This window comes from Polyodon spathula, chromosome 1 (genome assembly GCF_017654505.1).
Source record: "Polyodon spathula isolate WHYD16114869_AA chromosome 1, ASM1765450v1, whole genome shotgun sequence".
NCBI classification, from domain to species: Eukaryota; Metazoa; Chordata; class Actinopteri; order Acipenseriformes; family Polyodontidae; genus Polyodon; species Polyodon spathula.
Genome location: NC_054534.1, coordinates 7,241,112 through 7,529,469, shown reverse-complemented (window position 1 = coordinate 7,529,469; position 288,358 = coordinate 7,241,112). Strand labels below are relative to the sequence as shown.

The 288,358-nt window shown below is 39.1% G+C and overlaps 8 protein-coding genes and 1 long non-coding RNA gene across 18 annotated transcripts in view; 3 read left to right on the top strand and 6 right to left on the bottom strand.

Moving 5' to 3' along the window:
• Positions 1-1,483, bottom strand: part of LOC121319290 (pentatricopeptide repeat-containing protein 2, mitochondrial-like) — a 9,631-nt gene extending 8,148 nt beyond the window's left edge. The window contains 3 exon segments of the mRNA XM_041256563.1: positions 309-426; positions 797-926; positions 1,375-1,483. Coding sequence (XP_041112497.1) covers positions 309-426; positions 797-926; positions 1,375-1,483 — 357 coding nt within the window.
• Positions 1,484-2,969: 1,486 nt separating this feature from the next.
• LOC121313330 lies at positions 2,970-11,125 on the top strand. Its single transcript, XR_005949972.1, has 5 exons — positions 2,970-3,046; positions 3,691-3,768; positions 5,600-5,670; positions 8,677-8,735; positions 9,134-11,125. It is a non-coding gene; the product is annotated as an uncharacterized LOC121313330 (long non-coding RNA).
• Positions 11,126-33,998: 22,873 nt separating this feature from the next.
• Positions 33,999-89,628, bottom strand: LOC121313324 (microtubule-associated protein 1B-like). The gene is made up of 7 exons (XM_041245730.1): positions 89,374-89,628; positions 82,526-82,627; positions 53,095-53,177; positions 48,131-48,271; positions 39,908-47,555; positions 39,183-39,421; positions 33,999-37,276 (listed from the first exon to the last, which is right to left on the bottom strand). Exons 1-7 carry the CDS (start codon positions 89,558-89,560, stop codon positions 37,121-37,123), a joined length of 8,556 nt encoding a protein of 2,851 aa, XP_041101664.1. The 5' UTR covers positions 89,561-89,628; the 3' UTR covers positions 33,999-37,120.
• Positions 89,629-121,721: 32,093 nt separating this feature from the next.
• On the bottom strand, positions 121,722-123,260 carry LOC121329954 (cocaine- and amphetamine-regulated transcript protein-like). Its single transcript, XM_041276124.1, has 3 exons — positions 123,069-123,260; positions 122,571-122,654; positions 121,722-122,149 (listed from the first exon to the last, which is right to left on the bottom strand). Exons 1-3 carry the CDS (start codon positions 123,195-123,197, stop codon positions 122,042-122,044), a joined length of 321 nt encoding a protein of 106 aa, XP_041132058.1. The 5' UTR covers positions 123,198-123,260; the 3' UTR covers positions 121,722-122,041.
• A 7,518-nt stretch (positions 123,261-130,778) lies between these two features.
• Positions 130,779-151,237, bottom strand: LOC121313315 (methylcrotonoyl-CoA carboxylase beta chain, mitochondrial-like). The gene is made up of 17 exons (XM_041245717.1): positions 150,972-151,237; positions 149,599-149,665; positions 149,119-149,203; positions 148,695-148,796; positions 147,520-147,647; positions 147,008-147,120; positions 146,636-146,749; positions 143,972-144,036; positions 141,495-141,594; positions 140,283-140,378; positions 137,172-137,244; positions 136,983-137,059; positions 135,302-135,368; positions 134,440-134,596; positions 133,706-133,820; positions 133,038-133,123; positions 130,779-130,989 (listed from the first exon to the last, which is right to left on the bottom strand). The coding sequence occupies exons 1-17, from the start codon at positions 151,113-151,115 to the stop codon at positions 130,872-130,874; spliced, it is 1,707 nt and encodes a 568-aa protein (XP_041101651.1). The 5' UTR covers positions 151,116-151,237; the 3' UTR covers positions 130,779-130,871.
• A 2,158-nt stretch (positions 151,238-153,395) lies between these two features.
• Positions 153,396-185,972, bottom strand: LOC121313288 (transcription factor TFIIIB component B'' homolog). Of its 5 annotated transcripts, none has more exons than XM_041245671.1 (33): positions 185,862-185,972; positions 183,067-183,291; positions 179,564-180,248; positions 179,249-179,358; positions 178,183-178,245; positions 177,720-177,872; positions 177,181-177,314; positions 176,944-177,038; positions 176,238-176,292; positions 175,780-175,917; positions 174,916-175,194; positions 174,651-174,816; positions 173,243-173,414; positions 171,285-171,451; positions 169,346-169,739; positions 168,314-168,457; positions 167,889-167,925; positions 166,878-166,994; positions 164,724-164,958; positions 164,236-164,414; positions 163,877-164,048; positions 161,658-161,830; positions 160,575-160,731; positions 160,257-160,422; positions 160,082-160,144; positions 158,998-159,064; positions 158,434-158,620; positions 158,093-158,240; positions 157,655-157,688; positions 157,410-157,547; positions 156,007-156,391; positions 155,455-155,716; positions 153,396-154,179 (listed from the first exon to the last, which is right to left on the bottom strand). In XM_041245671.1, coding segments are annotated over exons 1-33 (5,655 nt in total). In that variant the 5' UTR covers positions 185,864-185,972; the 3' UTR covers positions 153,396-154,026. The 5 variants fall into 5 exon arrangements, with proteins under 5 accessions (XP_041101605.1, XP_041101613.1, XP_041101622.1 ...); XM_041245679.1 differs by having other exon boundaries at positions 157,413-157,547; XM_041245688.1 differs by having other exon boundaries at positions 160,257-160,419.
• Positions 185,973-186,684: 712 nt separating this feature from the next.
• On the top strand, positions 186,685-197,624 carry LOC121313277 (survival motor neuron protein 1-like). 2 transcript variants are annotated; one of them, XM_041245657.1, is made up of 9 exons: positions 186,685-186,816; positions 187,678-187,749; positions 193,085-193,210; positions 194,365-194,562; positions 194,769-194,933; positions 195,183-195,251; positions 195,647-195,757; positions 195,996-196,081; positions 197,442-197,624. In XM_041245657.1, the coding sequence occupies exons 1-8, from the start codon at positions 186,772-186,774 to the stop codon at positions 196,050-196,052; spliced, it is 843 nt and encodes a 280-aa protein (XP_041101591.1). In that variant the 5' UTR covers positions 186,685-186,771; the 3' UTR covers positions 196,053-196,081; positions 197,442-197,624. The 2 variants fall into 2 exon arrangements, with proteins under 2 accessions (XP_041101591.1, XP_041101584.1); XM_041245650.1 differs by having other exon boundaries at positions 195,996-196,088.
• Positions 197,625-198,378: 754 nt separating this feature from the next.
• LOC121313256 (baculoviral IAP repeat-containing protein 1-like) lies at positions 198,379-212,852 on the top strand. Of its 5 annotated transcripts, none has more exons than XM_041245601.1 (15): positions 198,383-198,931; positions 200,142-200,688; positions 201,730-201,829; positions 202,880-202,961; positions 203,434-203,488; positions 204,325-204,450; positions 204,658-204,757; positions 204,933-205,008; positions 205,260-205,326; positions 206,006-208,111; positions 208,649-208,819; positions 209,217-209,378; positions 210,013-210,099; positions 210,193-210,357; positions 211,235-212,852. In XM_041245601.1, the coding sequence occupies exons 2-15, from the start codon at positions 200,145-200,147 to the stop codon at positions 211,606-211,608; spliced, it is 4,215 nt and encodes a 1,404-aa protein (XP_041101535.1). In that variant the 5' UTR covers positions 198,383-198,931; positions 200,142-200,144; the 3' UTR covers positions 211,609-212,852. The 5 variants fall into 5 exon arrangements, with proteins under 5 accessions (XP_041101562.1, XP_041101572.1, XP_041101535.1 ...); XM_041245612.1 differs by lacking the exon at positions 198,383-198,931 and adding an exon at positions 198,956-199,602; XM_041245628.1 differs by lacking the exons at positions 210,013-210,099; positions 210,193-210,357; positions 211,235-212,852 and having other exon boundaries at positions 198,379-198,931; positions 209,249-209,365.
• Positions 212,853-214,231: 1,379 nt separating this feature from the next.
• On the bottom strand, positions 214,232-287,485 carry cast (calpastatin). Its single transcript, XM_041245588.1, has 33 exons — positions 287,375-287,485; positions 282,933-282,998; positions 254,447-254,482; positions 242,003-242,065; positions 238,616-238,666; positions 238,050-238,103; positions 234,921-235,010; positions 234,726-234,830; positions 234,274-234,357; positions 234,144-234,185; positions 233,897-234,016; positions 230,269-230,358; positions 230,074-230,178; positions 229,624-229,707; positions 229,494-229,535; positions 229,255-229,374; positions 226,746-226,796; positions 226,159-226,212; positions 224,871-224,975; positions 224,419-224,502; positions 224,289-224,330; positions 224,039-224,158; positions 223,789-223,929; positions 223,331-223,435; positions 222,467-222,553; positions 221,977-222,018; positions 221,224-221,361; positions 220,238-220,342; positions 219,552-219,635; positions 218,479-218,535; positions 217,923-217,997; positions 217,702-217,788; positions 214,232-214,515 (listed from the first exon to the last, which is right to left on the bottom strand). Exons 1-33 carry the CDS (start codon positions 287,405-287,407, stop codon positions 214,504-214,506), a joined length of 2,574 nt encoding a protein of 857 aa, XP_041101522.1. The 5' UTR covers positions 287,408-287,485; the 3' UTR covers positions 214,232-214,503.
• Between the last annotated feature and the right edge of the window lie 873 nt (positions 287,486-288,358).

Below are 288,358 nucleotides of genomic sequence, written 5' to 3'. Positions count from 1 at the left end.
GATTTATTTTTCTATGCAAACATATACTGAACCAGCTAGACTAGCTCCCGTAGTATCCTATGTAAGGGCTGCTAGCTGGTTACCTACTGCAAGCACTGCTCTGCCCTCTAGAGTCCACAACAATAATTACACATCTTAAGCTCACAGCACTGTCAAAGCAAAGTCAAAACAGTGCAGCACAATATGGAATGAAAACCACACGGTGAGAACATGTGAACTATATACCTGTCATCAATAAATTAACTATTCATAAAAGCTATATTTTGTATTCCTTTGTCACAGAAGCTCTCTTTATTAAATGAAGTCACCTTGTCTTTCACCAGCTCTGCTGCAGTCTCTTCCAGTCCTAACTCATAACACAACCTCATAAAGAGGGGTCCGAACTTAAACTCTCCAAACGCCACATTTACATTTTCCTCATGGTACCTAACAGCAGCAAAGAAACAAAACGAAACACACGATTAATCAAACCCCATTGTACCCTTACACTCTAACTATAGAAATCATTCAACATTAGCAACCGCTGTACTACTAATCATTACCAATAACAATAATTCATGATCTATTCTACATTACTAAAGCCCATCATTTGTATGTATTTAGTATTTCTGTTTTTTTTTACCAATCTTACAAAATGATTTTAAAAATGTATTTTAATTATTTTACCCCAACTGCGAAGGCTGCCTGAGTGCTTCCTGTTTGCACAGGTAAATCAAACCCGTCCCACATGCTGGTGTCGAGGTCACTCACTCTGCCCAACTGAATCACTACCTCACCCTTGTCCTCAAGCTTTTACCTGTAAATGGCATTCTTGGCTACTTCTACATCTTCTGGGGTCTGGCATAAATGCAAGACCAGTTTTAATTCATCTTTAAGGACAAGCTCATTCCTCTGCAGCCTTTTATCCAGGGTCTGAAAATAGTGATCTGGGGAAGACAGTGATAGCAGAGAACAGGGTTGGTAAGTTAACAAAAAATAATCAGATAATGCAATTGGCATTTTATTGCATTCATTGCAAATACATCATGAAAAAAATCTACAGTCTAAAATAAAAAAACAGCATTTAATAGTAAGTGAACCACTGTCCCTGATTTTTAACAAGTTGTAACATTTTATAGTTTGCTTGAGTGTTAATTAACAACGAATCACATGTGCGAGTGAGTGTTCACATCATTATAGCTGCATCTGAACTGCACTGTTGCTACTTTACTGTACAGGCTCATTAAAGGCAGTTAGTACAGTATAGCCAATCTGCAGTCTAACTACACTCAGCAGCTATCTGCACCAAAGTAACCCCCAGCTTGCAGCTCCGAGTTCACATGAATGACGAGTCTTTGTTTAATTGCATGGTGGCAATGCTGTAATTGCTGTTACCTTTGTCTCCATATATCTGATGAGCAACAGCTACTTTTCTTTGCTGGAATTCATGTAGCCGAATCACATCCTCTGAATGCAGATGCCTTTTTGCTGCAAATATAAACATATTCCTGTTATTATACCATATTGTCAATATTAATGCCTAACAGTGTTGGTACAGACAGTACACTATAGAAGCTGAACAAGATGATTCTGGATGATGGCAGCTCACAAACTATGTTTTATTTCAGAACTACTAACATTCCTTTCTATATTCTACTAATGATGACAGTATCTTACTGCTTTACTTCAAAAATCTCTTCTTTCAAAGCCACACTTGGGGTCAGGCGTGAAACTCAGTGGTACCACTTGCAGGACATCCCTTGAATGCTTGCTTTTTATAACACAGTAAAGGATAACAGAAATCCATTACAGATTTACAACAATGGGCTTGTTTCTGCTGATACCCTTTTAATTGGATCAGCAGCGATTTATACACTATAGTTTTCTGAACCTGGTTATGGGAAATGGAATGGCTCCAACAGTTCTAGAACGTAGCCCACCGTTCTGCAGCAATATCAACATATTCACACAGGAATTGAGTATGTCACCTAGCTCAGGGGCGGACAGAAGACTCACATACAGTCATTGCCGTTTGAACCACTCTGGACTTTCCTATTAGCGTAATCAGGTACGCCAGAGCTCCAATCAACTTCCAATAAGCCAGCACGAATGCAAACGCAGTGTAGTGTTCTGCAATGTGTGTTGTTCTGTTTTTAAATCAAAAGCTTCCGAGGTCAACACTAGTACTCTCTGCACACAGTGCTGGTGCGGGCGGTACAAATCAGTATTTTTGTTTTATATGTATTTACATTTGTTTTATATGTATTTTATGTATTATTCCAACAGCATGTACAGAACACAACTTATACATGCCATACAGTGTAACATTACAAAATACTGTGCTGTGTATGTGTAACTCGGGGCTGACAACGTGCATCTATACCATAATAATAGTGAGGCACGGGGTGGCAGGCTACCCACTTGCTCATTACTAATAGTTCAAGAAGCAAAACATAAATAAACACATAAATTAACGTCTGTTCCTTCCTAGTTCAGAATGTTGTATTCAAGGACAATATCTACAGACAGTGAGTTTTCGCGACTGCTGTTGTGTGAACATCTTAAATTGCTCCTTGCATGGCAACTAGAGTTCTAAACCCCACTGTTTAAATGGCTGCATGGTTTGGTTTGTATGCCCGAATAAAATACGTACCCCCTAATCTGCATGACAACACTGTGACGGTTTGAAAGCGGTGATAATTCCGCTTTGTTTAACGGTATTTGTTATGACTCTGAAATTGCCCGTCGTTAACCTGACCGCCATTCTGTCCCCTGGACATACCAAAAGCAACTCCAAACAGGGGAAGTGTCTGTCCGGTAAAGAACAACAGGAATAAAGTATTCAAATATTTGTTTAAGTTGTGCATATTTCAAGAGTATTCCAATTTATTTTAAATGTAATATAATACCTTTGTTTTCGTACAATAACTTTGTAATATAGCGTATGCAATAACACTGTATAATATTGTCCCCTTTGTGTGGCGTTCCAAGATGTCTGCCTCCATGGTATAGCGGTGTGTGTTGTCAACGAGACGAGTGTCAGAATTTGCAACACAAACTGTTACAGGTATTACATTGATGTGCTGCAAACGAGGTTTAAGAATGAAAACAGATGCACCGAGTGTGGCTTAGGAATATGTTCCACATTTTAAATAGATATCACACTTGTCTTTATCTGGGGGGTGACGAATCTGGGGGTTAATTGAAGTAAACCAATGCATGGTAGAGAAAGGAAGCAGACGTTGTAATGTATTTTTTCTGTGTGTTTTGCTGTACTGTGCAATATTATAATCCCTTTTATTTTGTGATAAATTTGACCCGTTTTCCTGTAGCTCTCTGGCACGAAGCAGCCTTTACGTATGGATTTTAAATGTATTCATCACTGTAGCTCCAAAACTAAAGTGTCACTCCTAGTGGCTTTTTTGACCTTGGCAACCATTAAATACTATGTACCCGTTTATCATTTGCATATTAAACGACTAATATTCCTAACACGTCATGCAAACAGCTGCATTAATCCTGGCAGGTAAGACTCCACTGTTTTAAATGAGTTGCTGTTGGGTATTGCCATGTCTAGGTGGTTTACACAGCAGTGGTTCAGGTGTAAATCATTATTGCGTACTGCCAGTTTTAGTGGAAGTGTCTGTCTATCAGAATGCTATCCTTGCACTTTAACCTTCAGAGCAAACGTGTTTTTTTTATTTTTTTTAGCTAGAAGATGTGTTCTTTCAGCTGCATACATAGACCCATAAAAATGGGATCAAAGGCCAAAAACTCCTCAAAACCTAGGTAAGTTCTAAATCATTTAATGACAATTTAAATCTCCAGTTCGAATGCTTGGAAAATGTTCTTCGTACCAGTAAGAAAGTTCTACTATAATTGAAGTAGTGGATGCCGGTGATTACCTGAAAACCTGCAGAGTCTACTCTACACCATACACTTAGAGGCAGTGGTGCATTAATAGTGCATGTACACTGACTGTCTACAGTAGCAGAAATGTCTGCATATGTTTTACCCATTATTAAGAAGACTTGTTTTGAATACATCCGTTTACTTTAGAGGTCAGACTTGCTGTAATCTAAATTACCTGTAGCTTCACGTACTGAAATGCAGTTTTAAATAGAATCAAACTTATACAAATGTTTCACCTAGACCGAAGCAGTAGAAGTGGAGGTCTTCGAAAAGATGGGATTTTTGTGATGACAGTAGGTGGCACTGTTACACAGATAGCTAAAGGGAAAATACCTCATTTTTACAATTACAGTTTGCTCGGTCTGTGTTATTGATGTGATTTGCATGTGGAAACCACTGTTTTTAGCATTACTAATCGTAATGATTTATGTATATATATATATATATATATATATATATATATATATATATATATATACACACACCATAACTAAGGACCAATCCAATATGTGCATTCACTAAAACACTGATTTTACATTTATAATGCTTACTCAGTACAACATTAAATAACAATATGCTGCTAAAAAGACTTGACTTAAAAGCAACAAGACTGAAGAAAATTAATTAAATAAAATTGCTTGTGCATTGTGGCACTACTGTGTTAAAGAGTAAATGTAAAGATGGCTCAAACCCCTTCTTTCCAAGGATGTAACCATTTTTTTTTAATGTATTCCAAAATCTGTTCATGTTAATCTGTCATAAATACGTGTACTAACCACTCGACCCAGCAGCTTCATTTTTTCTCTGTTTCCTCAATTTCTTATTTCTTTTATTTTGATACACTGTTTAGTGCACTATACTCCTCTTAAACTGTCAGTTTTAAGCAGCTGTCCACAATAATAATAAAAAGCTAACCAAATGTGATTGTATATCGTAGCTGCGCGGGTGTCGGTTGTGTTACAGCACTATGATTAATGTAAATGCTCTCTATCTTCCTGTAGGCTGTAATTATACTCTCTGTTGTAAAATACTGCTGCCAGTATAGCAGGCTTAGCACTTTCTAATGCTTACATTAAAGCACTTTGCATTTCTAGCCTACGTAATGCTGTACATAATGATAGAAAGAACTCTACATTAGACTACGCAACAGTAAGGACTTGCAGTAAAAGTTGTTGATAGGACAGATTACTTGTATACAGTAGGTTAAGCTTCATGTTATATTGGTGTGCAAGGGCAACCAAGAATGCTATTATACATATACTTGTCTTTGTAGTTATTTTTAAAATCAGTTTTCACTCCTGTAACAGTCTGTATAAAATACTCCTGGGGTAAAAATGCAATAGAAAGTATCTCTCTATCTGTCTATCTATCTATCTATCTATCTATCTATCTCTATCTATCTATCCATCCCTGTACCTCTCTAGCTCTCTGTCTCTCACCTGTGTCTATTGCTGTCTATCTATATTTAGCTTTGAACAGGGCTTGTTTAATGATAAGCCCTTTTCCATATGGATAAAGATGCATTTAATGACCTCAGGGTGAAAGTTATAGCTGACAGGTTGAACTTAAAAGGTGTTAGGAATTTATCCTTTATAAACCACAAATGTTAACAATATGTCTTTAGTTTTACAAAAAAAAAGTTAAGCCAATTGGTAATGTGCTTATTATCATGCGGCTTCTTCTTAGCTGTATGTTATTTTCTCCACAGCTGAGTTAGCGACTCTAATGGACATGACTTATGAGAAGAAGCTTCCCGTCAGCTCCTTAACAATAGCCCGGGTAAGAGGAGTAAAAGCTCAGAGAATGTATTATTAATGGAATGAGTACACTTGGGAAATAGGCTGTTCAGAAAACCACACCATGCCTTCTTTCAATGGACACAAGCAATAGATCACTGAGGTCTAACAATCATTTTTTTACCATGTTTTTGTTTAATTTGCATAGCAAATATTGGTCTGGAGTTAGATACGCAAGTATGAACTTACTGTAAACAAATATATTTATTCCAAGCAAGAAATTCGCCATTCATGATTTTCACATAAAAATCCAGATTTTAAATTGGCCAGTCTGCAGCTGAGAGTATTACTTTTAATCTGTGTCACCAAGGTAAAGGGTGATGTGCCCTGACTTCTACTTAAAACACAAAGGCCCAAATTTATAAAGGGGAAAAACCGACCGCAAAGAGCCACGTAATGTGTGTGTTCAGTACGGCTGCACTCATCAAACTTGTTTTATAAGACTAATTAGGTAAAGCAGGTGATTCCGCAATCAACCAATTAAAATACCCCTCACCTTTTATAAATCTGGGCCAAAGTGTTACTGTATGTTTTTGGTATGTATGGCTTTGGAGCATTGTATCTTATTAAGTTTGTCAGAGATGAAGATAGGAAGATGTCTATAAAGCTGCCTTTCAAGTTTACTTACATTACATGCCAATGAAGTCAGTCAAGATTGTAGCAATAAACAAAGGTTAGGTATGGCTCTCTCGCTCTCTTTTATTTTTTTCCTTGTGCCAATTAAGCAAGAGAAGTGTGAGCAGAGCTAAACTCTGCAAAGACATGCTTATTGTTTTTATGTGACTCGGTGTTCTGCACAGCATGGCAGCACAGCTAGGCTCTGCAAAGACATGCTTATTGTTTTTATGTGACTCGGTGTTCTTCACAGCATGGCAGCACAGCTAGGCTCTGCAAAGACATGCTTATTGTTTTTATGTGACTCGGTGTTCTGCACAGCATGGCAGCACAGCTAGGCTCTGCAAAGACATGCTTATTGTTTTTATGTGACTCGGTGTTCTGCACAGCATGGCAGCACAGCTAGGCTCTGCAAAGACATGCTTATTGTTTTTATGTGACTCGGTGTTCTGCACAGCATGGCAGCACAGCTAGGCTCTGCAAAGACATGCTTATTGTTTTTATGTGACTCGGTGTTCTGCACAGCATGGCAGCACAGCTAGGCTCTGCAAAGACATGCTTATTGTTTTTATGTGACTCTGTGTTCTGCACAGCATGGCAGCACAGCTAGGCTCTGCAAAGACATGCTTATTGTTTTTATGTGACTCGGTGTTCTTCACAGCATGGCAGCACAGCTAGGCTCTGCAAAGACATGCTTATTGTTTTTATGTGACTCGGTGTTCTGCACAGCATGGCAGCACAGCTAGGCTCTGCAAAGACATGCTTATTGTTTTTATGTGACTCGGTGTTCTGCACAGCATGGCAGCACAGCTAGGCTCTGCAAAGACATGCTTATTGTTTTTATGTGACTCTGTGTTCTGCACAGCATGGCACTGCACAAGTCAAGTCCTTTCTATGTTGGTATAGATGCTGCTGCAATAAAACAACCCCTCCTGACATTTATAAAGTCAGGGTAGTTCAAGCTACAGAGAAGGGAATGTGATGCTGTATAGAAAGTGAATACTGGGCAGTCCATAAGTAAACTGGTCTAAGACATTCTTAACAGAATAATATCCACCAAACTGAGTTTCATTTCAAACAGATAGTGCCCCACCCAGATGATGATGGCTGTCAGATCGATGACACCATGGCATTTTGAAGTGCCTGTGTGAAGTGAGGTTATCCATTCACAGACTGGATGTTTCTGGTTTTTGCCCTTTTAGTATTAGAAGCCGACAGAAGGGGAGTGTTAAGCTTGCAGAGGTTAGTTTGGGGTTGTTGGTTTGCAGAAACGTTGTGAAGTATAAGTGAGGTTGCGGAGGCCAAAAGTCATTACAAACTGACAGCTGCTACGGACTAATTGTAAACTGGTTTGACAGTCTTAGGTCAGAGAGGCTGAAAGGTCAGAGATTGCGGAAAATGAGAATGTGAAGCGGACAGAACAGATAATGCAAGTCAGAAGAGCAACTCTGTAACTCACAGTGTCTGATCAGATCTCAATAAGGCTTTTTCTATTTGTTTAAATTACACTGTGTAACAATTTTTTATTTTTTTTTGTTCCTGGGTAGTAAGTGTTATGTCCTAATTGCTTATGCCTCAAAACTATAGAAAATGGCTATTATTCCCCACAAACTTTGCTTTTGTGACCAGGACATTGATATTTCAAAATATCACTATTTCCAATGGGAAAACAGGCAAATGTGTGTCTTTTCGTTCACATAAAGTCCGAAAAAAACAACATATGAATCCAAATTAACATGTATTTATACTAAAGTAATACAAAAATGACTACAAAAGATTTAGAAGTGAGTAGTTTTTCGAGATTTACGATTATACTGTAAATTTACGATTATACTTTTGCCCGAGCTGCATTGTTTCCTTTTACAAAAATGTCATTCTCTCATCTGCTTCCCATTGACAGTTACAGTAACTAGACCTCAAATGTCATTAATATTAAGAAGCCTTCCTCCCTGAGACAGCATGTAACCTTGTTTGACAAATGATTTTTATGATGAGAGACGGCCCTCTGTGTGCTTCTGGCTGCTGCATTGCGTCAGACGAGTCAGTCTGTGTGTTCAGAGGCCAAATCCATCATATGGGCCTCTCTCAGCCTTCCAGCATCTCTTCCAAACCCAAACGCTTTCTGTTTGCTGGTTTAGAAATGGAAAGGTCTCTCAAATCAAAAGATATGTCATTGAAAACAATAAAATGCAAGACACAGTTTCTAATATGTTTTTGAAGTGTATGAAACACATCTTCAGTAAAAAATTGCATTTTATATTGCTTGGAGAGATATTTGTTTGGATGCTTATAAGAGCTGATTTAGCATGTATGACAGTAGTTTCCCAATTAAGTTTGTTCTTTATTGACTAATTACTTATGTTTTTTTCTCCAGTTTGTTAACAATATTTCCTCAAGAGAAGAAATTGATCAAGCTGAGTACTATCTTTATAAGTGAGTTATTTTTTTATTTATTTGTTCACTTACACTATTGTAAATGAAGAAAATGTTAATGTGAAGAGTGTTGAATGTTATGTTGTTGTTTTAAATTCTTTAAGTATGGGTGTGAGGTATTGTAATTTTTATAGTCAATTCTCATTAAGAGGAACACATGTCCTTATAGTATGAATAGTCTACATGGCCTCTGCCCAGTTTAACAGCCGCTTATTGTAAATTGCTTCTCATAATAAGAATGTGTACTTTTTAAAAGTTCACTTACAACTGTATTTTCAATAAAGTGCACAGTACTTTTAAATGTATAATACTTTTCATTGTACTGTAATGAAATTTTATTTCAGTGTTACTGCAACTTCAGTTTTAAATAAATAAATAAATAAAAATCCATTCCACAGGGAATCTGAACAGAAGACTGAGGAATGAAGGCACTGTGGTTCACTGAAAAAATATCGGGACACTGAATCCCAACTCATGCCCAGTTTTCTGACAGTCATGGAAAACAGCTGCAGTTCAGAGATTCATTCCAGGCTAAAAGTTCCCAGGGCTAAATCATACTGCAGATTTCAACAGCGGACCAGTCTTAAAAATAAATAAATAAATACTATTCCTCATGATTTGAAAGTTCAGAGACTTAGTCTGAAGCAGAATCCATAAAGAGTATTCCAAATATACAATTCCAAGTAGTTTTGGTAATTCCTTTCCATTGTGAAATCAGGACTGAGGATTGAGGGATAAGGATGTGGTTTAATGCACTGCATTGCATTCATGCAAATCTGTACTGGAGCCAAGAATCAAAGCATAGTCTGTATGTGGGGGGTGCATTTGCACCCCTTTTCCCCATTAGGGTGTATTTCAAACGGTTTTATTGTGTTTCTTTAGGTATATACTGTTCTAGAGCTCTAAATTGTCAATATCCCAGGGTCGTCTTTGTCTTTAAGGACTTTTTGGAGACATTTTTCAGTGATTTCCCTAAGGTCTGTTCTGTGTTCACTACTTTTGTTATATACATTATCTGAATGGTGCCAGCAGTGATTTCTTCAATTGTATCAAACACACTTGCATACAGATTATACAGTTGCTTGCTCGAGTGGTAAATTGCTGGATATAATGCAAATATGTCAGAAAACAGATCTACTGTAAGTACTGTCCAAAGTGCTTGTGTGCTTAGTGTTAGAGCTATGCAGTATGGTACAGTGTGGAAATCACATTGTTAAACTATATTCAATATTTAACTGTTTGGAAAGTCAAGTAGAAAAATGTTTCGTCAGATGTATTCATCAGTGTTACGATGGTGTTACCTTTAGAATGCAGAAGTTTATGATTGTAGATAATTTTTTTTTTGTATATATTTGGAAGTGTTTTTAATATTACAGTGCTGAACTAGGATTGATTATATAAATTTACAATGCTTAAACCAGTGTTTTGCATAATTAGAAGATTATGACCGTTTTGGTATTAAACACCAATAATGAGGTACTTCCTAAAATAAAAGGAAGCCACAGGAAACAGCCAGAGGCCAGCTATGTCAGAACCATGATGCTGTTTAGGCATTTATTCTAGTTACACTGTATATCAATGCAGATTAATATAGAGTAAAACCACTGTTAGTTAGTTGCTGTAAACTTCAACGTTAAATGAAAAAGGGGGCAGTTGCTAAATTGAATGTAAATTCTTTGAAAATATGGCCCTCTGTTTTTCGATCTATTGCGCTAAATGGGCAAGCACATCACAAACACCTGTGTGAGAAGGTTTGGTATGTGTTTATAGAAGCAAGGAGCAAAATATTCCCTTCCTATCGATAGTGTTACTGAAGCAGCCACTAAGTTATGAATAAAGTTTAATGTCTGGGTTTTAAATCATAGCTATAAATCTGATTGCACTCACAGCAAGAGTGCATCACAAGGTTCTGGAGGAAATCATAGGTCTGTGTTGTTATAGCAACAGCAGTTCACCCCATCAGACTGTTCACTTCTCTCAGCCTATCAGGGGCTGAATTAAGACACTGGATTATTGATGACATTCCGTGGGTTTAAACTAGTGTAGTCTTCCCAGGTTTTGAAAATTTGATTGCAGTGTGAATATTCTTTAGATTAAACGTAGGGGTCTTAAATACAGTAATACAGAATTTTACAGAATTTTGAAAAAGTGCTTTCATACTTCTACCCGGCTATTTCTACCATGCAATCTAAAGAAGGGGGAAGATGAAACGTTGTAGCTAATTATTCAAATAGTGACTTATTAGTTTATCAATGACTTTTCTTCCTTAAGTATTTCTAGTGATTGACTAGTGTCCTGTTGGGTCCTCATTCTCCTTGGATATAGAGCCGTGTGTGTGTGTGTGTGTATACATTATATATATATATATATATATATATATATATATATATATATATATATATATATTTTTTTTTTTTTTACTCAAATTTGTCTCCACTGAATTCAAGTCGCACACCCAAATTTGAAGACCAAAAACACCCTGAATGCAGGTCACATTTCATGAAAAAACACAATAATAAACAGTTAAATTACCTTTTAATTTCTAGAGACCAGCATGGAACACTGTATTACTGTACGTGTAGCATCAGAGGAAGTCACCTACTATATTGCAAATGGGAAGAGCAAATATGTGCAGTGCGGTACTTTCAATATTGCCTGACAGTCCTTACAGTTTACGGTAGCTGGAAAGGGTGAAGTGGCTTTAACTTTATTTCAGACCCTTTTATTGTCCTCCTTTGTATAATTTTATCAGCGTTGTCATGTTTGCAAGCAAAAACAGCCTTTCGATTGCATCTCCATTTTCTTACACATGTCTCAGATGCACCAAATTCACATTCTGCTACACGGTTCACCTTCAGCAAACTAGACACCATTTCTTTTAAAAGCTGCATTATAAAATGTATGTGAAGTTTGTTGCATAGCCATTTTAATATTTCAGTACTGTATCAAGAGAATTACTTGTAGAGGGCATTTTTGTGTGCAGTAGCTCTCATTCAAGCATGCCAAAATAACTGACGTGGGCAATTGTGAACTGGTCCCCTAACTGAAAAACCCCAAATCCAAGTCGAATTCAAATCGCTCCCCCCAAATCTGAACTTTTATACGTAACCCGAGAGAGACAATGACAGCCAATACACCAGTCATTGATCAGAAAGAAACCTTTGTTATCCCAATATCCTACATATTACTAAGGTCTGTTGTCACAAGCTACTCGAGAGGTCAAGTAGTCAGACGTTTCAGTAGATCACTCGCCCTGTTGGCAGTGCATGTAGTTGTGTATTGGAGAGGACCAGGACACAGTGAACACATGGATATGGGAGATGTTGAAAAGATCATCTAGGAAAGCCAAAAGAAGATCCTAATACAGTAGCCAGGCAGTTTGTATACACTAATACTAAAGACAAATGAATAAATATATATTACAAGTAGTCCTGTAAAAAGGTGTGATTTATGTGTGTTGCTGTTGCCTCAATCATGTAAAACTAATCTTAAACTACTTCTGTATATTGCATACTTCTTTCTGTTTTAACAGGAGCCCCACTGGTGCATTAATTAAAATATAATCTGGCCTGTGATTTGTTTTGTCCTTGGACTTATCATTCAACCTTGATAACACAATTTGGGTGCATAAATGTTATATATGGTACTAGAAACTATGTACAACATCACAGTGCAGATGTCCCGGGAGAGAATGGGCCAACAAAAGTGCTTTAAATGGAGTAAGGTCTAGCTTCTCCCTGAACCTTTCTATTTTAACAGCATTTTCTCCAGCCACAGTTAGATGCATATTGTGCACTGTACCCAGCAAAGTGAGGGTTATGACCTTCTCTAATCTGGTAAATGCATTGGAAAGCTTGCCTGTCTCTGAAAGTTAACATGCGGTTGCTGAAGGCTGGAATGTCTACTCTGCTTTTCACACAAAAAAAACACTCTTAAATATGAACTGAGCATTTATTTGCCTGCCAAATGGCTCTGGCGATTTCCTAGTGCCTTATTAGTTACAGATTGCACCCAATGAGCAATGAGGAGGAGAGGGAGCAGGACGTCAGTTAGTTAGCCTGGTACATACTGACCTAAGCAGAAACAATAATAGATAGTCATAGAGAACACACATAACAGGATCTTAAACTGGTAAGAAGTTTATATTAGGATAATAGAGATAGTAAAAAGCATCCCTTTAACTAAATAAGAATGTATACAGGGCCACATTTCTTATGGCCTTTCCAGCAAAGTGCAATTTTTTTTTTTTTTTTTTTTTTTTGACAAAAGTAAATAAATAAAAGTCAACCTGGTAAAATGCAACACAGGAGGTCAGTTTGGGGACATAGAAGTGTGCATAAGCTATTTGTTACTATTTCTGGTACTTTATCATAAACTAGGAAGAGTTTATTTCCCTAAACATGCCCCCTAACGTGAACACGAGCAGGGGTCTGTACTTGCCAAGCTAAAATAAACCAAACCACCTCAGAATTATTTTGATCTGTTTTAGAGCATTTGTTAATACGAGTGCTATCAATGTAAAAGGAATACACTCTAAGAACTGTGAGCACAACTTCCTAGTCCACTATTCTTAAAGCAGAAGTCAGTGGGTGATGCATGTTTCTTTCCTCTTGATCTATGTTGTTTTTGTGCAATATTTTTGGTCCCTATGTTCTTTTATATACTGGTATTCTATTCTTATTAAAATAGACAAACACACATTTTCTCTTCCACCTGCTCTTTTAACGAAAAAAAGAAATAAATTTGCAGGTAGGAATGCGTTATGATGTAGGAAAATTTTTTTTTTTTTGCATTTTGCCTGATTTGCCACGCCATCCTTACTGTTCTTTTGATGAAAATCCCATTCATGCCTGGCCGTAGTGAATCCGGTATAACATTTTAAAACAGTCCAGAGAGCTTTGTTTTGTTTTGCAGACCCTGTTTTTATCAGGCTTCTGTTGAATTGCCTCTCTTCAGTGTCCGGGTCTGGTATTGGTTCCCCAGTGCTTGTTATTTCATATCCACTCTATCTTGGCCTAACTTCCAGCTCTGAGATAGTATTGCTGATCTACGCAAAGGCTTGTTGACATTCTCTGGTGAAAACATTTCCTCACCTCGCCCAGTAAATGGACAGTATTTGAAGACCTCAACCATGATAATTATTTTTAAGCAAGTCAGGTTGTCTTTCTCTACATTTACCACTCAATCTAAATTGACTCTTTTCTAGTTGTTTTACAAAAAACATAATGTTTTTTAAAAAGGAGCCTGCCTTAGATGTATTTGTTTGTGAGTCCTGTAATTATATTGATATACATATTAGACTTCACGTGACAGTATGTAAACTGACCTCATGAGAAATACTAGTACATGTTATTCATAACTAGGGTTAGTTTGGCAGGAAATCATTTAAACTCCAGACTCTGGCCACTTTACACAGCCACTCGAAGAGTTTGATTTATTGTAATTAAATCAGCGCTAATAGGGAAAGAGAAATTCAGTTGCTAATCCCATAAATATGAATCAGTGCTACTTTAAGCCATCATACAGTTCTACCAGAGTTTGAGCTGTGAAAGATGTGCCATTTAATTTCATTGAAAGTTGTGTCCATCATATAACTATGTTTATTGGCTTGTTTACATTATTAAAGAGGTGCTGTGCATTTTCAGAATATTGAATTTCATTCATGTTTAATAGACTGTTACATGGTTTTCTTATCACTCTATTATTATTTCTGCTTGGATCATTACGCATCAGGACTACTAATTGTTCAAGAAAAAAATAAATTTTCAACTACTTCATCCATACCAGTTAGGGTTTGGCATTATCACTGTGGGTGTGCAGCTGTAACTACTGCCCCCTCTGCCATTGTGACTGGCAACTGTGGGTTTGCTATGCAAAATCAGAGTTTCAGAGGAGACATCAAACCCAACCACACACCCTTAGTGGTTACACTGGAACTGTTAATAAGCTCTGAAAATAATGATAATGATGGCAAAGGGAGATTCTAAGATCAACCTGATTTTCCGACTTATTTAGGATGTATTCCTGTGTATATTTCTGTCGGTGCTGGTAAAACAATGGCAGATCTTTGCTTAGAGTGCAATAATGTTAGTTATATTATAAATATAACTAGTTTAATTATATTATAAAAGCAGGATTTTATGCTGCCTGTACACTCGGCAATGATTATCAGTTTTCTGTTCCAGACAATGACAGGGACTGGGGTCGGAGGACAGGAGGGTTGGTAAGGTAGTAAGCATTCAGTCACTTTCAATGTTAGTCTTTTTTAAATTATTTTATTTAGGTGCAGTATGGAATATTTCCAGATGACTTCATGTTTAATTTGCTGATGGATTCCTTTATAAAAGATAAAGATTATAAAGGCAGACTTAATGGAGGCACACACCTGCACTGGTGATGCTTTACACACTGCCTCCCTAGGGATACCCTGTGCTAACATTTCACTGTACATTACAGGCAGGCGTGCAGTGTCTTCCTTGGAGTTAACCCCGGAGCACACGAGGAGACCTGCTTGTCAGATTTCAATTACATGAAGGTCATTCTTTATAGGACTTGTTTCCAGGATAGTTTGTAATGTTCCTACTACAGCTCATAGGCAATCTCACATGCTGCATTATGCCGATTAGGATGTTCGCTGTTAAATCAGGCAGCTGCACCACTCCGCTATCTGCACCAGCTTCCTTGTTGCTTAAAGACATCACCTGAAAGAAATCGAGAGAGAACCCAAATTATCAAATCCTTTGATGCATGACTTATGGAAAGCCCTGGAGATTCACAGTAATTCAATCCACAATGATCAAAAATACATACTACAGTAAATGATGTGCTGTAAGCGAATTTCTTCAGAGGGTGTCCACTTCTGGTATTTTGTTGCGTGTCTGATACATTGATTCTGCAATATGCATTAGGTTGGGTAAAAATGAATGAATCCAGGTAAATGGATTTACTGTACATAGTTTTCTAATGTAATATTCATTTAAGTCCATTATATTTCTTAAATGTCTCTTTAGTTGAACGCCGGTTTAGAGGAAAGTATGGCAATTTTACAGCATTGCATATAGATCAGTACAAGTTATGTGCTTTATTGGAAGAGCTTTCCTTATTAGTTGGTTGGCACAGCAGTTGTCTCAAAAAGGGCTGTCAGCTTCATCTGATCGTGTTTCTTCTACTATAAAATTTAATTTAATTAATTTATTTTTTAAAATTTAGTCGTCAGCCAATGGTTTTTATCCCGGTTTTCTCCCCAATTTGGAATGCCCAATTATTAATTTTATCCCCCTGGCATCTCGGGAAATGGAGACTGCAACTCGCGTCCTCTGAAACGTGCTCCTGCTAATCCATCATTCTTCGCACTGCGGATCCACAGCGAAGTCACCAGACCTATAGTGCCGGAGGACAACACAGATCTGAATGGCTCCACTGCAGACCCGCAGCCACCCTGCTGACCTAAGCCCTCCCTACTCGGGCGACGCTTGGCCAATTGTGCGCTGGCCCCTACCTAGGAACCCCTGGTCATAGTCGGCAATGACATATCCTGGATTTGAACCTGCAATCTCCAGGCTGTGTGGCGCATCCTGCAGTCCACGCAGAGCACCTTTTATGTGTATACTGTTATTTAAATGGTCTGACACTGGCAATTGTGTGAGTGACATCATCATAGCTACTTGTTTATATTTGATTGAAAATCCTATTACCTTACAGGTAATCCATAAATGAAATAAAGCATTCACATGTAGTTTACAAATACATTATATAGAACAGTAATCTGGGCATTTAATCACAAACACTAGGTATTCAGTACATATTTTACTGAAGTACTACAACCGCTATAGATAACTCCCAACGCTTTGGCATACTATACCCTGCTCCATACACAGCAGCTGTGCCATATAGAGTTGTTACATATAACGATTTGGTAGTGGATTTTAATACAACTTTTGTTTTAAGTAATATGCATTATACAAATAAAAAAAATTGAATTGTGCATGTGAGTGACATTTTTCGTGTGATTATAGTATTCACACATTGTCATTGTTACAGTTTCTGTTAAGAGAAAAAGAAACCTTCGAACCTTTGAACACAGCCTTTTTATTTTACATGGACTCCTTAACACATCACAAATTCTTTGTGTTCTACCAATATTAGGACTCAACCAAAATATTTCTTTCTAAATAAGTTGCTTTAAAGAGTGTGCAGGTCTGAGGTACACTTTGCAGTTAAATGTGTTCCCTGTTGTAAATGCATTAAACCAGAAGCTGTTCCCCACAGACTCGGCATGCTTTAAAATGAGTTACTTTCTGGGTTGATGTAAGTCAGTTCTTCATTGCAGGTGATCACACTGATGCCCCGTTTTGCTGTTTTAAACAGGAAAAGTTGAACTTTGTCAGGTGATCAGTGCCGTGTACCATCAGATGCTGCTGATGTGGACCCCTAGGTATTTGAACAAGGCCTTGACTGTGATGGAGAAGGTGTCTGCACTGCCTGCCCACATGAAGCTCTCCAAGGAGGCAGTAAGGCCTACCATTTTCATTTAATTTTTATTTTTTTTCTTTATTAAATGCAAACGTGTTTCTGACTGAAGACCAGAAATAAATAATTTCATGCAGATCCATGTTAGATATGGAGTAGACCATATGTTTTGGTTTTTTTTTTTTATGACTGGTCTTTAATAAGAATGACATTGTCTTTTTCAAAGTCATGGCTGTGCTCCCAGGCTGGTTGAATGTTATTGTTGCGTTCATATTAAAGGGTAATTAATCGGAGCTCTTTTTATTCTCGTCTTGCTTTTGCTGCTGCTTTATTACATTTTTAAACGCTGGCAGACTGGCTAATATGAAGAGCTTGCGGAACTGTTTTTGAATAGCTCCAAGAAGCTGGGCATGTCATTAATTATAGAATATTATACTAGTGTTTATTTTATTTATTATTATTATTATTAGTCATTTGGCAGGCGCTTTTATCCAAAACGACTTACAGAGACTAGAGGGTGAACTGTGCATCACAGCTGCTGCTGCAGAGTCGCTTACAATAGGACCTCGGTTTTACATAAGAACATAAGAACATAAGAAAGTTTACAAACGAGAGGAGGCCATTCGGCCCATCTTGCTCGTTTGGTTGTTAGTAGCTTATTGATCCCAAAATCTCATCAAGCAGCTTCTTGAAGGATCCCAGGGTGTCAGCTTCAACAACATTACTGGGGAGTTGATTCCAGACCCTCACAATTCTCTGTGTAAAAAAGTGTCTCCTATTTTCTGTTCTGAATGCCCCTTTTTCTAAACTCCATTTGTGACCCCTGGTCCTTGTTTCTTTTTTCAGGCTGAAAAAGTCCCTTGGGTCGACACTGTCAATACCTTTTAGAATTTTGAATGCTTGAATTAGGTCGCCACGTAGTCTTCTTTGTTCAAGACTGAACAGATTCAATTCTTTTAGCCTGTCTGCATATGACATGCCTTTTAAGCCCGGAATAATTCTGGTCGCTCTTCTTTGCACTCTTTCTAGAGCAGCAATATCTTTTTTATAGCGAGGTGACCAGAACTGAACACAATATTCAAGATGAGGTCTTACTAGTGCATTGTACAGTTTTAACATTACTTCCCTTGATTTAAATTCAACACTTTTCACAATGTATCCGAGCATCTTGTTAGCCTTTTTTATAGCTTCCCCACATTGCCTAGATGAAGACATTTCTGAGTCAACAAAATCTCCTAGGTCTTTTTCATAGATTCCTTCTCCAATTTCAATATCTCCCATATGATATTTATAATGTACATTTTTATTTCCTGCGTGCAGTACCTTACACTTTTCTCTATTAAATGTCATTTGCCATGTGTCTGCCCAGTTCTGAATCTTGTCTAGATCATTTTGAATGACCTTTGCTGCTGCAACAGTGTTTGCCACTCCTACTTTTGTGTCGTCTGCAAATTTAACAAGTTTGCTTACTATACCAGAATCTAAATCATTAATGTAGATTAGGAATAGCAGAGGACCTAATACTGATCCCTGTGGTACACCGCTGGTTACCACACTCCATTCTGAGGTTTTTCCTCTAATCAGTACTTTCTGTTTTCTACATGTTAACCACTCCCTAATCCATGTACATGTGTTTCCTTGAATCCCAACTGCGTTCAGTTTGAGAATTAATCTTTTGTGCGGGACTTTGTCAAAAGCTTTCTGGAAATCTAAATAAACCATGTCATATGCTTTGCAATTATCCATTATCGATGTTGCATCCTCAAAAAAATCAAGCAAGTTAGTTAGGCACGATCTCCCTTTCCTAAAACCATGTTGACTGTCTCCCAGTACCCTGTTACCATATAGGTAATTTTCCATTTTGGATCTTATTATAGTTTCCATAAGTTTGCATATAATAGAAGTCAGGCTTACTGGTCTATAGTTACCTGGTTCAGTTTTGTTTCCCTTTTTGTGGATCGGTATTACGTTTGCAATTTTCCAGTCTGTCGGTACCACCCCTGTGTCAAGAGACTGCTGCATGATCTTGGTTAGCGGTTTGTAAATTACTTCTTTCATTTCTTTGAGTACTACTGGGAGGATCTCATCCGGCCCAGGGGATTTGTTTATTTTAAGAGCTCCTAGTCCCTTTAACACTTCTGCCTCAGTTATGCTAAAGTTATTTAAAACTGGATAGGAACTGGATGACATGTGGGGCATGTTGTCAGTATCTTCCTTTGTAAAAACTTGTGAAAAGTAATCATTTAACATATTTGCTATTTTTTTTTCTTCCTCTACGATTTTGCCATTTGTATCTCTTAAACATTTAATCTCCTCTTTGAATGTTCTCTTGCTGTTGTAATATTGGAAAAACATTTTGGAATTGGTTTTAGCTCCCTTAGCAATGTTCATTTCTATTTCTCTCTTGGCCTTTCTAACTTCCTTTTTGACTTGCGTTTGCAGTTCCGTGTACTCTTTCTGCGTACTTTCTTTTTGGTCCTTTTTTAATGCTCTGTAAAGTGCCTTTTTTCGCTGAATATTTTTTTTAATTGATCTATTAAACCATTTTGGCAATTTAGTTTTACATTTAGATTTGTCTACTTTAGGGATGTAATTGTTTTGCGCCTCTAGTACTACATTTTTGAAGAACAACCATCCTTCTTCTGTGGGTGTTTTCTCTATTTTACTCCAATCTACTTCTGTTAGTCTCTGTTTCATACCTTCATAGTTTGCTTTTCTAAAATTGTAAACCTTAGCTTTAGTCTTTACTTTTGGGGATTTAAAAAACACTTCAAATGAGACCATGTTGTGGTCTGAGTTTGCCAGTGGTTCTCTGACCTCTGTTTTAGTTATTCTATCTTCGTTATTTGAAAAGACTAAATCAAGGCATGCCTCCCCTCTAGTGGGTGCCTTCACAAATTGTGTTAGGAAGCAGTCATTTGTCATTTCCACCATTTCTATTTCATCCTTCGCGCTACCCACCGGGTTTTCCCATTTTATTTGGGGGAAGTTGAAATCCCCCATTAGTATGGCTTCTCCTTTGCTACACACATTTCTAATGTCATTGTATAACAGATTATTGTGCTCACCGTCTGAATCTGGCGGTCTATAGCATGCTCCTATTATTATGCCTTTTGAATTTTTGTCTGTTATTCTGACCCATATTGATTCGGTTTTATTTTCTTTGTCCAGGTTTAACACCTGGGCTTCAAGACTGTTTCTTATGTATAGCGCTACCCCTCCTCCTCTTCTGTCCTGCCTGTCTTTCCTATACAGTGTATACCCACAAATATTATATTCGTCCCCATCACTCTCAGATAACCAAGTTTCTGTAACACCTATCACATCATAGTTACCTGTTAGTGCAGTAGCTTCAAGTTCTAGAATTTTGTTTCTGATACTTCTAGCATTTAGATAAATACATTTAATGGTTGTCTTACCTGAGTTGTTGTTCTTGTTTTGATGCGGTCTCCCTTCTGTTTTTTTTGTTGATTTCTCCCCCCTTCCTTTCTAGTTTAAATGCTTCCGAACCTGCTCGAGGATCTTTTCTCCGAGTAGACTAGTTCCCTTGTTATTTAAATGCAGTCCATCCCGTCTATACAGATAGTCCTCGTTGTAGAATGTGGTCCAATGATCAAGATAGGTGAAGCCTTCCCGTGTGCACCACGTCTTCAGCCATTCGTTTTGATTAATTATTTCCAGCTGTCCATATGGTCCTTTGCAAGGTGCGGGTAGTATACCAGAAAATACCACAGTTTTGGTTTTCTCTTTTAATTTCCTTCCTAGCTCTCTGAATTTGTTTTGCAGGGATTTTGGTCTGTCTCTTCCAATGTTGTTTGTACCGATGTGGACGACTACTACCGGGTCGTCTCCTGTTCGTTCTAGGAGCCTGTCCACGTTCTCAGTGATGTGCTTGACCGAGGCTCCCGGAAGGCAGCACACTGTTGTAGTAAGGGGGTCCAAACTGCGAACTGAACTTGCTGTGTTTCTCAATATGGAGTCCCCAACAATCATGACCTCCCTTCTTTTTGCTGTCTGGTCACCACTGTCAATAGGGTCCTGGATGTTGTTCCTTTCATTCTCTTGTTGTTGGTTCTGCTCATCAAAATTCTGAAGTGACTCAAATCTGTTGGTTGTTTTGATTTCTGGTGGTTGTGTTTGACGAAGTTTCTTTTTTTCCCTGCTTCTGCCTACCTGAACCCAGCTGTTCTGACCTTCTATCTCCCTGGTGGCTTTCAGTCTGTTAGGGGTGATGCAGACTTCCATGAATTGTGGGTGTGCCAGTTCCTCAAGATCCTGTTGCTGTCTCACTTCTTCCAGCTCCATTTCTAGCATACTTACTAGTTTATGCAAATCCTGGATCGCGCGGCACTTTACGCACACTTGGTTTAGCTCCGCTGGGTTTTCTCGGATTTCCCACATCAAGCAGGTGTCACAGATTACTGGCTTGAAGACCATGTTGAGGTTTTTTTTTTTTTAAGTTTAGTTTCTTCTGCAGCCGTCAACCTGCTTTCAAACTGCTTCGAAACTGCTCTGTACTTTTCCACGCCTGTACTTCTCCCACTCGCTGTCGCTTCCACTCGCTGTCGCTGGGAAGACTGCCTCGTTTAACTGCGTTGTTCTGCTGTGCTGTCGGCTCCTCCCCTCGCCCGTGTCTCAAAACGGCGCTGAATTTGAATCAGCTGCTCCGAGTTTCAGCTTGTTTGTTATCACAAAAACACACGCGGCTGTTTAACTTTGAGCTGCTGCTATGTTTCCCCGATGTCCTCTGATTAAAGCAATTCAAGATGCAATTTCTCCTTTCTGCTTCGAAACTGCTCTGTACTTTTCCACGCCTGTACTTCTCCCACTCGCTGTCGCTTCCACTCGCTGTCGCTGGGAAGACTGCCTCGTTTAACTGCGTTGTTCTGCTGTGCTGTCGGCTCCTCCCCTCGCCCGTGTCTCAAAACGGCGCTGAATTTGAATCAGCTGCTCCGAGTTTCAGCTTGTTTGTTATCACAAAAACACACGCGGCTGTTTGACTTTGAGCTGCTGCTATGTTTCCCCGATGTCCTCTGATTAAAGCAATTCAAGATGCAATTTATCCTTTCTGCTTCGAAACTGCTCTGTACTTTTCCACGCCTGTACTTCTCCCACTCGCTGTCGCTGGGAAGACTGCCTCGTTTAACTGCGTTGTTCTGCTGTGCTGTCGGCTCCTCCCCTCGCCCCATTTACGCCTCCGAAGGCACAAGGAGGTTAAGTGACTTGCTCAGGGTCACTCCACAGTGATTTAATGCTTAAAAATGGATTGAGTGGTTACAGACCATGTTGGATCCCAGCTGATAGGCAATCTGGACTGTCCAGTGCCTGTTCAGTCTTAACCGCGTTAATACTTCAAACAATTATGGTTATAATATATTTTGCCCTTGGGCTAGACATGCTAAACGCTAATAAACGCCCACTGCTAAAAATCCTAAAGCATCTAATATGTCACAATCTAAAGCTAAAGTATAATTCCTAGCCCTATAGCCATGCTTCAATATAAGTGACATATAAATTCAAAATTATGCTTACCTCCCAGTATGTGGAGGTTTTGTGTAGAATGTAAGTAAAGACAAGAGCTGTCTTTGAAGGCAGAGGCTTCTGAATATGACCAAACAGCAGCCAGCTTTTCAGAGGTCTTCAGAGAATGGACCAAACCTGTGTTACCAAGCTGAATGATGATTTACTGGACTCTTGCCTTGGCTTTTATAGACCTTCTCCTCTGCTTTGTGTGTCAGAAGTCTTCATTAAATCTAAACATTTGGTCTGTTTTGGCAGCTCTTTAAATGAATAATACATTTAAAAAGTCCCAGTAACTCCTTTAAAATGAATCGTGTATGATCTTGTGTCCTCTACTTTCCTAATCTCTAAAATATGTGAGGTAATCCTCAGACTGATAACATGTTTTCCGGAACCACAGAGTTCTTTATTGCTTGTTAAGATACAAATATATATAGAGAGAGATGTTTTTAATATATAACACCAGCTCTGTTTAATTATTCCAGCCTTGGTCAAAAACATATTTCCTTCTTAACTGTAAATACATACTTTTCAGTGTATTCTCAATAGGCTGGTTTCTTTTCATGTATAAATGTATTTTAACAAACTTTGCTTCTCTAGTTAAAAATCCTGTTTCTGCAGTCCTTGGCAGCTTCTAGATAAGCATTCTAGAGGCGATCTTTCTAGTTAGCACTCTTCAAACCATTTGTTATTATCCTCAGTTAAAACTGTATGCTGCTACTAGAGCAAATATACTTATGAAGATTATCCAGCAAGTTGATCAGAGCTTGAATTGAATTGAATTTCCAGTTCAAATACTTTCAGAAACAACTTGATGGATTGTTTGCAAACTGCTTAAAACAGAACTCACAGATTGAAAAGTCAGGAAACGAAATGGCTATGCCTTAATAAATATTTTTTTCCATTTGCCTTTTCAATTGTTACAGCAGAATAGACTTGTTTCTACCAATTGCACCTGTAGGATAAAGTAAATAACTGCACACAAGTTTAACAAGTATTGGGTGTTTGCTGTCTATTGCTTGTAGTTATTGAATTTAAATTTTTGTATTGTTTGCTTGCCATATGGACGCCCTAGAGACCATACTGCAGACTCAGTCTTCGACAGCCCCAGAGTCCAGTGAAACTGAAGGGGCAGGCGATTCACAGGACTCCAGTCCAGACACCACAAACCTAGAGAAGGAAATGGAGAAGACAAAACTCCCCGACTATATGAACAGATTTCAGGTAGGTAGTTGTGTGTGTTTATTTTACACCCCCTGGTTTGCATAATGTTTTATTTCTAACCTGTTCTTTACCCTGAGATTTGAGTCATGTTTTATTACTGTTTCTGCACTTGTAGGTATTTGGCATGCCTGTTAAAGTAATTGGCAGATTTTACATTTTTGGGCAGTCTGAGCAAGCTGAGCAAGGTGGAACTTCTATACTGAGGCCATAGAAATCTCTTCCCCTTTAAAAATGTGCAATGGAAAATCTCCGACTAAATTGGTCAGGAAGGGATATTTGTGTCTGGAGTGGCTTTCCTATTTGGAGTCCTGAGGAAGGTAAGGTGGCTGAAACATCAGGTTCTGTATGTGTTAAATACAGTGACTGGTCAGGCTAAAACAGCGTGTTCTAAATAAACCCAGGAGATTAGCATGGGCACTTTGATTTGGAAGCTAACAGAGTTATGCAGCCTGACAAGAACTGTAAGAGTACTTGTGCAGAAGGCTTGCTGCCCTGAAGATGGGAGCATTGTATTGATTGAGGAAATACATTCAGAGATTTTCTGCTTAGTGCCATGGCTCCCCAGGTTTAGTGAAGCTGATTAGAATTTTTTCTAGACAGTGTAATGCTGCGAAGCCTGGAGATGCAATTACTGCTGAGCTCCAGAGCTATCAAGCAGAACTAAAACACATTTTTTTTTTCTTTTTTTTTTTTTACAGTAGAACCTTTATGAAGAATGAAACAAAATTAAGTCAGGAGAGCTGTGTTTTAGTACAATTCTCACACCATCTTCACATTTTTTATAGTAGCCAGGAGCCTTGTTTAGTCAGGTGATATGTAGCTTCAAGGTTCTACAGTATTTATTAAAATGCTCTTTGCTGTATGTCATTATATTCTTACACTAATATGTTATTCTAATATATGTCATATGCACAATAACACATTTGGTTGTGTGTGGGGCATGAGTCAGTACAACCACACACTGTCTTGTTACTTACACGTTTGCTGAATTTGTATAACTTGTAAACTGTTACTGCCATATATTTTACAGTTTTCAATATGCTTTCAGAAAATCATAACCCACAGAGCTGTGCAAGATGCATATTAACTGTGCATTTAGCTTTTTTTAACAGACATTGGCTGGTCTAATGTTGTTAAGTTAACAAAACAATATAAGGTATAGTTGCGACTGTGTGATAGGCTGTAAAGGGCTCATACAGCATTGATAGATAAAGCTTCATCCACAATCAGTGGAGTAGTTATCAAGTTACTGGTCTTCTGGATCCAATATGAGATTTTCATCTAACTGTAAAGAACTGGGACCCCTCAATAGCCCTCTTATTCACTGTCAGGGAGTTTGGCTTTCTGTCAAGTCAGCCCTGTTCTTTGTGACCTGGATTGTACAGTGTGAACACATGTCCTTTCAGCTATCATGTCTGGAGCTGTCCTAAGCGAATCTGTTCACATGGTTCAGTATGGATATCCGCTGTTTTTTTTTGTTTTGTTTTGTTTTTTCTTTTTCATTTTATCTAGCCTGTGGTTACGTGGCACCTGTAAGCTGCAAATACAGTGATATGTTAGTTACTCGATCAATCCTATTTGGATAATGGCATGAAACATCCGTAATCAGAAAGTGTGCCTGCGTGTGTGTGAGTACATTACATAAAGCATGATAGGTGGGCTAAAGGAAACACATTTATGATCTAATAAATTGAATGAAACTGCATTTAAACATGACACAGTGGAGATATAATGTAATGTAACTGTAGCCTGGCTGTTTACAAACTTTTGAATAAACTTGTGTAAAACAGCAATGCATACTATTTTTCAGAATCTAATAGTTAATATAATGTAAGCATAGTCTGTGAGTGCCTATGTTTAGATCGCTGTGTTGAATTTTAAATTGATATTGATATTGCAAATAGATTTTTGGCGACAAGTTAGTTATTTTTTCGTCGTTTGTTTGATTGATTGGCAGGAGCTGCACAGTAAGCTGCGGTTCCATGGCAAGGTTGAATCTGAAAGCATGCTGGCCCTGACTGGCAGCCTCATTGAAGAGAAGCTGGCTGGAGCCGAAGCCACTGACATTGCCAGCTATGAAAAGAAGCTGCAGGAGTGGGAGGAGGAGCGAGTCCATTTTGCAAAGAGGGAGAAAGAGATGATAGAAAAGGCCTGACTGGAGCGAGAGGTCAGGCTGGCAGCCAAAGCCTCCTCTTAGTGCAGTAGTGTCTGGACACCAACACTTTCCATTGGGACATCTCTGCTGCATTGCAAATAATAATGTTCTGTTAGAAAACGTGATGTAATTTATAAATCTCACTACAGAGCTTGACATGGATTCTTCTCTTGACAAGCCAGCAGAGAAAAGCCCCAGGTGATTATAATGTCTAGGCTGAGTCATAGTGATGGGATTAGTTTGGGCAGAGTTGGGTTTTTAATTTGCTAGATACCCATTTGTTAAAGTCAGATTTCTTGTCATGTCTCCTCTGCACCCAGAATCATTCCAGACATATTGGTCCCAAAGGATGTTGACATGAACAGGTCTACTTAAAATTCTACTTTTTGAATTATCAGTGCAAGTTATGTATTACTCAAACAGTCACCTGTTCATGCAATTTTGTTTTATTAAAAAAAAGTTAAGATAATGTCATTGGTTGTGTTTTCTTTTTTCTCTAAAAATATTAACATTATATTATTGTTTATAATTTGTTAAGTCTCCCCATTAGGAGAGCTAATATGTTTCTGAAAATCTGTCACCATTAATTCCTCAACAGTTAAAAATGCTTAAAAAAATTACAAAGTAGCCTGTTCTTGGTCTATACTTTCACCACTTTGTCAAAGCTTTTTATTACTGAGACCTTTGATGTACTGGAACTAGGGTCACCTGTGACAGGATGGCTCGTGTGGTGAAGTCCGGCCAGGAAATAGACAGACAGCAGTTTTGGTGAGTGAAATGTGCTGTTGCGCTGGTTTATTATAGATGAAAAGATTTAAACACAAAACACTGAACAAAGCAAAAGGCACGATGGCCAAAACAAACAGACTAACAAACACTGACCTTTAACAAGCAGCGGGATCGTGTAGGACCAGCATGCGTAGCAGTTGTTGTTATTTGTTTTTAATTCTCCTCTCTCCTGTTCCTTCTCCCCGAACACACCAACCCCGAGTGAAAGATGTGTGCCTCTTTTATACAGCTGCGTCTGGCTCGATTTGCTTGTTAAATCATTGTCTAAGCTGGCAGTAATTGTGCACTCCTCGTGCCCTCATGCAAATACCCACTTTAATCTGCATGTGAAGTGATTGTGCAATCCCCATGCCTAGAAACAGATACACACTTTAGATCACCTGAGATGTTTTTTTTTTTTTTTTTTTTAAATGCAACATTTGTTTATTGAACAGCGCCTTACATTTTTTTTTTTTGCTTGTAAAAGCTGGTGTTCTAGAGAAAATCAATAATAGTTTGCATGCAGAATAAATCGCGTTATACAAGACAAAGAAAGGGCCTGGCCATGCACAAACAGCGAAGCTCTTATCCTTGTTAATTAGATCATTGTGTACAGGACTTTCCTGCCCCAAAGTGAAATTACTGCCCTGACTTCACTCAAGGGCTCTCCCAGTCACATTCCATTTCTCTGTCCTGACACAGTTCTTTCTTATGGAGATTTTAAGAATGCTCGTTGCTGCGTTTGTAACATTGTTTGTTTCCATGGCACCCTTGAGAATCAAATCGCTTCAACAGCACACTTTTCTCCTTTCAAAATAACTGCTAATAAAGGAGCCTGGTGCTGGTATTGTGTGCTGTATATCCATGTCATGGAGTGTTTTCATTAGTTTTCCAGAAAAAGAAAAAACAGTTTTAGTATTTTGGTTGTGACTTTGGTTCATAACACTACACCTCCCTTCAACTGAAATTAAGGACTGAAAGACTTCTACATAAGGGGCCCTATTTAGCACGAAAACCTGATGAATTCGAGTCTGGTACGTGGGCTAATGCGCATCAAATAGCAAATCATTTGCCCAGCCAATCAATGCACAGTGGGTGGAGTAAGGTTACAACCAATAAGGTTACAAGCATTCTCTTTAAGATGACCTGTGTATCTGTGATAGTGAATGGAGGGTATTTTGAAACAAAAAATTAAGGAAGACACAAGTGCTTGAAACAAGGCTACATTTTTTTTTTTTTTTTTAGCAGTCTGGACGACGACGACGGCAGTGATTACTTAAGAAATAAAAAGGTAATATATAAGGAAAGTTACATCAATAATTTGTTCAATTGTTGAGAGAGTGATCAATCAGGAGTTTTCCTTAAGTTAGGCAAGTATAGCTTTGAACTGTGAGCACCGGCACTGCTTTTATTATCAGTGCTTTCCTGTTAAAAATGTACTGATGGTATGCATTTGCGTCTTATTCAATAATAACGAACTCTGCATTTTTTTTTTTTTTTATCGTACCTGTGAACCCTCGTCTAGAAGGCTTGGTCTGACCTGCCTGGCACTTGCAACATCTATAACCTCCAACACTGGTGCTTCAAATTCAGCATCTGCTTCCCTCAAACCCTGTAATTGTTCCCCTGTAAGTTCAGCATTCATTACGGAGAGCTATGTAAAACGCAAGCCAGGATGATATTGCTAACCTTCTGAGGAGTGTACTGTAGTGTTCCCTCAGAGACACCCAAACATTGGAATCACATTTTGAGGATTCCACAGTACTCAATTACAGTACGAGCGCATTTAAAGGTACAATTATACCTTTGGCAGGGGTCTTGGGGTTGAGCAGCGGTGTCAGTAGCCACCACTTCAGTGAATATCCGTTGTTCCCTATCAACCAGCCTCTCAGACCGTCATACAGCTGAAACGCAGCTGACACCTGAGAATTAGCGTGGATAAACAAGTCATGAGCAGAGCAATGATAGTTTGCATACACATTTGTGATGTAGTTGCTGCATCACAGATCACACATTGCTTGCACGTTGACAGAATAGGTCCCCTTACGATTTGTGTAGAGGTGCCTATTCTGTGTTGGTGCGCGTACTTTACTGCTACAGGCAAACCGTGTGCTCTCCGCACGTTTCCTTCCAGGTCAGTCCGAAGCAGTTGGCAGATGTCGGTGAATGTCTGTAGAGGCTGAAATTGCTGCATACATTGTGTGTCAGACAGGCTCAGAAAAGACAGGTAACGTTTAAATATTCGGGGACGTCTCCTATTATTATATTATTATTATTATTATTATTATTATTATTATTTGTTTATTTCTTAGCAGACGTCCTTATCCAGGGCAACTAACAATTGTTATAAAATTACAGTACAAAGTATCACATTGTAAAATATCACATTAATCCAGTGCGCACACCATATTTTCTCTCTTCTCTCTTTTCTTTGCTTGTTTCCCTGGTAGTTTCACCAGTATTTATAGTCAACCATGTAATTTGCGCACAGTTTAGACTTTCACCTGTCTACTGAAATGCAAACGCTGTTGATGGTTTGCTAAATCTCTACATTTGTATTTAAATGAGGACACTCCCCAAGTTCAACCCATGCCAAGCACTGACACTAACTTGCCCAGTGGATACAAAAACACATGTTGCTAAATCACATAGGTGGGCAAAGTCTGTTTGCCCACACGTGGGCCTGATTCATGGTACGCAAAAGTGTTTTGCGATTGCCTTAGGGATTTGCGAACATTGCTAAATAGGGCCCAAGGTCTGTAATCGGTACAAATTCAATAAAATGCTCTGATTTTGTCAAATATAATTTTGATGTACAGCTTTGGAGCTCATTTTTGGTATTCGAGGTCTGGCATGGTAGGAGTTTTTATCAGAACTGATTCTTTTCCTTGTGTGACCCACTTTATGAATCTCAGTTTAGATCAGTTTTTGTTTTAATGCCATGCATACCGAAAGGATGTTGGCAACGTACGCTAGTAGACTGTCTCAAGCAGTGACTATCAAAGCCAAGTCCTGCTCAGCCTGCCATCGCATGAGTTTTATACAGAAGTATTATTTGTCGTACTACCAAATGAAATGCCAAAAGCATGTGGTCAACGTGATGTGTGTTTGCTAGCATTTCTGGGGTTCAATGAGGTTGACCAGTGAGCATCATTGCTCATTATTGAAGGAACAATAATAAAACGAATGAAAAGCTTCAAAAGGAAATAAGTCTAGATCATTAGATAGAAATATAAAGAAGGTAGATATTCTGTTTGAACACTTCATCTAATGACCAGCGCTCTGAGCTGCCTCAATAGAACTTCTACACTATCTGCAGTACAGCATTCCAAATGCTGGATTCATTTCCCAGTGTCATTCTTAGCACTTGATACTTTGTGATATTAATTATTTTGCCAGACAATAAACATGAAAAGTATGATTGAATCCAGATTATTATAATAACCCAAAGGGATTAATTAAGGCTAATTAAATGCAAATTAAATTTAACCATTTGTAAGTTTGTTACGGTTATTGGCGGAAGTCATGAAGGCCTGAAGCCAGTGCTGTGAAGTTCTGAAGTGCTGCTCGTATATGAAATGCATTATTTGGTATCCCATGTGAAGGGGTGCTTATATAGTTTGCTGCTGGTTCTGTGACTGGCACTGCTAAATGAATTCCTTAAATCTCGGGATTATCTGTGGTGTTAACCTGAAACACTAAGGTCACTTTCACCTCATTACAGAGATTGCTACAAAAAAACTGAATGGATTTTTAAAAAAATGTAATGCCTTACTTACCGGTATAGTGGAGGCACATGTGCATTGGTTTTAGCTATGGCATATGTAAAGGAATGCTAAAGTGTGCATGATTCCTGAACTGAACAACTTCCAAACAGATCAGCCCAGAAGTATTTGTAAGTATTTGTAATACCCTCAATTTAATCACATAGATACGGTGCATTTTAATTGTAATTACCAAACTCCACAATCATAGCAAAATGCTTTTTATTATTGATTATATGTTTTAACTAATTCTGTGTTATTTTATAAAGCCAGCGATTACATGAATGTTTCAGCTTTCACTGAATACTGAAAACTAATGAAGCCAGGCCTGGCTTAGAGAAGTGGACTGCGGCCCGGACTTCTGAACAGGCTGCAGTCTGGATAGAAAAGAGATACCCACCAGAGAGCCGTCATCTGTGGAGGAGAGGGCTTGGTCATGAAGACTGCAGCCTCGGGAATCTGAAAAACATGAGAAAACTCTGCTGCGACAGAACTGCCTCGCGGGTCGGGAATAGGTCTCTCAGAGACCTGAACGGAAATAATAGTACAGGGTTCCCTGACCGATGTGGTGCTGCCCTCAAATGAGGTGAGACTGCGGTCTCTGAAGCCGGGAGCGGAGGGGCTCCCAAAGGGAACCTGTAAAGAACAAGAATAGATGGGTTACTCGAGCACTGAGCGATTAAAGTGTGCCACGTCCTGAAATGTTAAATATAGAGCCTCACTGCGATGAGGTAAGAGCATGAGTGCGAAAGGATAGTGTGACAGGGGGTCTCCTCTGACTCACGCGGGGAGAACCTCCCTTAAATAAGGTTGAGGAAGCACAGCTTGCCTAACGTCGGGGAAGTGAGGCTCACTTACCCCCCAAAGAATGGGCCCCCGGCTCCCCGCAGAACCTCACCGTGAGTCAAACAACAGAGCATGTGCAAATGCATAACACAGACTCAAGGATGAAATATAAGCGACAAACAGAGTGGGCTTAGAAGGGTTAGTGTGTAATGGTTTACATGTTTACCTGCTGCTCAGTGGAGAGGAAAACAACCCCTTCTAAAAGGAGAAAAGCCTTTGTTACCCCCCGGTGGTCAGGTACCCCCTATTCCGGGCATGCTAACAATTTTCTGATGGGCTGTGGCAATGTCAGTGGGAGATGGGTGAATGTATGTATCTACTGCTGATGAAGTCCAACGCCCCATACTCTTGATTATGTTGAACATTGATGTTAGCGCTGGCTGCTGAGGTTGCTGCTCCTATCCTAAACAAATGGGGGGTATCAAATTAAGGTGAAATGATTCGAGTGTAGATGAATGTGATGACCTAGCTTGCCACTGGGAAGGTGGAAACTGATGGGACGGTAAATTCTGAGCATCTGAGGAATCCAAAAAAGTAGTTAGACATAATACTTCCATGGTCAGGTCATTGAATGGACAGAAGGGTAGAGCTTAAAGAGTGAAGGATATGTATTGATATAGGGAGCCGGGAGGCGGGGGGGAGCTCTTGAGGATCCTTCCGCATGTCAAGTGAACTGATGGGACGGATAGGGGTGTTGGGGAAGGGATGGAGTTGAAGAGGTAGAAATACTGAATGCATTATTGATTATCAATCAGTAATTTGCTACCATCATGTCTGCTTGGAATGGAAAAGGTGAACTCACATTCAGAGATTTGGGTTTCACAACTCCAGTCATTCTCCTAATAGTGGAACTCCTTAACTCATAGTCAAGACAGAGTTCAGTCTCGCACCACGTCTCTCACCATGTATTAATGTTGTAGTATTTGAGAGGCTGAGCGGACATATGACTAGATTGCTGAGGAAGTCAAGCGCCCCGTATTTTTATTCGATAGGGATTAGCGTTAGCCTTGACTCCGGAAATGGCTGCCACAATCTGAGTATTGGAGGAATGTTGCAGCATTGGAAGCGCTGGAGGAGGGCAGTTGCAGATTTACAACATTGAACTAGAACAACTTTTACATGCTGCAATAATGCGCCGATCTGAAGAGGGCTGGATCTGTTGAACATTGCAGAGGTCTGAGGAAGTAAATGATGGAGTGCTGTCAGGGTGCAGTGGCCTGCTGTAGAAAGCTGAGATCTTCTGAAGCGGTGATCGGTAATAGTGAATGGAGGACTGTCGTAGAGATCAGAGATCTGCTGAATGCGGTGGATATTGGTCTTTGGATGTTAAGGCGGTTTAGCTGGAGCCAGAGATGGGTCTAGTTTTGGGCAGGGATGAAGAATGCATAGATCTGAGGCCGCTGCAGAACCTGAGAGGATGAAGAATGCATTGCTCCAAGGCTTCTGCAAAACCTATTGATTTGATCAGGAGCAGTCTATGAATGTATTGTCCATTGCAAGGTAGGGCACTTTAACTGAAACGTTGATGATTGTAGGACATGGTTTCCGTATCTGACTGACAGCTCAGTTGAATGAAGTGATGACTTTGAAAGGTGAATGGTGCCTTGATGAAGTTTGTCGGTTTGGTGGAGCGGAGCCAGATGGGTTAGTGTAAATCCGGGAAAAAGGAAGAGGTAGCAGGAATGGATGCTTGATGCAGGGAAGCTGGAAGTTAATGTGATGGTGGATTCTGAGCATCTCGGGAAAACTGATAAGTGCCTGGCTTCATGACCAGGTCCTCGAAATGGGGAAGAGTTGAAAATGAAGACAGGCAAAAGGTTGAGGCAGGAGGGGATTCCTTAGAATTCCTCAGAGTGACAATGAACTGCAGGAATGGATAGAAAAGTTTGAGTTTGTGAGATTTGCAGCGATAGAAAACCAGCTAAGAATATGCATAACTTATGGTGTCATAATGCCATCTAGAAGTTGTGAGTGGAATTAAAACCATTAGCTTCAGTGAAGCAGGGTAGACTATATGTTAGTATTGATATTTAAAATCCTTATATATGTATAAAACATTTGCATATCAGATTTAGTGTTTTCACATTTTTTTCATAGCTGTAAACAAGTTCCTGTGTCATGTTTTGTTTCTGCGTGCTGCTGTAAAATGTCTGTCTCAGTGTTATTACATGAAAAATAAGAGTCATGCAGTGCAATTCAGTCCTTCCCCTACCCAATGCGATGTGTCTGCAGCCTGTACTGCAAAGTATGGAGGCTCCGTAAGTTATTGTGTTTACTCGATCCCGGGCCCGTTTAGACGATCAATGTCCTTAAAAGATTAATCCATATGCCATTATTATAAAATATCTGCATTAGTGTGAAAAACAACAAAACAATAAAAACTTCAGCACAAGAATGGCAGTTTTGAGAATAGTACATTTTAGATGAACTGAATGTGAGAAGCCACCACTCTGCTCTTATCCACTAGAGTACGCAACCCTACAAAAAAGAAAGAAAGACACACGCACGCACAGCTCATCAATTTCCACATTTTGTTTTTATTGTGAATTTTTTTCCTTCATTTTTTTGTAGTAGTTTACATCAAATTCCTCACTGGGAGAGGGAGATATTGCACACACATATCAGAAAAGCACTACATATTACTTCCACTTAAAACTAATCTCTACGGACATGACTGGATAGAATAGAACGATGCAGGATTATAAGACATATATACCACACACACAGCTGCTGACAGACACATAAACAATCACCCTGAAGGACAGCCAGTAGTGTGAATCGATTCCCAGCTGGTTATTTAAGACTGGTAGGAGTGTGTACTGTAGATGGAAAGGTAATACGTTCATGCATGTGTTTGAAAGTTGAAAGTTTTTGTTACCGTGTGTTTACTGTAAGTTGCAGTTCAATGCTGTGCGAACTGCAGTGGACTTAATGTGTAGTAGAGTTGAAGACTTAAATAGCAGTGGGATATCCATTTTCCAAGAAGATTTGGAATTCAAAATGTCACAAACAAATATAAACAGCATTATCGTAGCTAGTTCGTGTTAACGCAGGTCAAATATTCTAGACACAGCAATAATTGCTGCACAGTTTATCCTTTAATGTAAAAAAGGATTACTGAAAATAATTTCAGTCCGGGTGTACAAATAAGTGTATGATCCCTCTTTATCAGCATAACTTAGGTCAGGATCGTATTTATTGTGACAGTCGCCTGTTTATTACATGGATTGCGCTAGTGTTGAGTGGTGATGGTGTAGACTTTTCATTGCAGGCTCTTTTGCAGAGGAGGCAGTATGAAAGCTGAAAGCAGCACATTTTGAGATCCGCATGGTTAAACTAAGTACCTTCTCTATAACACTCCCAGCTGTATTCACCCTGTAACGTCTCTACCCTCTGAGAGTATCTTTACAGAAATACAAGGGGGGGAGATCCTTGCCATTTATCAAAGTACAATTTGCAGAACATTTCAAATCTGAACAGAAGGCGCTGACTGCAGGAAGCTCTTGCTCATTTCCTTACATGTCCGGAGAGTGGTAAAGAGAGCTTGCTTGCCTTTTTTTTTTATTTGACGCAGGGTGGGTTGTGTAGTGTATGACTTTTTTTAATTTTATTTTAGTGAACATTGTTGCATGGGTGTGCACACTTTCATCCCATTCAAAGCATTTTTTCTTTTTCCTTTTGTTTTTCCAAAATGTAAATATATTACACATAGCACGTGCACATTCTGTGCAAACCATTCACCCTGCCTGAAGTCTATTTATAATTATAGTACAGTTCTTAAAAAAAAAAAAAAATCCAGGGAACCTTCCAAAAGTTAAGAAATGATCTCAGTTAACAAACAAGTCACATTCAAGTAGGCCTTAAGTCGGCCTTTTAAAATCATTAGCTGTTTGTGTGTCTGTTAGGAATTGTAGTAATCCACACCTTCCAAGAAAATATATTTAAACTTTGATTATTCCAACCAATTGAAAAAGAAATGGAATTGAAATGCTCTTGGTCAACACCTCATTTACTGCCAAAGTGAAGTTTACATCCGTGTTGCGAAATATAGCCCGCGCTACAAGCTAGTGCATCAATGAAAACATTAAGGAATTTGTAGGAACATATTCAGAGGACAGTGGAGAATTAAAGTAAACAATACTCTTGTCTCCGGTTTAAAGGCTCAAGTTAACGTAAGTGCAAAACATTTGCTTAGAGTAAACAATCCTAATTAGACAATGTAGACAAATCAAATGAGGTCACTATTTAGGAAGGCATCTACCTTCTGAAAACACAATCATACAGTTCTGGAAATACAGTGAACAGCCAAATAAAAACAAAAGTGCCTATGAATGTAGCTGCTAGAACTTTATATTAAGCAAACCTTTCAAGCAAATGCCCATCACGCAGCCTTGAAATCTCAGGTTTGAGTTATTGTTCTTATACTCAAGCCAGAATGTAAGAATCACGCAGTGATTAAAGTGATTCCGTTCCTTATCTTGAATATGGCAACAAGACAAATTCTTAACTAGACTTACAACTGTGTTTTTCCAATACAATCTGACACCTAGGTCTGGAGACCAGTTTTGACTTTGCCTTGACACCAACCTTGACAGCATTAAAATACCACAATTCAAATTACATTCCAATAAATACATTATTTAAAAAAAAAAAAGAGCTTCCTTACATACAGAGCTGTACAGATTGTCCAAACGTTAAAATAATATCACAACCAACAACTTGCATATAAAAGGAAAACAAACTCGTCAACATCTATCGTTACGATTTCTAAAAAGAAAATGTTTTAAAGGTTTGAATTTTAAAACTTTCAGTATTGTTTTGTTCAGTGGGACAAATATTCCTTGAAAGAAAATCTTTGCGAATAAGATTCGCTTTCACCATTTCAAACAAAATGTGTAGCTGAGAGGCTTGTTAGAAGGACATTGTGGCACCATGGATGTTGCTACTGACCTTTTTTCTGTTTTTTTTTTTTTTGTCTATTACACCTGCTGTTTCGCATTAAAAAGTAAGCACATCAAATACCTCTTTTACATTCAAGTCCCTTTCTAAGCCCATTTTCCAGAATGTGTGCTCCCATATCCTCTGGTCTTTGCTTCAGGGTACTAGCCATTGCTCTGTTTTGTGGTTGTTAATGAACGTGCAGGTTTCTCAAGATTAAATGACATTATAGCACGGGAAGAACTAAGTCAGTTTAAGTTGTTTCAGCGGGAGCATGCCTTGGGTTACCTCTGCATATTAATTAAAACGTTGTCCTGTCCAACAAACAAGATTCAAACTGCTGCACGTGCAGATTTCACCCACCTCTTTATACATGCAATTGCGTGCCTGTCCCAACACTCTGATGTTTTATCACCTGTAAGAAAGAGATACACTGTACATGGTTCTACAATTCAGTCAAATCACTTTCCATTGACTCTACATCACTTGACAGCAGCCTGAATCCTGTTTAAGGAAGATGTGCCTTAGTTATTAAAAATTACTGAATTAGTTAGTAACTAGTTGTATGGTACGTTTTTTTTTTTTTTTGTCTATACCTGTTTCAAATCAATCTGAAAGTTTGTTTCTTGTTTTGTTTTTTGTTTTTGTTCTTTAAATTGAAGGGTTCATTAAGGAAAGCAGACTCCATGGAGTTCCTGGGATTACAGCTCAATCTTGCAAGCAGAGAAAGATTCGTCTTGCATGACCACGGTGCTGCTGCTTGCTAACACCATGATGTTCAGGTCCTGCTGCTTCTCGTGAGTCTGCTGGTACCAGTCCCGCATCACCTCAGAGTCGTGGGTTGGGATGAGAGTGACCTGCAAAATAAACAATGATGCTTTCAAACTGGTGGATGATAACAGTACAAGGAAGTCGTGTCTCTGCAATTGGTACTGCAGGGTTCATTTGAGTTCATACAATCCAATGTACTGTCTTATCCATGTTGTACTTGAATCTCATTCTACAGCAACATGCGTTTAGAGAAACATCACAAGGGTTCAAGGGACGCTCCAGTACAAGAAGCAGCCATGGAAATGCACTGGCATAGTATGTGACCTTTCCTGCTCACATAAAGAACAACCCTAACCCAAGAGTGTGTTTTAACAAAAAGCTGAGGTTTTTTTAAACATTCAAAAACATTCTAGACTGCTGTTAAAAAAGCCAGCATCAGAAAAATGTATTGAATGTAGGGCTGTCAATTAATCGCAGTTAACTTCCACTATGTGCTCATGTGTTCATTTTTTGGTAGATTAATTTTTTTAACGCATGTTAATCGCACTCCTGTCCCTCATTTCCTGCAGCACCGTTTCAGTGCATGCCAGGACTGAGTGAGTGTCATTATCGTTTAAATGTAAAATTAGTCACAGAACCGCATTATGTAGGAAAATACTCAAAATGAAGGATTTGTTGACAGTTCATTGGATAGAAAGAGCGTTACTTGTATCTACTGTCAAAGTGAGTTCCAGTATCACAGAAGTGCATCTAGTCTGCTGTACCACCTGCGTGTTAAACGTGCTTTCACTTCTCAAAATTCACTCCAGTAGTTTTTCTGCTACAGACAACAACAACACAACAACAAATGAAACCTGTCAGTTTCGACAAAGTACTCTTTGAAAAATTCAAACCCATGAATCAAGCTAGGTGTGAAACTATGATCAGTGCTGTTGGACAGCTACCGACTGCAGATCTGTTAACATTGTAGCTTTGACAGCAGGAGAAAACCTGAAGTCGGCCATCTGGGGGAAGCATGTAGCTGCAAGAGCTTTGAGCATTTTAAAATAAATAGCTTTCTATAAATTATTACAGATATGTCTATAAGTAGGTATTTTACATCTGCTTTTCTACTCCCCTTAAATGCAATTGATACCTGTTAATCCATTTGTGTATCTTGGTCACAACTGAGAAACGCTTCAATGGTAAAATTGATTTCATTTATGTTTTTCCTTCTGTGAAACCACTAAATGGGCTTTTTTCAATTTTTACTTTTTCATTTAAATGCCAAAGTGACTCCTCTTTATTAATATAACTACAGTTGCTTATGATATACTGATGAGTAACTTATATCAGTTACTGTATATAAGTTTTAAGGTTACATTTTATGTAATGACTGCATGTTTTTCCCCCCACTGCAGTCAACAGGGTTTTATTTGTTTTATAGTCTTAGAGCAACACATGGTAGTAAAGAAGCTTCCATTAATATTCTTTACTGTTTAGATTATTTACACAGTACCATCTCCAGCAGGAGTCTCCAGCCCTGGTCCTGGAGAGATCCTGGATCTTGTGGGTTTTGTTTTAACCAAGCTTTCAGTTACTTAAATGAACCAATTATTGGCTTAATCGGTCAAGATTAACATGTGTTCCAGATCTTTAGCCATTGAGGACACCTATAAAACCTGCAGGATTGGGGCTCTCCAGGACCAGGGTTGGAGACCTCTAATCTACAGCTATGGCCACAAATGTTGCATCACCTTGAATAATGTTCAGATGCACTGGCCGTAAGATTTAGCTAGTGCATTGCATCAGATTATTTTAGAAGTTTAGAATATCATGTTTTGAAGCTTCAGGACTGTCTAGTGTGACTATACAATATTGAATCTATCATGGTGTGTCATCACTGTGTCACATACTTAAAAAAAAATAGCATTGCTGTTGTCTTCTCGGTTCCAACAACAGGACAGAACATGTTGTTACGCATTGAAATAGAATGACTCCACACACACACACCTGCATGTTGTTACCCCACTGAGCCTTCCCCTCCAGCAGGGAATCCAGGACAGATCTGCTGGGTTCTTCAGCTGCCAAGTCGTTGCCACTTACAACATAATAAGAAGATCTCACTCTCTTGAAAAACTCAGCATCCACATTCTTGGCACTGCAGTGGTTTGGAATATATACCATGTCCATGTATACAGGGGGCCCAGGGGGAGCTGCTGCTCCACTGGAAGCTTTACTATTACCAGAACCTAGAACACAGAGGAGTGGTTACAACAGGATCCAACACTACAGGTCATTGCCAAGCTGTGTCAGTACAATATACACGGTCATTAATAGAAAAACACACCCCTTTTATAAAAATGTACCATAGTAAAAGCATAGCAAAGTGTAACAAAGCACAGTGAAAACTGGGGAAGTATAGGTAAGTATTGTAACCCCCAGAGAGGTATTGTATGGAAAATCATATTAGAAAACAAGGTAAACCATGACAAATGCATATAATCTTGGGAAAAGCATGGGAAATGGCAAAATTACCATGGAAATGTACCGTGGCAAACTTTTATAAGGGTAGTACATTTAGAAAAACACTACATTTGTATCCGGCAGGATAAAGAATACAAATTATTGTGTGTTGTGCGGTTTCATAGAGAATGTTCATTCCGTCCAATAAATATAATGATAAATGCTATTTCAATATTAAAAGATACACTACCATCTCATGTTACTAGGCTTACCAGTGGTAGCACTTTTTGTACCCTTTGAAGCCGAGGTATTGGTAGCATTCTTAGCATCTTTTTCCTCAGAATGCTTTATATCAGAATTGGCACTTGACTTGGATCCTGTTGAGTCTTTCTTCTTTGGAGAAGCTACTTTTGAAATCTTATCTAATGCTTCCTTTGCAGCATTAGTCTTTGTGATGGCAGACGGTTTAGTCTTGCCATCGCTTTTCCTTGCTGGTGAGGAAGACTTGGTCTTAGTGCCCTGCTTTTTGGTCTTTGTCTTTTCTTTGACATCTTTTTTCAAGGGCTTCCCTAGGTTCTGCTCAGTAGAGATCGCTTCAGGGTCGACCATGCAGACATCAGGGTGAGGAGCGGAAGGAGCTGGGTCTCTGAGCGGGACTGGTGGGGGATCCATATGCCTGTATGTAAGAGTTTTGTCCGTAGGAAGAGTTTCAGACTCATCTTCTGAGTCTATGTTGGCATCTGCGGTAATGGAAGGGCATTCTTCAGTGCCTGGAGGCACATCCGAATCTGTCTGAGATGGGGCTGACTCGCTAATTGAAGTTGGTGGGGTTTCATCACACTGCCTTGGATGAAGCTTTCCTCCAGATGGGGGCTGTCCTCCACCAGACTGTGTTAAAGGCTTGTCATCTTTTTGAGAGTTATCCTCATTAGCAAAGAATTCCAGGGGGCTGGGATTAATGAAGGAGGGAGACAGTTCTGTTTTAGGGTGCCTGTATTCACAAGAAGTGACCAAACATAAGTCAACATCATGTCGGGACTGTGGTGAAAGAGTCTTTTTGCACGAGTCTGCATCTGTGAAGTCAAGCTTCCTAGACTCCTGTTCTGGAGAATGTGAAGAAGTACACCTCTTTTCAAAGCCAGCTGAATAAGACGAAAGTGGTGAGTATGCTGGCAAAGCTGCTTTGGAACTAGCAGGAAACTTGTCTTGCTTTTGGGCAGGTTCCTCATCTTTAACTGAAAAACTTTTCGGAACTACTGAGCTTCCTAATAAAACTGATGAACCAGAAGAAAGTGGTGAGTAAGCAGGAGGAGAATCTTTGGGAATAACAGGAGACTTGTCTTGATATTCTGCAGGTTCCTTTGCTTTCATTGGTAAGCTTCCTGGAGCAATTGAGCTTCCTAAGAACAACGATGAATCAGTGGAAAGTGGTGAGTATGCAGGTGGAGCTGCTTTTGGACTAACAGGAGACTGGTCTTGATGTTCGGTAAGTTCCTCTGCTTTAAGTGATGAGCTTCCTGCAGGCATTGAGCCTCCTAAGAACAATGCCGATTCAGGGGACAGTGCTGAGTATGCAGGGGAAGCTTCTTTGGGACTGACTGAAAACTTGTCCTGTTGCTGTGAAGGTTCTTCAGCTTTAACTGGCAAACTTTGAGGTGTAATTGAGCTTTCCATAATAAATGAGGAATCTGAAGAAAGTGGAGAGCATGCAGGAGATTCTGCTTTTGGGATGGTAGGAGACTTCTCCTGCATTTGTGAAGGTTCCTCTGCCTTAAAGCACATGCTTTCCGGTGCTTGTGAGCTTCCTAAGACTAATGGTGAATAAGACGATAGTGGTGAGTATGCTGGCGAAGCTGCTTTGGAACTAGCCGGAGACTCGTCTTGCTTTTGGGTAGGTTCATCATCTTTAATTGAAACACTTTTAGGATCTACTGAGCTTCCTAATAAAAATGATGAACTAGAAGAAAGTGGTGAGTAAGCAGGAGGAGAAACTTTGGGACTAACAGGAGACTTGTCTTGATATTCTGTAAGTTCTTCTGTTTCTATTGGTAAGCTTCTTGGAGCAACTGAACTTCCTAAGAACAACGATGAATCAGTGGAAAGTGGTGAGTATGCAGGGGGAGCTGCTTTTGGACTAATAGGAGAGTGGTCTTGATGTTTGGGAAGTTCCTCTGCTTTTAGTGATAGGCTTCCTGCAGGCACTAAGCCTCCTAATAACAATGCCGATTCAGGGGACAGTGCTGAGTATGCAGGGGAAGCTTCTTTGGGACTGACTGAAAACTTGTCCTGTTGTTGTGAAGGTTCTTCAACTTTAACTGGCAAACTTTGAGGTGTAATTGAGCTTTCCATAATAAATGAGGAATCTGAAGAAAGTGGAGAGCATGCAGGAGATTCTGCTTTTGGGATGGTAGGAGACTTCTCCTGCATTTGTGAAGGTTCCTCTGCCTTAAAGCACATGCTTTCCGGTGCTTGTGAGCTTCCTAAGACTAATGGTGAATAAGACGATAGTGGTGAGTATGCTGGCGAAGCTGCTTTGGAACTAGCCGGAGACTCGTCTTGCTTTTGGGTAGGTTCATCATCTTTAATTGAAACACTTTTAGGATCTACTGAGCTTCCTAATAAAAATGATGAACTAGAAGAAAGTGGTGAGTAAGCAGGAGGAGAAACTTTGGGACTAACAGGAGACTTGTCTTGATATTCTGTAAGTTCTTCTGTTTCTATTGGTAAGCTTCTTGGAGCAACTGAACTTCCTAAGAACAACGATGAATCAGTGGAAAGTGGTGAGTATGCAGGGGGAGCTGCTTTTGGACTAACAGGAGACTGGTCTTGATGTTTGGGAAGTTCCTCTGCTTTTAGTGATAGGCTTCCTGCAGGCACTAAGCCTCCTAATAACAATGCCGATTCAGGGGACAGTGCTGAGTATGCAGGGGAAGCTTCTTTGGGACTGACTGAAAACTTGTCCTGTTGTTGTGAAGGTTCTTCAACTTTAACTGGCAAACTTTGAGGTGTAATTGAGCTTTCCATAATAAATGAGGAATCTGAAGAAAGTGGAGAGCATGCAGGAGAGCCTGCTTTTGGGGTGGTAGGAGACTTCTCCTGCATTTGTGAAGGTTCCTCTGCCTTATAGGACATGCTTTCTGGTACTAGTGAGCTTCCTAAGATTAATGATGAATCAGAGGAATGTGGTGAGTGGGTAGGGGATGCTGCTCTGGGTGTAACAGGAGACTCTCTGTCCTGTTGCTGTAAAGATTCCTCAAACGTATGTGTCAAACTCTCTGAGGCCAGTGAACCACCACTGACAAATGATGAAACAGCACATGGTTCTGTTACTTGTGATGGAGAGTGAGCAGGTGGGGTGGGCAGACGAGACTCTTTTGGAGATGTTAAAGCTACATGTGGAGAACTTTCTCCCTGGAAAAGTATGGGTTTCTCAACTGGCAGCATGGATTGCTCTGCAAATTTGGTATATGGCATTTCAGAAGGACTGTATTCAATTTCAGTGGGTCCATTCTCAGTGATGTGAAGGTTTGCACTGACTGCTGGATGTTCAGGGGACTGTTTGCTGAAGTCTAAAGCTGAAGAATGATCAGGAGACTCCTGACCAAATTCTACTGACATGGTGGACTGCTCTGGGGACCTGTCCTGTATTGGGGCTCTGTATTTTGTTATTTTAGGTGAGAAATCTGGAGAAAGTGACATTGGTCTTGGGCACTCTTCTTTAGATGGAGATATCTCTGTATCCTGGAATGCTGTGGGTGTCTGTACTACAGATACAGACAAAGAGTCATCTACTTCAGTTGAATGTGGGGAGCCCACTTCAGCATGGAGCGAATGAGAGACATCATCTGCTGTGGGTTCAGGGAATGAGCTTGTAGCGAGAGAGGCAGTTGACGTGGAGGCCACTCCTTCGATATGAGAAAATGTGTCCTCTGCTACAACCTCGTCAGCTGGAGTGGCTGATTTGTCTGATGTTGTTTCTTCGGAAATTGACATTTTACTCTCCTCTTTGAAAGAACCAAACTGGTTAGCATCAACTGAAATGGGTGACAGATCAGTAGATGGTTTAATTTCTTGAAAAGCTTCCAAGCTTTTGCTTCCAGCAGATGCATTATCCTGCAGTTTGTTCTCCGGGCTGAAACTGTCTTTTCCAGGTTCCAAATCCAGACAAGCTGCTTCTTGCTTTTCCTGTAAAACACTAACTGAACTCGCTGAAGAACAGTCGACAAAGGGATTTAAGCTACTGGGTGACTTATTGTTACCATGCTTGACATCTAATGATGGTTCAGAAATGTCAAAGGGTGACTTTGCATCAGCATTTGGTGACCCTTCTGTTGGAGATCCAGATCCCAGTGGCGGTGGACTACGAAGAGGAGACAAGACCTTTTCAACAGGGAACTCAGAATCAGGTACAGGTTCATCCATTGGACTAACTCTGTTGTTTGAAGGTTCACCTTTTTCATCAGTTACTTCGACTATAATTGGACCTGGGGTCTTTCCAGTAGCGGGCACAGAGCTTGTCGTTTCATCCACAGGTGACTGGTAATAGGGTGTGTGACCTGCACTTCCAGGAACAGATTGTGTAGGAGAAGCAACTTCTAAGGTCTTGTCATCTGGACTGGCAGAGTGATCCATCACATCACTGGTGACTTCAGAAAGGGTGGTTCCCAGTTCAATTGGTGCTGCAATTGCGGTTGGAGTTAAATCAAAGTTTACACTACGCTCACTTGTAGGTGTTTTTGCTTGAGGTGAGAGAGGAGCGGGACTAGATCTTGTGTCAAGAAACAATTTATCCCGAGTATCCAGGTGTAACCCGTATTCACTTTCGTTTTCTTTGGGAGTAAGGATTTCACTAGGCAGTGTTTTGTAGACTTTGTCTTCCTCTATTGATGAAGGTGGCGATATTGTAGAGGCTGAATGATGATAAACATTACCTTCAGTGGCTTCGCTCTTCGAATGATCTGACGAGTATTCATTAAAGCTATCAGGAAGAGGAGAGAGTTTGGTTCTGTCCTGCTCACTGGAGTAAGCTGTCATTCCAAACTTCACATACTCCTGAGAAGGAGACTCGGTTTCCTCATTGGTGGTCTCGTCACTCATAACATCTCTTGGTGTTGACATTTCATCCATTGGTGTCGGCTCACTGGAAATCTCAATTGTAGACTGTGTATAACCTGAAGTTGCTGTGAATTCTTCAGGTGGTTCTTCACGATTCTCTTCATCAGACACTGTGGCTTCACTTTCAGAACCAGCTGGTAGAGTTTCATCATGAATAGATGCATGCTCAATGACAGGGGACTGAGGTGCAGGCATTTTGGGTGGAGTTGTAGCAGGCAGACTGTGTTTTTCCTTTGTTTCCTCAATCTCAAAATCTCTTGTGTCTCGTTCAGCTTCATCTACATCGCCTTCTCTTTTAATACCTTTATCTTCATCCTCTTCTGCCTCTTCTTCCTCAGATTCTTCCCCTTCCTTTACAAGTGTTTCTTCTAAATCTTCCTCTGCTTGATCCTCTCCTGATTCAGAATCCCTGGATTTTCCCTTTTCCAACACATGTTCAGGTTTGGTTTGTTCATCTGCTTCAGCAAGATCTTTTGCTTCTGTATCAACTAATTCTCCCTTGATCACATTATCATGCTTCTTCTCTGTCCTTTCCTCCACAACTTCCTCCTCCTGTTCTACCTCCTCAGTCTCTGCTGTTTCTTCATAGTCTCCAGCTTCTGACAATTCTTCAAAACCAGTGCCCTCATCTTCAAACTTCTCATTGATGTCATCATTAATGTTCTCTCGGGACTCCAGTTCATCGGGGGTCTGTCCGCACTCTCCCTCAGCTTCTGTGGTTGTTATCCCTTCATCAGGAGATTCAACAGGCTCCTCAGATTCTTTGATGACCATTATTTCCTCATGTTGCACCATGACAGCTTCTTCATCTTCTGCTGGTTGCTCATGCAGTGGTTTGCTCTCTACATCTTCTGTTATTTGTTCAGCTTTGAGTTCTTCAAAGTCTTTAGTGAGATCCTCGGGTGTAGACATAAGTGACCGTTCAGCTTCAAGAGCCTCCACTGTGGCTGTCACAGCTGCTACACTAGCCATCGCCCCGGCTGCTGCAGCGGCAACAAGTTTGGACTCACTGGGCTTGTTGTCTTTCTTGGTACTCTTGATCTTTCCCTTCTCTTTGGTTTTTCCTGGGCTTCCTAGATCCTTCCTTGATGACTCTTCTTTCTTTTGGACTTTTGGTTTTGGCACAGGCTTTTTGGCATCAGCCTGAGGGGTGGCTGTTTTCTTCATGTCTTTCGGTGCTTTCTTCATGTCCTTTTTAAGGTCTTTGTCTTCTTTTTTCAGTTCTTTCTTCTCTTCTTTTGGAACCTCCTTCTTTGGTGTTTCCTTCTTCACCTCTTTCTTTCCTTCCTTTTTCACTTCCTTTTTCAGGTCTTTTTTCAACTCCTTTATTTCTTCCTTTTTTACTTCTTTCTTAGCTGCCTCCTTCTTTACTTCTTCTTTTTTCTTTTCTTCAGATTTCTGGGCCTTGGCCTCCTTTTTAACTACCCTTTCCTTTACCACTTTTGGTTTTATGTCAGCCTTGCGCTTGTCTGGGGTTTCTGTTGGAAGTGGTTGCTCTAATTTTGACTTGGCCTCTTTCTCTGTCACCGGTGGCTTTGGTTTTTCTTTTTTCACGGTTGTTTTTACCTTTTTCTCTGTTGTTTGGGTCTTTTCTTGTGTGTCTGCTTTTGCTGCCTCTGACGGCTCTTCTTTTGATTCTTTCCTAACTCCTCTGCTTGATGATGGTCTGGATGTTGGTTTTAGACTTTCAATACTGTCCGTCTTGTGTTTCAGCTTAGCTTGTTTCAGACCTGGTGCAGCGATGTTTGCAGTTAGCTCTTTCTGGCTGACCACTGGCTGCTTTAGGAAGTCCAGATGCTTAAGTTTTTCCAAGCCTTCTAGTATATTGTGTTGAGATGCATTGCCTGGAAACAGAACACGTACTATCTTTTCAGTGGGGTTAGCTGGATGCCATACAATCAACGACGAAATTGAGGTTAAGTAAGAGACTGGAATCTCAGATTCTTTGCCACTCGGGAGCAAGACAGAGGCTTTGTCTTTACTGCTGCCAGTCCACTGCTTCATAAAATACTGCAGCTCCTTGCTGTTTTTAACTGGGTTTAGCACATACATTTCTAATCGTCCCACTCCCATTTTCTGAAAGAGAATGATAGGATCTATATCATTTCCGACACCTCTGTTAAGTGGTTCTGGTTTTAAAGATAATTTATTCAAGTATTGCAGTGTAAGACTAGCCTCCTCAATGCTTCTTCTGACCCTAAAATTCGGTTCTGGGTTCTTCAGGTCCTCAGGAACATTTAGAAACACCACTCCCAGGTCGGGGGAGATGAGATTTTTCATCCAGTCACTATTGGCAGTAGATCCCTGTGACTGCTCTTCTTCTAGTTCTGCTACTTTCCGCTGCAGCATGCTGTTGATTCCAGGAAGGTTGTCGTCTCCAATGTGTGTCAGAAGTATTGAGTCCACTCTATCCAGGTGTCTCACAAGCTTCCAGAAACAGGACTTGCGATCTGACCCTCCATTAATGAGCATGTTGAATCCGTTGACCGCAAACAGGGCCGAGTCTCCTCTCCCACCGGGGAAAATATAGCAGCATGGCTTTGAGAGCTTTAAAAAGCCCCCTGAGGTTGGTGGTTCTAGGATGTCGAATGGAGATGAAATCTCTACAGACTCTGAGAGGTATTCTGTAAACTCTGAAAGTCCTTCCATTTCAGGCAGTATAGAGGACGAGTTGAGCTTCATGTTGATGAAGTCCTGCAGATTGTGTTTGTCCAGGTTTGAGTTCTTCCAATCCCCCTCCTCAGGGCAGAACAGGGTTAGGCTTGCTTTGTTCGCAGGATGTATGGTGCTAAGCAATTCACCAATCTGTTGAGGAAGGCAAAATATTAAGGTGATTATTATATTTAATTAAAAATTGATTGATTGGAAGCCTGTTGGACAATCACTTGCAAACAAAGCTGATACTGACCTTTAACACGGTTCAGAATAAAAGATTAAGCTCTGAATCTTTGCCGATGAAACTAGCGCTAGTCAGTCAGTAAATATTACTAAACTTTAATTTACTTAAGCAAAACCCTAGAAGAAATATCAGGGACGTTACTGTGGTCTCGGCAGGTAGCAGGTTTAAGATCATTCTTGCAAAGCGGTCTGGCTCTGCTCATTCACTCCCTTCAATCAAACCTGTATGAATAACACTATCTAGAGAAGCAGTACCCTTGATCAATAACCAATACAACTCATGCAAAATTCCATGATTTGTTTTACTTGCCAACCTTTATTTGCAATTCCCATCATATATTCCTCCTTAATGATTTTAAAACAGGTAAGACAAGTCAAGAGATATACTACAAACACACATTTGGAGATCTGCTTCCTAAATAACAAGGTAAGGCTTATCATAAAAAGCATATTTTATCCTCAGTTCAGTTTTTACACCTCACCTCCTGATCAGTAAAGATGTCTATGAAGTTCAGAAAGGAGAATGATCCAGACTGCAGTATGAGTTCCCCTGTGTTTTCAAAGCACTGTCCTGACAGAACCAGTAGTTTATGTCTAGCAGTGTCTGTGATCATCAATCGCACCTAAAGAGAAAAGGAAATCAAACACAAATGTCTGAATTAATCCAACTTTTGTAATTCTCTTTTTAATTGGAAGGGCTTTCTATGCAAAAAGCAAGGTAACTTGACAAGAATATTTCATGGAGCGAAACACATGAACAAAGCAGCATTTTAAAGCCTTAATTGGCTGAAAGCTAATTTAAACAAACCCTCAGATATATCAATAGATGAAAAGCACAGACAGTGCCAAGGTGGGGATTTGCATAGGCAGACTGAATGGAAGAATACATAACAAAATGAAAGGGAGAGGGGAAAGTGTCATTTGATTGTTAATTTGTTAAGGGCAGGACAATCATTTGGGGGGGGTGGGGGGCGAGAGGGGCAGTCGCCCCTGCCAAGCTCACGAGGGGAGCCCCCAAATGACAGTTTCTGTGAGTAAGTTAGAAGACTTAAAGGAAAGTGTTCATTCTTTGGGACATCGAAAGTGCAGCGAATAGCCTGACAATGTAACATTGTTGAATGAAACGTTCTCTTTTTTCTTGCCAAAAGCTGCAATGACACTAAGTACTATGTTTTAAGATTGTTCTGCCTAAAAAAACGTCACAGCAACAGCCTCTCCCAAGTTATCGTGATAATTTGCATCTGTTGAAATTAAAAATTAACAGTAACACCTGTTGTTTTACGAAATTTACTACAGTGTGTATGTACATTTAAAAAATATTATTTCTGTAAAGTGTGTGTTCTGTTTTCTGTTAATTGTGTACTAAGTAAGCTACAGTAAAAAAGAAAATCATATACCGGTAGTTTTAATTAAACATACATGTTTTTACTGTTTTCACACTGTGTACAATGCAGCAGCATGATTTACTGTATGTTACTGGTAGGCTAAAGTAAAAAGAAAGTGCGCTACAGGTATTCATTTGATTTGTGTATAAGGCCTACTGTACAGATTTATTACATTTTTTTTTTTAAATCAGATAACTCATATCTCCAGGCATGTCTGGTTTAGCGAGGGACTGAGGGTTATGAAAACTTTTTTGATAGAAAAAGATTTTATTTGGGGGTGAAGGTGGGAGGCACTGGAGGTCCATTGCCCGGGGTCCACAAAAACCTGGCGCCACCTTGATAATAGCCAGTGCCATGTTAATTAATTAAGAAGTTACTGAGTTGAAGAAAAGCTAAACTCGCACCACCGGTAGATTGTATTCTCTTTTTGAGCTGGTACAACTCTAAGAGGATACTTGCTATTACTTATACTCAGGGCTTCAATTCAGCTGGAGCTGAGCGCTGGTAAATATTTCCGCATCTTGACTTCAGCCTGAGGCTATTCTGTTCTACAAAACAAAACGAAATACAACTTTTTAATAATTATGAACATTTATTTTCACAGGGACTGTAGCAATTAATTTTCATGGCAATTATTACAAGTAAAAATATTTACGTATAGTATATGGAGCAGCATAACAACAGGAGCGCCACATCTGCATCAGTATGTGTGCATCTGTCCTTCCTTTCCCTGGTTGTTGCTAGTGTAGTGTTGTGTGCGTGTATCTTGTGTATCGAGTTACTACTAAAGTTCACACAATGTATTTGCTTTGTTTCCGTGAATTAAATAAGTCAGTACTATCGCCAAACCTGAAACAAGATATTAGTTTGGTTGCCTTAGAATGTACGCGCTTCACTAGTTTGAAATATTATAACAAATTGAAGTACTTGACTGAATGGCCTGAGAACGATTTAGATCACTGTCAGCACTAGTTTATGAAAACCTTTTTCTTTTCTTTATAGTAATGTGTGAATCTAAAACTGAAAATTCATTGCTATAAAAAGACAGGTGTTACAATTTACTTAATGTGTTGGGAATGGGAGACCACATCTCTGGAATTCCAGAGTTTCTCCAGTGGCTGATTCACGCATCTATCTTTTGGAGCTTTACTTATTGAAGTTGGCGTTTTACTTAAGCGCACTTGTTATGCAATTTCCTAGTTGGCTCGTGAAACAGAAAAACAAAATGTGTAAGAAATGTTTTTAAAAGCTGTGATCAAAATGCTTTTGTTTAATATAAAATAAATGTCATTGGTTTAAATGATCCTGGTTTTTTTTTTTTTTTTTTTTTTTTGCTGGGTGGGGGGGGGGGATTTGTGGCGGTTGGGCTCCGGGAAATATTCCATGAGAATTTAAGCCCTGCTTATGCTTATATATTACTAAAAATCATCAAGTTAGTCATCACTCTTCCAGTAACCACTGCAAGCAAAGAGCGTCTGTTTTCTGATTTAAGTTTGGTTAAAATCTATTTACAAACTTCCATGACCAATCCTCGTCTGAGTGATCTGCTTGTAATGGCAACTGAAATTCTGTACATAAGTAAAAAAAACTTGATTTTGATACCCTGGTTGATATCGTTGCAAAAATGAAGCCTAGACGATATCCGGTGTTTCACTAGGTTTGTTCTGCAATGCCAGAGGTGTTTTTTTTTTTTTTTTTTTTTTTTTTGTTGCAGTGTTTTATTAATACCTGGAGCCCCGGGGCCCCTAAATGCATTCTTTGAGTCCCAGGTCCCCCATGCACCCCCCCCCCCCGAAAACACATAAAAAGTGACGCCCCTGGTTAAGATCCCTGTGCTTTTTTATTTTTCTATTTCTTTGTTTTCTTTAGTCATTAACCACAGCAGAAGCACAGAAACAAAAATAATACTAATACTTAGAAATTTTATTTGAGTGACACATGAAAATTCTGGTCATAAAAAGAAGACATTTCCATTTTAAAACCTGTTTTACATAGGGACACCCAACTAAAAACTGAGGGAAAGGCAAATCACAAACAAAATAAATGCATTGCACTGCAGTCAATGTAAATGTTTATGTATAAAATTACTTGTAAGTGTTATGAGGCCTGTCTCTCACCGCATCAGTGAAGAGAACATATAAATGTACAGGTAGATGTTTTTAACAAAAAAGAGGCGTTTCCAGTTTGCAGACCCCGGTTTGAGAACCACTAAACTACTGTGCATGCTGTCAATGTGAGTCACTTCCCTTGCTTACTAGGGTGTGAAAATCACAGAGGAGCAGCAGTACCCTGTTGGTTCCTTCAAATGAACCTCTGATTCAGCTCTGAATAAAGAAGCTGCCTCTGGTCACGTCACTGCTATGTTCTACAGAAGACAAGAGGCTGATTTCAGAATAACTGAGTTAAAACCATGCATTTCATTTCAATGGGAAGGGTTGTGTTCATTTGTTTTCTGTTGAACTCCACTGATAGAAGGGGTCATCCATCTAATGAATGTCTCATAAATTTAAATTGTATTAAATCCATTACAGAATTAGCTGCTTTTTTTACTCATTGCTAGCAGCAGCTGTTCTGGGCTGTCAGCCAAACCCATCTACGTCTATAAACCTGCATTGCTGTACTATGCCTATTCAGTGCAACTGTGCGAAGAGGAAGCTCCACCCTTGTGTTACTGTGCCTTCCATTCTGATTTCAGAATCGTCATTTCATGCGTAGAGGATATGTGATGGCTTTAAGTGGCTCACACAGAATTATGTGAGTGGATTCTCGCTTCCTGTCAATGAAACAGAACTGAAGAGTTGGTATTCCGGTATTAACACCAATATTACATGATTGTTTGTTGATTTTGGTATAATAGGGATACCTATAAGGCAGGGTGAGTGAGCGCTGCAATAAAGTAATGGCTGACAGAGGACAGACTGACCATCACAGGGATAAAGTTCAGATATGGCTATATTTTTTTTTTGAATTGAATAAAAGGAAAATAAACTCACTCTGGCTTGTACATTGAGGTTCCCCCAGAATGGAATTTTAAACCTGAATAAATCCGGAAAGATTCTACACAAAATTAATTATTAATCTGAAAGATCCTGACATTAAAGTTGTGTACATGTTATAAAGGCAATTCGTTGTTTTAAGAGCTATGTCAAATTGAAGTATACTAAAATGTCAAGCTTCTGATGTTTTATCTATTAATAAGCAGATGTAATAAAACTCAAACAACCTACCCAAATATTTGATTTTGTTCAGATAAACACACTGTATAACCACCCCTCAATAAAGCATTACAGTTTGTAATTGTTTTCAACATCAATAGATTGTAAAGACATGTTCCTGATGTTTCTGTGGAAGGAGTTCCATGAGCATCCAATGTGTGTGATATTTACCATGAAAGCAATTGAAGCTAACAAAACAATCCCATAACCTTTACAGGCCATGCACTTTTGTTGATTATTCTGGTCTCAAATGCCCAGTTTTGAAAGAACCACATGTCAAGGTAAACATGTATTTTTTATTTGTAAAACACGGTATCTGGTGCTTCATTTGCTTTAACAAATCTCGGCGAGCCATGCTTCCAGTTAATCTTGCACTTGCTTGATCATTTCAAACAGGGAGAAATCGTCCCCAGCCTTTCAATGGCTTCAGTCCTGACATTAACCAATTAGCTGCTTCCACTGTTAACAGACAGGCAGTAAGATGCTTTGACACAGAAGGCACTACTGAGGTGAAATGACCCAGGAAGTGCAAACAGATAACCTGAGGATAAAGCATACAAACTGAGAGCTTTGTTTAACACAAAGTAAAAATAAATGGTTTAAAATAAATAAATAAATAAAACACTTTTGATATAACATGTATCTCTCCCAAAACCGAACATCTGACACCTCTTTAACTAATGGAAGCGTAAATCAGTTAAGATTCATGAAATTAGCTACAATTACTTTAGTTTACCGTTAGTCTGACCCACGGTGAATAAACAGCTTTAATTGTTAAAAGTACTAAAACTGTTCTATTAAACACACTTGATTGAACATAACACCTGAGTTCACAAGTGGATTTACCTCTGTGCTGACAGCTTCATCTGATGGGTTCATGAGAACCACTGTTTCCAGGACATCGCTTTTGTGGTGCAGGATTTTCTGACCTGGGAAATTGATAGACAGTAAAGGTTAGCAGAAGAAACAGTCTTTTATATTGATAATTTCTGTTTTACAAAAAACCTTTTCACGTTATATACTGTATATACTGTATGTACTTTTTAAACAACTGACTGCTGTCTTTGATTGCTGTCTCAGACTTAAATGACATGACTATACATGTGTAACTGGGTGGTGCTTCTAGGTTTGACTGAAACTTTAACAGTCCTGAATCAAGCTTAGTTTCCATTATATCTTCTACAGTGTACCACCCATTATAGCTACAGTACAGGGAGTAAGACTAGAACTGCAATAGAACACATTACAGATAATAATGAAAAAGAAGAACCCTTTTGGGTATTACTATGCTGTGAGGGTCATGAAGCTCAGCAGCGAGGATGCTGCACTGTCCATCACTGCTGTTTCACTCAGCGATTCAATGCAAACTCGACTGTCAGCGGGGTGAAGTACCAGGAGTCCTCCACATACATTGCTCTGGTGGTGCACAGCCAATTACTAGATTCCTAATGGAGGCTGCCCAGCCAGCTGCTACTCCATGAAATAGCTGAGCAGGAGAAACGCAAGCTTCACATTAGCTTTTAACCTTTGGTTAACTCTTTCATCTGCCAAGCAACCACACCACCTTCTACATTTACATGTCATGTGTTCTTACTGGAACTACAGAGCAAGATACCCCTGTACCCCTGTCTCTTACTTTCACCTGATTGAACACATCAACCTTGTACGGAACAACTACACTGAGAAGTTTTGAAAGCGGGGTCCAGTTTGGAGGTCCCAAGAAAGACCTGGAAAAAAGTCTTTACAGAAAGAGAGTTTTGTGTGCTAGGAGACTGGCCTACATACAGATAATATACATAAAAAGGTTTACTTTCACTGCAGTATGGTTATTTCTGTCCTGATTCCAATTTTACTCTTCCTCTGTTTTCAAATGAAAATTCGTTTGAGAGCCTCTGAATTAGTAATCACTGTGCTCTGTGCTAGTACTGCTCCTGTGCTCCCAAGGTTCATTAAGAAACAGCTTCGCATTCACTATTGTAAAAAGTCCTTGGACCACCAAGGCCAGCCCAAGATCTAAAGGTGTCATGAGATATTGGAATCTGTAATGCATCCCTCGGAGCCCATCTGAAAATACAATTGCATTTGAATCGGCTCAAAGAGGCAAAGGCCAGTGTATTATCTCAGGATATTTACTCTGTGTTGCTGTCAGTCACAAGTCATCATTCAAAACGTGCTGTCTGGCAACAAGAAACAAGTTCAATAATGCACAGCTCTGATGAACATACTGTACTGAAACTCCCTGTGGATTGGGAGTCTTATATCTCATTTTAACCCAACAGATAAAAGTTAATTTAATATATTTCAAATAAAGAAATGCAAGGGAAGTATAAACAGACAATAAGGTGCTTGATGCTCGAATAAAATACTGGGGCGGCTTACGCTGAAGGGTATAATTAGGGCTTCTGTTTTTCGGGTTTTATTAATTGTATTTTTAGGTGCTTATTTTTAGCTATTTTCGAGTTTTATGTAAATTGTTTTTTTAAGGGGATTTCATTTTTGATATACTGTATGAAATTAGTGTTTTCGGTTACTTTCCAAAATACTTGAGCGTCTTTTTTTGTGTCAAAATGTGTACAGTAACTCAACAGTACTTTCACACTTAAGTTGAACCTTTTTCCTTTGCTGTCTTCCACAATGAAATCCCTATGGTCACGGGTGCATTCTTCTGGGGTTTTTGTATGTAGGCATTTTTGTACATTTCGCCACAATTCTGTTTTAAATCCTCCCCATATCTTAACTGTAATACAGCTTTAAATCCTGCTAACAAGCCTCCATTCCTGACTGGAATCTCGTTTTAAATCTCACAAGCGGAGTATCCAATAGAAATGTAGGAATGAGCTGTCACTCAGTAGTTGGGGTGGGTTTAAGTATTCAGAACGAATCAATGATAGCTACAAGTCAGGAAGGCGGGACATTGCCCAGCAGCACTGGGAAATGTATTTATTATTATTTTTGTAGCAGGTTTTATTTTATTTTTTTATTTCAGGGGTGTTTTATCGGGTTTTATCTGTTAAAACCGAAAATCAGAAGCCCTAGGTATAATACAATCAACTCCTATGCCTTGCTGTACCTTGTGTTGAACTGAACATGCTGGGATTCAATGTTAATATAAAAACATGACTGATCTGCAGCAACTGTACTTGCAGTGCCAGCACATGAGTTCTAGACTGAACATCAACCCTGGCCACTTCAGCCTTGGCTAGGTAGCAGGAAATGCAGAGCTACTGTACAACCTCACTATTTATAAATGTCAGATGGGACTCATTCCAAGCCTATGTTTTCCTTCAATGTGTAAATGTGCAACATTGGATTTCATCTGTGATTTTTTTCAGGCCAAGATTTTTGAGTAAAAAGTATAAGCTTTCATTCATTTGATAACCTTCTATAATTAACTGAAATATAAACTATTGGCTTACAATGGGCATACTTAGTTTACCACGGCATTGAGCTCAATATCCTCCAGGACAAGAATATGTACAGTCCTTTTTATAGAGCTGTGTTCTGAGTATATAACAATCTCGTCTAGCAGGGAAAGCTTTAACCACAAGATAAAAAGCCTGTGTATAATTAAATACTTTATTGGTGTTGCACTAAAGCTGAACTCAGTATAGCATTACGTTGTCTTTGCTAACATCTGGAAAGTAACAGAGTATTTTTCTACTCTAGAAGTTAAAATAAAATCACCTATTTGATCACGGAAATATAAAAATCCATCCACAATAACTACTGTATACAAAATAAAAATGGTAGCCAGGTGCAGGCGATTAACACACATTTGACAGAGAAGATATCAACCCCCTCCCTGCCTTGTTAGAATAGTCAAAGTCACTACAAAACAGCTGCACTTTTACAGGAACTGAATCTTTATGTATTACATTGCTAAACGAAATGTCACTGCTGACCTGAGATACATGCAAGCTTCTAACCCCCTGTAGGGACAACAGACCTGAATTAATCAGCTAAGCCTGCAGCCCCCCTGGGTCAAATCGAATCTCATTTTTTTAAAAGTTTGATTCAGCCATATATAAATGCCACCCAAATTTGTTGCAATGAACAGCATGCTTTAACAAACCCCAATGCCCCCTGGTTCTCCCTGTCCAGCAGAGATGTACGGTTTTTATTTTTTCTTTCACGCTGGGTCAGAATGGCCAGAAGGCAAAACAATTCACTTAAATTGTGAGGCCTTTTCCACATTATAGCACCTTCAAAGAGAGTCACAGTAGTGCTCCCAGCATATATTGTACCTACAAAAAAAAATCTCACAAGTTTTTCAAAAAAACCTAAACAGTAAACATAAACTTCTCAATTTATTAACAGTCATGGTTGCTTCGCATAATACATTCAAAATCCCAAACCAGGACTGACCACCCACCGAATTCACAAGGGTGTAAATCTAGATAAAAAGCTGTGAGAGAGTGGCTTGCGCCATAATGTATATTGATCCATTCCAAATCATTGGATCTCCACTTCAAATGTCTGATTCAGGGCTTGACGCTGCAGTTGGTTTGATCACAGTGTGCACGGGCTTGAGTAATGAACAGAAATCTCTATGATAACTTCCTCTGCAGTCTACCTGGTTTCTACAGCTCTGCAAAGTCCTTTTGAGTCAAATACGAGAGCTCAGGGGCAGTCATAACATGCAAAGCCCAAAGAAGTCTTTGCCTTTAATCCAGGTATGTGCAGAACCTTTGTAATTATCAATGAGTTATATTCCTATGATTTTGCTAATTGTTTGTTGTATTTTTTCCTCATGGTTTGACACTGGTCCAGAGATTGAGTGCAGTGTTATTGCTACAAGGGTTATAGAAACCCCTGCATACATGTGCATTGCTCCGCTGAAGGATTGCTGCTGGCACTTGAGGATCACTGACAGATGGAGGTCAGACCTCCTGAATTCTGCTGAAAGGAGAGTGCCTCTGCTCTACTGCATGCTGTGGACGACTGAAAACTCTACTGTTTGGCTGAATAAATTAAGAGTCATGCTTTATTTATAAGGAGTACCTTTTCTGTTTATTAACTGTTAACTGCTTTGCTGACAACAGGGCCTATCTTTATAAAAGTTTACCACTGTAACACATTTTTGCAGTTTTCCCATGGTGTAGTATGTATTTACTACACTTAACTATGGGTTGGCATTTTTCTTTTTGTAATATGCTTTAACAAACCTCTCTGAACTCCACAACTTTTACCTACGCTTTACCATGCTTTCACTATGCTTTATTGCACTATGCTATGATTTTATTATAGTAAACGTTTACAAGGGTATTCAAGTGATCTAAACAGTGACGGATCGTAATACCACCCTTTGGCAAAGTGGTAATTAGCAGAGCAGGTGCAGTGCTGGTGCAGTAAACCAACAAGAAAAGACAGACAACAAAGTACGGGTGGAATGGTTTCTGTTTTATTTGTAATTCAAATGTTCTGATGACCCAACAGTAAATACTGTAGGATGACTAGCAATACACAGCTGTATATACATCAGCAATAGCGTGCCGTAGTGCTCACTGTGAAGTACAATTTATTCGTGATACAATGTGCAGGGTTGTCCGGATTTAGTGCTGGCTGTGGGCTCTGGATTGTGTTAGCAGTCTTGTCTTATTAAAACAAACAAACAGTACGTTTTAGACAGACAGACAAAACACTCACGGTATCACAGTATTGATTCTTTTGGTTCTTAGCATAACCATAACTGTAAAATACTGCTGTATATTTTCTTACAAGTGTGTGTACTATTGATCTCTACAGATATTGATATACAATCTTATCCAGTATTCATGTTGATGGATTAGTGCCCCCAACCTGCCCGAACATGGTCATGAAATCCTGTCAGATCATCTTTCTACTGAGGAGGAATCCATGACATTTTGTCAATCCCAGAAAAGATACATCCTCTTTTACATTGTGCACAGGGTTTGTGAATGTTTGAATCACAAACTGAGAGAAAACTATGAGAAACTAGCAGTAACAGCATGTTTCAAATGCAGTACGCCCCACGTATTAGCACAAAATACCTAAACTGCTAGTATCTAATAGTTTGAACTCAATAATGTTTCTTAACCCCAAAAATGTAACACGCATAACATATTACTGCCCAATTACCCATGACATACAGGCAGCCAGATCCGTTCATTTATCAATATACAATATGCTTTAACAATATGCCCCAAGACGAGTGTGTAGCATTGCATTGCATTGCAAAAAAATGTATTCCTTCGTATTAATGACTCTTATATGGGTAATTCAGGTTGTATCTTTGTAAATGCATCTTTATTTCATGTTTTATTTGTTCCTCAGATTGTTTCTTAAATTCCAAGGCATATGGTACTTTTTCAGTGTATCAAAGTGTCTTGATGAACAGGGGACCTGTTAAAATCTGCATATACACAATACATCGACAAAAAAAGAACTGTGAAAAACTGAGAATTCAAAGTGAAGAAAAGGATACAGCAACTACCAAAGCCGTTTAAAACTCAGTTCTGAATTTATTGAGTTCTGTACTGAAAAATCTATTTCCTACCCTGGGTTGAGTTTGTAGTTTTTAACTTATATTTATCCACTGCTGCTTTTAAGAAAATCTCAAAACTGGTGGTTTATTAAAAGCACTGGCATTCTGTGAAGACCAGCTCAACCACTGGCTCAGCATCGGGTTCATTTGATCGATTTATACCCCGATGGCACATCACTGGGGAGTGCCCCTATTTTGAGGGGATAACCACAGATAGGTGAATGATGCAATCCAGGGTGTTCCCCAGTGCTGTAAAGCACTCAAAAAAAATCCAGCAGTGTTGTATCCCTGCAGTGCCTTATCCAAGCAGGGTAAGGGTTGATCAAATAGGCCACTTCACGTTCTCTCAGTGCAAGAATCTCTCGTTAATAGAGCAGTATTCTCACTAGTCCATTTTTTGTTTTGCTGTTGCTTGGTCTGACTTGTTTTTCCACTTTGACACAACCTTAATGTACCAGCAACAGGACCTGGGCTTTACAATCATATTCTACACAGTCCATGGGAAGAATTGTGGGGGCAGGTGGAATTGTGGGGGCAGGTGGAAGTGTGGGGGCAGGTGGAATTGTGGGGGCAGGTGGAAGTGTGGGGGCAGGTGGAATTGTGGGGGCAGGTGGAATTGTGGGGGCAGGTGGCTGTTCCGATACCTTTACAGTAATTTAATGTACAGGTTAATGGTTACTCTGCTGTACCAGATGTTACCTAGAGGTTTTATTTTATTTTTTTTGCTTACTCATCATGGTCAACTGTGACTGGCTTATTCTGCAAAAAGCTGCTGACTGATAATGCCTCAGATGACAAGCTAAACAGCTGCGCTGGTGATTGCATTAACCACTGAAATCTCAAAGGCTAGTTAAACATGTTATGCAATATCATCACAAATCAGGCAGAACAATCCACTGTAAGACCTTTAACAGAACTGAAAGACAGAGAAGACAGAGTATTGTTTTCTCTTATAAACCATTAAACATGTGCAGGGGTCGTTGTTTGATTTTAAAATGCATGGTCAGACCCTCTAAGCTCTCTCTGCCTTTTTGTCAACTCAAGGTTTTAATGATTTGACAAAGCACAGAAATATGGAGCTGTCTATACCAAGCAGGTTAAGTATGCATTGTAGATGATGTCATCTTGTGCCTCTGCTCTTGAGCCACATGCTAAGATCCAGTTGTTCAACCATGTGTTCAACGCTCAGCGGCTTTAAAACAATATAATGGAAGTATGTGGCTACAATAAAACACAGATTTGAATTTGTAATCATATCCTTTCACAGAAGCTAATGTCCTTCCTGTCAGAATGAAAGGACATCAACTTTGTCTTGAGCCGTTAACTGACAGAACGGAAGGCCATCATGCTAATGCAATACCATAATCTAGCAACCATACCTCCAAAGTATTGCCACCCACTGCACAGCTCTCCCACTGGCTGGTATGAAAGACATGCCCTTGATGGGAAACGTGCATTGCAATGTCATTTTATTTCACAGCAATGAATTGATATTTCATGTGTCTCAAACTTCCAGTTTGAATTTGGTTTCCCAGAACAACGTCCGTGACTTTAAACGATCAATACAACTTTAAACCTTTATGGTTCCACCACATCTTGCAGCTTGAGACGATCTCATGATCTTCACAGCACATAGCCTGATTGACTATCTCGTAAGCACTACTTGTCAGAGGGAAAGCAGCCATAGATAATTGGGAGAGGGCGGAGTGAGTATTGGGGAGATCTAAAAGCTTACTAAAGTCTGAGTTTTGCAAAAAGAGAAAAATAGAAAATCTGAGACAAAGCATTCTGCAATGAAACATGCATTTGAGGCAAGATTATTTTGGAGGTTTTCCAATAGATTTATGGCCGTTAAGGGGAAAAGACAGCTTGGCCCGGGATTATTATTTAATTAAGCATTGTTTGGAAGTGCTGGGGAGGATATATATATATAGACAATATATATATATATATATATATATATATATATATATAGACAATTAATCACCAGAGGATGTTTTAAGAGAACCTGTAAACATCTTCCCAGCAGTACACCTCCACGAGTGAGTGTGAGAGTCAGGGCAGTCCTGCCTACCCCTGCACTTATCAGCAAGAAACTAAAGAAGTCTCACTTTGTTTTTCTACATTTGTTATAAAACAAATCACAACGAAACTATCCTGTCCTACACTTTCCAGTGAGTATAATAGGTAAGGGTTGTTTTGTATAAGGGGGTCCACCCCACGAGCATCATCCTAAAACAGCCTACTCTAAGCACAGCATGCAATATAAATTACGTTTTCTCATAGTATCTTATTTGACTTATTTCATGGTCTCTCCAAATGAAATCTACAGCCTTGGGACCATACCTGCCTTTCTCTATGAAGTTTCATAGCCATAGTTTATATTGCTTTTTCAAAAAATTATATATATATATATATATATATATATATATATATATATATATATATATATATATATGTGTGTGTGTGTGTGTGTGTTTCTATGTTTCTTTTTAGTATCTAATAGGTTACAGTTTTATTTTTACAGACTTAAATATGCAGGTTTTGCATAATATTTACAATGTTAAAAAGCAAGGTATTCCCAAGGCAGTTTAAACATGTGCAAAATGCAGTTTTTCAATTATTATATATTTACTCTTTCTTTACTCTTGGGATCAAACGCAGTGTCCACCTCATTAGCATATAATTATACTCTGCATTGGTGCAATGAGTACGTGATTATGACTGGATATTCAACACTGCATGAGCCATTTCCACAAGAGCTCTACCTGAGGTCATGAGCACCACAAAGCCTTTTGACAAAAGGGGGAAATCCTATCAAAAGAAAAGAGATGAACAGGTAAAGAAAATCCATCCTATTACTGCAACCACAAGCAACTTGCATGACTAAATAAAAGAGGAAAGCTCCACCCTCTAAAACACTAGCCTTTGCACTGTAACCCATCTGGACTACTGCTAAAAGCCAACAAAGCTGCAATTCTAATCTCTGGGAGACCAGCAGACACTGCTGCTGCTCCACTAAAGGGAACGGGTGAGACCCCATGCTGCATGTGGAGGTCAGAAACCTATTACTTATTAACATCATTTTCCACATGCACTTTGCAGTTAAGTGCAGATCTTAGGGAACACAATTCATTAAATAAACTGAACATTGACTAATTGTCTACAAATAAGTGGAATAAAGGTACAAGGAGAATTATATCTTTGAAAAATGGGCCAGCTGCAAGTATGACAGACATACTGCACAGTGTAGTCACGCTTTACTGGGGATGTAATATGGAGTGAAAAGCAGTGCTAACTAATGATGTCCTTATTTATGATCGATACCACCTGATGCCATTATCTAGCATAGACTGCATTTATACGGTAGGTGTTTGCTGCCTTTTATTAATCAGTCTACTAGCAAGGCTTCACATATCCAACTTACCAGGTTTCCCCTTGGAATGAGCTTATGATCATTTAGTTTACCAGAACATTGTTCCCAAGTTGTTTCAAAGCCCTAATTGCAACAACAGGGTGTTTAAAAGGTTTTGAAAGTACTTCAAATATATCGCTCACACTTATTTTGAACATTTTCGAATTAAGGCTCTTGTGATTAAACTGAAAATCTATTACTGTGATTGCAAACAAATTAAATGACAGGATTCAAATTAACCGAGTCTTTGAAATAAAGGAAAACAGTCCATTGCAGAAGGTACATTATTAAACATTGCATGCTAAATGTTTTGGTAAAGCCCTGCAATGGTAGAGGGAACCATTCATTTCCAGTCGGCCCCAGTGACCAGCAGCCCTTTTTTAATTCTTCAGCTGGTTTGAAAAGAAAGCCCTTTTAAATCACGGAACCGGCGCCAACCTGCTCTTACAGCATCTCCTACTGTGCTGCCCTTGGAAAACACACCAAATTACTGACATCACACTGAATAGGGTGACTCTGAGGGGCTGCTCATGTTCTGCTTCAATCTCAAATTGCAGAGAATAAGGGCCTCACAGCCTCATAGGGAGTGCAGCTCCCAGATGACTGCTTGAGTTTCCCTTCCAGTCCCCCATGGAGAAGTGCCCCAGTCCCCATCTGTGCCCAGCTGTCTCTCGCTGGGTCAATCCTGCTGCTGCTGCTGCTGCTGCTGTTGGCTAATGCTCCCGCTGCTCATCTAACTGTGTTATTCTTTTTCTATTTGTACTGTACTGTCAGTCATAAGATGAGCATGATTCCATACCCCCATTTAATAAACAAACAACATTATGAAGCATTCTGATTGGCTAATTTCTACCTCTGCAAAGCAAACTGTCTCTGAGTATAATAGTGTACTGTAAGTACTGGAACACATATATTAGAGTCAAGTAACAAAATATAATGTTACAGGAGCAAAATATTTCCTCATTATGCATCAATGTCTTGGAGTTAAACCCTGCAGCTGTCGTTCATGATGGCCAGTTTGTTATTTTAAGTGTGTCTACATGAATAGGCCATCATGCATACTTAAGAAAAGTTACGAACCAGAAGAAGCCATTCAGCCCATCAATGCTCATCAAGTTCCAGGCAGCTGATTGATTCCTGAAGCTTTGCCTCACTGGCTCCTGAAGCACACCAAAGCCTTAGAAACTACAGCATGGCATACGTTTGCATGGAATAACATTTGACTATATTGCCACTTGAGATATATAAAATATATTAGTGTGCAGTTGGTTGCTCTGCCTGCTTTTTCAGTGCCTCAGACACATCACAGAATAAACTGCAGCGCTCCCAGATTCAGTATAAAGAACAGAAGCAAGTCGTTTTCCAAGCAGATGGACTCACTGAAAGAGAGAGCTAACAATGCTGTAAACGTGGGATTAGCGGCTGCATTTCCAAGCAGAGAACAAGAAGATGGAGGAAGCTGGTGACATTTAGAAGTGGCAGAAAGTCAAGAAGGTGCAGCTCAAATGTAAAATAAAAGCTGAAATGACTTGCAAATCTATTTGTTTTTCATAGCTGCTCCCAGTTACTGGTGAGGTTCTTTCAGAATTTAACTGTTTATATCAGCATTATGATGAAAAAATAAATAATGATAAGTGGTAACAATTATATTAATTTATAAAACAGTTGTTTACCATCCCTTATTGAAAGATGAATACTGTACAAACCACCATGGTAAAAATAACCCAAATGACTCATGTATTTGACCACAGAGAAAGTAAGCTACTATATAGTATACTGTATACAGTGCAAGGTATAGATATAAAACCAACAATAAAGCACCAAACAGACCAACCTCATTCACTAATCATGCAGTTGTTCCAGCACTATGGGAATCTATCATACAATGGCAGACCGTGACATCACCAGTTCCATAACACATTTCCTCAACATCTCTTGAGCTACTGTCTAAGGAAGTGCTAATGTTAAGTTGCATTTCAAAACTGGAGCACACATTTCAATTATTTTTATTATTATTATGATTTTACAAAATCAGAAGGTCTGGTACATCCCTGGTGCATTGTTGCCATGGAAGCATGACCAAAGTGGAATTAATTTCAGTTAAATTGAACCGCTCTGAGGATATACTGGCTTTTCTATCCTGTAATGAAAGAAAACACATTTAAAACAGAAACCTCAATTCCACAATTAACCATCTTTCCTATAGTATGTCCTATGAATATGAATATAGGCCTGCCTGATTTTACATAATTTTATAAAATTCATTACTAATTGGCCTGATGAATTCTGAAAAGGACGCAGCAATGTATTAGCTAGTGGATGCTGTATGGTTTCTGTATTAGCTAGTGGATGCTGTATGGTTTTTGTATTAGCTAGTGGATGCTGTATGGTTTTTGTATTAGCTAGTGGATGCTGTATGGTTTTTGTATTAGCTAGTGGATGCTGTATGGTTTTTGTATTAGCTAGTGGATGCTGTATGGTTTTTGTATTAGCTAGTCGATGCTGTATGGTTTCTGTATTAGCTAGTCGATGCTGTATGGTTTTTGTATTAGCTAGTCGATGCTGTATGGTTTTTGTATTAGCTAGTGGATGCTGTATGGTTTTTGTATTAGCTAGTGGATGCTGTATGGTTTTTGTATTAGCTAGTGGATGCTGTATGGTTTTTGTATTAGCTAGTGGATGCTGTATGGTTTTTGTATTAGCTAGTGGATGCTGTATGGTTTTTGTATTAGCTAGTGGATGCTGTATGGTTTTTGTATTAGCTAGTGGATGCTGTATGGTTTTTGTATTAGCTAGTGGATGCTGTATGGTTTTTGTATTAGCTAGTCGATGCTGTATGGTTTTTGTATTAGCTAGTGGATGCTGTATGGTTTTTGTATTAGCTAGTGGATGCTGTATGGTTTTTGTATTAGCTAGTGGATGCTGTATGGTTTTTGTATTAGCTAGTGGATGCTGTATGGTTTCTGTATTAGCTAGTGGATGCTGTATGGTTTTTGTATTAGCTAGTGGATGCTGTATGGTTTTTGTATTAGCTAGTGGATGCTGTATGGTTTTTGTATTAGCTAGTGGATGCTGTATGGTTTTTGTATTAGCTAGTCGATGCTGTATGGTTTTTGTATTAGCTAGTGGATGCTGTATGGTTTTTGTATTAGCTAGTGGATGCTGTATGGTTTTTGTATTAGCTAGTGGATGCTGTATGGTTTTTGTATTAGCTAGTGGATGCTGTATGGTTTTTGTATTAGCTAGTGGATGCTGTATGGTTTTTGTATTAGCTAGTGGATGCTGTATGGTTTCTGTATTAGCTAGTGGATGCTGTATGGTTTTTGTATTAGCTAGTGGATGCTGTATGGTTTTTGTATTAGCTAGTGGATGCTGTATGGTTTTTGTATTAGCTAGTCGATGCTGTATGGTTTTTGTATTAGCTAGTCGATGCTGTATGGTTTTTGTATTAGCTAGTGGATGCTGTATGGTTTTTGTATTAGCTAGTGGATGCTGTATGGTTTTTGTATTAGCTAGTGGATGCTGTATGGTTTTTGTATTAGCTAGTGGATGCTGTATGGTTTTTGTATTAGCTAGTGGATGCTGTATGGTTTTTGTATTAGCTAGTGGATGCTGTATGGTTTTTGTATTAGCTAGTCGATGCTGTATGGTTTTTGTATTAGCTAGTCGATGCTGTATGGTTTTTGTATTAGCTAGTCGATGCTGTATGGTTTTTGTATTATCTAGTGGATGCTGTATGGTTTTTGTATTAGATAGTGGATGCTGTATGGTTTCTGTATTAGCTAGTGGATGCTGTATGGTTTTTGTATTAGCTAGTGGATGCTGTATGGTTTTTGTATTAGCTAGTCGATGCTATATGGTTTTTGTATTAGCTAGTGGATGCTGTATGGTTTTTGTATTAGCTAGTGGATGCTGTATGGTTTTTGTATTAGCTAGTGGATGCTGTATGGTTTTTGTATTAGCTAGTGGATGCTGTATGGTTTTTGTATTAGCTAGTGGATGCTGTATGGTTTTTGTATTAGCTAGTGGATGCTGTATGGTTTTTGTATTAGCTAGTGGATGCTGTATGGTTTTTGTATTAGCTAGTGGATGCTGTATGGTTTTTGTATTAGCTAGTGGATGCTGTATGGTTTTTGTATTAGCTAGTGGATGCTGTATGGTTTCTGTATTAGCTAGTCGATGCTGTATGGTTTTTGTATTAGCTAGTGGATGCTGTATGGTTTTTGTATTAGCTAGTGGATGCTGTATGGTTTTTGTATTAGCTAGTGGATGCTGTATGGTTTTTGTATTAGCTAGTGGATGCTGTATGGTTTTTGTATTAGCTAGTCGATGCTGTATGGTTTCTGTATTAGCTAGTGGATGCTGTATGGTTTTTGTATTAGCTAGTGGATGCTGTATGGTTTTTGTATTAGCTAGTGGATGCTGTATGGTTTTTGTATTAGCTAGTGGATGCTGTATGGTTTTTGTATTAGCTAGTGGATGCTGTATGGTTTTTGTATTAGCTAGTGGATGCTGTATGGTTTCTGTATTAGCTAGTGGATGCTGTATGGTTTCTGTATTAGCTAGTGGATGCTGTATGGTTTTTGTATTAGCTAGTGGATGCTGTATGGTTTTTGTATTAGCTAGTGGATGCTGTATGGTTTTTGTATTAGCTAGTGGATGCTGTATGGTTTCTGTATTAGCTAGTCGATGCTGTATGGTTTCTGTATTAGCTAGTGGATGCTGTATGGTTTTTGTATTAGCTAGTGGATGCTGTATGGTTTCTGTATTAGCTAGTGGATGCTGTATGGTTTTTGTATTAGCTAGTGGATGCTGTATGGTTTTTGTATTAGCTAGTGGATGCTGTATGGTTTTTGTATTAGCTAGTGGATGCTGTATGGTTTCTGTATTAGCTAGTGGATGCTGTATGGTTTTTGTATTAGCTAGTCGATGCTGTATGGTTTCTGTATTAGCTAGTGGATGCTGTATGGTTTTGTATTAGCTAGTGGATGCTGTATGGTTTTTGTATTAGCTAGTGGATGCTGTATGGTTTTTGTATTAGCTAGTGGATGCTGTATGGTTTCTGTATTAGCTAGTGGATGCTGTATGGTTTTTGTATTAGCTAGTGGATGCTGTATGGTTTTTGTATTAGCTAGTCGATGCTGTATGGTTTTTGTATTAGCTAGTCGATGCTGTATGGTTTCTGTATTAGCTAGTGGATGCTGTATGGTTTTTGTATTAGCTAGTGGATGCTGTATGGTTTCTGTATTAGCTAGTCGATGCTGTATGGTTTCTGTATTAGCTAGTGGATGCTGTATGGTTTTTGTATTAGCTAGTGGATGCTCTATGGTTTTTTGCCACACAATGTGCCAGTTGTTAACACTGAGATGATTTGCTATTCTGTTGGCATTTCTGATGGGCTGTGCTCTACTAATATGTGTGCCTGCATTAGACTACATTAGATGTTTCATATCTGACTAACATGAATAACCTACACTGTCCGGTCACTTTATTGGGATCTGTACCCACAATCGGTTTGCAGTGCAACCAACGATAAGACAAGCCCTGACGTAATTTGATGTAATCTACAAAGTATAGGGGGATCTGTACCCACAATCGGTTTGTTAGCAAAACGAGTCTTGGAACTGTGTGGGGGGGGGGGGGGGGGGGGGGGGGGGGGGGGGGGTGGGGGCGTCTCAGGGGTTGTTAAGGCGATGTTAATCAAGCCACTCATTGGCATCTCAGACTTGACCAGCCTTTCTAAATGTCTTTTCCCTCTGTTCGTCACTAACTGTCTGCACCCACAGCTGTCTCTCTTGGCTTTGCTTTTGATTTGATATTGCTGGTACACTGTGATGATGGATCATGTCTTGGAGCAGCCTACCAACATGACTGCCCTTGATAATGTAGCGCCTGCTGGACATGCACCCCTTACCGTGCCTCCTTTCAGTGCTTTTAGGTCTTTGTCTTTCTCTATTTCTGGAAGTGTTTGCAATTGTTTGTTAATTTTCGCAATTTCCATACACAGATAATAAAAATAGAGCTTGTCCCCAAGTGACAGTAGTTGGAACTGATGCTTATACTTAAAATCATAGCTGCCCTGACCTCTACAGTACATGCTCCACAATGTAATCCAGATACAGATCCTTTACAAACCAGCTGTCACGTTTCCTACTGTATGTTTGTTCAGTGCTCAGCTCCACATTACATTTAGATGTAAATGACTGCACTTGCACTTGCACTTACTCCCCTTGGGTAAGGGTAAGAACCTTGACTAATACACGCAGCTGGTAACCCAGAGGCAGTGTTTAATCACTGAAGATAGATCACTTGCTTTTCTTTTCCATTCATCATCCTGCTTGAACAGAAATCTGTTTCTGGGTGTACCAAGGGCCAGCCATTTCTGTAAAGAAGCACTGCTGATCGAAAAGCCACTCTACAGCTCACCTAATGCAACTGCTTATGTATTAAAAAAAAAAAAAACACGTCCCTGTCTGAGCTGGACTTTCAGAGACCAGATATGAGATTCCAGCAATGCTCCGATTGTCACACTTGTTACAAATCTACATGATAAGCACAGTTCTGGCAGAAACATGAACTAATGCTGAAAAAATATGATTGTTTCTTTCTGCCCATTCTAAAAGTGGCCCAAGGCTTTCACAAAACACGTCTGAACTTTTGAAATAATGGTTAGTTAAACATCCCTGTCAGTTAGGATATTTTATTAAAATGCTGACAGCAGATGGAAACAGTTTTACACTGCTAATTGCAGAGTCAGTGTGCTGAGATAATGCAGTTATGTTTCAGCTGAACCAATGAATCTGCTGTAAAGTGCAAGTCAGGCTATGTTGGCTGTGTTATCCCTGCCCTCCCTCTTCCTTGTGCTGCACTAAATAAGGCCAGACTCCATAAATGGCCATCTCCTTCTCATTCCCTAATTCCATCACTTAGCCCTAGCCTTTTTATTATTACAGTTAATTCCAGACTGGATGAATGGGATATTTCTCTCTTCATTGTCACTTCCTGAAATAGGCCTTGGAGAAAAAGGTTGATTGAAAGCAGATGCTAATACAGATACCTTGAATATTATGGTTTGTTTTTCAAGAAGTCCAAGTTTCAAGTTTCGTCATGATTTTACAGTGAAGTTGGCCTATAACACATTGCTTTTATTCTTAATGCACGGTATTGCATGCAAGACTCAAATTGCTGCTACTGCAGAGTGGATGTTGGTTTTGGGGTTATTTGTATTAAAAAGAAAAGACTGCTGGAGGACAATATTCTACAGTCAAAATGGGAATTGTCTTCTCAATTTTGCAATATACAGCACACAGCACACATAACGTGCCTTCAAATTAAAAAAAAGCTAAAGATAAGGTATTATAGTCATTGCTGTATTTAATGGTACCATGGTAATGTCAGTATATCAGTAAGTATCTTGCTGGTTAAAGAATCAAAATACAGTGACTTAGTGCCGGTCACATCAGTGTTTCATGGAGAACAATGGCTTGGTGCCGGACACATCAATGTTTCATGGAGATGCACTGCCTAATCCTTAGTCAATCTGCATGTACAACAAGATGTAGACTGCTGCAACAAATATGCAGCTTAAAGGAACACCATCATAGGATTCAAAAGGAGTCAACAATGCCAAGATCTTTCACTGTGTCTACAGTTGAGGATGAAGGCTTCCCGACCTACAGAACTGCCTGATGCAGAACACAGTGTGTTGGCACTGAAGTGGCACCATTGGCTGTTGGGGAAAAAAACTACTTAGTAAATAATATATCTCATTTATTGTGAATTGAATGAATGTAGCTGAACCAAACCTAATTAAGCCTGGGCCAGCATTGATTACCATCTGCACAACTGAATGTCTGTTGGCTCAGACAGAGATATTTTCCACAGCCTATACACCTATGGAACTTTACAAAATATCACTGATAAATATACTGTACCAATTGAGAAATATATAATCCTGCTATGAGCCACATGATTATGGGACATGGATTCATAGCAATTAGAAAATCAGGAATTCATAAAGCTAGCTGAAAAACAAGGCATTTGACACTAATAAGACATGTGTTTTTTGAAAAGCTATGCTAAGCTTCCCTCATTACTTTTAAAGATTTCTTTCCAGGCTTCATAGCCAAGAGTTTCTGGATCAGAAAGGGCTGAGCCTCAGTTACCTGGCCATGGTATTTTACAAGGGTCTGAGCCTATTGTCAGCAGCAATGTGATGCCTGTAAAACTCATACCCTTTCCCACACACGTTTTTCAAATTTAAACACAAACTGTATTAATATATTAGCTATATTGTTTTATTCCCAAGTTTCAAGTAACTTGATCCTCAACTTTCCTACTTTATCAGTTATTACCAAACAAAACTTTGCAATTTGTATTACATGCATTTAGAAAACAGATTTGTTCCCCTCCATTTACCGCAGGCAAAGTTTAAATAATTTATAAATACTGCTGTGTGATCATCTCAAGAAGACTAAAGACACTGAGACAACTACGAAGAGGCTAAATTATACCCCTGTAAAATGCAAGACAGACTGTTATCAACATAAAACTGCAAATTATAGACCTTAGATATTCAAAGCCCTTTCCTGAAATGAACCCCTCTCGACTGCCAGGGAATTTAAGAGGCAGAAGCAGCAGCAGGAGCAGGAAAATCTAATCTTTACATGAGCTCATTATAATGACTGCTTCCCTACGGAAAAATCTGTATACTGTTAGTAATTACTGTATTTCCCTTGGGTTTGCTCTCAATCAGATGCCTTTCTTTTGTCTGCAAGCACACACACCTTGTCATAACTGCTTAGCTGGTCCTTAAACTGTGTTCTCCTTTGTGAGTGCATTCTCTTTGTTGAATTCTGACATGTAATTATTCCAAATCAGAGAAGGATTGTTTCTGAGAAAAAATGACAGTCATCTAACTATAAAACACTATTTTTGTATTAGTAGAACGGGAGGTTTTTCATTTCTTATCTTACAAATATCCCTGATGTACAGCATAACCCCCCCACTATATACTGTGGGCTGGAGACTCCAAAAGCTTTTGGAGCTCCCAAAAATAATATTTAGATAACACAATCCTACCATGCCATTCTGTTTTATTAATATACTGTTAGAAATGAGATGTTACAAACAAAGAGATTCAGAATATATGTATTTTTTTTTAATTAGTTACTTTTAAATTCTTGCTCTGACCTAAATAATTTCCCTATAAATTAATCTGTAATAATAACCTATCTCCACAATGTTTAAAATATATTCTCATTTTTTTTTGTTGTTAGCCGGCATAAAATTTTTTCAAAGACGACCCTTTTATCTAACCTTCCCCTTCCCTTTAGCTTGTAGCCTTGGTGAGACTCACGAGGTGAAGCAATGGTAACCCCCCACACCCTATCACTAATCAGCTCCCTATTTAAATGCTAGCGTAAACCTTGCCCCTCTTCCCTGTTTTGCTGTGATCCTCCAGCTCCTCTACTTTAGTCGTTCCCTCTCAGAGGGTAGTGTCCCTTCCTCCCTGCCTTGGAGACTCAAGCTCCAGCCTCACCTCTCTACGGGACAAAGGGGGACCCCTACACCAAACCCTACCTCCCCATGCGCCCCCATTCATTCAGTCACTGCCTCGCCTAGTGAATCTCTTTGCTATAGGAGGAATATAATGTATGTGGTTTACATTACAGATGACAGACTCCTGGCTGTTGTTTTGCTATAATTAACAACAAGTAGCTCCCTGGCAACCTTTTGAGACCTGTGACATTAGTGTGCGTGCATGCATGTGTGTGTTGAGGGGGGGCTGAAAGGAAGACGGCTTCTCCCAGAGTGATTGATGGTCACGGAATACATTATTCGATCCTCTCGGCAAGGCCTGAATGCTAATCAAAGTGCCATTCACTTACCATATGTTCCCTCAAGTCACAAATCATGAGATGATGCTCACTGTCAATAATGATGATTCTCTCAGTAACTAAATGTCATTAGTACTGTAAGTACATACTGCAAGGTCATTCAGGAGAACCAGCCAGTCCACAGCACCAAACCCTCTACCCGCAAGCAAGATGGCATTACTGTACATTCCACGAGGTATCCTGTGCCACAGAAAGCCTCAGTGACATCAATATACTCTACAGTGAAAAATATCAAAACATTGTTGGTGCACAATTCAAAGTCTGACAGCATATTTGTAATTTAAATCGCTGCAGAAAACCAAATAGAGCACAAAGGCAAATGGAGAGAAAGATACTTCTAAAGACTACTTGTGGCCAATTCCCTGGCATTGATGCACACTCAGGAAGTTCAGCGTCCAGAAAGAGCCGCAATGATGAGTCATCATGTCACATTGAGATAAACCTTCAGTTTTTCTCATAAAACAGAACAAGTCGATGTAACAGAGTATCAGTTGAGATCTGGCACTGTACACATACAGTCACAGTTGACTGAGCTACAGATCCTGAGAATCAAAAGCAAGAAAACTTCCTAAATAACAACCTACTGTATCCTGCATACAAGTGGACTCTCATTTCAGTCCTATCAGCGGTTTTAATGCAGTACATGTAGAACTGTCTAGATGAAATATCTTAATCTAGACAATGTGGGAAAGCTATAAAAAAGGCCAACAAAATACTCAGATATATAGTGAAAAGTGTTGAACTTAAAATCAAGGGAAGTAATGTTAAAAATGTACAATGCATTAGTAAGACCTCATCTAAAATATTGTGCTCAGTTCTGGTCACCTCGCTACAAAAAGGATATTGCTGCTCTAGAAAGAGTGTAAAGAAGAGCGACCAGAATTATTCCAGGTTTAAAAGGCATGTCATATGCAGACAGGCTAAAAGAATTGAATCTATTCAGTCTTGAAAAAAGAAGACTACGGTGATCTGATTCAAGCATTCAAAATTATAAAAGGTATTGGCAATGCTGACCCAAGGAACTTTTTCAACCTGAAAAAAGAAACAAGGACCAGGGGTCACAAATGGAGATTAGATAAAGGGGCATTCAGACCAGAAAATAGGAGGCATTTTTTAAATCAGAGAATTGTGGGAGTCTGGAACCAACTGCTCAGTAATGTTGTTGAAACTGACACCCTGGGATCCTTCAAGAAGATGCTTGTTGAGATTCTGGGATCAATATGCTACTAACGACCAAAAGATCAAGATAGGCTGAATGGCCTCCTCTCATTTGTAAACTTTCTTATGTTCTTATGTAACTGATGACATTGTGTCACATGCTGACAATGCATCACGCTATCATTGCACAAGTTCTAAGCATCACTCATCTGCTTGTTACATCTACTGAACAAGGGGAACAGAAGCCTGGTATATCGAAAGAGGGGTTCACTCAGGGTTAGGAACAGACAGAAACAAGGCATCACAGATCTTCACTGCTGCAAGATATTCCACTAAGGCAGAAAATAAGCAAGTAAACAAAAAATGATCATCTTTGGGATATCTGTTGGGTTTTAAACTCTTAAGATGCTTTGAGGATGACATGAGGAAATGGTTAATTAGCATGATTCCTAACCCTCTGCATTTTATCTTGACTTCAAAATCTGTTTTTGAGACAGCATTATATACCCATGCTATGACACGTATCATTCTGAATTCACACAGAATTGCCACTGAAGATCATTTGGTAAGGTTGACCTTTCTGGTCAGTAAGATTAAATTACAAAAATAAGATTAGTGTGCTCCTGCTTCCTGTCTCCATATGTATACTGTGACATGTGGAGTAAGATGAACCTCCTGCTGTGATCTGTATTGATGTGCCTAACACACAGCTCCGCCCACTCTGAAGATAGAGTCTTTGTACTGTTGGGTGCATTCACACTATGAAGGGCATAAACCCATTCTGAATAAGAGGCTTTCCAAGGCAAGGGTTTCCAGGTGCAATCTGACTGGCCCGGAATACACAATTCAAGCATACTGACATCCTGACGACAGCATGCTTGGCAGGCAATCCTAAAAGTAAATGAGTAGATGTAGGATTTAGGACCATTTTTTGTTTCCCAGAAAAATCTGAAAGGTTCTTGGATTGGATTAGAATAATAGCAATACCAGTAATTGTGTGCTTCAGCTGCAGTAGACGTTAAAGTTAATGTAGCTAAGAAAACAATCCAGAAATCTGTCACACACTGTATTCGCTATATAAATCTCAAATGACCGACTCTAATATATATATATAGAGAGAGAGAGAGAGAGAGAGAGAGAGAGAGAGAGATGTTGTGTCAAGGGGGCAGCCGCAGTGTTGCTTATTGGCATCAAAATGGACTGTGTTATGGACTAGGGACAGGGATGGAAGTATTCACTGTAAACAGTTGTTTTACACTGTGCCTTGTGTAAAAATGTGACATTTTCGAAATCTAACATTAAATGCTGTACTACTATTATGGCTTCCAGTAGACTTTTGCAATATCATTTTGTAGTTGCTTTGATTACATGTTAGATAAAACATCTAAATTATGTTCATTTTTTTATTTTCAATTACGTCTCAATCTTAAAATTGTAGGTGATGGGGTATAGTTTACAGTTAGGGTATAGTTTATGGTTAGGGTATAGTATACACTCGGGGTATAGTTTACAGTTAGGGTATAGTTTACAGTTAGGGTATAGTTTACGGTTGGGGTATAGTATACACTCTGGGTATAGTTTACAGTTAGGGTATAGTTTACAGTTAGGGTATAGTTTATGGTTGGGGTATAGTTTATGGTTGGGGTATAGTATACACTCGGGGTATAGTTTACAGTTAGGGTACAGTTTGTGGTTGGGGTATAGTATACACTCTGGGTATAGTTTACAGTTAGGGTATAGTTTATAGTTGGGGTATAGTATATACTCGGGGTATAGTTTACAGTTAGGGTACAGTTTACAGTTAGGGTACAGTTTATGGTTGGGGTATAGTTTACAGTTGGGGTATAGTTTATGGTTGGGGTATAGTATACACTCTGGGTATAGTTTACAGTTAGGGTACAGTTTATGGTTGGGGTATAGTATACACTCTGGGTATAGTTTACAGTTAGGGTATAGTTTACAGTTAGGGTATAGTTTATGGTTGGGGTATAGTTTATGGTTGGGGTATAGTATACACTCTGGGTATAGTTTACAGTTAGGGTATAGTTTATGGTTGGGGTATAGTTTATGGTTGGAGTATAGTATACACTCTGGGTATAGTTTACAGTTAGGGTACAGTTTATGGTTGGGGTATAGTATACACTCTGGGTATAGTTTACAGTTAGGGTATAGTTTATGGTTGGGGTATAGTATACACTCGGGGTATAGTTTACAGTTAGGGTACAGTTTATGGTTGGGGTATAGTATACACTCTGGGTATAGTTTACAGTTAGGGTATAGTTTATGGTTGGGGTATAGTATACACTCGGGGTATAGTTTACAGCTAGGGTATAGTTTACAGTTAGGGTATAGTTTATGGTTGGGGTATAGTATATACTCAGGGTATAGTTTACAGTTAGGGTACAGTTTACAGTTAGGGTACAATTTATGGTTGGGGTATAGTTTACAGTTGGGGTATAGTTTATGGTTGGGGTATAGTATACACTCTGGGTATAGTTTACAGTTAGGGTATAGTTTATGGTTGGGGTATAGTATACACTTGGGGTATAGTTTACAGTTAGGGTAGTTTAGTTTATAGTTAGGGTATAGTTTATGGTTGGGGTATAGTTTACAGTTAGGGTTTAGTTTATGGTTGGGGTATAGTATACACTCAGGGTATAGTTTACAGTTAGGGTATAGTTTATGGTTGGGGTATAGTATACACTCGGGGTATAGTTTACAGTTAGGGTACAGTTTATGGTTGGGGTATAGTATACACTCTGGGTATAGTTTACAGTTAGGGTATAGTTTACAGTTAGGGTACAGTTTATGGTTGGGGTATAGTATACACTCGGGGTATAGTTTACAGTTAGGGTATAGTTTATGGTTGGGGTATAGTATATGCTCTGGGTATAGTTTACAGTTAGGGTACAGTTTATGGTTGGGGTATAGTTTACAGTTGGGGTATAGTTTATGGTTGGGGTATAGTATACACTCTGGGTATAGTTTACAGTTAGGGTACAGTTTATGGTTGGGGTATAGTATACACTCGGGGTATAGTTTACAGTTAGGGTATAGTTTACAGTTAGGGTATAGTTTATGGTTGGGGTATAGTATACACTCGGGGTATAGTTTACAGTTAGGGTATAGTTTATGGTTGGGGTATAGTATACACTCAGGGTATAGTTTACAGTTAGGGTATAGTTTACAGTTAGGGTATAGTTTATGGTTGGGGTATAGTATACACTCGGGGTATAGTTTACAGTTAGGGTATAGTTTATGGTTGGGGTATAGTATACACTCGGGGTATAGTTTACAGCTAGGGTATAGTTTACAGTTGGGTAAGATTTTATTTTTCAATTGGTTCTGGATTATACCAAGTGCCCCTAACACATTACACTACCGAGTGCCCCTGTAAAATTACATCTTACAAATAATTACAAGTAATTACAAATTACAAAAAACATTCCTTTTCATTCCGCTGTATGTCAAGAAGGTTACATGCTTCACCTCATCCCCAGAGGTTTAGTTCATGCTAATCTACCTCTGCTTTAAGAGCTTATGTAAATTAAACTATTTCACTTGTACCACTGTTTCCACAATCACCCAGGCTGCTTAAAATACCCTGTGCTAGTCTAGACATAATCTATATATGTCTCTTCCCCAGCCCAGCTCCTCTGTGCCCTCACCTCACCAGACCATCTCCCTGTCCCAATGCCATGTGAAGCCTGAGGGCTCGTGGAAGCATTGTGCTGTGCTGCCAGTCCTCAGCTCCACAGGGCCATGTGTGCGCTTCACCAGCCCTGTGTCTCTTAACACTTTGCTGCATTGCTGTTCAGTGCTTAAAAAGGCAGACGTCTATCCACTCGAGTGAGTTCGATTAAGTGCAAAATATCTGATTAAGAACAACATTGCTTTGCATTGGACACACGTTTTGTTGTCAATTAACATAAATCACATTGTCTTTCAAACGTCCTATATGACAAGCTTTAGAATTTTAAGATTCCACAAATCCAGTCTCATAATATTTTCTGATTCTAAATGTGTTACATTGTAATAAGCAGTGCCTGGCTGATTTACAAGGTAGGCTTGCCAGGAAGTATTTAAAGAGGTATGTATTAACATTTAGTTATATTCAGTATACCAAAGACAGGAAAGCACACAAAACTTTCTCCAGTTATAGTTAAATAAGAGCATGTGTTTCAACAGTGAAAATGAAATGACCCTTCACAAAAGGACACATTCTTTTACGTCCAGCAAGATAGTGAAGTGCACAGCTGGTGTGTGTACCTGTTACCCTCTTAATAATAATCCTTCCTTGTCACATGAAGGAATCAGTCAGTACCAGCCAACACTAATTCTGTTCTGCTGGTAGAGTAAAATATGTCTGTGTACCACCTGAATGATATTCCCTCACTGCTTGCCTTGTTACAGCCTCAGCCAATTTCTGGCAAGGCAAAGCAAAAAATCTCTGTTCTTATTGCAGGACCGGTTCTCCTCTGCTCCGTTGCACGGCAACTGTTTTCACCAGGGAGCTCTCAAGGACAAAGAGAGTCAACCAAATCATGAAGAAAACAAGCGCTCCCCGCACTACATCAAACAAGGAAGATTTCAAAAGGGTATGCTGTGAATGAACATACAAGAATTGTATATATTTTCTATATTCCGTTGAATGTATGAATTAGTGTTGTGTCTTTTTGCATAGATCATATCTGCTTCTGGTAATATAATAGTAATAATCTGGCCGCCATCCACAATGAGGAAAGTTTAGCTTATTGAAAAAGACGCAATAATGAGTCATCCTGTCACACTAAGATAAATCTCCTGTAGAGCTTTTCTCATACAATAGAACCTGTCTGTGTAACAGGGCAGAATAATCAGTGGAAAACTGGCTCAGTCCCTTACTGTGTAACCACAGTTATAGCTGCAGATCCCCGGAATGTGGAAACTTGTGAGTTAACTGTTAGCATTTATCTTCTTTTTATGAATTTTTCACATTTCATACACAGTATACGGACAAATCCAAGATGAGGACTGATGCTTCAGAAGGTCTTTTCTGTCTTTTTGGAGCTAGATTCAAATCTTAGTACATACTCCTCACCACACAGCTAAACTACCAAGCCTAATAAACTAACCCCTGTACTCCTCACCACACAGCTAAACTACCAAGCCTAATAAACTAACCCCTGTACTCCTCACCACACAGCTAAACTACCAAGCCTAATAAACTAACCCCTGTACTAATAAACTAACCCCTGTACTCCTCACCACACAGCTAAACTACCAAGCCTAATAAACTAACCCCTGTACTCCTCACCACACAGCTAAACTACCAAGCCTAATAAACTAACCCCTGTACTCCTCACCACACAGCTAAACTACCAAGTCTAATAAACTAAACCCTATTACGTACTCAATGGCACCTATATCAGTATTTTTCAAGAATATTTTTAAGTCAGCAGTCTAGTTTACTGCAGAAAAAAAACCTAGACAGAGATCCACAGTTTGTTTTTTTCATTCAGATTAACAGAACAACACTGTAACCAGACAGGGAATGGTTTAAATACACTCACATGAATAGACAGCCAGACAGCTATTTTTAGTACTGTTATAACTGTGCCTATCCATACAGTGAGAAACCTGAAGAAAGGCAAGAATTTTCATTTAGAACTCTTGTTCCCGTCCCTCCCTGTTGTCTGATAGATCACATATGACAATGCGGGAAATGACATTGACAGCACAGTCATACTTTACAAGTGCCACAAACACAGTGCATTTAAAGGGTTCATTTATCAGGTTAAAACAAGGTCCTCTCAGTTGTCTAACTTAGTCACCAAATGATCAAATCTCAGGATGCATACACACAGTATATAATGTAGGCTACACAAACAAAACATACCATATTGCTAAATTATTATTTTAAAACATTAAATAAATCTGAACCATTTCTTTATGGGTTTTTGCAGCAATAAATAATCGTAATCTTAATGGTTTTAGACCAATAAAACAATCAAATCTATTGCACTCAAAATCTATACAACAATGTACATAATAATACATACAAAGAATTTAAATTCAACTGAATGCCAAACACATATAAACTGGCTGTTCTTTATTAAGATAAAGAAGCATTTGGTCGTTTTCTGCAGGCTATTTGAATGATGCTGTATTTCTGTAAAAACAACTTGTGCTCATTCACAGAGAAAATGCAGGGAAGTAAAGAAACTTTGTTGGTGCTCTTTATGCACACATGTTTAATTATTTGCTTATTCTTGAAACAGGTGAAATGATTGTGAGCAAGACATTGTCAGTTATTTCCAGCTTATTAAAAATCTGCAAAATATACATGCTGTAAAATGTGCAGAATTACTACATTGAGATGCTGCAGAATGTGCATACTTGTATTCATGCAAACTTTCATTGCTGTAAATATATTCATCGTGGAACACTGGCCAAATGAATAACCCAAGCAATTTAAGGTGGGCTACGGTATATATTACAGTATTTTGGGCATTTTATATAGCAGGAAATTTAAACCACATTAACATTATACAGTCGCCGCTGCCTAATCGGGATACTGATAATCAGGATTTCTGCTTAAATGGGAGACGCGTCTTCCCAATGCTATTTATGCCGTTTAATTGGGACGTCACTTCGTTTCATTGGGATACAGTTTTTTCAAATGATGAACAGAGATCGCTTTTCAGAGGAAGTAGCACAGTGCAGTGAGTACGTGATTACGTGTGATTTGTGTAAATTGGGTAAAGCATGCTGAACTCTTGAAGGAGCTCGAGTCTCTTGTGGTTAAACTTTTGTTTAGGAATAAAAAAATAACAAAAACTTGTATTTTAAATGATGTATTTAACATTTAATCATAATGTAATGTAATTTCATTATTCAGGATATATTTCCTTCTCCTGAGGAGTCCCGATAAAGCGGGGCCGACTGCACCTCTAACCATAGATGAATGTATTATGAACAGCTACTGTATTCATCTCACTATATATGTATTTCTGTTGGTATTTTTGTTTTGTTATATATAACCCTTTGTGATGAATGCCTGATCTCCTACACTGTTGTCTGAAGCCCTCTCATTAACACAGTGGAGGCACAGACTGGCAGACGCAGTGGGAGCTCTCTGACTCCCAGCGATGCCAACGTGTCTGAACCCTGCCCTGGGGGAGCACACTCTTCTAGAAGAAGACAGCAGTTCAGTTTCCACGCCTGTTTGTCTTGAGCTCTGCAAGACCCTGCCAGCCCCATGTGAAAATAAGTGCCAAAAGTGATTGTGGTCTTGCACTGTGGACTCTTGTCCACTAGGAACTGGGACAGTAACAGCTAATGCAAGCCTCACAGGTCTGTTGGCGATGCTGTAATGGTGCTGGACAGGTGCAGGTAAAAAGATTTCTAATTAATGGATATTCCTATAAGATACCACTGAAGGGTTCTGCAACATTTTTGATGATAAATAAATAAATAAATAGATACTTTATTCACCAGTATCATGTTTATCTACAACTGAGTTATATCAAATCAGCTTACAGTATATCACTCTACTCCACACAAAAATAAATGTGAAAGAGATAAGCACATAAATAGCAATAGTCTTACATTGACTTTACATTTTAAAGTACCTGAGTGCTACCTGCACAATAAAAACATGAATTAGAGAAAGGGCTGGAAGTTTATTGAAGAGAAGCCCTTCCATAACAACTAGTCCATACAGAGACAAATGGCCTCAGCTATAATTAAGAAAATACGTCCTCAGTTATCTGTGGCACTTTGAAGCAGCTACTGTCTGCGAGGACACACAACAATCTGGATTCCCGTGCAAGGGTTTAATGTACAGATATCGCCACCAATCTGTTCCTTTCAGAAGGTCTCCAAAGAAAATCTTACAGCAGATTACAGTGGAGAAACTCAAAAGAGGTAAACGACTCTGTCCTTGTAATTATAACAGCCGTTTTATGGTCTGTTTTCAAACATGAAAACACAGTCAAACATGCATTAAAAGGCACCTTGCATTGAATGGTGGTCTGATGAAGAAATTCCAAAACTCATTTTTATATTCATTCCTGTCAGATCCCAGAGAATAAATACTGTTTACCTTTGAAACCTTTGCTATCTATCTATCCATATATATATATATATATATATATATATATATATATATATATATATATATATATATATATATATAGTTAATCACTCGTTTAGACTCTACAATATATAGTCGCTGCAGTTACAAACTACAGTTTAGCATTATTTTTTTTATAACATCTCTAGAACACACAAAATGGCTGGCTCTCAAAAACAGCCTCATTGAACAGCAGAGCTGCATTTGCCCTGCAACAGCTCCTGGATATAAACCCTACTTGTATGCATACTCTAATATAAGCAAATACAATATAAATCACATGCTGCTGTAGTGAAAAGTAAGAAGCGTGCTTGTTGTTTAACTTAGATTGCAGACCGATCTATTCCACTCCCTTTTTTTGGGCCGAAGCACTGCTGCATCCATAATGACCACACACCATGGTGAAGTAGCATGTGGTGATAATGAATATGGCATAAGCCAGATGACAAGGGCACGGTGCTAAAATCAGACAACCATGGAAGGCTGGATGGACATGTGCCAGTTTTGCATATCTGAGGTCAAGGGCACAGCAGACACTGGCTCGGATTACCCTTTCTAATGAGGCTTACCCATTTGCAAAGCCCATCCTGTTGGCTAAGACTGTTCATCGGTTGCCAGCAGTCATTAGTATCGAATGTGTAAAATGCAGCTGTGTGACTCAACAACAAAATGTTTTGCTAAATTTATTTGTTACTGGGGCATCGTGCAAAAACTTTGTGTTTATGACAAACAAACACATTTCTACAGTGGCAAGTAAAAATTAAATCAGAAAAATAAAAGTTTAAAATGAGCAATTTACATAAAACACATTTTGTTTGGTGAATAACATGTATCCATAATCTAGGGATTGTCACAACGATCTTAAACCCGTCAAAGGGTATGTGACAAAGACTGGGTCTACTTTCCAGTAGAAAGACCAAACAGAAAATGATATGCTGTATAAATAAGTTTTCAGCTAGCTAGAGATGGGAAAATACAAATTATTCCCACATGAGTGAAAAACCCATATACCTACTATTGGCAGTCACATAAGGAATGCATTCTTTAGTTCTTTAGTACCAGATATCATGTTCTGAAATGAAAATATATTATAGCTAAAAAAGTGTGTGGTTACAACCACTTGAAATCTTCCTGGTATGTTTTATACCCACTTGTGCTTTATAAAGTAACTTTCTAGGACTTACCTCTAACATCAGGCGAAAATCGTGCAGAATGTCGAGAAACAAAGAGTTTCAGTTCGTCATCTAAGTTGCATTCAATGAGGTTTGTGTCCCAAGAGCGGATTCCTGTAAAAAAAAAAAAAGTAAAACAACATTTAGACACAGATCCTGATTTTATATTAATTCTGTTTCTTCAGTTGCCTTTTTGCAGGTATTAAATATTAAGTTAGTCAGGTTCAATATGTTAATCGATGTGATTTATCTAATAGATAAAAATACAAAAAGTTTAGAATGACTCATTTAGAACCACTGGCAATGGCATCATCTTGAGCCACACCTCTGCAAACTCTCTTGTAGCTCTGAAAGCACAATGGGAATTAAGAAGATTGCTTACAGGAAAGCACTAGAGATGAAGTACCTCCTGCCTAAAGATATGCATTAGAGATGAAGCACCTCCTGCCTAAAGATATATATTGTAATTTCAACATGGATTCATAAGGTTCCTTTAAAAATATAGAAATCTATGTACCAGGCTATTTAAAAAAAGCCATATATTTACTTAGATTTGTTTGTCTTAGTCCAGAAGCCAGATCGCAGTATTTGAGTTTTTGATTGATACTGTATATTTATGAATGTGGCATAGGAAGAAAGCGTAACATCACATGTAGGGATGACAGATGCCGTCATCACCTTGAAATGTGGCTTCCATAAATGCAACCACACCCATTACAAAAAATCTTTAAACACGACAAACGGGTCCACTGTTCCAGCTGTAGATATGAAATAATGTTCCAATCCCACTAAAGTACGGTATTATTGAAAGTTCCACTTAAAGTCCTGCTTTTCACTCCAATGATTTGTCTGCCCTGCGTCTAAATTAATATACTTTAACACATTTGTAGTTATACAGCCAACAACGGGGAAGCCATTTTCATATGCCAATAGTAAAGTCTGCCCTTATCAGTACATCACAATTCACTTGCAACCCTGAAAGCCTATAATGGCATTCCTACAACAAGGCATGGCATTAAGCATATGAATGTAAATAACTGGTTCAATACTGCTTTGGTAATTCATGAAATGTGCTTGTGCATTGTTTTGTGTTTTCAAATCCTCAAGGGCTTACAGGATGAAAAACACTTTCTTCACAATGGAACACAAGATCACAGACTGCAAAACCAAGAACACCACAGTGCAGCTAATTTCAGACTAAACAGAATGGACTCAACAAAGCAAATATAGCTGCATGGCATTTCGGTTTTCTTTGTACCAGCTTCATCCCTTCTCAGAAGAAGCAATATTCTCTTTAAAATATTTATGGCGGGGGGATTACCAAAGCAGCAGAGCTGATTGACTCGCATTTATCGCCCACTTATCTGTAAGATGCCATAGCATTATTGAAGGGGAGATGCATTTTCTAGGAAATTTCTGCTTATCTCAAGTAAGTGGCAATAGGCCAGTTGCCATAACAGAATCTTTCACTGGTTTAATTTCGGTGGGCTGGCATCAGGATACAAGGCTAATAAATGTACAGACAATCCCTAATGTATTTCTATAGTAATAACATTAGGGATTGTCTCCATATTAATAAAAAAATGAGCAAACTTGACATTTTACTTCTTTTCCAATGTTGTTCGAAATAGACTCACACACATTGTTCTAAATGTTGGTTTGGTTACAATGGCACCAAAGAAACCCTGGCAGAACCATTAACTAACCACAGTATTACCAGCAATGGCAACACAATGCACTGGAACAAATACAGTGCGTCTGCAATACACTGCAATACAATTGGTTTGGTTCATAACATTGTGAAATCATTGATATTTCAAACTAGCAAAATGGTACCAATGTTCTGACCAACAATGGCTCATTTCATTGCAGCAGCCCTTGTGCCTCCATTGTCCGTTAGTGAAAATAAACAAACACTGCAATCACTTGATGTGCTTGAATTGCCACTGGAGATCATTCAGACAAGCATGATTCTGTAAGGAGGATCTGGACCCATTGAAAAAACACCAGTGCACCTACAACTATATGGGTACTACTAATGTGAGCAGGTGACTTTGACATTACAGATAGAATTGATCTAGTTATCAAATGATTCTCTTTGGCAAGGTCCTGCTATAAATATGATCAAAATACTCAAACCTTGCTAAAACTAACACTTATGCTAATTATCCCACCATCTTATTATGTTCTAGTTAGATCCCACTTAAAATATGGAGCCACCGCAAAGGACATACAGAACTAGATGCAAGTCTAGGTGCAGTGCAAATAATTGCAGGTGCAAAATTCTAATTGCATTGCGGCCAGGCAATTATTTTGCATTGTGCCCTATGTGAGCTTGAGAGCAATGCAAATTACTCAACACACACAAATGATGATCCGCAATTATGATAATGAGGGTCTCAATGAGCGCATCGGTCTGTTTAATGCGGCACATGCAGAGGAGTTAGGGGTACAGAGAGTAGTAGTCTTTGTATGACATTTGTGGAGCATGAAAATACAAACCAAAAGAAAATGTCAGATGAAGGGCAGCCAAGTCCTCTTGGCATACAGAAAAGAAAAGAAAACTTTTTTGAGAAGGGCTGAGAGTCTTACAGCTGAGGTCACTAAGCATGAAAAGCCTCAGCCAACATCAGTTATGCTAGTATCCTTAGGCAACGATATGTATTGGCCTGCCCTTTTTAGCATGACATCTAGAAATTTGCCTAGCACTCTGGTGGATTGGGCTATCCCTCCAGATATTCCAACTGCGGTCTGAAAGGAACCAGGGGCTGAGTAGTGCAGAGAACACAGCACTCACATGTGCGGGGATAGGGGTCTCTAGATTGATGCTGGGGTCAGCTATTAGGTCTAGGATGGCCTGTGGAATGAGATGATAACCCTTAGTACTGCATCCTCCGGCATCCCAAACAAAGTGACCCTGGGATTGAATATGAAGGGTCGTCTTCTTCTTCGTCGTGCCCTTCTCCTCTGAATGTGTTCCTGCCTCTCCTCAACAAGAGCCAAGTGTCGCCACGTCAGGAAGTGAACCACAGCTGCTATCCTGAAGCCAATGACAGGTCTCTGCAGGTGTGTGTTTTTATACAGCTCTTAGTCACTTGCTTCTACAATGGTTTGCATCTTGTAGAAGAGTTTTGGAGGGTCAGCAATTGCAAAAGTGCAAGCCAAAATCCTTACATTGTATTATAATGTTTGCACCTGCTTAGTTATTCCATGCCCTTTTCTTTATTTGAATGCATTTCAAATTCATTCTCATGGATTAATGATCGCAAAGTGCAAATTTGACAGCAGGTGCAGAACGCCTGTTGAACACCATTCTTTATATACGCCACATTTTTAGCGATCGGTAAAATCAGACTTTACAGTGGCTAAGCACGATTTACGGCAGTATTATGGGGGTTTTGCACCTGCAAATCACTTTGCACGTTACATCTACCCCACAGTATTGCACTGGAGAAGGTTCAGAGAAGAGAAACCAGGCTAATCACTGATTTAACTGCATTACCAATAATAGATAAAGTGAGCCCAAGACACTTTGGGTTCTATGTATCATTGATTTTTCTTTCGTATCTTGAATTTCTGTACAATTCTCATTAGAATTTCGAAGTTTCGTGTGTTCCCTTGATGTACTGCTGTTTTATTTTCTGCTGCATTCTTTGTTGTAGTCCTCCTAAGGTCATGCCATTTTTTTATGTCAAGTGTCTGTTGCTTACAGTGTCCCAGTGAATGTATTGTGTTAGTTATTTCTTTCCATGTTTCTTTTCTTAACGTTTTTTGGCCCTGCAAAGTGTTAAATAATATTTCCTGATTTTTTTTTTTCCATTTCACTAACTAACAGGTCAGTTTTGTCTTTGCAGAAATTTGTTTTCCTTTTCTTTTTAGCCAGTGCCATAGTTGCATCAAGGTTGGAGTTTGTAGAAGCCATAGCTCGATCCTATTATATTTGCTACTGCTTCTTTCTGTTCACTATACCACTCATTTATCTTTGCCAGAAGGAGGTTCTAAATCTTGACTTCGGCATTGCGAATCTATTTATAATGAGATGCAAATTTCGATCTCTCCTGTTTAATGAACAGTAATTTATGCTGTTTGTAAACTTGCAGTGATATTACGATAGATGTTCATGAAAAAGAGATGTTTAGTAAATCACATGCAAAAATTCTACGAAGGACGGAGGCTACAAATTTGCAGTATTTATGAAAATGTAAGTAATATTAGTACATAGAGCTCACCTGAATCATTTTCCTGAGGGCTTTCAGAGAACAGAACGTTATATATTATTATATTATATTATATAATATATACATATGTATGTATCTATATGTGTGTATGTATACCTTGTTTAAACATACCTTTGTGAAGGGAAAGTGTGTTTGAAAACAAACAGTGGAGGGATTTATAGACATATACATACCTGCCAAGTTTTCCAATTTCGGCGGGAGACTTCTGATAATGTAGATTGCCAATTGTAATGCATTATTAGCTTAAGTTAAGTTTGTAAATCAAGCGCCCCCACACCCCCACCTGCTCACTCTACAGGGGATACAGTAATAAAATATATTGTAATTCAGCACCATATATTGTAAAAAATATATTGTAATTCAGCACCACCCCCGCCACCCCCCAAAAAATCTCCCAATTTAGAATTTTCAAAAGTTTCATCTATATACAGTCATTTCTGTATGTCCTACAATTTGTCTTTTGGTATAACAGAACTAAATGGAGTGTTTAAGTCCTAGGCTGTCAGTAAAATGGCAGCAATGATTGGTAATTGTCGGGTTTTTTCCGAGCCTGACCACAGACCAAGCATGCCCAGCAGATTGAAATCGTATGTTGTTTTCTGCTTGCCATGGTATTCTCCATTTTAAAGCCTAGTTTTATAGCTTTTCCATTTGAAAAAATAAATAAAAAATCCCACACACATATATGCATAGAATAAACAAGGCCTGCATTTACATTTAACAAATCATGCTTGGTGACATGGCAGTTTTATTTACAAGTCTCTCCTGCCTTTCACCTCTAGCCCCCAGGTGGACATTAGCCCACATTTAAGCTGAGGGTGTTCAGGACAGGACTGGAGTGCATTTACAGTTCTATGCTTGACTCTTATGATGATGATGGCTGGCAATCTGGCTGACTGCAGCCACTGTAAAGCTTTCATAGCAAAGAGGCTAAACACAGGGCGGCCATCACCATAATACTGTAAAACAAAATAAATAAAAAGGCAATACACTTTATTAGTATATTCTGAGTATTGACAAGTTAAACATGTTGTATACATCATTGTCGAGCTACCCTATTGCTTCTCCGTGTGAAAACAAACACGAAAAATTATTACCAGTTGTCAGGTTTGTTCCTTTTCTAATAATGGAATGTTAACTTGTCATATTCTCTTGCTTAAATGATTCGGCAGTTGATTACTTTTCAACTACATCTCCCAGCGCCCCCATTGTATAGACATTCTCTGAAACGCCCTTTGCTGGCCCAGGTCTACTGTGGCTTTCCGTAGGAACCGCACTGCGGACTGAACCACGCCCACATGCCGGTAACGGAGAACAGCAGAGAACCAAAATGCAGAGAATGAGAATGAATGAGTGACAGACGCTACTGTCAAGCGGAGGTCGTGAAATACACCCCAAACTGTGCATGACGGCACACCTGAAGGCTTTTGCCAGTACTTGTTTTAACAAACACTGAGATACCGATACAGGTCCCTTTATTTTGGCTATGATTCCTTAACGTTAAAGGCATATGCAATGTCATGTACAGCGAGTTGCTATAAAACACAATAACAATAATAATAATAATTCTAAATTATATACAGTTAATAACCATTGGAATAATATGCATTTATATATATTATCATTGGTGTATATATATATATTATATTATCTATCTATACTATATCCAATATATATATATATCCTATATATATATAATGTTACAGGTGAAAACATATATGAACCTTGGAATGTATTGTTTGTGTTTTGAATACTTTGCATTTTATTATTATTATTATTATTATTATTATTATTATTATTATTATTATTATTATTATAAACGCTTTAGCATTTTGTAAACAAAATTTTATGTACACTAGCCATCGTTTTTTTGTAGGACCTCACTAAGAATTGAATCTGTGTGAAAAAAATGGTTAAAAGCCAACAATGAAACTGGACAGCTTTTTGGGTGTGGTACAGCAGGAAAAAAAATCTGCATAATTGTTGCCATTGGAAGTAAATTGCTGAATCATTATAAGCAGCATCATGTTTGGTACGGATTGCCATACATAGACAGTAATACAATAACATATATTATCAGAATTAATTGTAAGAAAAACTAATGCACATGTGTAAATGTATCATTTTCTTTCATATAATGGCTTGTACCACCCCAGCTCTTTAACTAGAAAGGGTGTTGCACTGTATGGGACCATCTGTTTGATTTACAGCACAAGCAGGGATGGGCTGTGCGTGCACTTCAATAATAATAATAATAATAATAATAATAATAATAATAACATGTACTGACGGCAGGTAGATAAATAGTTTAAAATAACGGCAGGTGAATATTTTATTGTCATGACCTGCACCAAAAAAGGGTTGCCCAAGGTTATTTTTCTGAGAAAACTCCGCATTTTCTAAAAGAATACCAATCAAAAACTCACCATGTGATACCTTGTTCGCTGTTATATATGAATAATGGTTACCTATATATATATATATATATATATATATATATATATATATATATATATATATATATATAACACATAGGTTTGTATTATAATTGTTATTATTTACAGTTTTTTTCTCTCTCTCTCTTTTGTATATGAAATACAATATTGCACAGTCCTTTCTTACCTCGCTGTATATCTGCAATGGCACACCTCAGTTGTTCGTCGGTAACAATCTCTCCAATAACCACCAGCAAATAGAATTTATTGTCGAGAAACCGGTGGGAAAGGTTTGAAGATGATGGAGACGCTACTGCATTGCTACTACAAGTAGGCTCAGAGTCTACTGCTGCTGCTTCCACTATCGTCGCCATCCTCACAGCCCCCAATCTGTAACTGTGAGAATGAATCCGCTAACGCCAGACGGGGAGTAAGCACTGAAGGAGTGGTTCACGCTTTTATATCCCAGACACTGTGTCACGGCCAGGAGGACCCGGGGAGGAGAAAATGAACTAGAAATCACGGTCTGGTTTTGGGTTTTTTTTTTTTTACAGTTGATGTCATCTGCAGCAAATCAAACCTTCCCGGAAGCAATAAAAGATGAGAAGGAGAGAGAGGGAGAGAGGTAGGCTACATTATAAAACTAAAGAAAAGAAAAGAAAGGATTGTTTCAAATTAATTGCAATTGGTTTGATACAACGGAGGTAGACTTCTCTAGACATCACAATGTCCTGTTTTTTGGATACTGTACCGTACTGAATCAAAACCATATGTAATGTGTAGAGCAGAACACCGTAACAGAGTAAACAACATTTATGCATTAGTGTTCTAAAAGTTAACAAAAATATACTGGATTGTCACATGTACATTGTAATAAATAACACTACTACTAACAATAACAAGAATAGCATCACTACCACCACCACCGCCAACAGCAACAATAATAATAATAATAATAATAATAATAATAATAATAAATAATAATAATAATAATAATAATAATTTGCAACAAAACAAAGTAGTAGTTTTGATTTATGGTATAATAGTGTCAAGTAAAAGCCAGCCTTAGATCTTTGGTAAACAGGTCAGTAAGCTTATACCGTGTTTCCATCAACCACAGAACTCGGGTATGTGTTCGAGTCCCCCCTAACAATAACTCGTTATGGCATCTACCATGTCACTGCAGCAACCTGGAGAACAACAAAGGAGTCCTTCTAATCACTTACAGTATTTATCGTTCTTATATGGCCCTTAATCTTAAGGTACCAGTAAACGTTTACGATAAGCATTTGCTATTTCTCATGTTTTAAAATTTAGCTATCGTTCACAACATAACACAGTGGAATGATCACAGTATAATTGTAGGAGGGTATTGCCACGTGTGAAAACTTTAAAAATATAAAGATGAATAAAAAATGCTTTAATTTGCTTAGAAATAATTTTAAACTGGTTAATAGACAAGCAAGCACTGGTAAAATCAGCTCAGTTTTATACAGTGCAGAACTCATTTATTTTAACGTTTTGTTCTGTTTATGGACTTTGAGATACCTGCACGATGAGTGTTTTCAGTAATAGTCCTATCGACAACAAGTGAAGAATAATCAAACATTTTGTTACAGACTTTCTAACAAGTCTGGCATAAACAATTGCAATGTTACTTAATTAAACCCTTGTAAAACAAAAATGACACAAAATGCTTAACATAAAAAAGAACAGTCCTACTGCAGTAGCAGGCTCAGTTTACACTGCCTCTGGGTTTCTCATCGCATCAGATCAATACCAGATTTTTTAAATCCTTTAATGGAAATGTCTGGTCTACTTTTAATGTTTTCAAGCAAACTGGCTTAATCACGCCATTCTCACATCCACTTTGACATCTAACACATTATTCCCTTGTCCAGCGCCACATTTTTTACCAACTCGAGTTGTCCATCAACTCAAGTTCTAGGAGAATTCAAGCCAGTTGGAGTGCACTCGAGTCGACTCAAATTCTAGGAGAATTCAAGCCAGTTGGAGTGCACTCGAGTCGACTCAAGTTCTAGGAGAATTCAAGCCAGTTGGAGTGCACTCGAGTCGACTCAAGTTCTAGGAGAATTCAAGCCAGTTGGAGTGCACTCGAGTCGACTCAAGTTCTAGGAGAATTCAAGCCAGTTGGAGTGCACTCGAGTCGACTCAAGTTCTAGGAGAATTCAAGCCAGTTGGAGTGCACTCGAGTCGACTCAAGTTCTAGGAGAATTCAAGCCAGTTGGAGTGCACTCGAGTCAACTCAAGTTCTAGGAGAATTCAAGCCAGTTGGAGTGCACTCGAGTCGACTCAAGTTCTAGGAGAATTCAAGCCAGTTGGAGTGCACTCGAGTCGACTCAAGTTCTAGGAGAATTCAAGCCAGTTGGAGTGCACTCGAGTCGACTCAAGTTGGCTGTCCATGGAAACGGGGTATTAGAGTGCAATAAGGGTGCTATATCCAATGCATCTTAATTTCCAAATATGAAACACCAAATTATGGAACCACTGAAGTCTCTGTTTAGTCCTAGTGGCTTCTTTATGAAGCCGTGGATAAAAGTGATACATTATTAATGTTGCTATGGAGCTGGGCTTAGCTGAGCAGTATGTAGCATATTGCATAATATACAGTAACCTATTCATGAACTGATAAAAATCTAAAATGATAGGTAGAATAATGTAAAACCCCATCTTATTCTGCAAGACGTTAAAGGGCACATTTTAATGACATGGTCGACTAGGATTGGAAAATTCCTCAGTAGGGATCTGCTGTTTGTTGAATCTTTATATTTTTGTATTATTTAATATATACCTCACATACCTCAAGATGGTTGTTAGCCATCAATAGATTGAATAAGCATGACCAATTCTTGTTCCGATTTCAGGGTTCTAACTGTGCATCTCTGTGACATGGAGAAAGCTTTTTTAATCTCTTTCCTGTCATGTCAGCAGAGTTGTACTAAAAACGTCTTGCTGAATAACAACTCTAATAAAAAGGGAGCTTGTATTTTACTTGAGAGTCTTGTGGATTCATCCTGTATGCAGCAGTCAAAATTACTTCATTACATTCATCATCTTACATATAGCAGGAATATGTATGTGTGGTGGACTGAATCCCTTTCGATTTTAATTAATTTTTAATTAGTCAACTGCATTGTTCTCTCAATAGTTTTCTCTAATGTAATATTGCATTTCAGGTCTGTGTCTGTGTTCTCAAATCTACTAGCTGAGACCTCAGATATGACCTCTCCTGTGTTGTTTTGGGTGATTGAAACAAATCTTTTTTTTTTTTTGTCATTTGCAATATTAAAAAATAATACCAGCAATAGGCATGATTGTTGTGTGCTAATGCTTTATGTGTGAAGGTGATGATAACCTTCTCACTATCTTTCCTCTTACATGTGAAAACACAAATCGTAGACTTTAAAATGATGAATGGTATAGATGAAGTTAACCCAAGACACAGATTTAAATGTACCACAGAAGAAGAACAAAAAGGCATGCATGGACAGTTTAGAACAGAAGGTAGGAAGCACTATTTTATGCATAGAGTTATAAATGCATGGAATAGCCGACCAGGTGAGGTAGTAGGATCCAAAACACTAGGGACATTAAAAAAAAAAAAAAAAAAAAAGAAAACACTAGACTTGGTTCCCCCCGTTGGGGATGAATAGTGTGTTAACAAGCAACAAACCTTGATGGGCCACATGGCCTTTTCTCTTTCCCAAGCCTTTCTTATATTCTTGTGTAGATCAAATAGACCAATACCATTCTTAATGTTTTTGACTCCTTGTTGTTTTATGGTGTGTGCAATCATTCTGAATGTTTTGTCTCCTTGCTGTTTTATGCTGTGTGCAATCTTTCTGAATGTTTTTCTCCCCTTGTTGTTTTATGCTGTGTGCAATCATTCTGAATGTTTTTGTCACCTTGTTGTTTTATGCTGTGTGTAATCATTCTGAATGTTTTTTTGTCTCCTTGTTGTTTTATGCTGTGTGCAATCATTCTGAATGTTTTTGTCTCCTTGTTGTTTTATGCTATGTGCAATCATTCTGAATGTTTTGTCTCCTTACTGTTTTATGGTGTGTGCAATCATTCTGAATGTTTTTTGACTCCTTGCTGTTTTATGCTGTGTGTAATCATTCTGAATGTTTTGTCTCCTTACTGTTTTATGCTGTGTGCAATTATTCTGAATGTTTTTCTCCCCTTGTTGTTTTATGCTGTGTGCAATCATTCTGAATGTTTTTGTCTCCTTGCTGTTTTATGCTGTGTGTAATCATTCTGAATGTTTTTGTCTCCTTGCTGTTTTATGCTGTTTGTAATCATTCTGAATGTTTTTGTCTCCTTGCTGTTTTATGCTGTATGCAATCATTCTGAATGTTTTTGTCTCATTGCTGTTTTATGCTGAGTGCAATCATTCTGAATGTTTTGTTCCCTTACTGTTTTATGGTGTTTTCAATCATTTGAGCGGTTCTGGGTTCTGTTGCTCCAATATTGAGTTCTTATACATTTTCATAACACTTTAAAATAATGCCCGCAAATTCATAATGAATTCTGTCTGGATACCACAGAAATAACATTTCAGTATTGTATGTTCTTCCTCTGAAATCATTCATTTTTCATTCAGCCCTGTTATTCACATTGATTTAATTACCTGTATTCATTCCGTGCTCCTTTGTAACAAATGATCACATGTATAAGGCATGCGTATGCATGCGTAAATGAACACATGTCATAATCCCCTGGTAGGAGAGTAAGAGGGTTTGAATTAGTGAAGAACAAACAGTGAATTCATTAGGAACGGATGAAGGGGAAAGGGGAAATAACATGTTTTACATCATGATGAATTAACAGGGCTGAATTCAAAATGGAATTACGGCAGAGCTCAGAGGATGTATGTAAGATATGTAGGTGATATTCCTGTGGGATTCAGATGGAATTCATTAGGAATGTGCAGAAGTGTGTAAGATATGCAGGTGATATTCCTGTGGGATTCAGATGGAATTCATTAGGAGTGTGCGGCCATTACCAATATTTTACCCTAAATCTGCTTTTGTTGGCTGTGGCGTAGATAGGGCTGAAACGCCACATGATTTAAATGGAATGAAAGGGCTGTTCAGTCCTGGTGTTGGATTTTTATTAATATAGTAATTAGTTCTTATTCGCTGTAAAAATTCTTGCATTTTGATAGATGTATGTTTTTATTAAAATTGATATGTAACACATTGTACAAGTAAAAGTATGGTAAACGATTATTCAGAATTCACCAAACTATATTCTACGACAACATATCAGATTACAGCTATAACATTATTATGAGATAATTAAGATTAAATAACAATATAGCAGTATACTAAAAAGAAAGTAGGCCAATACTCAGGTTCATGTCCTTTTTACCAACAGTGAATATTAATCATAGTCTAAATTGGTACATTAGACACGTCATTAATCTCAGTAGGACTTTGGTTCCCTTTCCATACAACCAAGATTCATACTGTAGCACAAAGGTGTTATGTGGTTGCATTTAGAGTGTGTTTAGAGTGTGTGTTGCAGTCTGCTAGTTGACCAGCACGCTGGCTACAAAAACTCTTCCTGTATAAGTTCTAAACAGAATGTAGAAAATGAACACCCATTTAGACACATTTGCATTGATGTGAAAGATGTGTTGCTAAGGCAAGATTGTCATGTTTGGTAGACCGTTGAGTGGGGAGTACAGGGCAATCAGAATGACAGCATAATGAGCAGAACTGCAATCATACAGCTTTACTGGAGGCATACTAATAATGAAGACAATGATTATAGTTGGTCCATCTTAGAGAGTAACTGGTATAATGAATTTAGAGTATGTAGTAAAGTTATTGTTATGGGAAAAGACTGACAATAATAAAATACTATACTCTGTGATCTTGAATGCCCGTTTATTATGTAGTGTATAATGCAATAGGTATGCACCTAAAGTAGATTATTTCCGTTTTTAACCTAAACCATCATTTTCGGTATTGGACCAAGTTTGAGGTGTCAGTGGTCCAGTGGTTACAGTCCAGGGCTTGTAACCAGAAGGTCACCGGTTCAAATCCCACCTCAGCCACTGACTGACTCACTGTGTGTGACCCTGAGCAATTCACTTAACCTCCTTCTGCTCCATACTGCAGATGAGATGTTAAATCAATATCCTATTGCAAGTGACTCTGCATATAATGCGCAGTTCACAGCCTACCTCTGTAAAGTGCTTTGTCATGGTGGTTGAGAATAATGTAGCTTTGAAAATGCAAATTGAGAAAAATTGATAATTGCCATATTATAAGCTCACCTGGCTTTAAACAGTTCATTCTCTCCTGTTCTGCTTTAAACAAGTCATTCACTCCTGCTCTTCTTATAAGCAACATTGCACTTGAATGCATCCTCAATCTACATATCTTAGACCCTCTGGCTTAATCTAATTGCTGTTTATATGATAGAATAGCTTCTATTAGTCTAGACAGAATTCCACAGCACTCCGGGCTATTAGCAGTGTTCCCTCAGACTGTGTGCTTATCATCTTGATTGAGTCTGGGAACTACAGTACTGGGATGGAAGACCATGGTCAACACCAAGTTCTGTGCAAAGTGTTATCATGTATTTTAGCATATAGAACACTCCCTCCGGGACAGAACTAAGCCAATTTCACAGCACTGGGAACATAGTGGTTTTGGAGGTGAAAGCTGGTGTACTCAACACCAGGTGAGATTCAAACCTCTCTCTGGGGCATTTATTCAGCAAGCAGACACGTAGAACAGAATTTCAGCAATCAAGAACAAATTACACAAGTCTTACAACATAAACTGCCCCCTGTCTGGACTCCTATAGAAAAGATCTATTCTCCAGAGGGTCACTCTTGCAGCTCACGTGCTGGAAGGTCACTTAGCTGGTTCAGAACCCTGAAGAGCTGCTGCAGAGGATTGCTTGCATAATTTCAGCACTGCTGACTGGACATCCTTGTAGAATGGGTTATTTTTTTTTTAGGAATTAAAGTTGGTAACTTGTAATATACAGGCTATCTACGATAACTGTGCTACAAAAGATGCTTACCACGCATAAAAAACATTACAAAATGCACAATCACAAATAGGTGTTCTCAATAAATATAGCAATGTTGATACCAACAAGTCAGATTTGAAATCAGGAAACCAGAGGTCCTTGTTAAAAATGGCAGGCCGATATGAGGTCTACTATATCAGGATCTTTCACTTTGAGATATCACACTTTTTTATACCAAGACTAATTTTAATGTAACGAGTTCAATTGAATAAAGATATACCATGTCCAACAGGTATATGATTTACACACAGATGTATTTTTCTTGGTCAATATTATTTCTAAAATGTTATATAAGTAGAACTTGCCAGCTGCAGAGAAGTTTACAAAGACCCTTTGAATTCTTTTTAAATGAGATTTCTGGTTTTTATATTAGTACTGCACATTTGACACACCAGTATTCTGCTACATGTTTAACTTTCTTGAAGCTGAATTTTTGAATTTGCTACATTTTTGTAATATTAGCCAGGGCAAAAGCTGATTTTGCTGTGAATAGGCACATTCATGAAATGGATTTGTTGAAATCAAGAACACCCACAGACTTGATATGGTAGCATGTTGGTGGTGAAAAAAACACTAGGAGGCGTGAGGCCTGTTTTAGCCCAGGGCAAGCTGGATACAGGCTGTAGGGAGGTACTCCTCCATGCCAACAGACAAATGCAGTAGTACCTGTGAGTCCTCAGCCAGGATTACTTAACAAGGGTAGGTGAGACACTGAGGATTCAACATGGACTGTGTTTCGCATTTCCACCTCCCTCCACGCTCCTTACCCTAAATCTGAGATATGTTCAGCCTAATTTACATTTGTTCAGTGGCTGTTGTACTCTCCAACCTTAAGCTTTGTCTTCTCTGAAATTGTTAAAATATCAGCTTAACTGTTAATGTATTGAATTATGAAAAGTGAGAGTTATTTATGCATGAGACAGTAATCCTCCTCTTCAGTTGCTATGACTTTGGGATCAGATGCTTTAAGAAAAGCAGCACGAGTCTGCAGCAATTTCTCTCCTCTGTAATTTACAGAAACCACCAACTGAGTTTTTGCAACAGTAATGGATTTCACACAACAGTAACATGCATGTCTATGTAATACACCTTCCCCATTAGTCTTGCACATCATCGGCCATTACTCAAGTAATGATGTATTCCCATTTTTGATGTACCAGTTTACGTGATTGAAATCACAACAACATTAAAACGATTACTTCCCGGGAGGAGCGTTTCAATCAATATTTGAATGGAACGGCATGAAAGAGTTTTGTCTCCCTTCATATTGTAAGGGCTGTTTTGGTTTGGGATTTTTTTTTTTACCTTCCTTGCCTTTAAAACAACAATTACTGTTCTCCCTGCCTGCTGATGGACAGCAAGGTCAAACTGAATTATCTGAAGAGGGCTGGAGCTTAATATTCCATCTCTTTAACAGTATTAATCCAGCTGCAGGGGTTTTCAGCCCTTAATAGCTTTGACAAAATACCATTACAAAAATGAAATTCACTGTTACCATAACACATGCTCCTTTTATACAGGAATAACAACAATATGATTAATATCAGGTAAGATGTACTGTAATTACTATGTTAGCTCCAAAGTAATAATGTGTTACAATACTTCATTCTTTTTAGTTTTTCGAGCTTTCACATCTTGTAATTGGAAAAAATATTTAAACAGAAATTCAATGTGATTGGAAAAAATATTTAAACTGAAATTCAATGAGCAGTAATAATTCATAATAACATATTAACAGTGTTTTGGATTCTTTTAATGTACGTACAGCAAATATATCTTCACATAACTGGCTAAAATACAGCTGGTTGTGCATAGTTGAAGTATTTACAAATGTTTGCAGCTGACACAAGCGATTAGTTTAGATTTTATATTGTACCGCACAATAATCTACACTAGGATTTTTCTTTATGTTATACCTTGACATGTCTGAGTCTTGCTAATACTGGCCAGTGCTGTCTGGCTCAGGGTTGTTTGCAGGGAAGCAATATACTCTTTGTGCTATAATAAAAAAGCAGCGTCTGTCTCTCAAATGGTTTTGTTTTATTTATTACTCTGCGCTCCAATTCTCCAATCCCCTCACACATGCTTTGGATGCTAATGTTCAGGTGAGTTGGGAGCACATGGATTTAACTGTCAAAAAGAAAAACCAGTCAACACTGGGAAGTGTTCTTCTGAGTCATAACATATCCCCTATGTACTGTCTATTAGACTTGGATTATCTGGTTAGTTATCTAAAATCATATACCTAAGCAATAGAACCCAGGTTAAAGGGCAATACACTCTGGTAATCATTACTTTTTGCAATAAATCACAGATTTCCCGTTTAGTTTTGCAGTGTGTTGATTTCTTAGAGTCAGATATTCTATTGGAATGTTCTACTGTTAAATACCATGAGGTAGCTAACAAACATTTCTGTTTGATGGATTGTGACAAAGTGCCCACCCCTGTGTGTATTTTCTGTATATGTTGCGTGTGGTGTGTTAAATGTATTTGTATAGGCATTGGTACACGGGATATAAATGGGTCTGTGTTTCACGTGTGTTTAAAAATGTATAATTTTATTTAGGCACGGGATTGTACAGCACTTCAAGTAAAAAGTAATATGTGAGCACGGGGAATTGCACTTTATTAATTCACATGCAGTTGTACCGAGACTCCAATTGAATGATTGATTAGCAATCGAGTCACGGTACAGCTGTACAAAAGCTGCATGTTTTCACCCACTCAGGGTTGTGTGTTCGGTGAGTGGAGAATGGGATTGGAGACGGAGGAAAAGAAGCTCACCGTGTTTTGTTTAGTCCGTTTTGTTTGTCTATTTATTTTGGCGAATGTGCCGTGTCCTGTTTTTGTATTGTTACAAAACCGTTTATTTTCTGTCTGATGGTTTATTTATTAAACGCTGAGCGAAAGCATTCGCTCAGCTCCACCAAACTCCACCTCTCTCTTTGTTTATTTTACTGGTTCTGGTTGGACATCCCCCACAAATGCTTAGCTTTCTAAGCATAAATCTCAATAAGACAGAGGTGTATCAATAACTAGAGAGGGTATTAAATGATGAGCAAAAGTGGGTACATTAAAAGAAAAAGAAGCACATTTTTTATTGCAGCAGAAATGGACCTTGAATGTCATTAGCGAAATTAAGTTGCCGTAAAAAAATTCTATTTAGCAGTACTCCTTCATTTTATTATGAAAAACAAGAGTGGATGCATTAAACAGACATTTCATATACTCCTTTATTCTACTATAAAAAACAGGATAAACAAAAATTGCTATCTGTACATTTCTGGACACGCAATGGCGTTGAATCCATCAGGTAAGCTGGGTCTTAGCTTATCTTGTATGTGTCAGGCTCTGCTTCAAATGCATCTCAACATCTCTCAAATTACATTTATTCTCATTAGGATGCATATTTATGTTTCCATACAAGATAGTAATTTGAGACTAAGTTTGACAAATATCCTAAAGGGTGTGGGGGTTGCCAGGACCTAGGTGTGCTGTCATGAATAGTCAGTAATTAACATTCAGGATCAAATAAAGGACCATTTCAACAAAAAATGGTGACACCCAGTACTACAGTAATCTATACCAATATCACCTTCTGACCTATAAACACTAAACACCTCGCTGACGTTAATTTCTTGCATTTCAGGAACAGTCAGTCCTAACTATGGACAATTACAGGTGTTTAGCTTCTCTGGAAGCCAATTGTATACGCTTCACTGATTAAAACAGTACACAAGCTCCTAGGGGAGGAAGAGTTAATTATAACCTAATAGACAGGCATGAGTTTCTATATAGGTCAGCAGGAAACACATTGCACTACAGATAATATTATCACAAGAATGCTTCTACAGTTCTATTGATCAATGACTGCAAATTTGAATTTTCAGACAAGCAATATTAATGTGGGTCTTGTGAAGTTTTATGTGTATAAATATCACTTTGTGAGTGGGAGCGGGGACACATTACTTTCATGGTTCTTATCATAAGCAGACAGCTGCTTCCCTGGACCTAGAAGTGTCCTCAAGTTATTCCCCCCAAAATCTCATCAATATTAAAATGGAATACCATTAGACTTGGGGAGGGGGCAGTTCTGTCTAACTAGGAAACTAAATTGATATACTGGTGTCTGTATTGAAACATTATAGGAATATTTGATTCCCTCTGAATTCGGATGATATTTCATATTTTTGGATCTGTTTTGTTTTTTTATCTCATGTGTTCATTCTTGTAATTTAATACAGTTACTGAGCTCATATACAGTATATTTGTCATGTCAAATAGTATCGCTTCCTTCTGTTCACATTCATACTCACAATAATAGTGTGTCTTAATATATGAATTAGTTATTCAAGAATTGGACATTCATTTAGGACATTTTCTTCTGTTAGAAATGTATGTTTTTCAATAGGGTTGCTTATGAATGTATTTATATATTTATTAGTTATTGAACAATAGAACATTATCTTTACTGTTTTCTGAATATGTCTATCTATATAGCTATCGATCTGATTTCTTTTATATGTGAACTTATTCAGATTGTGAATTAAAGACTACATAACAGAAATGTAACTGTACATAATGAGCCAGATTAATGGTTTTAATATAAACCTTGTTAAATAAATCATTTTTTAATCTGTTTATTAAGGCTTACTAGTACATAGTTAAGCCTTAATTCTAGATTCCTGTGAAGATAATAAAGTAGATATGAATTTATAAAAAGCTATTATTTTTAAATTGATCAGGGACTCAAAGGGGGAAATGGCATACATGCGTGCTTAGATATTTTGGTGTCTTCTGTAGAGTACATCAATATATTGATTTTGTTAGGCAGCACCATCTCTGTAAGTGCAGGTATTCGGCCATATTTTCAAACCCTTTACGGTCTTTAATGAACTCCTATTTTTTGAAAGCAAAACTCTTGTTAATTTTAAAAAACTAAAACCAACAATTAAGTGATATATTTCAATCACTTCGTTTTTAAGCACTCGCAATGTGTTTTGTATCTCATGTTGTAACATTAACACAATTTTTGTACCTTTATTGGGTCTGTTTAAAAATCCCACTTCCAGTAAGTCTGAAGAAAGCAAATAATTAAGATCAGGCTGTCCTGATGTCCCCTTGAACGAGAGTGAGGACTCTCCCATGCCTGCTGGGAAGGAGAATGAAAAGTCTGAGAAGCCGTGTAGAATTTGAGCCTTTCATGAGTCAGAGTTGTGACAGCAGTCAGTTCAGTTTGATCAAAGACTGGGTTGAAAAGGTTTTGTGTACATGGTTACTGACCTTGTATCACTTAGAGAAAATAAACAATACCCTGTATAAAATTGATTAAATAAATGAGTTAATTAATAAATAAAACATGACTGGGTAGTAAGCAATGGTGAATGATGTGATACAATTCACTTAAAATGATCTCCCTTATATATTCCCAGGTTATTCCTTTAGGATATTCTAAGGTTATTTCTTTAGGATATTCCCAGGTTATTTCTTTAGGATATTCCCAGGTTATTCCTTTGGGTTATTCCCAGGTTATTCCTTTGGGATATTCCCAGGTTATTCCTTTAGGATATTCCTGGGTTATTCCTTTAGGATATTCCTGGGTTATTCCTGGTGTACTCCAGGCTGGCTCCCAGTCCAGGCAGCCTGAAGAAAACCGATGACTTTATATTGTGTCTCTAGTTACTGTTTGTTTTTGTTATCTTACTAATTATTAATAGAAATTAGTTATTCAGCTGATACTCCATTCAAGTGTAACCAAACCCTAACTACTCCTTCTCTTCATTCTCCTTCCTCCCGTGCTCACTCCTTCTCTTCACTGTCCATCTTCCTGTGCTGCTCATTCTCTTCACTCTCCTTCCTCCCTTGCTCGCTCATTCTCTTCACTCTCCTTCCTCCCGTGGTGCTCCTTCTCTTCACTCTCCTTCCTCCCGTACTCACTCCTTCTCTTCACTCTCCTTCCTCCCGTGCTGCTCCTTCTCTTCATTCTCCTTCGTCCCATGTCCACTCCTTCTCTTCACTCCTTCCTCCCGTTCTGCTCCTTCTCTTCACTCTCCTTCCTCCCATGCTGCTCCTTCTCTTCACTCTCCTTTCTCCCGTGCTCGATCCTTCTCTTCACTCTCCTTCCTCCCGTGCTGCTCCTTCTCTTCACTCTCCTTCCTCCCTTGCTCGCTCCTTCTCTTCACTCTCCTTCCTCCCGTGCTGCTCCTTCTCTTCATTCTCCTTCCTCCCTTGCTCGCTCCTTCTCTTCACTCTCCTTCCTCCTGTGCTACTCCTTCTCTTCACTCTCTTTTCTCCCATGCTGCTCCTTCTCTTCACTCTCCTTTCTCCCATGCTGCTCTTTGTCTTCACTCTCTTTCCTCCCATGCTCGCTCCATCTCTTCTCTCCTTCCTCCCATGCCGACTCCTTCTCTTCACTCTCCTTCCTCCCATTCTGCTCCTTCTCTTCACTCTCCTTCCTCCCGTGCTGCTCCTTCTCTTCACTCTCCTTTCTCCCATACTCAATCTTTCTCTTCACTCTTTTTTCTCCCATGCTGCTCCTTCACTTCACTCTCCTTTCTCCTGTACTGCTCCTTCTCCTCACTCTCCTTTCTCCCATGCTCGCTCCTTCTCTTCACTCTCCTTTCTCCCGTACTCGATCTTTCTCTTCACTCTCCTTCCTCCCTTGCTCTCTCCTTCTCTTCATTCTCCTTCCTCCCGTGCTCACTCCTTCTCTTCCTTTGACCCTCTGTGGTGGAACCAGCTACCAGTTCTCCTCAGGACTGTTCAGTCTTTTACTGCTTTCCGCCGTCTTCTCAAAACCCACTTATTCAACCTTTATTTGTAAATTCCTATTTACAGTATATATCTTTGGATTTCTCTATTTCCTGTAACTTATTTACTTTAATTTTTGTTTAATTTCTTTAAGTCACTTTGGATAAAAGCATATGCTAAATAATAATAATAATAATAATAATAATAATAATAATAATAATAATAATAATAATAAATAACAACTAGCAGCATCAAGCTTGAGAATATTCTAATGCAACCTATTAAACATCCTATCTCGCTCACTGTATGTACAGTACTTGACAAATGTTGCAATATTGAGGTATGTGTTTATTGTAGGGAGACAGCAGTTAGCCGGCTGGCATGAGTATGTGAGTCTGAACTGCTGTTTTACTGCAGCATCTCTTTGGCAGTAAGAAGACAAAGTGCCTTCCAAAGTGAAACCACAGCAAGGATAAAAGGCCGCAGCTCCAATCAACAAAATCCAGATCTGTAGCAGATATTTAATAAAACAAACTTTGTTCTTACAATAACATGTTAAAATAGTGTTGCTAACCCGTTTCTACAAAGACAGAAGTGTCTTCATCAGAGCAAATATATATATATATAGTACAGAAGGTAGTCGTTATAGCTTTCCTTTTCTCTGCTGGGGCTTGTCATTTTTATCTACACAAACTTAAACCTGTCCACAGGACTCAGTCTGCCAACTGCCGTTTTTTTAGGGCTTATTGCTCAACTCAGTGGGATGCCATGTATGTTCAGTGTGCTGCATTGAATAAAGACTCTGCTGAAACATATCATAATTACTACTTGGTCCCTTGTTGTGTTAAACACTGGGATTAGCTTTGTGTAGCCCATTTAGTTACAATCTTAAACATAAAAACGCTTTGGTGTGAAAAAGGGCAAAAGGCAAATGGCAACAGGTGGAAAAAAAGAACACACAATAGGCATTAATGCAGCATGTATTCTTCCCACACAGGAAACAATTGCTGTGTCTTCAAGGAATCACATGATTATTCTTCATCACAACCATGAACTCAGAGGACAATCTCGAAACAATATACCATTCAATATTATTGACCAAGCAAATTCATGAATAGCTTTATGGGTAAGATGTGTTCATTGCCTATTAAGCTATATGTTCTTGTAAGGAAAGCTCTAATCTAAGCCATTTTATTTATTCAGATGATGGTGGAAAACAGATCTATAGCTCCTCTGGAAACAAGAGAGGCAGCCTTTAAATACATCGCAAAAGCAGGAAAATCAAACTCTAAAACAAAATGACCAAAATGGTTTAATAGATCAATTAAAAAAATATTAAGAGAAAAAAGGCACTTAACAGAGCATTTAAAATGGACCAAGAACAAAGTTCACAGAAAGAGGACTTGAAACTGTAAGCACAAGTCAAAAAGGAAGTTAGAAATGCCAAAATGTTTCCAATATTATAACAGTAAAATAACATTCAAGGAGGAAGTAAAATGTCTAAGAGATACAAATGGCAACATGAGAGATGAAGAGAAAAAAATAGCAAATATATTAAATGATTACTCTTCACAAGTTTTTACAAAGGAGGATACAGACAACATGCCCCACATGTCGACATGTTCCTATCCAGTTTTTAAAAAAATGAGGATAACAGAGGCAGATGTGTTAAAGGGACTAGGAGTTCTTAAAATAAACAAATCCCCTGGGCCAGATGAGATGAGATCCTCCCAGCAGTACTCAAAGAATTGAAAGAAGTCATTTACAAAGCTAACTAAGATCATGCAACAGTCTCTTGAGACAGGGGTTGTACCGAGTGGAGAATTGCAAACATAATACCGGTCTACAAAAAGGGAGAGAAAAACAAACCTAATAACTAATAAGCCTGACTTCTATTATATGTAAATGTATGGAAACTATATTAAGATCCAAAATGAAAAATTACCAATATGGTAACAGTATTCTGGGAGACAGTCAGCGTGGTTTTATGAAAGGGAGATTGTGTCTAATTAACCTGCTTGATTTTTTTCAAGCTGCAACATCAATAATGGATAATTGCAAAGCATATGACAAGGTTTGTTTAGATTTCCAGAAAGATTTTGACAAAGTCCCGCACAAAAGATTAATTCTCAAACTGAACGCAGTTGGGATTCAAGGAAACACATGTACATGGATTAGGGAGTGGTTAACATGTAGAAAACAGAAAGTACTGATTAGAGGAGAAACCTCAGAATGGAGTGTGGTAACCAGTGGTGTACCACAGGGATCAGTATTAGGTCCTCTGCTATTCCTAATCTATATTAATGATTTAGATTCTGGTATAGTAAGCAAACTTGTGAAATTTGCAGATGACACAAAAATAGGAGGAGTGGCAAACACAGTTGCAGCAGCAAAGATCATTCAAAATGGTCTAGAAAGCATTCAGAAATAGGCAGACACATGGCAAATGACATTTAATATAGAAAAGTGTAAGGTACTGCACACAGGCAATAAAAATGTCCATTATAAATACCATATGGGAGATACTGAAATTGAAGAAGGAATCTATGAAAAGATCTGGGAGCTTATGTTGACTCAGAAATGTCTTCATCTAGACAATGTGGGGAGGCTATAAAAAAGCTCAGATACTGTATATAGTGAAAATTTGAATTTAAATCAAGGAAAGTAATGTTAAAGCTTACTAAACATTCATCAGTAAGACTTCATCTAGAATATTATGTTAGTTCTGGTCACCCTGCTACAAAAAGGATATTGCTTCTATAGAAAGTACAAAGAAGAGCGACCAGAATTATTCCAAGTTTAAAATGCATGTCATATGCAGACAGGCTAAAAGAATTTAATTTATTCAGCCTTGAACAAAGATGATGCGCCGATCTGATTCAAGATTTCAAAATTCTAAAAGGTATTGACAATGTTGACCCAGGGGACTTTTTCAACCTGAAAAAAGAAATAAGGACCAGGGTCACAAATGGAGATTAGATAAAGGAGCGTACAGAACAGAAAATAGGAGGCAATTTTTTACAGAGAATTGTGAGAGTCTGGAACCAACTTCCCAGTAATGTTGTTGAAGCTGATACCCTGGCATTCTGGGATCAATAAGCTACTAACAACCAAAGGAGTACGATGGGCTGAATGGCCTCCTCTCATTTGTAAGCTTTATTTTGTTCTTATGTTCTTAACACTTTAAGTTGCCGTAGAATCGTGACCTGATATTGTTGTGGGTTACTTTGTACTGAGCCACAGCTGCGGACGGGACAGAGATAAATGTAACACCAGAAGCAAGGTTAGTCTTTAGATTCTGAGTTGCAAGCATGCAGGTGACCATGATCAAACCTGTAAGTGAACTAGATGTTTAATAAACATTTCTTGAATTGAAGTGTTGTTAGAACAAAGTGACAATGAAACATTGGGGGTAACCAAAGTAACCCATCGTAAGATGTTAAACCCAATGGTACATTTTGTGAAAAGGGATACATGTTAAAGGGCTCTTTCCTGCAACCAACCATCTGCTTTCCCTGTTGACTGACATGCTTTCAGGTATTACCATACTTTACCCAGAAGACACTGCTCAGGGGAAACAACCTATGAAGTGTAACAGTTATCCTAAGAATAAGGCATAGAACCTGAGACCCTAATATAGCACCATTAAACATTGGAGACGTATTTAGCTTGTTTTAATTTAAACATTGTATTATTATATTGGCTACAGTTACTTTAATTAAACATCTGGCTACAGTTACTTTAATTAAACATCTACAAAGCTTATATATATATATATATATATATATATATATATATATATATATATATATATATATATATATATATATTATGTGTGTGTGTGTGTGTGTGTGTGTGTGTGTGTGTTTCAGTAACAGAGTCTATCTTAGTGGGATTTGTTTTTTTTTTAAACCCATTATGACATCACCTGCATACCTATAGATTATAAATGTATCTTCATCCTATTAAAAGCATAATTAAAAAGCCCAAACTTATCCTCCCTTTAATCAATTAACCCTGTGATCACAGCTTCTAAGTCTGTACTTTTTAAACTGAAAACTACTCAGTGTACTTGATATACCTTTCCTTGCTAACCTTGTCAGGTCTCAGGAGCTAAGCTGGTTTGTTTAACATAAGAGGGTTTGATTTGAAATATGTGTTAAAATCACTGCATGAAATGAAATCTAATTTTACAATAAAGAGTTGTGGGGCCAGAACTGGTTCATTATTTGCTACTACAAGCAGCTTTCTTCTTATTCTCCTTACTGTCTCACTAATAATAATAATAATAATAATAATAATAATAATAATAATAATAATAATAATAATAAGTATGCAATTTAGCTGCATTTTGTAAGTATCTCAGTGGGTAGCAAGGAACACAGAATAATACAAAACCGAGTGAGCGAATTGAAATCTGTTTTGTGAAAGTCTCTTGAACCTTGATGGGCAGAGTCATGGGCACAGAGAGATGGGCGTGTCTCAATGGAAATAAATGGGCGTGTCTTACTGGAAAGAAATGGGCGTGTCTCACTAGAAAGAAAGGGGTGTGTCTTACTGGAAAGAAATGGGTGTGTCTCACTGGAAAGAAATGGGCGTGTCTTTCTGGAAAGAGGAGGAGGCTGAAAGCAGCCATGTGGTCTGGTTTTCAAATATTCAAGATCTGCTCCATTAAGAAGCAGGTCTGCAGTGCCTGCTTCCTGCTTCCTGGTGACTGACTCTGCAGTTTCATCTAATGGACTTGTTTAATGTGATTTGTGATAAGGCTCAATGCCAGACTGCTGTGCCTAGTCTTCAGCAGGCAGTATATCTACAGCACTGCATCTCATTGAGCCTCGTGCACATTGTTGAAGAGTGCCGCTGCACATCAGAGGAATGGTGCTGCTCTGTTTTTAACATTTTGATCTGGGTTTTTGTCAAACAATGATGTTGTCCTTCCAGATTTATTATTACAGTATTATTATTATTTTGTAAATGGGCTTAATCCAATTCAAAGTGAGAACAACCTCTGGGAAACTAAACAATCTACAAAAAGCCAATAAGGGGATTGGAAGAAGGATGTAAAAATGTGTTGAAGCTTTTGTTAATGCTAGTTTAAATCTAAGGTACAGAGACCAAAAAAAAATGACATCCTGACAGGTGGAAATTTAACATCAGGGAACATGCAGGGAATGCTGGGAAACAGAAGGTTTAGACCAAGTAATCCCAGTAACATTTTGCATTAAGTGTCTCTAATTACTCTGTATTTACATAGTACTGTAGTTACACAGCAATTACACCTGTACTTACACATTATTACAATGTTATTATGCATAATGTAGTTACAATGTACTTAACATGTAAATCTAAGTACACAATTCAATTTCAAAAGGGTTAGGGTTAGGGTTAGATTTAGAGTTAGGTTTAGGATTAGAATTAGTGTTAAATCCTAAGTACATTATAAGTGAATAATTACATTTCAATTATGTGTAAGTACAGGTGTATTTAATAAATAACTACTATGTTAATACACAGTAATTAGAGGCACTTAATGTAAAGTGTTACTGAAATACCAAACACATATAGCTCGTTCTATTAGTGGAACTACTGTGCAAAACATTGCAAGTAAAATGACAAGGTACTCATGAAGCATCTTCTGTGAGTTGTCGAACTAGAACAAAATCCCTCTACAGGAGGCCATAGCCATACACCATTCCTAAGTAGTACAAAGTTGACAGACTTAATCAAAGTCTTATATTCCCTAAACAACAATGTAAGAGATACAACTCTTTCAAATGCTGCCTTTCAACAATGTAGATGAGATGACGTGAAAAGATGTAGTAATGTCATTCACTTTGTTATTGCTGATAGTGATGTTGCTTATTCCAATATTTAATTTTACCAGCTAGTAAGGTGTTCTGCAGGCTTGCAGGTGGGCAGAATAGTTCCAGTATGGGTTTTAAGCTCATGTATTTTTCCACTCTCCTGAGGCCTTCTGGAGCCTTGCAGAGAGGACTGACTGTGCGACTGTCAAGCTGGGCAGTGTCTACAGCAGTAATGAGCACAGAACAGGTCTCCTGTCTCCCTCTGGAGTTCTGGCAGACTGACTAGTGCTGCAAAAGATCTGTGATTCAGCACCTTCAGAGCTTGGTTTTGTATCTGTTTCAACATCACGTTGCTACAGGGCTGGTTCCAAGCCAAACGGGCATAGCTTGCTCGATTACCCATCTCACATCTGTCAGCAGACATTTCTTCCAGGTTAGTGTCATATTTAGACATGCTGATTTAGGGTGTGCTATAATAGCAGCTGTTTTAGGACTTTAATAGTTTTTATTGTTTTGGCTTTTTTTCCTCTTTTAGTGAATATGTTATAAAAATGTGATGTTATTCTCTGTGGATTGTTATTTTTGTCTTATTTACTGTGTGATTTTGTAATTAATGGTGATCATGTTTCCACTACCAGATTTATTGTTATTTTTTTCATTATTATTTAGAATTCTATTCTAAAACATTTAATTTGAACAAGGAATGCTATTGACAAAGACAATCCACTGACTGCTATATTCTTGTCTGTCTAGCATGTTCTAATGAGCTCTCAGGCAGTGTCCTTACTTGAAAGAGCCTTGCAGATCTTCCTGAGTTCACACACTTCGGGAAACTGTCGTTATGAACATACCTTCAAAAGACAGCATGTTCCCTGTCACAGCCATACCGACACCAAATTGAATTGTAACCCCATTCACTGGCAATGCACAGTAGCCACCAGCAATTTGTGATACTGCATGCAATAGGTAAACAGTATTTATAGGGGTTCACTGTATGTTTTTCAAGGGAAAATAGATGCTGGAAACCAGCCAATTACAAGGGTTAAAACACCCACCTTAATATAAGAGGGTTGGGCCACCATTGGCAGACAGACCATTAGTGACAATGGTCTTTTTGTATTGCTTTACTGGATGAAGAAATGTCATTGCTAGGCAGTGGATTAATTACTATACAGAGTACAATCAATTATTGCTCAGTTGTAGATCTGCTGAGTCCTAGGAAAAGTACTGAACCACTAGCCAACTATACACATTCAGTGTGCTGTAGGGGAGAGATGTTTTGTAACTTTAAATTGTAAATGACTTTCCTCTCTAACCCCCTGGAAACGCACGGGACAGTTCAGTGTGTGGGTTCCCAGCCAATATCTTCCATTTGGCTCTAGCAAATTTCAAACCACACTTGCATGGTTCACCCTGCACTCCAAACAACAGGGCAACAACTTGATGAGCAACTGAGGGCCCACATCCACATATTTCGTTTGTCAATGTGGTGGGGTTTGGAAGTGGACTATTGTCTACTCTTGATGCACTGTTTATTATACAATGCTATAAACTGTCAGATAAATAGTATTAATATAAAACTATTTGTATTACCAGGGCCAGAGATAATAGTTCACAATAGGTCATTAGTATTTGCCATAAATGCATTTCTATGGTTTTTGGAGAACACTCTTTTGCAGTACATTCTACTAATGATCCAATCAAAACACCTTTACAATGCCATGAACTTTAGAACGAAAATGGAATAATCTGAGAATCAATAGCCGACAGAAACATGACCGCATCAAAAACAAAGAAAAAAAATCACAAGATACTCCATTAGATACTAAATTCCCCTCACTGCACTTCCCCATGATCTGTCTTAATGCTGAATGAAACCCAGCCTCTTTGACATTGTTCTCATTCAGCATCAGTACCTGTGAGCATAACTGCTGAAAGTGCATTAGAGAATTGGACAGCCAAGTAAAAAGAAGAGATAAAGGTCCTAAGACTCTCTCCTGAAAATAAAGTGCATCTTGGAAATAAAACAGCAGAGGAGTCACATTGTGAATGCACATGGTCTGCAGTTAATTCATCCATAACACTATGCAACACAATTTTTGTTCCTGGGTAGTAAGTGTTATTTCCTAATTGCTTATGCCTCAAAAGTATAGAAAATGGCTATTATTCCCCACAAACTTTGCTTTTGTGACCAGGACAGGTAAATTAAAAAATATAACTGTTTCCAATGAGAAAATGGGCGAATTTGTGTCTTTTCGTTCACATAAAGTCAGAAAAAAACAACATATGAATCCAAATTAACATGTATTTATACTAAAGTAATACAAAGATGACTACAAAAGATTTCGAAGTGAGTAGTTTTTTGAGATTTACGATTATACTGTAAATTTACAGTATAATCGTAAATCTCAAAAAACTACTACTATTTACTTTACTGTCATTGTTAGAATATTTTGCAGAAAAAAAGCCTTTAGACAGCTTGGCATACACATCAATGTTACTGTTTTGACATTATTAACATTGTGTTTTATTAGCATATCTTGGTTTTTAAATATATTGTCAGTAGAAGTAGAACTGGAAGCAGTTAAGAGGTGCCGCTGGAATGCTAAACCCAAATATTATATACCACAAAATGAAAAGAAAAACATAAACCATGCACAACTAAAACAAATGATAATAAAGTATTGAAAGAGAACATTTCTGTTTGCATGGATCCAGTGTTAACACAGATACGTCTCTGTTTGACAAGATTTGCACCTGTGCTTTGAAGGAGTCGAAGTGGTGAACAGACAGCCTTTATATAATACAAGTGATATTCTTTATTATCTTTCTGACTGAAACATGGATCATAAAACATGGGCATAAAAACATCCTTTTGCTGTCCAGTGACCTGAATGTGGTATGTGGTCTTCTCCATTGAAGGGCAATACCACACGGACACCTTTCCAGCTTTAAAAAGGCAAAACAGAAGTAAAGCAAAGCATTGAAAAAATCAATAAATATCTAAAGATTTAAAATAGCAACTAAAGTACTGTTTACCAGGTTAGAATCGAAATCAAATCCATATTATCTGGCATTACCTTTTTAATTGACCTTGCCTGTATGGGAGCTCTTACCACTGTTCACTATAGACAGTAATGCACTCTGATCAGGGTTCGAGTGTTAAATAATACCATGATGTAGGGAAGCAGCAGTAGTGAGATGAATACAGGACCTAGTGGGAAGGACAGTAAATCCACTGGAGGATATTTTCTGTTAAAACTATCCAAAAAGGAGATCAGCTGTATTATTAGTTCTTGCTCTTTTCTATTTGGGGTTCTGTGTCATAGAAGGTATAACTGAAATTGTCGCATTTGGTTTCGATTCTGCAATCGTGTTGGATAAAACAAAACAAGTCTGGAGCAGGACCCGAAGTAAAGGGAACGCAATCTAAAAATCTGTTATCAGAGTTACACTTAATACATGTGGCACACAAAGACCCCAGCACTTCTCAACTGCATGAGAGTGTGTCAGTCTACCTGTAAATAAGGGATCAGAGGTTTCCTCTCATTGAAGGGAGTTTCCAGGTCTTTAGATCAGGGTTCAGTTGCATACAGAATACATTTCACAATCAGCAGCCATTTAGTTTGAGACTAAAGACTTTGTGTGGGAATTGACTATATTAAAATACTTACACACATTGTTTAGATTCACTTTGCATACATTTCTGTTTTAGTCATTGCATCCAGAAAGTCATAAGATGCACCTTTGGACAGCAAACCCTTCAAGGAAATCCCAGATTATGGTCTAGTATTTCTTACTGATGTATTGATGTTTTCCCTGCATTCACTGTTGTAAAAGGACAGGTTCATGGTACATTCTGGTGCATTGGTTGTATGGGGGTTAGGGTTCGATGGCTAACATTGAGAATGACACAAAGTGAATCTAAACAACAAGCAGGCCATATAGCTTACTGATATTTCACCCAAACCGAGCTGCTCTATAAGTTACTGCATTGCAAAAACAATTGCTTTGTTATATCTGAGCTGTGTTCCATGTAATGAGAGTGGCAACCCCTCGTATTGTCCTTCAATACAGTTATCCTGCAGTATTTGGTTTATAGGCAGAAATCTGAGTCAGCTCTTCACAGTAAGAAATGGGCAGTGCTTAAGTGATAAATACAGCCTAAGTTTTCAATTAGATTAAATAAATCTTTTAAAAGCAAGAGCTGCGGCCAATGTCCTCTAAACAACAACAATACTGCTGAATCCATTAAGGATGGCTTGCCATGAACTGCATCTCTTCTTCTTCTTCTTCTTCTTCTTCTTCTTCTTCTTCTTCTTCTTCTTCTTCTTCTTCTTCTTGTGTATATATATTTTTTTTTAAATAAAGTTTTAAGCAAAATATAATAGCTCCAATAATCTTAACCCTTAGCGATCCATTTATCCATTTATTCAGCACTTGTCAGGCACGTCAGGTCCAATTTATTTTACACGCATTGTTTAAAATATTTTTTCAGAGTAAAACAGGTTTAAAAGGCCCTGCATAGCAAAAAGACATCAGTACTGCATCTCCAGCCAAGCCCCACCATTTTTCACATACCTCTGTATAGACGTGCATTCTGATCACTCGTTTTATCACCAAACTCCTCAATAATGCAATCCAATTCATTATTTTATTACTATAACATCTCAAAAAGCTCGGATACTGGATACTCGGATGCAGATACCATATACTGTCCATTGCCTTTAGTTGAGTCCATGTTTAGACCACCAAACATTTAAAGCACTGGATGTTTAAGTCTGTGTTATCTTGTGGTGCAGGGGGTATGTGTATTGCTCAGATACGCCCCTTTTTTTCGGCTTCATTCGGCTCCTATCGGTCTCACTTGGCCATTGAAAGGTTTTCTCTGCTTTTTCCAGAGAAAAACGAGAGACCTGTGCTTTACATCTTTTTGATGATGGACAGGGTGCGATATCGGACTGGAAAGGGAAAAATTTAATGTCGGACCTGTTCCGACATAGGACCGCAAAGGGTTAAAAAAACAAATAGTGGTTGCAATGCAGAAAAATAAGCTTTTAGCCAATCGCATTTTGAGTGGCAAATGAGAGTTACCTGCTGAGAGAGGAATTGAACTGGAAAAACCTCCCTGGCTGAAGACAATCTACTGTACCGAGGATAATATTATTGATTTGTCAGGGGAAATACTAACATTTTTAAGAACTTGTTATTGCATTCTCAGACATATTAGTCACTGTGCTGGACTGAGCACCATAGCAGTAGATTCTGCTGCAAGCCTTTGAAATGTATAGCACTCCAAGTCTCTCAAGCCTGATTAAAATGTGATGGAAACTAGATGATAATCTAAGGTCTGGAGTGGATTGCAGGCTTTTGCAAACGATTCAGTGATAAAGAGTCAGAACCACAGGCTTCAACATTTCCACATACTAAAAACAAACAAAATAAAACTATGACCCACGTACAGAAAGTTGAAATGCTTTTCATTCACATCAGGATTTCGGAGAACTACAATACATTTATACATTTGCAAAGTTCTACATTATTAAACTAACTTTTGCTAGAAATGCTTTTGTCTTGATTTATACCAGTAAATTATTGTTTAAAAAGAAGCTTGTTTTTATCATGGATTAAATGCATGTTGGCTGCTCACCACTATTCATACTATAAAAATACCAGCAAATAAAACCCTTCTATAATAATTGACCCTACTACTTCATATCCACTAAACACAATAATATGATTATTAAGGGTTAGGATTTATTTAGAACACATTGTTTAGAATGTCTCTTGAACGTTCACTTTGACCCTTGACCCCTTAGTGAAATTGCTTTAAAAATATAAAACAGTCAGATTTTTATAACAGTAATTACACTGACATGTCTAAGAAATACTCAAATAAACCTGCAGAGTATTAAAGGACTGATAGCCCTGGAGCTTCTTTAACTGGAACGAGGTAGTGAAGGAGAGATAAGAAGATCAGGAACTTCTTTAACTGGAATGAGGAAGTGCAAGACAGATAAGGAGTTCAGGAACTTTACTAACAGGAATGAGGAAGTGCAAGATAGATAAGAAGATCAGGAACTTCACTAACAGGAATGAGGAAGTGCAAGACAGATAAGGAGTTCAGGAACTTCACTAACAGGAATGAGGAAGTGCAAGATAGATAAGAAGATCAGGAACTTCACTAACAGGAATGAGGAAGTGCAGGAGAGATAAGGAGATCAGGAACTTCACTAACAGGAATGAGGAAGTGCAAGATAGATAAGAAAATCAGGAACTTCACTAACAGGAATGAGGAAGTGAAGGAGAGATAAGAAGATCAGGAACTTTACTAACAGGAATGAGGAAGTGAAGGAGAGATAAGAAGATCAGGAACTTCACTAACAGGAATGAGGAAGTGAAGGAGAGATACGAAGATCAGGAACTTCACTAAGAGGAATGAGGAAGTGCAAGACAGATAAGGAGATCAGGAACTTCACTAAGAGGAATGAGGAAGTGCAAGACAGATAAGAAGATCAGGAACTTCACTAAGAGGAATGAGGAAGTGCAGGAGAGATAAGAAGATCAGGAACTTCACTAACAGGAATGAGGAAGTGCAAGACAGATAAGGAGTTCAGGAACTTCACTAACAGGAATGGGGAAGTGAAGGAGAAATAAGAAGATCAGGAACTTCACTAAAAGGAATGAGGAAGTGAAGGAGAAATAAGAAGATCAGGAACTTCACTAACAGGAATGAGGAAGTGAAGGAGAGATAAGAAGATCAGGAACTTCACTAACAGGAATGGGGAAGTGCAGGAGAGATAAGAAGATCAGGAACTTCACTAACAGGAATGAGGAAGTGCAGGAGAGATAAGAAGATCAGGAACTTCACTAAGAGGAATTAGGAAGTGCAAGACAGATGAGGAGTTCAGGAACTTTGTTGAGCTGTTGGGCTTTTCAAAACAGTTTAAAACATGTATCTGGTCATTTACTTAAGTACAAAAGTGCCATTTGTCTTCACTGCAAATTTAGTTGATAATAACCTGGTCATTGAAATCAGTTAAATTGAACAAGAAAAACACAGAGCGCACCTTATGCAATTCAACACTACCCACCGTATGCAATACCTCACTACCTACCTTATGCAAGTCAACACTACCCACCTTTGTGTAGTATACTGTCCATTGCCTTTAGATGAGTCCATGTTTAGACCACCAAGCATTTAAAATAGCACTTACACATTTGAAATTCTCAGAATACTGTCTAATTTAATTTACTGAGAGCAAAGCGATACACTAACAGTGTTACAGATGACTCTTAATTTTATTAGCACTTCACTGCAGGAGTTGAATTGGATTTAATTTTCAAGGCACCGTGCTGACTATCCAGGACCGTGTTTGAACAGCACACCCATGACTATTTTTGAAAAAGTAAACACTATTTGTGTCTGCTACAACAAATGAACAGAAAATAGTACAAAGAGCAACTCGACATGGGTTTGAAATAAACTCTTGCAAGCACTGCTTTCTATGCCAGTGTGTCAACAAGCATCACACTGATCCAGCACTGGGCCAATCCAGTGCACTAGTTCGTGGTTTTCATTTGGTGCATGAGTCTTGTTAATGTCTAGAGGCCTCAGGGTATGAAATTCCTTCTTAGGAAGTCATTTGGCTTACAAATTGCAATATGCAAATTGGACATGATTTAATTGTTTTTTCAATAAAGGGGGAGGGTAAGTCTACATCTTCTTTCTTGATGAAGCCACATGATGGTAAAAATCAATATCATGTGGAAGGTAAGAGCTTTGTAATGGCTTTTTAGGCAAGTTACCAAGGAAATGTCGCACTGAATTCAAAGTATTTGGCTTTTAGACCTTTCCTTGATTTATGTGTTTATTTATATACAGGCTTAATGTAATTATACTAACAGTTACGATGTTAGCAATTAACCAGACATAGATAAATCACCTTAAAAAATAAAAAGGGGGGATTATATATATGGGGTGTTCTAATATATGTGCACACTACTGTATATCTATGTGGCTTATTTCTCTAGAGACTAAAGGAATGAAAGGAGGCGAGAGGTATGACAGGGGAGGATTGGTAATGTAATAAATCACCAGCCCCATCCTGTGTGCTGGTTGCAGAGAATGAGTCATAATGCTACAGTGCAAAGCGGCCGGGGGGGGGGGGGGGGGGGGGGGGGGCTCATGCCAAAAACGTTGGGATCTTGTAGGACAACTCTGCATGCCTAGTAAACCCCTCCTGTACTTGAGCTCCACACAAAAGCTAATGACATGTCAACAGTGATTAGAATAAGCCAGTAAACCATTTAACAAAGATCCAGCAAAACACCTCAATGAAATTATCAAGGTGTTACATCGAGGTTCTACTCCTCTCTAGTGGGAACATTTATATTGTCACTGGATTTATATCAGCACTCTTTCAAACAGGAAGGCGAAGGAAATGAGCTCAATCTCAGCCATGCACATTTCTAACTAAACCTTGAAATTTAACATCCAAAATATTTAGTGTTTCTGCTTGAAGGGCAAGTGCATTCAACAGAAATGTAATTTGAAATTACATTTGCAGTCTTTCCGAGTACTTCATTGAGTGAAGTTTTGAGTTTCATTTTTTCGTATGACCTGGGACAGTACTGGACTGTTTTGAAAAACGAGATCCTGATCAAAGTTGCCAGCACTTCTAATTTCTCCTGCACCTCTAGTGTCCCTTGAGCCCTCTGTGTCATTGCTCATAAAAATCCCAAACAGATTCTGTTAGCTCTTCCCGTATCTGCTATAATAAAGACCCTCAGAGCCACATGCCTCTAGCGGCCCGGCGGTGACTGTAGAATCTGGTACCGAAATAAGACAGCCGACATTGTACCAGACAAATCGATACAGTTGAAGGGATTCTTATTGAATATAAACTAAATGAAAATGCATGGGACACAGAGGAATAAGCATGTACATCTGTTATTATAAAAAAATAATGTTCTTGATTACCCTAATACCTTTTTTATTTTATTAAGTTTTCACTGCAGGTGCCATAAACTAAAAACTGTTGTTTATGTTATTTTCACAAAAGGTATTTAGAGTGTGTCATGCTACATGAAGCGGCTGAAAAACTGTATTTTTTAAAGATTATGAGAAAAATATCAGAACAACGGGACCTTTGATGGAAAACTGGGACTGTCCCGTTAAACCGAGACATCTGGCTAAACCGGGACTGTCCCGGTTAAACCGAGACGTCTGGCCACCCTACACAGGTAGCGTGTTGTTTTTTGTATTTGGGAGCTGGACATTAAATGACATTGTACTGATATATTTCATCTGGTAAATTAAATGTATACAACAGAATGTTTTACAGTAACCCTTTTTCTTCAAGGGTAATAGCTTCAAATGCCTAATAGATCATGTTTTTATGTTTCCAATCATTGTGAGTGGTTCTGGGTTCTGTTGTTCCAAGTTTGATTTATATCATTTTATCTGTACATCTGCCAAGTCTTGCCACTGAACTTGCCTGGATAATCCTTCTAGTCCCCTGCTGTTGCAAACCATGAGAGAATGTTACTTTTCACTTGCAACTATTACCATGGCAACATATAGATGTCCCCATGTTCTATAGTAAAGTATTGTAGTGAGGCAGACGGTGCGCTCACTGCAGCGCCATCTTGTGGACTTTCCAGGGAGATGGCGCAGCAAGCCTTGGCTGGCCCTGCAGCCAAAGACCTTTTTTAAATAGTTGTCGCAAGGGACTGTGAGACTTCCGTGTTGTGTGTGTGTGCGTGTGTGTGTGTATGTTTGTGTGTGTGTGTGTGTGTGTCTGTGTGTGTGTGTGTGTGTGTGTGTGTGTGTGTGTGTGTGTGTCTCAGTGTGTGTGTGTGTGTGTGTCTCAGTGTGTGTGTGTGTGTGTGTGTGTGTGTGTCTCAGTGTGTGTGTATCAGTGTGTGTGTGTGTCTCAGTGTGTATGTATGTGTGTGAGTGTGTCTCAGTGTGTGTGTGTGTCTCAGTGCGCGTGTGTGTCTCAGCGTGTGTGTTTGTCTCAGTGTGTGTGTGTATGTCTCAGTGTGTGTATGTGTGTGTGTGTGTGTCAGTGTGTGTGTGTGTGTGTGTGTGTGTGTGTGTGTGTGTGTGTGTGTGTGTGTGTCTCAGTGTTTGTGTGTGTCTCAGTGCGTGTGTGTGTCTCAGTGTGTATAAGTGTGTCTCAGTGTGTGCGTGTGCCTCAGTCTGCTTTTGTTTGAAACCATTGATCTCCCTTTGCGTTGCTGTATCCAGTTAGCAGCATTGCTCTAAAAAAATCATACCCTTCCCCAGAGGCTCTTGTGAAATTGTAAAGCTGGAGAGTGCTGCCTAATAAAGAGCTGATTTTGTTGAGCTGCGTGCCTTGGCTCTCTGTATAGACTCTGCCTAAAAAAGAGCTGATTTTGTTGAGCTGCATGCCTTGGCTATCTGTATAGACTCTGCCTAATAAAGAGCTGATTTTGTTGAGCTGCGTGCCTTGGCTCTCTGTATAGACTCTGCCTAAAAAAGAGCTGATTTTGTGGAGCTGCGTGCCTTGGCTGTCTGTATAGACTCGGTAGGCGTCATCCTTGTCAGGAGGTGGGGCCAGCAGGGTTGAAAGGATACAATGTCACATGATGTGAATGGAACCCAGACGTACATACAATATGCAGCCAACAGAGTAACTAGAAGGATTATCTAAGCAAGCTCAAAGCTAGGTAAGGTACTGAGAGAAATTATTCAAACTCAGTATTGAAGCAATAGAACCCAGAACCACTTTGAATGATTGCGAACATAATAAAAAAAGATAATGTATATTTTAAAAATAGTATGGCATTTGAGACTATTTAGACTTAAAACTACAGACCTTTGATGTCAAACTGTATTGTAGTCATAAAAAAAAAAGATTTGGAAACAGCTGTAAGAGTCGAACTGTACTGACACCTAGTGTTTGAGGGTCTACAGTATAGCTTTCTACAACAGGAAAGCTTGCACCTGGTGTTTGAGGGTCTATAGCTTCCTACAGCAGGAAAGCTTGCACCTTGTGTTTGAGGGACTATAGCTTCCTACAGCAGGAAAGCTTGCACCTAGTGTGGCGAGAAGCTCAGTGGTTTCACAGCCATTCTGAAAAAAACAATGTAATTCTAGGTGAGTTTGCATATGGATCTTATAAGCCCTTTTTCAATGTTGGTCCAACTGGTTGTGCCTGATACCACCTGTGAAATAGGAATATAATCCTAGAACCAATGTGGGAAAAAGTGGTTGTGGTTGATACAACTGTGACTAATAGTGGATATATATATCTTGATATATCCATATATATATATATATATATATATATATATATATATATATATATATATATATATATATATAGTATTGTGCTAAAGGTATGCCTACTTAAAGGTTTTCATCTCACTAGATGGCACTGCAACACAGTATAAACAAACACAAGAGGCACCTAGTTTGCTGGTGAGTGTTTCTATAAGATTCTTCAGACGTGCTATGAGAATGCCATATCTCTTTCTGTTGTAAATGCGTCCCCACGTCAGCCAGGCTCTTAGTTTTCAAAACACTCATGAAGACGCTTTTTGTCAAACACAATTGCTCACATAACTTTGTTTCTGTTATTATTATTGACTGTTTCCATGACATCCTGGAGAAGCCCATATTCCTCTTAGTTACTACAGTACCTAACATAAAATGCTGTGCACATGCTTCACCTGGGTTATAATGCTGAGCGTGTGCTCTAATTAAAACACTCTGCATCCCTGCCTTTACTTTACAGCTCAGCTGGAGTCTTCTAAAAAGGAGTTTTCCATACAAAAAGTCAACAATAAAAGATGCATTGTGCAGACAGATGCTCTGTTATGTTTTATCAATGAAATCTGCACCTACTAGTGCAGTATGTTTCTTACCTTTCGTTATTTTAGCATCACCATGAATTTACTGTTTGAAAACAGCATCCCTCAGCCTTATTCAATTAATGAAAGATAACAGCCTACTATACAGTATGGTTAGCAGTCATCAATACATGCTTCCTGTCAAACCTACTTATTGGGAATTACATCCACAAAGAGGACTTGATTTTGCAGATGCCAATAGCTGCTTACATGATGGAGACACAGCTGGCATTGTACACGCCCACACAGAAAGAATACGAATTACATAGAAATGGGTTCCCAAGTGGCTCACCTGGTAAGAACACAGCCACATGGTGTGCAGAGTGAGTCATACAGTCAGGGGAATGAGGGTTTGTGTCCTGGCTGTGTAAAGTCACCCTCTAATTCCTGTAACAGCACAGTTAGAGTGGATTATTATTATTATTATTATTATTATTATTATTATTATTATTATTATTATTATTATTATTATTATTATTATTGCTGAATTAAAAATATACAGTTTTTACTTTATAAGCTGTTTACTTTATAAGGAAACCTACTGTTCTTTTAGTCTTGAAATGCTTATATTTGCAACTATAATGAATGAGAATGTAATAATGTTATACTGAGCTTGCAAACCTGCTTGACCATTACTTGGATCCATACTTAACCTAGTATCCTAATAGCACACTGAGTGACTGGATCACTTCCAGACATGCTTGGAATGTGTGGTCTAAATCGAGTTCACAAATGGTGTTTAATTCCTATATGAATTGAAGTCTATACTTCATAAACTGTATTAAGACTCGAAAAAGGCTGCAATACAGCCGATAAAGGACATTAACTGGTCCAGACCTGCAATAATATCCCAACACTAACGTCCACATTCAATAACAATACTCAAACACTGCTACTTAACATAAGCAACCATTGACTAGGGTCAAATTATTATGTTTTTAGAAGAGGCTAAACTGGAAAGATATCAGAATGTTACAAGACTAAACAGCAATTGGTGTGAAAACAGGACAAATGAAATGCCGGCGCTCCGTTGTTGGATTTATTGATTTGCTGCATCACAAGATAAATACAAAAATACAATTTTATAATACATATAATGGTTCTTCAAAACACATTTGTTTTTTGTTTTTTACATTTTAATTAAAATGACAATAAAATCAAGAACACATCCACACTACGTTAAGAATGACTGATGTGCAACTCGGAGTTGTATAAATACACCTTTATATAATTTGGGGGAGGGGGGCGAAGGTTTCAGTAGTTTCATGCTTATCCTCGCTTTTTGGCAAATTGAAGATTAAAATCGTTGAGCACTCTTACAATGTTGACTTTTTAAAGGTCTGACTACAAGCACTTAAGCAGGAAGGAATTGCAAGACGTTCCCCGTGGACAGTCACACAGCTTCCCGATCCGGGCACCTTTCCTCAAAGCACACTGCTCCCCAGCGTCGCACTGCCAACCAAACAAGACACACAAGTTCAGCTTCCTGCAACGCGACAGAAAGTGAATGACAGAAAAACGCAGTGTCAACTGAAAATAACGCAGGAAAAAAAAAAAAAAAAAAAAAAGAATGACATGTTGTTTCTTAAAAGCCACACACTAAAACTCGTTTCTCATAAACAAACACGGGCACTGATTCGTCACATAAAAATGGAATGACAAGAGATGGAAGCTGTTTTCCATTTTCCACGCTATTTTACAAGGTTTTAAACAAACAACTTGCCATTCTGCTGTTCTAATAAGTCGCTCTGTACAGGCGCATCGCATGTCTGCATTTAAAATGTGATACTAATGTGTTACTGGAATTATTATTAGCCTACATTTTATATTAAAAAAAAGGTAATAGTTTTCCCAAAATATAACTGTAACTCACCATAGGCAATTGGCCATACTTCTTCTCATAATAAGGCATTCTCTTGCTTTTAAGTTTTTCAAGAACTTCTTGCAAGGCTTCTATCTGTTAAGGGCGGCAATGAAGAAATCTTTATTTTAGTAGCGAGAATTATTACATTGTGAGACAAAAATAAACGATGAGCACTTGGTAATACAGGCTGTCAAACGAATTAAAACAAATATTATGTTATGATATAATAACAACAGAACAATAAACGATTTTGTTTTAAAATAAAGACAATTAAAACCAGAAATACACAAAGTTCGATTACAGTTTTTGGTCGGCTCCTAAAAGCAAAGGACAAGCGTACATTTGCACTGATGAAAAACGAGAACACTACTTAGTAGTTTTCTAATAAATTAGGCTACCGATTAACCAAAAATAGTATGCAGAAAAAAATAGTAATATTTGAAAAGTAAAGAAGAAATTAAACTAAAAGCCATCTGCAGTGTTCATATTTATTACTATCATACGCACCAGTTGCTTTTCGTTTACGGAGTCTTCCTTGTCCAGAGACCGAGTTTCTAACTCGGTTTCCTGACAGTAGGTGTGGAGAAAGAGAGCAGCGCTGAGCAGAGTGAAGAGGTAGAGACGGGAGCTGTCCATGGTGCTGTAGCTCACTCTGATTTGAGGCACACAATCTGTATCACTTCAAACAAGTACACGAACACTGACAGCTGCAGACCTGGACCGACCCGCCTTTATAGGATCCGAAACCCTCTCGAATGACGTCCTGAACTGCGAAATATAACAGGAGGGATTTCAAAAGAGATTTATCAAGTCTGTTTTGAGCAAATTAAGTGCCAAGGCAGAAACAAGAAGACCTAATGGAAAATAAAGTGGGTCTTGGAGACGTTGTATTGGAGTCGCCAGTAAGGATTATCCCGACTGCTCCTTCGATAAGAAGTAAATAAGCGTTTGCATTACTGATAAATAAAGTTAAGCTTTGCGTTTGACTCTCAATTAGTAAAGGAAAGGAAAATATGACATACCAAACTTTAGAATATTTTTGACAAAATGACTTGTGTTTGCTTTACCTTGGCGACATGCCTTGTTATGGTTAAAAAGGAAAAGGTGTCTGTGTGTGTGTATATATATATATATATATATATATATATATATATATATATATATATATATATATATATATATTACCGCTTGATTTTAAGATAATGTAACTATAGATATGCTTCTTGTGAACAGCTTGTCCCGTTGTAAGTAAAACGTGTGGCATTTTGGGTGTCGTTGGCCGTGCACGAGCCTAATGCCGAAGAGTCACATGCCAATAATACTCTTCTACTATTTGATCAATTATTTTGAGGAAAAAAAAAACACACTTAAATTTCAGTACATCTATTGCTTGGGTATCCAGTGCTTAATCTTACCAGTCATAAAATAGCTGTTGTATAGGTATGCAGTAACGGTGATAAGCCCGAGCCCACCGCCAAAAAGTCTTTTAACTGGCTAGATTTTGAATACATTGTTTTAAAATTCAATGATGTGGCAATCTTGAATTTAAACCATTCAAAGTACTTTACATGGTTGTGCACTGGTTATAAGTGGGTGAACCTAAACATGCATTTTTGCCTCTAACATAAAAACACTGTTGGTTGATATGAGTAATGGAAAACTCTGATGCTGGTGTTTAATAACTTAGTAATACAACACGTCTGGATCAATATACAGTCACTACCAGTAAAACAATCAAATAAACTTAAATACAGTTTTGCTTAACAGCACATTGGAAACAATGTTGTTCTCTGATTTATTGACTTTCATAGATTTCTTAAATTACTCAATTCACCAAATGAGTAACTGCCATTTGCTGAGACAAACGAGTTCAATAACCGTTAAAAGAGTTGTACTCGATGTTTATAACAGCACATTGGTAAATCACAGTTTTGAAATAGAGGGTGACGAGGAGGGGTGTGGATGTAGAAAGTTAACACGAGCGTGGAGATTCGAGAAAATCGACCATTACAAAAAAAGACTAGATCTTGGTATTGTGTATTTTTTCCTTATTATTCTTGTTATACTTGTTGTTTTGTTAATTTTCCACTCAAACATAAGCTGAAGATACGTGTTGCTATATATGTGTGTGTGCATATATATATATATATATATATGTATATATATATATATATATATATACTTTTTAATCAATTTCACTTTTATTCATCAATTTATGCATTTCTAATTATTCTGAATGGAATCTTTTTGTGCTCTGTTACCTTCTTTTATAATATTGTTTTTGTACGTGTCTCTGTATTTTTATTCCGTGTGCTCTATAAATAATTATTATTATATTATTATTAACTGGAACAGGTTACATGCTGATTTGATTTTAGCCATAGGAACTGAGCAAACTACATTTCTTATATTATTATGATTCCCCAGATTAAATGTATGTTCCTTTAAATAAACACGCTACTTAAATTAAATAATGAATACATTTAATAAATAACTAGCAACTTTGTTACGGTGTGATTAAAGGCTTAAATGAAATGTCTGTAAATTGCATTTTAGCTGTGGATATATGTCTTCAATAAAGCCTCCCTCCGGGTGCTATATTTCTATAGCCAGTTTTCAGTGAGCATTTGTCAGTAGATTAATTGCTGGTGTCATATGTGATGTCATACCTCTACATCATGGTGCAGCACAGTTAAGGTTGTGTATCAGACTTAACTAGTGGTTTACTCACTCTGGGGGTTTTTGTTTGAACAACCTTAACATATTATATATAATTGTATTTTTATACAGCACCTCTCATAGTGTAGCTTTACAAGATACAGGACTAGTCACTTACAACAACATCTCACCTGAAATATGGAGCACAAGGAGGTTAAGTGACTTTCACTCAATATGGGTCACACAATGAGTCAGAGGCAGAGCTGGGATTTGAACCAGGGAACTCCTGGTTATAAGCCTCCTGTGGCTTGCAGAAGTATTCACCCCCTTCCAATAATGTCACATTTTGTTGAATTACAAAAATGTGTTCACAGTTTTTCAAACTTTATTTTTTCAAAGCTGTAGTGGTTAAATTGAACACTGTTATATGAGGAGGAGGTTAAAGGTCAACAAAACTTGCAAAGAAATGTATAAAATGAAATGTACTGGTTGCACAAGTATTCAGCCCCTTAAGTCAGGTAGAATCACCTTGGTAGAAGCACCTTTTGCATCTTGAGTCTTTTTGGATAGGTCTTTACTAGCTTTAGACAGTAGGATGGTGACATTTTTGCACATTCTTCACGGGAAAATTCCTCCAGTCCAAGTTTGTTGGTGATTGTCGATGGACTGCAATTTCCAAGTCTCTCCATAAATTTTTTGACTGGATTCAATTCAGGACTTTGACTGGTCCACTCAAAAACATTAATTCTCTTGTTGTTCAGCCACTCCAGTGTGACTTTGGCTTTGTGCTTCGGGTTATTGTCCTGCTGAAATGTAAATTTCCTCCCCAGTTTCAGTGTCTTGGCTAACTCAAACAGGTTTTCCTCAAGGATTCACCTGTACTTTGCATCATCCATTCTCCTATCTATCCTGACAAGCTTCCCAGTCCCTGCTGAAGAGAAGCATCCCCATAACATGATGCTGCCACCTCCATGCTTGACAGTTGGGATGGTGTTGACTGGGTGATGGCAGTGTTGGGCTTGCACCAGATGTAACGATTGGAATTTAGACTGAAAAGTTCAATTTTTGTCTCGTCCACAAAACCTTTTTCCACGTCTGCAGTATCATCTACATGCTTTTTCACAAACTCCATACGTGCTTTAATAAGGCTTTTTGAGAAAACCGCTTCTTTCTTGCCACCCATCCATACAGTCCAGCTTTGTGTAGGGACCGGCTTATTGTTGATGTGTGAACACTGACTCCCATCTCAGACACAGAACTTTGCAGATCTCTCAAGGTCATTGTTGGCTTCACAGTGACATCCCAAAGCAGTTTCCTGCTTGTCCAGCTGTTCAGTTTGGGAGGGCAACCTAATCTAGGTAGTATCTGGGTGGTATGATGCATTTTCCATTTCTTAATGATGGACTTCACTGTGCTGAGAGGGATAATCAGTACCTTTTAAATTTTCTTGTACCCTTCTCCTGCTATGAACCTCTCTACCACTTTATCCTTGACTTGTTTCAAAAGCTCCTTGGTCTTCATGGTTGCTTTGTTGGATCACTATGTGAGTTGTAGCTTGAAAGTCTTCATATACCTGAGGGAAATTATCTACAAGTTAAACCACTTTGAGTATACACAGGCTGAAATCATTTAACTAATTTTGTGACCTTTCAAACAAATCATTTGAACCTGAGCTGATTTAGGGCTGTAGTAGCAAAGGTGTTGAATACTTATGTGACTGAGATTAATCTGTTTTTCTATGTACATCTAACATATGTTCTATATGCATTTTTTTTTTTAACTTTATCAATGTGGAGTAATTTGTGTAGAGTGTACATGTAAAGTCTAATTTGAAAGCATCGTGGAGTATGCTCAGGTGCCAACAATGTGAAAACTTTGCAGGGGGTGAATACTTCTGCAAACCACTGTAAATGTTTTTCTTTTTATCTCACAGGCATTTCAACATGGACTGAAGAAAATATAAAAAATATTATAAAGAGTTACCAGTCTCCGAGAGCCTGAGTTATGGGAGTAGATTTAAAGTCCAGGGTATGTTGAAGACGGGAGCCAAAGAGTTGCCAGAGGCTTTTACAGCGAGGGCTCCTTTCCCGGATATTGCTCACAGGACTTTGGCATGCAGAACATGTGAATTGGTATACATACTCTTGACAAGGTCCTGTCTTGCAGAACATGTGAATTGGTATACATACTCTTGGCAAGGTCCTGTCTTGTTTGTCCAAGGTTCATATTTAACACATACAGGAAGACATATATGCTCTTTGAAAAAAATGCTTGTGACCTCTGACCTCTCCTGAAGGTCAAATGTAAAAGTGGTTTATAACTCCTTAGAGAGTGCAGGTAGGGTCAAGGTTTATAGGAACCATATATGCTCTATCAAAAAAATGTAATTGCCTATGGCCTCTCCTAAAGGTCAAATGTAAAACTGTTTCATTACTCCATCAATACTACAGATAGGGTCATTGTTACTATGGAAAAACTCTTCTGACTTCAGAGTTGTATAACCTTATGGGAAGTAACATCCATGAATGAAGCTGATTGGTCACGTCTATGGTGACCTATAGATACACTTCAACATCACGATAGCGACTAGGAAGCGTTAAAGTTGCTTGCAACTCTAGTTAATATTGAAGACACAGGAACCCATATATGACCTCTCCTGAAAAGTCAGACTATTGTTAATAGCTTAGACAAATGTTTTTTAGACATGTCCATTCTAGTTTAATTTTTTTTTATTATTATTATTTTGTGCTTTGATTTATTTTCATTATTAGAAAGTAAAGGTTTTTGTTCAATTTTACTTGTATTCCTTTGCCTCATTTGTCAGTTCCTCTCATTCCAATCCTTATCAAGCCTGAAAGCACCTAAGTAACAATATTTAATAAAGTTCTATGTAAACAATTTTGCCTGTTTTGTAGTTCTTGAGACAGAAAAGCAGGAATCTAACCAGAAAAGTGTGGGATTTAGTCTGTGTAGATTATCTACTGTTAGATTGTGTCTGGATACCCCAGACATACAATTAAGATTAAGTCCAATCCAGAAGTTTATCAATCGGAAAAGATAAGGAAGTCTTTAAATGTCATAATTTATTATAAGTATAAACCATAACTAGATACAGGTATGTGACAAACAGTAGCTCAGTCCTTTATATCCTAGAGCCCATTGTTGTATGACAGTTTTTGCATCAGAAAACAACAAAAAGCCTGTTCAGCTAGGAGCCACTTATTCCTTCTAAATCTAAACCCTCTCCCCAACTCAGTCTGTTCATTTTTTTAGATGAATGTTGTGCTGGAGGCAGATGTTCCCCATAAGGGTTGGGTTCTCTTGAATTCAACTGTAGCTGTAGGCAAGAACTTCCACTGTAGTGCAACTACCCCTAACCCAACCGAAACCTGTCCAAACCTTTCGGTCTCCTATTGGACTCATGAGTTTTCCAATTGCTTCTAAAACTACATATAATAAAGACATTTTAAATAAATAGAACATGTTTTAGTGTGTGTTTACACATGTGGACTTTAACGGATATAGAACATTTTTAACAGTAAATACATTTTTCAATACATTTTTTTTTCCCTTCATAATTAACATTATTTACATATTTACATACATATTAAGCAAATGGAGGGGGACATGTGCAGAGGGAAATACGCCTTATCTGTATGCAATGTCTTAGCAGGTAAGAACAACTACATTGCAACTTTCAGTTTATATTCTGAAGGGCAAATAAACTGAAAAAGCAGTTTTGATCAAAATACGTACAAATTTGTATTATAACAAAATGAAAAGTACTGGTTGCACTACAGTGAAATTTATTGCCTGCAGCTACAGTTGAATTGAAGAGAACCCAACCCACATAGAATTGAGCTTTCTCAATGCTGCAGAATGAAGAGATACAGCGGAATGCCTGTGTTGCAGCTCAGCTCGCTGTCCTGAGCTGGGTCAGCCCTATTCTGGCTCTTATTATTAGGAGGACAATCCTCAGATAAGAAGTTATTTTCCTACTTCAGATGTCTCCAGAACTTTCTAGGACTATCACCTCCTGACATAAACTGTTAATGGTTAATTGTTTTGAGCGGTCAAGCATTCTTAGTCAGTTTCTCTTTCAACAACCTTCTTGTTCTGCTTAGAAAAGGTTGTCTCAAAGTTATAGTGAAGCTCAGTGTCATCTCATTTTGTTAGAATTACATAAATACACATTAAAATAATTCATAAAACATTTCTGGTATTTTACCTTCAATGCTGAAAACTAGATTTTAGCAACCTAAACCAAAACAATGCAGCACTGACTTTGCCCCGTCCCCTACTGTACAGTACAAAATACAGAGCAGCCAGTACAAACACTGATAGGCTGATTAAAACAATGTTGTCATTTGAACAGTAAAAAAGAACGTTAACTGTTTTGGAGTATTTTTTTTGTAAATGTTATTTGTCCAAGGACTTTTTTTTTTTTTTGCCTAAATGAAATTTGAATGAAAAACGGCGAAGGAATAAAAAAAAAAAGCCTATCTACAGAAGGTAGATACGTAGTTTGCGTCGCTTGCAATGTGCAGTAGTTCATTTAAAGATTGCTTTTTTTCCTCTCTGTACTTGTCCGCTATGCATTGGCCCCTACAATAGGTGAATTTAGCGGTGACACCTCAATTTCCCGATTTCCGCAAAACCGCGATGTCCTATTCTTGAGTGCTCAATTCAACAAGGAAGCAAGGTGTGTACTAGAATGGATGGAAAGGATTGAGCACTGTTGTTTCACAAAGTTTGCCAGTGTAGCGATCTCGGTTAACGCAGGCAATCCACACACAGACGGAGGGGGGCGCGAACCCTGGGCCTCTCGCACTAAAGCATAGCGCCGATACTGCTGTACAAAAGAGCCAGCTCCAATGCAAGGAGCGTATATCAGGCATATGACTCAAAGTGATTACGTTACCTACCAGCCTTGCTGCTGCCTTCCCCCCTGCACGCTACACTCTCCCCTGCCAGCCTCAAATCCGCCCCGGACTTACTCACCAGGCTACAGTCTGACGAGTGCTTGCCGGGGTACTTGCATCCCACTGACACCAATGTAGCGATCTCGGTTAACACAAGACAGGTGCTTCACACAGGGCGAGGCTATTCACACACAGGAGGAGGGCGGGTACGAACCCGGGGCCTCTCGCACTAAAGCATAGTGCCGATACCGTGCACGCTACACCAGCCATGTTGCTCTGCCAACCCCAGGGCTATACATACAGTACAGGTTGTGTCTCTGCCAGTTCCAGGTTTGCCTTTGTGTGTGACACTGTTGGTTTTTTCCCCTGCAAATCTTTCAGCAGTTGCAACACTGTTGCACTACCATGTATTGATGTGTAGGGAAGAATGTACAACATGTATACTGATGTGATAAAACAACACAATTATTTATTTTGGGAACACATGGAGGCATCCTTCGGTTTCTGTGTACTACCATTTTTTTACATAGATCGAGAGAACCGTTAATTCAATTGCGACAAATTATTATTATTTTTTTTTACAGTAAGCCTCAATTAATGCACCATTTAAAATAATAATAAAACAAAACAAAACATGTAAAGAGTATTTTTTATTTGTCAAACTTGCCCATGAGTTAGTTCCAAATCTCGATACATCCCTTGTCACAAAAAGATAATTTCTTAAAGTTGATTACATTCTGAAGACTCCAAAACGTGTGCTCTTGGTAGGAGCATTGAGGGCAGCACTGAGACTCAAACCCAGCACCAGCCTTGTGTCAGCAGGGTCAATGATCCCATCATCCCACAGCCTGGAACAAAACAGAGTGTTTACAGATAAGAGGCATTAAACCATTATGAACAAGGAAAACATACTTTTGTTTTCCAGAAGGTTTAAAAAATAAGTTTATAAACTTTTATATTTCCTTCCTCTTTTAAACATGTGGGATTTGTGTGCTGTGTTTCTCAGCATTACAGAACATTTTCTAAAGCAGATTTTGAAAAGGTCATTCGATTGACTTTAGTTCCCACATCCTGAGGTGGAACAATGCAGCCTTCACACCTGGCTTAATGTGTTTGTTTGTCAATCCTCATACTGCTTCTAATTAATGGTAGGGTTTCTGTGAAAAATCAACAGGCTCTGCAATGGCTTGTCAATGGGATTAATTCCCTCTGGTGGCTGGCTCCAACTTCGTAATACAATCTATTATTCAAAGAAGTACCTAATGGCCTTAATTACACTTTGTCAAACACTCTTGAGACCCAGAAGCTAATGAGTAAAAGCTGAAATGGTTCAGAAAATGATTAATAGAAGGTCTGAGTATAAAAGTTTTTATTTTTTGAAAATGAAGGTTTTTGTTGGATGTGTTAGCTTGGTTTGCTTTATATTGTTTGTGCAGCTGCTAATAACAGAGCTTTATTTTTCTTTACATGTGATTAGGGCTTGAATTTTTCAGTTTTTATTTTCCAAATCTCTACCTCCCTTTAAATTTTAATTTGTATTTGTTAAGCTGTCTTTGTATCCTAATAAAAAAGAAAACTATTCATTACAAACTGAGATTAAGATGTATTTATTTTTTTAAATCTAGGAGATTTTAAATGACAGGCGTGCCACCGTGGGTATTTTATGCTGAAAAGAAAATCTGTCAGGACAGTTCTGTTAAACACGTGAAAATAACAAAAGCACAATGATAAACTTAGACGACTGCAAGAATGAAATGGAACAGGAGCAGCGATGAGTAACATAATCATAAAACTGGCTCTGTCAAGATATGAAGGTAAAATCAAGTGACACTGTTTTGGAATTAACATATTTTTTGTGAGTTTAATTAGGAAACAGAAATCAGCTCAGAATATGTTTGAAGGGACATTATGTGATCAAAAATAAAACCCCAAAACTTAAAGCCCTACATGTGATCAAAAGAAAACGCTAATGAATTGAGATAATTTACTATTACCTATTCAAACTGATTTATCAGTGATTACATTCATGGCAACTCATCATTCCTGTTGTGCAATGGTAAATACCTCTAGATGTTACTTTTGTCAAAGAATTTCACTAGTTTCATGGAGTAATATTACATAAACACACAGAACACACAGAATATTAAAACTCAGTTTTCATTAGTGACTAAAGTCAGGCCAGTCCAGCCTTAATTAAAAGTGCTGTAAGCAAGACAAAGCTTAATTATCCAATGGTGACATACAGAAAGGACCAAATAATGGTGTACCCAGCACAAACTCTGCACAAGCACTTAAGTTCTTCAGATCCAGATAAATAGATCCCTTCACAACTGCTGACAGAATGTAGCTACGCTCCTTTTTCAGCATTCAGAGCATGAGCTTCTGAGCCCGCGTGATGAAAACGAATACAAACTGAAGTCAGGAGAAAATAAAAAAAAAAGAATCTCAACGATTCCCCAGAAGTATTGCTGTAACTCCGAAAAATTAAGCTGGTTCGTGTAAAACAGAATTAAATATGGGCTTTTTTTATGGGGCCGCTAGGATTCATAAAATGCATCAATCAATACAGAGCAATAAGGAAGTTACGAGGTGACAGACAGATCAAATCAAAGTTTTTAACATTATTTGCAGAACAGACCTTAATGTTCAGAGACGAGGACAGTCTCTCACAATGAATGTAAAGTACCAGCAAACCAAGTATCCCCAGTTCTCCGCTACAGTACAAGCACACAGACATTGATCACCATGCATTTTAAAACCTAAACATACTAATCTGTACAAAAAAAAATAAGAGTTGTATTCATGCTGCTTTGCTGTAACCATTTTAACATTAAAAGGTCGATCTCCTTACTGAGATATCCTGTTAAAACAGAAGCTTTGTTAAGCTTGAAGTTACCTTGAACTGGAAAAATATGGGCTTCCTTCCTCTTCAAACCGTTTTATTATTGGTTCTTTTAGGGCTGCTTCCTCTTCTGCAGAAAACTAGGAGGAACATGGGGTCTTAGTTTCAAAATAACAAGTTTCTATTCAATTCAAAAGATGTTCTCTTCAGCAACAGGCCTACCACTGAAGTTTAAATAATTTATAATAGTAAGATGTTTTTTTTAATGCTCAAATTTGATAAAGAGTTCAGTCATGTTTCACAACACAAGCGGAAAAGAGAAGAAAAAGTAATTATTTTGCTGTTGAACTCTCTGTGTGCATCATAAAGAAGAAAACTCGCAAAACACATTGTACAGACTTGTACATAAAGACAGTGACACGTGTGTGTACAGAGGCTTTGATATATCCACAGATTTGCTTACTCTTAATGACATTTGCTAAAGAATGTCTTTCCAAAGTTTTATCACAATAAGTAGTTCTAATACCAGTACTTTATTATGGAAAGTGTATTCTACATGTTAACTTGCAGGATAATAATAATTTGAGGGCATTAACTAGGGAGCATGAGTGATTTTCTCCCTTTTACTTGAAAAGGGACATCCTTCCATATACCACTAAAAAGCACAGCCCATAATGGCAAATGATTGTTTGACAAAAAGCCCTATAAATAAAAAATCATACCTGCTTTCCCTGTCTGGCTTTCTGGTCCTTTGTGATAGTTGCCAAGACTGTGGCTGCTTGTTCACCTCCCATCACTGATATCCGTGAATTAGGCCACATGTACAGGAATCGTGGGCTGCCAGAGTAAAGACAGAAATACACCTGAAATCATTAGGAAATGAATCACAGCACAGTATCAACAGGCAGGTGCAAGACCCAGTTCTACGGGGCTGTAAACAATGTACAATGTGCAACACAGTCAATCCATTTCTTTTTTTGAAACTAACAAGAAAGGGCAGGGAAAAAGGAGGGCAAGGGTAGGAATGTGATTTCCTTTGGATAGACGTTCAAGGCTTTTTTTTTTTTTTTGTTAGTTGGATACACTTTTGGTTTGATAAATAGATGGCTAGGACAGCTGTTACTAAAATGTACACAAGATAAGCCCCCCCCATGTCAAGAATGAAAAGAGAAGTAGAAAACTTTTTTTTGGTTCATTACATGTTCTATCATTTAGTCTTGTATAGTTATGGAGGGTTAACAGAGACAGTATGGGGTTAATTTGGCACTGCACCAGAAACTAACTTTATTGTGCAGGTTCATATCAATATTTAGCACTGGATGTAAATGTCAGCATTATAAAAAATGAAATAGCAAAAACTTATTGATGTTAGCTGCTGCAATCAAGCAAATGCTCTAGCTGCTAAAATATTATTACATATTTCTCAGAGAACTAGTCAAAGAAACAGCCGACTGACCTGTACGCCCGTCCACACATTCCATAGTTGCCAGCCCCGTAGGACCCTCCGATGAGGACAGTGATTTTAGGAACGTTGGCACACGCTACTGCAGTTACCATCTTGGCCCCATCCTTTGCTATCCCACCAGCTTCATATTCTTTTCCAACCATGAACCCTTTCAGAAGAGACACAGCACACAGTGTGAGTTAGGAGCAGTACAGAAGGGGAGGTTCTGTACATGAACCCTTTCAGAACAGACACAGCACAGTATGAGTTAGGAGCAGTACAGTATGGGGAGGTTCTGTATGTCCACACTTCCAGTCTATGTCTCTGTCCCAACGATGTCTTGTAATTAACTGTATGAGAAACCAATATGATAGACTTCTGTAGAAAGACCACATCACCAAGCTGCTAATTCTCCATCCCTTTAAACTGTTATGAAATATGTATCGTGCTAGAATTTATTACACGGCTAAAATGTCACTACAAGCTGTCTTTTGCAATTCAAATTTGAGTTTGACCCCCCCCCCCCCCCCCCCCCCCCCGCCCCCCACCCCCCCGCCAAAAGCGGCGCCCTGTATTCAAATTGACTTTGACCCACCCCGCCGCCCGCCCTGCCACCACCCCCCCCACGTTCTTGTTTCACCCCGGGATGGGACCGGCGGGGTAAAAAGCATGCTGCAATTTTTCTTCTCATGAGTGTAGTAACAAATACCTCCAATTAAACACAACAAAAGTGTGTTTTGTTTCATGCTGGTAGTGGTCGATAACCATGCTCCTCAATACTTTCAACAAGAACTATCCTAGCATCTACACTGTAACGTCTTAAACACAAGTACTACATTCACAATGTTTAGCATTTTTACAATGTTGAACCTACCTGTGATGTTCTGTAGAAAAACAAGTGGAATATTTCTTTGGCAGCAGAGTTCAATGAAGTGAGTTCCCTGCAATCATATTCAAAGCAGACGATATTAAAGCAGCACCGCATTTATTCCCAACTTCGTTACTTTTTTGCATGTTTTTTTTCTTCCAATGGGTTAGACAGTATGTCAAAAAGATCTATTGGTTGTTTTCCATGAACAGCTACGTTCTTAGTACCTTAATTACAATATTAATTAGTACCTTAATTAAAAACTGCTGCTCTATACTGTGTAGTGCACCTATCTCTTATGCAATTGCACACGGTCAATACGCAGCGTTTTCTCAGCCCAGGTTTATTGACTGCAGCAGAATTGTGAAGCTTGTGAAGTTCGCGCTTGTCAGTCGCAGGATGAACGTCTCTCTCACTCTTGTATCTTCTGTTAAGCTCTAAATATTTCTTCATTTTCCCGGGAACACTACGCCAGGAGGGGTCACCCAAACTGACACTCGACATTTCTTAGCACTCTTACAATTAAACAGGTCAACGTCAGCTTCTCCACTCCCACCTGAACAAGCTTCCCACAGCCACTCAACAGGGAAAACAATATTCCTTCTGACAGTACCACAAAAACAAAACAAACAACAACAAAAAAAACTTACTGTAAATGAGTCAAACAATATACATTACCATTTTTATTTTTAATTGTTTTATGGAACCTACGTCATGGTAATCTGTGATCATCAGTTATGGTGAATATTTGATTTGAGCTGTACATTTCATGTACAGTTTCTGACAAGCACATTTGTCACAAGACCTTGATAAATGTGCTCCATTGTCACATTTGTGCTATTCAGCCAGCATTTGTTTATATTATGCATCCTGTCACAGCTTACGTTCTTCCCTTGGTAAAAATGTTAAAATCAATCAACTTTGAAAAACGTCAGCTCTCATATTAAAAAGCTCCTCAGCTCCTTGAAACAACGCTAGGGAAAGTGAAATGAGGTGTGAATAAAATTAAACCACCCCCCAGATGCTCTTTAACTTTAATACACAGGAAATGTTTGTTTATACCCAGATATATTTTGGCATTTGAGACTTGGAATTTAAAAACAGGTGGCATTTACAAGCGCACATCAGATTTTATTTGAAACTAGAAACTAGACAGGCTAGAATGCTGCACATTAAGCCACTAACCAAGTCTACTGAAATTCTGAAGGAGGCCATGGCTTTGCTTTGGCCTCCTGGGACTTTTCTAGCACTTTTCCCTTCCCTTTATTGCAGGCAGCCGGGTTTCTGCTCAGCACACTGCAGTTCAATTGATGTTTGTCAGTTCAGCTGTGCTAATCTTGTCTTCCGCAGGCTGTGGAGTGATGTCTGCATTGCGCACAGGAGTCACTGGTTAGATAAATCCATAGCAGGCAACGTCCAGCAATGAACTTTAAAACAATCAGCATATTGGCTTATTTGACACGCACACTACTGTCGAGTCTTGCATTATGCTTCAGACAGTCATTATGCTGATACTAAAATACTCAACCAATTTGGGCCATTGTTAGATCAGGATATTATAGTACAGCTCCTTTCTTATTATTTCATGAATCTTCTCCAGATTGTTTTCTAGTCGCACACTAACGTGCATTATGGCTCAAAACCAGCTAGACATATTATTAAAGGGTTACTGAAACTCAACACGTACTTTCTTTGCCGACTCTGAAAACAGGACTCCGTTGTTCCCAATGATTCCCACAGGGTATCCAAATATTCTTGCAAAACCTGTTCAGAGACGAGTAAAGAAACGTACAACAAACACACGCGTTATGTTTTCAGAAACTCTAAACACCATCTCAGACATTCTTACTTTAATGGTTTATTATTACAACTGTACCTGTGACTAACGTATCTCCGTAAAAAGCTTTGAATTCATCGAATTTACTGCCGTCCACTACTCTTGCAATGACCTGGAAAGAAACGCAGAATTATATTTATATACTGAATAGGCAGTGTATACAACAAACAGTCGTAAGCCTATGGCTGAAATCTGGAAATGTGTCTTTTCTGAATCAGTCACTGATTAAAATTTCACAAACTATATTTAAAAAAAAATTCTTTGCTGGGTATCAGAAAAAAAACCATCCGTCCAGGTGTTAAACCTGGACAAAGAAAATAAAACCGAATCAATATGGGTCAGAATAACAGACAAAAATTCAAAAGGCATAATAATAGGAGCATGCTATAGACCGCCAGATTCAGACGGTGAGCACAATAACCTGTTATACAATGACATTAGAAATGTGTGTAGCAAAGGACAAGCCATACTAATGGGGGATTTCAACTTCCCCCAAATAAAATGGGAAAACCCGGTGGGTAGCGCGAAGGATGAAATAGAAATGGTGGAAATGACAAATGACTGCTTCCTAACACAATTTGTGAAGGCACCCACTAGAGGGGAGGCATGCCTTGATTTAGTCTTTTCAAATAACGAAGATAGAATAACTAAAACAGAGGTCAGAGAACCACTGGCAAACTCAGACCACAACATGGTCTCATTTGAAGTGTTCTTTAAATCCCCAAAAGTAAAGACTAAAGCTAAGGTTTACAATTTTAGAAAAGCAAACTATGAAGGCATGAAACAGAGACTAACAGAAGTAGATTGGAGTAAAATAGAGAAAACACCCACAGAAGAAGGATGGTTGTTCTTCAAAAATGTAGTACTAGAGGCGCAAAACAATTATATCCCTAAAGTAGACAAATCTAAATGTAAAACTAAATTGCCAAAATGGTTTAATAGATCAATTAAAAAAAATATTCAGCGAAAAAAGGCACTTTACAGAGCATTAAAAAAGGACCAAAAAGAAAGTACGCAGAAAGAGTACACAGAACTGCAAACGCAAGTCAAAAAGGAAGTTAGAAAGGCCAAGAGAGAAATAGAAATGAACATTGCTAAGGGAGCTAAAACCAATTCCAAAATGTTTTTCCAATATTACAACAGCAAGCGAACATTCAAAGAGGAGATTAAATGTTTAAGAGATACAAATGGCAAAATCGTAGAGGAAGAAAAAAAAATAGCAAATATGTTAAATGATTACTTTTCACAAGTTTTTACAAAGGAAGATACTGACAACATGCCCCACATGTCATCCAGTTCCTATCCAGTTTTAAATAACTTTAGCATAACTGAGGCAGAAGTGTTAAAGGGACTAGGAGCTCTTAAAATAAACAAATCCCCTGGGCCGGATGAGATCCTCCCAGTAGTACTCAAAGAAATGAAAGAAGTAATTTACAAACCGCTAACCAAGATCATGCAGCAGTCTCTTGACACAGGGGTGGTACCGACAGACTGGAAAATTGCAAACGTAATACCGATCCACAAAAAGGGAAACAAAACTGAACCAGGTAACTACAGACCAGTAAGCCTGACTTCTATTATATGCAAACTTATGGAAACTATAATAAGATCCAAAATGGAAAATTACCTATATGGTAACAGGGTCCTGGGAGACAGTCAACATGGTTTTAGGAAAGGGAGATCGTGCCTAACTAACTTGCTTGATTTTTTTGAGGATGCAACATCCATAATGGATAATTGCAAAGCATATGACATGGTTTATTTAGATTTCCAGAAAGCTTTTGACAAAGTCCCGCACAAAAGATTAATTCTCAAACTGAACACAGTTGGGATTCAAGGAAACACATGTACATGGATTAGGGAGTGGTTAACATGTAGAAAACAGAAAGTACTGATTAGAGGAAAAACCTCAGAATGGAGTGTGGTAACCAGCGGTGTACCACAGGGATCAGTATTAGGTCCTCTGCTATTCCTAATCTACATTAATGATTTAGATTCTGGTATAGTAAGCAAACTTGTTAAATTTGCAGACGACACAAAAGTAGGAGGAGTGGCAAACACTGTTGCAGCAGCAAAGGTCATTCAAAATGATCTAGACAAGATTCAGAACTGGGCAGACACATGGCAAATGACATTTAATAGAGAAAAGTGTAAGGTACTGCACGCAGGAAATAAAAATGTACATTATAAATATCATATGGGAGATATTGAAATTGGAGAAGGAATCTATGAAAAAGACCTAGGAGTTTTTGTTGACTCAGAAATGTCTTCATCTAGACAATGTGGGGAAGCTATAAAAAAGGCTAACAAGATGCTCGGATACATTGTGAAAAGTGTTGAATTTAAATCAAGGGAAGTAATGTTAAAACTGTACAATGCACTAGTAAGACCTCATCTTGAATATTGTGTTCAGTTCTGGTCACCTCGCTATAAAAAAGATATTGCTGCTCTAGAAAGAGTGCAAAGAAGAGCGACCAGAATTATTCCGGGCTTAAAAGGCATGTCATATGCAGACAGGCTAAAAGAATTGAATCTGTTCAGTCTTGAACAAAGAAGACTACGTGGCGACCTAATTCAAGCATTCAAAATTCTAAAAGGTATTGACAGTGTCGACCCAAGGGACTTTTTCAGCCTGAAAAAAGAAACAAGGACCAGGGGTCACAAATGGAGTTTAGAAAAAGGGGCATTCAGAACAGAAAATAGGAGACACTTTTTTACACAGAGAATTGTGAGGGTCTGGAATCAACTCCCCAGTAATGTTGTTGAAGCTGACACCCTGGGATCCTTCAAGAAGCTGCTTGATGAGATTTTGGGATCAATAAGCTACTAACAACCAAACGAGCAAGATGGGCCAAATGGCCTCCTCTCGTTTGTAAACTTTCTTATGTTCTAAAATAAAAATGAACACACTACTATTTCATATGTTCTCCAAGTGACTTCCAGATCACAATTCATATTGGCTTGAACTACTGTTCACTAGCCATTACAGTTACAGGCTATGATAATCAGAGATCATAGTAGACTCCAATAAGTCAATTACAAAGAGTATTTGACAATGGCTCGTACTTATTGTGGACTACTATTATGAACCAAAGACTAAGAAAAGAATTTCCCATGATCTCCTTTCAAAAGCACTTCGCAGATCAATACCTCTCGGACGTCAAAGTTTCTTTTCAAGTTGTCGCCAACGATGCCGTATATTTCATCTGCAGGAAACAGCGGGTCCTCTGGACGTTCCACAGTCACCTGGTAATATTTCAATATATTAAAGTTACATACCAGTATACATACATGCACACTTACAAATACCCAATGAAGTGGGCTTGCGGGCCATTCTGCCCTTGAGTGGGCCTCTCAGGAACCTCGTTAACACAGGTCTTATCTAAGTGTGAGGGCTTGGGTTCCCTTTCTTGTGCAAGGTTTGCTCTAGCATGTAGGTGGCAAGAGGAATAATGATTTCAAAGAGGTCAATCTCCTGTCCCACAATTCCTGATGGAAAGGAAATTGGCACTGGAAGCAATGCATTCATTATGTAGTTGTTTAGAGTCTGCGTAACACACTGGAAAGTACTAAGGATGTGCAGTGAAGATCAAAGCCACTTCCGAGCCAGGTAAAGAGACATGTAGAGAACAATGTAATACTCACTGTTGGAGCAACAGATCCCAGGACCCTCAGAATGATGAAAAAGTCACAACAGTGAGGGGGAGGAAACAAGCAGTTCCAATGGCATTGGAAGCTGGGTGATCGTTGTTTTACAATATGTGAATTATAAGAAACAAATCTAATTCCTCTATAAAAAACACAATTCGTTAACTCATTACAGGCCAACCAGATCAGCCTCCTCCAAATTGGGTTCGTTTGCTTTACTAGTGGCAGAAAAAAAAAATCTCCAGCCAGGACAGACTATTGAATTGCAAAAACCTGTTTCCAACTAAAATTGAAATGAAGCATCTTACAATATTCATCCCAGGGTACTTGTTCTTATAAAAAATGCATTAAAAAGAAATACACATCAATAGGATTATAATATTATTTATTAATAAAAAAAATAAACCAAATCCCTTTGTTTCACACTTATTACTGCAGTGTACCATATTACTATCAACAAATTAATTTAAACCAGAGATTCAATTGATTGCCTCCTTTTAGTTTGTCTCTTAAGAAACATATTCATAAAGCAACACTGCACAATGCCAGCAGGTTATAGACAGGCAGCTCTTGAATACTGAGAGAAACCAGAAACTGCTTCCTTCATATGATGAATGACTGAATCTCCACATGGTGCGGTGCATACAAATACAATTCTGATAGAACACAAATTAGAAAGAAAATTCATCCCATGAAATCAGATCATTTACTTACATCCACTTTCTTCTGGTAATTCAAATTTCTCACAGCTTTTCTGGCTAAATGAAGTGCATGGGCATCATCTAGGGCGTAGTGATCTGTGACTCCGGACTTTCTGTGAACAAGAAGACACGCTCAGCGGTGCTGTTTGAAAGGGGTCAAAAACTGCACCAACACAAAGTATCTGATGCTGAAGAATAACATTTAGAGCCCCAGAGCCTAAGCAATAGCGCAAACCTGACTAGTTCATAATTGAAACATTTTACAGTTTTACAGATTAAGATCTTCATACCTTATAACAGTTTCATATTGGTAAATAACACATTATGATAATTAGCAAGCTCATGGCATTTATGACAGACAGCTAATCATTCATTGGGGAAACCTATATTGTTTACTGTATCATGGGAAACTCTCAGCTCATTGTGGAAAACTTTGGTAATGTCTGGTACACATTCTTTTGAAAAACTTTATTTAAAAAATAAAGTAGCCTTTGTTTTACAATTTAAAAGGTGTCTCGACCACCCTAAGGTTTCAGGGATAAGGAGATCTTAATTTCTGTCCTCCCACAGGTTTTTACAGCTGCTGCTAACAATGTGTTTAGAAAGTTTCATCACAATGGGCCCTGCAGTTCTCTAAATATACAGTGTATATAAAAATTGAATTTTGGCAGATAGGCAGACTTTCAGGAAAAAGGACAGACAGCCTCCATCTACCACCATATTCTGTGCTAAAGAATCTGCAGCACGTTTCTCTAGATATTTGAAGGGGATAATTTATAATGTAGGTACATGTTTTTAATGTCAGTACTGTAATAACATGCCGTGTTACAGCTGGATCCCTGTACTAGCTCTAAACAGCAGTCCACATTTTACCAGATAGAAGCACAATGCTATAAAACTGTCATATCTGAATATTAACACAATTCTTTACTTAAAATGAACCAGGCAGATCTCATCAGCTACATAACCTAGCACTCACTCATTTACTTGTATGATATTCGGAGGTCAGCAATCCCTAGCAGTCCTGCAATCTGTGTAGGAGTCACTTGATTTGTTTTCACTGAGACATCGACAGAAAGGTGTTGATGTGCAATAGGAAAATGCATTTAATTGCTTTTTCTTTTTCAACGGCGAAAAATTTCTTGTCCCATCACCGAGCGAAGCAGAAATTGCCTTAAGCTCCAAGTACCAACTCCCACTGAAAGGGCTGAGATTTAGGATAGCACCATTTTGATACACACTTTCTCAATGAAGACATTCAGCTGAAATGTTTTTCATAGAATTTTAGATGTTTCTTGTGGTATTACCATACAGTACAGTACACCTTACATATAAGTATTCACCCCCTGCAAAGTTTTCACATTTTGTTGGCACCTGAGCGTACTCCATGACGCTTTCAAATTAGATTTTACATGTAGAATCTACACAAACTACACATTGATAACGTTAAAATATGCATATAGAATATAAATAAGTAAGATTTACATAGAAAAACAGATTAATATCAGTTGCATAAGTATTCAACACCTTTTCTACTGCAGTCCTAAATCAGTTCAGGTGAAAATGATTGGTTTGAAAGGTCACAAAATTAGTGAAATGGTTTCAGCCTGTGTGTACTCAAAGTGGTTTAACTTGTAGATAATTTCCCTCAGGTATATAAAGACTTTCAAGCTGCAACTCACAGTGATCCAACAAAGCAACCATGAAGACCAATGAGCTTTCGAAACAAGTCAGGGATAAAGTGGTAGAGAGGCACATAGCAGGAGAAAGGTACAAGAAAATTTAAAAGGCGCCGATTATCCCTCTCAGCACAGTGAAGTCCATCATTAAGAAGTGGAAGAATCCTTGAGGAAAAACCTGTTTGAGCTAGCCAAGACTGGGGAGGAAATTCACATTTCAGCAGGACAATGACCCGAAGCACAAAGCCGAAGCCACACTGGAGTGGCTGAACAAGAAGACAATTACTGTTCTTGAGTGGCCCAGTCAAAGTCTTGACTTGAATTTAATCGAAAATTTATGGCGAGACTTGAAAATTGCAGTCCATCGACGATCCCCAACAAACTTATCCCAACTGGAGCACTTCCCGTGAAGAATGGGCAAAAATTTCACCATCCTATTGTGCAAACTTAGTAGACACCTATCCAAAAAGATTCATAGCAGTAATTGCTGCAACCAGTAAATTTCATTTTGTATATTTTCTTTGCAAGTTTAGCTGACATTTAACCTCCTCCTCATATAACAGTGTTCAGTTTAACCACTACAGCTTTGAATACAAAAAAGTTTGTTTGAAAAACTGTGCACACATTATTTGTAATTCAACAAACTGTGAAAACTTTCCAAGGGGTGAATACTTCTGCAAACCAATGCACATACCACCATGGCGTGTACAGTCATGCATGCTACTACCCCATTTACTGAGGTTTGAACAGCAACCTCACAGATACAGAACAAGCAAACAATCTGTAACAAGCATTTCCAAACTTCATTTACCTGCAATGAAGGTCTGCACCACCCAGATCCTCAGCTGATACCTCCTCTCCGGTTGCAGCTTTCACCTACAGACAGACAAAAAGAAAATCCAGCATGTTAAGCACAACCTTCATGTTTGTTTTTCCACAAACTGTGCAGGTAGTGACAGATGGGCTGTTCCTTCATGTTTGTTTTTCCACAACCTGTGCATGTAGTGACAGATGGGCTGTTCCTTCATGTTTGTTTTTCCACAACCTGTGCATGTAGTGACAGATGGGCTGTTCCTTCATGTTTGTTTTTCCATAACCTGTGCAGGTAGTGACAGATGGGGTGTTTTTCTGACGAAAATTTGACCCACTTAACAAGTTTCGATTGAAATGGTTTTCTGGACTTTGGTTGTAAAAAATCATCTCATGTTGTCAATACATATGCCCCACTTAAGCTGCGCTTCAATAGGGTTCTGGATATTGGTTCTGTGTGACTTTGAAAATAGCATTGTTTTGTGCTCTTTCTCTATGGGTAAACATGACTAACAAATATTAATGAGTTGAGTGGGTTCTGGGAGATGTGTGTCACTGCAGCCAGCAGGTAATCAATAGGAGTTAATAACTGCAGTTTTGTCATTCAGCCGCTATGATTGATTTGCCCTGCTCCTGAGGGGTGAGGCACCTTCATGTTTACTGATTAGATGTGCTTGATGAGGGCAGATCCCATCAATGCCTCTGTTAACAGTTGCTCTTTCGATTATGTAGAAATAAGCATTGAGCAGCAGAAGACAATTCCACATAGACCCAAAGTGTATGACAAATGTAAAGGGGCCACTGGTGCATGCAATGCTAAAGCAAACAGACTGTACGGTATATTATGCCAAATCAGATTAACGTTCCAACTAGCTCCACAACACATACACATACACTACCGGTCAAAAGTTTTAGAACACCTCCGTTTTTCCAGTTTTTATTGAAATTTAGGCAGTTTAATGTCTCAATGTACTCTGAAATTAAAGCATAGAACAAATAAACAATTGGATAAAAAAATAAATCATGGAATAGTTTTGTTTAACAAAATTTAATCTAAATTTTTGACTCAAAGTAGCCACCTTTCGCAGATATAACAGCCGAACACACTCGTAGCGTTCTTTCTACAGTGGAAATCAAATATTGTTCAGAAAGTTCTTCCCAACACTGTTGCAGAAGTTCCCACAAATGTGTTGCACTTGTAGGTTGCTTTGCTTTCACTCTTCTGTCCAGTTCTGGAGACTATGCTGGCCATTCCATGATTTGAAGCCTACCGTCTTGTTCTTTTCTTCTAAGGTAGTTCTGACATAGCCTGGAGGTATGTTTTGGGTCATTATCTTGCTGTAGGATGAACCCCTGACCAAGTAGGCGTATACCAGAGGGTATTGCATGGCGCTGCAAAATGCTGTTGTAGCCGTTTTGGTTTAGGGTGCCACTCACACTGTGCAAGTCGCCGACTCTGGATCCAGCAAAAGAGCCCCAGACCATCACGCTTCCTCCACCATGTTTGACAGTTGGTGTCACACACCGAGGAACCATCCTTTCGCCTACTCTACGGCGTACAAAAACCCTGCCTGATGAACCGAAGATTTCAAATTTTGATTAATCAGTCCATAAGACCTTCTTCCAGTCTTCAGTAGTCCACTGGCGGTGCTTCATGGCCCAGGCAAGCCTTTTTCTTATTTTGCCATCTTAGCAATATTTCTTACTGCCACTCGACCTGTCAAACCTGCAGCTCGAAGTCTTCTCTACACAGTTGAAACTGAGACTTGCTTACTTCGACCAGTGTTAAGCTGTGCTTGAAGCTTTTGTCCTGTGAGCCGCCTATCACGCAAGCTCTTGACTCTCAGAAACTTGTCTTCTGATTCAGTTGTGGCTTTGGGTCTGCCAGACCTCTTCCTGTCAGAGTTTCCAAGTGCCTTTTGATGGTGTAGGACTGTACTCACTGACACCTTGGCTTTCTTTTCAATTTCTCTAAAGGAAAGACCTACACTTTTAAGGGTTATAATGGTCTGTCTGTCTTCCTTTGTTAATTGCCTTTTTCTCGCCATTACGACAGCAATATACTACTTCATGCAGTACAATACTGTCCAAATAATGCTTAAGAGGATGTAGTAACACAGTCTGTTCCAATATGCTTTTATACAGACAGAGGGTTTGTAAGTAATCAACAAAAGTTGGGACACCTGTAGGAATTGTTAGCATCAACTTTCAAGGCTTAATTTACTTCCATTGCTGCAGAACAGCTGTAAGGCCTTTTTGTATAACATTTTTGTATGTAGTACATTATTTTTCAGTTTTTGGTAACCTAAACTTTTTTTTTTAACCTTTGGCAGTTTACCGCTTACCTTTGTACCATTTCAGGTTATTCACTGTTTCAATAAAAACTGGAAAAATGGGGGTGTTCTAAAACTTTTGACCAGTAGTGTATATACAGAGAGAGAGATTGAGACAGAGATAGAGATATATAGGTAGATAGACAGACTTTTGTGTAGGAGGGCTGCTGTAACTGCTGATTGTGTCTAATTGTGAAATGAATGAATTACCTTTGTGGAGGGTCTATGAATCAGCTGATGGTCCAGACCATAATGCTATTCATGCATAACAAGACACTCCTACACACATACATATAAACTGTAGATAAACACAAGGAGTGACCGAAACACACCAGAGGAGGGCCTCCTAGGAAGATCGTCCCTTGATTTCTCACTATAATGCTTTCATCAGCCATAGCAGGTACATATGCTCCACCTGCTGTACAGGATCCCATCACAACAGCGATCTGAAGCAAAAGATTTTTAAAAGGGTTATACTTCATGTAATCCATGAACACGGTTATCACTAATGCAGAGAATATGAACAAAATGTGAAAAACAACATTAAACAAAGAGTTTCTTTAATAATACATTTGCATAAAAATAGTAGACATTAGTGCAGGTAAATACACATTTTGCACAGCAATTTAACAGACAGCTGTCTAATCCTGCATCATATACTATACCACACAAGCTATTGCTCAAGGTTACTTTTCTCTTTTTACCTGTGCAATGCGTTCAGCAGACAGACGTGCCTGGTTGAAGAAAATACGCCCAAAATGATCTCTATCTGGGAACACATCCGCTTGCCGTGGCAAATTTGCCCCTCCTGAATCAACTGCAATTCATACCAGAGTATCAGAAAATCATTTTTATTGTATAATCAATCACATTTAAAATGTGTTTAATAGTAAACACATCCCATGTTTTTCCCTGTGGTTATACTGTGCATTTACCATAGTTTATCCTGGTTTGCCATGTTTATTAATATGCTTTACCATACCTTGCTGGTCTTTACGCTATGCTTTATTACACTCTGCTATGCTTTTACTGTGGGAAATTTTTGTATGGGATAGGTCAACTTTGCTAAAGCTGTAATGGTCACCATCATGCATCATGCCATTGTGACAGCATTCTTCCACAGTTTAGCCATAATTATATCAGACATTGTTGGGTTTTGAGTTGGCATAAAATCATTGATCAAGTTTCAACTCAAGCTGACAATAACAACACCCACCTAAATAAATACAGGGAAGGTGATTCTGCTGAGCGATTTCTTGAGCCCGAAGATGCTTCTTCACTGTGATTGGATAATATGTACCACCTTTCACAGTTGCATCATTGGCAACAATGACACACTCCACTCTGAAACAACAAGCATAAACACACTCAAAGGGTGGCAGCTGCATTTACTTGACATTATGCATGTGATAAATTAAAGCTCTGGTATTACTTAGAAAAAAACGCTGTAGCTCTGAGGTGGCTGCATGGTGAGTCTACAGTGTCAAAAGAAGCTTCGGAGGACAGCGTGTGTTCGTCTTTGCTGCTCCCGAGTCAGCAGCAGAGGGGTGGTAGTGGTGAGCTGAGCCAAAAAAATAATTGCTGACTACTAAATTCAAAATAAATAAATAATAAATAAATCAATCAATCAACCTCCCAGCTCCACATCAGGAACCACATCAATGATTCTGGATATATAACCATCAGCATTGTTTGAACTGCACATAAACGCAGTCACTCTGAAGCCCAATGTTTTTCCATAGGACTGAGTGTGGGAAACGACAACATGTCCAGTTGATATATAAAACCCTTAACAGCAAACCAGGGTACGACTTGGGTAGCTATGCCTGGGTAGCTGAATCCAGTCTGTCATAGTTGCATGTTTCCATGGACACTACTGCGATAAAAACAATTGCCACCGAGCCTGCTATATTATTTATACTGGCAGCAGTGACTCATCTACAGAGATGGAAATAAGACTCCCATTGCATAGCAGTTTGATCAATTACTGGTTTTACAATGAGTTTATTAAGACATGCCTGATCTTGTTACCTATATACTATGGCTAATCAAGCTTGTATTAAAACCCGGAATGAGTGGAACGTCTATGCAAGATCAGTAAAACTAACACACCAAGTAAAGCAAGACTCTTTCACTGAACTTGCAACAGCTTAAATTAACTCTTTATTTATGTGTTCATTTGCATGGCTGTTGGAGTTAGCCCATGTTGTCACAGCAGCATCCATAGTTATACAATCTGCAGCCAGTTTAAAAGTATAGAACAAGCTGCTGTGTGTATTGCTGTGAAATCTTTCATCAAGGACAAGCAGTAAGATATATAGCTAACTAATGCTAATATATACTATTCAGTGACATAATTTCCTAGACGCAGCAGCCATTGATTATACTTACCCTGATACTCGCCCAATGCCTGTTATGATCCCTCCTGCTGGCACCTCCTCTTCACCATACAGCTGGTAAGCAGCAAATTGGGAGAACTCTAAAAAAGGAGAGCTGCAAAAATATAAAATATCACGCTGAATTCTAATGTTTTGCAACGAGAAACTAAAAATCCACCTACAAATCAAATAAGATCATGTCTGAGTGCCCCTTTGAGAGTCACATATATAAAAGAAGAGAAACTATGGAAGTGGTTTCTGAGATACAGCCATCAATAGCTCAAGCTGTTGACATCACTACACTGTCATTCCATTTAACTCCACAGGTGATTCCCAACACAAGTACATTTACTGGAACACACTGAGATCAAATTACTACTGTAGTGTAACATTTCAGTATGGATGGCGTGGATTTAAAAACCCTTGCTATGTATTACCCTGGATCAATAAGTCGGTCAACACGCTCTCGTGGTAACAGCTTTCCTCTTGACGTATGTAGCTTCCTTGCCCTTTCTCCGCCTCCTTTAACAAGAAGAGCATTTCGATTATTAGAAAGGATTTTTAAAAGGAGGGGGGGCTCGTGCTGACATGATTACAATAAATCACAGAGTTAGCTGTGGTAAACTGCTGGACATTTTTCTTATTATTTAAAAAATTCTGATGTCATTATTATAGTATTTTACTGTACATAAACACAACCTAAGTCAATCACTCACTAACTCATGTGCTGTATCAGCATTGTGACTTTAGTCCCCATTGCTGCTGAAAGGATAAAGCACCAATTACAATTCTAAAACAAACAAAACAAACTACTGGCAAGACCTTAATGTCTTGCCTGAGTTGTATATTTTCTGATTTGGTAACTAGAATAAAAGGCACATCCTGTAATAATATCATGGTAACGATGATCACATTACCCAATTTGATTTTGTCTGCACGTTCTTTAAGCTTGGTTACTAAAGCTTGCATTCGCTCATAATTCTCCTAGAGGGACAACAAAGAAAAAGAAATGCGTTACTCCATAACCCTGGCTAAAAAAAGATACAACCTGCACATCGATTTGTTTTAACAGTGTTTGTTTTTACTTTTCCTTACCTTTTATCAATGATAAGTCACGTAATGTGTATCACGCCACTCTTAATAAAACCCTATTCTTTAAGAGTTACACATTAGACAACGCTTTCAACTGAGCCTGTGTAAGTGCTGTGTGGTAAGCTGTTTAAACAGCTCTGATGTTGCTCTGTAACTTTTAGCTTCCAATAGGATTTCTCAGTGTAAAATGAATGGGCATCCACATACTGTTACATTTTTTATTTTAACTTTAACAGGCAAGATCAACATAAATGTATTATTTTGTGCTATAATTAAACCTCTGAAACAGACATATAATTAAACTAGAGGGATTACACAAAGTGTATTATTAGTAGGGTTATAAAGAAGCGATTCGTAATCATACTAAAAGGGAATCAATTCTCAACCGCTGGTACGTTGTGCTGCTTTCAGTAGGAAAGGTAACGTTGTGGATAACGTTCTCCTGTGTTGGATAATTATTTTCTTATTAAGTAACTGCCTCCCACTAACAAGTGTGACCAAGAACATCGCATGCCAAAATCCCACAGTGTTATTCACAGTGCTAAAGTGCAAAATGAAGTATGCGATAACGAGCCACTGTAATTAGCGTCATTTATTAATTACTTCAGCACATTGTTGTTTTATCTTTTTTTTTTTTTTCAAACTGTACCTTATTTTATTTATTTATTTTTGTTAACTTTATTTTTGTATGAGAAATATTGGTTAGACTATGTACAAGAAATCCCTTATCTCTTTTATCCATAATAAACTGAATCAGCGACGGGATTATTTGGCATTGGTCTTCATTTACCCTTGACTTTCTGAAATCCATTGAAACTTCCAACCTACGCTAAATAAGATTTACTAACGAACTTCAATTAATGATTGCAACTGTTAAACACAATTGTCTCGTGTATTGTATATCGTTTTATTTTATTTGCAGTTACACTTTGAGAATAACATTATGAAAAATAAGTTCTCTACATCAGTTTTTTTTTTTACTCTACATCAGTTTTATTTTATATGTCAATAGATATATATATATATATATTCTATATATATATATATATATATATATATATATATATATATATATAATCTCAGTACAGTATTTCCTAGGGCTTGGTTTATGGACTGTGTATAATACTGGCGCGGGCGACCTTCCTGTCCTCCCAGCTAGAGTACTTTACTCGAACGCGAGGCTGCATCTCTGGCCTACCTGGAAGAGTGGAGAGTTCAAATCAGGCTGAGAACCGAGAGTCGCCACTCTGTCCCCGTGATAGAAGCGGGTGAGAGCGGCAGTAGCTGTCAGCCTTCCCGAACATCGGAGCAGACACAGCGACGGCTTAAATGTGTGTAGCATCGTTTTGTTTACCAATGCATGGATTTAGATCTATGAATGCGGCCGGATAATCTGATCTTTTCAGTCTGCAGCCGTGGCTTCACTTTGACATTCACACGAGATCGGTACTGAAAGGGTAAACAGCCCAAGCCTATACATCCACTCCCCCAAAGTAAAGCAGCAAATGGGATGAATGCAAGCGGGATCTGCCCATTCAGCTCCAGAGTCGTTCGTTCCTGGCTGTGGCGGAACCCAATGTTAACCACTGGAATCGCACAGGTATTATTTTGTATTGGGTCCAGTTGTTTTTACAAGTATTTGGCTGGAAGTAGAATACGTGAGAATGGCCGGGGATTTTGATAAAGTGTAGTGTTGTTTCCTCTCAAAGTTCCCGAAGCGTGACTGGTGCACAGCGCTCGCTGACAACAGATACTTTTGTTTTGAGCTTTTCAAACCAGTCAATTCTCATGAAAGAACAATTTAAATTATGATCTGCAAAATTCATACAAATGGTTCCCATGAGATATATTTAGAAACAATATGCATCTCTCTGGATTAAACATCACGATCTAACAGACTATTAATAGGCTCTTCCATTGTCTCAAAGGTGGTGATTATTCAGCTCCTGCTGCATTGAAGAATAATCACTTATCTCTTCAGCCGTATGATCGGAGCTGCTCAGGAACCCATTACACTATTGACGATAGTATGGTGTTTATAGCTAGCCTACTCATTTTAACTGCTTCAAGTTTGCCCTTGATGGTCCACCCACTTCTGTGATGAAGGGCAGGTTACAGTAATCACACACATACATAAGGTCGAGACCCATCGATCACATCCATCCCCACCCTAGACAAATTGGAACCCAGAACTTAAGTGTATTAATATATTAATTAAGCAATACGACATGACAAGGTGTGCATTTAGGCACATTTTCAAATTAGACACTCAAGTGTCCAATTCTCATGTTGAACTCAAACAAAACTTAATTAGTACAAAGACCATGTCTGTCTACTTCCGAGTTCCTTTTTATAAAATTTTAATTGGCATTTCATTTCTAGAGCCATGCACAGAGTATGCCTTAACATATACCCGTAATGTACTTCATAAACCTCATAAGAAACCGTTATTATTTAGACATTGTCCTTGGCTACCAGCTGCCAGCCTAGGGGGAAAACATTGTGCAACCTGTCTGGAAAGTGCAATGCTGTTGGCTAAGGAACTTGCAATTTAATTTGTAAATCCCAGGAAACTAAATCACCAGAATTATGAATGAACACCATAAGATTAAAAGAGAAAAAAGGAACTGGAACACAAAAACAGAAAGTGTCTACTTGTACCTTCATTGACATGTAATAGCAACACTACCCCCACGTCTGGACATCTACAACACACTTTAGCCCACTGTCTGCTTCCAATTCAGCCTTTTAAAAGCATTATTTTGACCTTTTTAAGTCAAATAAAAACACAATAAAAAACACTTGAATAATAAAAAAAACAGTTTATTAGCATATTATACAATCCAAGAAAACTATTTTTTCAATATTTCGTCCATACAAAGTGAAACATTCTCCCATTCCTGAAAGCAAATATCTTAATTGTCACTTCAGCTACTTTCAGAAATCCCCAACAAATCAAATACAACACCACGCTCCTACATGTCAGCCTCTAACATACACACTGTTAGCAGAACACTGTAGTGCCATTTTAGATTGTTTTGCGACAATGGAAACATTTCATGTTGATATCTCTTTTCTTGGGGGTGGGGTGTAAGAGTCTGAACATCAATTCTGTTTTCATTAAATGAAAGAGCAGTACTGAGAGTCTGAGGTTCCAAACACAGCAGCTGCTGAACGTGTGAACCCCACAAACTTTGCTTTTGTGACCAGGACAGTGATATTTCAAAATATCACTATTTCCAATGGGAAAACGGGCAAATGTGTGTCTTTTCGTTCACATAAAGTCAGAAAGTAAATACAGTATAATCGTAAATCTCAAAAAACTACTCACTTCTAAATCTTTTGTAGTCATTTTTGTATTACTTTAGTATAAATACATGTTAATTTGGATTCATATGTTGTTTTTTTCTGACTTTATGTGAACGAAAAGACACACATTTGCCCGTTTTCCCATTGGAAATAGTGATATTTTGAAATATCACTGTCCTGGTCACAAAAGCAAAGTTTGTGGGGAATAATAGCCATTTTCTACACTTTTGAGGCATAAGCAATTAGGAAATAACACTTACTACCCAGGAACAAAAAAAAAAAAAAAATTGTTACACAGTGTAATCATAGTGTAATCAGATGTTTATATAATTAAACATTCGTATACAATCATGGCTTTCAACTAAACCAATTTCAATTTTCAAAGCTGGGTTATGTAGCTAGAGAGATTTACAGTATCCAGTAACATCCAGATGCATAACTTGGTACAACGACATATAAATAGTGCTGTCACCGCATATCCAAAATACTTACATTCTGTACAAAATTGCTTGTACATAGAATATAAATAAGGGTTATAGTGGTTCACTCACAAATATAATCGTATAAAATAAATTAAGAAAACATATTATTTACACAGTATTTACAACATGTACTACAATAAAGGCTTTTGTTTCATGCATGGTGAAAATCTATAAAAACCTGCATTCAATATCAATGAATCCACTGTTATAATTGCTGCTGTGTGAAGCTCTAATCTCTGCTTTCTGCGCATGAGCCATCACTCCACTGGCTCTCAATAGAAAACGCTCTCCCGAGCTCTCTGTATATCCCATACCGAATAAAGCTTTGTATTACTTGTAACTGTCTTACTGCAATACAATTTCATATCACTAGCCAACAGTTGTGACTAATCAATGAAACCGATCATAGACTGGATGATTAACCGAACAACCAGGTCACAGTATCAATAACGATTCACATCATCAATCTGTGTCGTCCACCTCTGTGAAGATGTCACTAAAGAAGTACTGTGAAATGCTGGTTGGCTCTTCGTCTGCTGCAGAGTTCTTGGTACAGAAGACCTCCTCTATGCGAGACTCTGAGGAGCAGCTTTCCGTCATGGGAAAATGTATTAACTAGGATCAAATGAAAAAAAAAAAAAAAAAAAGTGACAAGGATACTACAATGGAAATACATAAAAAAAACTCCATCATCACACTTTCAAAACGTTCCTGAGTTTAGAACACCAGCATGATCTTTTCATTTTCCATTTAGAACATCAACCCCCCCATCATGGATGTGAAACTTAAGTAAAAAAATAGAAGTTAAAAAAAAATAAAAAAGCTGCAGAAATTTTGTAAATCCCATTCATGAAACTAATAAACACATCAAAACTGAAAAAAAAAATATTACATTCAGGGAATATTTTAATTTAAAAAAATGTAAATTCATGTGCCACATTATTGTTAAAAAGTGTATTGTTTCCTTCAGTAGCATGTGTTGCAGGGTTGCGGTCCAGCAGTTTAAGCAGGACAGCTCTTTGTTTAGACAATCCCTCGATTATTAAATTGACCAATTAAAATGTCACAGATCAGGTATGTAATCAAAGTGTAACCTCTGGTGGAGATTTTTTAAATAAAAGAGGATTTTATATAGCTTTTGTTAAGCATTAAGAATCACTAAAGCCCCTTTCACACTGGCAAGCTCTCCCCGGGTCGGGACCCGGTAACATCGGGGTCGGCAAAGCGATTTCACACTGCTTTTGATAAAACAGGGTTGACCTGGGTGAGAGACAGGTAAGTGGTTTCACACTATGCTGGATTGTAACCCAGGTAGCCAGAACCCGTTTAGGAGTGCCAGTGTGAAAGGGGCTTAAGTAAGTAATAAGCACAGAAACGGATTTTAGAATACATCTGATTGTTCTATATGCAGTTACCTTTTATTGCAGCATGGATGTTGATTAGACTAGCTGCACTTGTACTTTGCAAACTGGATGCACGTTATACACCTATGCAATTACGTGTTGTATGCACTTGATGCACTGTATGTAATATGGTTTCATTGAAATAAAAATCAATGCCTGTCTGGGGACTATCGACTAAAATTACAGATTAGACAGCTCTTATGTCATGTTTGCATGGCATCAATGCTATAGTTGTATGTTGTCTCGGACAAATAAATCAAATCACCTCAGCTGTGCCATCAAATCTACTAAGTTTATACAGCTGTAAAACGGCCATGCCTAAGATTTCAATTTGCAAGAGAGAAAGGCAAACAAATGCATCCTCCTGGAAATAGAGCGTGCCCCCTATTTACCTGCAGTGGAATGGCCTTTCAGGACTGGAGGGTGACTACCCTGGGGTCTGATGAGTATATCTGTGTGCGCTGCCAATGCAAACTGTCACACTTACTTGAGATGATGCTGTGCCGACTCGTTCTGCCACTGGAGTGCTGCTGCGGGATGCACACAATCGCATTCCTGCTGAAGGTGGGCTCCCTGCGGATGACTTGGATGAGAGATCCACTGCAGGGGCACTAGCTGTCCTTTTTCTATCTAATCCAGTGGTATTAATCTGTGGTTTATGAAATGTTGTCCGGCGAGGCTTAGGGGAATTATCAGAGCTACTCTTCTGGGAAATAAAAGATAAAAACCCTTTGGGTTTCCGTCCAGGCCTGAAAGAGGGGAAGAAAAAATTTACACATTCAGCAACTTCTAATGCGTTACAAGCAATCCGAGCAATTAATAAGAATGTGTTTATTATTGGCCTGTCAAAACAATGATGAAATGCACAACAGCAAATGGTAAACCATCAGTGGCTATTCCCTATACAGATACTACAGCAAGCATAGGAACACATCTAGGTGTACTGTCCACCTCCACTATATATCAGATAGTCATATAAAGCAACGCTCCTCTAGTCAATACTCCTATGGTTCATGACAACTATGCTTGACTACCATACCTTATTAATGGGGTTGCAGAAGGAGGTAGTGTGTTTGCTGTGCTGGAAGTCAGGTCCTCTCCTGCATCAGTGTTTTCAATGCTTGGTTCATCGGCTTTCACACTGCTATTGCTGGCCTCTTCTCCTTCATGCTGGCTACACTCCTCTTGTGTAGAATGCTCCTCTGCAGGTTGTGGAAGAGGTGTACAGCTGGCAGTCTCTGCTGACAGGGGGCGTTCTTGCATAGAATGCTCCTCTGCAGGTTGTGGAAGAGGTGCACAGCTGGCAGTCTCTGCTGACAGGAGGCGCTCTTGTGGTTCTACATGCACTACCTTCAAGGTCCCACAAGCCCCAGTGCTCACTGGAGGCTTCTTCTTTGAGGTGTTTGGTTTTACCTGATGCTTTCCTGAAACGCAGGTAAAATACCAATTACACAACTACTGTAGAAATTTGTGAACAAAAACAATGAATCCCTGGGAGCATAATATAAGAAGAATGTCCATTATTATTATGTCCAGATGTTAAAACAATATGGTACAATATAGGTCTGACATTACAATTCTCCGTATCCAGTCTGATGTTGGACCCTGTCCGACATCATCAAAAAGACGTAAACACAGGGCTGTAGTTGTTTTATCTCTGGAAAACGCAGAGAAAACCTTTCAATGGCCGACTGAGACCAACAGGAGCCGAATGAAGCCAAAAAAAAAAAGTGGCATATCTGATAGCCCCATGCACTATAGAGATAACACGGACATAAATAAAGGAGATAGCTGATTCTTCATCCAGTGCTCAAAGAATATCACAGGCATTTGCAGAGCTTTTTGAGATGTTATAGTAATAAAATAATGACTTGGATCACATTATTGAGGAGTTTGGTGATAAAACGAGTGATCAGGAGAAGATTTATCAGTATGCACGTCTATAAGAGGTACCATATGTGAAACATACAGCGAACAAGGGGTGGGGCTTGGCTGGAGACACAGTACTGAGTGTCCTTTTGCGATTCAATGCCTTTTAAACCTGTTTTACTCTGAAAAAAAAAAAAATTTAAAACAGCTCGTGCAAAATAAACAGCGCGTGTGAAAATAAATTGGGCCTGAGGCGTTTGACAAGCGCTGAATAAATGGAATGCAAAGGATTAAAATTATATAACACTGGTAATAAAAATGAGTTCAGAAAATTAATTACGGCTGTGCACCACAAAGTTTCTCTTTAATAAAGAAACTAAAATAAAAAAGGCCTCAATCTGGTAAATGATCAGGGTATGAGGGTAGTAAAAGAGAACCGACCCCATTTCAACAGAGAATTGTATTGTACTAAAATAAAGGTATGCAAATACCTTGTCATTTACTACCCTAACATTTAAGTGCAATCTACAAGTGGAGTGGGACAAAATCTGTAAAGACTACAGCATAACACATTACTTCTTGGCCTCCCTGGTGGTTTGTTCTTTTGCCTGGATTGCTGAGCAGCACCGTTGCTCGTCTCAGCACTGTCAGCTTCAGCAGCTGCTGGGAAATCCTCCACTGGCTCCAAGGTAATGCTCACGTATTCCTCCTCTAGAAAAAGGGTTTTTACGTATGTTTACCTGCATTTTTGTAATACAGTTCATACCTATATGCAACAAATAAAATGTGTTAAATAAATAAATAAATGAAACACTTACCACCCAAGTCTGTCGTGAGATCTTTCACATGTGCCTGCCAAAACAAAGTGTCAGTGTCAAAAACAAGCATTTCCATCCCTTTATACTCTTACTTTCTGCTCAGGAGCATGCAACTCATCACACATTGGATCTGTCTTGGCTAAACCTCATGTAGGATCACTTCGGCTGGACAACTGTGCTGCCATATGCGGTTCAGTTTTTTTTTACGTTTTTGTAGGACCAGGAGCACCGCCCGTTTACTCTCTCAAGGACTGAAGCATAGCTTGAGAATAGCAACTTGAAGCAAATGCTAAACAACAAGCATCTTAAAAATGACACTGCCAAGCTCAACTGCACGACTCTACAGTGACACGTGGAGGAATCGGGATCCTGAAGACCTAGCTTCACATGGGCGTGGCAGGTTGCACTTACTGTACTAATGTTCTGGTGAAGACATACCAAAGTTGCAGGAAGTTCTTTTCTGGGTTTTTCCTCTTCACCACTCCTGTAGACAGGTTGTGAAAACTGATCCAAGGAAACTATCCCTGCATCCTCAGTGCATCCAGACATTGAGTAGGACTCTACTTCCACTGCTTCTGAAACTAGACTAGAGGAAAGAAAACACACACAAAATAATGAAGGACTCGTTTTCACTTTTTATCAGCTGTATTATAGCCCACTGGTATGCCACTTTATGCAAATCTCTACAGTGCAGGCCAATCCTAAGAGCCTTATCCACCAAACTAACCATGCCAATCAGAAGGGGAGAAGGAGAAAGAAAGTAGTAGTTTTTCTCTTACCTCTGTGTTTCAGGGAGTTCTGCAGGCATGTGATCTACAAACACAGGGGAGGAAAGAAGCTCTGCTGAGACTGTGCTCAGAGAACTGGTGCTGTCATCGTAATCCCCCAGCAACGAAGGGGGGATTTCAAACAATGTTAGTATAAAAGTTGGTTCTTGCTGTGGGAATTCATTTGCTGCAAGGCTCCCTACAAAATGAAATCAAAATTCATTAAAGTTATAAAATGGTTTATATTGCTATACAATTATGTGAACCAATATTTTCGCCACTGATTCCGTTGATGAAATGAACATTGGTCACAACGGGGTTGAAAAACAGAAACAAAAAAGGTTGGATGACAGAAGCATATATATGGATACAGGGGTGGAAATAAGACTCCCACTGCAATGCAGACTGATCCATTCCAGGTTTTACTGAGTTTAATAAAGACATACTTGAGCTTGTTTCCTATGCACTGTGGTGACATTGCTGTGCAATAAGAGTATTATCTTCACCCTGTGGATACACACATAAATGTTTAAACCTACATGATGAGAACAGATGAAACGTAGAAAACAAACATACCTTCTGTGTTTTGTGAGATAACTGATGTACTGGGTTTTTCATCAGCTTTGGGGCTTCTGACTTCAGCCTGGAAAGACCCACCATTCATTAACTCTCTTGTCAGTCAAATGCACACAGAATTTATAAGATCATAAGCAACAGAGTCGCCAACTTACCCCCTTGTCAAGCTGGTAAAAGCTACTGTCATCATTTCCATTAGAACTAGTAAATTATTGAGGTAGCCGTAAACAGAAAAAAAACACTACAAAATGTATTATTAAAAAATTTTGTTTCTAAGAAACAGAACAACGAAACAAAACTGAATGAAGAACACAGTACAACCCCCCCCCGTCCAAGATTTTTTAAACAAAGTTACAGATTGGAATTACATGCTACTGTACTCTGCTCACCAAGAATAACATATTGTTATCTTGTTGTTACCTTTATTAAATCGTTACCGTTATTTCCCCCCCACTGCCCCTAAAAAAAAGCACATCAACAAATTTTCAGTTTTGTTTCAATTGCAAATGTTAATTGAAATCTTGGTTCCTTATTCCTGATGTACTGGGTTTTTCAGCAGCTTTGGGGCTTCTAACTTCAGCCTGGAAAGACCCACCATTCATTAACTCTCTTGACAGTCAAATGCACACAGAATTTATCAGATCATAAGCAAGTGGAGGATTGTTAAGGTCATATACCTGTATCATGGCATGACCATTGGCTACCGATTCCGAACACTGATTTAAGAGCCTTAAACACAGTGCAGTTACAGCAGTGAGCCACCTGGTGGCAGCTTTGTCTTGTGTGAAAAAGTATTTAGGATTTAGCACAGAGCCTCGTCTGTCTTCCAGTTAGTTCCAGGTTTAGCATCTTCATCTAGCATGGAAGAAGCTGACCTGCCCATGACACGTAAGTGCTACAAATCTCGGAGGGTATATGGTAGAATAAGAGTTACAAAGCAATAGAGTCACCAACTTACCCCCTTGTCAAGCTGGTAAAAGCTACTGTCATCATTTCAGTTAGAACTAGTAAATTATTAAGGCAGCCGTAAACAGAAGAAAAACACAACAAAATGTATTATTAAAAAAAACAAGATTGCACTGACCTCTTTTGATACAGGAGAATCCAATGTTGAAACCGTTCCATCCTCTGGAATGGCATTTTGTTCCTAAGAAACAGAACAACCAAACAAAACTAATAATTTCAAAGAACAGTGCTGTCTTGACTCAAGCCTTGGCAGTGTGCATTTACAAAGCTGAGCACATGTTCTCTCGGCTCACCTGCCCAGTGCTGGCTGCTGTAGAGGCATTCTTCTCTGGAGGGATCCTGATTCTCAGCTTTCCACTGAGATTAGGTTTAGGTCTTCGAACTGGTGGCTTTGCTGGTTTTTTCTCAACCCTTTCATCCTCACCTGTTGGTTCAGGGAGACTTTCCAATGCAGGTCTTCTGAAAAACACAGTATATTATTGGTGTTTTACAGAACACTAACATCCCAGATTTTGGTGGTTATTCTTTCACCCATATGTTCAACCATGAAGGACTGGAATCTTAGAATGGAAATATTGGTATATTCTTTTGTAACGTCACGGTTTCCTTACATGTTAGTGTTATCTTGTTTCAGTCCTTCTGCACAGGATGATGAGTCCCTGTCACCCAGTTTCTCTGCAACGCCTTCATCTCTGCTACTGTCACACTTCTTTTCATCTACTGGATGATGAGGCGCAATGTCCACCGCAGGGCTACTTGATGCATCACCTGAAGACGACACAACAAGGTACAAGTTCACAATAAGCCACTAATGCATCAAAAAGCTTAGCTGTGTATAATGAACCCTGCTGGAAATAGATTAACCCTTAGCGGTCCATTTATTCAGCACCTGTCAGGCACATCAGGTCCACTTTATTTTCACAGGCGCTGTTTATTTTACACACGCTTAAAAGGCACTGCACATCAACAGGACACTCAGTACTGCATCTCCAACCACTCAATGTATTTATCCGTACCTCTTCATAGTAATGAATACTGATAAATCCTCTCCTGATCACTCGTTTTATCACCAAACACCTCAATAATGTGATCCAAGTCATTATTTTATTCCTATAACATCTCAAAAAGCTCTGCAAATGTCTGTGATATTGTTTGAGCTCTGGATGCGGAAGCAGCTATCTTGTTTTTTTATGTCTGTGTTAGGTCTCTGTGTAGTTCTCAGATCTGCCCCTTTTTTTTTCGGCTTCTATCGGTCTCACTTGGCCATTGAATGGTTTTCTTGGCTTTTTCCGGAGAAAAAACGACTAGAGACCTGTGCTTGACGTCTTTCTGATGATGTCAGACAGGGTCCAAGATCGGACTGAAAGGGAAAATTGTAATGTCGGACCTGATCCGGCACAGGGCCACAAAGGGTTAAGGCTGCTGCTCCACCTGGAACTACTCGAAAGTAACCCAAATAAGAATGAACATCAGGCCTTACCCACAAAACCTGGGCTTCATCTAAAGCCTGTAATTAAATTAAATAAGGGTTGGTATTCGTGAAACCTTTTATCTGCCATTTGTAAAGAAGGTCTGGAGAATATTCTGTGTTTCAACACAACAAATTTTCTTCAACACTCGGGTGAATGTGTGAAAATATGGACCACCATGATGCATAACTATCCAGCAAGGCACACGGCCTCACTTGCCCTTACCACAGCTGTCCTGTCCCGAGTCACTCTGGGTGGGTTTAGTCTCGAGATTCCTGCGCTGTACTGTTTTTCCGCCCAGGTTGGGTTTAGGCTTTGGGAACCTGCTTGTTCTGCATCTCTCCTGGTTTTGGCTCGGTGTCTCAGAGCAGTAAGATACTTCAGGTGCATTAACAACACTACAAAATAGAGCTGTACATGTAACAAAGCAACACGTGCATTTTTTATAAATAAATAAATAAATAAATAAATAAATTGCTGTCACATTTTCTGGATAAAAACCCCCAGCTGGCCATATATATATATATATATATATATATATATATATATATATATATATATATATATATATATATATATATATATATATATATATATTTATATATGTATATATATATTATATATATATATATATATATATATATATATAAAATTTCGTTCTGTTTGATATTTTATTTTATTTTAAACACTGAAACTCAGAATCAATTATTGTAAGGTGACATTGGTTTTATGTTGGGAAATATTTTTAAGAAAAATAAAAAACTGAAATATCTTGCTTGCTTAAGTATTCAACCCCTGTGCTGTGGAAGCTCCCAGTTTGCACCGATGAAAGAAATTGCCCTAACGAGGACACAATTACCTTACCATTGGCCTCCACCTGTGAACCATTAAAGTTGCTGTCACATTTTCTGGATAAAAACCCCACTGTTGAAGGATCATTGGTAAGGCTGTGAATCTGAAGGAAAATGAAGACCAAAGAGCATTCTACAGAAGTTAGAGATAAAGTAATACAAATGCATAGATTAGGGAAAGGGTACAAAATAATATCCAAGTGTTTGGATATCCCAGTGAGCACAGTTGGATCAATAATCAGGAAGTGGAAGCTGCATCACACCACCCAGGCACTGCCAAGAAAAGGCCGTCCCTCAAAACTCAGCGCTCAAACAAGAAGGAGACTTGTGAGAGAAGCCACAGAGAGGCCAACAATCACTTTGAAGGAGCTACAGAGTTCAGTGGCTGGGAGTGGAGTAATGGTGCACCAGTCAACCATATCAAGAGCTCTGCATAACACTGGCCTGTATGGGAGGGTGGCAAGAAAGAAGCCATTACTCAAAAAGTACCATCTGAAAGCGCGTCTGGAGTTTGCCAGAAAGCATGAGAGTGACCCAGCTGCGATGTGGGAAAAGGTTTTGTGGTCAGATGAGACCAAGATAGAGCTTTTTGGCCAAATCTCAAAGCGCTATGTGTGGCGCAAACCTAACACTGCCTCAAGACACATCCTCCCTACAGTGAAGTATGGTGGTGGCAGCATCATGCTGTGGGGATGCTTCTCATCAGCAGGGACTGGGCATCTTGTTACAATTGAAGGAAGAATGGATGGAGCAAAATACAGGAAAATACTGCAAGAGAATCTGCTTCAGTCTGCTAAAAAACTGAAGCTTGGGAGGAAATTCACCTTTCAGCAGGACAATGATCCCAAGCACAAGGCCAAAGCAACATTGGAGTGGCTCAAGAACAAAAAGGTGAATGTCCTACAGTGGCCCAGTCAAAGTCCTGATCTCAATCCCATTGAGAATCTGTGGCACTATTTGAAAATTGCGGTCCACAAGCATCGTCCAACCAACCTGAACAACCTGGAGCAAATCTGCCAAGCCCCACCAAGGGGAGCTTGAGAAAAGCTACCCTGCTGGCTTACAACCTGGCAAAAATCTGCAACAAGGCTACCGGCTGCCTAACCGAGAGCATGTGTAAGTTCAAAATCACATTGTAAGGTATTTTGGGCCTTTGCCGTTCTGGTTTTAGTGTTGTTTACGAGATTAAACCGGCGACCAAAACTTAGGTCGTGTTCATTTGTGTGTACAAGGTCGCTTTTCCGGCTCTGAACGCTCGCCAATTTCGGGCCGGTGTCTGTGACCGTCCGCAGTGGCCCAGTCAAGGTCTACCAAATATTAATGTGTGGGGGTTGAATACTTATGCAAGCAAGATATTTCAGTTTTTTTATTTTTCTTAGAAATATTGCCCAACATAAAACCAGCGTCACCTTACAATAATTGATTTTGAGTTTAAGTGTTTTAAAAAAAAAATATCAAACAGAATGAAATTTCAATGTACCATTTGTAATTCAGTAATATGAGAGAACTGGTCAGGGGTCTGAATACTTTTGCAAGGCACTGTACATATATCCGAACAACAAAGTGAATATTGGTGGAATGCTTTAAACTTACATATCAGTGCCATCTTTTCTCAGTCCCTCTACAGACGATGATAAAGATGATGCCTTGACCTCCCTTAGTTCTTCTGAAACTTCTTCATCTTTGCAGCTATTAACTTCACTCTCTTTTTCCTCTGCAGGCTTTTGTTGAATAATGTGCACTTCAGCCTTCCGTGACGCATCTCCTAAGGTGGAGACAATGTGATAAGAACAAATCTTTTTGACAGGAATAAGGGTATTTTGACAGGAAATAGTCATAAGTTGCAACCATTAGTTTTTCATTAAAAGAAAAAAAACAAAACAACAAAACAAAAAAAGAAACACTAGATTTGTTGCTGCTACTGTAATATTCTCTCTGCAATCCTCACGTGCCCTTACCACAGCTGTCCTGTCCTGAGTCACTCTGGGCGGGTTTAGTCTCAAGATTCCTGCGCTGTGCTGTTTTTCCGCCCAGGTTGGGTTTAGGCTTTGGAAACCTGCTTCTTCTGCCTCTCTCCTGGTTTGGGCTCGGTGTCTCAGAGCCGCAAGATACTTCAGGTGCATTAACAACACTACAAAAACAAAAACGTCATTACATGGTGGATCTTTATGAAGTGCATGTTTTAATATTCTCTTACCAGATATAGAGGTTTGTCTGTATTGTGTAGTGCAATCACTTTCTAAAACCACTGTCACTAAAGACATTTACTAAGACATAAAAAAATCAAACACATGCAGAGCATCGGATTATGTCTCTGAAATTATGCTTGAGGTGAAACTAAGCATTAACTGAATATATAAAAGAGAGAGAGAAGAGATGAGCAATGGGTCCACCCAAACACAAGCAGTGCAGTGCAATGTACAGTACAGGCTTTACAAACCCAGTGGTGTTGGCAGCTTCTTCCAGTGTGCATGGGTCTCTTAATGCCTGTGCCCTCCCTGCCGTCTCCTCGCCTGGCGTCTCTGAAGGAGTTTCATGAAGGACCTGAGTAGTGGCCTCACATGTCACAGCCTGGGAATGCGCAGGCTGCATTGAATCCTGGCTCACCGCGGCTGCCTTTTCCACCTCCACGAGCCCTGGTTTCAGTGCCTGGCATGGAGGCTCCTCACTGATACCTTGATGACACAGCAAAGATCACTCAGTGTGAAAACTCTGATGAACGTCAGACCAGCAGTTCCTTAAGCAATAGAACCCTGATTACAAGGCATTATTATCTGGTAGCTGATTGCTGGGAAGCAGGGCTCGCAAAATTTTGGTAATGGTACTTGCCCTTCGGGCAGTCCATTGTAGACATTTGGTTGTCCAAAAAAATGTCAAGTTCCCATAACTGACCTATGGACTGTGATTTATACAAAGTACACTGGACTCAATATAGGTACAGTATCTCAGGGTTCATACACTGTTTCAACATCAAAATTCCATACTTTTTCCAGACTTGTGTTTGTTAGTTTCTACTAGTTTTTCGATAGTTATCCACATTGGCAGGCAGGTGCAGAGTATTATAGCCTTTTGATCCTGGTTTTCTAAAAGTATTTGTCAGAATCTGGAGGTGCATATCTAGCAAGAGAAAATGCAGGTACACAAAAGAAAAATAAGATACAATCGAAGAAATGTCCAATATTTAAGAACTACGTTGCATTATTTACAAAAAGAATATACAAAGTTGTATACTGCAAGTATACTTGGTAGGATAGTATAATGGTACCAATAGTATAGCAAAACTAGACAATTTTGGCACAAGTATACTTGCAATATATTACTTTTTTGTAAGGGATGATATTGGATTCTGATCCAAACTTCTTTATATCCTCTGTTAAATGCTGAACAAGATTTGGGAGGTGAAAAATAACAAAAATAAATTAATAAATGTGCACACATTATATATTAAAATGTGCAAGTGTTGTGTATTAAACATACAAGTCAAATACTAAATACAGTACACCCTCACTATAATAACCCTGTTTAGGTCCAAAGCCTTTTGTTCGCTCTAGTAAAAGAATAATCCAAAACGAACAATGTAAGCTGCTGGAGTAAGTTAAGGAAATCACCTTGGATAAAGGCATTCGCTAAATTATTAATAATATTAGTACTGTTTTATTCTTTGATTTTCTTTATTATCACAGTATTTGTCACTGCTAGCACTAATAACAATGTGAATAAAGTAGAATTACACGTACAGTACCTGTCTGTGGCATGCATCCAGTATTCTGGCTATATCCTATTAATAAATCGTTAACGTTATTTCCTCCCACCGCCCCTAAAAAAAGCGCATCAACAAAGTGTCAGTTTTGTATCAATTGCAAACGTTAATTGAAATTTTGTTTCCTTATTTTAAAAAAAAAAAAAAATGCCGTGCCGGTTGCATAGAGCTGTACAAGCCAACATCAGCAGCAGTTTGATTTTTTTTTTTGGGTGGTGGTGGTGGTGGGGGTGGGGGTTAAAAATCAGTATTTAATCGTATAATGAAGGCTTGTAGCGAGGATGTAAATAGTATATCTACACTCGGCTGCCTGTTTGGACCCGAGACTGTTGCTGCACTCTGTACTGTAAGTTACAAGCAAGCACCATACAATTAAAATACAATTACCAGTACATTCTAATCACATTAAAGAAATGTGACATGTGACACTAGTGCGCTGACTAGATAGGATTGCTCGAGTTGTCAGGGGTGTTACACGGGGCAATCCTCACAGGAGTTGGTCACACGCAATGTATAGACGTACATCACCGCGGAAATCACTCCAGCATTACCAATGAAAAACCTTGATCCCTCTAAACGTGTTTTACCGGGATAGTCTGTGAGCGGAATCTCGATTGAGAAACCGCTGTTTGATTAAAGCACAGAACGTTATCTTTGTTATAGAGTAAAAAAATCGGATTGCCCGTTGGGCAAGCAGTCAAAAATACACGTTGTCCGACAGATTTTTTTGGTTGTTCCAGAACGTCGGGCTGGCGATTTCGGGAGCCCTGTGAACGTTAGAGCGACCAAGGTTATGGCTGATTATAAGAAGACTAGAATGTGTGTCAGTATTACCTGAACCATTCTCTCCAGGACCAGCTGCAGAGGAAGGCTGACACACAAGGTCCTTCTTCACTGCCAGCCAGCTCCTATCAGAGTCTGTACTGCTATCATTCACTGGCAGAGAGTTATCTGGACAAAACAGAAATATTAGCCTTAAAAAACCTAGCATGCACACTGGCACACAATGTTAGATGCTACAAACTCCAATATTTCACATGCGGTCATTAAAACAAAACTGAAAATTCATAAAAGCTGTGACACACACCACTTCTAAAACACCACTTTGTTTTGGCATCATATATATGCACACACACAGAGACTCAATCATAACATATCCCTTAAGACTAAAAAAAGTAAATACATACTGTTTCCTGGTGCAGTACTTCTTTTTAATGTATGCAATTATTCTTATTCAATTACTCAAATACTGTTTATTTTTGATAACTCTGTGGTCAGGAGCTGTTCTTCAGTTCTAGTTGCAGTCTACAGTAGGCTAGCTCAGAGAGCCACGACACAATTAAGAGCCAGTGCCATCAAGTTTTTTATCCAGTAATGGCCTGCTGTGCACTAGATGCTGTTAGCCTCTACTCATATAAAGCACTTTGGATGATTTGCATCAGGGGTGGACAACTTTGGTCCTCTCACACCTGGTCTTTGTTCCAACCCTGTTCCAAATTGCTTAATCAAACCAATTAAACCTCCACCCAGACCCAAAGTAGTTCATGTTATCATTTTAGCTGTTAAACCTGGAGTGGAATGGCTCTCCGGGACCGTGACTAGACACCCCTGGTCTACAAAATGCATACGTCTAAGACAGTCAACTAGAATTAAATGAGCAGATCCTAAGCACATAATCAAAGCATCTTAACACAGACTTACCAGCCAATACAAACACACAATATCAGTCATTACAGGAACAACTTAGTATTATTAAACATCAAAAAGGCAGCAGTTTAATAACAAATAGAGTGTAATTAAGCATCTCCCACTTAAAAGTAATATTTATAAAAAGGCATCTGTTACCTTCATCCTTCTCTGAAGTGGAAACTTCAATCACATCCTGAAAATATTAAGAATTAAAATCCCTTAAACAAATAAGAAGCTGGTTAATCCCAATATAACAAGCACAGCAATGTGTCGAGAATTAGTAATCAGAACAGATGACATGAAGAACAATGAGACTAGGTGGATTAGATGGGTATTGTATGAATTACACTGCTATTTAATGAGCGTAACTAACACACAAGGGTCAATGCCAGAGCAGGAAAAAAAAAAGCAACGTAAAAAACCATTTGAAGCTCCTTAGTCTTTAAAGCACGGCAGCTGTGAAATCAACAGTGTTGCAGTTCTGTATGGCAAGTTCGACATGTTTAGCGGTCTGTATTTTAAACATCTTGTGAAAGTTTTAAAATGCTATCCCTGTGAAAGAAACAAAAAAGGTAACTTACTACCAATAAATGCAAGCAGTTTTCTGTGACTGCTGCCTCTGCCGGACTCTGGTCTAGTGACTGACTGCACACACTGTCACTGTGGTGTAGGTGCTCTGCTTCAATAGCACAACGTGTGTCAGGGACACTGACTGAAACTTCCAGCTGTGTGGATAACAGACCATACAAACGCTACGGTTATGGAAAATGAAAAGACCAAAAACAATGAAAGGAAATGGATAAGGCAATGATGGAATAAAACATAACTCTCATAAACAAACTTACCTTAAATAACCTGGTTTCTGTTATAACAGAAAAGGTAATCTCTCTTACACACTGAACTGTGAAAGGGTATTTACTTAAAACAGAAACGATGGGCACTGTACACAAAACATTAAGGACTGTATCGAGGACAGTTTTATTTTTTGAATAGTTTAAATATTCTATAATGTTAAACAGTGCTTTGAAAAATGAGAATAAAACTAATAAATCCTCTCAAATTCGAAAAAAGGTACCACGAACTGCCAACTTTATTGGAGTTCCTTAATTCTGTGAACGGGTCCCGATATTTCTGTGCAAAATATATTTCCGAAATTACTATTTTTGCTAACAGCTGAGCTAGTGTCATCATTGAGCTGAGCTAATTCTCATTTCCACAACCTTGGGCAAATCAAAGACAAACATTTTGACAACGTAATAGACATTACATTTGGCACTGGTGTGAATGCCGTTTCTTTCAGCAGGTTTTAAATGTAGGTAGGAATAAGTCGAACATGGATTTTTTTTTTATGTAAGTTCGAAAAAAACTAAAAACAATTAATATATGACTTATGTTACAACTTAATGTACAATTATATGAATAGTATCAATGACAGACTCTTCACATTTTGGGGTGTAGACCAGATTACTATATAAGAATGTGAACCAAAACTAATTTCGATATTAAAAGACATTGACAACGACGTCTAGTCTTTGTCACTGAATTTACAAAATGTTTCTTTGAATAATACTTTGAAACATTTTCATAAGAAAAGATAAAAGGGCAGCCCGCACCTCCTCCATAGTCTCCTCCACCTGAGCTGGGACAGGCGCTGGCGAGCGCAGGCTGACTGGCACAAACGCTGGGGCCTGGTTCACCTCCTCTGGGTTCACGGGAAAGGAATCCTCTTCCTCCATCACTGGCTCTCCCTCGTCTGAATTCTCTTCAGTCTCTTTTACAGACGCCCTCAAGGTCACCAGCGCGGTCTTCCCGGGTCTCGGGTCCTTCTTCTGATCCCTCCCCTTCAGGGCGCTGGGTTTAGCTTTCTGGGACTGTGGAGGCCGGCCTCTTCCTCTCCTTTGGGGTGAGCCTGCCTCTGGGGGTGGGGAGGCAGGGGGCGAAGCTTCTGGAGGTTCATCATCTTCGGGTTGTTTCAGATGCAAGGAAAATTTAGGTATTCTTCCGGATCTACAATGAATGAGGAAGAAGTATTATCCTGTTAGTAAGTCTAGCACATTCATGGACATTTTAGGGTGCTATTTTGAGTTAATAAAAAACAGCTCCCTTTTTTCATTGAATCCTTATCTGGCATCACTATTTCCCCCTTAGAAAATCCAAAAATTGTAAGTTGTTTCATTTTTCAAGAATATTTTGTGACTGAATAGATTATAATATGTATTTCCTGATGCAGTATCTACAGTACAACGACCTGGGAATGACAGACTGATAATTTGTTTCTCTGTAGCATAAAGCTGAAAGGTCACAATCGGCTCTCCAGGGTCATTAAGTAACTTACTCTCTAATTTAATCACAACGCATGTAAAATGTATTTTAGGTGAGTAAAATGCAACACTAAGTAATGGGTACTTTCAATAAATACTGTACATACTTTAATGCTAACTTATAGGGTATGCATTATTTACAGCCTCACATTTGAACTGTGATGTTACTCTGAACTACTGTACAAAAACTTGCATGTTACAATAAAAATGTCCCTTTCCTTATTTTCCACCTGAAAAAAAGTATTTTTTGCAGCTATTTAGTCCTGCCTTAATATTCTAGTCTGAGAAGTTGCTACTCTCGATGTAGTTAGCTACTGCGTTCACAGTCTCATCCGCTAGTATTAGGCTGTTACAGTTGTTTTCTGTAAAAAGTCCTTTATCTCTTCCTTTCCAAGTCAACAGACATGCTCCCTAAAAAATTTTAAACTAAAAATATAATCAAAATAGATAATATTGCATTCCTTTATGATCGCCTTGCTATAGCAATATAATGCATCCCAACTCTCTCCAATCACAGAATATTCTATTTACTATATAGACTTACCTTCCAAAAATGTTACTGACAGATAGGTAAATTGGTAGGTTAGGTTAAGGAGGACCAAGAAATCCTAAGGATCAAGTATCCTGTCGGTTAATCACAAGTAACAAACATACATTGAAGGAGAGTGGATTCAACCGTGTTTTCTTTATTGAAAACCCAGAACTACTGGTCGCATGTTTCTGGCAATTCCCAGGCAGGCTACAGTTAGCTGTCCAGGCACTGCTATGATCCATTCTCTAGCTACCACATGCAGTACAGTCTACATTCACAATTGACTATTAAGACGTCAGGAACCAAATTTATTACAAGAAGCATGATAACATGCAAACTCAACCTGTGCAGCAAAACTGCTATGCATATTCTTTATATGTATATATTTTTAATGTGTAAAACACCCAGTGCGCAGGTTATCTGGAGCGCTGGTCACAAGGTTAAAATAGCACTTGTCCTTTAAATGGTTTATGAATGTGCAACTTTTCTTACATTGGAAGAGACATTAAAATCAAAACACTGGAAAGCTGTCTCAAGGGTTTTTACTGTGTGTGCTCTTATCCTCCTTGCCTCGCAGAGATTTGGTCTTGGTTGTCATTGGTCCAAAGAGGTTTGTTTTCAAAATCTGTTAATATTAAGGACTTATGAATGTAACAAATGTATAATTTTCATGGTTAAAAAGGTTTAGGGGATCTTTACCTAGTGGGCTTTTGTAACATTTTCTGTTGAATGGCAGTAATGTCATGTTCCTCCTCCTCCTCCATGTCGCTGGATGGTCGCTTGTCTCCAGCGGTGCTCCTCTTCAGATGTGACGCTGCTGTACCCTCAGTGGCAGATTCTACACAGTGGGGCTCAGCTGCTTGTCCCTTTTGGAAAGAATGAGGCACGTTAAATACCATACCAATTAAACCCTATACACCTATCAGCCCCCCATCATTGCTGCAAGATTGTGCGACACATTCACTTTGAAATCCCAATGGAGTAATGACAGAAGAGTCGGAAATCAAAATCCAGTGGAGACTCTTGTTTGGTTTGCTGTTCTAATAGCACATTCAGCCATAAGAGAGAGACATCTGAGATAGATGGCATCATCTGAAAATCCTCCTGAGATTTGCTGATGCCCAATTTATAAGTGTAACAATATTACCAATAAATACCCCCCCCCCCCAAGAGCAATACCAAGTTCTGCTATCTTGCACAAATCATTTACTCGTTTTTGAGTCAGATTCCTTTTTTACTGTAGTTTTTACGTAGGTCCCAGTGATGAACAATAATTTATGCCTGAACCTGTTGCAAGCAAAGGATTATGGAAAACCGAAAACCTGAATACATATATATATATATATATATATATATATATATATATATATATATATATATATATATATATATATATATATATAGACACACACACACACACACACACACACGTAGTGGACAAAAAAATAGAACCACCTGGGTAAATGAGGGACACCAAGTATATTGAAAGCAAGGGTGTGGCGCATGCGTTAATTAAGCAAATAACATCTCAGCATGCTTAGGGTCACATACAAAAATGCTGGAGAGGCCTGGTTGTCTATAATTATGGCTAGCATGGCTGTAAGAGGAGACCTCAGTGACTTTGAAAGAGGGCTGATTGTTGGGGTGCGTCTGGCAGGAGCTTCAGTGACCAAGACAACTCAACTTGCTGATATTTCACGGAAAGGCATCATCAGCAAAAGGCAACAGTGGGCGGAAGTGCATACTCCAGGACCGTGATATCCGTGCATTAATTCGAAGAGCAAGGCAAAACAGGCAAGCAACTGCAGATCAATTGACTACAAATTTCAACATGGGGCGCGAGAAGCCAGTTTCATCAGAAACAGTCCACTGAGAACTCCACAGATACCAGAGTCGGGTTGCAGTGCACAAACCGCTCATCACACCTGGCAATGCATGTTTGCGAGTCCAGTGGTGCAAAGAGCACAGGCAATGGACTACCGAGCAGTGGAGAAATGTGATGTGGTCAAATGAATCATCCTTCACCATGTTCTCGAGAAATGGACGAGTGCATGTGCAGTGCCAACCTAAAGAACTCCACAGCCCTGAATGCTTGGTTCCAACAGTGAAGGGTTCTAGTGGTTCCGTAATGTTGTGAGGCGGATTTTCGTGGCATGGTTTGGGTGCACTGATTCCCTTAGAAGGCAAAGTCAATGCTAATCGCTACTTAATGGTATTGAGTAATCATCTTCACCCCATGTTGCAGCATTTCTTTGCTGCCAGGGCGGGGTGTCTACCAAGATGGCAATGCCCCCATCGTGTGGTAACCCAATGGTTTGATGAGCATGACAGTGGTGTTATCCATATGTTATGGCCTTCTCAGTCACCAGATCTGAACCCAATCGAGCATTTAGGGGATATTCTGGAACGACGCCTGAGACAGCGTTTTCCACCTCCATCAACCAGGCATGAGTTGATTGACTTTCTCATGGAAGAATGGTGCCGCATCCCTCTTGCAGGGAGGCTGGGAGACTCTATGCCACGGCACATACAGGCGGTACGTGGCGGCCCAACGCCCTATTAAGTGACTTTACATTGGTGTTTCCATTTTTTCGTCCACTACCTGTATGTACTGTACATACAAAATGCAAGAAGAATAAATAAACAATCTCTAGTACATGGCTTATAAAGTGCGACGCCTGTGAAAGCTCATTGGGTTTGTCGACAGCAGCTTTTGCCCCCGTCTTGGTTGCCAGTCTGAGGCAGGGTTTTGGTTTCTGAAGCTGTGAACGCTGGGCCAGCCTGGGTGTTTCTGCAGCTTCTGGTCCTGCAGTCTCCTCTGCCGGGCCACTGTTTGGATTACAAGATAATCATGGTCAATCATCCATGTCATAGCTAACAGAGAAGCACACATCATTTGTATTGACTACATCTCTTGCACTGCATTATATTTAGGCTTGCTACTATTCGATTTTAATTTTTTTGCCAAAATCGACGATTAATATTATCGATTATTTTAGAAAGAATTTACCATTGTTTTTCAATCTTTATTTTTCCATTCAAGCCGAGAATGGGTGAAATCAACAGTTACGCTTTAAGAGAAACAGACTTTTTATGCCACTGAGAAACGTCTTTTAGCAAAACCCATTCAACATGCAACAAAACCACGGTTACCAACATTCGAATTGAAATAACGATTGCTCACAGCAGAGCTATACCTTATATAGATATAAATCCTACACACATTAAAAAAAAAATGTCTCAAATAAACCGTAGAAAATGAAGTGTAAAAGTGTATTACACATACTTTTATAGCATAAATTTACGAGTGAAAATAATATGCACAGAACAAAACATTAGATACCTGAACAAAACTAACTTGCACTTATTATTCGGACTCTGGTCTCCCCCTCTCCTGCTTCAGGCTCAGCACAGCTGGAAGTTAAGGCAGACGGGCCCGCTTCATCCTGCCGCGGAGACTTCAACATATTGTTCAAGGTATTGTCCACAATAAACTAGTAACTGTCACCGTATACCTATAGCAAAAGCCTACCTACACCTTAACCTGCTAATTTCAAAGTAGGCACTTTGAATGACAGGCGCTGTAGCTGGCAAATGAAAGTGCACAGGTCATGATGACTGACAGTCATTTAAGCGAATGAGAGCATTGTAGCGCTGCTTCAGTCAATGAGATCTGTCAGAACTGGGTGAAATGACAGTGACAGTGAAACTACTGTACTAACGGACCACTGAGATGATTGACAGCGACCCCTAGCCACTCAGAACGGAAAGGAGATAGGACAGTAAGTATAAAAGCTACACAAACTAGATCTGATTTGTAAATGATTATTTTTGGTAAGAAAATAAAAAATAGCTAGTGGTTTTATCCTATATAAATTAATTTTAGTCAAAATCATATTTTTGGGGAATTCAACGTTTAAAAAGCTTTCGATGTTAATCGGTAAAAGTAGCAAGCCTAATTATATTGCACTGTCAGAGCCCGACTGACACTCCACATACAATCATATAACAGGACATGTGCGCAATATGCATGTGGTCAAAGGATGTGGGTAAAATTGAACCCACCTGACATCTTCCTCCTCAGCAATCTGCTGCTTCTTTATCTGTGCAGGTACCTCTGGTGTGTCCGGGTCTTCCCTCCGACAAGGTGAGCTGCCTGGGCTTCCTTCAAGAGGAGGCATGTTTTCATAATCTACCTCTTCATTGTCCTCATGGTTTTCCACAGATTTTACTGATTGGGGGAGGGAGATGTAAGGGTGCCATGAAAGTACAGTTCATCGAACATTAACTCTAAAAGGTTGATTATAAAGGATTGCAAGTCATGTCTTACTCCGTTTACGCTTTTTCGCCTTCTTTTGTTGCCTCTCTGGTGAGTCTTCAGATGGCTTTTTCGTTGCTGGTCCGCTGGACTCTGCATCGTTCTTGCGTTTCCTTTTTTTTTTAGCATCCGGGCCTCCAGCAGCGCTCGCCTCCCCTTCATTCACATTGAGGGAGTCCTCATTCTCCTTCTCTGTCGTCTCTGCATCTGCATCTCCCTCCGCAACCTCACTGTCCGACACCTCGACTGATCCACCCCCGTCAAGGGCCTTGTCCTGGTCAGCTTTCTTCTCTGAAGCACACACGCACACAGACGCACACAGCAAGAGGACAGGGGGAATGAACCAGACAATAGTCATGTTGAACCATTTGTTCCTCGTAAAGGTCATTAGGAAATAGATACCCGAGATCTGATTTAAAAAAATATGGAGTTCAATTTTCTTTTTTTAAGTGTCTGATTACTAGTATTTTAAACTATACATTTTAACTTTGATCTTGATTTCAAGTGTACTGCAAATGACCTTCCTAGCAGTGTCGCTGTGCAGAACTCAAACAGGCACCTTCCCTTCATGTGTAACCTCTGGTAAGAAGATGTGGGATAGAAAGGAAGGACACCGAACCGGATACTGCTAAAAAGGACTGTTGCAACTGGATACTGCTAAAAAAAAAGTTTTCCAAGAAAGAAAAATGAATAAAAATCGGACTTTATGCACGGCAAAATTAATTTTACTAGGAAAAATGCTAGGGTGCAATCAATAATTATACTTGTGAACAACAACAAAACATCCCACGGGGCAGCACAATAGTCCGCACCACACAAGCACAGGGATGCTTTAATACATCTATGGACATACATTTCTTCAATGGGTATCATTACCTTTTTTTTTCCATTTGGGATTGGCTGGCTTTTTTCCAAGTGTAACTTTGTTCTTATTAAGCCGTTTCCTTTCATCGTCTTTGAGGATCCTCTCAAGCAGCTGGCTGAAAAACTCAAAATCGAATGGCCTTTTCTCCTCTGTGCGGAAAAGACACAGGCAATCACGTTAACAGCAGACAGTGAGAGGAAATGGGTAAACAACACTGCCTATTTAAATTAATGCCTGATTCAATCAAAGAAAATGAAGTCCAGAGAGTGCAAGGTCACTCCAGAGTTTCTGTAACATATCCAAATGGTAAACATACACTGCATTGTGTGTTGTACTGTATACGAATCAACCTGCATGTGTGAAACTCCTTCACTGTGATACTGGCATGGTTAAATAACTAATCAAAGGACAGTAAGCTGGAATGTGAAGGCTGTATATATTAATTACAATGCAGATCAAGGTCACTTACTGAATGCTTTATCTATCCTCCAGGAATTTTCTCTTTCTTCTCTTTTAAATTTATTCTGCAGAAACACATGAAACAAGAAATACAGGTAAATGCATCAATACTACTAGGGCTTAGTACAGATCTGTACTAACTGCAGTAAATAAAACTGTGCCTTTTACAGTTCTTAACAGTGCAAAGTAGCATAATTTAGGGACCAATCCACACCTTGAAAAAGGTAAAAACAACATTCCTAAATTGTGTAATTATACTCTGCATCTCGATCTTATAAAGCACGAGTCTGATTTCACAGACCCCAATTAATACTAATATTGGACTACCTAAATTAGCATTAGACAGTCCAAGATTAGAGCTAATCAGGGTCTGTAAAAGCAGAAGATAACGTACTAACTGGAAAACAAAAGAATAGTGTACTGAATATATTTAGTGACGTCTGTGATTTGAGCTTAGTTTAAAGGTTTGGTAAAAGTCTAGCTGTTTGAATTTTATTATTACAATTCGTTTCTAGATTTTTGAAGACCCTTAAATATCACCTGAAATGGGAGTTTGTTTGAACAAGAACAAAAAAACTATAACACTGGTAATGGAACTTAACTAAGACTGTGTACCTCAATTAGGACAATAACTCAAGCTCTACCTCCTCTACAGAACAAAATCTGAATTACTATACCTAATTCTGTGCTGGGTTGTGCTGAAGTGAATACAATACCTTGATCTCTACTCTGGCTCTGTGAGGGAACAGCTGACCGATGATAGAAAAATCCGTTCCCACCATGCTGATAGCCAAGAAGAACATGTCCGTTTCTGAAAGCAAGGACAAGTTCAGAAGCAGCATGCTGGGGAACAAATACTTTTCTGCATTATTAGTAACAAAACAGGGGACAAAGGAAACCTATGGTTGTTTGGCAGTACTGGCAGCTTTCCGAGATGCTTTCAATGACTGTACCTCTATTGGTCCAAGGTTTGGTGTGAGTGGATTTCCTGAAGCTGGAGTATGTTGTTGTGGAACCTCGCTCAAAAACAGGATCATTCTCCTCCACCACGTTAGGACCCTGCGTTCTCAAAACCTCCACTGTTAAACTAATGCAAGGAAACACTTGGTCAAAATGGATGAGAAAAAACACAACACCTCTCATTTTTTTTGTAAGTATTTGAAGGACGAAGTTACAAGTGGACTCAAATGATGTCTAAAGTTGCCAGTGTACTGTAAGGAGCTTTTCCACTGCCCACAATCTCATTCTGTAATGTAGACTATTCGTAATTAGCAGTCCATTGACTGCCTCCCCCACCTGCCAGCTGTTTTGGAATTCACTACCTTGGGGTTGGGTAATCACCTTTTTCATTTAACCCGAATTAAAAGTAATGAACATAACAGAGCTCAAAAAAACTACAAAAGATATTTCAGAGGGTGTAGGCAAGTAATAGAAATATTATGCGACCTGCCATGCACAGCAGGTTTCAAAGACTCTTCACATATTCCTTTACCTTTCTTCATCAATAATAATTGAGCCGTCTTCAGCTACTTTCACTCTGGGAACCAGAACCTGATCGTCTTGGACGTGCTCCACATCCTCCTCTTCATGATCATCTTCATCTTCGTCCCTCACAGGGGGGCGCAAAGGGGCTTTATTAGCTGGACTGAAAGGCAAACATCAGTTACCCCAGCAAAACTCAAAGACCTTGCCAAACACAAACACTTAATAATAAAAAAAAAAATGATGTTTAGTTATAAACTCTTTACCCAAATTGCTGTCCCCGATTTTTTAATTCCTCTGGATTTTTTTTATTATTGATTATCTTGCCAGCATGCCCAGTGTAACGTAAGAATTTGCTTCCATGAAAAAATGCTGCTTCTAGTATTGTTGCTATAGAAACATGCACTTGTCTTGCAAGGTCCCAAGCCACACTAACAAAGATGTCCGCATACAACTTTGAAACAAATACTTACTCTTTGGAGGGCATGGGCCCAATCACTTTCTCAATTTCTCTTCTCTCCTCTTCTAGGGAAGACCTGTTGATGTAGAAAGCAAACATCCCGTGACACTTTTCATAGTCAGAACCGTTAGTTATGATTTGGTGAAACTGCTGTTAAGCCATTCTGTCAAATGTTTGCTTTTCCGTTTTATTTCCTGCACACTGACTTCAATAACTGTCATAACTTTCTCTGTTATACAATTTTATAAAAAGTGGGTACCAAACACACAAAATGAAGGACATACAGTGCTCCCATGTTAGCAAGCGTCTTTTTATACCGTGGAACAGATTACAGCCACTTCTCAATTTACGCGGTAGATGCGTTCTTGAAAATTAAAAAACGCGTAAATCAAACTTAATTTCTCCATAAGAAATAAAGGAAATGGTAGGGGTTAGGGGAAACGCTGCCTCAAAACACATTCGTACGTCTATTTCCTTTACTGTGTTTTATTTTAAACCGTGCTTATTTGTGACTGACAATAATAAAGACATTAAAAAACCTATCTAAAATAAGAAAATCATTTTTAAATGAAGTTTTGCTACTGTAATGTTGAATGCTGGCTGGAATGGCTTGCTGGTGCTGGTGGCATTGGAGAGGTGGGGTTACTGGGTTACAGACTGCGTGGCATGCAAACCACGTAACTGTACATAAATCGCGACTTGGCTGTATAAGGCAGTTAATGCCATTGCACTAGCACAATCACTCTTGCTAAAAGGAGGAACACAAATAGCACAGCCTTATACCTACAGATCCCAGCTAGTGTTGTAGAGTACATTTAAAAACAGGAGTTGCTGACTACTTGTTCAGATAATGCCACACCAATTTTAAACAACTATTTAGGAATAGAAGCTCATTTTCTTCCTAATCGTTTGTCAGTCGAGTCCCCTCTAAACAAAGCAGCACTGCAATCTGGAACTGTGCTCTTACTACTTTACAGCCAATGCAGGACAGATACATGAAAGACACAGTGCTGTTATATTGCATCTGACTACTGGGGATGTACTGGGTACTGCTCCGGTATTGCAAAGGAATAACTTACGTCATCGGATTGTTCTCTGGCAAATAGTATATAAAGTCTCTCATTGTCATTTTGGAACGGTCCACTGGGGTGATGAATTCAAAATCAGGGATCTTCCCCTTCTGTTGTTTCTACAGGAGAAAACAAGAACGGCTCATTTGAAATTAAGACTGTGTTTCAATGGCTGTTGAGATTACTTTGTTCTTTTTTTATTGCAGTTTAGCAAGGGGCTGACTAGCAAAAGAAAGACATTTTCATTTGAGATCAACACGCTCTATTTTAAATAGCTTTTATGTAAGATTTAAAATCAGAGAATGAAGTAAATGATCCATTTACCTTTTCCTTTCTGATCTCTTTTTTAAGGAGTTCTCGAAGCTTTCTTGCTTTAATGATCCTCTCCCGGTCCAAGGAAGCAGTGCTCTTTCTAAGCGGCAATGAATATTCAGGTGGCCTTTGCTTTTCTTCTATACAAGTGCTGTTTTGAGAGTCTTTCAGTTTACCCTGAGAATATTCCGGATGGGGGTGGTGGTCATTTACACAGGTGTCATTCTGTGAGGCTTTCAGTTTACCAGGAGAAGAGGGCCGGTGGTCATCTATACAGAAGCTATCCTGAGGGGTTTTTAATTTAGGAGAGGACTCGCTGTGTGTCTGCTGTGTTTCATCATTCCTGCTCTGGTTTGAATCAGCAGCTGGTTCTTGACTTGCTGGGGCAGTTTTCAATTCCTTTAGATTTCCAGATTTCTTGTCAGGCACCTTCAGCTGGGGTGTGGAGGTTCTTCTTCGGCCTGGTGACTTGGGGAGAGTTTGTGGGGCAGTGTTCTCCAACACTGCCCTGTCCTTTGGAGTGGGCTCTTTATTCTTTGCAGTGCCTGTAGTTGCTGGACGGGGTGTTCTGGCTTGTGGCGCCACAGTTCTGGGTTTGGCTAGGTTTGGCATTGCAGAGATTCGTTTTCTTCTCTGTATGGGAGCAGCAGGCGGAACACTGTTACCAGAGGCTTTCCCATTGTAATTCTTTTCCTCCCTGTTAAAAAAAAAATACACATATGTAAAACATACATTTTTTATTCGTTTTGGAGAAACACTTTGTATAACCAGAGCGCGAAATAACCGACAGCATTTCAAAAAGCCTGCCCGTCATTGCCGCTGGTGTCCCTCAGCAATGCATGTGATCTACAACCCATTCACAAACGTGCTCAGTGTCAGCTGGCCCATTCTGTCACAATTTAATTTAATTCTAGGTGATTAGCATTATATGAGAGTAGATGCTAAAACTTCATGCTGATTTGAACTTGGCTCTTGCCAATATAAGCACCAACTAAGACATAGCTTTACAGTAAACTAATGTGATCCATCTGTGTCTCCATCCATTTTCGTTTCCTTCCATCTGACGATGCAGACATCCTTCTGCCTCCCCAGCACATCTGCACACCCAACGGCTCTGATGCTGGCTCCGGGGATCACCCACAGTGCGGTCTCCCCATTGCATCGGCATGATAATCTAGCACTGCGAGAAAATGAGTCACTATCATAATGTATTATTGTTGCCATTCTTTTTACTGTGCATCTCCCAGCACTAAAGATGTACTGCACCACTGGTTAATGAAGGGCAAACAGAGGGAGAGATGCTGTTACACTGAGCTCAATATGACCATGCTTCTAGCAATTTTCAATAGCATATGTTCACTGGCAGTGTCACTGTGATGTCTGTGAGACCCATGCCAACTCAGAAACGTTTAAAAAGAAAGGAAGAAGGGCTATCTAAAGTAGCAGTGAAGTGTTCTAGGATTTATCGAATGTTCAGGTAAGCAATGGGTGCACAACAATGCATCCCGACAATAATAATAATAATAATAATAATAATAATAATAATAATAATGTGAACTTACAGTTGTCAAGTACAGTACTGCAGAAAGGACGGAATTAAACAGAATGAAATTGAATAGTTACAGAACAGTCTTAAAATTGCAATACTTTAAAATGCAACAGTGCAATACACATTCTGACTCCTTTCATGTCTTCAGTGTATATACATTGTAATTTATATAGATATTTCAATGACTGTTGCTGTTTTGTAATTCAATTTAATACCCCCCAAACACTAAGGATAAAAATGAACACACAATAAGTAGATCATTACTAGTTTTGTTCAAATTCATAACAAAAAAAACACAAACAAAAAAAACAAGCAAGTACTTAAGACATGGTTCAATTAGCAGCTCCCTGCGTTATGAAATGAGTAGGAGAGATAACATAACACCAATCTTGAAGTGCACTGATTTCTGTTTTCATTTATTTTTGTGTAATATTCTCACTACATGAAAGTTCTGCTTTTTAACTAGTAAAACGTGTGTTTTCAGAAAGGGGTACAAATGTCTAGTATTCATGCTTAAAAACAGCATAACAGGCTTTTTTTCCCCCCTGAATCGAGTGTGCAGCAATGCGCCACAAAAAAACTGTAAATCCTTTGCAGCTTTTCATTTCCAGAACTGTGAAACTATATACAGTCTTTCAAATGTAAACATCTAACATTGGGTACACCCAGCTGTTCATCATTGTGATGTAGCGCACTCTCCATTGCCTGACAAAGTTTCAAATCCATCTGTTTTTTTTTTTTTTTTCTTTTTAACCAAAGCCGCGTTGTTTGTACAGGTTTTGTAACAACGGTCAGCAAAGTACAGTTGCGCAGACACACTGCACACCGAACAACTCATCTGACCACTATCATTATTAAACTCCGGCCATGGTTGCATCTCCAGCCATGCATGCATGCGTTTGCATGAAAATCTATCTAACTTTCCCTTCTGTGACATCGCTTATTTGTGCTGTTGTATCACTAAGGCTGTATTTAAGCCTCTAGTCTAATCTATGTATTAGTCAGTGGTGTGTGACTGAGTTTAGTAAAAAAATACCTTGACTATTATTTTGCCAAATTACCCTTTGCATTTTTTCATTATAAAAAAGTTTGTTATTTTCAATTGGAATGTTTCTAAGCCATTAGATTTTTACAATGGAAAAGTGACGTATATTTTATTTTTGTAAAAACTGGTGTGTGAATCACTCATAAAACATTGACTTGTGTTTGTTTTTATTAAAATGTCATCAACATAATAGGCTCTCAGTGTTTCTTTTTTGTTGTTTTATGAATGAGTATGAAATCACCTTGGTGCCCTTGGGTTGGATTTATGTTTTGCCTTTTTGCCCGCTAGAACTGCCCCTGAATCTTCACACCCAATGAAGGCAATATTGCCCTGCCCTTCATGACCTTAACTTCATGCCATGCATTACCAATCTGCAATTATCCCCATCATTATGAAGCTTTATACAAATGTAATTTTCTAATCAGTGCCACCAAGTCTTTCACATAATTACAAGTCACAAGCTTTCACAGAAAGAAACTTGTGCCAAATTGATTGTCAATGAATCCATAATACAAGAATCCTCAAAACCCCAGGTTTAAATGATAACTTGAATGGTTTCAAGAAGGGGACCCAAACAGCACAATTTAACAATGATGCGAGATAGGATGATTCATTATAAAAAAAAAACAATGTAAAGCACCCCCTGCAGTACAGACAACACATGTACACAATGAGGCTGAATTATGATGTGTGTGCAACTTGCATAGCACACAGCCTCTGATCTTTCATACCTACCCAAACAAATATCCACAAATCACAATGTTCCTACCCACTGCCAAAAGGGTTTCTTCAAAATTCACTAAAACTTGGAAGAGCTGAAACCAAAATTCAACACTTTCATTTATTTTATTTTTTTCATGTACTCTTTCAACAAATCACAAAATGCTATACTTTGGTTCACCGGTATGGTGTAATACTTACTGGTTAAGGGAAGCTTGCTGTTCAACTTGAGTGTCTTCAGTTAAGGGGGGAGGTGGCGGTGCTTCATCCTGGGGCTCTCTACCAGCAACGTCTCTCTTCTCTTGGGCTTTTGGAGAGCCAGGAGGAGCCTCTGCTGCTGGCTTCGGTTCTTGAGATGAAGAGGACAGGCCCCTACCACCCGGCCTTACGTTAGGTCTCACGCTAATTCTAGATCTTCGTATCATCCTGGATAACAAGACATAATAATGAAATCAAAAGTTTCATTGCAAAGTGTTACATTTCATACATATACTACCAGCCTTCTCACTTCCAGCCAGCTACCGGCTAAACTGCTGTCTACTTTGCCAGGTGGGCCGCCTAAAATAGTTATTTAAAAAAGGTTGTACAGTGCTCGTATGTTCTAGTGAACAGTACTCAAAATGTTAATTTTCTTTCAGTAAAATAGCAGCAGGAGTTACGTTTCTATGGACACAGTGAATCACAGTGGACCAATCAGTTTCGAGCTTACAAGCGATGTTGGTGATGAAAGCAGAACTGTAATCATATACCTGAATCAGTAACCATTTATGAAATTGTATAAATTGTATTTTTTTTATTTTTTTATTAAACAAACAACCTGGGTTTTCTATGTAAGATTGTCTTTTTGACTCGAAGTGTACTAAATACAGTGAGTATATGTTACAGCATTGCAAAATGTCTTTTGCAGTGACTTAGAAGATCGATCTGAAACCTAGCACATACAATTAGTTCAGGAAACGATATTCACATTGCACAATTAATATGACTGTTGATTATTTTATTTTTATGTGCTTTGTTTTGCTGACTCAGTCTTTAGTAAATGAAAAATATCACTATATGATCTCACAGATGTACGAGGGACATATTTTGCTGCATAATCTGTCGCTGTATAACTGTGGTCTAGATTTGACTGTTTACACACAACATGTATATACAGATAAAAAGTACACCCACAAACACATACTGCGATTATCTATCTATGTTTAAATAGGCATGGTACTAAAGATGATTAAAGACAAAGGTTCTTTATTTTAGAAGACTATCTAAATTCCCTTTTAAAGAAGTTAAAGTCAAAAGGAAATGTATGTTCAAACCTATGTACAGTACGATCCTCTTCTTCCTCCTCCTCTTCTGTTCATGTCACACTTTGCATGGCTTCCCAAAAAACAGCCATATTTTCTTTGTATATCAGGTAAGAGCAGCAGTGGAGGGAGGGTATTTTCTTTGTATATCAGGTAAGAGCAGCAGTGGAGGGAGGGTATTTTCTTTGTATATCAGGTAAGAGCAGCAGTGGAGGGAGGGTATTTTCTTTGTATATCAGGTAAGAGCAGCAGTGGAGGGAGGGTATTTTCTTTGTATATCAGGTAAGAGCAGCAGTGGAGGGAGGGTATTTTCTTTGTATATTAGGTAAGTGCAGAAGTGGAGAGAGGACATTTTCAGGCTAAATGTAATGCTATAAAGTACTTTTTTTTTTTTTTTTACCTGGGAAAGGGAACTGACGCTTGGGTATAGATGCGCTGGTGTTGGGCTGTCCTACTGGCTGTCAAAGATGAAATTAAAACTACTAAACAGTATGTGCACATCCGTTAAACCAAGGAACTAAATCTTACTGAGAAATTAGAATAAGGATTGTATAGCAGATATCATTGTGAAGCTGTTCCGTTTTTTTTTTTGTTTTGTTTTTTCTTATATAACAATTTGTTCAAGCCTAGTTTATAATAACCAAGTTCTTGTTTAAACGTCATGACATGCGAGCCTAAAATAGTTTTATGTCTGGCTTCGCAGCACTGATAAGCACTAGCCTTGGAATACTCAAGGTAACATTACTGGTATGGTCTGTGAAAGAGAACGATGTAGTATAAAAATCCTCGAGTTTACAGTTGGCTGCGCAAAAACACGCTCATGCGAAAGAGGTTAGATGTGGTCTATCAGTGTTCCGTACAGGGCAACACACATCAACGCGATTAGCTGTGTGCGCTTACTGCTCACACCGTACCGCTGTGCCCAGTGTAGTACTGTGTTAATACACCCATCTTCCCAACACATCAAAACACAATCCACACATAACACCGCACACACACAAGGAAGCATTACCACTGCATTCCACCGCCGTGCCAGCAGCTTCAGTTTAATGCTGTTTGTTTTGTTTTTTTTGTTTTTTTTTAATATGTACAATTATTGGAATAAAATTAAAATTACCTTAGTGACATAAAACAAACACTTCCTTTGTTGTCATAATTTCAAAGGGTGAATAAAGTATTTTATGATTCCAATTAATTTAGTAGCCCTAGTACTATTGCCCTCAAAAATGACAGTATACAATAGTACTAGAACAAACTCATTACACTCAGAACTATTTGGACTATGGTTTAGTTCTAATATTCACTTGACATTGCTGACTGATAAAGAATTGGCTTCATCTAAATAGCCGTATGCGTCACGATTAAATATTACAGTACTGTAATCCACAAAACTACACTGCAACATAAACAATCACTTACAGACTAAACTAACTAATACCAAAATAACCCTACATATTGACATTTCATATCATCATATTCAAGTCCTCTAGACTTCAACAATAGTGAAAATAGTATAAAAAAATAAAGTTGCACCGTGTTATAATTGCAATATATACAATAGATTTAGTAATATAAATGATCTAACTCCTGTATGCACTAACATACCAGCAAAACAACATTTAAACTCGACTCCCGCGCAGCGATTTCAACTTTTTTTATTGAAAAGTAATACAGATCAATAATAATATCACCTACATGCAGCAGCTTCTCTATCCTGTCAAAGTGGCATCCATGAACGTGCCAACAGCAGCTTCAGTAATCCAACTTTCTCTCTGCCCACCACGCTATGCCGGCCGCCATACTACTTTCTCTGGATCCATGTGAAGTCACTACCGCCTGCCTGTCTCTGAAAAGGGGTTGTGGATATTGTAGTTTGAATCCTGGTGAAGATACGTTGCCTACATTGAGTGTTGTCAAACGAGAGAACTGCAATTCCCAGAGAGCTATGCGATGAAACGCCAGTAATTTGCATGTTACAAGGATTGCGGTCAGAGGTCTGTTATGTTACAGTGTTTTGCATCACCTAGAACCCAGTTTAGTTGGCTGTACTAAACTTTGGGCACACATATTCGACAAAGAAATATACAGCGTGCTTTCACCAACACATTTATTATTTTCTGATTTCATGAGTCATATAATTTTTATATTATAGGTGGATATTGTAATATTACTTTACATGTAGTCCAATAATAATAATAATAATAATAATAATAATAATAATAATAATAATAATAATGCCGACACATTAAAACGAATCCAGGCGTATTGTGCATACCTGGAATAGAGCTAAATTACATTTTGTTAAATGCAACTTAATAAAGCTGTACTTTTCATGTTTTTCTAGATCAAAACAATCCCAAGGTTCATATTTTGGAAACCAGTTTGAGTATATGTTGAGTATATGACAGTCGAGGGGGATCCCCGAGTGCATGCACCTCAAAACATTTGATAAGCAAACTGGAAAGCTAAACTATTGGGCGTATCAGTGTTTGTCGCTTGCTTATGACAGCACATTTTAAACAGTGTGTAAGACCCGCACCAGTCAGGGCTGAGTAAAGGCATTCAGAGATCGTCTGTATGTTGTTGTGTGAGCGAATATACAGTCATGGCTAACGGGCAGAAAGAGGTGCTCTTTAAACGTGGTGGACAGGTAGGTCTTAATAAAACCAATTCGTTTATGTGAGGTTTTAGTTTTTTTGCTCGATTATTCTTAGTTTTATGTTACAAGCAGCATGGCCACGCTACGCAGGCCTGGCACTATTTTGTCAGATGAGCGTGACGAATTACTAGAAAGTCAACAGGATGGAGATGTTTGTTTACGCTGCGATATCTCTGTTTATATATTTCTACCGCTATTTGCTTTTATTGTGCAACGAAGAGATTCAGTTCGTTTAAAAAGTCATGTTAATTATTCCGCTTGTTTCACCTTGTTTTACCTCCAGCTTGAAACCAAGGTTAACAGAAAACCCGCCTGTAAGTGGAACTTTTAGTCTAGGCATTAGATTTTGTTAAGCGAACTGTTTGGGAAACTATTACATTAAATGAGTAGGACAAACTGGAAAGATAGGGAATAACGGCTTAATAATTCTGCTTATAATAATTCTGCTTACCATACTATGACATTTTTTAACATTTTCTCAGGGTATCCCCCCACCCCCCCTCCTGGTATCCCAGACATTGTTTGCAATTAGGTTCTAACAGCTTGTACTGAAGACTGTATGTGTTAATGCCCGTTTCAGAGGTATAGCACAGTCCACAGCAAGCAAACGGTGTCTGTATAATTACAGCCTGTTTCTCTTATCTGGAAGTTTGAAGCCAAACTGTAGTTTGGACAAACTGATGTCACAGATGGTGCCAGTGACAGTGTATCAACAAGAACCCTTACCTAGTTCACAATAGCTGTAACTGGAGGGCTACACAGTCATGTGTACTCAGTCTCTCTTGTGTTCCTTGCTAGTATGCAAACCTTGCCCTGTAATCTACTCTTATACTTTTCATCTTTTCCTTGCAGAGTGATGATTCGGATATATGGGATGACACCGCATTAATAAAGGCTTATGATAAAGCCGTCACTTCCTTTAAGGTACCATACTGTTGTTGTTTTATATTTGTTGCCCACTGACTGAAACAAATAAAATAACTCTGTGATGACCCCAGTTTACTTATGCAACTGCAACGCCAGTAATCCATGATCATGTATTGCTGGTTACTGACCCAGGCAACAGTGGCAATTTCCTATGAGAAGTGTACAGTACAGTTAATTTATCACTTCAGCAGATCATCTTAAAACATATTAAACTGAATTCAGAACATAGCCAGTGCTACTTTAAAAATGGGCTTGATGAAGGTAAAGTAATTCAGACTTTATCTGTAGCTTCAGAAATAAGAACATAAGAAAGTTTACAAACGAGAGGAGGCCATTCGGCCCATCTTGCTCGTTTGGTTGTTAGTAGCTTATTGATCTCAGAATCTCATCAAGCAGCTTCTTGAAAGATCCCAGGGTGTCAGTTTCAACTACATTTCTGTGGAGTTGATTCCAGACCCTCACAATTCTCTGTGTAAAAAAGTGTCTCCTATTTTCTGTTCTGAATGCCCCTTTGTCTAATCTCCATTTGTGACCCCTGGTCCTTGTTTCTTTTTTCAGGCTAAAAAAGTCCCTTGGGTCGACATTGTCAATACCTTTTAGAATTTTGAATGCTTGAATTAGGTCGCCGCGTAGTCTTCTTTGTTCAAGACTGAACAGATTCAATTCTTTTAGCCTGTCTGCATATGACATGCCTTTTAAGCCCGGAATAATTCTGGTCACTCTTCTTTGCACTCTTTCTAGAGCAGCAATATCTTTTTTTATAGCGAGGTGATCAGAACTGAACACAATATTCAAGATGAGGTCTTACTAGTGTATTGTACAGTTTTTACATTACTTCCCTTGATTTAAATTCGACACTTTTCACAATGTATCCAAGCATCTTGTTAGCCTTTTTTATAGCTTCCCCACATTGTCTAGATGAAGACATTTCTGAGTCAACAAAAACTCCTAGGTCTTTTTCATAGATTCCTTCTCCAATTTCAGTATCTCCCATATGATATTTATAATGTACATTTTTATTTCCTGCGTGCAGTACCTTACACTTTTCTCTATTAAATGTCATTTGCCATGTGTCTGCCCAGTTCTGAATCTTGTCTAGACCATTTTGAATGACCTTTGCTGCTGCAACAGTGTTTGCCACTCCTCCTACTTTTGTGTCATCTGCAAATTTAACAAGTTTGCTTACTATACCAGAATCTAAATCATTAATGTAGATTAGGAATAGCAGAGGACCTAATACTGATCCCTGTGGTACTCCACTGGTTACCTCACTCCATTCTGAGGTTTCTCCTCTAATCAGTACTTTCTGTTTTCTACATGTTAACCACTCCATAATCCATGTACATGCGTTTCCTTGAATCCCAACTGCGTTCAGTTTGAGAATTAATCTTTTGTGCGGGACTTTGTCAAAAGCTTTCTGGAAATCTAAATAAACCATGTCATATGCTTTGCAATTATCCATTATCGATGTTGCATCCTCAAAAAAATCAAGCAGGTTAGTTAGACACGATCTCCCTTTCCTAAAACCATGTTGACTGTCTCCCAGGACCCTGTTGCCATATAGGTAATTTTCCATTTTGGATCTTATTATAGTTTCCATAAGTTTGCATATAATAGAAGTCAGGCTTACTGGTCTGTAGTTACCTGGTTCAGTTTTGTTTCCCTTTTTGTGGATCGGTATTAAGTTTGCAATTTTCCAATCTGTCGGTACCACCCCTGTGTCAAGAGACTGCTGCATGATCTTGGTTAGCGGTTTGTAAATTACTTCTTTCATTTCTTCGAGTACTACTGGGAGGAGCTCATCCGGCCCAGGGGATTTGTTTATTTTAAGAGCTCCTAGTCCCTTTAACACTTCTGCCTCAGTTATGCTAAAGTTATTTAAAACTGGATAGGAACTGGATGACATGTGGGGCATGTTGTCAGTATCTTCCTTTGTTCTTTCGATAACTAAATGCCCCTGTTCACTTGAACCCTATTGACAAGTATTCATTATTAAAATTATGTAACTCATATTAATATTTTTTTTTTTTTTTTTTCTTCATCTACGATTTTGCCATTTGTATCTCTTAAACATTTAATCTCCTCTTTGAATGTTCTCTTGCTGTTGTAATATTGGAAAAACATTTTGGAATTGGTTTTAGCTCCCTTAGCAATGTTCATTTCTATTTCTCTCTTGGCCTTTCTAACTTCCTTTTTGACTTGCGTTTGCAGTTCTGTGTACTCTTTCTGCGTACTTTCTTTTTGGTCCTTTTTTAATGCTCTGTAAAGTGCCTTTTTTCACTGAATATTTTTTTTAATTGATCTATTAAACCATTTTGGCAATTTAGTTTTACATTTAGATTTGTCTACTTTAGGGATATAATTGTTTTGCGCCTCTAGTACTACAAACAACCATTTCTTCTGTGGTTGTTTTCTCTATTTTACTCCATTCTACGCCCCCACAACTTAACTAGATCATTTGGTCCAACCCCGTACCTCAAAACACTACATTTAGTTTTCTACTTTAGGGATATAATTGTTTTGCGCCTCTAGTACTACATTTTTGAAGAACAACCATCCTTCTTCTGTTGTTTTCTCTATTTTACTCCAATCTACTTCTGTTAGTCTCTGTTTCATACCTTCATAGTTTGCTTTTCTAAAATTGTAAACCTTAGCTTTAGTCATTACTTTTGGGGTTTTAAAAAACACTTCAAATGAGACCATGTTGTGGTCTGAGTTTGCCAGTGGTTCTCTGACCTCTGTTTTAGTTATTCTATCTTCGTTATTTGAAAAGACTAAATCAAGGCATTCCTCCCCTCTAGTCGGTGCCTTGACAAATTGTGTTAGGAAGTAGTCATTTGTCATTTCCACCATTTCTATTTCATCCTTCCTGCTACCCACCGGGTTTTCCCATTTGATTTGGGGAAGTTGAAATCCCCCATTAGTATGGCTTCTCCTTTGCTACACGCATTTCTAATGTCATTGTATAAAAGATTATTGTGCTCACCGTCTGAATCTGGCGGTCTATAGCATGCTCCTTTTGAATTTTTGTCTGTTATTCTGACCCATATTGATTCGGTTTTATTTTCTTTGTCCAGGTTTAACACCTGGGCTTCAAGACTGTTTCTTATGTATAGCGCTACCCCTCCTCCTCTTCTGTCCTGCCTGTCTTTCCTATACAGTGTATACCCACAAATATTATATTCGTCCCCATCACTTTCAGACAACCACGTTTCTGTAACACCTATCACATCATAGTTACCTGTTAGTGCAGTAGCTTCAAGTTCTAGAATTTTGTTTCTGATACTTCTAGCATTTAGATAAATACATTTAATGGTTGTCTTACCTGATTTGTTATTCTTGTTTTGATGCTGTCTCCCTTCTGTTTTTTTGTTGATTTCTCCCTTTTTAGTTTAAATGCTTCTGAACCTGCTCGAGGATCTTTTTTCCAAGTAGGCTGGTTCCCTTGTTATTTAAGTGCAGTCTGTCCCGTCTATACAGATAGTCCTCTTTGCAAGGTGCCGGTAGTATACCAGAAAATACCACCGTTTTGGTTTTCTTTTAATTTCCTTCCTAGCTCTCTGAATTTGTTTTGCAGGGATTTTGGTCTGTCTCTTCCAATGTTGTTTGTACCGATGTGGACGACTACTACCGGGTCGTCTCCTGTTCGTTCTAGGAGCCTGTCCACATTCTCAGTGATGTGCTTGACCGAGGCTCCCGGAAGAAAGCACACTGTTGTAGTAAGGGGGTCCAAACTGCGAATTGAACTTGCTGTGTTTCTCAATATGGAGTCCCCAGCAATCATGACCTCCCTTCTTTTTGCTGTCTGGTCACTGTCAGTAGGGTCCTGGATGTTGTTCCTTTCGTTCTCTTGTTGTTGGTTCTGCTCATCAAAATTCTGAAGTGACTCAAATTTGTTGGTTGTTTTGATTTCTGGTGGTTGTGTTTGACAAAGTTTCTTTTTTTCCCTGCTTCTGCCTACCTGAACCCAGCTGTTCTGACCTTCTATCTCCCTGGTGGCTTTCAGTCTGTTAGGGGTGAGGCAGACTTCCATGAATTGTGGGTGTGCCAGTTCCTCAAGATCCTGTTGCTGTCTCACTTCTTCCAGCTCCAATTCTAGCATACTTACTAGTTTATGCCAGTCCTGGATCGCGCTGCACTTTACGCACACTTGGTTTAGCTCCGCTGGGTTTTCTCGGATTTCCCACATCAAGCAGATGTCGCAGATTACTGGCTTGAAGACCATGTTGAGGGTTTTTTTTTTTTTTTTTTTAAGTTTAGTTTCTTCTGCAGCCGTCAACCTGCTTTCAAACTGCTTCTAAACTGCTCTGTACTTTTCCACGCCTGTACTTCTCCCACTCGCTGTCGCTGGGAAGACTGCCTCGTTTAACTGTGTTGTTCTGCTGTGCTGTTGGCTCCTCCCCTCGTCCGTGTCTCAGAACGGCGCTGAATTTGAATCAGCTGCTCCGAGTTTCAGCTTGTTTGTTATCAGAAAAACACACGCGGCTGTTTGACTTTGAGCTGCTCCCCAATGTCCTGTGTTTTCTGATTAAAGCAATTAAAGATGCAATTTCTCCTTACTGCTTTTAAACTGCTCTGTACTTTTCCACGCCTGTACTTCTCCCACTCGCTGTCACTTCCACTCGCTGTCGCTGGGAAGACTATAATGACTATAATGTGACTATAATGAAAATAATGTTCACCCATAACTGCAATCACACGATCATTCCAGGGTAACCCTAATCAGAGCAAGTTCAGGTCACCTCGCTACAAAAAGGAATTGCTGCTCTAGAAAGATTGCAAGGAAGAGCAACCAGAATTATTCCTGTTTTAAAAGGCAAGTCATATGTAGACAGGGTAAAATAATTGAATCAATTCAGTCTTGAACAAAGAAGACTATGCGGCGATCTGATTCAAGCATTCAAAAGGTACTGACAATGTCAACCCAAGGGACTTTTTCGACCTGAAAAAAGAAACAAGGACCAGGAGTCACAAATGGAGGTTAAATAAAGGGTCATTCAGAACTGAAAATAGGTGGCACTGTTTTACACAGCATTATGGGAGTCTGGAACCAACTCCACAGAAATGTAGTTGAAACTGACACCCTAGGATCTTTCAAGAAGCCGAAAGAGCAAGATGGGCCGAATGGCCTCCTCTCGTTAGTAACCTTTCTCATGTTCTTGAGTAAAAGACTTTCAGGTAATACTTCTTCATTGGTGTCAGTGTTTAGTTATTTAATTTGGATTTGCATGACAGCTAGCATATGTTATTTCTGTGGCTGAGTTTGAAAGACGGAAGAGGCCATTTTGTTGCTTAACTGTATTGATTCACTGTTTTTTATTTCCACATTTAGAATGCACTTAAGAATGAGGATAGCACAGAGTCATCCAACAAAGAACAATCCAGTACAGGAACGAAACGGAAGAACAGCAAAAAGAACAAGAGCAGGAAGAAAAGCAATGCAGTGCCAGACAAAGAGGTATAAATCACTCAATCCCAATGTAATGTGCTACATAGACACGCACACACACAGTGCTCCCTCGGTTTAACGCGGGTCTCTGGGGACACACGATATGAGCGTTATAACCGAGGAGCATTATAAACGGGGGAGGGTGTGGGGGGCGCCGCGGGACACACAACAACACACATCTGACTAAAATACAAAATAAAATAACTCCATCTCTATAGTGCACATATAGTGAAGCAAAAATTTTACTTTCTGTGAATTAACCATGCATAAAGCACCATGTAATCAATGCTATATTTTTTTAAAAAAAAGGTAACATTCCCACTAGTGGATAATTTTAATTAGCAGTTTTTAAACTATAAATAGCCTGGCTAAACAGTGGTCTGGACTTCAGTTTGACGCGACAGACAAGCAAACCAAGTGTGAGAAGGAGAGTGGGTTGGGTGAGGGGAAGAGGGAATGGGCTCTCCCCCGGTTTGGCTGCCGGAGCAGGGCTGAAGCACCTCATCTCCCTGAGAAAGCTGAGCTCCTCTTGCAGCAAAAAAGTAAATACATTAGGAAAGATAACCATGTAATTGGCCTAATATTTATTTAGTTATAAAACAAATGCTGAATAAAATGTCTGTGTTATAAAGTGCCATCTACTGCCAGATACTGTATCAAAAGGAACGGAACAGAAATGGAAGTTAGATTGAGAAGTTTTCAATTTGAACAACACGGGCACTGTATTTACTGTAGAAATATTGCATGTATCGCTAGTATAGGGGATTGGCGGACATGCTGTAGGAGCGTTATATCCGAGGTGTGTTATAACCGAGAGCCTTATAGCGAGGGAGCACTGTGTGTGTGTCTATATATATATATATATAATCAAAAAAATAAATTACTGCTTTTATTAACCTCATTATAAGCCCCATATGCAGCACTCCTCTCCTAACTTATTTGAGATAACCTGATATGGTGTTCCTATTGCAGTGTTTTGGAATACATATTCCTCTTGCATGTAGATGCAGAATTACTATCTATTTATATTTCTGGCTGCAGACCATTATTTACTATAATAAGCTGTATACATTTACATGTAACGTTTGTTATTTGTGACAGAGGGATTTGAACTTAAATGCATGATTTTTAATGTGTTCTGCCTGTGTTTTTTTCCTCTATAGTGGAAGGTTGGGGATACTTGTAAAGCTGTATGGTCAGCAGATGGCAATGCATACCAAGCAACTATTACATCTATAGACGTAAAGAAAGGGACTTGTAATGTTATTTACACATCATATGGAAATAAGGAACAACAGAGCCTATCGGATCTTCTGTCTGATAATTCTGAAGCAGAAAGTGAGAAAGCAGTTTTGGAAGAGGTAAGAACCGTTTAAGACACACATTGTCTGTGTGATTCATGCTACTTCTGTACACAATGACAGTTATTTAAAAATGTATATTTAGTAAATATGGACATGCTTTCTTTTTGTTTTCCTAGAGCTTAATATGTTTACATTTACTCAACCTTAGTTAGTGAGTTTTGAAAATGCCCCCCCCCCCCTCCCCATTGTCTTTGCTATAACAGGAAAAAGATGCTCCATTTTCAACAGAAGAGAGTGACAGATCTCCCACACCACAGCAGCACAGAACCAGAACCAAATCCAAACCCAAACCCAAGTCGGCTGCTGCTCTGCCACAATGGAGTCACAGATGTCCACCGCTCCCACCGGCAGTGGCAGGGCTTGGCATGGTAAGAATGACTTCATTCAGTCAGAACCTGGTTTGAGAAGGTTCTTACTGTTCTAACAAAGAGACTGTCAGTATTTATATCTAAAGATTTTGCATTGCACATCATTGGATAAGAATCAGAGGTCTTAATACTCACCAAGGGTTATGAGCCATCTCACCATGTCCCCCTCAGAGTGCAATGCAGGCAATATCTCCTCCAGTGCTAAATACCCAGATATAATTTTGTCCTGTGTTTTTTTTTTTTGTGCAGCCTCCCAGGTTTGGGGGGTCGCCTCCTATCTTCCCAGGCTTTCCTCCAACAATTCCTGCTGGACCACCGGTGAGAATTTCTCTGTTTCTATACTGTTGCCTTTGCAATGTGATGTCAAATAAAATAGTAAATCTATTGTGGGATAAAACACACACTTTGAATAATTTTCCGAATGAAGTTCCAATAGACGTGTGTGTGTGTGTGTGTGTGTGTGTGTGTGTGTGTGTGTGTTTATTAAAAAAAAAAAAAAAAAAATGTTATTATATTTACATGACATACAAATTAAACTTGGGAACCCTCATTGTACAGAAAGGCTAGTGTCTCGATCCGCATGTATTTTTGCTTGGGAACCTGGATTCTGGATTTGACCCATTATAAGTCTGAAACTTAACTGAGGCTCTCGGGTGCAGTCCTGGGTTTAGTGTGCAGACTGAGCTGGAGTAATCTCTCTCTCTTCATTCTAGCTCATCCCTCCTCCACCTCCAATGGGCCCTGATTCAGCTGAGGATGATGAAGCATTGGGCAGCATGTTGATAGCATGGTACATGAGCGGCTATCACACTGGCTACTATCTAGTAAGTAGTCCAACCTCAAATCCCACCCTGTGGCATGTATTTTTTGAGCAGTCTGTTGTTTTTTAACTTCAGCACGGTCTCGGAAATAATCGTGTGCGTTCATGCAGAATGATAGTATTGTTTCTTTTGCCCCAGTATGAAATATGTAGTACTGTTCTATCTTTTGTGTGACTTGAAAGGGGGAGGTTGACTGGTTGTAATTACACAAACAAGTAAAACACTCTTCTATTCACAACAGGGACTCAAACAAGGCAGAAAGGAAACTGCTTTAGGAAATCGTTCACGCCACAAATGAACTGCACTGCTCGTCCTGGACACACAATGGTGACGGGTTGGTTGGGTTACTTTTTCATCATTGCAAATTTCTTAATACCCGAACAGCAGTGACAAATACAGCCTTGCATTCAAGTTTGTAGAAAGCATTTTGCATTGTATCATGTACTGGATGGGGGATCAATAGGGTATATTGCAACGTAGGGATGCCTTTGGAAATGAATCAGTCAGTGTTCATTTTGTGTGAATAATGTGAACACAAAATGTGTGGGCATTGTGTCTTGATCAGTATTACAGATGTGTATTGCATTCCTTGGCTTTTTATTTTATTAAGGCAAATGTCCCACTCTGTAGTTTAAGTCAAAAGTGGTAGCTTTTTCCCTTTGCAGTAAGGTTCAAGTGTCTACATGTCAGTTTGCAGACAGGCTTCAGGGGAACGGGGGGGGGGGGGGGGGGGGGGGGGGGGGGGGGTTCAAGGTTCTCAAACATTCCGTACTGTATGCTAATTACCATGAAGAGATTCTGTTGACAGACTTTGTTCAGTTTTGATTAAAACTGGCTTTATATAATATATATATATATATATATATATATATATATATATATATATATATATATATATATATATATATATATATATAATCTGACAGCCCTGGTTAATGTTTTACATTAACATTTTAACATCAAAGTAAAAATAAAATAAAAAAACACCAAAGTATATACTGAAATTAGTGAATTACAATTTTGGATTGGTTAATTTATGGGCATTAGTAGATTAACCGGTAGATTCATCTGTACACATTTTTAACAGTGGTAACGATCTTATAGTGGCTGTGCTGCGTGTAATACTAAAAAATCAACAGAATCTTACTTTTTTTTTTTTAAATAGCCCAATAGGAATTTGATCTTTTTAAAATCATGTATATTATTATTATTATTATTATTTATTATTATTATTATCTTAGTAAATGTCTCTCTTTGTATTTGTATTGCACTATTGAGATGTACCTGTTCTGGCCCAGCAGTGGGCATAAAGCGAATGCATGTGTTACAGAATATTTCTTTTTTATTACTAAAAATATATAACAAACTTCAGAAAAAAAAAAATGCTTGTAATAAAGTTAATGACACCATGGAATTGATACCATACCATGCCCACTACAGCATAAACACTCGGTGCACCAATGAAGCGCCAGATCGACTGATAATAAAACCCGCCCCGGTGTCAGTCTTCTATTGAATGAAAACTACCCCCCCCCCCAGCACACCCTACACATAGTGGAAATTTACCCATGTCATACATTCACTATGTCATAAAACTGTCCGATTCTACCCCTATTGGGGACACAATTGCATGCAGCCCTTTGTTTAATAGATTCAGGAGATTGACTTTCTCTGTGTTTGGTTATAGGTGGAATTCTCTCCCTGGGAGAGGAATGCAGTGCTTTTCAGGATGTGCAGTGAGATGACTCATCCATTTGGATATCAGCAAATCACACTGGGGAGCAAACCAGGACTGCAGCTGCTGTTAGCTTTTTTTTTTTTTTTTGTTTAAACTAGTTCTATACTTTTGTATTTGTTGTAAATAAAAAATAAAAAAAATACTACAATGGCATTTTATGTTTTTTTGTTTTTTTTTTTTGTGGTGAAGGCTGAATGAGAAAGACCAGACCATGTGAGATATTGGCTTCATATTCAGTGGATATTGTTTTTAATGAATCTCTAGGTCAAGTTGTACTGTGGGTCCAATACAGGACAAAGTAATCCTTTCTGAGGCAGGGGTTTTACAAAGCTGCTTCTGCCTCTGCGCCGTTCACACCACCTGTCGTTGATAAAGATGTTTGTCTTTTTTGCCACATTTCTTAACTTCTTGCACTGTTTTCATATATACTGTTCACTTTACCATTATTTTTGCTTCACACTTACAAACTATTCTGTCCTACCCTTTACACTGAGCCACTGGGAAAGGTTTGTCATCATCTCCAGTTATAGAATAGATAAAAAAAAAAAAAAAATCCTTAATCTATTACCAACCAGTGAGTGCATTAATGCCTTTATGAACTGTCTACGTTTGTAGCACTTTATTTGGTTGAAAGCCCTGTCCATATTTCCAACAACACTGGCTGAATGCAGATCAGTCAGGGACAGCTCAGTCTCATACAATCACACAACACTGGCTGAATGCAGATCAGTCAGGGACAGCTCAGTCTCATACAATCACACAACACTGGCTGAATGCAGCTCAGTCATACAATCACACAACACTGGCTGAATGCAGATCAGTCAGGGACAGCTCAGTTTCATACAATCACACAACACTGGCTGAATGCAGATCAGTCAGGGACAGCTCAGTCTCATACAATCACACAACACTGGCTGAATGCAGATCAGTCAGGGACAGCTCAGTCTCATACAATCACACAACACTGGCTGAATGCAGATCAGTCAGGGACAGCTCAGTCTCATACAATCACAAGCAGAGTACATGGTGTACAACTAACACTTATCACAAAATAACACCACACCTGTATTTTGAATCTGAAACATTTTTAAAAGGGCTGTGGATGCAGAACTGAAACGGAAAGAGTAAATATCTTAAAGCTGACGGACGCAAAATAATAGTCCCGTGATAGTTTCAGGAAGTGTTTGCATAAAAATGAATCTCCGTGGTTGTAAAACATTACACTCAGGACAGGAACCCAAAGGCAAAGTCTTTTATTGAAGTGGAACTATCAAAGGGTGTCCAGGATAAAAAGAGAGCTTTAAACTCATCAGAGAAAAAAAAAATCTTTATATTTAAAGATTGAGGCTTTTCTGAGAAGGCAATCGAAATAATCTGCAGCATACTGGACTGGAGAGCAGAAAGGTGTTCTACCAAACAGGTGATCAGCGAAGAAGCCTGTGAGTATACAAACTAAAACCAACGGGCAGCAAATATGTAGTCTAGCAAAACATTACAAATAAAATAACAGTAATACATTATTTATAGGAGAAGACCTTTCTTATATGGAAGGTGTTCTTACAGTACAAACACGACAGTCATTCGAAGCGTGGTTTATATTTTTAACACAATAAGTATAATCTTTGTTTTCCCTCTCGTTGAATGCGGAAACAATTAGCATTTTCCAATGCAGGAAGTTGAAGTGCTGTAACATTTCGCAATGAACAACTGGCACACGTCCAAAAAAGGAAAAGAAAAAATAGAAATGTTGTGTGTATAAAAAGTACAACTGTTATAAGCTTTATTTTGATTTTACATTCCCATCAACATCCAACCGTATTTACAGTGCAGCGTGGTGTTCGCGCTGTGCGTCAGTGTGAGAAGTCCCGGGTTCACGCCCGCTTTCTGCCTGTGTGTGTGGATTGCCTCACCCTGTGTGATGCGCCTGCCTGCGTTAAATTAGATTCTTATGTAAAACTTACACAACTTATTTTTTGTTTTACAACTAACATATGGGAATCTCTGGTACTAAACATTCAATTAACGACCGGTCCGACCATATAAGCGCTACATCTTGTTTTGTTGCGGTGGTTGTAAAGTAGAATGAGGAACTGTACATTAAAACATTACGGTATGTTATTTGCCTAACAACGACCGGCAGGCGTCTGTACTGTAAAAAAAAAAAAAAAAGTATGGCAATGATCTAGGAATTGTTTTCGTTTTATTGTAACGTTCTCATCAACAAAAAACTGTACATACTATCCACATTTAGTTACAAATACCGTATTTCCGACTCCTGTCTTAAGTACAGCTACAATGCCAGTCTTGGTAACACAATAAGAACAAGCTTTTAAAGCTTTACTATTTTGACAGAAATGTATGTACCTATTTGGAGTCGCGGATTTGTCATGTGTATGAAACTTGGTATTAACATAATTTCCATCTGTTGTTAACACTTATATTTTTGCATATCTCTGGGCACTTGCTGATCAGATTGCAGTTAAACATTTCCTTGGTAACTCTTATTTCCTACTGCTCTGTACCTGCTGTTTATAAGTCATACACTTTTTTTGTCACCCTACTGATGGTTCTCATTTTGAATTTGCAGCCCTGGCTGGGGGTGTATGCTACTGACACTTTTAAATTTGTATTTATTTTTATTTGACATAGGTCATGGCGGAGCAGAACTGGGAGTTGGATCCAGCTGTCCTGCAGGCTAAACTAACCATGATGAATGTAGACATGATGAAATTTGTGGCCGAATTGGAGGCAGGGTATAAAATAATACGGGAGCAGAGACCCCAGGGGTACAGTCACGAGATGAGAAGCGAGCTGAAAAGACTGAAAACCTTTGAATGTTTAGAGTCATATTCGTCCTGGTCTCCTGAGGAGATGGCTGAGAATGGGTTCTACAGCACAGGCATAAAATCCAGCATGCAGTGCTTCTGCTGTGGCTTAGTGTTTTGCACAATGAGTATCAATAAAACTCCAAATACAAGCCACCAAAAGGCAAGGCCTGACTGCGACTTCATTAATGGTATAGATGTGGGCAACATACCAAAATATGAGGTCAAAGTTCAGAGAGGAGAGGTTGTTGCCGTGGAGAGAGTGGACGCTTACAAGAGTGAGGAGTTCAGGCTGGAGTCCTTCAAAGACTGGCCTTTCTATTCCAAAGCAGACCCGGCCTCACTGGCAGCCGCTGGCTTTTTCTTTACTGGTAAGTTGATTAAGCTGCTTTGTATTTTGTGGAAATGATGGGTCGTTTTGGTCAATGGCAGTATCAGTCATTGCACTGGCCATGTACTGTATATCAAAAGCTTCTGGGGGTAAAGAGGGGGTCAGATATTTCTTTAGACATTGCCCCAGAAGAGACGATTACTATTTCGCTTTGGGGCCGATTTAATCAACCTATAACTAGGGCTTCTGTTTTTCTGTTTTTATTAATAATTGTATTTTTCAGTGCTTATTTTATGTAATTCGTTTTTTTTTTTTCGGGGCTTTTGTTTTTTTATATACTGAATGAAATTTGTGTTTTTGGTTACTTTCCAAAATGCTTGAGCGTTTTTTTTTTTTTTTTTGTCAAAATGTGTACTGTAACTCGACAGTACTTGCACACTTAAGTTGTACCTTCTTTCCTTTGCTGTCTTCCACAACGAAATCCCTATGGTCACAGGCACATTCTTCTGGGATTTTTGTGTGGAGGCATTCTTTTACGTTTCGCCACAATTCTGTTTAAATCCTCTGTATCTTAACTGTAATACAGCTTTAAATCCCGCTAACAAGCCTCCATTCCTGATTGGAATCTCATTTTAAATCTCGCAAGTGGAGTCTCCAATAGAAATGTGGGAATGTGCTGTCACTCAGTAGTTGCGGCGGGTTTAAAGTATTCAAAACGAATCAATGATAGCTTCAAGTCAGGAAGGCAGGACATTGCCCAGCTGCACAGGGAAATGTAATTAAAACTGAAAATCAGAAGCCCTACCTGCTATAACCCAGCAGGATATGCCTTTACAGGATATTATTTGAGCATTTTACAGCACTAATAGAGCATTTTAATCCTCCTGGTTTAAGAAATACTAAAGAAACTAAAGTTTTTGACTAGAAGACTTTTTCAGCCTATTAACCTGGATTGCATCAGCCACCTTTTGAGTACAGCTGCAATGTTTGTACTATGTAATTCTGTACTGCCAGTGAGTACTGTGTTAACTGTAAAACCCATAATACTGGCTATGTGTGTGTGGTACCTTTCACTGCGCAGGTGTAAAGGACAAAGTGCAGTGCTGTTGCTGTGGTGGGGCTCTGGCTCACTGGGAGGTAGATGAGGATCCCTGGAAAGAACACTGCAAATGGTTTCCAGAGTAAGTGAGCAAAGGCACATGCACATAATACACAGGGTGTGGGTTTCCGTTTCATTTAATACATGTTTAAACTGTGTGATTAAACACACTGGGAATGCTGGTAACCACTCTGATAACCCATAGCAAGAAGCACTCCTGCACAGCACTAGTGTTTATAGGACATTGACTATGAATACATATGTAGTAATAACACCTTTCACGTCATGGTTACTACTGCTCACTTTCCAAATGAAAGCTCTTCTTGTTTCCCCCGGTAATGATAGTGTTGGAAAACATGGATTGAGAATTGATTAGGGGTTTGCTACGCATGTGGACTGGCAGAGCTATACTGGTGTTCTTTTCTGAAAAGAGACTAATATTGCACATAGCAGACTGTTTGGTTCAAATTGCATGTACTGCTTACAATTGATAGAGACGATGCGTCTACAAACTGCCCAACAATGACTGCAAGCTAATGAGATAACAATGCTGTGGACTAGAAGGGAACAGGCTCTAGACTTCAGAGAGATCAAAAGAGATAATCCCACTGGCATCAAAGGGGGTCGCAAGGAGATAACAAAAGGCAGACGTATGGACCTTTTGTCTCCAGGAGTGTGAAGAATGCACTGAGTTCAGAGGTTGTCACACTAGACTACACACACAAACACACACACATTAACACTCGCACAATAAATTAAATTACCTTGACCATTGGTTAATGTCAGAGAAAGGGGAGGTGGACCATCTATACAGAAGGGTATTTAATGTCACGCAAACATTGTAATTTTGAGTATTCTGCTTGTCCTGTACCTGGGACCAGACTCCCTGCATATTTCAATAAACCTGGCAACTGATTGAAGAAAAGGACTTTTGATGTGGGATACTTTCTTTGTTTTTATTATCTGTGTATGATTTATACCGTCACGATCTCAATTCACTCCAGTCACTGCTACAAACAGCAACATGGTTGTGTCGTGTAAACGCAGAAAAGGGAACTTCAGTCTGACTCGCTTCTAAAAATGGAGCTTCAAAAATCTGTTTCTTATTTTGTTCATTTTTCATCCAAATTAGATGTGAATATGTGAAGAGCAAGAAATCAAGTGAAGAAATTGCAAAGTACACAAAGAGTTATGAAGGGTTTCACGCAGTCACGGTAATGCAGTTCTGCAACGTTCCTCATTATAATATCTGCAACACTTCCTGTTTCTGCCAATCAATAGGATCGTGGGTTATGTGTGTCATTTCCCATGCCTGAATTTCTGCATTGCTCTGAGATCTTGTGACTGATGAACTGACTTGAAAGAGATTGTACTGAAAAGTGCTGAAATCCGGCACTTCAGTGAAGCAGCACAGGCACTTGGGTGTGTGCGAGGCTACGAACACATTCAGTTGTTATTTGCAAACATTGTTTAGCCAATCCAACAGACTACATACCTGCTTAGCTGCTGTGCTTCTCTGTGGCTTCCTATACAAATATTACATAATGCAAAGCAAAAAGGTGATGTTGGCTGTAAAAAGAAGTGACAGCAAAGCCTACTTAAGCAAGGTGAATTTAAAAATGTGCATTACTGTATTGCAAATATAAAAAAAATGTATGTAAAATTTCTATTTGCTTGCATTTCTAGGCAAAACATTACTGCTCAGAAGTTTGGATAGATCTGGAGAAACCAGCTGAAACAGGTTGGTTATTATAAGAGACGAAAGCAAAACAAGGTTGCAATCCCAAAATAATAATTACAAAAAGTACAGACAGACACGTCTCCGGAGAGTGCGTGCTGTTAGTGCAGGTGCGGTGCTGGAACAGTGGTGCTGGTTAAGTGCAGTTGTGGATGAAGTCCGAGTGAATCGCTGCCTCCAGGCTGCAGCTCCCAGATCCGTGCTTAATCACGCTGGCGAAGACAAAACACACACGGTTGCAAAATAAGACAAAACACTTAACTCTCTTTCCAAACAGTCCTCGTTTCCTCCCATCAACCACAAAAAAGGAACCGATTAAGGCGTCACGTTCCCCTAAAGTACCCCCAGCCCCGCCCCCTCCGATAGCTAGTTCAATCACGTTTCCTCTAATTCATAAATGAAACTTGGCTCATCGTACTAGGGCAATGACTCCTGGTACCGTGACGCCATCCCTGTCCTGAATGGCCGGCTTCCGACTGCCCCCGGAATGACCTGCCCAACCATTCAGTACGGGGCACGTAATTCCTGCTGTGCAGTGCTCTCACAGGTCGAGAAGGAGATTGTTTATTCGGATTAATTCGCTCTCTGTCACAAGTCATAACCATATTTGACCTCTCTTTGGCATTATCAGCATTAGCGGTTGTAGATCAGTTGCACTCCAGTGGTAGAGTTGCACTGTAGTAAATGACATACCACTCAGGACATGATTAGATCCTGTTACTTTTCTAGATATAAAGGTGCATGAATAGACAGTCAGGCTCCTTCTTATTACCTGTATTCTCATTAAATATATGGCACACAACAAGTAGAGCATTACATTCGAGTTTTACATCTCTCAGGCAACTCGGAGGTCATCACAACCATCTTTAAGTATGAGGAAGTTCGTCTGGACTCCTTTAAAACATGGCCAGAAGATGCTAAAGCAGACCCCAGCATGCTTGCAAAGGCAGGGTTTTTCTATACAGGTACAGTAAATATCTTTAATTTCCTTTTCCCTATTTATACTTTAATGACATGTAATTTTTACGAGGAAATGAGTTAATAAAATGAAGATACCCGTGACTGGATACTTGTGTCGTATTTATCACAAAACAGTCTTAATACTAACCTCCCCTAGGTGTCTTGTCAATATGCAATATAATATTCCTAAAAAGACTAACCTTACATCCTAGGTACTGGGGATGCTGTCCAGTGCTTTCAGTGTGGTGCAGGATTAGTACAGTGGAAGCTGGAGGACGATCCTTGGACAGAGCATGCTAAAAATAATCCAAGGTAACATTAAAAAAAAAGAAATTCTCATATAAAAAGATACATAATACACTGAGGACCATTGGGGACTAAGCCTTCTTCATCACCCAGCACTCCTCCCTATAAGAATGCAATTTCTTCAGATGAATAAATGAAAATTTCAAAATGTTGTTTTTAAAACAGTCTGCCTGTTTTCCAGCTGCCAGTTTGTTTGTTGCATGAGAGGAGTCAAAGACGAGAACGAGAGTACAAGTAAATTAACAACTTCGAATGAGGTAATATTCTCATCTTAAAGGGAAAACTAACAGTACAGTCAATCAAATACATTTGATAGACTCTTAAAAATAACAAGAACCAAAATAGATAGTTGCCTCACCCTTTTCACTGATGTCTGGCTGCAGGTTGCTCTTGATACTTTTGGTTGTTCAGTTACAGTATGTTTCACATTGTAATGCAACTGGCTGTGTTGAATGAATATTCTGAAAAGTTCTTCTATAAACCTTTTGCTCAAAAACTTAAAAAACAGGCAGAAGCAGCTCATCTGGAGAACACCGTCTCGAGTGCTTTGAAAGAAACAAACTCATCCATCACTGGTAACTATAGTAAATTATGCATTCATGCACATGAACACATACACAGGCCTTGCTAATAATTAGTTGAACAGGGTGTATTGTTTTAAGAGATGTGTGAATTTTGCTAAAACTACAATAACATTATATTAGCGCAGGTAAAGGGATAAAGCATTTAACAAAAGATATATGGTTTGGGGGCAGGACCGTTCGCTTAGCTTGAAAGAGAGTGGAATAAACGTGCTGGACATCCCTGAAGACCAAACAGCTTTGAAAATCCATTTCATATGTTAGGCACAGGGCATACTCAAACCTGAGAGTACTAATATGGAGCGTAATGAAGCTTTTGAAATTAATTATTTTGCAGTCTTCAAGGGTCTTTACAAAATACTCAACAATACTTTAGTATCCATCTTTTCAACAGTATTAATCATTTTCCTGAAACCCATGCATGTGTTTAGCTGAGCAATGGCATAGATTCAAATTTTACGTGGGGTTTTCCCATAAGAAGAAAATGCTGCTGTTTATCTTCAAAACAACAATGTCTATAAATGTGCAAATAATAAACTATATTGTGTCCTTCAAATAAGTACTGACTATTATTATTTATTATACTTATTATTATGCTTAGAGATACCTTGTCTGGGATTTTAAAACATTAAGACAGGTTTTACTTATTATTATTATTTTCTTTAATTTACAGACCAAAGTGCTGAAGAAAACATTTGGTTTTTAAAAGCAAAGGGCTTGTTTGTTCAGTTGAGGAAAGAGTATAACAGCTTAAACTTCAGGAAAATCTTCTCGTTATCTGACTCTGTGCATACTACCCCAGACCTCAAAAGTCTGTTTGCTTGGCTTCCCCTGATTTCTAAGAGCCTGAAAAATGAGCCAGTCCATCAAGTTTCCCTTCCCGCCCTACTGAGAGATCTGAGCCGCATCACAGTCATTGAAGGGGAAGTGGGCAGTGGAAAATCAGCCTTGCTCAGGAGAATTGCAATTCTGTGGGCATCTGGGAGCTGCCCTGTGTTGCAGAGGTTCAAGCTGGTCTTTTACCTCTCTCTCAACTCATTGAGCAATGATCAGAGCCTGGCTGGAGCAATCTCAGAAGAGCTGTGCAGCACAGGCACACACCTGACTGAGGAGTCTATCAATGATATCATCTACCACCTGAAAGACCAGGTCTTATTCCTGCTGGATGATTATGGCGCTGCAGGTTCAGCTCCGAAATGCATTCAAGATCTGATTGTGAAGAACCACATGTATAAAGTCAGCGTGGTCATTGGAGTCCAAACGAACAGAACAGCAGCAGTGCGTCAGTACGCATCTTCAGTTCTCACAATCGCAGCATTCCCAGTGTACAGCACTGTATTTATCTTGAAGAATCTCTTCTCCCACAACATTACTCTTGTGGAAGGTTTTATGGTTCAGTTGGGCATGTCACAGTCATTGCAAGGCATTTTAAAAACACCACTTTTCACTATTGCTGTTTGTGCTCTGTGGGTCCAGTACCCCCAAAAGAATACCCACAACAGCGACATTTGTGAAGCTTACCTGCACTATATTAAGCTGAAGCATCTCCGTCAATCAGAAAAGATGAGATGCATGATATCATTCTGTGGACACCTTGCCTTAGACGGACTGTTTGACCAGCGCTTTGAGTTCAGTGATAAAGACCTCAAAGATGCAGGGATTGACGCTGAAGAGGCTATCCATCTGGGTTTATTGAGCAAGTTCACAGCCCAAATGCTCAAGCCTGTGTACAAATTCTTTCATGCGTCTTTCCAGGAGTACCTGGCTGGCAAGCGCCTGAGTGAGCTCCTTGAATCTGACTCCCAGGAATATGTGGAGAAAGGCTGCCATTATCTGAAGAAAATTGACACGTTCCTGAAGATCATGATTCATTATAAATTCTTATTGCTCTATGCATGCAGTTCCTCTGCATTAGCCACTCAGAAAATTGTCAACCACTTGTTTCGTGTTGCTGAAAGCAAAGGGTTTTACGACTCCAGTTCGGAGAATGGCAGGCATGTGCCCAATTATCTGGAATTTTCTGTTCTTCAAGATTTCTTAAGCGTTGTCCTACCTATGGGAACTGACTTGGACATTTTAAAGGATCATTTGCTAGAGTTTGCAGTTGGAGTTGCTTATTCTGGTAAATCAGTCTCTGCCTGCGCTCCTCGTATCCTGGAATACGTCACTGGTAAAAGTTTAAACCTTGGAGATTCAAGTGCGTTCAATCAGTTTATTAGAGAATACCCTGAGTCTCTGGAATTATTGAGTGACATAAACATAGTAATATCTGGACGCAAAAAAGACAAAATTCCAGACTTTGTGAAAATGGGTAAGTTGTTAGAACCACATGGCAAGCCAGTTGTTGAAGAAGAGTTTGCCTCAGCTTACCAACTTATAAGTAGTGTTGCTGAGAAAACACATGCTAACAGTGAAAACATTGAGAAATTCAGAGGGATGCAACACAGACAACTTCCAGACTCCATAGGTCAAACTTTCTTAACAGCAGAAGGCAAGCATAAAATGCCATTGCTCACACTTAATGTGCTTCATGTGGATGGAATAGATGAAAGGGACTGCAAGAATCTGATGGTGCTCTTTTCAGTTGCGGAACAAGTGGAGTTAACCTTGAGTAACAGTGAAGGATTTCTTGAAAGTATTCAGCCTGCTCTTGAGATACACAAAGGGATTTTCCGAAAAATCAAAGTTCATTGCACCCATTTAAGTAAACAGGAGGAAGAACTGATTGTATCGATGTCTGCCCTTCAATCGTTGCATTTGACATTCAGCCAAGTGCCAGGTACAGTATGAATTTCTAATGGTTTGTCTAAAGGGTTCTGTCATAATGCAGAGTAGCTGATCTTGGCTGGGGGCCCATTGGTAGCGCAGCATTGGCCTTTGCATTCTGGTGTGGTTAGCATGGAGAATCAGCATCACGACTCAAAATGCCCTGCTGGGCAGGTCCAGGCAGAGAGTCTAGAGCTAAGACTTTTCCTCCAGAGTTCAGTAGTTAGATTAGCTTAACAGCAGGTGTGGAGGTTTCATGTTGATCTCGGTGCCACTGATTGGTAAGTTGGATGCTGGTATGATGTTACATTTTGGAGAAATATCTCCTCTCAAACCAGAAGACTAGTTAAACTAGCCTGTCTTATGTATCTCTAAATATAAAATATGAGTTCCTTTTTCAATATAAGACACCAAGACTAAATGTAGTTATCTTTCTGCCAGTTTTCCTGAATACTAAGGCCAAAGCAGTCATAACCAAGTAGAAGTAAATATATTTGCTACAATACCAACACAGCTTTAAGACGAAACCATGATATTTTTTTTTTTCTAGAGTATTTGATGCAAAATTTGGATACATTTTGTCACCTTAAAGAGCTATCAATTGATAGTCCAAGTGACAGCAAAGTGTTTGACAAGATACCTAATGGCTTCGGAAGTCTTCACCATATGGAAAAACTCATTATTAAGAATGTGACCCTCATGGAAGATTCCAGCAGGCTTGGTAAATATTGAAGTGCTTAGTATTTTATTACTACAAGTGGTCACCCCTGGTCAAAAATAAGTAAAAAATCTATTTATAAACATTTATAGAAAACTAAAGAATTGTATTTACAGTTGTAGAAGCCTGTTGACTATGTTAACTATGTAAATCTTCTACAAGTAACACTTTACTTTCAAGGCCTTTCACTACACTGTCATTGCATGTGTGGTTACAAAGTAGCCACACAGCTACATGTGACAATCCAGTACAAAAAAATGTGGATGCTGAAAATGGCAGGAATACAAATGATGATGAGAGTGCATTGCAGTCTGGTCATTGATAAAGCTATAGAAATGAGGTCATATCTGCTGATAATTGTTATTTGTATAAATGTGGTTGTATTTTATTTTATTTTCAGCCTGGTTTGTTCAGCAATTTTCCAATCTCCAGGTTTTCCACCTCAGTTGCAGTAGCTGCCCAGGGTTGGCTGATATCATTACTGCACTTGCAAACTGCAAGAAGCTTGAACAGATCTCCTTTACACGTTCTACTAACAGTGATCTTGGGGATTTACCTTTTGGTAAGAGGGTTGAGCAACCAGTTTAAATACTGTAGAGGATGCTCTATGAGCGACCATAGAGTACTGGAATTATTCTAGAAATGAGGATATCTGAATGATTGGTGAAATAAGCACTTTCTAAACCTGAATTCAGTTTAATTTAGAGGATTATTTTCCGTAGACCAAGCTCTGCACCTGCTTAGCAACACAGTGTAATCTGAAACAGTATGATTCACTTTCAGTTGGATTTGAAAGAATTCAGATAGATTCCAAACTGAGATCTGGTACAAATGTTCACTCAGGACCACCGAATATGAAAATGTTTTTTTGATACTACAGTAGATCTTTCAATGTAAGTCGTATAAGAGCCACTAACAGGCAACCAAAGGGACTGAGTACAAATATTTTAAAATGAATACTGTATTTAATCTAATGTGTGTTTTTAGTAGTTAGTAAGTAGAAACAACAAAAGGAAATATACAGAACACATGACAGGACATTAAACAGGCGGTACATTAATTATTACAGGAATGTAGATGATGTAAAGATAGAAATCTGATCCTTTAAATTGAAAGTGACTGACGGAGCACAGTCTTAATTGTGAACTGGTCTTTACTGCTAGTCTATGCTGTAATCACCACTTTTTTTTAAACAGTGTCATCTTTACCAAACTTCAAAAACCTTAAGATCTTGAACCTGAATTCACAGTGCTTTGCAAAACACGAAGAGGCTGGCTGTTTTGGTAAGAAATGTTCCCATTTCTGTTTTTAGTTCATTTCAGTTTTACTGAACAGGTGATCTAAAACACAAATACTTGTTTGTCCATCTTTCAAAGCTCGTGCCCTGGGATCTCTGGCTTGTTTAGAGGAGCTGAATCTTCCTTCAGGAAATGGTGTAAAATCAACCATCTCCATTGTAATTGAACAGTTTCAGCATCTCAAACACCTGAGAGTTCTCTCAGCCACTCAAGTGCTTGTGGATAGTAACCTGTATGAGTTAGGTAAGCGGTGTCTATGGGGTACTTTGTACCATCTACATGTCTGGACTACTATATTTCTTACTGATTTTAATATCCTTGTACACTTGCTATCCTCTATTATTTATGCTTAGATCATTAAATAACTAGTGTCCCTTTTCAATAATAGAGGTTGCCTTTTAAAAAAAAAAAACTTTTTTTTTTTTTTTTTACCTTCAGCTGTTACGCTTGTTTCTGAAGCAGAAGCACTGGATATTAGGCCCTGTCCACATTAGTCTTCTCAAGCCATATTAAGGGTTCAAAAACAATTTTAGTTTTTAACATGATTTGTAAGTGTTCAAAAAAACGAATTTGAGACATACTCAGGCAACAGTCTGGAACTTGATTTTAGGTGAAATCGTGTCCCCAGTTAACCTGTTTAACCTGTTATCAGGAGACGGAGCGAGTTTGAGTGGTTATAGTGTCCTCTGAAATGCCACACTGCCTCGGGCTGTATGAGCCCATGTAGATTGAAAGGTCCACACAGTAAACATTAACACAGTTGAGAAGAAACTTTGAGTACATTAACCATTAGTGCCTGCTGGGAGCACTCGACAATCTGAGTGCAAAGCGGTCATCCAAGCAGCTTAGTGATGCTGCTGCATAACCCCACTGTGCTGAACTTAGCTTTGGAATTTAAGCATGGAATTGACAGCCAGCATGGACACAAGGTTTCAGGTAACCCTATTCTGAGCCCTTGCTTCTCGAACACAGCTGTGTTTAAGCCCTGTAGATCATTATCTAAGCAGAAAGCCACAGCCTGACACAGAACACACATATAATATGATATTAAAGAGCTCAGAAATCACATTCAGTCATATATCAGTATAGATTCAGTCTGAAATATATATTTTTTGTTTAGCAAAAGCTGCCAAAGAAGGACATCTTCAAGCAATTCAAAGACTGGATCTCTGTGCCAACCATGACATAACAGACTCCGGCTGGAGAAACTTCTTTCTTACTTTGGACGGCATGCCTGACCTAAAGGAACTGATCCTCAGCAGGTTGTATACTTGCAGCCTGCAGCCTGCCGACTCTACAGTGAGGGCTTTTGTGCAGTGCGTCTCACGGCTCAGCAGTTTAATGCAAATCGTGATGTTTGGCTGGCTGCTGGACACGGAGCATCTCACCATGTTTGATAAGATGAAGGAGCAGCACCCACAGTCAAAGTTTCTCAATATCATGTGGAAGTGGGTACTGCCCTTTGCACCAGTCATACAGGACGGAACACCCTAGATTATAACACCAGCACTCAGTAATAGCTGTTTAAATAGACGCTGTGACTGTTATTTTTTACATACTTATTATATAACTGTGAAATTAAAGTTTGATTTTGACAGCTGCCATCAGCATGTACTTCCTTATGATAGCATTGTTTTTATTTCTAGATCAATACAGACTAGTCTACTGTAGATTAAATAATTTACTATAGATCCAATAATCTATACCTCATCTCCAACACTGTACTAATAAAAGAACGTGCTTGCCCACCCTATACTTACACCTGATAGAATAACTTTTATTGTTCTGTTGATTTGTGGCTGTGGTCAGAGTTATAATAATGTATACTGACATTATACAGCTGTGTTGTTATTCATTGCTTTCCAGATGTCCCATAAACGTTCATATTGTTGTTTAAAGTACCTGTCTGATAATAACAAATGTCACCCTTTTAATTGATCAAAATATTAAACAGTAAGTTACTGTTTGCAGTCCTTTGGCGTGCTCTTATTGTCTTGACTCGGACGCTGCGGTTTGCTTTTGACAAGTCTGTTAAGGGCCGTTCACTTGAGCTCAGGAGCTGCTCTTGAGTTTTTCGTTATGATAAAGATTAGGGTTACAGAAGAGTAAAAGTTTGGATTAGGGTTATTGTCTTAATTGCGATTAATTTAACATTTTTATATCCTATTATTCACTACAGTTGATTTTCTTTATCATTATTTACCATGCATACTAATTATTGAAGTAAAATAAATAAATAATCAACCACTGTGTCTTCGGAAAAATCTGAATTTCTGAAGTTACTAACAGTTGCTACTGACTGTTTTTTGTCCTGTAATTAACTTTTCATATAGAGGTATATTGCATTTGTAAACCTGTGACTTCATAAATAAATACAACTAGACACAATAAACTTATTTTATTTAGCCTTTTTTTCTATATCGCTTTGAAATTTGTATTTTAATAAAGTACCCAAAAAGCCAGACAAAAAGAATGCAATTTCCAAAACATTTTATACAATGTAGTGCAGCATTTCCTATACTCATATTGAAATCTAAAGTTATAGAATCCATTCTTACAAGCTTTTAATAAACAAACCATGTTTAATGAAAACAGGATTCAACCAAGAACGAGAAAGTTCGCCTTTTATGTTATTAAAAAAAGGGGGGGGGGATTTGTAATTTCGTGATTATGTTTTATAAACACAGTGTGGACAGAAATGTGGTATCACCATTCTGAACTATAAAACACTCAAGTGTTATATTAAAGTAATACGAAAAGAAACAGATATTCAAGGGCAGAAGTTTTGACCAGTTGTCATTTTGGAAGGATTTTCCACTAGAAAAGTTTGTAATAGAGAGTTAGAAGTTTCTTTAGGTATTTCTTAATATGCACCATTGCTGTCATAGCTTACAATAATAAATGGAAGGTGTGTAATGATCATCAGTAAAGGATAGCCCTCTGTCTATAGTGACCACTGCGATACATCCCTGTGTATATATTTCCCATGTTAAAATCACAAATATAATAAACGCACCTCCCCTCAACCGAGTGTGTGTTGCACGCATGCATGCTTGACTAATATAAGTGCTTTACTGATGTTCTTATGGATCTGAACCTGATCTGTGTCTGCTTGCTAGTGATCATTGCACCTTTCCTGCCCCCCTACCAGCCCCCCAAAAGAGCCTAGTTTTGTAACCCTTCTCCAGTAAATGATGCAAAATGCTGGTTACGCTGCCAGCGCAGCACAGATAACACCCAGTAATAGTGGTTTCCAGTAAAGGGCATTGCATTTCTGACCTATTTGCACAGGAAAGTATTGGCACTGGCGAAACTATATACACTGCCCTCCTTAGTCACAAATCTTGTTGGATATATATAGTAAGTCAATACTTTGTAGAGCCACCTTTTGCAGCAATTACAGCTGCAAGTCTCTTGGGGTATGTATCTATAAGCTTGGCACATCTAGCCACTGGGATTTTTGCCCATTCTTCAAGGCAAAACTGCTCCAGCTCCTTCAAGTTGGATGGGTTCTGCTGGTGTACAGCAATCTTTAAGTCATACCACAGATTCTCAATTGGATTGAGGTCTGGGCTTTGACTAGGCCATTCCAAGACATTTAAATATTTCCCCTTAAACCACTCGAGTGTTGCTTTAGCAGTATGCTTAGGGTCATTGTCCTGCTGGAAGGTGAACCTCCTGTTCAAAGTTTCGGATATTTTTTTATAACCCAACCCTGATCTGTACTTCTCCACAACTTTGTCCCTGACCTGTTTGGAGAGCTCCTTGGTCTTCATGATGCCGCTTGCTTGGTGGTGCCCCTTGCTTAGTGGTGTTGCAGACTCTGGGGCCTTTCAGAACAGGTGTATATATACACTGAGATCATGTGACAGATCATGTGACACTTAGATTGCACACAGGTGGACTTTATTTAACTAATTATGCGACTTCTGAAGGTAACTGGTTGCACTAGATCTTATTTAGAGGCTTAATAGCAAAGGGGGTGAATACATATGCACGCACCACTTTTACATTATTTATTTTTTAGAATTTTTTTAAACAAGCTATTTTTTTCATTTCACTTCACCAATCTGGACTATTTTGTGTATGTCCATTACATGAAATCCAAATAAAAATCAATTTTAATTCCAGGTTGTAAGGCAACAAAATAGGAAAAATGCCAAGGGGGGTCAATACTTTTGCAAGCCACTGCATACAACAGAAACAATATGACAAAACTACTTATACATCGATACATAGCAACATAGGTAGAGAAACAGTCTGCTTAAACCTGCAGGAAAGCCAAAATATACAGAGAGTTTGGGGAAAAAAAACAAAACGAAAAAACACTATCAGCCGTTTGGGACTGGGGTTCCAAGCTGCAGTACCAAAGAGAGGATAAGCAAGCCTTTAATTGTGCACCTGTGTGGGAAGAAAACAAACACAGGGTTAGGATCGTCATAGATTTATACTGCCACCTAGTTCTCTTTCTTCAGAATCATTCCACAGGGAAGCCCACATGTCAAAAAAAGTAAAGCAGCTTGAACTGGACAACTGGGTGCCCCTAACTGGCACTGCAGGAACAGAGATTTCAGTTTAGAGATCTCGGTCATGTTTAGACGGGGGGCATAGCCCTTCTGAAGGCTGGGGTAACATGGACAGGTTTTTTATATACATACTCATGCACAATGAATAAGCACCTGTCTAAGTTTTACATCAATAGCTCACTGGGCACATACATAATGTTACTTACATTTTAAATAGTGAGCAGATAGGTTTGTTGATTGTTTGAGTAGTATTGTTCTTTGGGATAACAAAATACTGAACTCAAGTCATGTGATTTTATAAAAACGCCAAGTGCTCAGTGTTTGGTATTTGAGTTAAGTTAAAATTGCCAAAATGAGTTGATTAAGAATCTGTATAAATAGCCATTCGAAAAGACATCATTTTAAATTAACGCAAGAACAGTAAAAGATACAAGCATACCCCACTTGACTAATGAAGTTGGATAGAGAATGTTCTGTTTCAACAATCAGCAGACTAGTCCAGAGAAACCCGAAACCGGCTCTGTGAGGGACAGGCCTTGGCCTGGAAGGCAGAGGGTCACCACACAGGCCCAAGACTGTCACATCCGACTGATCCATCTGCGTAATCGTTTTCAGACTACAGTGGCTACAGCACGAGAAATTCCAGGAAGAAATAGCCCGTGCGTCAGCAGCATGACTGTAACTCGCCGCCAGCATGAAAATGATTTGCAAGCTCGGAGGCTATTCAGGGTAACATGTTGACAGCTGAGAGACGAAATCACCATCTTCTCTGGTCCAGAGAACATCTGAGGTGGTAGCAGAGAGAATGGTGCAGTGTTTATTCACAGATGAGTGCTGTTTTCCCCTTGACAGACCTGACAGAAGACGTGTGTGGAGACGTAGTGGTGAGTGTTATGCTGACTGCTGCATTGTGCAAGCCAACCGATGGGGCGGGGGAAGTGTGATGATATGGAGAGGAATCTCCTTTAACACAAGAATGCCTTTTTGAGCAGATTGAGGGCAACCTTACTGCTCAGCGATACATTGACAAAGTCCTTGAAGTAACAGTTTTTCCATTCCTGCAAGCCAATCCGGAAGTGTCGATTTCCAGCAGGACAATGCAAGACCACACAGTGCTAGGATTACAATTGCACGACTTCAAGAAAACAATGCCGTGGTCTTGCCGTGGCCAGCTGTTTCTCCTGAGCTGAGTCCAACTGAACATTGTGTGACCAAATCTCCAGTGCCACAGCAGTCTATCCAGAGGCTGATCAGGTCTCTGCGTCAACGCTGCCTGGATTGTTTTAATGCTCAGGGAGGTCATACCCGATACTTTGTAATGTTTTCATTTTGACAGTGTGTCATGTTTCATACAGAAAAAATGATTCTTTGATCTGTATTTTTGTTCACATTTTCTGTGATTTTGTTTGATATCTATGTTCAAAATATGTGATTAAATCCACTAGACCTGACTGTTGTGTTTCTTTTGTGCATCAGTACATAATACACATTGCTGATAGAGACATGCCATTCCTTTGTTAACTAAATAGAATGCTGACAAGTGACACAATGTAACTTTTGTACCAGTTACCAGGTATATCAGGTGTGCTATGTTATATAGCTATGCACAGTATACAGTATGTGCAGTGCTGACTCGTGTAAGATTTGCTATAAACATGTCATACTGTATGCCTGGGTATAGGTATGAGTTTGGAAGCAGTCCAATGTTAGACCGGGTGGATTTCAGTTTCCTATTGTAATGTTCCCACAGGGGTACAGGACTGAATGGAGGAAAAAGTCAATACATATTCCATTCCCAGTTAAAGGCAACATGGCTACCTTACTATTTTGACAGCAAGTTGGGTTAAAATAATTTTGATGTTTCTGTAACCAATGAATGCAATCGAATGTAATCATCTGTTCAGGATAATCTTTAATTTAACCGTTGAATAATTCTAAAAAGTAGATTTGTCCAATTGATTATAATAAATAATAAAGTCAGTAACCAACACTCAGTCCTACAGGGGTCGCTACGAGCCAGTGTAAAGAGCACCAGGCTGAGGAACAGTTCCAGCCTATCACTTACCTCTCAGGGTTTAGCTTTTACTTGTTTTCTTGGGATCAGTTGTTGTCTCTGCCAGCTGCTGTTTTGCCTGTTGGCAATAGTAAATAGAGTCTCAGATATTGTCATATTGTGCCGACAATCTCTGTGATGTAAAACTCTTGCTGTTCATGTCAGTTAAATATAATTTATAAATAAACAAATACATAAATAAAATACAGCAAAAGCACTCCCTTATCCAAAATGTCAACTCCAAGCTCATTTTAATAAAAGCAAGTCTGTCCACTCGGACAATATCACTGCAGCTCTTGATCTTCTGCCCAGCCTGCTGCAAGTATGTATTGGCAAAGCTTCTATGTGCTGGCGTGTACTTGCACAACTGAAATTCCCAAGGGCGCACTGAATAGCTAGGAATCACAGGGAAATCTGCCAAGATGCCACTTTTTTACACCATAGGCACACATAGTGTGCATGTTGATCGCATGCATTACGAGTCCTACAGAGAGTAATTACTGTTGGAGCAGATCCAGTTAGACGACAACAATTGAGAGGTCAAGTGTTGGATCCCCGGGCAGGACTGATTATTCACAGTATAAATGTGAGTCCTCTCGCGTTTGGTATATCGTCTGACTGGTGTCATTGCTCCCACTGTAGAGTGAATGTGCATCACCAACAGTAAAACAAACAAAAAAACCTTTAGCATGCTGGGAAAAAAGTTGCTCAATAACATAAAAAAACAACAGAATTGTACAACAAATGTGTCTGTAAACTTGAATGATATTAACAAGAGTGTGACCATAACCTAAGTGAGATTATCAGGAGATTTCCACCCCCCCCCCCCATTGACCCCCCATATATTCCAGATGTTTTGAGGTAGTGATATTATGCAGCTGGTACCATTAACAGGAGTGATGTGAAGCGGGTCTGTCTGTACAGTGCGTTACTGGTGTTTAAATGCTGTACTGAACACAGTCCTCAACGCTTGGCATGGAGTACAATATGTCAGTGTTGATCAGGTACCTTGGAGGGCTGACTTGGGTCTGTGCTCTGTGTCTTAGGTTTTGCTGCTGCTGGAGTAGAGCTGGGGACCTCTTTCTTGTCTTCAGTCTATTAAATCAACACAATGAACTGTTACACCTCAGCAGACTCACCAGGACTCACAAACGAACGATCAGGGTTTAAAGATGCCAGCGAGTTAAACGCTGTTTCCAGTATATACATGCACATGAATGTAGTCCTACCTTTCTCTGAGGCAGAGAGTCTGATGTAAATCCCATAGATAAGGCATCAAGGGCATCTCCTTTTTCTTTATCAATCTGGAGGACAGAAGGGCAAGGCTGAATTCCACAGGTTGGCAATTGACAATGAAACGCTTCCTGTGAAGATCAGCAGCTTCACCAGCCAGAACGTGACCCTGCACTCCCCGGACTGTGCATCTCACCCTGCACAACACACGCCACTGCCTTTACTAGGGGAGACACTCAGGGATCACTTCAATTAGTTACAAGACATTTCAGTAAAATATAGAACTAGGTCAATTATTTTCTATACTGTGATTGTGGATGGACAACTGCCTTTCTATACAATGATTCAAAAGAAACAAAATATGTTCTATTTCCAGGATAAAAGCATCTGCTAAATAATAATAATAATAATAATAATAAAGATATCATCATATTCACATACTGAGCTTGTACTGCTACCCTGTACAAACCGGTTCTATTGCCATACATCCCTGTCAGTTTTACACTGGCTTACCAGCAGGGTTACAATACCTTTCTCTTCTTTTCTTCTTACCTGTGCTGGATCTTTAGGTTTTACCACTTGCTTGCTTGCATCTTTCCCTCCCTTTCCCTGCAAGACAAATGTCCTGATTACATCTTACAACAGAAGAAATATACCAACAATGTCAAAAACCTCACTTAGTAAAACAGAAAATGTTTAATCTGTAACAATGCTTTAGACAGTGTCTTATGCAGTTTTGCCTAAGGTATAAGGTCTTTTAATGCTAGGTGTAATAAACATCATTACTTTTAAAAGGCATGCTTTTCAGAATTTTTTTTTTTTGTGAGGTTTCTTGGGAGGCATTAGGAATTGCAGGAGCAGTTTGTGTTGTAGCTGGTCAAGCAATGTTACAAGAGCTGTTACAATAGAGGAGCAGCTCGAGAGACTGTTCATCTGCAGCTGGGTCTCCCCTGCAAAACCAGAAAGACCGGTTTGTTTATTTTTTTAAATAAACATGTGCTCGACTCTAATATTTTTCTTCCTGTGTTTGCCTGCCTGTCTGCATGACCACTTGCACACCCTTTCAGTAGCTGTTTCTTTTGACAGATCTGGAGGTATTTCAGGAGTGGATATAACCGACACCCTGACAGTAGCTGCTTGCTTTGACTGAGAGCTGGGTAGCAAATTAACAAAGGGATTATGAATTGATAGATCACACAGTGAGCAGCTACTGAAACACACAGCTTCTGTAATACTATATAGCAGGGTTCATCTATACACTATACTGATATTAAAGGATAAAAACAAGACAATAAATACTTAACATTTAAAAAAAAACTAGACAACATGGCATATACAGTACATTGAACCAGTTTTAAATTCATTTGTATTATTACTGTTACCATATCTTATTTTTACTTCTAATGCGGAAAGAGCAGTTAAGGCATTTGTTCTTCATTTTACTCCCCAAAGAGTTGAGCTTCATTCTGTGCTGTTGGTAGATGTCAATCCACACACACACAAATAGGCCATTTCACAGGCTGACTGGATTAACATTCAGCCCCTATTTGGCCTTCAATGTAAAATTAATCTTGTAATTGTCACACTAAACCTCAGAGTCACTCTCACTGAGACAGAGTACCAACCTTTTCATCTTTAAATCTGTATTTGTCAGGGATTGTGTTCTCATCCTCTCCCAGCTTTGGTTGGCGTTTATCAGTCGTTTTGTCCTAGAAAAAAGGGAGAATCACTGGTGGTATTAAATAAATACAATGGGCCCAATTCATAGAACTGTGGGCCCCATTACAAAAACTTTAAGGCTTGTTTTAAGAAATGGTTTGTTAAGGACTGTTTACACAGCCCATTTTGGTAAATTAAATCAAATATGCAGTTCACAAAACCCTTTTCAGCTGTTTAACAGAGTGTTTATCAGTTTATTCTCATTTTACCAAGCACTGTTTAAATACATTCCTTAAAGCAGTACTTAAGGTTTTGGTAATAGGGCCCAGTACCTCCATGTTACTCAAATGAATTAGAGATGGAGATGTATTATTTCAATTCTATTAAACTGTATAGATAAAACCAGGATTGTTCAACTGCATTTTAAATGGTATTGTAATTGTTTATTGACAATAAAAGTTTAAAAAACAGTAAAACAATTCTCTGAGCAAGAAATTAATTGAATCTGACGTGTGATGTAGCAACAATTCATGAACAACCACTTTTAAAAACTGAACACTGACAGACGTGTTGATTTACAATATGTTAAAAGGTGAAACTGAGGATCACAGTACAATCCTGGCAGAAGTAAGCAGAATGATGCTGTTGTTACCTTGACAACAGCAGACGCAGGGATTGGTTTGGGTGCTGGTGGGAGCTCGTCTGGCAGCAAGGTGTCTGAAAGGGCATCCAGTGCAGCAGTGGTGCCTCTGGACTCCTGAGGAAAACGAGCAGGGCACTATACAGCTTTTCAACAAGCAGGACACTATACAACTTTTCAACAAGGGCGCTATACAGATTTTCAACAAGGGCGCTAAACAGCTTTTCAACAAGCAGGGCACTATACAGCTTTTCAACAAGGGCGCTATACAGCTTTTCAACAAGCAGGGCACTATACAGCTTTTCAACAAGGGCGCTATACAGCTTTTCAACAAGGGCACTATACAGCTTTTCAACAAGGGCACTATACAGCTTTTCAACAAGGGCACTATACAGCTTTTCAACAAGGGCACTATACAGCTTTTCAACAAGCAGGGCACTATACAGCTTTTCAACAAGCAGGGCACTATACAGCTTTTCAACAAGGGCGCTATACAGCTTTTCAACAAGCAGGGCACTATACAGCTTTTCAACAAGCAGGGCACTATACAGCTTTTCAACAAGCAGGGCACTATACAGCTTTTCAACAAGCAGGGCGCTACACAGCTTTTCAGGAGTAATTTTTTTTTTTTTTTTACTGAAATAATAAGTAAGCATGCCGAGTAACAATCTAAGCAGAAGCATCAACAGAAAATCGCACACAACACAAACAATATTATATTAAACATTTAAGAATATTAGAAGAAACCATTTAATATAATACTCTGAGTTTCTTGTTTTGAAACAATAGTTTACATTTTTATTTTTATTTTATCCAGTTCAGAATAAAAACAGAAAGCTTTGAAAACTTTGCTTTACAATCAGTGAAAGGAGGAATAAAAGACAAACAGTGTGGAGTGGAGCGCTCAAAGAAAACTGGAGCGAACAACAGCCTCTCTCTCGGTCCATGCAGTATTAAAGAAACCCTGTCAGATGAAGACATGCCAATGAGGTGCCTACCTGCCGCGAGACTGGCTGAGACCTGGCTGTACTGGACTGGACAGTGGGGGCAGCTGTGCACTGGACTGTAGGGGCGACTGCAGGGGAGTCAAAATCTCCTGCCAGAGCGTCTAATGCTGCACTGTCTCCCATTGTTTCCTAAAATACAGACATAGATCAATGCATTCTCAGTATCTTTCACTCTGAAATATCCATACTGCATGGCATACATTATTTTATCACTACATACTGTATGCTACTGGTCTTGTGTGTATCAAACATTGGAATGCCATTGCAATTTTATGCTTATCATATTTCATATGTATGTTGAGATTATTTACTTCAGTGCCCCAGTGATAGTTAAGAAATATATATTAGTTATTAAGTTTTAGAATAATGCTGATACTTTGTCATTTTCATATGATTACATTTCCCTATTGCATATCTAATGACTATTTTTCACATTTAATTGAGCAGTACATTCCATTAATAATGCTACTCACAATACAGCTTTTATTATTATAGAAATTAGGATACATTTTGGATCCAGAACTAGAAAACATACAAATCAACACAGATGTATACTAAAAGAAACATATCACATTGAGAAATACATCAAAACGTACAAACTAGTTTCATTTAGTGTTGCTATTAATAGTTATATTTAAGGTACAGTAGGATTTCTAGACATTGCTGCAAAGTTGCACTCTGTATCCCTACCACTGACATATTTGCCTTCTAGTAAAACCCTTGCTGGATATTGCCTCCACTCACCTTTGGCGTCTCTTTTGGTTTAACTCCATTCTTATCTTTGTCCTACAATAAGAAGAAACAGGATCGCTAGGTATTAGTTTCCAAGGTACTACTGTAGATTCTACATTATTAATGTACTCCCACCTGACTCCACCAAACAAACTGCAACACTGATGCTGTTTTCTGCTCTCTAGACCATATGAGAGAACAAACAGACAGCTCAAGCAAATCGGTACCACAGGGTTTTGTGCAGGGGGCAAACAAAGGGGCTTGGGGCCTTGTAAGCAGTGACAGCACCACTTACCAAAGTTTATTAAGGATAGAGGGATAGAGGCGTCTTAAAAATGCTACATAAATCTAAGCTGCTGTTCTTAAAATATATTTAAAGTCTGGACCTACATGGTGAGGTGTTAACACCAATGGAAGCCCTGTACCTTTATGTGACGCACGCTAGTGCCTTTAGAGACACACACAAGGAGAACACCAAAGAGGAGGTTTGAAAAGAAGTTACCTTGTCAACCAGGAATCTGTATTCTGGTGGCAGAGTATCATCCCGGTCTCCCAGTCTCTCGAGTGTTTCCTTGGTAACCAAGGCTTCCTAAATACAGTATTCATCATCGTCAACCTTCTTAATTCTCCAATCACTAAATATATCAAAGACTTGCTTATTGCACTTCTTTGCCTGTCATATACAAGGCTGTACTACTTTTTGTCCTTACATATGGGACACTGATTTCAAGTCCAATTGTTTTTTTTTTTTAATTTAATATCAGTTTCTAAGTATGCAACATATCTGGCTAATAGAATATAAAACAAAAAAAAACAAGAATTTTGTGCTTGTCTGTTATAGCAGGGGTGCAAACTGTTTTAAAAGTTTAGCACTAGGAGAGCCTGCCGGTGTTAAATTATCAAACCCCGCTCTCATTAAGCCCCCCCCAAGTGAGTTTTTTGTTTATGAGTGGGTAGGTCATGTGACTAGTCCAGACCCAATGAAAACTATCATCCTCTATGGTTGCTAAGGAATACAAAAAACATAAACAAATAAAAAAATAAGTCAAACTTGTTTTCTGGCGCTAGAAAGTAATGTTGCTGGTGCTATGTGCCACATTTGTACCCTTTTATAGCTGTTCGCACGTTTCGACTGCTGCGCAGCATGTTGTGCCTTTGAACTCTCGTGTTGCACTCATAATGACAAACAAGCGGCAAGCATTCTTAAAACCTGTGTGTACATTTGAACTGTGACCACACCAACAAGTGTGAACTGTGACCATCAGAAGATAATTAATGTATTAGGGTGTTCGACTTTAAACGCCATAAATAGTACAAAGTCTGTGTCTCATGTGTATCACACTTCTGAAACGCTTGTTGTTGTTACCTTGACAACAGCAGACACAGGAACTGGTTTGGGTGCGGGTTGGAGCTCGTCTGGCAGCAAGGTGTCTGAAAGGGCATCCAGCGCAGCAGTGGTGCCTCTGGACTCCTGAGGAAAACAAGACAGAACAGTGCTTTAGGACACAAACTACAGGGGGCTACTAATTCTAAACCAAGAATTATGGCAAGAACGCTTGTGACACAGGTGATTCCAGTCTATATATAACATGTCTGAATGAATGTGACTTGTACTTATCCCCTGCTGCTGCTCCCTCAGAAGGAGATGCTAAATAAAATTGCAGTGTGCTCGGCATAGCAACCTGGATAACAATGCACACTGACACGGCAGACAGAAGAGGTATTCCATTTAAACAAACCACAGCAGAATAACCAAATATGAAAGCATTCCGTTCCAAATATGTCACAGAAGTGGCACGGAGTTCCAGTAACCGATGTACCTACCTGCCGTGAAGCATTCTGTGGCTTTGCTGCAGCGCAGGGTTGAGATGTGGGTGCGGCTACAGAGTGTACTTTGGGGCTGACGTCCGGGCAGACAAAATCTCCTGCCAGGGCATCCAGAGCTGAGGTATTGTCCATTGGTGTCTGCAAAGGAAACAGTAGTGCTGTTAGTGTTGCAACACCCCTAGCTGAAACAGATACCCCTAGCAGAAACAGCTTTCAAGAAAGCAACTGTTTCCAGAGAGACGCATACCTGCTGTGGCTTTGGTGTTGCTGCAGAAGGGGTCGGTGCAGAGTGCACATTGGGACTGGTGGCAGAGGAGACAAAATCTCCTGCTAGAGCATCAAGAGCAGCCATGTCATCCATTGGGGTCTGCAGAGAAAACACAACACACAGCTTCATGCAAGTGGAACAAGATAGTAACACTGTAGAACAAATGTGTTGAATAGAAAATAATAAAACTACTACTACTACTACTACTAACAATAAGGAAAATCCCTACCTTGTCTTCCTCCTTTGCTTTGGGTATGGGTGTGTCTTTATTCTATGGAGAACACAACATAAGCAGTTAATATGGAACCATCCACACTCTGTGGCATTAGAAAGTAGAGTTTACTTAAACCTGTACTTACAGTACCACCAAATCTATAGTTAGGTGGAAGCGAGTCTTCTCTCTCCCCAACTCTCCCCTTATATTTCTCAGAAGTTAAGTTTTCCTGCAACACAAGAAAGCACAAGATAATAGTTTTAATTTGATTTGTGAAAATGTATGAAGGTACAACTGATTCATTTATATGAATGGAATGTCTACTCTCTTTACAATTTTTGTATATAGTAAACTGGCAGTGGTTTCTACAATATTTACTACAGAAGCAGTAATCCTCCCAGCACACTGGCAATTGGAATGATCATTAAGGAAAGCGACATGCCTCAAAGGACTCAAGGAATGTTATTAGAGCCCTTTAACTCTCTTAAGTATCTGTAAATCACTAACATTATTAATAATTTGTTTTTAAAAGAAACAAACCCTTCCCATGTCAACTGCCCTGTGTTCTGAATGGTATTACTCCTCCTAACCCAGTACCTGAATGATATCTTTAGGAAGAAGTTTGGGGGCTTGTGGTTCCACTTCTGCAACACCAAGCGTGTCTCCAAGAGCATCCAAAGCATCCAAGGACATCCCTGAACTCTGACGATTTATTAAAGGAACAGAATCAGTTAATTCTGCATCAGTTATAACACAATCACGACCTCCCGAGAGATTATTATACAATCTAAACACTCAAACTGCAGACTGCTCTGTTAGTATGGGAAAGATGAGTCCGATATAATTCATATTTATTTTTCAGTACAAAAAACATTTAATTAGATATCCCAGGCTAGTCTTTCTATAAAGTTACTTATTCCTGAAAGTGCTGAAAGAAGGGGGCAATAAAATCACCCCTAAGGAAAAACACTAACGGATTCATTTACAGAAATAGCACATAAAACAAACATTGAGTGGCAGAGAGTTGCAGGGGGACAGGGTAATGGTTACACTCTGGGGTACCTGATGTACTTAGATGTAAGACATGATTCTGAGAGCTATATTGAGGCCACCATGGTGCACAGCAGTGCAACAAGGTAAACAGTGAAGACCCACACCGAGTTCCTCTCAGTCGTGTAAATAAAGAAATAAAAAGCAACAAACTAAATTAATAAACCAGGAACATTATTAGCCTCTATTACAGACTCTATTACAGTGATTAGTTTTTCGAGATGTATGATTATATTATAAATTTACAGTATAATCGTACATCTCGAAAAACTACTCCGTTCTAAATCTTTAGTATAAATACATGTTAATTTGGATTCATATGTTGTTTTTTTCTGACTATGTGAACAAAAAGACACAAATTTGCCCGTTTTCCCATTGGAAATAGTGATATTTTGAAATATCACTGTCCTGGTCACAAAAGCAACATTTGTGGGGAATAATAGCCATTTTCTATACTTTTGAGGCATAAGCAATTAGGAAATAACACTTACTACCCAGGAACAAAAATTGTGTTACATAGTGTTATCTCTTTTGCTCAACAAGTGGTATATGACTTCCCATGTACGTGCATGGACCTCTAGGAACTGAATCTGTTAGATATGTGAGCAGGATGATGGGAAATGTAGTTCCGAGAGGTCCATGCAGGTACATGTGAAGCCATCTTGAGACAGAGAATGCAATTTGTAAATGTAAAAAATTAATTAAACACACACCTTACGTAAACAGTTATAGTAACGCAATAAAATAAAAAGGTCCTTATGTACCCTTTAAGAGATATAATTCCACCAGACTGATGTTAAAGATAGACAAGCAAGTTGATCGTACATGACCTTACCGCGGTTTCTTTTGGCTTTACAGCAGCTGGTGCACTGGCAGAGGAAACTGTTTGCTGTGCAAAATTCAGCAGAAGAATGGGATTAATGAGAACGAATGCATGCATTACACCAGACTGCAGAACACAAACTACAGAAAACACAAGGAAAGAAGAAAAAATATCCCGCTTTCTTTTACTCTCAATCAGATTAAGTCAGAGGCAGGCATACCAAGACTGCGCCTCTGTGATGCACAGTATCAACCACAACATCTTTCTCACAGTGTCCGCTGTCGCTACCTGCTGAGCTTCACTGCCTTACACTGCATACCTGTACGTATTTCTAAACTGGTAATGTCTTGGGATTCTGAACTGCCCTCTGTATATACTAGAAGCTAATACGCCGGGCGAAGGGTGTCTCTTGTTGTCTGAGAGATGTCATCTTGTGCATTACATATTTTCATGCGAGACCACTGCTCAGAGAGGGTCCATATGAAGAACTCAAAACAATGTAGAAACAGGACTAATAGAAGCTCACAGTTAGCTCAGGTCACTGTGTTTACACTGTCTGATCCCCATGAAGACCCGCATGGAGAGCAGCTGAAGCTTACCTGCTTTGCTGCCACAGTCTTGGCAGGATCTGGTTTTGTAGCCTGCGTTCCCTGCAATAAAAATAGAGAAGTTTCATATGAATGGACAGGAAATACAGTAGCAGACAATAAAAATAATCTACAGCACTATACAGAGACACAGTTTATACACACACACAAGCTTACTTTTACATAGGTTTACTATACTTTCACCATGCTATGCATTTCATGTGCTTCAATATGCTTAACTATATCTCAGTAGGTTCTGTATGTGTAGCATGCACAGGGAAAGGCAGCAGCAGGGCTGGTAGGTGATGTAATCACACACAAAGACATAAGCCCGATATACGCTCCTTTCAAAGGAGCTGGCTCTTTTGTACAGCGGTAGCGGTGTTATGCTTCAGTGTGAGAGGTCCTGGGTTCACGCCCGCAGTCCGCCTGTGTGTGGATTGCCTCGCCATGTGTGATGTGCCTGTCTGCGGGAACTGAGATCGCTGCATATGCATATACATAAAATGTAGTTTACACAGCAAATATACATATGGTATACAAACATGAATATATCTAGGCAACATGCTCTCACAAGCAGCTTTCTAAAGACCTTTAGTACCCTCTGTGGATGCAAAAAAGGTATGAAAAGCATGCAGGAATAAAGGAGGTGGAGGAGACAGTATGGAAGCAATGATTAACAGATGAATCAAGTGAAAACAATTCCTTCTTTGGCAGGCTACACAGTATAAAGCGGACATTGATCTAAACACAGGAGCCAATCAGAGTGCACTCAAACAGAACTTACAATACATAACAGCCTCTTACCAATTTGAAAATATTTTTTTAAAAACAACAAACAATCACAGGTTACAAACAGAAAATGAGTACCTCCGCATCTTGCTCATACCTGCTATAATATCCTTGTATTTTGTTTAGAGATGTAGTTCACAAAATATAAACATACAAATATGTGTTGAAATACCACCTATTGGAAATAATAAGTATCAGTAGTCAAAGATAAAATATGCAAGCTGTTCAAAACTCTATTACATGAAACAGCGCAGCTAAAAACCTACCACATCCAATTCAGTCAAAAGTGACAAATACTGCTCTGAGAAAGACCAGGCACAGGAAGATAGCCTCCTCAACTACTGGAGCAACCAGCTCTCCTCAGAGAGAGACCCCCGGAGACAACTAGCTGAGAAACATCAGCTTTGAAACATTGCCAATGACAGCAATAACATTTAAACAAATTTATCTCAATAATAAAATGACATACATTGAGCATCGGCATAATGAAACAAAATTAACAAATTGAAATGTTATCGTGCCCTGAACAAGGGTTTTACCCTGGCACCACATCTTGTCAGAGTAAAAGATCCCAAATAAAGACAAACCCTAACGAAGTACAGACTCAGTGACCACAGCCTGGCCATTGAAACAGGCCACCATAAAAATAGCTGGCTGCCCAGACAGAACAGGAGAAGTTGAAACAGGTGCACTTCCTGCTGTCCTGCTCCAAATACTGCCAAATAAGGGACACATACCTTCTGAAATTCTTGAGTCAGTTGACCCAGTTTCCTCACCTACCCGACCCTGAGAAACTGCGTATACTGCTGTGAGAGGAGGCTCTGACAGCAGAGCTGGCAGCCCAGTACGTGTGTGCCTGACACAGCCTGAGGGGCAATGTGTAGACAAGCAATAGACGCGCACTGTTTATAGTTAGATTAGACGGGGGGGGGGATTGATATTGTGTGCTATTAACACTATTTTATGTAACGTGTGTTGAAATGCTTTGGCAACCCTGGATCACTCATGTCATGCTAATGAAGACAGTTTGAATTTGAATTTGAAAGACAGAGAGACACACATATCTGACCCTATCACATTATAGCTTCAGTGACGGTTAAAAAGTGTGTGACTCATATCTGATTATCTCATTCTGGCCCGTTCCAACCTTGTCCATTTTTCAGGGAACACAAAAAAGATACAATGTCAAAAATGCATAGCTGAAAGGACTGTGTTTTAAAATAATTAGGTTTCTATGTAGATGTACTGTAGTTGGTTTTGTTGGTAGAGTACGATCTTTTCAACAGCAGCAGTATTTTATTAATTCAGAACGATATGACACTGCTTTGGCTGACAGTTCTGAAAATGATGCTCGACGGGTCGGTCAAGCGAATGGTATAATGGCACTGATTACCAACTTTCACTTTTTGATACCCGTGAGCACTGCATTGTGTGAAAGGAACTTTTCCTGTCTTCGTCATCTTAAAAACTACTTGTGAACTCTACCGGACAGGAACACCTTTCTGGATTAGCCATGCGAGATACAGAGCGGGTCATTCCCATCAATTTGCAGCGAGTGATCGACAGCGTTGAGGTTTTGTGCAGTGTGAGTGGACGGCATCATCTTCTTGCCTTAACGAAGAAGGCTGGTTAGTTTACTGACAGGTTGGTTTACACAGCATGACTGCTGTACCAAATATATCAGACAAACAGCAGGAAGTGGCAGCAATCCAGAAACAGTTGTGCCTACCTGCTGTGTCTTTGGTGTTGCTGCAGAAGGGGTCGGTGCAGAGTGCACACTGGGACTGGTGGCAGAAGAGACAAAATCTCCTGCTAGAGCATCAAGAGCAGCCATGTCATCCATTGGGGTCTGCAGAGAAAACAAAACACACAGCTTCAAGCAAGTGGAACAAGATAGTAACACTAAAGAACACGTGTTGAATAGAAAATAATAACAATAATAACAACAACAACAAGGAAAACCCCTACCTTGTGTTCCTCCTTTGCTTTGGGTATGGGTGTGTCTTTATTCTACAGAGAACACAACATAAGCAGTTAATATGGCATCATCCACACTCTGTGGCATTAGAAAGTAGAGTTTACTTAAACCTGTACTTACAGTACCACCAAATCTATAGTTAGGTGGAAGCGAGTCTTCTCTCTCTCCAACTCTCCCCTTATATTTCTCAGAAGTTAAGTTTTCCTGCAACACAACAAAGCACAAGACAATAGTTTTAATTTGAATTGTGAAAATGTATGAAGGTACAACTGATTCATTTATATGAATGGAATGTCTACTGTCTTTACAATTTATTTCTATAGTAAACTGGCAGTGGTTTCTACAATATTTACTACAGATGCAGTAATCCTCCCAGCACACTGGCAATTGATATGATCATAAGGAAAGCGACATGCCTCAAAGGGCTCAAAGAATGTTATTAGAGCCCTTTAACTCTCTTCAGTATCTGTAAATCACTAACATTATTAATAATTTGTTTTTAAAAGAAACAAACCCTTCCCATGTTAACTGCCCTGTGTTCTGAATGGTATTACTCCCCTAACCCAGTACCTGAATGATATCTTTAGGAAGAAGTTTGGGGGCTTGTGGTTCCACTTCTGCAACACCAAGCGTGTCTCCAAGAGCATCCAAAGCATCCAAGGACATCCCTGAACTCTGACGATTTATTAAAGGAACAGAATCAGAACAGGAGAGCTGTGTCACTGCTCAACAGTGCTCAATACAGATACAGCAGCCTTCATTTACCTCCTCAACCTTGGCTTTCCTGTCAGCAGGAGGCTTTGGAGAACTTTTTAAGCTGGCTGATACAGCGCCTGTCACATCCTTGTCTTTTTTCTGAAGAGATTTGAAAGAAAGGTTTGTTTTAAAAACAACATTAATTCTGCATTAGTTATAACACAATCACGACCTCCAGAGAGGTTATTGTACAATCTAAACACTCAAACTGCAGACTGCTCTGTTAGTATGGGAAAGATGAGTCCGATATAATTCATATTTATTTTTCATTTAATTAGATATCCTAGGCTATCTTTCTATAAAATTACTTGGTGCTGAAAGTGCCAAGAAGGGGGACAATAAATCATCCCTGAGGAAAAACACCAAAAGGATTCATTTAGAGAAATAGCATATACAACACATATTGAGTGGCAGAGAGTTGCAGGGGGACAGGGCAATGGTTAACCTGATGTACTTAGATGTAAGACATGATTCTGAGAGCTATATTGAGGCCACCATGGTGCACAGCAGTACAGCAAGGTAAACAGTGAAGACCTATACCAATCTGGAATCAAGGCCTCATTACCCCCATATATAAAAGGGGAGACAAATCCGACTGTTGGAGAAACATGCACTGTAGGAAACTATATACTACAGTTTAAAAGATTAAAAGTTTTAGAGTGAGCTAGTAAAAGAAAAATTGAGTTTGACATTAATTACTGGAGCAGGAAGACAGATGGTAAGGGCAAAGCTTTAAAGTGCACCAAACGACAATTTAAAAGGGGACCATGTGCTTTGTCAGAGAGGACATTTTGGGGACTAAAACCTTCAAAAGCTTAAACAATCCTCCTTCCTTCCCTTTATAACATCACGATTTCCTGAGTGGAACATCAAATAGGCTTTCATGTTACAATCACTTAAGGTAATAAAACGAATTGGACCCACGTGATCAAGAATATTATTGGTTCATAGGAGGCTTGTAAAACTTGCATCAGTATGGTCTTTTCTGGTTGGTTAAGAAAGGTCATTAAAAGGGGAATGTCTTTTTCTGATAGGTTAAGGAATGGTATAACAATTCACACATGTGTATTCAATCTTTGATTCTGTTATGACCTGTGCTTAGGAAAAATGGAATACCAAACTGTTCGACTGTATAGAATAAAATATCTTTGTTGAAATCTACAATGGAGTTCGAAATCACAATAATTATTTATACTGACGGGTGCATGAAGGAAAAAAAAACCCACTAACTTCTAACTAATCTTATTTTAAAACAACATCGACCCCAGCTACCGAGGTATCTGTGTGAGCAGTAACCTGGGGAAGGTATTCTGCAGTATCATTAATGCCTGAATACTGGCTCCCCTTACCGAACACAGTGTCCTGAGTAAATGTCAGACTGGATTCTTACCAAACCACTACCCCTCTGATCATATTTACACACTACACACCCTAATAAACAAACAAGCAAACAATGTCAGCCAAACTAATAAAGGAAAACTATCTGCCTGCTTTACAGATTTTAAAAAGGAATTTGATTCAATTTGGCACGAAGAACTATTTAATTAACTTTTTCAAAATGGTGCAGGGGGCAAAGTCTATGAAATCATAAAATCGATGGTGGTGGTGTTAAAATTGGTAACAAAACAACAAAATTCTTCTCACAGGGGCGTGGAGTGAGACAGGCCTGCAGTCTGAGCCCAACACTGTTCAATATCTATATTAAGAAGTTGGCACCAGCAGTCTGCAGTCCCTGGCCTCACTCTACATGACAAAGAAATGAAACTCCTGCTCTACACAGATTTATTCCTGCTGTCCCCCACAGAGCAGGGTCTGCAGCAGAGCCTGGCACTGCTAGAGCAGCGCTGTCACACCTGGTCCTGCTGTCCCCAAAGAGCAGGGTCTGCACTAGAGCCTGGCACTGCTAGAGCAGCGCTGTCACACCTGGTCCTGCTGTCCCCACAAAGCAGGGTCTGCAGCAGAGCCTGGCACTGCTAGAGCAGCACTGTCACACCTGGTCCTGCTGTCCCCACAGAGCAGGGTCTGCAGCAGAGCCTGGCACTGCTAGAGCAGCACTGTCACACCTGGTCCTGCTGTCCCCACAGAGCAGGGTCTGCAGCAGAGACTGGCACTGCTAGAGCAGCGCTGTCACACCTGGTCCTGCTGTCCCCACAGAGCAGGGTCTGCAGCAGAGCCTGGCACTGCTAGAGCAGCCGTGTTACACCTGGTCCTGCTGTCCCCACAGAGCAGGGTCTGCAGCAGAGCCTGGCACTGCTAGAGCAGCGCTGTCACACCTGGTCCTGCTGACCCCACAGAGCAGGGTCTGCAGCAGAGCCTGGCACTGCTAGAGCAGCACTGTCACACCTGGGCACTGACAGTAAATCTGGACAAAGCCAGAGTTATGGACTTCCAGAAGAAAGCCAGATCACAGGGAAACAGGTACCACCTCACTCTGGGAACCACCACCCTGGAACACACCACTAGCTACATTTACCTGGGTCTGACTATCAGCACGTCAGCGAGCTTCAATATGTCTGTAAATGCATTCAGGGAAAAAGCAGGTAGAGCCTACTATGCCATAAAGAATACACTTTACAAATGTAACCCCTCAATAAAGATCTAGCTAAAAATCGTGTTATGCAACTAATCCTTCTTTATGGCAGTGAAATATGGGGCCCACTTTCAAAATATACTGTTTACATTCTGTTAAGAAGGAGCAAGGGGGGATTGATATTGTGTGTTACTGGCATTATATTTTATTTTATGTAATGTGTGTTGAAATGCATTGGCAACATGGTTCACTCCTGTCATGTCAATAAAGCCAGTTTGAATTTGAATTTCAGAGAAAGAGAGACACACACACAGTCAGCATTCATATATCCAACCCTATAACATTTTGAATAGCTGAAAGAAGGGTGTTTTAAAATAAGTAAGTTTCCATGTAGATGTACTGTAATTACAGTACTATATTTTCAACAGGAGCAGTACTCTTAATTCAGAACGATACGACACAGGTTTGGCTGACATTTCTGAAAATGATGCTCGACGGGGCGGTCAAGCGAATAGTTTAATGGCATCGATTGCCAACTTTCACTTTTTGTTCCCTTGCCTTCTGATGCAGTGAGTTCAAGAAAAAACTATGGAAAACAATATGGAAGCACTGACTGCGCTAAACTAAAAGCATCAAGGAGTCTCATCTGGATTTGATTTGCAAAAACTATGGCATTTGTAAAGAGGAATGCTTGAAAAGAAAGAAAGATGGATAACTTTGACTCCTGACTGGAGTTTAAGGAGCAGCTTGAGTAACATGGATAGCCTCTTTCGACTCTTCCTTATAATACCCGTGAGCACTGCATCGTGTGAAAGGAACTTTTCCTGTCTTTGTCGTCTTAAAAACTACTTGTGAACACTACTGGACTGGAACACCTTTCTGGATTAGCCATGCTAGACACAGAGCGGGTCATTCCCATCAATTTGCAGTGAGTGATCGACAGCGTTGAGGTTTTGTGCAGTGTGAGTGGACGGCATCATCTTCTTGCCTTAACGAAGAAGGCTGGTTGGTTTACGGACAGGTTGGTTTACACAGCATGACCTGCTGTACCAAATATATCAGACAAACAGCAGGAAGTGGCAGCAATCCAGAAACAGTTGTGCCTACCTGCTGTGGCTTTTGTGTTGCTGCAGAAGGGGCCGATGCTGAGTGCACACTGGGAATGGTGGCAGAGGAGACAAAATCTCCTGCTAGAGCATCAAGAGCAGCCATGTCATCCATTGGAGTCTGCAGAGAAAACACAGCACACAGCTTCATGCAAGTGGAACAAGATAGTAACACTATAGAACAAATGCGTTGAATAGAAAATAATAAAACTACTACTACTACTACTAACAATAAGGAAAATCCCTACCTTGTCTTCCTCCTTTGCTTTGGGTATGGGTGTGTCTTTATTCTATGGAGAACACAACATAAGCAGTTAATATGGCATCATCCACACTCTGTGGCATTAGAAAGTAGAGTTTACTTAAACCTGTACTTACAGTACCACCAAATCTATAGTTAGGTGGAAGCGAGTCTTCTCTCTCCCCAACTCTCCCCTTATATTTCTCAGAAGTTAAGTTTTCCTGCAACACAAGAAAGCACAAGATAATAGTTTTAATTTGATTTGTGAAAATGTATGAAGGTACAACTGATTCATTTATATGAATGGAATGTCTACTCTCTTTACAATTTTTGTATATAGTAAACTGGCAGTGGTTTCTACAATATTTACTACAGAAGCAGTAATCCTCCCAGCACACTGGCAATTGGAATGATCATTAAGGAAAGCGACATGCCTCAAAGGACTCAAGGAATGTTATTAGAGCCCTTTAACTCTCTTAAGTATCTGTAAATCACTAACATTATTAATAATTTGTTTTTAAAAGAAACAAACCCTTCCCATGTCAACTGCCCTGTGTTCTGAATGGTATTACTCCTCCTAACCCAGTACCTGAATGATATCTTTAGGAAGAGGTTTGGGGGCTTGTGGTTCCACTTCTGCAACACCAAGCGTGTCTCCAAGAGCATCCAAAGCATCCAAGGACATCCCTGAACTCTGACGATTTATTAAAGGAACAGAATCAGAACAAGAGAGCTGCCTCCCTGCTCAACAGTGCTCAATACAGATACAGCAGCCTTCATTTACCTCCTCAACCTTGGCTTTCTTGTCAGCAGGAGGCTTTGGAGAGCTTTTTAAGCTGGCTGATACAGCGCCTGTCACATCCTTGTCTTTTTTCTGAAGAGATTTGAAAGAAAGCTTTGTTTTAAAAACAACATTAATTCTGCATCAGTTATAACACAACCACAACCTCTAGGGAGGTTATTATACAATCTAAACACTCAAACTGCAGACTGCTCTGTTAGTATGGGAAAGATGAGTCCGATATAATTCATATTTATTTTTCATTTAATTAGATATCCTAGGCTATCTTTCTATAAAATTACTTGGTGCTGAAAGTGCCAAGAAGCGGGACAATAAATCATCCCTGAGGAAAAACACCAAAAGGATTCATTTAGAGAAATAGCATATACAACACATATTGAGTGGCAGAGAGTTGCAGGGGGACAGGGCAATGGTTAACCTGATGTACTTAGATGTAAGACATGATTCTGAGAGCTATATTGAGGCCACCATGGTGCACACCACTACAAGGTAAACAGTGAAGACCCACACCGAGTTCCTCTCAGTTGTGTAAATAAAGAAATAAAAAGCACCAAACTAATCACTAAATCATTTATTGTGCCGGAGTGGGCATAGCCAACACAAAGTACTGTAGAGGAGGATGGGAAGGAACATTCCGTGTAGGGATGGATACCATGGCTTTCCTTAGATCAAGCTCTGCATCCGTTTAGTTTAATGTGACTTGTTCTCTCAATTATTTTGTTTACACCTTGCATTGTTCCCAAGAAACACATTGTTTGCCTTTGTTGTACCCTGTGTGGTTCGTATTGCAGCTTTATCCAAATCATGGTCCCTTGCGTATGTCTGATTTAGGAGTGCTGGATTGTAGGAACAGAGAATGAGCATTGTTGCAGGAGGGAGTATGATCTGGGCATACCACAGTGTTTAAAAGTGATTTGCGACCCATAAAACCTGGAGAATAATTGCCACGTCAGGTCAAGTCTACTGCAGTACTATTGACAGTACCTTATCTTCTGATTATCTCTTCTGCTCAGCAAGTGGTATTTCCAAGAGCAATAAAGCTTATTGTATGTTTTGGACAAACATAGAAAAAGAAATTAATGAATTTAATACATTCTTCTTGAAACACTAGGACGACAGTAATAATACCATTAAAAGTATAAAGTTTGTTAAACGAAGCTGACAAAGGCTTTTTTTTTTTTTTTAAAGTTCACTCATCTTTCACAGTACCATAATGGACTCTGGAATGTTTAAGGCACACATCTTTTGTAACGCTAGTCAAATTCACTTGAGCACCAAGGGAAGAGAATGAGGCCTGCACAAACACAATGCTTCATCTATTCAATATCTCCAAGCTGGCAGGTTAGTCGGGAAAGATAGAAAAGTGATGCAATAGTCCTCAGAGCTTCAAAAGAGGGACATTATTTATCGATTTTGGCATCAAATGAGATGCTGTACCTCCTACAAGGCTGTATTTTAAATTAAGCAGAGCCAACCTTAAAGGAATACTTCATACAATCCTACAGGTTTCTGGAATATTTCATAATCTTCTATGTGTTTTGTAGAATTCTCTATTGTTTACCCTTACAGCATCACTTTGACCTCTTTCAACCACAAGGGCTGCTTCTGAAAAGTCTTAATAGCTGAATTTTTGAAGTGTGCAACTGTAACTTGGTCCCCTTGGCAACTCTGACAACTGTGGGCAAGTAAATGAGAAATCTCAGTTTCTGAGGGGACGTAAATGAAGCTGACTGTTATGAGTCTGTTAGAAGCAGGACCAGTACCTACATAAGAATAAGTCCTTTTCTTGCAAGACCATGTATCTTGTTATAACACTTAGATCCACTTCCCACTCTCTAATACAAACTAACCATATCCCCTGTGCAGCAGGTATTAGGATCCCACCAGGAACCACTTAAAAGCCCTGTGAGCGGCAAAGGGGGTTTCATGTTTGAGGTGGGGTCCTATTTCATGTGGCACATGTAGCAAAACTACAGTCAAATCTTAATATATAAAAAAAAAGTTTGTCTGTTCCTTTATGTATGCAGACCCCGCAGGAGCCAGTGCAACCAGACTTTGCATGGCCTCCTCTTTCATCCAGGGGAAGGTCGAGGGCTGTGTTTGGATCCAACAAAATAAAAATGGCAAAAAACAAAAACAAATAAAGTTAAAAAAAGGGAAAGGGGTCAGAGCGCATTGTGCGAGACCCAAGATCGGCAACTTATAGGAAACCACAAGGCTACCGTTCCCCAATATGTTATGCATGAAATATTGAATTTCCCCGGGTACTTCAACCAGTTGAAAATAAAGGAACCGAAATGAAATCTAGATAACCCAGGGCTTCTCAAACTGGGTCTTGGGGACCGCCTGTGGCTACTGGTTTTCATTCCAACCGAGCTCTCAATTACTTAACTAGACCCTTAACTGAACTGATAATTTGCTTAAACAGACATTTTTTACTTGTTTACAGCTCTTGAACAGTTCCATATTTCAAGTTAGTTATAACATTTTATAAGTAACTTGAACTGCAACTGTTTAAGAACAGAATAAAAAGGTCAAATTAAGCAAATTATCAGTTCAATGAAGGGTCTAGTTAAGTAATTGAGAGCTTAGTTGGAATGAAAACCAGCAGCCACAGGGGGTCCCCAGGACCCAGCCTGAGAAGCCCTGCCGGATCCTCATTATGTTCTAATTGTAATACTGCAAGGACAGAGTGAGTAAGAAAACAGGTTCAGCACCTGATTGCCTGCCCATGGACTGTGCAGCTGGTTTTTCACAATGGGCTATGACTCAATTAAGTTATTTTATCAAAAGAGAACATGAGCTCACTGCTATTTCCTGTGTTACAGGTATGGATACAGTGAGAACAGTTTTGCAGGTTCATGACCTTTTATTGCTCTTGCTTGGTCCTGGACAAACACAAACATGTCAGGCTGCAGGTTAAACAACACTGTCTCCACAACCATGAGAAATATACCTTCCTGGTATAAAAAAAAAAAAAAAATGTTTGTTTCCCTAGCTTTTTATCTGTGGTGTACAACGAGATACATTATTTCACCCCAATACTTAAGGGACACGATTCCACCAGACTGATGTTAAAGATTGACAAGCAAAATGATCATACATCCTTACCGTGGTTTCTTTTGGCTTTACAGCAGCTGGTGCACTGGCAGAGGAAGCTGTTGGCTGTGCAAAATTCAACACAAGAATAGGATTAATGAGAATGAATCCATGCATTACACCAGACTGCAGAACACACAGGAAAAGCAGAGAAAATATCCCTGTTTTCTTTTACCCTCAATCAGATTAAGGCATACCAAGACTGCGCCTCTGTGATGCACAGTATCAACCACAACGTCTTCTTCCCATCTGGCCCGCTGTTGCTACCTGCCTAGGTTCACTGCCTTACTCTGCATACCTGTACGTATTTGTAAACTGGTAATGTCTTGGGATTCTGAACTGCCCTCTGTATATACTAGAAGCTAATACGCTGGGTGGAGTCTCTCTTATTGTCTGAGAGATGTCATCTTGTACATTACATATTTTCATGCAAGACCACTGCTCAGAGAGGGTCCATATGAAGCACTCAAAACAATGTAGAAACAGGACTAATAGAAGCTCACAGTTAGCTCAGGTCACTGTGTTTACACTGTCTGATCCCCATGAAGACCCGCATGGAGAGTGCAGCTGAAGCTTACCTGCTTTGCTGCCACAGTCTTGGCAGGATCTGTTTTTGCAGCCTGCGTTCCCTGCAATAAAAATAGAGAAGTTTCATATGAATGGACAGGAAATACAGTAGCAGACAATAAAAATAATCTATAGCACTACACAGAGACACAGTTTATACACACACACAAGCTTACTTTTACATAGGTTTACTATACTTTCATCTTATCTTGCTAAGCATTTCATGTGCTTCAATATGTTTAACTATATCTCAGTAGGTTGTGTATGCATATAAAGAAAATGTCATTTACACAGTGTAGGAAAACATGGATTGAGAATTGATTAGCAGTTTGCTACGCAATTACACTACTGCTACTGGTGTTTTTTTCTGAGAAGAGACTAATATTGCAGATAGCAGACTGTTTGGTTCAAATTGCATGTACTGCTTACAATTGATAGAGACGATGCGTCTACAAACTGCCCAACAATGACTGCAAGCTAATGAGATAACAATGCTGTGGACCAGAAGGGGCCAGGCTGTAAGACTTTGGAATGCAAAGCATAAAGGGGCTAAAAGGCTCCCAGGGACTGGCATTGGACCCAGAGGTTCTCAGAGAGATCGAAAGAGATAATGCCACTGGGATCAAAGGGGCAGATTTATGGACCTTTTTTCTCCAGGAGTGTGAAGAATGCACTGAGTTCAGAGGTTGTCACACAAGACTACACACACACACTAAATTAACAGAATAATGTGTTGTACCTTGACCATTGGTTAAGTGTCAGAGAAAGGGGAGGTGGATCATCTATACAGAAGGGTATTTAATGTCATGCAAACATTGTAATGTTGAGTATTCTGTTTGTCCTGTACCTGGGACCAGACTCCCTGCATATTTCAATAAACCTGGCAACTGATTGAAGAAAAGGATTCTGTGCATTTTCTTGAATCTACTTAATCACCATCATTTTTTTGTAAGTTACTTCACACAGCGAGAATACATATGGTATACAAACATGAATATATCTAAGCAATATGCTCTCACAAGCATCTTTCTCAAGACCTTTAGTACCCTGTGTGGACGCAAAAAAGGTTTGAAAAACATGCAGAGTAAAACGGTGGAGGAGACAGTATGGAAGCAATGATTAAGAGATTAATCAAGTGAAAACAATTCCTTCTTTGGTAAGCTACACAGTATAAAGCGGATATCGATCTAAACATAGGATCCTGATTAGATTGCATTCAAACAGAACTTACAATACATAACACCCTCTTACCAATTTGCAGATATCTTTCTAAAAACAACAATCACAGGTTACAAACAGAAAATGAGTACCTCCGCATCTTGCTCATACCTGCTATATAATATGCTTGTATTTTGTTTAGAGATGTAGTTCACAAAAAATAAACAAACAAATATGTGTTGCAATGCCACCTATTGGAAATAATAAGTACCACTATAATGAAAGTGAAGTTACCACATGTATGTGCAAGCTGTTCAAAACTATCACGCGAAACAGCGTGGCTAAATCTAGAACACCCCACGCCAGTCAACAGTGACAAACACTGCTCTGAGAAAGACCAGACACAGAAAGATAGCCTCCTCAACTACTGGAGCAGCCTGGTTTTACTTTATTCTTCAAATAGAACAGTAACACAGCAGCTAAGTAACAGATCCTCCCGATGTTACAGCAGTTTTTTCAGGTTGGTGTGGCAGTACGATACACAGTCGATTGTAGGTTTTGTCACTGATGTGCTATTCTCCTAGCTGCTCTGTAAGGGCTGGTTTTCTACCCCGCCTGGTCCTGGAGATACACATGCCCTTTTCCACTCAGGGCCTGTGCAGTGTGTGTCCTGTGCGAATAAGCAAGCAGGGCTGGGCCGAATATTTAGACTTGGATACTACATCATGTTGTTTTGGTATTTTTATGAAAAACAACAAAAAAAACCAGCAAATTTACTTTTAAAAAAGCAAGGTAGAGGCTTCACCTCCTTTCACAAAGGAGTAAACAATGTGACCCTGTTGTCTTGACTGTAAATCTCTAACTCCCTCCAAGCAGCACCCGGTTAGGGAGCAGTCAAAGATGACAGTGCAGTCTGTGTGTGGAAAACAGCAAATCATTCAGATTGACACACGATTCTCATTGTCAAATATTCATCCATGCGCCTCCTTCTGGCAAAGGCTTCAGAAAGAATTATTGGGCTGGAAGGACAGAGCTACATGCAAAGTTTAGACAGGAGTTGAAATGTCGTTATCCTGCATCATGGCAACTGATAGGAGGCCGTTAAACTGCACACACCTTTTCAGATTAAAAACTTGTTCAGCAGAACAAGCAAAGGAACACACTCCACACCAATTCAAGGGTCCAACTGCCTGAGCTCTTCTGATGTGAAATAGTTTCTCAATTAAAAGTCAGATAAAATCAGTTACTATGAATGAACCCAATCAAAAGTAAAAATAAATACATAAATAAATAAATGGATAAATGCCATCACTTTGGTTATTATCACACGCTATTAATTACATTTATCTTTCATGTAACCAAAGTGAGGGTGGAATGCATTACTGTAATCTGATTACATTTCAGTAACTTGTAATCTTTCGGACAACTACATGCGGAAATGTATTACATAATACGTTGAAAAAAAAAAGTAACTTTTAGTTACGTAAAAAAGGACTACAGCTAATTCATACCATGGAAATGAGAAAGGTCTTTAACAGTGCAAGTCAAATCTTACATGTCACACAAAATTATTATTTTTTTTTATATCAACTTGCTAAAAAAATGGCAAAGGAGGGAACAAGTGGGTTTGACAGCTGGATCTTCAAAGAATATTTCGAGCTGCAGCCTGATTAAACTGAAGAAAACAGATCATGTAAAATGTAGCTAGACTGTGCCTGAGAAGTAACTGTGACAAGTAGCAAGTTACTGGAACTCATTACAATCGTTTTCAAGTAACTTGTAACTGTCATGGGTTACATTTTAAAAGTAACTTCCCAGCACTGCATACCGATTTCTACCACACTTAATATCGCAAGTAAGATTGGACAGCATACAAGTAAGTGGTATTATGAAGTAAAAGAATAAAATGTGTAAGTTAGTGGCTTGCTGATGTTTAAGAAGTACAATGTGTGTACATTGTTGTATTAAAGCTTCTTTTCTGTTTTATGTTATAGCAGGTAGACAGAAATCTATTGTAGGTTACAACTGAACTGGTTATTGCCATTGTGAAGCGTGAAACACTGCACTGTGCTGTACCTTCGTTTCAGTAGGTTTCTATTGCATTGTTATGCGTGATTCACTGCACTGTGCTGTACCTTTGTTTCAGTAGGTTTCTATTGTGAAGCGTGATGAACTGCATACAGTACCGTACCTTTGTTTCAGTAGGTTTCTATTGTGATGAATTGCATACAGTACTGTACCTTCGTTTCAGTAGGTTTCATGGCGGCTGTCTGTGCTGCACCAGGGGCTGGTGCTGGTTTGGACTGTGGATACAAAGAGGAAAAGGAAAAGGAGTTAGCGCTGGATGAAGGATTCATTGCACACAATGTAGCTGCAGCCTTAGAACATGGAATACACTTGGTCCCACTGCAGGGGTTGCTGGGATACACACTAGCCAAAAGGAAACAGGAATACAAAGAGGGTATAATCATGCGTGTTGAAAACTCATTAGGAACAGGACCTCTTAACTACGCAGTTCAAGTGTATGTGCACCATGCAGTACTTTAACATAAAGCAGGACAAAAAACTGTTTCAACATTCCCTAAAAAAGTAGCTTTATCTGTAGGAACACAAGCTTACCATGCATACTCAAAACAGGCGAAAGGGGGAGAAGTCTACCACCTATATAAATAGTGTGTGTTTCCCCAATACAAACAACACTGTCAAGTAGTTATAACTGAACAAGTAAAACAGAAAAAACATACATTTATAAGTGATGTAGTCAGCACATAGTCTCTTTTTTAATCCCCATTCATTTTCCCCATGGTTATACTATGCAATTACTATAGTTTACCCTGATTTTCCATATTTATACCATTTATACCATAACTCCATGCTGTTTACAATGGTTACCTATGCTTCGCCATGCTTTATTACACTCTGCACTGCTTTACTATAGTACACTCTGAGAAGGACTGAGCACTGTATCTCTTGTGTTTGATTACACTCTGCTTTGCTATAGTACATGTTGAGAAGGGCTGAGCACTGTATCTTCTGTTTGATTACATTTAAAAATAAACACAGAAACACACTTGCATGCTTTAAATGCTTAAACAGTTGTGAATAACCACATTCATCTCGAACTTCAGTATCCTTTTAGCGTTTACTGTACTGATACCACATCACCAAGAGGTTTTTGCTGTATACTGTAAACAAGGAATATCTTTGTATTCAACAAAGAAATCGCTCTTCATTATCACTCTTGCAAAATAGCAAAGCCGCCCTGTTACTGGGGTCACATTTTTAACATTGGGTAGAAATATTTTTTGTATTTTAGTATCATTCTTAATAAGATCCACTTGAGTTGGAATGAGCCCATGATATTTCATATGTATACATTGTGTTCTTTAAGTCCCCTGCTCAGGGTAGATCGGTACAGGCTCTTCCACATCCACAGCATCGTGGTCAAAGCCCAGGTAAAAGTGCTCACAGACAGAACTGTGCACACAGAGACTGAAGGGCATATAGTGTATGCAACTTAATACACAAACATTTGTCTGCAAAATGAAGTTGCCACAAACATTTCCTGTTTTACAGTATCAGTGACTCCAGACCCTTTGATGGGAAGAGATTGCTCCCGGTCACAGTTTGCAATGGTGAATATCATTGTTGTTCAGTACCTAACTGCTTTTTACTTTGCCCATTGAAGACCTGCACACAAGTAAACTGAACAGAATATACCCATACGTAAAGATACCTTTTTATGGAACGCCATCAATAAAAGGTATATCACGTGCCCCTTCTCAGCTGTTAAATCCCAGGTTCCCAATCTAGCTGTGAGCAAGTGGAAGTTTTTCCTTTGCCCGAGGCATAGGCGGGACTCTTTTCACTCATAAATATACAGTACAGTGCAACACAGGGACACACGCTCTCTATACAGCTCTTATACATGGCAGAGCTTTAAAACTATAAATATTTGGATTTTTGTATGTGTTTCTATACCCCCTTCCCCTGCACTTGAAATCACACCAGAATTAACAGCCACAGGCCCCGAATAATGCGTGTAGGCCTATAGGTGTTGTCTCGTGCACTTTTTTATTTGCAATTTCGGCAGATGTTTGAGAACATGCAAATAAGATGTAAATTACACTACTATATATGACCATGTAAAAACTGAAAAATGTACCAAAGTAAAATATTAAAAAGATTACAAAATACTAAATCAAGTCAAATAGTATATGACATTTTGAACAGGAAACACCTGCTTGCATACAAGGTTTAAATGATTAATCTATTAAACATATATTCAATAAAGGTTTGCAGTTTTTAGTGTTTAAATGCTTCTGTTAACAGAGCTGGCAATGCAAGCAGTGACACTATACTGTATATCTCGATAGAACTCTAGCAGCCATGCACAGATATTTTTATACACCTACTGGTATTGAGAAAAATGTCTTCAGAAGTCCACAAAGCCTTAGGAAAACAAAGGACAAATAGAAATTTAAACAGGCTACCTTCTGAAATACAGGGTGTTTATAATGCAGAGTTTGCAAAGCTGAAAAAACTAATCCCAAATGATTTGAATTAAGCTGTGGCAGGCTGGTGAGTGGATAGAGGCCCAGAGACAGTCTGCAGTTCAAAAAAGTAACAATTTTATTATAAATAAACAAAAATAAAGTGCACAAGGGAAAAATAACAGATACTCAAAACACAAATAAAGCAAAAACAAAACTCACAAAAATAAAGTCTCCAGGCTGGGCAATGCCTTCACTGGATTTATCAAAATTCAAAAAACACAAACCCACCACAAACACCAACCTGCTTCCTCAGCTCCCTCCTCCCAAATGAGAAGCAGAGGCCTCCTTTTATGTCAGGTGGCTGGGCGCTGATTGATCGTTAATTAACCTAATCAGCTAATCAACCCCAGCCACCTGAACATAATAAACCAAGGCAGGTAGGGGAAATTAACCCCATCCCTGCCAATTTAAAAAGGGCAGAGCTTTGCTCTGCCACAGATGCCCTTTTCAAAATGTGTTGTACGTCTCTGTGGAATTGCTGATTGAGAAGTTAAGCTAGCCTCACAATGGAACCTGTCTCTCAGATAAATGGTGTTCATAACAAGTGATGAATAAATGAATGCATTAACCCTTCCTTTACTCTAGGACCCATGGTGATGGTCATATTACGTTTTCCTCAGCAGCATTGCCTGGTCTGTAGGGCACAGCTACAACATGAAGCCCACTGATTCCTTGATGTCTTGTCCTGAGCCTTACAAGAGAACACAGGGCTGGTGACATTGTAACACCGTTAGAAAAACCTTGCTTGACCTTCTGTTACAGAACATCATGTGCATCAGCACTAGCATAGCAGAACAGATCGGATAGAAATCACCATGAAGGGTGCTTTACTCACATGACAATTAGTCTTAATATTATATTAATCCCATATTATTATTATTATTAGTATTATTATTATTATTATTCATAGTGCACTTGGATTATTCGATAACCTGCAGAGTTTATATGCCACTGTAATTCATAACATGATCAAATAATCAGTTCGGAGACACTGCCTATATCAAAACACTGTTGTAAGCTCACCATAGAAGACAACTTCCAATAATGAAAAAGCTAATTTAAGAAGATACTGGTAAAAATGAGAAATTCATAAAGACAAGGTCCACTTTGAACCACATTCTATTCTACTAATATTTATTTATAACATTCCACCCATAAACATTCTGGAGCTCCAATAACTGAACTAATCAATACATTCTTGCGTCATCAGCTGACAGATACTGTGCATTATATTGCGTTTAAAACGCTATGCCCTGACAGTCAATTCAGGCACTGTGCTAAAACCACAAGCTTGCTCACAGCAGAGGACGTCTTGCATTGCTGAGCTCCAAAGGCACAGTTGAAGGCTCTCTGTGCCGGACTGATCCAGTTTTGAGTCTGCATTAAGAAGCAATGCCATCTACAGTATAAGGCTACTGATACAACTCATACAAGCACTCAGCTTTATTGAGAGTTTGCAATGATATTCACATGGCTACAGACAGGAATGCTTTCAGTTTGTGTTTTGTTAGATCTTTGCAGCATTTGATACCATTGATCGACGTCAATTTATCTTTCTGGGCAACTGTACCTCTGAAATAGGTAGTGTACAGTTTGGCATTCCTCAGGGTTCTGTTTTGGGCCCTTTGTTGTTCAGTGTATGCATGTTCATTGTCATTTCCTATGCAGGCAGATATGGCAATAAATACTCTTACAAAGTGTTTAACTGAGATCCAATCAAGGATGGAGACAAACTGGTTCGAAATAAACCCGGATAAAACTGAGGTTTTGCTACTTGGTAACATGGGATTAGCGAAATGTAATCCAATCAATATTATTTATGGCAATTCCATTTTACCTTTTATTAGAGCAAAGACCCTGGGTGTTACCCTGGACCCCGAGCTTTCTTTTGATTGCATATTAATTTTGTTATCACAATAGCATAATTATCATTCAAGATAAATGAAAATCAGTATTGCATGTGAAGAATTCAGAGATGTTGATACATGCATTCATAACCTCTCGCCTTGACTATTGCAATTCTTTGTTTCTTGGTATAGGACGGCTATGAAAAGTCAAGGACTAATATCTCCGTCTCTGTTGGGAGTTCCTGCATCCAAAGGGGGTTTGTTTATTTCACCAACCAGCTATTGAACGTGTCAATGCTTATAGCGAAGCGAGTAAACACAGACATCAGGAATCGATTATGAGATCAAATATCTTTTCTTAATGCTTACTGTAAGCACACTGGTATCAACATTATTCATGTCAGATATCGTACATAGAGTAAACCTATGTATGATAATGACAGATATCATTACAAGAGTAAACCTCCATGTGATTAATAATAATAATAAACAACAACAACAACAACAACAACACCACCACCACAGTATGTGGGGTGTAACTGAGGATAACATTACTATAGAGACACAGTAACTACATCCCAGGGACCATTAAACACACTCTTAAACAGGGCCAACATTTTATTTATTTATTTAATAGTGTTTTTATTAATTGATTCTGACTCTTGGCAAGCAGCCGAAACCGTTACAGCCAAGCACAGCAGAGTATCTGACAACAGCAGCACTTTTTAAATAAAGCTACAGCCCTTCTTTATCTTTTACTGGCTGAAGTTTGATGTACTGTCTCTGGTTTGCAGAGTCCTTGATTAAAGTCAATTCACCCTAAGATGCAGGGATCAATGTCTGCTGTTTGTGTAGGCCTAAGTGCAGCAGGACAGTGAGCATGCAGAATATGAAACATCCCCAGAGTCATATCTCATCTCAATGACATCACTAACCTCCTACGCTGGGATAAAGCAACAATACTACTGTAGCTAGACTGGCCTCAGAGTTTAATGAAAGGTCAATCATCTGTCCATGTGGAAGTGAGTTGTACTACTAATATGGATGAAACTTTTGTAACTGTCTCTTTGGGGGAAGAGAGATGTTCTGCATTTTGGGAGATAGAAACTCGCTGCACTATAACTAAGAGTTTCTGTCCTATTCAGACACTGAAGTTTGTAATTCTGGTTACTGCCATGTCAGGAACACAACCAGTTCAGTAAATATGTACATTGAATTGCCAAGGTTTCATAAAGAAATTCATTGTCTTAGCTTGAGCAATACCATGGTCCAAAATCTGTTGGTTGTTTGCTTTGATTGTTTATGTGCTAATGTGATTTAAATCTTGCATTAATCCTCTAAGCAGATGGAATTGATTTCAAAAGCCATACTTGTTAAGCCACTGGAATTGCAGGATGGGCTCTACAAGGCAAGCGACGTATTCAATAAAAAGTGGGAGGCAAGTACAGCAGAGATGATACAATGGGAGTGGTTGCACTGTAGTCCATTCACTGAACTACTTAACTAACCCTTAAAAAAACAACCCACAACCTGTTTAAAAAAGGGATAGCAAATCAAAATGACTGGGAGCAATTTCAGACTTGCCTGGGTCTGTAAACCCTAGTCTCCAAACTCACATCATGGTAGATTATGCAATCCTGACCTTCTGTATGCTGCAGCTTCTATCACAAACACAACAGCTGAGTCACAAGGTGGGGTTGGGTACGCCATTGTTTTCTGTCTAATAGAAACGTGGTTGCTGTTTGTTTATATTTATGTATGGGGATGAATACAGTACATGAATGTGAACTCCACCAATGTCCCCCAGCCTCACCCTGAAGCAGCCTTTAAGAAGGTGGAGGGTTTAGGTAATACAGTAGCTGTGTTCTGTGTACTCTGGCCCTCAGTCTGACGAAAGCTAGATGTAAAACAACTCCCTTCTGTTGAATGTGTTTCTTCTGCTATTCCACTGTGACGCTTATCAAAACAGATGCCTGTGCTTGTCTGGTGTAAGCGAGTGAAGTATAGCACACTTAACTAGTGTGTTGGCCACAAGATTCAGTATCATGGGGTGCACAGAAGGACACTGTCTATCATAGTACTGACTCTCAGTAAGTTCCTAGCAGCCCAACCTCAATTTAGAGAAATATCCCAAAATCACAGGTTCAGGGTTAGCTCTTTTTCTGCCCACCAGCGCCATTCAGTTCTGAAGATTATTAAAATATATTTGTGTTACCCCATGCCGTCTTGTGTAATTACTTTAAAAATGACAAAAATGTGTTCAAATAAAATATTCAATATCTAAATTTATTGACAATACTGATACAGAAACCCATTTTAAATGTGTTTAAATCATGTTTCACAACGTGTAATCAACTTAAAAACAAACTCCAGGTGGTAAAAAAATACTTAAAACAAAGTTTACTAGTTTAAAATGAATATGACCTGAAGTGTAAATCAAGGCACAATACATGAACTCTCTCAATATTACACAATAGCAGTCCAGGAGTGGAGACCAGTCTCTTATGTTAATCGTCCAAGGGCACATCGGAGATTGGTAGTGAGACCAGTCTCAGCTATGTCCATCACATTTTCATTTTTGGAAAGCTAGTAACTAAATGCACATTGGATAAAGTTTTATCTGACTTCACATTTTTATAAAGCGGGTTGGGCATTTAAATTCAGGTAGGCCTACATCTCTTTCAAAAGCAGGCATGTTACTACCTTCTATTTAAATATTGATACTTTATGCCTGGGTTGGAGGATTATGATGCTTCTGTACAACGACAAGCGTAAACAACGCATCAATTCTATACTGTTGTAAAGAATACAGTGATTACACACTCTACTTCCAAAATGTATGATTTTTTAAATTTGAAATCCCATTTTAACAGCATACAGTATAAGAGTGTGCACTCACTGCATAGTCGCACACACGCACACAATGCACAAATTCAACTTGAAATGTGTTACTATGCGCGTTGCCGGCAGTGCTTTCATTCTGATTGCACAGCGCAGGCCCATACTTTCATGACCTCACAGCGGACAGCAGTGTTTGCTGCTCCCAATTCTAGTCACAGATACATGTATTGTTCTATTATTTGGACAATAAATAAAATATACAATAGACATCTTAATTACAATGCCATTCCAGCAAATGTCACCAGTTTGTACTGTGCACCACACCTAAGCATCTTCCAATACAGCAACAAGCCTGAATTGAATACATCCTGTATGCACTGATTTTACTTTTTTTTGTCCCAACCCTGACTTCCACATTGAAATAAATCAGTTTTGGCTCAGCCTAAGATCTAAAAGGCACACATCCCTGCTAACTTAGTAAACTAGAGAGCATAGGGGTAATTATCCACTCTGCAAAACTGGTTTTAAAGATCAATTCACTTTTTTTTTTTTTTTAAATACTTCTGCATGTCATCACAATGCATTCTTTCTCGCCCAGTACCTTTTGGATTATGATTTCTTAAGCTATCAAGCACCCCTCCTCCCCAAAAGCATCCTGCAAATCCACTCTATATATTTACAGCAAAGTGTTATTTTGCACAGCACTTGTGTCATGTACACCTTCCCTTCCAATGTCATACTGTCTTGCAACTTATTAACCTGTTGAGATGCAAGATCTCTGTAAAGAGGGCAACCACTGGGTTTACACACCAAATATCCACATTTTAGCAAGAAATAAATCCACCCAAAAAAATAAACCAATCCCACCAATCCCACTTACTCTACAAAGTCCAAACCCTGCAGCCTGCTCATAGTAGTAGAGGAGGGTGGATTTCAGTACTCAGGCACGCTGCCTCAGTCATAAGCGGCCATACCACATGACTGGAATGATATCTCCAGCACTCTGAAAAAACTAATCCCAAATGATTTGAATGATGCTGTGGCAGGCTGGTGAGTGGATAGAGGCCCAGAGACAGTCTGCAGTTCAAAAAAGTAACAATTTTATTATAAATAAACAAAAATAAAGTGCACAAGGGAAAAATAACAGATACTCAAAACACAAATAAAGCAAAAACAAAACTCACAAAAATAAAGTCTCCAGGCTGGGCAATTTTTAAATTGGCAGGGATGGGGTTAATTTCCCCTAACTGCCTTGGTTTATTATGTTCAGGTGGCTGGGGTTGATTAGCTGATTAGGTTAATTAACGATCAATCAGCGCCCAGCCACCTGACATAAAAGGAGGCCTCTGCTTCTCATTTGGGAGGAGGGAGCTGAGGAAGCAGGTTGGTGTTTTTTGTGGGTTTGTGTTTTTTGAATTTTGATAAATCCAGTGAAGGCATTGCCCAGCCTGGAGACTTTATTTTTGTGAGTTTTGTTTTTGCTTTATTTGTGTTTTGAGTATCTGTTATTTTTCCCTTGTGCACTTTATTTTTGTTTATTTATAATAAAATTGTTATCAAGTGGAAGCGAGAAGAGCTGTGCTGGAAGACACGATTTTGCAGTCTTAGCATCAATAAACAAGTGGCCTGGTCACCTCAAGGAATCCCTATTTATACCATCTAGGGAAATATAGTACCAGGAATATATACGTATAAAATAAGCATGCATAATGGAAACACTGGTAACATGCAAAATTACAATACTAACTTATAAAGTTAAACCTATAAGGGAATACTATTTTTTTTGTTTAAAAATAAAACTCACTACTCATGCGTTGCAGTTTAAACCAGATCTCTTACTGTTTTAGCACAAGCAACACAGCAGCATTGCTGAACAAGTACAGCTTGGCTGGGTAAAAGAAGTTTCCATTAAAAGCAGCTAATACTGTAAGTGTGGAAGCAGTGTGCTCCCCTGACCCCACCCTTCCACACAGCAGGGCATGTCTGCAGAACAGGACGAGGAAACTCTTACCAATGCATGCAGAAGAAGAACACGGCGCACAGCACTGCACCCACACAGACACAACACAATAAGTCACACTGACGATACGAGGGCTGAACAGGACCAAGTGCCTTCTGCAAGTCGGTCTCACTACAAATGTTCTTTACAACTTAACATAGCGTAGGTCTGAACTGACAAAACTCTGTTACAAGTTCTCCAATAACCCTTGCAAACCCCTGGTGGCATGTATGGTTCCTCAGTTACATGGATATATGCAGAGGAGTTTAAATAAAATGGGAAATAAAAATGACTGATAGTTACAGTCGGGTCAATAAACAGACCGCTTTTCAAAGCTTTTTGCTTGAGTGCAAAATCAGCACCATTTTCTTCTTGAAAGAAAAATGCACCAAGTAAATATATATTTCGTTTTTTTTAAAAATCAATTATAAAAAAAGTCAGCAGCTTACTGAACTGTCTTTTTAAAGTTATAACACTGCATACTGTGTTCAATTATATTATCAAAATACTTTTCATGTACAAGGCAGGAAAATTACTTTTTTCATACCATTAATCCTGCGGCTTGTACAGACTTCCTTTTAAAGGCTGAACAGGCAGAAAGCTAAAGAAAAGCCCACATACCATTAGTGCGTGGCTCCTTTCAGTTCCCAGTTCAATTCCACAATACTCCAGAAAAGGTGCCTTGATTTCCCTGGATGTTTAAATGTTCTTACACTCCAAAGTGCAAATACTTTCTGACCAAAAATCAGCAGCTTGAGCAGGAAACCACTCCCTGCATCCCAGAAGTCACTTCAACAGCCAATCCCACGGATTAAAACTGACTATCTCCCTGCCCCTCATTGCAGTAACCCTGCCCCTTAAGGAAAAAAGCACACAGGAACAGCACATATTGGCTTGCCCCAGCTACATATAACTAGTGTGAGTGCAAACCACAGCAGTGTATAAAGCAAGAGACACAAGAAAAACTTGTGACACTGCAGTCTGCCAAAGATAATAATCAAAGTGGCACAGCAGACCTGCTCTCAGTGCAAATCACAGCACGGTGTGTCCCCATCCCCCACTCTTCTCAAGATGTCGAGTGCATCAGCGCAAGTAGAGACCTGTGTTTTAAATACACAGCATAATACACAAAACCTCTGCACCCCCCACCTGGAACAAGACGCAATAAGACGACTTTAACAAATGTGGTTTACCATGTTTTTCACACCATTATAGCAGAGCTTTACTTTTCCTTACCAAGGGTTTTCTTCTAACCATTACCACTCTTCCAGGTGCACTACAATCAGTGTCTATAATGTACCCTGCTGTCACTGTGGGGAGAATAAGAGAGTCTGCTGCACTTTACACTAACCTCAGTGAAGCAGTTTGGTACGTGAAGAAATGCAATACAGTCTGGCGTGGGTATGTGCCCGATTAGCTCCACTCAGATCTCGCTATGCCTTATAGATCATTGTTTCATATTCATATGAGTGCAAATGATTTTAATGAGCAGGTCTGTCTAACAGACGCAGTAGTAGTATGAATATCTTTATTGGCAGTGCAGGACTGGCAACCCAGGGTAACCCAGGAAACTTCCATTGGAATAACCTTTTGTTAAAAAAAAAAACCTAAAAAGCAGGTTTCTCTGTACAGGTGAGAGAAGGGCGGGGTTCCACACAGGAGCGCTCAAATAGCAGTGGCAAAAATGTAAACAGGTAAGTCTCAGTGTCACTGTCAGAATTCTTAAAAACAGCTGCCAGAGCCAAACCAGCACCTCCTTTAATGTTTGTCTGCAGCAACAAACATGTAGCCATGGAAACCATTTTCCTCTGTTGTCTCATGGCTCATTCGCCAATAACAATGTATTACTGATTCTCTCTAACCTGGTCTCCTGTGTTTGAGTTACAGAGTGTGGACATGTACATGCCACTTTCATTGTTTCCAACATATGCTGCTGTTCTCTGTATTCACTGCAGAAAACAAAACCAACTGGGCTTTTTTAAACTTCCTTTGCCAACTCCATATGAGGATCACATTTCGGTGCATGTGTTTACATAGAGGAGTCTGTTTCTCAATACAAAATGCCAGGAGACGAGCCTTTCGAGATAATCCTGCTGCACCTGTCCTTTAAATGGGGTTTAGAACCTCACAACAGCACAGCACAAGATTCAGGAATCTTAAGACAGCGCCAAAAAGAATCAGCAGAGACAAATGAAACAATGAACTTCCCAGGAAAGCTGAATGAACATTTTGTTTATTGCTTGTCTGAAAACACTAATGTGCACTAAATAAATATAGAAACATCCCTGCATCTCTGTCTGAAGGTGAATTCAAGCAGACAGCTGAATGGATTGTGCAAATTCAAACGTGCTTTCTGTTTAGCACTTTAACTCTGGATGAAAGTTTATAGGTAGGGCTGCATTTTAACCCAGCACATCATGGTCTAAAAAAATCGATATTTTCAAGATTAAACATAATATTTATTAAAGGAGGGGGAAAAAAGTGTTGTCACATTCAAAATTGATCATTTTTCTCTAGTTATTACAATACAAACTTCACAGAGCTCGTGAAATCTGTGGTAACCGTGAAAAAATAGCCTTACTTATAGGTTCTCCATAATTGAGGAATGAATCCACAGTATATAATGTGCTATGCTAAATGACATGCCAGGGAAGTAACAATTATGCTTTACTTCTTGCCAGAGGCATGTATGATAGGAGTTGATTCTGGGGTGTGATCAGAATGAGCTGACTGGAAATATTCCTTAAGAACGCACACAAGCCTCAGTCCTTCTCCCAGATATTTCAACTGTGCTCTACTTTGAAGCACTGATCGCATTACCCTCATGATCACACTTACTCAGAACGATCACACAGTAAACACATTGCTGCTGCAACCTGTCATAATTTACACTGGGACCATGATACAAGGGAACACTTTCTACCGAGCATGCGTCAGCAGACAACATTCTACAAACCAGACTGGCATTATACTGGAACATCCAGAGCATATATTGGAAGAGTTTAAGTCACCACTGTGGATTTCTCATTGTATAGGCTGTGTTCAACTTGCACTCAGTGGTTGTATATTGTCTCGTATCTGCAATGCACTTTCCTGACCAGCCTCCACATTGTAAGGGTTTCTCAAAGCCCAGGGAGGAGAAGTTCCACACTCTGTATGCATAGGAAGGCCAGTTGGACTGAGGACACAGCTCTACTAATTACCATGTGTGTGTGTCAGATATCTTTTCATTTTAGACCTTGTGTTATTCCAGTCTTCACAATGACTCAGTTCCTAGTAAGTGTTAAAGAACGTCCTTTAAGTTTCACCATTGGACAAGTATCTTTTTTATTCCTCAAGCAGCACTTAACAGAAGGCAGCATGACACACAGGACCTGGAGATGTCTCACTGGCGCATGTTCAACTCAACCCACATTTTAATAATCTAACAAGACATGTTACCTGGCTAGAACCTGTTGCTGCGCCCGGTGCTTTTTGCTGAAATAAAAAAAAAAGAACTTTGTGAATAACTTTTTTTTAAAAAACAGGAAATGGCAAATATGCTGATTTTTCTTCAGTAAAAATAATATATTTTCTATTTTTACAATATAATTCACATTTCTATAGTGCCTTTCGTCACAAGGATCCGAAACCGCTTCACACACACACAAAAAGAACAATTAAACCATTAAATTAAAAACAGTCCGATACAAAATTTATGAAACAGAAATGAAGACGAACAATAATTTTTAATAGTAAATCTAGAAAAACTAAGATAAAAAGCTAGCAAAAATGTAATAAAATTGGAATTAAAGACAATATATAAATACAAACTAATTAAAATAACACAATGAAACATTAAGCAATATAAATACGCACTTCAGCATCATACATGTTCTAGAAGGCACTGCAGATAGAGAGTGATGGGGAGGGGCCTTCCTGTGATTGTTTCCGAATTTACAACCCTCCCTAAATACAGTACATCACTGAAAATGCTCCCTCTAGTGGGCCAACCTTGTCACAGTTGCTAAAACAGCCCTTATTTTAACCACATTATATACACTGTAGTTAAACACAAGATAGGTACTACAAACCTGTTAACATTTTATACATGTAGCAATACAGTCAATGCACCTTTAACCCACTTTGTGACTTCTGTTAAATTTCTATAGCAACTTTGAGCAGGTGTTTACAGTTTCGGACAGACTTCCAATGCTGTGTGTAAAGCAGAGCTGTAGTTTCCCTTAGTTGTTTTTTTGTTTGTTTTTTAGCCACTGTGAGTGCTCTTCCACCCCGGTGCTCAGTGAGAGAGTTGCCATACTCCACCTATATTACACACTGACTCTCTTCAGACTGGATATACTGTCTTACTGTACGCACAGAGGTAATGCCAAGCCAAATACTGTACCTCAACCACCACTTAGTGTATTGGCTTTCTTTAGTCTGTTCAGCAAACGGTTTGCATCCCATGGTGGAAAACAATTGAGAATACAATATCCTTCCAGGCGCATACATTAGACAGCATCATGTGCGCCCACTTTGTGAACTTGCACTTGGAAGTTTTATTGCTCCCAATAGGAACTGCAAGGAAATGAAACAACTCGAGCACTGCCATAGCCCTCTCCCCACAGCATCACCTCAGATACTGTTACAATGATACTGCCATAGCCCTCTCCCCACAGCATCACCTCAGATACTGTTACAATGATACTGCCATAGCCCTCTCCCCACAGCATCACCTCAGATTCTGTTACAATGGCACTGCCATAGCCCTCTCCCCACATCATCACCTCAGATACTGTTACAATGGCACTGCCATAGCCCTCTCCCCACAGCATCACCTCAGATACTGTTACAATGGCACTGCCATAGCCCTCTCCCCACAGCATCACCTCAGATACTGTTACAATGGCACTGCCATAGCCCTCTCCCCACAGCATCACCTCAGATACTGTTACAATGGCACTGCCATAGCCCTCTCCCCACAGCATCACCTCAGATACTGTTACAATGGCACTGCCATAGCCCTCTCCCCACATCATCACCTCAGATACTGTTACAATGGCACTGCCATAGCCCTCTCCCCACAGCATCACCTCAGATACTGTTACAATGGCACTGCCATAGCCCTCTCCCCACAGCATCACCTCAGATACTGTTACAATGGCACTGCCATAGCCCTCTCCCCACAGCATCACCTCAGATACTGTTACAATGGCACTGCCATAGCCCTCTCCCCACAGCATCACATCAGATACTGTTACAATGGCACTGCAATAGCCCTTTCCCCAATGCTGACCAAAAATGAAACTGATGACCCCAGTGGCAGCGAGTAAAACAAAAACAATTGCATTGCTGCAAACACGACAATGAAACGGTCCTCTGTTTTGTCACCTTTGCAGAAATTATCCCTCTAGTTGCAACATTTAGCATCACTAGGTACCCACCTATATTGACTGCTTTTAACAACATATGTAACTAGGTATTGCTGTACACATCCTGTTTCAAATGGTATATACCAAACAGTATGCTCTTACTGTTACATAACCAAGTGGATCATGTTAATAGATAAAACATGTCACAACCAGCTACTGCTTACATTAACACAGACATTTTACCAGATGTGTGTTCTTAACAAAGAATGCGATGGAAACTCACTAGATGATTTCTGCCCGATTCCGTGACTACTCCAAATAACCAATTGAACAACCAATACTAACCTATTGTACACCACTCGGAAAACCTAAAAGAACAAAACACTTTCTTATAAAAGACAAAACTGAACAAAAAAAACACATAAGGCTCTCAGATTTACAACATGCAATTAAAAGTCCCTCTACTGTAGCTTAGCAAACAGAGTTTTCAGTGAAACTCAACCTGCTGAATGAAATCATATTCCTTCAGGAAACAACAGCAACAGAACATCCTTGCTGAGTATCTCAGGGCAGCTCCGCTGTGTGCTCTCCGGCTGCTTCTCTCTGCTGAATCTCCGGGCAGCTCCGCTGTGTGCTCTCCGGCTGCTTCTCTCTGCTGAATCTCTGGGCAGCTCCGCTGTGTGCTCTCCGGCTGCTTCTCTCTGCTTCTCTCTGGGCAGCTCCGCTGTGTGCTCTCCGGCTGCTTCTCTCTGCTTCTCTCTGGGCAGCTCAGCTGTGTGCTCTCCGGCTGCTTCTCTCTGCTTCTCTCTGGGCAGCTCAGCTGTGTGCTCTCCGGCTGCTTCTCTCTGCTGGGCAGCTCCGCTCTCTGGGCAGCTCCGCTGTGTGCTCTCCGGCTGCTTCTCTCTGCTTCTCTCTGGGCAGCTCCGCTGTGTGCTCTCCGGCTGCTTCTCTCTGCTGAATCTCTGGGCAGCTCCGCTGTGTGCTCTCCGGCTGCTTCTCTCTGCTGAATCTCAGGGCAGCTCAGCTGTGTGCTCTGTCTCCAGCTGCTTCTCTCTGCTGAATCTCTGGGCAGCTCCGCTGTGTGCTCTGTTTCCAGCTGCTTCTCTCTGCTGAATCTCTGGGCAGCTCCGCTGTGTGCTCTGTCTCCAGCTGCTTCTCTCTGCTGAGTCTCAGGGCAGCTCCGCTGTGCTCTCCCTCTCGCTAGGATTGTGGGATTGTGGGCGGGGCTTGTGAGGAGTTGTAGAGCAGGAGTGGAAGTAGTGTTTTTCTAAGTGTTTGTATTTTGTTGCTTTAAAAAAAAAAAACAAAAACAAAAAAAATATATATATATATATATATATATATATATATATATATATATATATATATATATATATATATATTATATTTGTCAACACACACAACTACACACGGAAATTTTGCCGGGTGAACCCCAGCGATGGGGTCTCATTCAGCGGGGTTGGGGGGCATGAGTCGCCAGCATGTGGTGCGTTTTATGCCGGATGGTGGCGTGTCCGTGGACGAGTGTGTGTTAGCAGAGGGAGAAGTTGTAGGATACAACAGCATACGTTCGGCGTCGAGAGTGTGTAAAGCAGAGGGATATTTTTTAGGATACAACAGCATACGTTCGGCGTCGAGAATAAAGCTATATATTTTTTTTTGTTCGAGGTTTGTTTTTGGAAGTGTCTCCCCTGGTTTCACCAGTCACTAAGGTGATACTGTCCAATGTTCCCTCGTTTTTGAGCAATGGTCCGCTGGAGAATGAATTGTCAAGATACGGGAAGCTCGTATCTGCTATTAAACCCATTCCCCTGGGGTGTAAAGATCCAAATATTAAACACGTCTTGTCTTTTAGGAGACAGGCGTTTACTATTTTGGAAAATCCAGGCGATATAATTGAAGTTGCCTGGAATTTCAGTGCAGATGGAGTGAACTGCGTTGTTTTTGTTTCATCATACACAATGAGGTGTTTTAATTGTGGAAAGTATGGGCACCAGAGAAAAGATTGCCCAGGTAAGAGAGACAAGGCTAAAGAAAGACAGGAGAAAGGAGATGCTGGTGTGGTGGTTGTCAGATACTGTGCTGGAGCGGAGCTCAAGGGCAGGGAGTCGGGAGGTCGCTGAGCCGGATACGGCCACCAGCAAAAAGGTTGTGGAGCGCGGAGGTGATCTACAGGCATCGTTAGTTGATGGGCTGGAGTTCGGTCCAGCGGCTGTACTGACATGCCCGGAGGAGAAGCGGGAGTCCAGCCTGACAGTGAAATCCCCGTGCCCGACTCAGCAGAGGAGTTGGAGAGCTTGTATCAGCGGAAAGGAGCGGTGAGAAGCTGAAACAAGTTGGGGTGAGTGAAGTTGAAGAAAGTGAAGAGATGTACGAGAGGGAGGATGGGTAGCTCTCTGATTCCTCTGTTTCTTCTGATATCTTTGGCAGCCAACCTGCCAGCAAAAAAAAATTTATACTCAATAGAGAAAATAAATAGTATTTTGGATCTTACAAAAAATAAGACGTAGAAGTTAAACATTATTTCCCCGATTTGAAATTGTTTTTATGCTCTGTACAGACAGCTTTTAAAAAAGCAACGTTAGATGAAATAAGTCAGCAAAAAAGATTTAGATTAACGAAAATGGTGCAGAATGTGAAGAAAATTGTTGGAAAACGTTAAAGAAAACTATTTAAAATAGCTGTTTTTTATAGAAATGTATTATTTGTTATTGTTTTCTTGTTGCTTTTTAACTTTTTAGCTGTAATGGAGAAAACTCATTTTATCTCTTTTAATGTTAATGGATGTAGACAGGCTTTTAAAAGAGCGCAGCTTTATTACTTTTTAAATTAGAGGCAGACGGGTGTGGCGCTCCCACTCTGACACAGAGAATGAAGTAGCCTGGCGTGCAGAGTGGTGGGGGCAGAGTGTGCCGAGTCAAGGTTCTAATGCTAGCGCTGGGTCGCTGTGCTTTTTAGCTCTAGATTGAGAGTTAAAATTGGGGAGATTATTTATGTTTTTATTGATATATATATGCTCCAAACGTAGGAAAGAAAAGAATGGTTTTGATGGTTGGAGGGGATTTTAACTGCACCAAGGATTTTAATAGAGATAGGAATGGTGCAGAGCCACATCCCCAGTCTGCTGGAGTTTTAATTGCAGTTTCTAAGTTTGGTGACCTGGCTGATGTTTGGAGGTGTCTATATCCACACACACGTCAATATATTTGGTCACAGCAACTTAGCACTTGTGTATATAGCGCACATTTAGACTGGGTATATATTTTAAGAAATCATTTAAATATTACAGCAGCATTTATTGTTTCTAATAGTCTTTCTGATCAACAGTGCTTGGTAGTTACAGCTATCTTCCCAAGGGAACCTAGCAGACCTTCATGTTGGTGTTTTAATTTAAAAAACTGTTAAAAGATGGTACTTTTAATAATACTTTTAAATATATTTGGTGTGTGTGGAAGAAGCAAAAAACTAAATATAGAGATTTAAGGCAGTGGTGGAATATTGGGAAGGCACAAATTAAATACTTCTGCCGACAGTAGACTTTGGACACAAGCAGGTCCCTAAACAATGCAGTTAATGAGCAAACCTTCCAAGATTTAAAAAAGAAAGGATTATTGGGTGATTTGCTGAAGGAGAGTGTGAGGGGGCAATGGTGCGATCCCGATTTGTGGAGTGCAGAGATATGGATGTCCCCACCAGTTTCTTCTTCAGTTTGGAGAAGAGGAGAGTAGAGAGCAGGCAGCTGAAGTGCGTGCAGATGCCTGATGGCAAGGAGTTGTACAGCCAAGAGGAGATCTGTGACTCAGCAGTGCAGCTCTAAAAGGAATTGTTTTCTAAAGAACATTGTGACCCAGAAGACACAGAACAATTGCTTTAGGACCTGCCCAGACTAGGAGAGGAGGAGCAGAAAGACCTGGACACTGCACTGAAGTTTACAGAACTAACTGATGCTGTCTCTCAGTTGTCTAGTGGGAAAGCCCCTGGGATTGACGGCCTCCCTGCGGAGTTCTACAAACACTTCTGGACTCTGACAGGGGAGGACTTCTTCCAGGTGTTGCAAGAGAGCTTGGAACTTGGTGAACTGCCCATCAGATGCCGTAGGGCAGTAATTACATTACTGCCCAAGAAGGAAGACCTATGTTTTTTAAAGAACTGGAGACCTGTGGCACTTTTATGTTCAGATTTTAAATTAATTTCAAGACCTTTATCAAATAGACTTAAGAAATATATTGGACTTATAGTGCACAAAGATCAAACTTACTGTGTTCCTGGACCTTCCATTTTTGACAATTTATTTTTTATTCGTGATTTTATGTCTTTAAATGAATTTAGGAATTTTAATGTGGGCTTGGTCTCCCTAGACCAAGAGAAGGCCTTTGACAGGGTTGACCAAAACTACCTTTTTAAGGCCTTGGGAGCTTTTGGATTTGGGCCTGTTTTATTAATTTTAAATACAAATACTTTTAGTAGTTTAAAGGTTAATAACAGCCTGAGTCGTCCTTTTCTGGTGTGCAGGGGCATTAGACAAGGCTGCTCTCTGTCTGGTATGTTATATTCACTTTCCATAGAGTCGCTGTTGCACGTTCTGAGGGGTAGACTGCCTGGCTGGGCGGTGCCCGCTTCACCCACCCGTTACTGTTAAACTGTCAGCTTATGCTGATGACATGAACGTTTTTGTTTGCAGGATTGGGGATGTCCAGGCCCTGAAGGAAAGTTTAGAAACGTTCCAGAGCATCGTCTGCAAGGTTAAACTAGGCAAAATGTGACACCTTCCTGTCGGGCAGCTGGCAGGAAGGAGGCCCCCAATGTTGCCTCAGTCTTTGCAGTGGAACAGAGCTGGGCTCAAGGTGCTGGGAGTATACTTGGGGTCCTGGCTGTTTATGGAGAAAAACTGGGAGGGCCTGTTGGAAATTGTGAAGGGGCGACTGCAGAGCTGGCAGGGTTTGCTGGGGCAGCTGTCTTTCAGAGGGAGGGTCTTGGTCATTAATAACTTGGTGGCCTCCATGCTGTGGCACAGGTTGGTGTGCCTGGATCCTCCCAACGGCATGGTACAGGAGTTCCAGAGGGTGCTCTTGGATTTTTCCTGGAGTGGGAGACACTGGCTGAGACCAGCAGTGCTGTACCTCCCCACTGATGAAGGGGGGCAAGGCCTGGTGAGTATTGCCAGCAGGATGGCAGCTTTTAGACTTCAGGCAGTACACAGGCTCCTGTATGCCGGAGAAGAGGCTCACTGGAGCAGGCTAGCCTGTTTCTTTCTGAACACTGTAGGGGGGCTTGGTCTTAGTAAATCAATTTTTTTAATAGATGCCTCCAAATTTGATGGAGTGGGTGTCCCCTCATTTTATCAGACTGTGTTGAAGGTGTGAAAGACAGTGAGGGTAGAGAGAGAGGAGGCGTCTCTAACAGGCCATGCTCTGTTACAGGAGCCTCTTTTTTCAGTTTGTTTCTTTCAGACTAAGTCATTGTGTGCTGTTTTTTGTAGAGCAGGCCTGACACGTCAAGTTCATCTGTTTGAGCCTGGCTCGCTGGATAAGTGCAGCTCAGCTAGCTAGGAAGTTAGGCTGGCGTTCAGAAAGGTTGGCTGGGAGGATTTTGAGTGGGCTGAGGGACTCTCTCTCCCCGGTGCTCAGAAAGGCTCTGAGAGAAGGGATGTCCAGGAAAGCAGAGCAAGAAAGGGAGCCCATCTGCCCTTCAATACTCATCACTCCGGTTGGCACAATACAGCCAGAAAGCAGCAGCTGTGGTCTGCTGAGTATTGAAAGGGAGAAAGATCAGGCTTTCCACATTATTGAGAGCAAAAAGCATTATCGCCTCCATGTCAAAACAGCACATTTCAGGCAGGTGCAGGGGCTGACTGACATTAAGTGGAGGGCTAATCTCTCTGTTGATGGAGACTAAAGGCCTATCTGGAGAGTTTTATATAAATTACTCCTGTCTAAGAGAGGTGGGGATCTTCAGTGGACGCTTCTCCACTCTATAGTGAGTACGGGAAGGTTTCTTCGTACAGTTGACCCCAGTATCAGTAGAGAGTGCTGTTTCTGTGGACAGGAGGAGACAATCTTTCACGCCTACAGTGAATGTGGAAGGCTGGAGCCACTCTTCCATCAGCTGCTGGACCTCCTGCAGTCTCTAGGGGTGGCACTCAGCAAAGAGTTGTTTATTTTCGGTGTCCCCTACAGTATTAGGGCAAGAGGCAGGAGCCTTTTAATTAATGTTATTGTTGGACAGGCCAAACTGGCCATTTAGAAATCAAGGAACAATCAATTGTTGGGGACAGGGCTGACTGACCTGGTAAGGTTGTTTCTGGTGCTGCTGGTCAGTAGGGTCCTGGTTGACTATTTTAAAATGGTCAAGAATCCGGCAGGTTTCCAAGAGCGGTGGTGTGTGGGAGATTCTGTGTGGTCGGTGACTCGAGGGGGAGGAGTCAAACTTTTTACTTTTATTTTTTTGTGTGTGTTAACTCTCTCTCTCTCTATACACACTTGCATCCACTTATTTTAGAGTAGTATAAATCAAAAACCACAATTGCTACCCTGCAATGTAAATTACTAGGCAGTAATACATATGCAGGTTCTCTCTAAGCTTTGATCCAGTGATTGGGTCTTCTGTTATGCTCTGTGGCTGTATATTAAAGATGGAGTGAATAAATGCTAACTGTATCTTTGCCCTGGTGTCCCCAGGGATGCCCCTGTAAATAAAAATATGAAGGCAATATAGATCGGGTGCAAGCTGCCGCATGGAAAAACTTTTAAAGTCTGAATACAACAATCGCAGCAAAACGGATGTAAAATAAATAATGCATGAATAATGCAAGTTATTTGCAGGGGCTCTAATGCACCGCAACAGCACCAGGATGGAAGTAGATGCCCTTGCACTGCAATTGGATCAATATAATATTTTACCACAAGCTTCATTACCTGAGTTTACAAGATAAACCTAGTGAGGAAAATCTTAGGAGGGCTTTATTGTCACTGTAAAGCCCGGACTGGGGCAGCGTTCTCAGTTTTCTAACCAAGGACATAAATGTTCATTCATTGGTTTCATGATAAAGCAAATGTAAGCAAGCAAGCAAAAAATAGGAGGAGTGGCAAACATTGCTGCAGCAGCAAAGGTCATTCAAAATGATTTAGACAAGATTCAGAACTGGGCAGACACATGGCAAATGACATTTAATAGAGAAAAGTGTAAGGTACTACGTGCAGGAAATAAAAATGTGCAAGATATCATATGGGAATTAAAGAAGGAATTGGAAATTAAAAAATAGAATCTATGAAAAAGACCTAGGAGTTGACTCAGAAACGTCTTCATCTAGACAATGTGGGGAAGCTATAAAAAAGCCAACAAGATGCTTGGATACATTGTGAAAAATGTTGAATTTAAATCAAGGGATGTTAGAACTGTACAATGCATTAGTAAGACCTCATATTGAATACTGTGTTCAGTTCTGGTCACCTTGCTACAAAAAGGATATTGCTGCTCTAGAAAGAGTGCAAAGAAGAGCGACCAGAATTATTCCGGGTTTAAAAGGCATGTCATATGCAGACAGGCTAAAAGAATTGAATCTATTCAGTCTTGAACAAAGAAGACTACGCGGCGACCTAATTCAAGCATTCAAAATTCTAAAAGGTATTGACTTTCTTATGTTCTTAAGGTGGCTAGTCCAGGCAGAGATAATAAACCCCAGACAAAGCAAGTGGCTGAACTACCTCTACTACCACTAGATGCCACCAAAGTTTTATTTAAAAAAAAAAAAAAAAAAACAACATGCACAACAGTCTCAACTGATTGGCTTGTCTCATTACTTTATATAGTTTAGGGGAGTTTCCCGAGTTTAAATGCATGCCTTTGGAAGTGATCAGAACTGTTTAAAGCCAATGCTAATTAAACACATGGGAGTATAAAATGAAGTAAGCAACCATATACAAAATGCATGAGAATCAGATACTGATGTCTCTTCCAATTCGGACAGAGGGTGGGGCATTGTCTTGTTTACAACATTCAGATCAGATATACCAGAGCAGATAGTTGTCCAGCCTTTAAAGCTACAGTAGAAAGTCATGAAAAGCTTGCAAGAGAGTCACTCTGAAGTACAGTCATGCTCTCTGTATTGAAGCTTTGCTTCAGAATTGTTACCGGTTTGGTTGTGTTTTCATATCGTCACCCTGGCACTGAAAATAGTCTGCTAATACTTATTAATGCTTGCCTCCGGTTCATGAAAATAAAACTGCTAAAGGCTTGTGAACAGGGTCCCAAGTAGCATTTCGGCCACCGCATTAATCAACGGGAAGTGATATTTCGGTATTAGTACAGCCCTGACGCAATGCGCCCCACTCTGTCCTTTAAAATATTCATGGTAAAGCGGATGGCCAGAATAGTATGCTTAATAACACTAATGGGAACTCAGGGCTGAAACCTTCAGGCTACAATAGGCTGATTGCCTTGGTGTTCAGATACATCCCTGGATGCTGTCAGCACTGAAGTATATTAAAGCAGTCACAGCAGCCCACCTCCAGTACCTACAGCTACACTCTATTTGCAAACAAACAGCGCTGCTAACAATGAATTAAAACAGACTGCAGTAACATTTAGTGTATGGATCTGTTGTACTATAAAATATACATAAACATGTTGTTCATGATATTAAGCTAGATTATTATATGAAACAAGTAAACAATTAGCTGAACAAGTAAACAAAAACTGAAATGTAACTTTAAACACATCAAAATGGAAATGACGTTGTAAAATGCTTCTCGTTTATTACATTCCACATAACAGAAAGTCGCAACATAAACATTGTACCAGGGCTAGAAGTTAACTTTAAGGCAGCAGTGAGGATTTTCTACTTGCCTGGAAAGTAGGTAGCAGTTTATTCCACCAATTATATATATAAAAATAATAAAAAAAACACCTACCTTACTGTTTTAAATAACCCAAACTCATACTTATCGGGACTTTATTGCTATGCATCGGGACATGGGACAGCTAAGAAATCGGGGCTTGTATGCAAATTATCACATAGTAGGCTATATTTAAATCAGAAAGTATTTATTGAAACCACCTTGTGCTTGACTAAGTAATGGAACTAATGCAATTCTTTGTCAAAATGTATTTGGTTTTATCCTTAAGTTCTACAAGAATGCAACCATTCCCATCACCTAAGCATTGGCTATACCATCAGTATGGTTAACCAGGTTATGTTTCATCAGTGCAATTTAAGTGGTACGAAATTATCCTCTTATGTCTTCAGTTGTTGACTGAGATTTCGGTAATCATACAAAACAAATCATACACCTCTATAAAGGCAACTATTAAAAAAAACAAAACAAACAAAAAAAAAAAAAAACACTAATTCCAGAGCGGTACCGCTGCATTTAAAAGATTCACGCAATGTGTTATACTAACTGGTTTGTTCATAAATATGTATGCTCACACCCTGCCTTTTCACCACATTTAATTGCTGTACAATTTTGAAGAAATTAACGAAGTAATAACAGAATAAGGGTGTGGCAGGCTGGCAAGTGGATAGAGGCCCAGAGACAGACTGCAGTTAAAAAAAAAAAAAAAAAAAATACTAATTTTATTATAAATAACACAAAATAAAAGTGCACAATGGCAAAATAAAGGGATTTAAAACACAGAAAAAAACCAATACAAAAACAAACTTACAAAAACAAGGTTTCCAGGCTGGGCAATGCCTTCACTGGATTCAAATTCAACCACCAACCACCAACCACCAACCACCAACAACCAACAACCAACAACCAACAACCAACAACCAACAACCAACAACCAACAACCAACAACCAACAACCAACAACCAACAACCAACAACCAACAACCAACAACCTGCTTCCTCAGCTCCCTCCTCCTAAATGAGAAGCAGAGGCCTCCTTTTATGTCAGGTGGCTGGGCGCTGATTGATCGTTAATTAACCTAATCAACCCCAGCCACCTGAACATAATAAACCCAGGCAGGTAGGAGAAATTAACCCCATCCCTGCCAATTTAAAAAGGGGCAGAGCTTTGCTCTGCCACAAAGGGATATCAACAAAGATTTAAAAAATATTATATAAATAGCCACCCTTTGCCTAGATAACAGCCTCACAAACACGAGGCATCCGGTTAACAAGTTTCAGCAGGAAATCACCCGACATGTCTTCCCTGCTCTTCTGCAGCAATTTCCAGAGATGTTGGGCACTTGTGGGTAGCTTTGCTTTGACTCTTCTGTCCAGTTCGTCCCATACAAGTTCTACAGGATTGAGGTCTGGAGACTGGGCAGGCCAGGTCATTAGATTGAGTTGTCCTTCACTTTCCTTCTTCTCCAGATAGTTCTTGCACAACTTTGAGGTGTGTTTCGGGTCATTATCTTGCTGAAGAATGAAGGACTGCCCAACTAGCCGTAATCCTGATGGAATGGCATGCCTCTAAAGTATGCTATGATAGCCACCATGCTGGTTGAGCTGCATGGACTTGGTAAAGATCACCAACTCTGTCACCAATAAAGCAACCCCAGACCATGACACTGCCTCCTCCATGCTTGACAGTGGGACCACACATGCACAACTCATGCGCTCACCCTCTCTGCGTCTTCCAAATACTCGCCGGTTTTGACTCATTGGTCCATAAGACCGACTTCAAATCGTTTGATGGTCTTGGCCACAGGAGTTACAGACACTTGCAAAGTTCTTGCCATTTGTCTTAAAGATTGACCTTCATTTCTTAAAGTAATTATAGACTGTCTTTGTTCTTTGCTTAACTGAGCATATTTTGCCATTCAGGAATGACAAACTTGTGCCTATGCTACCTATATTTATAGTAATCACGGACCCTCACCTGTTAAAAATAACTGGTGACAAAAGGTTAATTAGGTAACATTCTAGTGCTGTACATCTAACAAAGTCACTTTTATACTTAGGGCAGTGTTCTAACACAGTGTTATACTCATTTAAGACTTTTAACTGAGTTGGGCTTCAGACTGAAATCCCCTTGCTTTGGGTGACCATTTCATTGAAATTAACAAGATTTACATTTTCATTTAAAAATTAAATTTTTGAATGCAATTCAGTTATAATTATCAGCTTATATAAGTACACATATCATATAATGAAATATTAAGTGTTTATAGACAAGATTATACAGTTAAAAACATAGATAATCATGAAAAACCTGGTTTCAAGCAGGTGTACTCAAACTTTTGACTGGTACTGTATATATATTTGTTTAATATATATATATATATATAATATATATATATATATATATATATATATATTAATAGTGCCCTCATGGTTTGTTTTGGTTGTTGGTATCTAAAAATGATTATATAGATTATATAGTATCTATATCAATAAGATATATATATATATATATCATATATAGATTATAATTATGTATATAATAAGTTATAATACAATAAAGCACGTTTATCAATTAACTAAATGCAAAGTGAGTGAAGAGAAGAAAAATCTCTAAAAATCTAAGAAAAATCTAAATCAAATCCATATTTGGTGTGACCACCTGTGGCAGAGTAGAGCTCTGTTCTACATCGATTGGCAGGGATGGGGTTAAATTCCCCTACCTGCCTGGGTTTATTGTGTTCAGGTGGCCGGGGTTGATTAGTTGATTAGCATAATTAAGGATCAATCAGCACCCAGCCACCTGACATAAAAGGAGGCCTCATCTGCCCATTAGGGAGAGGAGGGAGCTGAGGAAGCACGATGGTGTTTGTGCTTGCTGTTTTGGGGTATTTTGTGTTTATTTGTAATAAAAGTATTATTTTTTTGAACTGCAGTCTGTCTCTGGGCCTCTATCCACTTGCCAGCCTGTCACACTACCCTTTGCCTTCAAAACAGCATCAATTCTTCTAGGTACACTTGCACAGTCAGGGATTTTGTAGGCATATAGTCAGGTGTATGATTAAACAATTATACCAAACAGTTGCTAATGATAATCAATTCAATATGTAAGTTGAAACACAATCATTAACAGAAACAGCTGTGTAGGAGGAATAAAATTGGGTGAGGAACAGCCAAACTCAGCTAACAAGGTGAGGTTACTGTCAAAAGTCATACACCATGGCAAGACTGAGCACATCAACAAGACACAAGGTAGTTATACCGCATCAGCAAGGTCTCTCCCAGGCAGAAATTTCAAGGCAGACAGGGGTTTCTAGATGTACTGTCCAAGCTCTTTTGAAGAAGCACAAAGAAATGGGGAACGTTGAGGACCGTAGACGCAGTGGTCAGCCTAGGAAACTTACTGCAGCAGATGAAAGTCACATCATGCTTACTTTCCTTCACAATCAGAAGATGTCCAGCAATGCCATCAGTGAAGGGCTGGAGAGCAGTACACGAATGAGTGTCTGCAGGCAACAGTGAAGCATGGTGGAGGTTCCTTGCAAGTTGGAGCTGCATTTCTGCAAATGGAGTTGGGGATTTGGTCAGAATTAATGGTCTCCTCAATACTGAGAAGTACAGGCAGATACTTATCCATCATGCAATACCATCAGGGAGGCATCTGATTGGCCCCATATTTATTCTGCATCATGACAACGACCCCAAACATACAGCGAAAGTCACTAAGAACTATCTTCAGCATAAATAAGAACAAGGAGTCCTGGAAGTGATGGTATGGCCCCCACAGAGCCCTGATCTCAACATCATCGAGTCTGTCTGGGATTACATGAAGAGAGAGAAGCAACTGAGGCTGCTTAAATCCACAGAAGAACTGTGGTTAGTTCTTCAAGATGTTTGGGCCAACCTACCTGGCAAGTTCCTTCAAAAACTGTGTGCAAGTGTACCTAGAAGAATTTATATAATAGTATATAATATATTACTATATATAGATATTATCTATATATTACTACTATATATATATATATATATATATATATATATATATATATATATAGTGGCGGCGACGTGTTGTGGGTTCCAGTGGCAAGAAAGGAAACACTTCTAAAGATTACTTTGGCGCTGGAAAGGACATTTATTCACATAGTGCCGTTGATTTAGAGAATGGATTGGCGCTTGTAAGTGCTGTTGGTTTAGCTCAAGTAATGGTCTTTAGCTCCTGCTGCCGTCCTCTCTCAGCACACTGTCAGCTCCTGCAGCGAATCACTACACAATATTTTTCGGAAGTTGGGTACTGTTTAATCAAGGCATTTCAAAATGACATGCTTGAATATTTTCGAACCTATGAGATCTGGCTCGCTGCAAATCAGCACAATGCATTTTTGTCCCAGATGGCTTTCCACAGAGAGCACTATGTTTGCATGCACATAATTTGGTTTGTTTACGTTTTGCTAGTGAGGTGGTAAATAAGTGCAAGGTATTTTTGTCATTTCTAGCGAATATGAACATCGGATTTTTGTATCCAAATACAGTAAAAAAAAATATAATTGTTTGAATATTTGTCCCAGCACTAATTATATATATATATATATATATATATATATATATATATATATATATATATATATATATATATATATATATATATATATACACACAAAGGGGTCGGCAGGGGTACCTGAAAACTAAGGTTGGGGTGATGACTAATTTTGGTGGTTAATACTTCTGACCAAAGATACAACTCTTGGAACGATTTTGTGTGGGACTAACCTAGAGAAATAAAATTAGCATTATTAAAAGTTTGTTTCAAGGGATTTCTGCTAAAAAACTATGAATTCACGCCAGTCACTGCCATAGAGGGTTGTGCTCCTATTGAGTTAGAAGGACACCATACTATTTTAGACAGTTACAGTGTATATATGTTTTCATATGTAAGAGTTGTTCAGTTTCTTAACAAATCACCTGACAAATAAGGGATCATCATCTAACGTAATGCTTTGCAATAAAAAGCTTAAAGCGAGAGATAGATTCACCCTGAGGAAAGTGCTCTTAAAATAGCCATATAGGACCCAGTCCTGAGAAACTCCATGTACCAGGTACATAAATAATACAAGCATAGCCAGGGTATTTTGCCAAAAACAATGCCTTCAATCTGTTAACCACAGAAGTCCCTGTGCTTTAAAGATTCACCGAGAACAAATTCAGACAGGAAATGCAGACAGGAAACTAACTGCATGTGGCAGGCTGGTGAGCGGATAGAGGCCCAGAGACAGTCTGGAGTTCAAAAAAATAACTATTTTATTATAAACACAAAAATGAAAGGGCACAAGGGCCAAAACAAAGCAATTTAAACACAAATAAAGCAAAAATACACTCACAAAAATAAATAACCCCATCCCTGCCAATTTCTAAACAGCAGAGCTGTGCTCTGCCACACTGCATTACATTATGTGTATTGGGTAACGGGAGGATTTCAAACTCATAACTATTGGTCAGCAGCCAATCTGTAGTGAGACTGCTGTTTACCATGGCAACCTAAACTTTGTAATGAAAACCATCAGCATCTGCATCCCTGCCTTCCACTGCCAAGTGTACCACTGGGTTATGAAACTACAGACTCAGCTAGGCTTAGAGTTGCAGCCTTGAGTTTAGCTGGCAGGCTGTTTATTAACAGCAAAGCTGCAGGATTCTCTGAAGCAAAGTTAACTATAATTAACCAGCCAGCCTCATTTATCTAGCCATGGAAGAAAACCAGGGGGTTGCAGTACCTTTACCACACTGTAAATATTGAAGCCTGGTTGACAGAACTCACAAAAGAAAACCCTGAGTTTCTGTTTAATGATTGCCTGCCCTGTGTGCAGTGCTATAAATGTTTGTGCAACACAAAGCCAACTTTGAATGCTATTTTTTTTTTTTTTTAATTATGAATTCTATTGAAATGCAATATGAAAGATGAAAATAAAAGTAACTAGGGCAACCATTCAGTTGTGGTTTCATGACTTTCAGTAACTTTATACTTTGTTACAAGGTTTGAATATTATTACAATACATCCATGTAGGATAACACCGTGTAACAAATTTTTTGTTCCTGGGTAGTAAGTGTTATTTCCTAATTGCTTATGCCTCAAGAGTATAGAAAATGGCTATTATTCCCCACAAACTTTGCTTTTGTGACCAGGTGTGACGGAAAGATGAGTTCTGGTGATGAATCTTCCTCCCGACCTGTGAGGGCGCTAAAGAACGAGAGGAGAAGTATCTGGAAGGGCTGGCCTGACAGTTCGTTTCCGGGTCAGGGAAGTGGGTCAGCCTGGAGAGAAGCGCGACTCTGTTGTAAAACAGTATTGATTTGAAAGGTAAACGAGAGGCAGCTGATATCATGCGGGATTACATATAGGGGCCAGGGTAACGCTGATCTTCTCCTTCGTTTGGGTTAACGTTAGGAGAGAAGGACTGAGAGAGGAGCTCTCAGAGTATTTGTGAAGAGTGTTGTACGTGCTGGGTGTTATTTTCTGTCTGTCTGTAATTGTCTGTCTTTGTCGCACTAATAGACAGTTAACGCACATCTCCGGAGCTGTCGAAAGGAGAGCACTATCCGGAGCACCACTGCACTGAGCACCTGCACGTTTTCGATCACCCTGGACTGGTGACCGTACCGTTGTTTTTGTTCGGGACTGTGCCCTTCTGTTCATTATCCCCGTGCTTTACATATTGTTGTGTATTACCGGGGATTTATTATTTTTGACGGTCGCCAGACCTGGAAAAGAGCAATAAAGCACTTATTCACTGAATCACTGTTGTCTGTTAATCACTCCTGCACCGCATCACCGCGACATCTGTTCCCCTTACCAACCACTTTGCCACACGAGGGCAGTGATATTTCAAAATATCACTATTTCCAATGGGAAAACGGGCAAATGTGTGTCTTTTCGTTCACATAAAGTCAGAAAAAAAAAAAAAAAATACAGTATAATCGTAAATCTCGAAAAACTACTCACTTCTAAATCTTTTGTAGTCATTTTTGTATTACTTTAGTATAAATACATGTTAATTTGGATTCATATGTTGTTTTAGTAAGTAAAACACAGTATAAAAACTACAAATAAAAGGTGCCACACAGGACAAGCGCTAGCCTTATAAATGAGGCGTCCTGCTCCAAGATCCTGCTACACTACAGAACCCTCGCTACACATTACATGGGATCAACATCACCTAAACTAACCTACTGATGAGCCGGTATTCATACAACTCTGCTGCTTCTTACGGCCTGGTTGCGTAGCTGTCGTTCTTGCAGAGCGGACTCTCTCCTCCCGAATATACGCAGCTCCCCTCTAGCTTGGCGTCACAATCGCCCAGAGCTATTTTCCGCTGATGTTTTTATGCTGTCGGACACTCGGTCAAGACCTGCCCACCTGCTGCTTGAGGACCAGCATAGCCAATCACTTGCTGCCCTTCCCCGTCAACAAAACCTAGCAGGCAGCAAGTCTCAATCGAGCACCCGTCTGAAAATAATAATTTAATCACACAAAGCAACTCCAAAAAGGCACATAATTAACCCATTTCCACATACAAATTACACCAACACTAATTCCCATTGTGCAGGGCAATCATCTTTTATTGCATATGAAGGTCAATGCTTCTCAACACAGCAAAAGTACCACAGTGCCATTTCCATCTATATCTGTAGCTGTCACTATATCTATACAGTATACATTTATGTGTAGAGAAATTTGTAAAAAGTACACTATAGAAGTGTTATTATTCAAGTTGCACCAAAGAGCCAAATGCATATAAACCCTGAAATGCATCAAAGAAACATCTGAGCCTTAGCAATGTGAAACAAACATAGTTGAAAAGTAGAGTAGTGAAGATCCCAATGAGATAATACAGGAACTACACAGTGAGTGTCTGTCGAAACATGCTGGACAACACCTTGATTTCATACAATGAATGCACACTTGCATGCACTATTAATCTTGACGTAATCTAATTCTGAGAATTATGCCATGCATTACAGTAAATTAATCTGTCAGTTGGATGAGCCGGGTGTTGCAATTAGGTAGGGGCATTCATTCATATAAAGCATTAGCTAAAATCAGCCAAGCTAAAGACAAGGGTTTGGGATTTTTTATTTATTTCACACACACACACACACACACACACACACACACACACACACACACACACACACACACACACACACACACACACAAACACTACCAGTCAAAAGTTTGAATACACTTGTTGGAAACTAGGTTTTTTTCATAATTGACAATGTTTTACGTTGTATACGTTTCTGTAAATACTTGAAAATGAAAACATGTTACAATATACAAAACAAAACATAAGGAGTATCAAAGCAATGTTCAAGAAAATTGAAAATTGTCTCTAAATCTTGGATTCCTCAAAATAGCCACCCTTTGCCTTAATAACAGCCTCACAAACACGAGGCATTTGGTTAACAAGTTTCAGCAGGTAATCACCCGACATGTCTTCCCAGCTCTTCTGCAGCAATTCCCAAAGATGTAGGGCACTGGTGGGTAGCTTTGCTTTGACTCTTCTGTCCAGTTCGTCCCATACAAGTTCTACAGGATTGAGGTCTGGAGACTGGGCAGGCCAGGTCATTAGATTGAGTTGTCCTTCACTTTCCTTCTTCTCCAGATAGTTCTTGCACAACTTTGAGGTGTGTTTCGGGTCATTATCTTGCTGAAGAATGAAGGACTGCCCAACTAGCCGTAATCCTGATGGAATGGCATGCCTCTGAAGTATGCTATGATAGCCATGCTGGTTGAGCTTGCATGGACTTGGTAAAGATCACCAACTCTGCCACCAGTAAAGCAACCCCAGACCATGACACTGCCTCCTCCATGCTTGACAGTGGGACCACACATGCAGAACTCATGCGCTCACCCTCTCTGCGTCTTACAAATACTCGACGGTTGGACCCAAATAATTCAAATTTTGTCTCATCGGTCCATAAGACCGACTTCCACTCCTCAAACGTCCAGTTTCTGTGTTTTTTGGCCCAGGCAAGTCTCTTCCTCTTATTCTGCACTCTTAACAATGGTTTCTTTGCAGCAATTCTTCCAGTTAGGCCAGCTTTACGCAATCTCCTCTGAACAGTTGATGTTGAAACAGCTGTACTTCTAGTAGCATTTAGCTGAGCTTGTATTTCAGGGGCAGTTAATCGCCAGTTTCGCAGACTTGTGACTCGAATTAACTTGTTCTCTGATTCTGAGGTCACCCTTATAGCATGCCTGACCTTGTTCGGTCCTCGAGTGCCAGTTTCTTCAAATCATTTGATGGTCTTGGCCACAACAGTTACAGACACTTGCAAAGTTATTGCAATTTGTCTGAAAGATTGTCTGAAGATTGACTTTGTCTTAAAGTAATTCACTTTTTTCTTTGCTTAACTGAGCATATTTTGCCATTTTTCTGCTCCCTTACATTCAGGAATGACAAACTTGTGCCTATGCTACCTATATTTATAGTAATCATGGACCCTCACCTGTTAACAACCCTCACCTTTTGTGACAAAAGGTTAATTAGGTAACATGCTAGTTAACTCAGAGAACATCTAACAAAGTCACTTTTATACTTAGGCCAGTGTTCTAACACAGTGTTATACAAATTTCAGACTTTAAACTGACTTGGGCTTCAGACTGAAATCCCCTTGCTTTGGGTGACCATTTCATTGAAACTGGCAAGATTTATATTTTCATTTAAAAATTAAAATTTTGAATGCAATTCACTTATGATTATAAGCTTATATAAGTATATGTATCATATAATGAAATATTAAGTGTTTACAGACACGTTTATACAGTTCAAAGCATAGATAATCATGAAAAACCTGGTTTCAAGCAGGTGTACCCAAACTTTTGAGTGGTACTGTATATACTGAAAGATTTCACAGTGCTCCTCACTATAATGCTAAATGGCAGTCGGGAGTTCAGTTCAAAGCGACAGACAAGAAAACCAAGTGCGAGAAGGAGAGCGGGTCAGGCGAGGGGAACAGGGAATGGGCTCACCCCAGAATCGGCTGCTGGAGCGGGGCTGAAGTGCCTCATCTCCCGGAGAAAGCTGCAGTAAATACATTAGGTCAGATAATAGGTCTAATATTTATTTAGTTATAAATTGAATGCTGAATAAGATGTTTGTTTTATAAAGTGATGGCGCAGCTTTTCTTCAGGGAGAGACAGAAATGGAAGTTAGATGGAGAAGTTGTTTACAATTTGAACACCGGTACTGTACTTACTGTACGAATACTGCATGAATCACTAGTATAGAGAATTCGCGGACATGCTGTAGGAGCATTATATCCGAGAGCATTATAGCGAGGGAGCAGTGTTAGTATATATACAATAAAAAAATAACAAGACAAGTGTTGAATTAACAACAGAACTGGCAGAAGGCACAAGTGTTGATGTCCATCAAATCAACAGTCCAAAGCACCTTTGACCATTGGTCCATAGTCAAATTTTGTGTTTTTTGTGCATATTTTAGCTTTTTAGTCTTGTTCCCCTGCAACACATCCTTTAAGTCCTGATTTCAAGAGTGACCTTCGTACTGTTGATTTGATGGACAACAACACCTGTGCCTTCTGCCAGTTCTGCTGTCAATTCAACTCTTGTCTTCTTTCCATTCCTTAAGGACATTATCTTCAAGTATTGCTCATCCTTGTTAGACAGCTTTTTGGGTCTTCCAGTCCTGGGTTTGTCAATTACAGATGATGTTTCTCTGTACTTGTTGATTATGCTTCGGATACCACACCTTGAAAATCGAGTGATGAGAGCTATTTCACTCCTTCTTTATGCAAGTCAAGGGTCTTGTAATAGTAAAAAACACTAGTGCAGGCTTTGGGTAAATTGTTGATGCTCATAATGCATCAGAGTAAAAAATGCAACATGTCTAAGACTTACACAGCAGTGTATATGTTTATATATAGTGAATTATAAAATAATCTGCTTGTTTAAAAGTATGAAAAATCTATAGACAATTTAGTCCCAGGATTACTACGAAGGTCTAAAGTACAGACAGTTTTCTATAGGAATAAACTGGAATTGTACGTGCTGTGATGGCCTGAGTAGCTAGAGTAGAAAGTCTAGTTCCATTCTCTGTATTACTGTATATCTAAGACTAATACGGACAAACAGGCCAGGCAAACATAAACCGCTGACTCCTCAGAAGGGCGGGGGAGACTGTTGTGCAACCAGGCTTCAGGGCTTACAGACAGGTTTACAAGACCGCTCTGCTGGTAAGACTGCACAGACTGAACACACAGGGACTGATGAAGCTTTCACTCCAATCTCTGTAATAAACTAGTAAATTTAAAAGGACCAGCAAGAAAATACTAACTTGTAATACTAACTAGCTTGGAATTGCAAAGTTCTTTTGTGTAACAGGACAGAGGCTGGGCATGAATCGGTGCCCCCCCCCCCCCCCCCCACGAAAGTCTAAACCACAATGCAAATGAGCCAGGCTCGTCTGTTAACCTCATCTCATCTCATCTCACTGGATTGGAGACAATCTGCAACGGCAGTGTATCACACAACACTGCCCGTTCCAGTTCCATTATTAAATGATTCCATAATTATCACCTGCCCTGAACTCCCATTAACTATGTAGTTCTCACCTGGAGAGTGCAACTGTCCCTACCCTGTCTTCTCTCACTAGCCAACCAATTATAAACTGCACAGATACTGTATAGTTCAAGTATAAACTGCACAGATACTGTATAGCTCAATTATAAACTGCACATATACTGTATAGTTCAATTATAAACTGCAGTTACTATATAGCTCAATTTTAAACTGCACTTACTGTATAGCGGAATTATAAACTGCACAGTTACTCTATAGCTCAATTATAAACTGCACATATACTGTATAGTTCAATTATAAACTGCACAGATACTCTATAGTTCAATTATAAACTGCACATATACTGTATAGCTCAATTTTAAACTGCACAGATACTGTATAGCTCAATTATAAACTGCACATATACTGTATAGCTCAATTATAAACTGCACATATACTGTATAGCTCAATTTTAAACTGCACATATACTGTATAGCTCAATTATAAACTGCAGTTACTGTATAGCTCAATTATAAACTGCACTTACTGTATAGCTCAATTACAAACTGCACATATACTGTATAGCTCAATTATAAACTGCAGTTATTGTATAGCTCAATTATAAACTGCACTTACTGTATAGCTCAATTAAACTGCAGTTACTGTATAGCTCAATTATAAACTGCACTTACTGTATAGCTCAATTATAAAATCAGTGTTTGCCATAATATGCCCCTTATTTTGAGCGATCATGAATAAAATTGCTACAGTAAATATGAAAATCAGGAACGTGCACACTAATTGCAATTATAGTGCACCATAATGTTTAGTGCCCTTTCGTAAATGAGCCCCTTAATATGTTAAGGATATACTGTAGCTGTTTTAGTATTTATAATGTGTTTTAAGATTTACATCTTTCTTACACAGATGTTTTAGATTGTACAGTCTTGTAGACAATATATGACCCAATACAATCCTTCGAATTTGAACTACTTTTTCAAGGCTTAGTAATCTACATTACCCATGGTAAAATAAACATTTACATATAGATTATAAAACACACACAAAAAATAAATAATTAACAGAAGACATTATCATTATACAATCATAAAAAAAAAACATGTTATGGGATTAAAGTTAACTATCAACTGATGTAAATATTTTGGATTTTCAATAATGTTTTTTTTACACCACTTTTCCTTGTAAACACCAACCATAGGCCAAAATAATGCACTGTCTCCTTTTGTAACATTTCTGTTAATGAAATAATAAAAAGACTTTGGTCAGAGATGTTAATGAAACAGTACAAGCAGTACAGTCACAAGCCTTTAAAGGGTACGGAAAGGAGTAAACCTGCGGGAGACAGGACTCAATTAAATAGCGGAACTACGGTCTACCTAGTTCATCGTTGAAGCTATAATATTTTATGTTTTGATTGATCTTTATGTCTGGAAAAGTACATGCTGATAACCCACACAATGCAAAGAAAAATGCTGTGCTTTTGCTGAATGACCAGAGACGCTGTTCACACCTACGCCAAATCATGACTGTGGGGTTCAGTCAGCATCCCCAAGCTGATTTGCATGTACAGAGCAGAGAAGTGCGAGTTGAGGCACGGCAGTTATCAGGACATGCATGGTTGTTTTAATACATGAATTCAGTGCTTAAGAACACATATAGTCCTTAAAAATAGGCTAGAGGAAGCACAAACAAAAACTTAAAAAAAATTGCTGTTGACTACAGAATTATTTTTCTCTTTGCATCGCCTAGAATTTATATATCTCTATCTATATCTATATATATATAATATATATATATATATATATATATATATATATATAATCTATATATAATAAATATATATATATCTATAAAACTCATAGATATTGTATAACATAGTACTAATTATCAATGGAGATATGATTTATGGATTATAAAGTAATATCTATATATAATAATATATATATTATATATATGTTTATTATATATATATATATATATATATATATATATATATATATATATGACACACACAACCCCAAGTACCAGTCAAAAGATTTGAGTCTGACCTATATATATATATATACATACATATACACACACACACACACACACACATACACACACACACAGTACCAGTCAAAAGTTTGAGTACACCTGCTTGAAACCAGGTTTATCATGATTATCTATGTTTTTAACTGATAAACTTGTCTATAAAAACATAATATTTCATTATATGATACGTGTACTTATATAAGCTGATAATCATAACTGAATTACATTCAAAAATTTAATTTTTAAATGAAAATGTAAATCTTGTTAATTTCAATGAAATGGTCACCAAAAGCAAGGGGATTTCAGTCTGAAGTTAAAAGTCTTAAATGTGTATAACACTGTGTTAGAACACTGGCCTAAGTATAAAAATGACTTTGTTAGATGTTCTCTGAGTTAACTAGCATGTTACCTAATTAACCTTTTGTCACCAGTTACTGTTAACACACAAGGGTCCATGATTACTATAAATATAGGTAGCATAGGCACAAGTTTGTCATTCCTGAATGGCAAAATACACTCAGTTAAGCAAAGAAAAAAAGACTAAGTCTAAAAGCCTATAATTACTTTAAGAAATGAAGGTCAATCTTTAAGACAAATCGCAAGAACTTTGCAAATGTCTGTAACTCCTGGGCCAAGACCATCAAACGATTTGAAGAAACTGGCACTCGAGGACCGAACAAGGTCAGGCAGGCCAAGGGTGACCTCAGAATCAGAGAACAAGTTCAATCGAGTCACAAGTCTGCGAAACTGGCGATTAACTGCCCCTGAAATACAAGCTCAGCTAAATGCTACTAGAAGTATTCTGCAGCATGACAACGACCCCAAACATACAGCGAAAGTCATTAAGAACTATCTTCAGCGTAAAGAAGAACAAGGAGCCCTGGAAGTGATGGTATGGCCCCTACAGAGCCCTGATCTCAACATCATAGAGTCTGTCTGGGATTACATGAAGACAGAGAAGCAACTGAGGCTGCCTAAATCCACAGAAGAACTGTGGTTAGTTCACCAAGATGTTTGGGCCAACCTACCTGCCGAGTTCCTTCAGAAACTGTGTGCAAGTATACCTAGAAGAATTGATACTGTTTTGAAGGCAAAGGGTGGTCACACCAAATATTGATTTGATGTAGATTTTTCTTCTGTTCACTCACTTTGCATTTAGTTAATTGATAAATATAAACTATTAACATGTCTATTTTTGAAAGCATTCTTACTTTACAGCATTTTTTCACACCTGCCTAAAACTTTTGCACAGTACTGTGTGTGTGTGTGTGTGTGTGTATATATAATAAATTTAGAGCTTCTCCGTTGCTGGTATATGCATCTGTGACGGAAAGATGAGTTCTGGTGATGAATCTTCCTCCCAACCTGTGAGGGCGCTAAAGAACGGGAGGAGAAGCATCTGGAAGGGCTGGCCTGACAGTTCGTTTCCGGGTCAGGGAAGTGGGTCAGCCTGGAGGGAAGCGCGACTCTGTTGTAAGACCGTATTGATTTGAGAGATAAACGAGAGGCAGCTGCAAGTAATAAGGCAGCTGCAACCGTTTATCTCGATATCATGCGGGATTACATATAGGGGCCAGGGTAACGCTGGTCTTTTCCTTCGTTTGGGTTAAACGCTTGGACAGAGAAGGATCGAGAGAAGAGCTCTCGTTGTAAAGAGGAATTGCGTGTTGTGTTTGTTTTGTAATTGTCTGCGTTTTGTACCACCAGACAGTTAACTCACCTATCCGGAGCTGTCGACCAGGGTCAGCACAATCCGGATCACCACTGCACGGAACCGTCACGAAATACAGTGTCTTCACCCACCACAAGCACGTCTGCACTCACCCAGGACTGGTGACCGTGTGTTCGTTTTGTTCGGGACTGTGTCTGTGTTATTGCTATCCCCGTGCTTTACACATTGTTGTGTATAGCCGGGGATTTATTATTTAACGGTCACCAGACCTGGATTATAAATAAAAGCACCTTTTCACTGGAAACTGTTGTCTGCCTGTCACTCCTGCATCGCATCACCGTTATACCTGTTCCCCTCCACTAGCCATCTTGCCACAGCATCCCAGATGATAAATGACACACACACACGTACAAAGGATAATAAAAAAGGGCTATGTTTAAGACAAACTCAAGCTAGATAGGGTTACGATGATTTAAGAGTGTACTAGTCATGCCCGTTTTTCACAGACTGTTTTGTGATATTTTCCAAACACAGTAAAAGATATGCTCTGGCATACAGTAGCAAAGGTGCTGGTTGTAACTATCAGTAACTATCATCCATGTAAAATTAATCTTTACCACCACTGCACAGTACCTGCTATCACTTAATTTCTCCACCCAGGTTACATTCTTTAACTTGTTTAACAGCCTGACAGCTGTTGGTTTAACACTGCACCATTGTTCACTGTGGTTAGAGCAGATTACTCCCTATTCTCTCTTGATAACACAAGAGAAGCAAAGCATTAAAACAGAGCTTTTAGTTCACACCTAGAATCAACTTTCTTTAAAAAAACGAGCCCCTATACAAAAATTTTTTAGTGAGGTTCCCTTTAGAGTGAGGCATGTCTAGTTTATCTTCAAAGACAGCCACAGCAGTAAATGCCTCCTGGTGATTGTACAACCTGGGTTTCATTTCGCCACCCTTTACAGAGCAGTCTGAGCCATTCCAGTGTTTAGTTTAGCTTAGACAACTGTACACCTGTTACACAGGTAACTTAAAATCAAAGCTTGCAGTACAATGCGATAGAAATGTTTAATTATTCTTGACAACTATGGTTCATAGATTTTTTTGTTCACTACAAAGCTTAGTTAAACCAACAAAAAATGAAACATGAAACATGAAAAATGAAACATTAAAACATGGTTGAGTTCATGCACCGGTTGTACAAGGATAGCCTCCCCCACAGTTATCATGAATCCTTGATTGCGAAAACCCCAAGCAATATCCAAACATAAGTGAGTGGATGGTTCTCAAGATATATAGCTAGAGATATACTGCATGAGGATATCCTATTTGCCATCCCATGCCCTATTGTTTTCAACCATCATCTGCTTCCAATATGGACAACACAGTATCAGTAAGGCTGTCATTTCACAGTTATCACGGATTACCATGAAATGGATTTACCCATGGACGTGAACATTCCCATTTCTAGAAGAATAGTGGAAATATACATATTTTTTTACCACTTAAAAATCAATACAGCAAGTGTTTGCCTTATTGATTGTTACATTGCATTTAGGAACCTGGCAGCCGGTTTGTTTGCTTCCGGTAAATGACTGAACACGCTGCATAGAGCTGCACGATTTCTTTAAAATGTCTTCAACGAAAAAGACACCAGGAATGTTTAGCCAAAGGTGCCATGTCCCAGAACAGAGTGCAATCGCCTTTCAAGCTGTCATACAAAGTATGCACTAAAGCTGTTCTGCCAGCTGGTTGCTTCACTAATATTGAACCCAAATTATCATCATACTAGCTCAGTCTATGAATCATTGCTCCTTTTTTAAATATCCAGCTTCTCTACAGCATGGTATATTTAAGTGTGAAATATCTTGAAATACCCAATTTTCAGACAGTGAAATAAGCAAAATAAGTACAGCCCTGAGGGGAGACTTGGCTTTTGCTGTTCCTCATTCAATTGCCTTTCCTATTGATTAATCAAGATAAATTTATGATGGAAGGGAGGAGCACATTGTAAATCATGAGGCACTATAACTGTAGTGCTAAAACGGCCATGGAGCTGCTGATAAAACCAGGCCCTGTTCAAGGAGTTCAAGCACACTGTAAATCATGAGGCACTATAACTGTAGTGCTAAAACAGCCATGGAGCTGGTGATAAAACCAGGCCCTGTTCAAGGAGTTCAAGCACTCTATAATATATGTATATGTATCAGGGCGGAGACTGTGGCGAACCGGCGACCCTGCACCGCAAACATCTTAAAAATGCAACAGAGCTGAGCTCATCTGCAATCCTGCTTTTACTGTCTAACCTCCTCTCATCTCACCGGTGGACGGCAGTGTATCACACAACACTGCCTGTTGCATATATATTTCAATTTATTTACAACAATCAGCTGCAATCAATGAATGTACAATTTACCTGTGCTCCAAGTCCACCTCCTGCCTTTGACGTGGTGGCTGCAGCTTGAGCCTTCTTCTCAGCTTGCTGTAAAGGGGAAAAAAAAAACAGTGTTTGTTCATTTTAACATGCTTTTCTAAAAGTCCAAACCAGCAACACTGGCCCCTACTCGCACAACTGTAAGGATTATATTTACTAACATTGTCATAGGTTAAACAGTAACCCTCTCCAACATAGTGAAGGGGTTTAGTGAACTAAAACCCTGATTTAATTAATCATAATGGATAAAAGAGTTTAATAAGACACACCTGAGCTTGTTACCTACTGTATATATACACTGTGGCTTAGAACCTGGAATAGGTAAAATTGCTATGCAATCAGGAGTCTGTGGCAGGGTGAAAGCCCTGCATGTGGAAATAGTGTGTGGGGAAATACAAAGTTGGCAGGGATGGGGTTAAATCTATCCCTGCCAACAATCACAGGTGTGGCCATTCCTCGATTAGGTCTTTGGGTGCTAACTGAGGAATGGCCACATGTATATAAGGGATATACAATTGTCTGTTTGGTGGAGGGAGTTTAGGTGAGTTTTTGGAATTGTGTTGGTATTTTCGAATGGTAGTGAAGGCTGATGCCCAGCCCACAAGTGTGTATTTAGTTTACACTCTATTTTGGCCCTTGTGCTCTAGTTGTTTGTTTATTGTCGTTTTCTCCCCCTGTGGGTTTCATAAACATGCGCCACCAGCACTTTCACTGCAGCTTTCCAAGCCTCAGAGTCTCATTGCTGACTCTATCCTGCTACATGTGGTGTCAGGGTGGGATTCAGAAGCTTTCAAATAGCATTAATATGTATCTTAAATGTCCTGGCTTCTATGTGCTTGTTGCCCCTTTTATTAATATACTGTCACTATCAATGCTGTACACTGCACTTCTTGCTGAGTGCACTTTATTTTTCATAGGAAAATCAATACGATTAGAAAGGAATGTGTTGACGCGACCATTCCATATTGAAACAACTTGGAGCTACCGCTCTTTCTTCGAGCTTTGGTGGACACCTCCTACTGCAATTAGGAGTCTGGGGGCAGTATTGGATGCTGGTCTAGTTTTGAAGCTCATGCTTCTTCTGTGGTCTAATCAGCTTACTAACACCTGTGAAATGTGTCTGTACATTCCTTTCTTTACAAGATGTTGAGGGTCTGGTACATGCATTTCTCTCTTCACACATTAATCATTGTAATGTTCTATTAGCTGGGTTACCGGCATGACTAGTGAACAAGTTACAACTAAAAAAATATTCTGACTGGTACTGAACATATCACACCAGTTTCATTATGCCTGCACTGGATTCTGATTAGTTTCCATATCACTGATCCATCCATATACTGTAACCCTGCTTGAACTTACGGTACACCTCTGTCAGAAGTGATCCATCCATATACAGTAACCCTGGCCACCAGTTTTGATCAACAAATTCAGGGTATGTCACACTAGGAGGTCGCAGTGTTTCCCACTGTGCTCCGGCTCTCTGGAATGCTTTGCCAGGGATAAGCCTTTGGAATGTGAATACATTTTAGGTTTTTATTTTGTGTTTTATTTTACTTTATTGTTCGGTCTTGTTTTACCGTCAAGATAAGGTTTCAGTACCTGAGAATTCAGCTACAAGATTTTTGCCACAAAGTTTCAAATGTTTGTTTAATGTCTAAAACATAATTTGCTTACAAACTGAATTGTGTTTTTAAAAAATGCATACCATCTCAGTTTTAACCTTTGAATGCTTCCCTACACCTCATGAGGGTTATACAAAGCAGACAGCCACTTGTAACTCCTCCCTTCTATACCTTTTGCAGACCATTTGTTAAATTTATACCATTTCACCCTAAAAGCTGTCCTTTAAAATGCCATTGCTTCTTAATTCCTGACAACCTCCACCCAACTCAAAATGTGCTGACAATTCAAACAGATTAAAGAAAAACAACAACTGGAAAACAAGAAACACCACCTAAACAAGAATGTAGTCTGCATTTAGTAAAAATAAAAATAAAGAGTGGCAGCTCTGTGTGAAAGAAGGACACTGGAATGTTCCTCCAGTGCTCTAGAAGGAATGAGAAACACATAATGGCATGTGTGGTGCATTCCATCAACAGGGCTGAGCTAAGAAAAGGCAGCCAGTTCACACAGTAAAAAAATTAACACAATATGGACACCTTACATAAACAGTTGTAGCAAATCATGGGAACATGTAACAATAAAATAAAAAAGGTCTTTATGTACCCTTTAAGTTATCAGAGTCCTCTGCTATGTGAAGTCTCTGCTACGGCGACTGTGTTTCCAGATATACTGCTGCAAACACTGTGTGCAAAGTGCTTTTTTGACTCTTTTGTGCATTGTAGCTAAAGACTGATTGTCTGAATCCAAATCTAGAAAGAAGCCATTTCAAATGAAAACAAAGTATTATTATTCTCAATTATTGCCAGCACGTAATAAGACAATGTATACAAACCACCACTGAAAAATCTAGATTCTAGAATTAAAATCAAAATCCGTCAACCTGCATACTGCACTGAGGTACGATAATAGTGATAGTGCCCTTTCAATGAAGCCTCTACCGTGTGGTAGTTGACCTTGACTTTCGTTGGCACCATCGCCTTTGTTAGCGCCCTCGTGACCATTGAGAGGCACTATTACTGAATGAACATGCTGTTTTTGGTGCTGTTTCACATAAGAAACACAGATGTTAGGAATAAGACCTGCCCATTTGGTCCAGCACTACCTTTTCAATATGCCGTGTCCATTTCCCACCTCCAATTCATGAGGTTTATTGAACTGAATAAAACCATCATTGATTTAGGACAAACTACCCTAATGCTAACCTGACACATGACATACAATGTCTCCATTCATTGTATAGTTCACACAGCAAGCAAAAATAGACCTGACCTCAACTACCACCGCCCCAGTGGAAACTCTATAATGTTCTTCCTCCTCTGTGGCTTGAATTACTTAACACAAGTCAATGCCCAAGTGATACCATGATTGCCTCAATCAGCTATCTTAATTAAACACTGTAGTGTAGAGGGATACAGAGGGATTATATTAAAATAGAGTGCTTTACAATTTAAGCTTTACCAATCAAACAAGACAATATGCAAGATATCAATGAAACCGTACTGTACCAGTAAAACAAGTGCTGACTGTTTGCCCAACAATATAACTAGCAGCATTGAATAACCAAACTGGACTTTGGCAATCTTCTTAATCACTACCTACTGTACAGTCAACTGTATGTTGCTGAATGCAATGAAACATAGGGTCATATGGGAGTCTAGATTATAACATAAGCTTAAATAAGTTAGTTTCATTTGAACAACTAAAACTAAGTTTATCTGTTTTGCAATGCATTAGATTTTTGTTTTCTTATATTCTATATTAATAATACAATTATTAACAAAACCGGGGACATGTATAAAAGATGTCCTTTCACTTGTAGATTGGTTGTTCGCAGCCTATACTCTTACCCGAGGAAGAGGCATGTCAAATAGCAAAATGTGCACACACGAAAAAAAACAAAAAAACTTTCTCAAGAGTCTGGTTCCAATAATGCTTAAGCCTTATCTATCTGCAGGGCGTTCAACATTCAGAACTCCCAACCCGACTCTCACCGGCACACCTTCCCAACAGCATTCCTGGCCGGACCTGCTGTAGTGCCTGCACTTCGTTTGCCCTGAAACTACTCTCAGCAGTTGACACTAGTAATTAATTGTACTTACTGTGACTACCCAATACCTTCCATAAGCCATTTTTGTTCGGGTAGGTTTGGAAGTCCCTGATACCAGAACAGAAGATAAATTTTAATAAAATGACACAGCAGGAGTTCCAGATGCTCACTATTTCATCGGTGTAGTACAGTAACACTGCCTGCAGAAGTGGGTAGGCTCGCAGTTCCAAATGGGTGTATTTTCCTGATGATGTCAGACACATTTTTTCTGCCCATTCTTAACGAGCAAGTTGTTTTTAATATTGTACCTTGAAGTTACAGCCAAATGCCACTCCCCACATCCAAACTGATAAGTTTCATGTCACAACCTTACGCTTGTTTCAAAAGAAACATAATACAGTTGAGAAAAAAAGCAATTATCTAACTTTTTTTTTGTTCACGGAGGTGACATAACCAAGTTAATTTACTGTTATTAAACTGTGCTGCTTATACTGGGAAACACCTCCGAGCGGGGTTCACATTAAGCGTTGATTTTGTAATAATAGCCTATAATCTGGTATGATTAACACGCCCTTAACGTATTGGTGAAGTTATGCACTTTCTGTTTACCCGTGCAATCTCTGCTCGAGACCACTGCGACGGCGAGTTCTCCTTCAGCAAAAATAAAATAAAATGGTGGCCAGCAAAATCATACAAGCACCATTCTGAATTTTAAAACAAACAAAAACAAGAGTTACTAGTTTAAACTTACCCCCTTAGACTTTTTTCTGCTTTTCTTTGGCATTGTTTCTGCTCCTGCTAGCTCGGATACACAAGAACGGCGGTTTTCTTGTAAATGGCTGTATGAAAAGTTTCTAGCTAATTTATATATATATATATATATATATATATATATATATATATATATATATATATATGCATATGCAACTCGTAAAAAAAGCAACTAGTAAAACATGTGCCCCTCCCTCTTAAATTATGACTCCGTTTTTTTTATAAGCACTAATTTGTCAGGGTTAAACCGGTGGAGCAAGTGTACAAAGTCCCCTGCGGAACTCGAACCCAGGCACTTTAGAAACAGGTCGAGCGCTATGATCTCGTATTCCTTCACTCGAAATGAACTTTGTACACTCCTCTTTGCCACGCCACAACAGGGCTGCGCGCTGTATATCGCTCCAGTCAAAAAAAAAAAAAAAAAAAAAACATTGGACCCACCTATTGCATTCGAGTCGCAGCTAAACAAGACACGGGCTTTCCGTTTTTACCTACACAGACCGTGTCACTGTAATCGCAAAAGTGTTCCATGCTGTGCCCAGTAATTTTATATAATGCATTTGGTTAATTCATGATCCTGTATCATGGGTTACATCACCATATTTTAATATTCTTTGCTGTTCATAACCATTCCTTTAATCAGATGTGCACAATTTAAGCTCAATATATGATGCATATTTTTGCTTTGGGATGCCCTAAATCCAGCAATGCATTTGATGCCTTTTTATCAGCTGAAGTGCCTCTCTCAACAAATAGTAAATAGAGTAGGGAAGATAACCACATAATAGGCCTAATATTTATTTAGTTATAATATATCCCTACCTCCCGATCAGCTCAGCGCAGCCTCCCCGGGCACGCCCCCCAGCCAATCACGACTTCCCCATCAGCTCAGCTCCAGGCAAGTCTAAGGCTTAATTGGTTGCCCAGCAACGTGTCTCCTGTTCCCTGTCCCAGCTGCATACAT

Coding starts and splice junctions, on each gene's coding strand:
- LOC121329954 (XM_041276124.1), bottom strand. CDS start 123,197: ATGGACAGCTCCCGTCTCTACCTCTTCACTCTGCTCAGCGCTGCTCTC. Junction 122,655..123,068: donor CCGTAAACGAAAAGCAACTG/GTGCGTATGATA, acceptor CGCCCTTAACAG/ATAGAAGCCTTGCAAGAAGT. Junction 122,150..122,570: donor AGTATGGCCAATTGCCTATG/GTGAGTTACAGT, acceptor TTTGGTTGGCAG/TGCGACGCTGGGGAGCAGTG.
- LOC121313256 (XM_041245601.1), top strand. CDS start 200,145: ATGGCGGAGCAGAACTGGGAGTTGGATCCAGCTGTCCTGCAGGCTAAA. Junction 201,830..202,879: donor CACTGCAAATGGTTTCCAGA/GTAAGTGAGCAA, acceptor CATCCAAATTAG/ATGTGAATATGTGAAGAGCA. Junction 202,962..203,433: donor AAGGGTTTCACGCAGTCACG/GTAATGCAGTTC, acceptor TTGCATTTCTAG/GCAAAACATTACTGCTCAGA.
- cast (XM_041245588.1), bottom strand. CDS start 287,407: ATGCCAAAGAAAAGCAGAAAAAAGTCTAAGGGG. Junction 234,017..234,143: donor AAGCAAAGGAGGAAGACAAG/GTAGGGATTTTC, acceptor TTTTCTCTGCAG/ACTCCAATGGATGACATGGC. Junction 220,343..221,223: donor CTCAGCCAGTCTCGCGGCAG/GTAGGCACCTCA, acceptor CGTTTTCCTCAG/GAGTCCAGAGGCACCACTGC.
- LOC121313315 (XM_041245717.1), bottom strand. CDS start 151,115: ATGCTACACACATTTAAGCCGTCGCTGTGTCTGCTCCGATGTTCGGGA. Junction 137,060..137,171: donor CGGAGATACGTTAGTCACAG/GTACAGTTGTAA, acceptor GTCTCTGAACAG/GTTTTGCAAGAATATTTGGA. Junction 133,124..133,705: donor AAGCCAGACAGGGAAAGCAG/GTATGATTTTTT, acceptor TGTTCCTCCTAG/TTTTCTGCAGAAGAGGAAGC.
- LOC121313324 (XM_041245730.1), bottom strand. CDS start 89,560: ATGGCGACGATAGTGGAAGCAGCAGCAGTAGACTCTGAGCCTACTTGT. Junction 47,556..48,130: donor ACATCTTTACTGATCAGGAG/GTGAGGTGTAAA, acceptor CTTCCTCAACAG/ATTGGTGAATTGCTTAGCAC. Junction 37,277..39,182: donor AGTGGGGTAACAACATGCAG/GTGTGTGTGTGT, acceptor TTTATTTTGCAG/GTCACTCTCATCCCAACCCA.
- LOC121313288 (XM_041245671.1), bottom strand. Junction 179,359..179,563: donor AAGAGATCAGAAAGGAAAAG/GTAAATGGATCA, acceptor TTTCTCCTGTAG/AAACAACAGAAGGGGAAGAT. Junction 177,873..178,182: donor GGGCCCATGCCCTCCAAAGA/GTAAGTATTTGT, acceptor TTTGCCTTTCAG/TCCAGCTAATAAAGCCCCTT.
- LOC121313277 (XM_041245657.1), top strand. CDS start 186,772: ATGGCTAACGGGCAGAAAGAGGTGCTCTTTAAACGTGGTGGACAG. Junction 194,563..194,768: donor AGAAAGCAGTTTTGGAAGAG/GTAAGAACCGTT, acceptor TTGCTATAACAG/GAAAAAGATGCTCCATTTTC. Junction 194,934..195,182: donor CAGTGGCAGGGCTTGGCATG/GTAAGAATGACT, acceptor TTTTTTGTGCAG/CCTCCCAGGTTTGGGGGGTC.